A 288,358-nucleotide genomic window follows, 5' to 3' on the forward strand; every position below is an offset into this window, starting at 1 on the left:
CAGTCCTATTCCTTCAAGTTCTGGTCCATTGTTTCTCTAATTTGAGGCCTTGTTCACTTGGGTCCTCACTACACATTTCTTTACCTTTCTCCAATCCGCTTCAAACACGGTAAGCATTTTTTATGGAACCCTTACAATACATAGGCACAAGCATCCATTTATTCAATTTTTGCTGTTTAAACAATTTTCCTGTCATTCTGTTCCATGTCATGCTGTTCCTGGCTTTTCCCATTAAAAAAGGACTTCTTGTCACAGGTTTGTGCATTTGTTTACCACAAAACTTCCAGCAACTTTGTCCTGTCAGCAATAACATCATCTTAAGCAAATCAGCAAACCTATATGAAAGGAGAAGAATTGGCAAAACCACACTCATGCCAGCAAGGATGTGGGCCAAGTGTTACTGTATCTAAACTCATTCACTAGTCATAATTCTAAATTATTAAATTATCACTAACAAACTCTTAATCTTACCATTCAGCAAGTCATCATCCTTATCTTTCAATCTGATAAGTTAGTATGTAATACTACCCCTTACTCTATTTGGGGGGAGGGGATTGTAGAACACATTATGACCCTTTAGTGTCAACATTTCTTTACCATCTGCAAACATGGGTTTTTCGGGGGACTTTTCTCACTCAAGGTCCAAAGACGTATGTTTGTGAATACTTTGTTAGTAATCATCCCTGTTACAATTTTGAAGTGCTTGTGCTTTAGGGCCTTGGTATTTAGTTGGTTTTAGTGGTACCCCAACAGAACCAATGATCCAAAATGATGTCAAAGAGCATGTTTTGCTGGATCTTCCATCTTTGGGTTAGAGACTAATACCAGGATGTTGACCACTGCTGATCATGAAAGAGCCTGGTAGCTTACACAGGAGTAGTGGTACTAACTTTGATGTCCTGACCAAATACCTTTATAAGTATCTATAAAGATACTTAACCTGCTCCCCCCTTCAGTTTTAATTAGATGTTATACTTTCACTTTCCACCTAAATTGTTGTATGCTATTAAAGAGCTGCTGTGTTCCAATTCAGAGGCAGCTGCATTTGAGAGATGAATGGAATAATGGGAATCTGAAGTACTACATTCTGTAAGATGATACTTTAAAAAATATCTGAAAAGGTAATTGTGCTTTTATTCCCTTAGAGCAGGCATCATCCCCATTTGTTTTGCTTTCCATGCGGCAGCCCAGTGCCTGTAAGCTCTCCCTGGATGTTCATAGGGCTGTGCTGACAGGACTTCCCTGCCCAGTATCTGCCCTCAAAACCCTTTTTATATGGATTTAGTAATTCAGAGATGGCTCTTCTCAGAAGTTCATACAGCCACTTATGTATTTAATGGATGTAATTTAAAAATGTGTATGTTCTTCACAGCTTATAACCCATATCATAAAAACATTTGTATAGAAGATAGAAATAGTGTTCACAATTCATTGATTTTTTTTCAGTATACACTTGACTTTTTCACCATGCTACTTTCTTGGTTATGATTACTGTTCCTGAGCCCAGTCTTTCAAGCACTCTGCACACAGAATTCCAGCTGAAGTTAACAGGAGGTCTGCACGCAGAACTCTTCCAGGTTCAAGCCCTCTCTTGAAAACTAGCTATCCTACTCTGCATGGAAACCCTGCATATTCTGTAATATCACAAAAGCCTTACTGTGGGATACTTTCTGCCTGTAAACAAGATCAAAGACAGCATGCTGCAGGTTTTCTTTTTGTTTGCTGTCTAGTTGCTGTCACCTCATTCTGTTCTGACTTGCCATATATTGTATCTTGAACATCATCTCTCACAGCACTCCACAATTTGGTGCCACTCTCTCTGTGTGGTGGATGATACCTTCAAGTACTTTTTTCTATCAGTATATCACACTTACTCATCTCAGCTAACCAAGATAGGTCACAGTTCTACATTCCTTACAACTGTCTCCCCCACGCCCAAGACTTCTCTTATGAAAAAAGTTTGATTCCATACTTCCTGAAGGGTAAACTCTATTTTTTTTCTAATTGATATATTGGTGATCATTTGCTAGAGTAAACTTCGTTACCTTTTTCCCTGGACAAAAAATATAATTTGTCTTCATGGGTATTATCAAAATTGCCTTGAATTACCTGTAATATGGATGAGAAACTTTGTCTATTTTGAAAGAAACTAAAAATCTGTTTTGTTTTGTGAGTCAAACAATAAATGCTTCACTGAAACAGTTCAGGAAATTTTAATTATTTCCAAAAGGTTCCAACATGACAACTCTTAGACAATGTTGATTTTTTAATCCAGAGGCAAAACATGCTAAGCAGATGAGTGCAACACAAAATTTGTTGAGCTGAGAAACCTCTCTGAACCCCAAATTCCACTCGAGGCCAAATTATACCCTTGATTCCATACAACTCCAGTAACATAATTGAATCTTTTTAGCCAAATAGTATAAACAGATGTTTTCCAAAAGAGCTGTCCTTGCTTCCTTCATTTCTGAATTTAGACCATTGTCTTCAATGCTTCATTGGAGTAGCTGAGGGAAGAATTTAGCATGAGATTCATTTATTTTTAAAACGTTGATGGAGTTGCAGCTGCTTACAGCAAGGCTGAATTTGCTTCTTTCAGAGAGAATCATTCTGACCAAAGACCAAGTTGAGAAGCCAGGTCAGATAATAAAAATATTTAATCAAAAGTACCTCTAGCACAGATGACTAGTAGCACAATAATAGGTAAAGAAATCTTTATTCTGATTAGAAAAGAACACATTTATGAAATATACCAGGGGTCGGCAACCTCTGGCACGCTGCTCGCCAGGGTAAGCACCCTGGTGGGCTGGGTCAGTTGGTTTACCTGCCATGTCAGCAGGTTCGGCTGATCACAGCTCCCACTGGCCGTAGTTTGCCGTCCCAGGCCAATGGGGGCTGCAGGAAGCGGTGCGGGCCGAGGGATGAGGCTTTCTGACGCCCCCATTGGCCTGGGACAGCGAACCGCGGCCAGTGGGAGCTGTGATCAGCCGAACCTGCTGACACGGCAGGTAAACAAACTGGCCCAGCCCGCCAGGGTGCTTACCCTGATGAGCCGCATGCTAGAGGTTGCTGACCCCTGAAATATACTATAGAAAACTTTTATTAAAATTACAATATGGGCCAAATTCTGCTTACATTTGGATATGCTGGAGTCAATGTGTTGCACAGGGGTAACAGAGAGCACAATTTCTCCACAAGGTTCTTAATTTTTCACTGATAAAAACAATGAAACTAGGAATTAATATTGACACTGCCTCTTTAAAATGTCTCTGTGCTTAGGCCCAGGGTTAGAACCCTATTAGGGGGAGCAGAGGTATTCTGCTGATTCAGCTTGGTAACTAGACCAGATGGGTCTCATAAGGGCGCTCTCAGCAAGATCAAGGGAAAGTGCTCTCTCAGCAATTTTCCATTGCTTTACATTTATTCAAAGGTGTGAAATGCTACTACTAGTGTGACTGGATGAGTTTAACAGCACTATACACTCACTTTGACCAAATGTAAGTGACTCCATGAGGTGCACAGCAGTGGTGAATCAGGCCCTGAGTATCCATCTCCCTAAGTGAATAACTTGCCTTGGAGAAAACTGGGACTAAAGTTGATGCTGAACTGTTTGTAAGTGGAGTCCTGTGTCAGGGCTTTGTTGCTGAATTTAAGCCTTTCGGGCAGCAGACCCCAGGAGGAGGGTGAATTTGAACAAGAATCCAGATAGTGAGTCAATGATGTGTGGGGGATGAAACAGGTGGGTGTGTTAGTTTACACACACATTACTAAGAAATGCCAGCTATGCCATCTCTGTACCCCATAAGGATTCCTCTCTGTTGGGCAAATCCTTGGCTGTTCATGTAGGGCAATTTTCTGCCTGCTTTGTACTGCAGCAGCTTCTTTAAGCCATTGTAATGCTCCCCATACACTTGAGCTATGTGGGAGTCTGCTCAGAACCATGGTGTTTTAGAGAACCCTATGCTCTGTCTCGCTGTAATGGCTTTCTGTGGCCTGTCAGTCACCCAGATAGCCAGAACACAGCATGCTGCAGCCATACCCCCTCTTGCCAGGATATCTCTATGCCGTGATGGTGTGTGGCATAGAGCCTATTGCAGTAGATATATGCCACACAGGGAACCCTTTCATGCTGGGAGTATGCTCTGGAGGCCACTTCTGACCTCTTTATGCTGCTGCTGTGATATAGGGGGGCTGATGCAGAAAGGGGAATTGGACTCCTGCGTTCCTGTTATTGTATTCGTTGAAAGGAGAAGCTGGATTAAGACACCTCCTTCTCTTTTGAACTCGTCTTATCCTTACTGAAATCACCCAGGCTGTACTACGCTGGATATCTCAGAACTTCAGAATAGATGTGCTATTTCATTCTTTTATTTTGTTATAGTGCATGCGACCTTCAATGGCTTTCATATACTTTGTACTCTGTCAAGAAAATACTGTGCTGTATGGCTTAGCTGTGATTGCAATAAAAACAAACTAACAAAAAGACTGTTTGGGACAAAAGGAACAGAGCTGGCAATAACACCCAGAAGTGTTAGATGTAAATCTGACTGCACAAAGCAGAGTTCAGTTAATGTCACTGCCAAAACCCATCATACGTTCTCTAGACAATTAAGTTAGAATAAAGCTAAATAGAGTTAGTGAGCCCCACCACTGGGTCTATATCCCTAGTTATGTGTGTTAGGTGACTAGGCGCCTATTGTGCAGATACAGACTTCTCCAGATGTGGCAATGGGCCAGGATCTCAGCTGGTGTAAATGGTGCATGCTGATTTGTATCTGCTGAGGATCTGGGCCATCATCTGTTTGTGAATTTATGTTTTACTGTTTCCTGTTTAAAATCAACATGGGGGGAAATAAATAATTTTCTTTAGCTTGGTTATAAGAGTTTGTTTCCTCATATTTATCTGCTCTGCTGTCTCCATCTTGCTTTCCTTCAGATTAGGTTTAATCCTGCATACTGCTGCTATGATTAGCAGGAGTGGGTGTAAATGGGGATTTCATCCTTCATTGAGGGAGGCCAGGGAGCAAGGCTCACCTGATTAGCAGCAGGAGTAAGGACCAAGGCAGGAATACAGAACAGAATGCCTTGTTTGCATGCTGTGGATCTTGCTGCAGCTCATGAGTCGAAAACATGCTCATTCTCCACTGACCTCCCACCAACTGCATTTAAAAAAATGTTTTTTCTTATATTAATTGTTGTGTTTCTTTTCAAATTTCCCAGGTTTTCTATTAAAAATGGGCTATTTATGTATTTTGTATTTCACACATCAGAAGCTGAAAAGTACTTGCGTTCTGTTCTTTCATTGAAAATAATGGAAAAATTCTACATAAGTAAAAAACACACACGCACGATTCTCTCACAAGAAATATCTGATCAACTGTAGTGAGCAGGGAGCTCACTAGTGAGTAGAGAGACTTATTTTGATACAGGTGACTCTGCCCAGAACTTAACCTTACCTTTCTCTGCTCATATTTGCTCTTGAGGACAATTTAATTGTCCCCTGCTGCACACTGTGCATGGATTTGCAGAATTGCAGCATTTGTGTGCGACGTGTCATGTGGAATATTTGACAGACTTCTATCAAGCCACCCTTCTTGTCTGCACAAATAGACAGTCAAAGGAGCTGGTCCTTGTCTGATCTGTTTCTTGCATTTATAAAAGCAGAGGTACAGAAAAGTTTTAATCATGCTGTGGGTTTAATACTGGCAGAGAGGGATGCATTAAAATGTCACACTGTCTGCAACAGTTATATAGGGGGATTAGGGGACTTGTGGTCACTATTCCAGTCAATTTTATTCCTGCTTATTTCCCTGCACAAAGCCCACATAATTTACAGTGCAAGGGATAATTCTACCCTATGTGGAATGCATGAGATTGAGGAACAATATAGTAAAAAGCAGCAATCATTCAAAAAATAAGCGTTTAACAATAAGAAGGTATTGCAATACCTTTCCCACATATAACTCTGCAGCTGGAAATGAATATTTATTCCTAAAATGTTAAACCATTCTTCCTTAATATGTATTTATATATATCTTCCACAAGAAGCCTGCCTTCAAAAGCAGCAGGAACTGACACCCTGTCTTGCAACAAACGTGACACATCATCAGATGCTTGGAAGGAATTTATACTAGACTTTGTGACGTGCCTAGCAAATAGCAGGCATTCTACTGAGGCAGACATCAGCATTTCAAGATGGAGAAGTAAATCTGTTCAGTGCTTTAGGAGTTTGAAAGAGTCAAAAGTGACTTCTTTTAAAAATGTAGGCTCATAATCTAACGTTTCCATTGGATCCGACTAACTAACAAATGATTTGTTTATAACATTTCTAAATGTAGGCCTATGTAGCTCAAATTAAATCTCAGACACATGTAAATTTTATTTATAAAGCTAAAGTAATAAAATTATGAGCATTTTTTTGCATAACTCTGTTGACACCAAAGAATACCAATGATAAATATCTTCTTAAAAACAGCCAACATGCTTACAACTCAAAGGGTGAATACATGAATATTTACTCCCAGTCTCATTCCATTCCCAGATGCCTAGCCTCATTCCAGCTCTGCTCCATGCAGATAGAGCTAGAGCCATACACAAAATTCCCATCCATCCAATCCCACAACATCAAATGCACAACTTTAACTCTTACCAGAGGGGGAGAGGGATGGCTCAGTGGTTTGAGTATTGGCCTGCTAAACCCAGGGTTGTGAATTCAATCCTTGAGGGGGCCATTTGAGGCAAAAATCTGTCTGGGAATTGGTCCTGTTTTGAGACAGGGGTTGGACTAGATGACCTCCTACAGTCCCTTCCAACTCTGATATTCTATGATATAGTTTTTGCTTTTATAGGTTACAATGCTGATACTACCAATACAAATCTCTCCATCCCTGAAACACATTGTGTTCAATGTTTCATCTAGTTTTTTACACTTATCTTTGTACACATTTGCTATAAGAAGTCTATTAAATTCTTTTTGAATGTGTTGATGGGAAAGTAATTGTGCAACCGTAAGTAAGTTAGAAAAGTTCTCAGTTGGGCTAAAACATTATAAATATAAAACCCATTCTAGCTGGAAAAATATTAAGAACACATTGCACAAGCGCTCTGTTTTAGGCCTGGTCAAACATTATTTATCAAATATTGTAATTTATTCCTGGAATTTTGCAATTTGTTGTTGAGTAATTTGATTGACAACATATTCTTTGCAGTATTTAGCAGGCAGTGCTCTACTTACCCCATTGGCTTCCAGTTTGATTCTGGTGTTCTTCATCTTTAAGGTCTTGATACCTTAGGATCCAAATTCACCCAAGACAACAGTACTTCTCTGGGATGATGCTCAGGGCAAAGGTTGCAAGAAACAGAGCTAACGGTCCAGGTCAAGGACAAAACCCCAGCCTAACAATTTTCAGAGCACACTGTAAAACTAGCCATTTTGCAAAAGCCTTCCTGCAATACTGGTGAAAAGGAGCCTAATACCAACCTATCCTTGCTGAGATTTTTGACTAGATAATCTCTAATGTAGCAAGGGTGGCCATGCTAAAGCAAATACTACCAAAGATTCCAGATGTAGGCCCTGTCTACATTAGAGAAATTTGCATCCAAGTACATCAATGCAGTAACACTGGTGCTGCTTACCATTGATGGGGATAGGCTGCACTGACATGAAGTTGGGTTTACACCAGGGATCAGCAATCTGTGGCACACAGCTCACCAGGGTAACCACCCTAGTGGGCCAGGCCGGTTTGTTTACCTGCTGTGTCCGCAGGTTCGGCCAACCATGGCTCCCATTGGCTGTGGTTCGCCGTCCCAGGCCAATGGGGGAGGCGAGAAGCGGCGCAGGCCGAGGCATGTGCTGGCCACCGCTTCCCGCCTCCCCCATTGGCCTGGAGCAGTGAACCGCGGCCAGTGGGAGCCACAATCAGCCGAACCTGCCAATGCGGCAGGTAAACAAACCGGCCTGGCCCGCCAGGGTGCTTACCTTGGCGAGCCGCATGCCAAAGGTTGCCGATCCCTGGTTTACACCAAGACATCTTAATCAAGTAAATTACTTTGATGCACCCACTTTCCTATGGTGCAGCCCTGTTGATGACTACAGTAAGTGAGCCTTGATGTAGTTACACCAGTGTAAATTTCTCTAATGCAGACAAGCTGCAAAAACAACTTCCTGTCCGAATGCTTTATTGAACTGAAAAAAAGAGTGATAGAGAACCTGCAAGCAATATGTAAAACTGTAGCGGCTCAATATATAGCGGCCACTGGATCAACATCAGCTGATTTTGACTGCTATTTTCTGGTGGTGTTATGGACTTCAGGCCCCCTGCTGTTCAAAATTTGTTAGTTGAAAAAGGACTTGGGTGGATCTATCCCATTGTGGTGGTAATTAGCTGTGAGAAACTAGAAAGAAAACTGGAACAATGGGCCTGAATTCAAGGCAGTTCAGCTGTTTGATTCAGAACAAAGGACTTGTCTACACTTATAACACTGCAGCTGTGCCGCTGTAGTGCTTAGTGAAGATACTACCTATGCCAACGGGAGAGCTTCTCCTGTTGGTGTAGGTACTCCTCCTCTCCAAGAGGCGGTAGCTATGTCAACAGGAGAAGCCCTCCTGTTGACATAGTGTTGTCTACACCAGGAGTTAGGTCGGTATAGCTACATCGGTCAGGAGTGTGGATTTTACACCCCCCTCCTCCAAGTGACATAATTATACTGATATAAGTTGATAGTTTAGACCAAGCCCAAGTTATTTTGCTGGATAAACAGAAGGAGCAATATGTGGAATGCCATCCTGGACTGTCCAAAGTTTTCAAACGTGACCAGTGCTGTGAATGATAATGTGCAAGTACTAGGTTATAGTAAAAGATGGTGCAAATGAGCAGAACTGAGGGAAGCACATAATCAACAATTGCCCAAAGTGTCCTTACTCTCTAGAAGGGTGGTCTGGTTAGCAGTGAGCACTGTTCATGCTATGGAGGTGTTCTCTGTGTTTGGAGATTTGCTGTGGGCAGATTGTAGGAAGAGTCTCAGAGAACCTGACACAAATCTATTATGGATGCTCTAACACAACAAAGATTTTGAACATGAAAAGAAAATACTAAAAGGATTTTTATACTTGACAGTTCATTTCATTGTAGCCTCTTTTTATAGTTAATTATTAAATGGAAAGATATCATTGTGCATAGTTTTTGGTGCTTTCCCCCCAGTTAAGCTGTATCGGAGAAGTTAAACATTTCCCAACAAAAAGTCTTCAAAATGTTCTATAAACTTAAGACATTTTTTCCCTGGAAATTTTTATTGGTCTCACTCTTTAACAATCCACTGTCCCCCCAAGATGAAGCTTCTTTGTTATTATTTGTTTAGCACTAACACTGGGGTGCACATAATACAGATGGTTCACAGATCTAGCTCAGGTTTCTTCGAAGTGCCTAGTGCCATCGTAAGTAAGTGCCGATACCTCAACTTTATACCACAGTTTGAAGACTGGGGAGTTTTGCTTTTGAATTCACTGGAGCCAGGATTTCAGCTGAGGTCCTTTCCCCCAAAAGGTTTAACATTAAAAACAAGAAGGAAAGAAACAAACACCTGATTTCAATTAACTAAACCCCATCTAACTCATTCCAATTCAGGAAGGTGTCTGGAGAAGCTAAAAGTGAAGGCCCAGATTTTTAAAGGCATTTAGGCATTGCTCCACTCGGCATTGCAATTCTTAACTGATTTACAAAGCTAATCTCATTTTCATAAGTGATGTAAGCACTTAAATCCAGAGATATAAAGGTATTTAGGGGCCTAATTCCCACTGGAACCAATGGGAGTTAGGTACCTAAATACCTTTAAAAATCTTGAGTTTAGGAGCATAAGTTCCCTTGACTTTCAATGAGACATAAGCTCCTAAGTGGCCATTTCACTTCTAAAATAGATTTAGGCTCCTAAATCAGATAGGCAATGTAATGCTGAGAAGAGCAATGCCTTTTAAAACATTTGGGCTGAACTGACCAGATTACTTAACCACTCGATCAGGACAAGCAGTCCTAAAAGGGAAATCTTACAATGATGCTGAGTGCTGGGATATCTGTTTTCCAGGATGATTTATTTTTAATATATAATCTGTAATTTGGGGTTGGAAATGTGTTATACAAGAAAGCGTTCACATAGGTATCCACACACTCTTTAGAAGCTGCTATATAATTCTAAGCAACCCAAGTTACCATGTGAACTTATTGTTGAAACTATTGTCCTCTCTACCCCACTCTGCTGTCACTTAGGGTACGTCCATACTTACGGCCAGGTCGACGGGTAGCGTTCGACTTCTCGGAGTTCGAACTATCGTGTCTAATCTAGACGCGATAGTTCGAACTCCGAACGCGCTCCCATCGACTCCGGAATGCCACCACCATGAACGGTGGTGGCGGAGTCGACGGGGGAGCCGTGGACTTCGATCCCGTGGCGTCTGGACAGGTAAGAAGTTCGAACTAAGGTAGTTCGACTTCAGCTACGCTATTCGCGTAGCTGAAGTAGCGTACCTTAGTTTGACCCCCCCACCCTAGTGTAGACCAGGCCTTATTGTCCTATGTCTAAATGCAGACTGGAAGTTTTGCAAAGGAAACCTCAGAACTTTCATTTGATTCTAAGGTGCCCTGCTCTATTTGGGCCTCATAATAATATACAAAGATTAGAATGCAGATGAAATCTGCTAAAAATTGCTAACAAATATTCTAAATTCTTTGTATGAAATCTGCATACAGTTTCCTCTTGTGCTGGCTGATTTCCATTTCACACAGATCTTCAATCTTAACATGGCTCTAAGCAGAACCAAAAGCAGAACCTCATTTTAAATTTAGTTTTTCTTCTCACGGCATTCAGGAAAATAGCTGCATCTTCTGTTTACACCTGTACAAATCCTTGGGGTCTTGGAAGAATTGCTAGCCTATAAAAAAAAAATCTGGAAAGGTTGGACATTGTAGCTCACAACATGAAGTGTTTTCCCTGCAGGTCACTGCTCTCAAGATCACAATAGAGATTTTGGAGTCTGTAGAAACTATATTATTTTTCCAGGGAAAAAGGAAATTACAAGATCTCACGACTGCCTTACGTGAGAAGTATTGCTAACTTCTTTGGCAATTACATGCATGACTAAGGCGAGCAGGATTTGGTCCTTATTTTTTGTAATTAAACCACCTGCACTATAAGTACCAGGAAGGAGTATTATTGTTGGCATCCTAGTAGAGAAGCCACTGGGCATAAAGACTGAATTCACTTCTCACTTATAGACATCACCCCTCCACAACTCTGTTGCTGTACATTGGAGAGGCAGCGTGCAAGTCCTTTTATTGATGCTTTTACTCTGGGACTGTTTCTGCCACCCTCGCTCAGACCGAGTAGCTCTATATTCTGTCGAAATTGGGGGAACACATGCTGAGCAAATGCCTACTCCATAGGAGTTAAGGGGGCAGAACTGGATCTTCTACAGGGATAAATGCTAGGAAGGTCACTTTGGCATCCTTTCACAAGCATCTTTTGGCACCCCTTCACTAAGTTTCACTTTGTAAAGCTAAAGCCATGAATGTTTGCACAGTTCTGCAGCTAACTGATCTGCTCCAAGAAGTTGTTATTTTTTTATTGTTAAGATTTGGTTTTTAAAGCTTTGTTGGGAGAGGGATGCAGAGAGGGGATTAGAGAGAGTATCCCTGCTATATTTTACTACAGCTATTTTTTCTTTTTTAAAAAAACTAGTTTCTTTTGTAAACAGTTAATATGTCTGAAAAAAGATTCAAACAATTTTTCAGCTTAATATTTTCCCAGGAAAACTGAGTAGTGAGGACTGTGAATTTTTTTTTACACACCCATCTGGGTGGGTATTAGTTGAATCTATATTTATTATTTTATTCTGAAATCTGTATTAACTTCTTACTCAGCCAAACCTCCCATTGAAGTCAACGGGAGACTTGCCTGGATAGGAAGTGGGCAAAAATTGAATAAGACCTTCAGGATCTGGCATGTTAATAATTATAATTTAGCACTTCTATACTGCTTTCCAGCTTCAAAGTGCTCCATGAACATTAACCAGCCTAATTAATTTCATTTAGAGATGTTCTTACTGCATCTCATCCTCTGCTGAACATTGTGATACACTTACTACTGTATTGTAATTCAAAGGCTGTTATGGTAAAGATTTTGACAAGAGCAGAAAATCCCTTGTGAAAATCTGCAATTGTGCTAATTACATCAGAGGTGGGATGTCAAGATTATTCCTGGAAGCAATCCTAGTACCTCTGAACATACTGTAGGTCTCCCAAGTCTACTCAGCGGAAGGGCAGGATTTGCCTACATACCATTGCTCCTGGTAGTTTTCAACCATGGGGAACACAGTTTTTATAAAATTGCCAGGGAAAGTAGAAGCCATGTTAACATTCAGCTACAAGTTCTAAAAACTCATGTGAAGGAACAAAGCTACATAGCTTACTTTGAACTTTTACACCACAACCTCACTCATTGCCAGCTTGTCACAGGTATTGCTCTGGGACAGAAGAATGAAATGTGATTTTGAGATGATGAGGGAGGAGTCTGTTTCATAATCTACTTACCCCAAGAGACGTTTATTCATCTGTTATATATTTAGGTGTTTTTTAAACTGGTAGCACCAGAGACACTGACATAGATGAGCATCACTAGCTTGGGCACTGTAGGAGATGTTAAAAATGCAGGCATAGCCAAAACACTCACAGCTCCCGGCACGTGGACATTTGCATGCACAAACTGGCATTTGTGTGTGGAAGTTAGAGGTGCAATTAGTATATCTGGGGATGAAAAGTCAGGATTTTGCAGTTGCAGTTGGTGTGTATGCATTCAGCAATGCACTCTTTTATGTGTAGCTTTGGAAACTTTGCCCTTATTATTAAAGAAGGATGGGTGATTGTCATGGGGGCTGGCATCCAGCATCCCTGTGACAGGCTCTGCTAAGGGGAATGAGCCAACCCAGATCCACCTGTGGATAATTGGATAAGTAGCTGGGTGGTAGTGAATTAATTAAGAAACACATGGGTCTTATGAAGGGTTATGAGGACTCAGGCAGGAGGCCAGAATCTAGAGAGAAGAAGCTCTGTAGGAGAGAGACTGTAATGTGTTTCAGGCAGGAGAGACCCTGAGTTAGTAGAGCAGAGAGTGCTGAGCTCTGAGGCATCTGGCACTGGCCACAATCAGAAGAAAGGATGCAGGGCTAGATGGACCATTGATCTGACCCAGTATAGCCATTCTTATGTTCTTATCCTCACAGCCTTCTGAGCCAGGTAAATATCCACAGTTTCCTCTGTGGTAGCAGAGGTTAAAAGCTAGATCCACAATGGATTTAGAAATCTAATTGCCACCATAGGCTCCTAAGTCCAAAATTTAGATCCTCAAACCCTATGCTCAGATGCGGCCTAACCTTGTAGGCATCTAAATTCCCTAGTGCTTACGTTTCTGCAGGTAAAGTCTCCAAGGAGCCTACATTTATTTTGGTGGACATACACAGAGCCCCTTAAGTTCTGAACCTCGTGCCTAAGCTGGGACTGGGAAGGAGTGGGGTCTCTCCCCCACTGCAGCATCCCCCAAGCTGGGGCTGGGAAGGAGGGGAGTCTCTCCCCTGCCACAGCAGCCACAGAGCTGAGGCTGGGAAGGAGGGCCATCTCTCCCTGGCAGCCGCAGCCCCAGAGCTGGGGAAAGTCACCTCTTTCTCCAGCCATCACAGCCCTTCATGTCCCAAATTCCCCCCACACCCTCTTCTCACCCCACTGCCCCCTCCCACCTACCCCCTGCTTCCCCCAAGGCCACCACCTCATCTTACATGTGTGTCTTCTCCAGGGTCCAGGCACCTAATTAGTGGAGCCACGCCTATGCAGCTCCACTAATTAGGTGGGTGGCCCTTCATTCTCTTGTGTGCAGCCACCCAGACACATATCTTAGAGGGAACTATCTGCGGAGCACCTGAATGCAGCTTGCGGACCACTGGTGGTCTGCGGACCACAGTTTGAGAACCTCTGATTTAGAATATAGAAAATATAGGGAAAAATTATTGTAAAACTTAATAAAAAAAGGTATTTACTAGACTTGTCATAAGTCATTCTCTTAAGCTGTTATGGAGTATTAACAAGGGATATGATAATATCACCATATAAAGTTCACATACATTTTTAATAGTATAAAATGTGTTATAATTGTTTAATGGCTTTGTAACTGGTTATGCTTGACAATTAACTGCTCATGGTAAGGAGGTGTGCTGTTACAGTGAGTAACTGGAAGAGACAGAGTAGCTTCAATTTAAGCTGTTAATTACCCACAAAAATAATCAGGTGGCAAACATACAGCTTTTCCCCCCTTCACCCACAGGAAGCAAACATTAAGGCAAAACTGTTTCACAGTTTCCGGACGTGTTTATTGCTTTGCCTCTCCAGGCATATGGATTAGATTCCTGCAGTGCACTCTACTTAGGGGCTATATTTTAAATCCATTCAGAAGCTGGAGCTGGTGCAGAATGTTGCAGTTAAAAGATGTTACCTTGCCTTGAGCATAACAAACTGGTGGTTCATAATCTGCACTGCCGGCCTGTTTGTTTCAGGGTGGTAGTTACAGTGTCGGTTCTGACCTAGAAAGCCCTGAGGGTCAAGTTTTCAAAAGTATTTAGGTGTCCAAAGATAAAAACAATGAGAGTTAGGCATCCTAGGCAGTTTTGACAATCCCACTAGAGACCAGATCCTTAAAGGTATTTAGGCAGCTAGTTCCAGGTCCACAAAAGGGACTTAGGTGTTGCAACATCTAACTCAGGGGTCGGCAACCTTTGGCCCGCGGCCCGTCAGGGTAAGCACCCTGGTGGGCCGGGCCAGTTCGTTTACCTGCCGTGTCTGCCGGTTCGGCCGATCGGGGCTCCCACTGGCCGCGGTTCTCTGCTCCAGGCAAATGGGGGTGGTGGGAAGCCATGGCCAGCATAGCCCTTGTCCCGCGCCGCTTCCCACAGTCCCCATTGGCCTGGAGCGGCAAACCGTGGCCAGCGGGAGCCATAATTGGCTGAACCTGGGGATGCAGTAGGTAAAGAAACTGGCATGGCCGGCCAAGGGGGCTTACCCTGGCGGGCCACATGCCAAAGGTTGCTGATCCCTGATCTAACTTTTAGGTGTCTAGAAAAATCAGAGGAACAACACTGTGATCCACAAAGCCTGAGTTAGGCATGTAGGCTCCTTATACAGTGAATGGGGAGAGATCGGTGCTTTAGCATTCATCCGCAAAAGCCTGCATGCTAGGTGGGGAGCCGCCTGAGCTAGCCAATGGGAGGTGTTGGCAAGAAGGCTGCCCCTTTCCTGGAGTTCAGCACCTATCTCTGCTGGCAATCCATGAGCTGGAGAAAGATAAAAGTTCGGCTGCCAAAGTTGTGTGTGGGGTTGATCCAATGGGTGTTCTCAGATGCCTCTTAACTCACAAAATGAGGGGGGAGGGAGGAGGAATTCCCTCATAACTTTTAGCCCAGTGGTTAGGGCACTCATCTGGGATGTGGCAAATCCTTGTATACATCCCTTCCTCAGGGGGACTAAATACCTTTAAAAATATGGGCTTAGGCACTTAAGCACCTTTGTGGATGCTGCCCCTAATTCCCATTGAAAATCTGGCCCTAAATGGCCTGGGACCTGCCTATGTGAAGGGCCACCTGTATTCCAATGTTGTCCTGCTGCACTGGCACTTGATCTGGAGTTCCCTTGAGAGATAAGCGAAGGCCTGGGCTGGGAGAGTTCCTTAACTGTAGCACTCACCCCTGGTTCAAAATTGTCAGGGTGAACACCTGAGCCCTAGCTTGGACAGCTTCCAAGTGGATTAATGAGCTCAGCTGGGTTGTGATAGGACCACCTATTTGGGCTGAAGAGAGCTAGCAGGCCTGCTTTTAAGCTGAGCAGCCATAGCAGGTCACTGGCTGCTCAACAGGTGGCCTGCAGCTATGATCACTGTTGTTCTAGTCTTGTTCTTGCCCTGGTCTAGTCATTCCTGTCTCCAGCTCTGACCCTTGGCTCTGGCTCCTGTCTTTGGTCTTGACCCTAGGCCCCTAGCTCCAGTGCCTGGCCCCCTTCCGTCTGATTCTAATCATTGAGGGAGACTTGCTGGTGCCTGGGCCCGTGACAAAAATAGCCTGATATTGTTGACCTCCAGGGCATGCTGGGGTAGAGGGGCTTTTAGAGAGAATAGGATATTTTCCCTCACTCTTTCTTTTCCTGTAAGATCTAATTGGTGGCTGCGGTCTAGGGTGGAGGTCACTTTTGGTCTTGACTTTATGCTTAATTGTGATTTTAAATAACCATGAAGGTTGTCTAGCATTTAAAATAGACATCTATTTTGGTCTGCTGTTATAAATCTAAATAAGTAAATAACAGCAGGTAAGTGACAAATTGAGGACAACACACTCTTAGGATAAAAACCTATCCTCAGACACTCTGCTCTGCGCCAGTATGTTGTGTACCTGACAGAAGGCTCACGCCCTTCAATCTAATCAGTTCTTTAGGTGACAGGCTGTTCTTTTTGCTTAGATCTTTTTTATTTTATTTTAAAGAACAAATTTTGTCCTGAATCTCCCATATGAAACCCTGTCAAAGTCACTAGGCAAAATCAGGACAGAATTTTGACTAAATGCTTTAAAAATGAATAACACTGATACTGTTCTTCAGAAAAACAAGGTGGGTGACGCAATATCTTTTACTGGACCAACTTTTGTTGGTGACGGAGAAAAGTTTTCAAGCTCTTCTTCAGCCCTGTGTAAGCTCAAAAGCTTGTCTACCTCTGAACAAAAGTTGGTCCAGTAAAAGATATTACCTCATCCACCTTGTCTCTGATAGCCTGGGACCAACACAGCTCCAAGAACACAGCATTCTTCAGGGAAAAAAATATTGGGTTACATTCATCCATGGTGTAACTCATTAACTTACTATGTATTGCACCTGGGATAACTTTGACACCTTTCTCTTTAAACTGATCGTAGAGTTGTACCCATGATTAAAGAAGGAGGGAGGAGCTCTCACCACACCAGCCATGAAGGAATGGGCATTGCAGGGGGAGTGCTGCTTATGCAAGCCAAGGAGAGGCGGTGGGAGCTCCATCCTGTTTTAGCAGAGGAAAAGGAGATGAGCTGTCACCTCGCACCCCCTTTCATTAGCCCCTGGGTTACACTGTTGAATACAGGGCCGGCTCCAGACCCCAGCGCGCCAAGCGCGTGCTTGGGGCGGCGTCCCGCGGGAGGTCGGCAGGCGGCTCCGGTGGACCTCCCGCAAGCACGTCTGCGGGAGGTCCACCAGAGCCATGGGACCAGCGGACCCTCCGCAGGCATGTCTGCAGGAGGTCCACCGGAGCCGCGGGACCGGCGACCGGCAGAGCACCCCCATGCGGCATGCCGCCCTGCTTGGGGCGGCGCAAATCCTAGAGCCGCCCCTGGTTGAATACCTTGGATTGAAAAGTAACATTCTTCCCTGTGAACAAACAGATGAGACTTTAGAATTTGAAGGTAATTAGGAATTAGATGTATCTATGTGAATAAACTCTGTCATTAGCTTCTCCCCTTCCCGTGTCTTAATCACAGAAACATCCATACAGAGCAAATCCTGTTCCCTTCCTCCTGGATGGTGGCAGTATCTACATGGTTCTCCTACACCAGGATAGGGCATGGGCAGGCTTTGGGGACAGGGTGCATGCCCTCTGCACAAAGTGAAACCACATTGACGGGGATCTAGGGTGAGTTTTATGGGCACTGAAGGCACAGTCCCTCATACCACACTGGAATGATCTTGGGAAATCTCTGTGAGAAGGCATCCTTATATAGTTATCCATCTGCTGCCGGCTCGTTGGTACTCCCCACTCGCCCCCAAGCCGCCTCTTGGGTCCAAGTCATTATCTTAGCAGGATGTGATTTCTGTAAAATCTGCCAGTTGCAGCTAAGTGAATAATTAATATTGTTTACAGTAAGTTATTCAAAAATATCATGAAGTAAAGGAGTTAATTTGTTTTGGCACAAAAGGTTCTAGAAGCCTTTTTTATTATTCTTATTATTTTCATAGATCTAGTTTCTGGAAATCTCCGAGAAACCAATATACACAGAATTATTCTTGCTCTGATTCTGTGCCTTCAGCCACCGTCAGTATTTTTATTGTAATCAGAAACCACCAGGTCTTTAAAAATATGTTTTCCCTCCTGAGCTGTGTTTGTTCTGCAATATGTATTTATTGCAGAATATTTGGTTTATTAAGGGACAATTTTTGTTGTTGTATAATATTTTTGAGACTATACAGTAGCTGGAGCTAACATATAGCTATTTTAAAATCTTCTTAATATTTCTGTCAAACCATTATTTACTTTTCTGAGATGCACATTGAAGCCCCTGGGTGGTTTTGTAATATGCAAGAAAGCAGACATCCACTTCTTTCTTGTTCTTTAGCTACAGTCCTTCTACAGAAATTCTCCTGTACTAAATATATAATTTGTACTTGTCTTTTATTATACATTCAAAGACTGTAGTGACAGTGCAGATACAGGAAAATCAAAGTCAACAAAATGCAAGGCCATATCCCACTGTCACATTAGTGTAAATCTGAATAGCTCCATTGGCTGTCATGAGAAGATTCCGGTTTTAGATCATGCTCCTGCACTGTTCTGCAAAATGGTGGAGAGACAAAGTCAAGAGTAGAAGGTGGCAGCATTTTGTGGGTTTTGCAGCCCACACAAGGAGTTACACAGAAATGTAATAAAATGGTAAATGTTCATTTGGTGGCACATAATGTTCTATACCAGGCCCTGAACAGAGCAGAAGAAATTGTATGTCAACATCATGACCAGAATAGTAGTATCTAACCCTCAGTCAGTGTTGATGAGATTATACAAATCTTCCAAAAGAATTCACTTAGAATACAGGGTTTAGCACTGTTACCTTGTCATAAAATTGGATGTCTGAATATAAAGTACAGAGCGGAGCAATATGGCTGATCCTGGGACTAAAAGGTGAAAACCAGAGCAGGTGACAGATTGGAATCCATCTAGGCGCAAAGCCGATAGTTAAGAGGGAATTTACTGAAGCTTATAAAGTCTTCAACTGCACACATAATGTCACTGTAGCTTACTATTTCCCTTAATGTAAACTAAAGAATGACAAATTCAGAACAGATGGTGAGAAACACATTTTCCATACAGAGTATCATAAGTGGATGTTCAATGGTCTTCCTGCAGATGAGTTGTCAGAAACCATTTCTAGGGCATTGCAACATTCTAGTCTGTTATCCACATGTGAAAGTTACAGGTGGAAAGTTGTGGGATAGGAAAATTTGCTCTTGTTTCTGAGAGGTACAGGCCTGCCTCAGTCTCTTAAATCACTTGAAATAATTCAGTAATTCCATCTGGAGAGAAGATAATTCTAAAAGTAATGCATCACTGAGTTGTTTGTGCAACTTTGAAGGCTGAGGTATTTCAAGTCTCTCAGTCAAGTCTATGGGAAGTGCACTATGATGGATCCAGTCCTAAGTGCAGTCTTTTAAAGTCTGGTCTTTTTGTTCTTTCTTCACTTCAGGTTTTTGTTTACACCTCTGTAACTTGTCCTACAATGTGACTGGAATTCCTCTCTTGCTACTCCCTACAACTTCCTTCCTATGTGCAGAACAGTGGTTGTACTGGTCCATTGAATTTCTAACATGGAATTCTCCATGCCAGGGAATGCTACCTCTGAACTACCCATCCAGGCATCACTTACTCCTCATTTAAAATCCCTCCTCAAGACCCACTTCTATTCATTGACCATAGAATTCTGCTTAAAAATCAATTATTTTATGGTGTTTGATCACAAAGGGAAAAATCTTGAGCTCATTTACATTGAAGTCACTCCAGATTTACATCAGAGTAATGACAGAAGAAATGAGGCCAATTAACATGTAACTGCCATAAACGTTAACAATCTAACTTTGCTCTCAGTTATGCCGGAGTCATTCCATAATGATTTTTATGGCATTACTCTGGATTTGTAAAGTTTTGGGTGAGTAGAATCCTATGTTTCAGAAGTTGGTGTTATATATTTTTAAAAAAAATAAAAGGAAGGAAGACATTCCGCAGTCATTTGGTTTGCAGTAATGGCACATCACTGTTTCTGGATCATTTTTTCGAGAGTGTTGGAAATATGAAGAATATGCTGATGCTTTTATTAATCTGAAAAATAAACATAGACACGTATTTATTGCATTACTGCTGTGCTCCAAATATGCCATGTGGTGTACACTCACGTAAAAGGAGACAGCTCCGGCCCCAAAGAGCTTGCAATCTCTAAAGGCAAGCAACAGACAAAGAGTGGGAAGAGGGATAAAAATGTGCAATAGTTAAAAATATATATCAACTCTCCTTTTACATAACCATTATAAGAACATAAGAACGTCCGTACCGGGTCAGACCAAAGGTCCATCTAGCCCAGTATCTGTCTACCGACAGTGGCCAATGCCAGGTGCCCCAGAGGGAGTGAACCTAACAGGCAATGATCAAATGATCTCTCTCCTGCCATCCATCTCCATCCTCTGAAGAACAGAGGCTAGGGACACCATTCTTACCCATCCTGGCTAATAGACATTTATGGACTTAGCCACCATGAATTTATCCAGTTCCCTTTTAAACATTGTTATAGTCCTAGCCTTCACAACCTCCTCAGGTAAGGAGTTCCACAAGTTGACTGTGCGCTGCGTGAAGAAGAACTTCCTTTTATTTGTTTTAAACCTGCTACCTATTAATTTCATTTGGTGACCCCTAGTTCTTGTATTATGGAAATAAGTAAATAACTTTTCCTCATCCACTTTCTCAACATCACTCATGATTTTATATACCTCTATCATATCCCCCCTTAGTCTTCTCTTTTCCAAGCTGAAGAGTCCTAGCCTCTTTAATCTCTCCTCGATTGGGACCCTCTCCAAACCCCTAATCATTTTAGTTGCCCTTTTCTGAACCTTTTCTAGTGCTAGAATATCTTTTTTGAGGTGAGGAGACCACATCTGTACACAGTATTCGAGATGTGGGCGTACCATGGATTTATATAAGGGCAATAATATATTCTCAGTCTTATTCTCTATCCCCTTTTTAATGATTCCTAACATCCTGTTTGCTTTTTTGACCGCCTCTGCACACTGCGTGGACATCTTCAGAGAACTATCCACGATGACTCCAAGATCTTTTTCCTGACTCGTTGTAGCTAAATTAGCCCCCATCATATTGTATGTATAGTTGGGGTTATTTTTTCCAATGTGCATTACTTTACATTTATCCATATTAAATTTCATTTGCCATTTTGTTGCCCAATCACTTAGTTTTGTGAGATCTTTTTGAAGTTGTTCACAATCTGCTTTGGTCTTAACTATCTTGAGTAGTTTAGTATCATCTGCAAACTTTGCCACCTCACTGTTTACCCCTTTCTCCAGATCATTTATGAATAAATTGAATAGGATTGGTCCTAGGACTGACCCTTGGGGAACACCACTAGTTACCCCTCTCCATTCTGAGAATTTACCATTAATTCCTACCATCTGTTCCCTGTCCTTTAACCAGTTCTCAATCCATGAAAGGACCTTCCCTTTTATTCCCATGACAGCTTAATTTACGTAAGAGCCTTTGGTGAGGGACCTTGTCAAAGGCTTTCTGGAAATCTAAGTACACTATGTCCACCAGATCCCCCTTGTCCACATGTTTGTTGACCCCTTCAAAGAACTCTAATAGATTAGTAAGACACGATTTCCCTTTACAGAAACCATGTTGACTATTGCTCAACAGTTTATGTTTTTCTATCTGTCTGACAATTTTATTCTTAACTATTGTTTCAACTAATTTACCCGGTACCGACATTAGACTTACCGGTCTGTAATTGCTGGGATCACCTCAAGAGCCCTTTTTAAATATTGGCGTTACATTAGCTAACTTCCAGTCATTGGTTACCGAAGCCAATTTAAAGGACAGGTTACAAACCTTAGTTAATAGTTCCGCAACTTCACATTTGAAGTTCGCATTCTTAAATGGAGCAAAGAGTCTTCTGGCACCTTATAGACTAACAGACGTTTTGGAGCATGAGCTTTCGTGGGTGAATACCCACTTCGTCGGATGCATCACCCACGAAAGCTCATGCTCCAAAACGTCTGTTAGTCTATAAAGTGCCACAAGACTCTTTGCTGCTTTTACATATCCAGACTAACACGGCTACCCCTCTGATACTATTCTTAAATGGGTGATTTCTTCTTCTTTATTATTTGTATTGCAGTAATACGTAGGACTCCAGTCATAGACCAAGGTCCCATTTTGCTTGGCACTGTAGAAACACAACACGGACAATCCCTGCTGCAAAGAGCTTACAGTCCAAATATAAGACAAGACACAGCAGATATAACAAACAGACAGGGGGAGCACAAAGTAACAATGAGACAAAATTGCTAAGCATGAAAAACAGCTGTCTCCACACACCATCTGCATAACCATTCCTGTAGGCATTATGGAAGAAAGTGATCCTGAGTATGTATTTGAAGGATGAGAAAGCAATAGCATTATGGGCCATGCACTAGCGTGAAAAAGCTGAAAATGCCTTATTCTTTTCTATAGCAGTTCTCCACTATTTTTTCCTTAATGCTATCTCCATTTACTTCCCTGATATAATCCTCTTTCTAGTCCCACTCTCTGTATTTATTAGCTAGATAATCCATCTTTACCATACTGCCAGTGCCATGATTACAAATCCTGTAGGTTCTCAAACTGACTATAAAGCAAAACTCTTTTAAGAGCCTCAGGATGGTGACTGGTTGCATAAAGCAGATTATTCCTGTCTGGGGTTTCCAGAAAATTGTTGTATTCTACTTATTATCTGCCTTGGAAATGAAAACATCAAGATAGTTTATCTCTGAAATACTACACTTTACAGTATATGAGACCAAAAACTTAATAGCATCATGAATTTCATATAAAGTAACAATACATTTATCCAAGAGAGCTTTCTCCCTATTCCACATCATGAAAACATAGTCAATAAACCTATACACCATTGCACCATATAAACTTATTAAAAATCCTTGATTGACTGAACTAATCTTTTTTCAGTATAGCCTAGAAATACGTAAGCATGGCATAGTAAGGCACCACATAGGGAACCATGTCTATGTCCCCCTTCTGAAGAGACAAGCCAATTGGTCTTTATAGCTATTGACCAGCTTTGGCTGTCATTTAAATCTGTGCAATTGCATGGACTACAGGGGAAGAATTAAATGATGTATTATTTCAATCAACAAAAGATGGTCTTCCCTTGAGATCATCAGAAGAGCCCATGGTTAGATTCCATCCAGACCTTAATTTTATATATTTATATGTTTTATACCTGAACACTTCTGTACTGATGTGGGGGCAAATAAAGAATAACTATTTTGAAGTCAATGGATTTACATGGAGTGAAAACACATGTGAGTGAGAGGAAAATTTGGTACATAGATTTTTTTTTTTACATGCTAAATTCAACTAATGACGTATCATGGTTTATTCTCCATGGCTTATTCATGATCTTTATTTTTAAATGCTGGTTCAGAGTGTCCTTGGCTACAGTGGGGTTGCACAGAGTAAAACAGAGCAGAAAATGACCCACTTGCTTTAATATACTAATTTAGTTTATCTATAAATTATTTATTAGTATTGTCATAATGCCCTCCTTCAAGTCCCTCTGACAGGTCACTTCTTCAGGCAACCCTTTTACCTCTAACCATGCCCCCTTGACTTCACCCCTCATCTTACTAACTCAGCTCATATTGCAATGTAAGCAACATTTAGAACAACAACATCCAACACTTCCCATACAACAACAGTAAAGGGTGAAAGGCTGACCCTGTTGCAGTCAATTCTGCCTGTTTAGAATGTAAGCTTTATCAGGTAGGGATCTTGCTCGTTATAGCTGTACAACGCCGCCTGCTGCCCGCAGCGCCGCCGGCGCCGCGCCGCCCCGCTCCCGGTCTCCGGTTCGCCCTTCTTCGCGGGGGGGGGGCGGGGAGGCGGGTGCTGCCGCCGGCCGCATGCTGGCAGCCCGAGCCGCGGGAGCCGACCTGCGGACCTGCGGCCGCGCTGCGAGCGGGAGAGAGCGACCCGGGCGGGGGCGGACGGACCCGGCGCGCGGCGCGCGGGCGCGCCGTCCCGCCGGCCCCGCCCGACCTGCTGCGCAGCAGGCGCGGCGGGAGCTCGACCCCAATGACCGCCCCCCCAGGATGATGCGCTGCCGGGCGCTTGGCCCGCTGGTGCCTAGAGCCGCCCCTGGCTGTACATCACCAAGTAGACATTGGAATAATTATAATTAATAATAATAATGATAAATAATGGGTCCAATCCTTAGAGATGTTGAACACTTGCAACTGCCCTCATCAGGAACTGACTAATAATAAATAATACCATGAAAATAATATCATAATCAGTTCTTTTCATTACTGTAATCGTCATTCTACTGCAGTACTTCTTTCCCTTTACTTATTACATGCATATGACTCAAACTGTGTTAGGTGTTCACATATGATATATATGTACAGTCAGAACCATTAACATCTTTTACTGTTCTGCACAAGTTTTGGGTCACTTTCTACAGGAACTCAAGAATTTTAGAGCTCCTCTACTTGGCAATAATGCAGTCAGGTGACCAAGAATGTAGGTGTCCCTCAAAATATTAAAGTGAAAAATAACAAGAAAGCATATTGCCAATTTTATAAGGTTATTTTAATTGTGGCTTGTGGCCTATGTGTAATGAGTTAGTGGTTTCATTTAATTGCTAAATGGCCCAGTATACACATCACAACTGACATTATCTTCTCACCCCTGGGAGGTTCATAGAATTATAGATTTTAAGGCCATAAGGGACAATAATAATCAAGAGTGACCGCTTGCATAACATAAGTTATAGAACTTCATCTAGTAATTGCTGCATCCAGTCCCTCCAGATCAGAGCTGAGGCCCAAATGAGTGGTGGGGAAGTTTGCTCCACCGTTGTCCAGGTGAACCTTCTCTGTGGATACACAGAGGACTTCATTTTCCAAGGCTGTCAATCAGGCATCTTTCACAAACACAAAATTCACTTTTGTAAAAAATGGGCAATTACCCCATCATTATCTGCCTTTGCTAACTGCTATTTCAGTGAGTCCCTCATGTGAAGTTATTACATCACAGTCAATTGAAAGAAATTAAATTGCAATCACTTGGTTTTTAACATTGTTGGAAGCTCAAAGGACTGTGTTACTTGTAGTTACAGCATTTTTCTATAGTTTGTTTGGAATCTTAGGAGACAATGCTTTCACCAATACACCTGGTTTATCTGTCTGTAGAATAGCTTCACTTCTTCAGCTCATCAATTTCAGTAATTCTAGCCAATAAAAAAACAAAACAGAGAAACTGCACAATAGCTCCCCTGCCATGTAGCAAAATGTGTTTTTTTTCGATTGCTGAGAACTAGTGAATTCCTAGGGGATTCATGTATAAGTGTTTACAAACACATGTCAATGAACTCATTGTTGCCTGAATTATTAACAGAACTGGTATTGTTCTAACATGAGGATAATGAGCACAATTATGAAAGGAAGATAGAGAGGTGTATGAATATACTAACAGGGTAAGAAAAATATGAACACTTGTTTTAGGACTTGTTTAATACTGTTTCATTGTTGCAAAGGCCCCTAAAATAATAATGTTAAGGAAGAAACAGTGACATTACTTGAAATACAGTAGGGAAAATAGAATGGAACTTTGGCAACAATGCAAAATTCCTTCAGAATGTATTCATTTGGGAACCAGGGGAACTTTCCTGTGTACAGTGCTATTAGCTTAGCAACTAAATACTTCTATGTAAAAATGGAGGGCAATTCTAAATATGTGCCCATGTTTCAGTGAATCTTTTGAAAAGATTTTGGCACCCAGACTTCAATTGCATGGTCCTGATTGTGATCTGACCCTCATATTCCTCTGGTATACATATTGCTACCTTTTTCTAGAGGTAAGGAGAGTGTAGAAAAACACATTTTTATTTGCGCCACATTACTATTATGAAGCCAAAAGAATTTGGCTCAATCTGTAAAGATTTAGCTCATGCTTAACTTTACTCACTGCGGGTAGTGCCACAGACACATGTGTAAGTCCTAACATATGCTCACAAATTACAGCGGGCCCTGGGACAAATCAGCCTCCCCACTAGTCTCCTCGCCATCTGCCTGGCATGCCCAGCCACCACTTGCCTCCTCAGCCCTCTTCCCCGCCTGCCCACCTGTTGCTCACCTCCTCACTGCCTGCCTGCTGCTCGCCTACTCACCCGCTGCTCACCTCCCTGCTAGTCTCTTTGCCATCCGTCCAGCGCGCCCCGCTCCCCTGTCCGCCTGACCTCCGTTCTCTTGCTTGCCGTCAACCTGCCTGCCGCTCACCTCCCCATTTGCCTCCTCACCCCGCTTGCCCACCCGCCTTACTTCCCCGTCTGCTTCCAAACCGGAATATCGGGACAAATGGCGTCCTGATTGCACTTTGGTTGGGACATGGGACAAAGAGCTAAACATTGGGGCAGTCATGATTTTTATCGAAGTGTGGGGCCCGGGGCGGTCATCCCAATTTGCCATACCCAAGGGACAGCTCTGCAAATTTATTATAGTGAGAGTGAACTTTGGCCTGTGTTTTTTTGGTTTTGTTATTCCTGAGAAGGACAGCGCTGAAGTATGCAGCTCACTGACAATGCATGTGTAGACATACCCTTATTGACCCAAGCCCCCATCTTATCCAAGAATGATGTTACAAGTAAATCATTTCAGGAACTAAAACATAATTAACAGAAGTTTCATATTTTAGCAGTAGAGAGACGAGGTGGGTAAGGTAATATATTTTATTGGACCAACTTCTATTGGTAAGAGAGACAAGTTTTACACTTTGTAAGCTCGAAAGCTTGTCAATAATGGTATGTCTACATATGCATTGTCAGTGAGCCTCCAAGCCTGAGTTGATGGACTCGGGTTTGCGCTACTGCATTAAAAATAGCTGTGTAGACCGTGTTCTAAAGTTGCAGCTCGGGCTCCGAAGCCCACCCCCTTCTCTAGGCTTCAGAGCTCAAACTCCAATCCAAGCTATAGTACCTACACAGCTATTTTTTGTACACTAGTGCAAGCCTGAGTCTGTTGACCCAGGTTCGGAAGGGCACTGCACCAAGCTGTGTAGACATACCCTTACAGTTTTCAGAAATATTATCAGAACCACAACAGATATTAAAAATCACAGAAATGTTCGCTTACAATTTTTTCTTTTAAAAAAATTTCGTGTTAGTGGCCCTTAATTGCTGACTCTAGCTATGCTCTATGGTTGATGTGTACAATATATCTGAAATGCAGTTAAGTGATGAAGGAAAACTTGCAAGCTAACATGTTAAAGTTAGGCATGTTTGAAGAACAGGTGTCTTATCTAGGTGCCTAAATGTGGATTCATATACTGGGTTTACTTGTATTTGGTTCCTGATTCAGCAAAGCCTTAAATATGTGCTTAAATTCTTTGTTGGATCAGGACCTATATAAAAGTAAAGACTGATTTTATTGAAGGGCTGGAGCAAAAAGTTCTTCCACGGGCTGGAGAACACTCTGGGCCAATCTTCACTCTCAGAATACTTCAGTACACCTCCACTGACTTTGGCTCTGTATGTCGCGTATGGTCCTGAACATCAGTGTGATGCTTCTTTCAGACTGTGCTTATCAAAATTATGGGCTTTGTAACAGAGTGGCTAGCCCTTCTAAGGGCTGGAGGCCTGAGGCTAGCAAAAGCTAGTTACTAACTGGAACACCTGAGCAGCGAGCAGGTGATTCCTCTCTAAAGAGCTGCAGAGAGTTAGAAGGCTCCTGCAGATTGCAGAGACCAGATGGCTGTAAGAGAGTTTGGGAGACAAGGAGGAATTAGACTCCAGCCAGGGAGGGCTGGATGTGCCCTGGTAAAAACAGGGAAATGAACTGGACTTTGTGGAGTTTATTTTGGGATTTGGAGTTTTGTTTGCAACATTGCTAGTCAATCCAGTCCCTAAGGAAGGGTGTTTGTTCAGAGAGAAGCCGTGTGGAGTTTATTAAGGAGCCAAGAAAGAAGACAAAGTGAGGCAGGGTGCCACAGGGCCACCTTGGCCATGAGGGGGAATGCAGATGGCAGCCAATCCTACAATAGTCTTGAACCTGCAAACTTACATGAGGGACAGTGCGGCGGAGGCAATAGGGCTGCTGGCTTGCGACTCAGAAGACATGAGGTCTCGTCTTGCATCTGCTACCTGCATGCCAGGTGACCTGGGACAAGTCACTGCTACTCTCTATGCCTATTTTCTTATCTCTAAAATGGGGATGATAATGAGATTGAGGTATGGAAAGCACTATATAGGTAAGATATTCAACTACTTTTGTGAGGAAGCTTGCAGCAGTCAGCCCCATGCTATGAAATGCAAACAGCAATGAAGTATTCTTTTATTTTAGCTAGACTGTAGATCATATAACACCTACAGAATCAAATTAGAGAAAGCCACCATAAACATTAAATAAAAGCACTTAAATAGTTTGCTTAAAACTCTTTGGGCCAGGTTCTCTACATGATTATAGGACCTTTGTGCTACTCTGGTTGTGCAAATGGATCATACTCATTGGTGTATCTGGGGTGGGGAAGGTGGGGAGCTGCATGATATAGAGAAGGATGGTCTCGTGGTGAGGGTGCTAGCCTACGATGACAGAGACTCCTGATTCCCTGTTCTGGCACAAGCTTCCTGGCTGACCTTTGGCAAGTCATTTAGTCTCTGCAATGAGGATAATAGCTCTGCCCTATCTCACAGGAGTGTTGTGAGGATTAATACATTGAAGACTGTGAGCTGCTCAGCTGCTACAGAATGAGAGTGGGGGCACATACATACCTGAGACAGAGAGTGTGAAGGGTTATAGACAGTTCATGTTGGAATTCCACTATGCCTATATTCCACCGGTGTAGGGAACATTATGGTCCCAATGCTAGTAGCATAAATTAGAACAGCCTAGCAGCTATTGGGGTTTGAGCCTGCTCTGAGATTCCGGGGGCTTTAAATGGTCCCCTGAAGTCCCTCCATCCCTCCCTTTGTTCTGTAATTAGCAGAGGAAAATTTAGCCCAGTCTGGAAGAGAATCTAGCTCTTTACTGTTTCTCAATAATCAGGCAATCCCTTCTTCAAATCCTTTATTAAAACACATCTTTTTCATGAAATATTTCAACAATGGCCCCTGCAGTATGTCTCCATCACCTTCAGATTGCACCATCTCCCAAAGTATTGTGTGTCTGAACTGTTTCTCTGTTTGAGCTAGATCCCATAAGCCTACAGGCAAGGGCATTAAGTTGTTAAATGTTAGTACAGTGCCAAACATGCTGTTGGCGCTGATTATATACTGAATGATGAGAATAGTTATCCTCTAACTGAGATCCTAATTATACTTCAGTTACAAAAGAAAAATTAAGTCAACTCTTCTTTGTATGGGCTTGGATAAATCCTAGAAAACTGTCTTAACCTAGATCTCCTGAAGTGTTGCCTTTCACACTCATCTGATGATTTTGTGATCTGAATTTCTTCCAGAGAATCTCAACATTCTAGAGTGTCCTTGAAGATACAAGTCCCTCGGGCTTCCCAAGCTACAAGATTACGCAGCACACCAGTTTGTTTCGAAATGTTAGTTTTATTGTTTGTTTTATTACACTTATGACAGTTTGTGAGGGGCTATAGTATTAGCTTTATGAGAAGAATAGCTTTCTGCCTCCAGCAGATACTGTCAATAGACACTGCATGAAAATATACAATGAACATCGCTGTAGTGTCTCCAAAAATGATGATGGAAAGCTGACTTACAAGTGTAAGGGTATTTTAGAGGATACCCACAGGTTCTGGTGAGTGGTTTATAATTTAATCTGCAAAATCAGTCATTTAAAAAAAATCCGCTACAGTAGTCTATGCTACTAACAGGTGTTAATGGAGGGGGGAGGAGAGACATTGAAATACTACTCAATTATTTAATCTAAAAATGGAGGGAGATTCTAAATGTGTGCTGATGTTTCAGTGACCCTTTTGGAAAGGCTTTTGCACCCAGACTTCAATTGGATGACAGATTGTGATCTCACTCTCGTTTTCCTCTGCTGTACCACCAGCATAAATGAGAGGAGAATATAGGCTTCGGTGTATTGGTCAGAGGTACCCAGCTACCTGCCAATAATTTGTGAAAATCATGGGCCAAACTGCAATTTAGGAAAAGAAAAACCAACAAAACCTATGCTGGTACAATGCCTCCTCAGGTGGCCCAATGTTCAGATGGACTCGTCGGATATACCATAGTAAACATGATTGTTATTTGAAGAAAAAATGGGAGCTGTGTCAATTGTCTCAGGAAATTTTTTTAAGGGTGTAGCTGTTGTCAAAACTGTACTGTAAAACCCTAGTCACTGGCATTACAAGCACTATCCAGTGTTATACGCAGTGTTATTGTAGCCATTTTAGTCCCAGGATATTAGAGAGACGATATTACCTCACCCACTTTATCTCTCTCTAAGTGCTATCCAGGTCTGTTAGCTGAAATATGGGACCCACAAGATAAAGGAATGTTGCAGAAACAATGCTTTTTATGCAGTAAGTTCTTGTCCTTGCAAAGAAATGGCCTTGAATGTCTGGCGGTGGGGCTGAGTAAAAAATCCTAATCTGAGGAATAATGTTGAGTTACATTCTGATGTTTGCCAGTTGTTTTGCTGTGACCAAAAGATAAAGTTCTACCTGGAAAAAGGGATTTGACTGGCTGACCCCATCGTTGTTGTGCTACACCAGCTATCACACCTCATCCTGCCAAATTTTACTCACACAATACTTCAGTGTGTAAATTGTTTAAAACAGTGTGGACTAGTTGCATGAGGTAAGAGCAACCAGGATTAAATGCTTTACAATAGTTTGCTCTTGTTACGTTGCTGAATCCTGAGTGATGGAGAAGCGCAACAAATAATGGCATAAAGTAATTACTGCTTAAGTGCAACCATCATTTGAAAGCATACATTGCTGTAGTTACTGCAGAAGACTCAGCTGACAAGTTGTCCTTAGCCGACAGAAAAAAGGAATGTTTAACACAAAAGGATTCAGTCATTGACCCAGCTTGATCCCTGTTTCAAAGGCAAATCTGAAAGCGTTCTTCAGTGGACTTCACACATCGATCACTACAAAGAAGCTCCCATGAATGACAGCCCAGCCCATGGTATTGTTCTCTTACACTTCCTTTCTGCCATTTCCCTCCTGCTCTGCTTCTAGATAAAAGCCAGTAATTTAGTCCTCAAATAGATACTCAAAATCTGCACAAATTCCTCAAGAAATATATACATTGTAGAGGGACTATTTCTTTCTTTAAACTTTATTAGATTTTTACAGAGTAAATATAAAGAAGAGAAGTGGAAAAAATGTGTACGCACTCACCCACTTTCATTGCAAAATTTAAATGAAATCATACTCCTCCACAAACAATCCAAACACTCTCCATTTATGCTTCTTGTGGGAGTGATGATGATTTTATCATCAAAGATAAGAAGAATAATCGTACAATATTCTACTCAGTCAAAAATGTACTTGTCTTAAGCATGGTTGAGTGAGTACAATTTTATATGGTGATTTTAGATATAGGAAATTTAGGATAATTGTAGAGTATCATACAAGTTTTAATGGCAGGAGGTGGATTGGTAACATTACTCACAGAGCCACAAGTGAAATACATAGGTCAACCTAAATGAGTGCTGTTAAAACTTTTATAACACACCATGTCTTTGTGCATTATGTATACGCCACTTACCTTGCAGAAAAACTAAGGCCTGGGAATTTTGGGGGGCAGAGAAGTATTTAGTATTCTCCAAGTAGAATATTGTATGCTACAATAATAACTATAAAGCCAGGTGCCTTAGTTACCACAGGTCCCACTCTACAGGGCTGCGATAGAGAAATTAAAACTAAAAAATGTACAGCGCCTCCTGAAAATGTACTATAGAACTGGTCAAAATTTTTCATCCATGGGAAATGTTTGTCTTCAACATTTTTTTTTCAATTTTTTTTTTCAATTAAAATCCAAAGTTTTTTGTAGAAACATTTCTATGAAAATGAAAATTTTGTCTTTTTGGAAAACATTTTTCATGGGGAAAATAAATCCTTGAGTCACTCAGCCAAATAGCTCTATTACATAAAAATGTTACAAATTAAAGTACTTTATCTTGGTCCCTTCCAGGCCTTGAATCAAGTGCATGTTCTATTTGGGAAGCTGGGAATCCCTTCTTCTCAGAGGTATGCAGCTGTTTCTAGCCTGAAGAGCTGCAGGATTGGAAAGTTGAGAGATTTCTATGCATTTCATTTCAAACAAAATCACCAAACAAACAGAAGTTCAGATTGATGACCTCAACTCTGATGCTTTCTTATACAGACTTATATTATGCAAACTCACTGACAGTTAAGAGAAATACGTTATACAGATTTGGGATCCATTACTCATTCAGGTCTCCTTGTATTTTATTGACAACTTTTGGCATCAGCATTAGAAATTATTCCCAATCTTCTATTAATTTCCCCCACTTTTCATGTTTATGTATAAGGGAAGAAAGACTCTGGACACAGTTCACATCAGCTCATTATTTTTAATCTTACTCTTTTTTCCAGTTTTACAGTATATTTGAAAAATTGGTTCCATCCAATTTCTGTATATTTAAAACATTATATTTCCACTCTAACAATCCATTCTAGATGTCAGCTGCCAATCCTTATTCTGCTATCCCTATCCAATGCCTGGATTTGTTCTATGATTTTGGCCTTCATGCAGTGGCAGCCAGAACTTAATATGGAATACATTTGGTTCAAAGGCAGCCCAGCTTTACCAGCAGATCCAGAAAGATACCACACTCTGGCTGAGTAGTAGGAGCAGCACTAAGCTTATCTCAGCTGGAGATCATTCTTTGCAGATTTGATACTTATCTTAATTCTTGTTACCTGGTATGGGAACATCCTTCTCATATGTTTTTTTTCATCTTGCACTGAGGGGGAAAAAATCAATAGCGTTCAGTAAATCAACAGATTTATCCTTCTGACTGACATGCTCACTTCTGACTTGCTTCTTCTGGCACATGTTTATATTATTAACAACAGGATCCCTGTTATAAAGTGGATGAATGCTACTGTTCATTCAGAACAGATGCACTTTATGTGACAGCTTCTGAATCATTGCCTTTTATACATCAAGCAATTCAGTACAAAGTTGGCTGTCAGTTGACACAGTTACATCAGTCATCCTACAGAAGATTAGTATCCTCCAGTACCAACAATATCTTCTTAATTTTTACTATATCTGTTGCCAGACAACTCTGTTTTTGCTTTATTGTTTTTAGGGGCATCAGACAAGATGCAGTACAACTCATTAGCAGCTCACTTAGACTGGAACACTATATCTCTCTCTATATTTCTCTTACTGATAAAAGGTGCACAGATAATGATCTTTTTTTCATAAAGGTATGAAAAGCTCTGGATCTGGCAGGCTCCCAGTTTTTACTTTCATTCTAATTACCCTGAGAAAATAATGTATAGACTTTAGCTCCCTCCCACCCAAGAGATGTTTAATTTCCCAAATTCAGTCTTTATAATTTGTAGGCTCCTAGGCCAGAAGGGACATCCCTTGCCCAGGCCACTTCCCGCAGTCCCCATTGGCCTGGGATGGTGAACTGCAGCCAGTGGGAGCTGCGATTGGCCGAACCTGCCGACGCGGCAGGTAAACAAACCGGCCTGGCCCACACGGGTGCTTACCCTGGTGAGCCGCGTGCCACAGGTTGCCAACCCCTGTATTAGATAGTGTTCTACCTTTCTACGCGAGAGTGAAGAGCCCATTATGGTTATGTAACACAGCGTTCACTCACTGCCATGGCATCTCCTGCTGGTTACCTCAGGAATTAGCTCATCCCAGCCTCGGAGTGCTTCCTGCTGGCCAGTGTCTCCCTACGGGTACCTGTTTCCTAGTCAATCTCCACCACTGTACTTCAGGCCCTGTGTCCCTCACCGGCCCATGGTGCCCCTTCTTTTGGGTACTGCCCCACTGCAGTACCCTCACATTCGAGGTCCCAGTCCTCCCTTCTCCAGGGAACCCCAATACCCTAAGCCCACCTCACCTCAGTGACCCACTGCCAGTCTTCATCTAGCTCCTTCCCTCAGGGGCAAACTGTAGTCTGAAGTGAACACTCATCATTGGCCAGGGAATTGGACCTGCTGCCTCTTCCTTCCTTGGCTGCCTCCCCACAGCCCTAATACCTCTTCTGACCCTGACAGCAAGGCCTCTGCCTGGGGGTTTTCCAGGCTGGAGCTCCTCCAGCTCCTCCTGCCCTTCCTCAGCACTGCACCATCCAAGGTACTCTTTGTTCTTTCAGGCAGCCAGGTCCATCTCTCTCTACCTCCTCTTCTAATCTGCCACACAGAAGGGGGACCATGGAATGGGATAAGCTGGTCAAGTTGTGGGCCAAAGCTAGCAACAGCAGCAGGCTTCACAGCTCCAGCAACAGCAACAACTGCTGTAGTAGCTAGGGATCCAACAACAACAACTCATTCTGGAGTTGGGGGGTCCAATTACAGGAGCAATAGTGGCAGTATGCTCAGGCGTGATACCGGCACTGGCTCCCAGTCTGCTGCTCCGACTCACCAAGATGTGGTCGAGGGATGACCCCAAAGTATTCCTGATTACTTTTGAACGTGTTTCCTCTGTGGCCAGGTGGAACCTGGCGCAATGGGCCAATCTCTTGGCTCTCCACTTGACAGGGGCCACCCAAGCAGCCTACCATGCCCTCCTAGATGAAGGGGCCTGCGACTACTGGATGGTGAAGACCGCCATTCTGGATGCATTGGATATTACCCCAAGACATTTTGATGGCAATTTTTGGGGAAAACGTATCCACAAGGCGCCTGACCCTGAGTGGTTACACAGGAACTGAAAGATGCCTATTGGTGCTGGTTACAGCCGGATCGACACTCCACTGCTGAAGTCATGGATCAGATAGTGGTCAAGCAGTTCCTGCACATTCTCCCATCCCAATGCTGAACGTGGGTAATGAGGCATCGCCCTACCAACTTGAGTGCCACTGTGCAGTTGATGGAGGACTTCATGGCAGCAGAGAACTCAGTGACCCCTGTAGTGACCCCAGTGGTTCAAGTCCCGGCTGTGCCATGTGACCATCGAGCCTCTGGACAGACTCTACCCAGCAAGGAGAGCCAGAAACACAAGTCTCTTCCGGGATCCAGCCCAAGAATTTCCAGGCCACCTCGCAGTCAGGGGTTTGGGGAGTGGACGACAGAACCCAAGGCAAGAACTCCTCAAGCCCCAATGCCACAAGGAGGCCCAATAAGGCCCCTCTGAAGTAGGGTCTTGTTATGCCTGTGGCCAATTTGGGCATTTCCAGAGACAGTGCCCCAAGATGTTCCTATAGCCAGGTACGCAGTGACTTGTATTCTTTCTTATTTACCACTACCCCCCAATATTTGTGTCATCTGCAAACTTTATCAGTGATGATTTTATGTTTTCTTCCAGGTCCTTGATAGAAATATTAAATAGCATAGATCCAAGAACTGATCCCTGTAGGACCCCACTAGAAACACACCGACTTGATGTTGATTCCCTGTCTATAATTACATTTTGAGACTTATCGGCTGGCTTTTAATCCCTTTAATGTGTGCCATTATAACATTCTAGTTTTTTTAATCAAAAAGTTGCAGTACCAAGTCAAACGCCTTACAGAAGTCTAAGTATATTACATCAACACTACTTGTAGTGTCATAAAAAGAGATATTTGTAATCTCATAAAAAAGATATCCAGTTAGTTTGACTGGATCTATTTTACACAAAGCTATGTTCATTTTCATTAATTTCATTTCTCTCCTCTAATTATTAATCGAGACTCAAATCAGCTATTCCATTAATTTGCCTAGGATTGATGTCAGACTGATAGGCCTATTATTATTTGGGTTATCCCATTTACCATTTTTAAATATCTTCCAGTCTTTTGGAACTTCTCCAATGTTGCAAGTCTTATTGAAAATCAACATTAATGGTCCAGCAAGCTCCTCAGCCTGTTCTTTTAAAACTCTTGGATGCAAGTTATCTGGACCTGTTGATTTAAAAATGTCTAACTTTAGTAGCTGTGTGTAATGTCCTCCTAAGATACTAGTGGAATGCAAAGAGTGTTACAATCATCATGAGGTATGACTACAGCATCTGTTTTTCTCCCAGTACAGAATGAGAAATATTTACTGAACACTTCTGCCTTTCCTGCATTATTATTCATAATTCTACCATTTCCATCTAGAAATGGACCAATATCATTATTAGGACTCTTTTTGTTCCTAATATACTTTTAAAAGTCCTTCTTATTTTCTGGCCAACAGACTTGAGGACATTTCTCCTTGTGTCTCTTTGCTTCACTTATAAATTTTCTATTCCCATTTTTTCTTCACATTTTTATGATTAAATTCTTTCTCCCAGCTGATTTGACTTACAATTGTCTTCAGCTTTGTTCCACTGGCCTGTTTAAAGAACCAAGTGTATAGATATTACTGGCTTGGACTTGTTTGCACAAAGTCATGATCACTTATACCTAAACTACCAGTAATTTTTAATTCTGTGATCAATTCCTTTTTATCTGTCAAGACGAGGTCTAATATAAAATTCCCCCATCTTGGATGCAACACTCTTTGAGTTAGGAAATTGTCACCTATAATATCTGGAGATTATGAGGATGTTTTAGTACTGGCAGAATGAGACCTCCAGCATATGTCACTCAGATTGAAGTCCCCCATGATTACACAGCATTTTTTCCCCTAAACATAATAATCAGGTGCTTAAGGAGCTGGTTATCCTGTTTCCCACTGTGCTTTGGTGGTCTGTAGCATACACAAAGAAATACCCCCATTTTGGGCTTTATCTGTTAGGACATTGATCCAGAAGCATTCAAGATCATTTTCTTCTGAGTTATCAGTGACTTGGAAACAGGTAATGCCATTTTTACATAGAGTACCACTCCCTCTCCCCGTTTTCCCACTCAATCCTTCCTAAATAGTTTTTAACCATTGATTTTAGCATTCCAGTCATGCGAATCATCCCACCAGGTTTCAGTAGTACCAACTAGATCGATAATAATGACAAACACATGTTGAAGAAACATCCTGAAAGCAATCTATACCTGTCAAGGAAGTGTTTTCTGTGCACACAGATAAAATCTATCCTAATCACAATATTCATTTTTCCAAAGCAACAGAACAACAAAATATTTCTCGAATTGCAGTTAATGATTACAGCTGGGAGAGTGAGTTTGTGGAAAAGCCCACTTCTAGAATCATATATTTCTTTTTATTCCTATTTCACTATATCTTGTGTAGATGAGTCTATATACATAATCTCACTTTCCAAAGAGGTTTAAGTGAAAATGAGGAGATACAAGACATGTTCACATCAGCAAAAAGTTTAGATTTTTCTAAAAGAAATTCATGTCATATCTATGTCTGTGTAGCGAGGAGGCATGCCTCTCTCAGAGGTGGAAGCGGAGGGAACGCCGCAAGCCACTTGAGCCAGGAGGACCACACCCTGCATGCCAGAAGCAGAGGGGTGGGACAGGAAGTGGAAGTATAAAAGGCTGGCCCAACAGCTCTGTTGGGAGGGAGCTGCTGAAGGAAACTGATGTTTCTTCCCTGCTGCTGGAGTGGGATGCCAAGGAGAACTACTGCTACCCCAGGGACCAGCCTGAGCTTCTAGAGAGCCCTGCAACACCCAGTGCTGAGGAGCTGCTACTGCTACTCTTGGCAGTGTATCCCAGGGAGACTGAGGACAATTCCTGGATGCAGGTACACCTGAAGGGGAGAGTAGGATGCAGCCCAGGGGAACTGGGCAACAGTCTGGTTGGGAGCTGACCTGAAACAAGGTCAGTGTGTTGTGAGTGGATCCCTGTGGACCCAGTGGCAGAGCACTCTGCTGCTGCTAGGGCACTGGGCAAGGGTGTGGTGGAGTTGGGTGGGCCCACCTACCCCCTGCCATGCTACCCCTGGGGTGGCAGTACTCCCCTTCCTTAGGCCAGGAGGCCTGTGCTCCTTGGGTGTCCCTACCTGAGCCCCATAGACTGTGCTTGGTGCTCACCTGTGCCAGAGCCCTGCTTAAAGGTGGGGTGAACAGACTGCAACAGCTCTGCCTGATGGCAGGCCAGAGCCTGGGCTGTCTGCTGCCCCACCTCGCTTAACAGCTGGCCAAATAGACTGATATCGCTCTGCCTAGTTGCAGGCCAGAGGCCAGACTGTTTAGGGCTCTGCCTCACTTGAAGTCTGGGGCCCCCTGAGAAACACTAATTCCCCCCCCCCCTCTTTTTTCCTTTGCTTGGAAAAGACTTCTAACAGACCAAACTGCAAGGAGGCATGGCCTCCCTCAGAGGCAGAAGCAGAGGGATGGCCATGCCAGCTTACAGTCTGCTATTACAAAACTCTGCATTGCTGTTACTTATAGGCTAAAATTTGTCTCCGGTGGCGCAGAGCATTCAGATTTTCAATTTTGCTTTTGTAGAAATAAAAACCAAAAGCATGTATATGATATAAAGTTAATTCATTGATATACCCCCCCTCCATCATAGATAGTAGGGTAACTGATGATTATCTATTTTACATGTATTGGGGCAAATTCACCCCGGTGTAACTCAATTGACTTCTGGCTCCACTGTGTATTACTCATAGGGTATTCAAATAAGACTGAACAGACCTAGTAAATGTACCACAGGGAAAACTCTTACACTGGCAGAGTGATGGACTATTATTTATTACAGGTTTCAGAGTAGCAGCCGTGTTAGTCTGTATCCGCAAAAAAACCAGGAGTACTTGTGGCACCTTAAAGACTAACATAAATTTGTTAGTCTTTAAGGTGCCACAAGTACTCCTGTTTTTTTTATTATTTATTAGTTATTTAAGTGCTGCTAATGTGATAAATAGACCTACTAGGTCTTTTCTTACGTTCACGGCTATGACAAGGGAAACAAGTTACATGGCATTTTAGATTTTTAATAATAATAATTAATAATCAAATGGAAGTGTTTCCAGCAGATACCACGAAGGCTGCTTAATGAGTTGCTTTGCCCCCATACTCGCAGCAAATGAATGCACCACTGCAATTAATTGGTTTTACTTTTAGTAAAGAGGCAATGTAAATGCTCTGAAGTCAGACTACTGCCAATAAAGTCACCCGAGTTATATTTTTTTAATAATAACTAATACTAAATCTTCAATGCCACGAGTGAAAGAATCAGCTGATAAGTTTCACATATATCTGCTGACCAAAGAGGATTGGTAAACCTGGGTTTCATTTTATTCTCTGGAGGGAAATGTGCTAAAGTGGACACAGAGTCTTCTGCCCATGTAAACCTGTCCTCTTTTGCCTCCTCCCTTCCAATCTGTTCCTATCCCGTCTTCACTCATCTGACTTCTCATCCCAGTCTCCTTGCCCAGCCAGCCACAGTCCCCCAGGACTCCTAATCTGATTTTATTCTCCCACCCACCCATTGGCTTCCAGTCCCAATTTCCCTGCCCAGATAATCCCGGTCTTCCCCTGGGTTCCCAGTCTCCTTGCCAGGCCAGTCACATTTTCGTAAGATAGCAATGTTGTAAGTCTTTTATAGCCTAACTGGGTGCTAGTAATGGAGATGACTTGATGCTCTTACGTGGGTTTTCTAATGGTGGGAAAAGAGGTCAAAGGAAGCCTACAAAAAGAAATCGCCAAAAGCTACAAAAGACTCAGTCAGAATATGACTTTTAGCACTCCTCGGATAAAATCCTGCTTTCACTGACGTCAGTGGGAGCTTTGCCATTCATTTTAGTGGATCCTTTAGAGGGCTGAGTGCAATGCAGGGCATCCAGTGAAATTAATAAAGATCTATGTCCCAGAAGTGGCAAGTCCAGCTTGGTGGGAAGAGTGGTCATCTCTGCATCTGCTAGAGTTTTGCTAGAAGCACAAAGGAGTGCATATTACCCCTTTTAAAAGGCCCAAGGTTTATAACAGACCAGCATAGTTCTTCAATTTATCTAAATTCCCCTCTCTACAAGTAAACTAAACAATTAAATGACATTCACTTATTTTCCATGCACTGGATGTATGAGTTTTTCATTGCATTGCAATTCACATTATTTTTAAGACTTCATCGACTATCTAATGTGAACTTTATTTTCTGCTTGTTCTTATGCTTTACACATCTGGTGAGGAGGAGCATTTTTCAAGCTTTTTCTCACTATTCTTCTCCTTCCAAGTATTGCTATTCTTCTTTGAAAGGACTAAAGGTAAAATAAAAGTGGTGTGTGTGCAGGGGAGAACCAACAACCCGAAAAGAATCTTTCTGGTAACATGTTACCAGTGTGCTGTAAACCAGGCCTAATGCAATAGTGCAAAAATTATTGGAAATGGTCATATTTAAAGTATGTGTCTTTTTCTTTTCCTTTTTTTAAACAAGCACTCCACTTTCAGCAGAGATGGAGCCTGGGTAACAAAAGCATTTTGCTCCAAGTCACAGCAGAGTTCTCTGAGGTTATTCTTTCAATCCAGGATCAAAGTGACAGGCTCAAAAGAGCTTATTAAAGACAGAGTTGGAGCAGATAGAGTGGTAGAGGCACAGCTGTTTCAGGTGAAAAAGGCAAGATTTGTCAGAGGTTCCTCAGAAGGTGTATAATAAACTATTTGGGAGCTATCCCCATAGTGAATGCCCAGCTGCCTAACTCAGATCTATTGCAGCAGTTCAAGGATGAAATGCAGTGTAACCTGACCTGATTAAACCTTGACAGTGCCCTTGTATGAACAATGCACATCTAAGTGCTGCCCTCATTCACAAGAATGCTTGAGTGCTGTTAATATCTTGGGCTGTGTTTACAAAGTCATTCAGTCAGCATGATGTTGGACAGTGGCAGGAACAGTCTATTCCAATCTAAGGCACAAAAAGACTGTCACACAGGAGGAGAAAGATTACATTTAGTGGCAGTGTAGCTGCAAAAGTGGACTATTAACTTCTAATGGAACCCTTTCTTCTTCTGAAAAGCTACAGAGAGATGGCATTAAACTGCTACTGCCAGAGAGAGAGTGAGCAGGAGCAGATTGGCTAGTTCTCAGGTCAGGATGTTATGCTACAAGCACAGGCCTCCTTCTAGATCAGGCAAATGCCATCCTCCTGCCTCTGGACTGTATAATACAAGGCTTCTCTCATGCAGGCAAACACCTATTTTAAATCCTGGATGCTAGTGAATGGTGGTAATGGAAAGAGGTTGGGAGAGGGCAGGAACCGTAGCCACAGCAAGTGGTGGTACTTATGGTGTGAATATGGCGCTGGCATTAGGACTTGAAGATCAGAATTTTACTTTCTGCTCCTCAGTTTGGGACTACGGGATGTGGTAAATTAGGCAGCCCCAAAACTACAGGTTATAGACTTCTGTGATTAAGTGTTAATGTGTCAAAAAAGAGTCTTTTTGCATAATGTGTGACAATCTTTTAAACTCCTCAAAAACATTTTACAATAAAGAAGTCCCTGTACACTCTGTGGTGGTGTGTGTGCATGAAGGGGAGTGGTGGATAGAGTGGAAGCCTCTCTAACTGGACCCCTGAAAGATAAATATTTCTGAAGAATGTTTCTGTAGACAAAAACTCCTGGTAACTCGCTCTCCCTGACCTTCCAAGGTGAGGCTTAGCAAAGGAAATCAAAGCCCAAATGTTAGCCAAAAGGGCTCGTTTCCCCCTGGAGCTTACCTAATTACACCAAGGAGGCACGGAGACAGGAAGACGAGTACCACACCCTTTATTGATCGGTCAGCTGAGCGGGTGTTCCTCTCGGCTAGTGCCAGAGAAAGAGACACACCTTACATGGCCAGATGGGCTTACCTTTATACCCCGAAACAAACAACTTAGCCTACGTTTGTCTACGTCATTTGGTTGACCTGTAGAACCTGTACATGCATCTGTTAGGGGATAATTGGATATGCAGGATACATATATCATTTTGTGGGGGCTACAAGATACATCTGTTGAGGATACATTTGTCATTCTGAAGGGGACACAAGATACATCCGTTGACCCTTTGTACTAGATACTTTGGATGCATACATGTGAACGCAGCTGCATACACTTGGGGAGCCAACATATACTTGGGGAGCCAAACAAAACTGATAAGCGAAATAGCTGACTTAGGTAGATACACGGCCTTCAGTCTAATGAGTTCTGTAAGCTTTCCAACACAGTTTGGACAAGCATAACATAACTTTGGTTTACTCAGGCCTAATACGGAAAGGCTTCATTAGCACTATAATTTTCCAACACAAAGAGCCCACTGGTGAGCTGACTCCTCCTACTTCACCCAAACTAGGCCAACAAGATCCCTTATAAAACTAGATGAGCCTGCTGTTTTAATTCCTTGGGCTCATAGGTGGTGGCTTTGCTACCAGGATCAGTGTTTAGCAAAAGTTAACTGTTGCTGAAAGCTTTTGCACTGGTCTGCCAAAGTTTCTCTATCCTGGCAAAAGTCACAAAAAAGAGGACTTTAAAGTGTGACTGTTACTGATTTGTATTTAATTGGTTAATGTTTACTGATTTTGGATGTTAATAGTGTCAAACTTCAACAGTCTGATAAAAAGAAAAGTTAGTATTTGCCCTTCAAATGGCTTCCTCTTCCATTTCTTATTTGGTACATAGCATTGGCTGAAGCTTTAACAACTCTGTGACAGAGGTCACTAAATGGTCAAAACAAAAACATCCTAAATGTTGTATTACAGGGGTGAACAAACTCACAGATTCAAGACTTAGTTCAGTGGTGCCTGAACCTGTTACAGGGATATATAAGTGATAACAACACTGAGATGAATATCCTCCTATCCTCTTGCTTGCCCAGGAAAGCCTGCTTTCCAGGTGGTAGGAGAAGGCTTGTCACTGGGGTAAACTACTGGGATTCTCCTTTATTCTGCTTTTCTGGTGAACAGGATTGCAAAGCACAGGTTGTCCCAGGTTGGATTTGGGTCTCCTGAACTGGAACTCATGATGAGCTGCTGCTCTAGTTTGACTTTTCTTGCAATGCCAATATGCACCAAGTACTGACAAGCATTTTAACAAATGTTTGAAGTTTGCTTATATTGGCAATGGCCTCTTTATCTTTGTTAAATACTAATTGTTCTTATATGAGGGCCTTTGTTGTTTAAACAGACTCTTATTCACTCATCTGAACCTAATTAAGTCCCAGGAGACTGTCTGCTCCAGGGGGAAGTAATTATGCACATTGGAGTAATCCAAGGGGGCCTGGGTATTTAATCTAGGGCTGCCACAAATTATTTCCTATTTTTGGTAATATTTACAGTACCACCTGGAAATCCCCAGTGAGATTAGGGCCTGATTATGCTAGGTGATGTACATAAATGGAGTCAGACAGTCTTTGTCCCAAAGAACTTATTACCTAAATGGATGAGATGGGAAGACAGTATTGTTGCCATTTTAAGGTTAAATGACTTGTCCAAGGAAGTCTCTGGCAGATCTAGGAACTGAATCCAGATCTTCTGAGTCCAGGACCAGAGTTCCACACTACTAGTAAGAAGGTATACCTCTGACCATACTTGGAAATTCACTGCTGCTCCTCTGCTAGATTCCAGATAACAGGCAAACCTTAACGAGGCCAATATTTCAGTCTGATTCAGCTGTTCGGGGTTGGGAGAGAGTTTTCAGATTAATTAACGCTTCTTAACTCTGACACTTTCCAGTGTACCTAGACACTGTGTTTCAATCCTATCTGGAATAGATTTTGTGCTATTACCATCACTAAAGTTCTGATGACTGCTCACTATTCATGCAAATATTTGGTAATAGATTTCTATAATGTTGTATTGCTCAAAAAGGGTGGTGGGTCCATTTGGGATGGGGAAAGGAAGCTTGGAAGAGCTTCATCCCAGCTAGCACAACAGCTGGCTAAGATTTCGTTCTACCACAGCATGGAGCACTCTCTGTACCTTGAGATTTGTGACTTACCGAGATGGTGTGACTTCTCCCACCTGCCATGGTGTTCCCCCAGGTGTAACCAAGAGCAGAATTTGTGCTGTAGCATACACCTCTACCCTGATATAACGTGACCTGATATAACACGAATTCGCATATAGCACGGTAACACCGGAGCTCTGGCAGCGGAGATGGGGCAGCGATTTCAAGGGCCCAGGCTCCCCGCAGCAGCTGAAGCCCGGGGCCCTTTAAATCACCGCTGGAGCCCTGCTGCTGCTACCCTGGGGCTGCGGCAGTGGGGCTTGGGCGGCAATTTAAAGGGCCCGGGGCTCCAGCTGCTGCAGGGAGCCCTGGGCCCTTTAAATCACCACTGGAGCCCTGCCACTGCTACCCATGGGCTCCAGCAGTGGGGATCGAGTGGCGATTTAAAGGGCCCAGGGCTCCCCATGGCTGGAGCTCTGGGCTCTTAATCAGTGCTGGAGCCGTGCCACTGATACTATGATATAACGGGATTTCACCTATAAAGCAGTAGGGATTTTGGCTCCCGAGGATGGCATTGTATCGGGGTAGAGGTGTATTTATTACTGGTAATGATGCACAAGCTGGAAAGAATACAGTTTGGCTTTCTGATCCCAGGTTGAATTAGAAGACTGGCAATCAACAAAAAAAGCCCCATCTCATTTTATGAGTAAAATGAGCAAATTTCCACTCAGGTCTCTCTGAGGGACAATTAACATGGAACCTGCTGCATTGTGATGCAATTTTTATAGTCACTTTTAGAGCAATACCACACTTTAACCCCAAACTGATAGAAAGGTCCATGCCAAATTACACACACACACTATCTGAATATGGAAGTTGTTCTCTAATTGTTGGACGTAAGCTTGACTGGCTTTGAATTAACAGTTAAAGCTGTATTCATTAATCTTAACAGGGAAGAGCAGGCAGACTGTCACAACATACCTCAGTTCAGTAGTCATGTGGAGCAGGTGAGAGAACATTAGCCATTTACAAAGTGCAGCAGCTGATCTCCATCAGTCCCTATCACCCAATGATGGAGAAGAAAACAACCAGCTGAGATATCAAAAAATGTATGATTTATCTAAAATTCCAGGGTCCCAATGAGCAAGATACAACCTACAATTACACAGAATGATTAAACTTAAAGCATTTTTTAAATGCTTTACCACCTCAAGTCCTGCTTAGGACACAATTCGTAAATGTATTATAATTTATGGTCTATTTGCCATATGTACAGCTTCTGGAAAAATATTTCCTTTGGGAAATAAGCATGAAATTCTTTTGAACAAAATATTCAGCATGGGAAAAACAATTCAGATAAAACACAATGACCTGAAACCGCAGATGGGACAAAGTCAGAGGCCAATTTTCCCAAAACTGAGAGAGATTATAGGGATTATTTGGGTCCAGAATTTTGGTTTGGGCCCACTCTGATCTGAAATCTATGCCAAATTGAGCCAAAACTTTTTTGAGATTAAACAAGTTTATTACTAAGGTATCTGAATATTTTATCATATGGGTCATTCTTTTGGTTCTCTCTCCCACTTATGTAAACATATATATATCAGGAGTCAGCAGCCTCTGGCACGTGGCTCACCAGGGTAAGTACCCGGGCGACCCTTGGCAGTTTGTTTATCTGTCGCGTCGGCAGGTTTGGCCGATCGCGGCTCCCAGTGGCTTCCCACTGCCCCCATTGGCCTGGGATGGTGAACTGTGGCCAGTGGGAGCCGCGATCGGCCGAACCTGCCAACACTGCAGGTAAACAAACTGGCCTGGCCCGCCAGGGTGCTTACCCTAGTGAGCTGCGTGCCAGAGGTTGCCGACCCCTGATATATATGGTGGTATTGTTGCATGTGTACCACTAGCATTTAAGGCCTTGATGTGAACTCTCTGAAACTCTCAAAAGAACTTATGTAGAAAAATCTTGAAAGCACAAGAGATTTGGCTACATCTCAGAACAACTTCCCTGTTTCTGGATATTTTTCTGAACCAAAGCATAGAATATTTTCATGTTAAACCATCAAAATAATTACCTACTTTTGGGCTTTATTAAAATCTCTGCACATATGGACTAACCCATATGCATATAAAAGAGAATACACCTCCCTGCACAAAGCATGAATAATCTAATTCTGAGCAGAGAATTCCATGGAGTTTGTTAGGATGGGGGATAGAATTCACTTCCTCACTGATAGGCAAATGCAGATTGGCTGTGGCCACTATTCTATCTCATAGGCTGGAATAATGGCTAATGCTCTTTTATACCTCCTACATTGGGGTCAAAGCCACTGATCCATGTAGTTAGAATATCCTGTGGTCCTTCCCCATGCCTGTCCTCAAATTCCCACTCAAAGCTGGCCTATCTTTAGCTGGTGTGGAACTCCCTTTCATGGTGCACAGGAGATATAGCTTATAACCAACACTGTACTTCTTAATGGTTGCCCAGAGAGCTTTGTGCCATGCTCTGTCAAAGGCCTTCTTGAAGTCAACAAAGACATGGTAGATGTCCTGCTGGTGTTGCAAATACTTCTCACATAGGACACTAAGATTGAAAATCTGTCTGTGGTGTTATTTTCAGGATGAAAGCCAGCCTGTTCTTCAGTGATGATGATCTCTGCTTGTGGCTTCAATCTGTTCAATATGACTTTCAACATCACTTTGCTGGGATGGCTAATTAAGCATATGGTCCAGTAATTTTGACACAATTGCAGGTTGCCTTTCTTTGGCAGAGTGACTAGTGACTGTGTCCACATGGAGCGCCACTCACTGATCTACCAGATCTTGTTGCGGATCCTAAGGTTTACATGACAAAAAGGGTTAATTTAAAAAATGCACATGTTGGATCTACCAGGTTGTTAGAACTCAATCATAACTTTTTTTCTTTAAAGTTAGTGACTTACCTTGTAAAGATTCATAAGCAGGCTAAATTGAGAATTGAATTGATCCAAAATGTTTATGTTGAATATACAAATTATGTTTCTACATTTTGTTTACATTCTTCATTTAACCTAATTTTGTTCCACGGCCAACTAAAGTTTTGCACTTACAAGTTTTGTGCATTCTACTGATTTTATTTTGTCAATGACAGGGGTTCTCAAACTGCAGGTTGAGACCCCTCAAGGAGTGTGAGGTTATTACATGGCAGGTCGCGAGCTGTCAACCTCCAATCCAAACCCTGCTTTGCCTCCAGCATTTATAATGGTGTTAAATATATAAAATGTGTTTTTAATGTGTAAGGGGGGGGTCACACTCAGGCTTGCTATATGAAAGTACAAAAGTTTGAGAACCACTGTTCAGCCTGTAACCTGTGTTACTGTGTTGGATAATGTTTAAAATGTGGTTATAAAAAGTGGCTTGAGTAGGATATGAAATATTAGGGCTGGATGGAAAACACGAATTCTGTTTTGTGAAAAATTTAGGTTTTTGATATTATTTATTCCAGAGACAAGAATCTACCCCAGAATAGCCAACAGCCTGATGGCTAGGGTACTCAGCAGGACTATGGAAGACACAAATTCTGACTGCTCTGACTGAGTCAGCAGAAAGTTGAACTTGGGTCTCACTGGGCTATTGGCTGGTCTGGATCTCTCCTTTCACCCCCACCAGAAAATCCATCTTAGATCTGAAAACTTCCAACAAAACTTTCATCAAAACCAATATTTCTGTGACATCTGTTTCAACTAGTCTGTGTTTTTTGATGTAAATTCCCAATTGTCTCTAGTAAATTTCAACTATGAATACAAATGTGGTGAGCATTCCAGGAGATACAATATGAAAATGAACTGGCACCTTTGCCAATCTTGTGAAATATACTTATCTCTGTGTTTGTATTTTGGTTTTTCTCATTCCTGAGCTTTAAGGATACATATTTGGGTCATCTATGAATTTCTAATATGAGGGGGGGGGGGAAAGAGCCTCATATGTGCTCATTCATTTTGAAAATAAAGGTGATGAGTTTGTTACTTAAGTCAAAGCTTAGGTACTTGGTTGTACATCTTGGTTGTTCCTTTTGTTAAAGTAGATTAATAGAGTGATGAGGCATACTTATTTAGACCTCAGATGTACTCCTTGGGCATAATGAGTGAGCAAAGCATTTAGCTGTACCATTTGTATTCCTGTCAGCCAGCTGGAGTCTAGTACAAGGGACGGGAATGATTATACAAAGACAGATGTGCATTTATATTGGATATTGTATTTAGAAAAATGGCAAATGTTAGTGGTATTAGTCAAATGCTTGCATCTAGTTGCTTGAAGATTTTAGAGCTAAAAAAAAACCAAAACACATTGATGCACTTTTTTCTTCACTTTCCAAAATGAATGGAGTGTGGATGAAGGATTCATGTTGTGCCTGGATATATCCCCAAATTCCTTTTACTCTGAGAATTGACTGCAACCATAACCCTATCACATAAGGAAGACCTCTGTTGGAATGGGACACATCACCACCCAAGGAATTTGTAGGACATCTGGTAAATCAACAGCATTATCACAAACATCATGGCCAAGAATCTGTATTTTAGCAACAGTATGTTCATTTTCCAAACATTCCAGCTGAGAGAGCTGCTCAGAACAGTCCCACCAAACACCAGATGGTTGGTTGATAAGCCAGTATTCTATATACACAGAAGCCTTTTCTTCTATCATTAGCCATCCTCTTGCATAGAGAACAAATATTTATTATAGACAGGCTCTTTTGTCCTACAACCTGCTGAAGAAAATTATATACTATACAAATGCACATATCACTTTATGGGAAAGAGATATGGAGAACTTTCTCATTCATTTTTCTAGTCATAGGCTTGGATTTAGGTGAAATCTAAGTGACTGACTGCCTCCATTTCATGCTGAATGATGCTAAAATATTTTAAGGCAAACTACCACATACTACATTTAGTTCATTTAAAAGATTACTTTTATATCATACATTTTATCACTTTAGAATGCTGTGGAGTCAAACCCAGCATAAAGCTGCTCTAACAAGATGGTAAACATAATTACCATAGGCCAAATCCTGAAGCCCTTATTCAGGCACAGCTCTCAATGAAAGTTTTGACTAGCCGAATATGGACTTCGGATATGGCTCCAGAATAGAAAATCAGATTGTAAAGTAGCCCATGCATAGAATCTTAGTGCCTTGCAAAACTTACTTTGTCCTCTTGTATGGACAAAAGGGAAAAAACCCTATATTAGGCAATCTTAATTCTGACACTTAAGGTTCTGAAGTCAGGCACTCAAAAATTAACATTTGTTTCATGTAGCTTTTTATGTAATATAAATATTTAAAACTGATCATTCTTGACTGGGGTTGCCATATTCTTCTCCATTTACTTTCTTAGGTCTGATCCTGCAAACCCGTACACGCATACTTTAGCACGTGACTAGTGCCATTAAAGCCAACAGGATTACTCATGTGGTTAAATACATGTGCAAATTTTTGCATGTAGTTTGAGTCTTCAACCTGAAGGCTGGGATTTTCCAAGGGGCCTGACTTTCAGTGGGAGTTGGGTGTCTAAAAACTTTAGGCCCCTTTGAGGTAGGAGATTGCCTTTGTTTCATGTGTTATGCTTAGCACTGTACATTGTTGCTTAATAAAAGCTGAGATGTCAAGTAGTTACCCAATAGAATGTTAGCAAGCTTTGGTCCCTACAAAGGCGACCATGTCACCTCTGGATAGCAGAGGTGACATGGAGGAGTGCCCATTTTCCATGCCCAGATAGTGTAGGTTAAACTCTGGCCCCAACAAAGTGAATGGATGTTTTGCTGAGTCAGTGAAAAGAAATTAGTGTAATTGTGGTGATCTGTTTCTGAGATCAAGAGATTGAAAAATGCAAGTAAAAAAAAAAAGCAAACAGGCTAATATATTTGAAATAGGATTTAATGGAACTAGTTAATTCTGATCTTTTATATAGCTTTTTTAAAAGATGTAATATCCTTTTCTGTCATGTCAAGCGAAATATTACTTTCCCAAAATGTATGCGTTTAGCACAGATTGTTTACCTTGTGCTAGATGTAGGCAAGGCTACAAGACTTATTTTCCCTTTATTCTTATCTCAGGGAAACAGTCCACTGACGACAGCCTTTTGTCTGGGAGAGATTTGGTCACGTTTCACCTTAAACCAGTGCAGGAAAAGAGGGGCATATTAAAGAAGTTTTAACAACCAGCAGCAGTTACATTCATTTGGCAGCATTTTTTCCCTCTAACTGCAACATAGACACAACTTATAACTGCAACATAGCTAAATGCTGGCTTGTAATCCTTTAAGAGTAACTTCTACCAGAGACATCAATTGAAAATGTTGGTAAAGACATGCACATACAGCAAAAATACAAACCAATAAACCCCCCCAAACAAACCACGATCAGGGATGGCTCCAGGCCCCAGCGCATGCTTGGGGCAGCAAGCTGCGGGGGGCGCTCTGCCGGCGCCGTGAGGGCAGCAGGCAGGGTGCCTTCGGTGGCTTGTCTGCAGAGGGTCCGCTGGTCCCATGGCTTCAGCAGACCTCCCGCAGGCATGACTGCGGAGGGTCCGCCGAAGCTGCGGCTCCAGCAGCCCCTCCGCAGGCAAGCCACCGAAGGCACCCTGCCTGCCATGTTTAGGGCGGCAAAATGCCTAGAGCCGCCCTTGACCACGATCCACAATCAACACAGCAAAAAACAGTAACAACCTCTGAGACTTCACTTTGACATAGCTGAGTCATAGGGAGCACTGATTTGGAGGACTCATCCATCAATCTGCTACAAGGCCAAGACTGGAAGTGTGCATGAGTTGCAGTGTAAAAATTGCATATCAGAGTGAAATTAGCTGGTTGACAGTGTACTTTTTTTAGCACTCTGCTGGACCAGGCCAACAACTAAATATCAGACTTCAAGAGATTATGTGGATGAAGGGTAATAAATATTGAATGTATAAAATTGTCACATCTTCACATGTGACAGTTGGAATCTGATTGAAGTTGAGATAATTGGGATGACGTTTAATAAATAAGGAATTCCTCCCAGCAACATCTGGTATAAGTGAGAATTATTTATATTAACATGCCCAGAGGCAGCTTTAACTTGTAGAACAGATTTTTGTGTGTGTGTGGCTTCTGCCAGCCATTTGCAAGAGGAAAATATGTTTACATAATTCCTTTGGCTAGTTCCACTCTCAAAACAAAACAAATCCTCTTCTGTTTTCTGGTATCTCACCCCTCCACACAAATGACATGATTTCTCCATTGCCTGGCACATTGCACAGTCATTTTCACGTATCACAGTAAGTGAGTGAACTATCGGAATTTGGTAGCTTTTTACACTTTGCACAGGTTTAAATGGTTACTCTATGGCAAGGTAGTGGTAATTCATAAGATCCAAAGTACCTGCAATGTACTGAAGTTCAAAAAAGCAGAATATTTTTGTGAACACTTCTGACAAATGTGGATAAATCGCCTAAGTATTTTAAGGAAAGTAAAAGTTCAAATGACATTCTGTGGTAGCAAGGAGAAAATTTTACATTTTTAAATGCTTCCTTTAATTTCAGGTACTTAGATACACCAACTCAAATCTTGAGCAAAGTCATCCAACACTGCATTTTCAGTTAATCAAGCCATGTATTTTAATAGTCACTGGTCTCTGAAAATGACCTCAATTATCTTGCTATTCCCAGCAACCAGACCAAATTGCATTCACTGTTTTTGTCCCTACTGCAATTGCTACCTTTGACTTTGTCCTAAAACCTTCCTCACTTCCAGCCTTTCTCCTTTATTGCTCTCATCTCAGGGCCTTAACACTAAACTCATTTCTCTCAATTTCTCTTCTGCTTTATAACACTGCTGAGCATATCCTCCTTAACATACTTCCTTCCATAGAGTTTTGTGATTGTCCATTCTTGGTTCTCCTCTCTCCTCCATAGCAGATCTTTCAGTGTCTCATTTGATAGACCCTCCTTAACCCTTCCACTATTCATAGGAGTCTGCCAGGGATCCATCCCTAGACTCCTCCCTTCTCTCTTTACACTCTCTCTGGGTGAGATCTGTAATGGAATGCTAAAACTGTATGATGATATTCAGCCACTAGGTGATGCTGTGTGTAACCTACCTTGCCTTAAGTCAGGGGTCGCCAGGGTAAGCACCCTGGTGGGCCAGGCCAGTTTGTTTACCTGCCACATCCGCAGGTTTGGATGATCGTGGCTCCCACTGGCCACAGTTTCCCACTCCAGGCCAATGGGGGCTGTGGGAAGCAGCACAGGCCGAGGGATGTGGCAAACTGCAGTTCCCAGGCAGTTAGGGAGATGATTACTATAAAGAATAATAAGATCATAAGAATGGCCATACTGGGTCTAACCAATGGTCCCTCTGGCCTAACAGTGGCAGCAGAAACCATTGACCTCTTCAGTTTGTTTCTCTGGCTTTGTCTACACGACCAGTAGATGAGCAGTGCTGCAATCGATGCAGCGGGTGTCTATTTAGCGGGTGTAGTTGAAGACCCGCTAAATTGACAGAAGTGGGCTCTCTGGTCAACTCCAGTATTCCACCAGAATGAGAAAAGCAAGGTAATCGACATAGCGCAGTGTAGTTACCATGGTAAGTCATAACTGGAGTAGCATAACTTAGGTCAACTTACCACAGTAGTGCAGAAAAAGTCTCAGAAAGAACAGTCAATGAAGCAAGCTCTATGGATGGCAGATGAAGAAAGACTTTGATTCCAAACAAACCAGAAACAGTTGTTGCAACTGTTTTGGACAACTAATTGATCAAGTTGTCACTCATTCTAGTAAACTAATTAGAAAACCAGTATGATTCAGAGACACTTAACAGACTGATATGTACTGAACTTCAATGATAGTGTGGTGGGGTAAATATAATAAATGGTAGGAAAGCAAATTGGAAGGGGGAGATGGAATGGAATACTAAAACTGTTATGTTCAGCCACTAGGTGATGCTGTGTGCAACATACTTTACCTTGGAGCAGGGGTTCCCAAACTGGTTTGTGGCTTGTTGAGGGTAAGCCCTTGGCAGGCAACAAGATGCTTTGTTTACCTGAGCGTCCACAGGTACGGCCGCTTGCAGCTCCCAGTGGCCGCAGTTTGCTGTTCCCAGCCAATAGGAGCTGTGGGAAGCATCACAGGCTGGACCACTGCTTCCCACAAGTCCCATTGTCCGGGAAGGGCGAATCGTGGCCACTGGGAGCTGCAAGCGGCCGTAGCTGCAGACGCTCAGGTAAACAAAGCATCTCGCGGCTTGCCAAGGGCTTACCCTCAACAAAAGTAGCAGCCCTGCAACATACCTTGTACAAGGAACACATGACAAGATCATCTTGAAGGCACAGTTTCAGCTACTATCTTTGTCAGTGACTTCGACTAGCCTCTTCACGAGTGATATCGTCCTCCAGCTAATCCTGCATCTTGCCCTGTTCCTCCAGCAACTCTTTTTGTACATCTCACATCAACTGAAGCTTCATCTATCTAAAACTGAATGCCTGATCTTCCTTCTGAAATCATGTCTACTGCTTTCATTCTCTGACACCTGTAACATAGCCTCCTAGCCATTCAGGCCTGTAAGCTAGTAAGTATCTTGGAATCCTCCCTCTCCTTTGCCTAGCACATCCAGGCAAATCTTTTCCATGTCCAAACCTTGACAATACTTCTGTAACACTTCTAAGATCCCTTTCTTTCTGACCAGACATCCAAAACTCTCATCCCATCCTTAACCAACTGACAGGGAGATCTATAAATTATCAAGAATATCTTCATGACTTCTTCCATGATATCCTTAGACATGGAATGCCTTCCATGGACTGATCTGTTAGGCTATTCCCCTCTTGTTCAAATCTCTCCCCCAGGAGAAATCAGCTAGCTAATGATGGCTAGTTTGAGGGGAATGTCTGCTTGTAGCGCATGCTCGCTCTCTCTCTCGCTCTCCAGCCTTTGTATGTAACTTGTCTTTGAATATGATTGTACAGCACTTGGTACAATGGGGCCTGATTAAGACTTCAGGGCTTTATTGAAATATCAATATTTAATAATAATTACACACACTTATATTCTTTGATTTGTTCATCAGTCCCCTCTGAAGTTTATTATATCCCGTCTGTTTGACCTTAACTTGATCATAAAGGAAAAGGAACATCTATAGTCATAAGGTTAATGATCAGGAACATTCAAAGCTAACTAAGGATTTTAAGAAGCACCAGGGTGTAATGGGAAAAAAAGTTAGATCTCTCCAAATATGGCTACTGTTCTTTTTTTGCCTCCTAGCAGACAATATTTATTTATTTAAAGTATGTTCATGGAAGTTGCTGAGCATCCTCCTTTCTTTAATATATTATCTTTTTAACATTTTCACAAATAAATTTTCAATAGACACTCTGCATCTAGAAATAATATCTAGCACTTACATAGAGCTTCTGACCTTCAAAGCATTTTATAGACCGTAACTAAAGCACATTAAGAATATAAATAGGAACATGATTCGCTGCTGCCTTGCATAGTCATTTGTACCCAGGCAAAGTGCACATAAAAAGGGTACCAAATCAAACTTCTCTATTCACGTGTGGATCTGCCTCCATGTCCTATGGATCTTTTACTTACTAGCTTATGCAATGATGATTTATAAAAGTTACAATGACTTCTGTATCCAAGGAACTCTGACACTCCAAACTATGGATCTTGCTGTTCAGCAATAATAAAACAGCAGACACTCAAGTAAGCTAAACTGACTGAGCTTTGATGGTTTAGATTTCTATAAACTTTTCAATGAAACTAGGTGGTGTCTACTGGGAATGGTTGTTTAGCATGTTCAAAAACACTGACTGAAAATGCATCTTATTCATATCTCAGTTAGTTCTAGTGATGACATTCTCCAAGCAAGCTCTTTTCCTGAACTTTGGGGAAGTTTGGATCCAGATCCAGACCTGAATTTCACAGCTCCTGCCTATTTCTATAATGGACCAAACTAGTAGACTGAGTCAACCATATAGCCAGAGGTGAAAGAGCTCTCTACTTCCTCTCTTTGTGAAAAAGGAAAAGTTCTGCAATAAACAGCTTCAGTGCCATAGACTGCCTACCCAGATTTCCTCCGGTGACACATGCGAAATCACCATAACAATACATGAACTTGGATTTTGGAGGTAGTGAGCTCCCAGAGAGGCATGTACTCATTTTCAAGCAGCAGGACTCTGCCCAAGGGCCCTAAATGCTTTTGGTTTCCTATCCATGGGGACTTTGTTGTGAGACTCTGGTGAGGATAGCAGCAGAGCTAAATGGATTCTGGGGAGGCTCCACCTCCCATCCACTTTAAGGATTCAGCTTTAAGGTGGTCAGTTGGTGGCACCTCCAGGCAAGCCGGTAGATCTTTTGGGACTAGAGACTTGGACTATTGCGTGGTGTTTGGTGGATGGGTGAGGTGGTACAGCCAATGGACTATCTGAAGGATGTTTTCAACAGTGGGTGGGAATGTGGTTACATTAACTGCTACCAAATTTACTGGAAGGGGGTTATTTTGCTTTTTATTTGCATATATGTTCTGTGCTGTGTCTCGAGTTTGACTTTGTTCCCTTTCCCTTAATTCTCTGGTTTGCACATAGTCTTGGAGTGCTTGTGAGTGGGGCCTGTTAAGGGCACCTAGGGCAGTTGACTCAATAGGGGCTTCAGCTAATCTTATATGTTGGGAGGAACCACAGATATATTGTATGTGGCCCTTTTTGATCACCTGCCAGAAGCGTTACATTAACACACCAGAGTTTGGCAGTACAATTGATTTCAATAAGTGTGAGGCATATAACCTGCTTAGATGCTTTTGAAAAATCCCACTTGGGACCTATCTGCATCTTTAGGCACCTAAATAACATTGAAAAGTCTGGCCTTGAGGCACTTAGGGGGCTAAATCTCACTGAAACTCAATATAACTTAGCTTCCTAAATTCCTAAATCCATTCTGGAAATGGAACGTATGCTCCTAAGTCACTTTGCTACTTTTGAAACTTCCCCCTTGCTCCATTACTGAAGTTAACTTATGTGTTAGATCTTCTACTATTGATGTAAGCAGCAGATACTGACAGTCCAGTGCATATCTGACCTGAAGTAGGAAAGTAATGGAAGACTTTTTTAAGAGTGGGAACTAGAAAACTAAGTTGAATATTTGCATTTTCATAAATAGTTGTGACAATTTTAATGGGAGAGTCTAGAAGCAGAGATGAGTGGTGACTTCTTGTAAAATGCTATGATTTCACTGAGGGTCTGTTCCAGCTCCCATTGGAATTAATGTGGGGAAGAGGGGAGAAAGGTTGCCCATTAGCTTCAGCAGTAGCAGAATTGGAGTTCTTATTCTTAGAGCCAGCCATGATGTGGTGCATGATCATGACCTCACAGGGGAGTAAGGGAAATAATGCCACACCCCTACTAATTTATGAGGCCTTCTCACATCTTGTCTCCAGATGGGGGAGGAAGATCAGGATCTATTTGGCTGCTTCTGTAAGCAAGTGTGTGTGGAGGAAGTGCTAGGCAATGGGCTGTGGGTGGAAATTTGACTGTTACCTCAATGCACTTGCAAGCATTGCTGATCTTTAGTGAGAGAGGAAAGATGCTGCAAATGGTAAAAGCCTGTACAAATCATAGCCACCTGAAGCAATGGGGAGCAGAGGAACCTCACTGACCCAGTCTCCCTGGGCTTCAAAGTTGGTAGCACAATTATGCATTTCTCTTTCATAGGGCTGTCCCTAAAGGCATAATCTATCCATAGGTAAAGCAATTCAGCCTGGTATTGAGTTGTAAGGAGTCCCATTATCGCAGGAGGCTTACTAATTCCTCTAACTAATGCCTTTTCTTGTAAATAGCTTCACACATTGCTGAACAAAATGTGAATAACCTCAAATATAGTTATGTTCAGGATAATTCTAAATAACTGCCTTTATTTATGTGTATAGATTGGCATCATGGCAGGATCTCTTACAATAAAACACAGCCTAACTATTTACTAATGATACTTTGACTTGAAATACTGCCAAGATGTTTAAATTGGTATCCACCTATTTTTAGCTGGGAAGACTGCAAACAGTTCACAAAATAAGCCCCAGCTGCAATAACAAGAAAAACTGACATCAACCAAATGTTCACAATGGGTGAATTTCCACCTACTCATATCAAATAGAATGATATCATAAACAGTGGGAGGCTGGCCTATCTCTAATTTTAATTGTTTTATTTTTCAAGTCGCAGCCTGATTAGATTGAGGATGGGAGGCAGGTATAATTTAATTTTAGCACTGGACCCCCTACAGGATGGCTTACAAAGGATGACAAGCCTTGGTAAGAATAGACTGTTTTAGTAAATCTGATGCATGTTAAAATCTTGTTACTCAATTTATCTACAGAAACTTCTGCTTGTAGTTCAGAGCCTGAAATTTCTGAAAATATGTTGCAGTGAAATTCACCATGTGATGTTACATCACTGTTTAGCATACTGATATCCCTCATGAGTTTTATGAAGTGATCCAATGGGTAAGTTTATTTTACTGGCAACATTCTCTCAGTGGATTATTGTTATCTTACAGTTGAGTAAATACAAGTAAAGTAGCCATTTCAAAATTAAGATTAAAATAGTTTCCATCATAAATCTGATTAAAATCTATATAAACAAAGGAGTACTTGCCTCAAAATTGGTAGGCAGATTTGATGCTAAAGTGGATATTTTTTTAAATCAAATTTTACAAGTTTGACTAGGTGTTCCTGAATTACATTCCTCTAAAACTAGACGTTTCTACTAGAGTTAAACTCATTTAATTAGTTTCAAGTTTATTTGAAAATGTGGTGCTTGCTACAATTAACAAATTCTTCTTTCTCTTTTGCTGGATCCCGGTTAGAGAATGGTAAGTGGGAGAAAGCAAAGGAATTGTCTGCACCGTGAGGCAATGCACATCAGAGGGATGTAAAGTAGAGTGCGCTAAAGGGTGTGCTCTGACTGCTCTCTGTGGTCCCTTCTGACATGCTCTAGAGTCTAAAAATACCTGCTGCATGTTGACATAGTCCCATTTGAAACAGCACTATGTCAGTATACACTAGGTACCTTTTAAAGCGCACCAGGGGAGTCCACACAGAAGAGTTGGAATGCAACCTTTTAGAGTGATTCACACTCTGGAGGTGTGTATTGCTGCACCATGTAGACAATCCCTAAGTTAATTTGATTCTCATAGCTGAGGGTGGAATGCTCTCATCTCTCCCACCAGTCTACCTGGTAGCCTCAATAACCTCCCCTTCTGTGAACCTCCTAAATGCTCATTTCTTGCAGACCTCAGGAAGTCCTCAGAAGAATTGTGGGGGTGGGGGGAGCATGGAAAGCAGAGAAGGGTGTGGGGCATCAGACCTGGGTGTGTTGTAGAAGGATTCTAGCACAGGCAGGAGCATGGAGAAATTAGAGAAGTCACCAAGGAGGTGGGTGGTGAGCAGTATGGTGGCCAGATGTCCTGATAAAATCAGGACTGTCCCGATTTTGAGGAGTTTGTCCCATGTTCCAACCAGAGTACGGTCGGGACGCCATTTGTCCCGATATTTTGTTTCCTGGTCTTCGGCAGCAATTTGGCGGAGAGTCCTTCAGTCGCAGACGGTCTTCGATGGTATTTCGGCCGTGGGTGCTTCTGGCTTTGGCGGCAAGGTTTATTACCTCCCGCCGAAATACCACCAAAGACTGTCTGCAACTGAAGGGCTCTCTGCCGAATTGCGGCCAAGCTCCTGGATGGGTGGTGGTGGTGGTGTGTGTGTGGTTATAAAAAAACAAAAAAAAACCCTGTGCAGCAGTCCCAATATTTTTCCCCTTAACATCTGGGCATCCTAGTGAAGAGACGTATAATGGGACAAGAGAAACTGGGGAAGGTCAAGTTGAACAGTGTTTTGGTTGAGGATTATTTAGGAGAATTTTCAGAGTCTTGACGACTTTTCTTCAAGCCTTGGGATGCTTGCTAAAGGCCCCCTTGTTTTACAGTCTCATGTAGGAGAAACTGTTCCTCTTCAGGGTAGGGGAAGTATCCTGCATAATGGATCTCTGACTGGACTTGAGACACTAGCATGTTACAAAACTTTTTTTTTAAGGAAGCCAAGCTTAAATGTGATAGGTAGGTATTTTGAATCTTTCCCCCAGTTTCAATATGCTGTCTTTATTATGCTCATAGCAGAATAAAACTGTACTGTGCCTCATACATACAGTGACATATTTTGATTTCCCTCCACTTTTGAAAGGGTGGCATCTTTAAAACAACATATGGCTGATCTCACACCTGCCTTCACCATTGCATCTGTCTGTTGCAGAACACATTTAAATGTAACCCTCCTGCCAGATGGAGTCGGCAGCAATGAGTGCCAGGTTCAGTATCTAAGAGTTCCTCTTAACAATTCAAAACAGAACCAGCTTGAGTCTTCACCCAGTAATGTGGGAAAATTACACACCACCCCTGGGTGACTCTAAGAGGCAATACTTCCCCACCTGCAAGCACAGAGCCCGTGTATAGAAAAGAGAAAAGGAACCCAGCATTAACTTGGGAAAACACCACAACCAAAAGCATATGACCATGTACAGAGTATGTTGGGCAGTGCCCTTTAATTCAGGTTCTCACCTTATGGTGTGAAATTGACAACAAATGTTCCTTAACACACCATTCCCATCTCCCTCTGCTACACTCCACTCCAAGTTGCTGTCCTTGGTCAATGAAGACCTAGAGTTCAGAGGTGCAGTCCTGTGAATTCATCTCCCCTCCTTAGGGGCCGTGCACATCAAGCAATGCCTCTACTACTGGGTCACTACTTCAATGGCCTCAGATTAGCCAGGGTCACTCTGCCATCGTTGTCTGCTGCTGCTGCTGTTGGTCACTCTGCTGTCATCTACTGTGCTGCCATTGGCTGTTGCTGTCACTGCTGTCCCACTCTGCTACTCCTGTCTCATGGCTGCAACATCATGTTCAGAGGTTCCACCGCTTAACTCAGCTCTTGGATAATGGGGAACCTCGTTGCTAGTGCAGGCCGTGCAATCTTTTTCACTGTAACACTACCCCTGACCAAATCTAAGGCTCAGCACCTGGTTATCAGTGATTTCAGTTCTAAGGGGTCACTAAACAAAACAAGGACTCTCTATTGAATCAATCAGCTCTGTCTTTAAACAGTAGGGAGGGGAGGATCCAGTGGTGTCTAGGACTCCTTATGCAGCATCCACATCACCACATAGGAATACCTGTCCCCACTCTCTCACTGGGATTTGGCATCCCTACCCTCTGATTAATGAGTGAGGTTCAATTTATGGGGAAGTCCCTCAGTCAAGACAGGCTAAGCAGAGTTCTGATGCCCTTTACTCATACAATAAGGATAACAACATTTCATTACCCCTGCCCTCAATGCTAAACTGATTTGTAACCCAACACCAGCCAAAATTGATCAGTTTGGCAAAGAAGCTGAATACCTAGGCAGAGTAGGTATGTTTATGCAAATATGGTCTGTTCCTGAAGTATTTTCCCCCAGCTCATCACTAGATGTCAGGGAAGAGCTCATTCAGACTCTGCTTACATAAATATTAATTAATTCAGGGGTAACCAATCTGAGCCTTAGAATGAGCCAGAATTTACCAATGTAAATTGCCAAAGAGCCACAGTAATATGTCAGCAGTCCCCCCACCCCCCATCAGCTTCCCTGCTGCTCCCAGTGCCTCCCGCCCACCAGCAGTCCCACCGATCAGTGCCTCCTCCTCCCTCCCCACAACCTCCTGATCAGCTGTTTTGTGATGTGCAGGGGGCTCTGGGGAGGTGGGGGGATGGCATAGCAGGCTCAAGGGAGGGGACAAGAAGGGGTGGAGTGGGGGCAGGGCCTGTGGCAGAGCCAGGGGTTGAGCAGTGAGCCCCCCTGGCATATTGGAAAGTTGGCAGCTGTAGCTCCAGCCCCGGAGTCAGTGCCTATACAAGGAGCTGCATATTAACTTCTGAAGAGCCGCATGTGGCTCTGGAGCCACAGGTTGGCCACTCCTGAATTAATTATTCTTACTTATGCCCAACCACCATACCATAAAATAACCGAGGACATAATTATTCATAGCAGGGCAACTTGCCTGAATGTAGTCAAGAACTGGAGCAGAAGACACCAACATTCTACCCCGACATATAGTACAGAGACAAGATGTTACATATACTGCATATGCAATGCCCACCATCTTGGCCAACCCCAGGGACCTTCAGAATGAAAAGTACGAATGTCTATAGTTTGAGCTAAACAGCCAATCTCTCAAACTGAGAGCTCTAACAGACCCATATTCTATGAGTGAACATGGGGGGTGGGAGGAAGAGAGAGAGAGAGAGAGAGACACACACACACAACACACACTGGCCAGGTTACCGATCGACTTACTTTTCCCCACTGCTATCTTCTGTCCTCTATCTTCTCTTGCACCACTTGGTCTTGAACGTATCACTGGAGCCCCTGAAGATACCCTTGTCTCTACATCACTGAAGAGCAGACAGAGAGATGATATGCATTTCCACAAACTCCCAATATGGATCTCCACAGGAAAGCTGCTTCCTTTCCTACTGAGATATTTCTATATTAAACTACCAAAGGTCATGCTGAAGTTTGAATAAATGCAAATATAGGAAAGGTACAGATGAGGCTGACAATGCACTAATTAATACCTTTTGGAGAAATAAGGTATGGCACTGGAAATTAAAGAGATTCAGCCTAGACCTTGAAACTCATTTTTTTTTCCTTTATGAGATCTCTGCAACAGTAACAGAGAAATAGACACTCCAAGAAAAAAGATCTTCAACAATAAAAAGAGGCCTGTAGAGGAGAGAAGCCTGCTAGGAGAAGTGGATGTTCAGAAGTGATAGCTAGATGAACAGTGAGGATCAAATTCAGAGATAATGTGTAAGGTGATGTAATTTAGATTCCCTTACACTTGGACTCCTTTAAGCCTTCTTATACCACTCAGCTGATATGTAAGGGAGCAGCTAATGGCATAACTTCCATACCTAGGAACTGTAAAATGTAATTTAAAGTAGGATGGCTGCTACTTTGCTATACCATCTTATAGTCCTTAGATATGTAAGCAAGTCTAAGCTAGTGTAAGGTGGTATGTCTACTTTACATAGCTTTTTCATAGCTACATGGATTCTTAGACTTTAAGGCCAGCAGGAACCATTATGATGATCTAGCTTGACCTCCTGCATAACACAGGTCATACAATTTCACCAAGTAGTTGCTGCATCAGGCCCATAACTTCTGGCAATGTGCCAAATTTGAATTTGGTCCAGTTTACACGAGAGAAGGGAACACTAGTAGAAAGAGGGAAATGGTTTAGCAGAGGGAGAGATTAGGGTAAACTGAAAAGGCCTCGAAAGCTGAGAGAATGGGAACTCTGAACAGTAAAAACAACAACAGGGGGTACCTTGGGAGACTGCATGAATTCTCCAGGAAAATAATATCACAAATGATGATTTTCCTGCACTATGTTAGGTTGGATATTTTGGTACGAAAGTTCAGCTAATATAGAAGACCAGGGCTGGACCAATGATTTAAGCGTGGGCCCTTTTGGGAAATCTCCTTTTAGCTGATTTAGGAATGGTGATGACAAATTATAAGAGGAGCTGCATGCAATCCTTTTTGGTTGAAATAGCAGGTTAGCCTGAAGCAGGTGATCTTTCAAGAGAAAGGGAACAATGAAGACATCTGGGGGATTAACCCTCAGCTTCATCTACCAGATCAGTCTCTTGACTGTCCCTCTCTAGACTCATTTTGTTCTGGCTTGAACTTTGTGACTGGCAACCTTAACACATCACTACTTTTTTTTTATTTTTTTAATAGCTTAAAACCTTCCTAAAGGGAGAGAGATTCTCTGTGCTGCGGCATCCACACTTAATGAGGCCACTGGTGACATTTTGAAACAGGTAATGATGTTGATTCTGAGGAGGTGGGTGGGAAGCAGAGCACACCTAATGCATTACTGATTAATTCCAACAGCTGCCCTTTTCCATGGAGATACCCTAGACCCAGCAGGTATCCTAATAACAGCAACAGTAGGTCAAACACAAGTAATTAGTGGAATATTCACCCTGTACAGTTGTTCTTGGACAGGTTTCCACCTTTTTGATTTTATACATCACTTATAAGAATGTTCAGAATGAAAAGTATGTAAAGTACAGCACTATAGGGCTGGTTCTTCAGCACTGCATTATTTTTTCTTTTAGTTCTATATATTGTATTATATTCACAAAGACCAGTTCCTTGACTATAAATGACCTACACTTATTTCATCTAGGATAAAAGGTATTAGATTTTCAAAAGAACATTTGATTTAAAGTGTGTGTGTTCATTCTGCCATGTGAGCTTGTTATAAAGCCAAGTTGAACAACCTGCAAATGTGAAACATCTTGGTTTCCTACCTTTCAAACTCAGCAGGCTATCTAATTTTGAATCTTATTTTTCTACTTGTGGTGGCCTACAAAGGAAAATGGCTGGGCTAGTATTTTCCTATCCTTCTGCCCCGTCGTTACAGGAGTTTCATTCCATCCCAGAAACGCAACAATATTTTGTACCTTTGAATATCAGAGAGTTGTGCTTTAGTGGTGTGAAAATAAGGAAAAGTGCCTTGAACTCCCTGACTCAGAGAAATCAAATTAAAGCATTTTTTTTAGGCTAGACAAAATCATCTCTTTGACTAGGAAGTAGTGCTGAGGTAGGCCCAGCAGGAGCTCCTTGAGGCATTTTGCCTGATTTTGGCACAAAGGGAGAAGCTCTGCTCTCATTCAAACCAGTGCAAATTGTGCATAACTCCAGCAAGTAGACTGTCATTGTGCCTGAGAACAGAATTTACCCCATGTCTCTTGGGATGCTGCTTCTGCTATACCCTTTGAAATGGTGCAGCATGTGTTCTCTCCAAACACATCTGATCTTATGCCGTCCTGCTAGACACCGTTCCTACTGTCCCCTCTCCCCATTTCTCATTCTTCAGCATCCATATTCCACTGACCTACATTCACTTATACCCACTCACTGATGAGTAATTTACACCGCCACTGATGTTGTCTTGGAATTTGATCCAGTGGCTCAGTTCCTTACCTGTGGCTGAGGAGCACAGAAAAGAAGGAATTAAGCCACCCAGGCACTCCCTTGATTTGTAGCTGTCTGAATGCCCTGGGCTAAGTTAGAGCAACCTTAGGCAGATGGTCTGAATTAACTTGCAGCAGACACCAGCAGCCCCAAGGGCAACCAGACATTGCCAAAGCATATGGCATATGGCAACCATGGCCACTGTCCAGCCATGGACAGCTACACTAGTAGCCAAGGGAACTTTAATGCCAATGGAAGATCCACTTCGATTAGGGTGATCCTTCCATAAAGTGGCCACAGTGCAGTTCAGGATCTGGCTCTGTGTGTTATAGCTTCAGCAGTCACGGTTGTTACAATGTTTTAGAACTAGCAGTTGTAACACCGGACTGTCAGAAGTATGGGAGAACACTGTACTTGGGTGCTGTGCGTAATACATGTATTTGGTAAAGGTGAAAGTTGTAAAGGTTGACAAACAAGTCAAGGGTGGATTTAAGCTCATTAGGCTTTAGTTACTTGCAGATCTAATCACTGATAAATACAGAATATGTGATGGTGTGGTGTGCTATGAGGAAATACAAGCGTTAGCTCAGATCACTAAGATATGGACATACTGGTTTGGTTAAAACATGACCCAACTTCTGCCCAAAATAAATTTAGAAAATATTCAGATATGTTCTTCAGTATTTCTCTACATCCTGGTTCCAACTGGGACCACACCTAGAAGGGAGAAAAGACCACAGGTGAGATTCTGCTGCCCTTACTCACCTGGAGCAGTATCACCAATTCAGTGAGAATACTTACCCGTATTGCTTATTACATGGCATCAGAATCTGGCTGAGAACTTCCATTCCACCTTGAGTGGAGTCAGGGTGCCTATTTTTTCATGAGATTTCAAGCCTAATTTTACAAACCTAAAAGGTCTGATTCATTCACACAAGATTCAGCTAAGCCGCTAGTACTGTCTGTTTAGCTCAGTGTTTCTCAAACTGGGGTCGCCACTTGTGCAGGGAAAGCCCCTGATGGGCCAGGCCGGTTTGTTTACCTGCCTCATCCAGGTGCGGCTGATCACAGCTCCCACTGGCTGCGGTTCGCTGCTCCGGGCCAATGGGGGCTGCGGGAAGTGGCACGGGCTGAGGGACATACTGGCTGCTGCTTCCAGCGGCCTCCATTGGCCTGGAGCAGCAAACCGCAGCCAGCGGGAGCCGCAATTGGCCAGACCTGCGGACAGAGCAGGTAAACAAACCATCCCAGCCTGCCAGGGGCTTTCCCTACATATAGAGTGACCAGATGTCCCAATTTTATAGAGACAGTCCTGATTTTGGGGTCTTTTTCTTATATAGGTCCTATTACCCCCCCCCCCCCGTCTCAATTTTTCACTCTTGCTGTCTGGTCACCCTACCTACAAAAGCAGCGACTCCAGTTTGAGAAACACTGGTTTAGCTGAGTCTCTGAGATTATTAACCACTAACATCACTATAGTTATGGTGGGTGGGGAAAATCTTTGTTCATATTTCTTTGCCCATACATATTCCACTATTTGCAGAGTATATATTTAGGTAGGTAACAGAAATGTTGCAAAGATCCTATTAAAAAAAGTGGTTCTACCTTCCCATTTCCTTTATATTTGCCTCTTTTTGACACCTTATGCGGAAACTAGAATAGCTGTAGTTTGCATCTAAAGTTTGACATACTGTATATCTGAACACAAATCAACTTGAAAATAATGTGATGGGAAGAAATTGGTTGTGTTCTCTAATTAGGTTTCACCAATCAAGTATCAACTGTGAATTTCTCAAGCAATGTAACAGCCTTACCATGTAGTCACAGACAGTCCTCTTGGCACTGTGGCCTGTCCTGCCACCCATGCAAGCCTGCCTTTGTGATAAATTGTCCCTAACACCACAAATCACAATAATATTCAGGTTACTCACAGTCCCAAAGGACCAGTCAGTTAACCAGGTCAATTGCACCTCAGATCTCAAATCAAGACAGTGCTTGTAGCCAATCCTATAATTAACTAAAGATTTAACTAGGAAAAATGAGTTATTTACAAGGTTAAAGCAGGTAAACACATCCACACTAATGACTTCAATTCCCAAAAGTAATAGAAGCTGCTGTAATGTGAAAGCTCTAAGACTTTTAGGGCTAACCCAAGCTAAACAGCTGGGGATCCCTTGCTTATGCTTACAAGTCTTTCCCTCTCCCTGAAGTCCAAGCAGCACAGGGGTAACAATTTCTTCTTGACAGGGATTTTTATTCCATTCCCCCACAGTTTGAGCTGTGATGGGACAAGCGTTTGTAATCAACAAAGTCTTTTGTTCCACAATGGTCTGTCTGGTGTCTATAAGCCTTTTTTTGTTGGGCAGGAAATGACACTTGTCGTAACCTAGTTTTTCCCACTAGGTAATGCTTCTCTCCTGACTGAGGGAGTTTCTGGTTTCATAGCAAACACTTTTATAATTACAGAGCAAAACACTTAATGATTACTTTATAACATAGATATAGATACTGTAAGTGAGCTTAAGACATGCAGCAACTCACAAGTATTTCATAAAATCCAAACACTAAACACATCTCTATAAATCTAATGCCTGTTTTAACAACACTAACACAAAGATGAGCCAGACTGGTTTCCAGCTTTGCATTTGTCCAGTGTTCAGAGGGGCCTTGGCATGAGCTGGTACCTGTTCTGCCAGCGTCACCCTGCTAACAGGGTAGGGAGTTCTTTAGGGAAGTGTGTGGTCTGAGCCTAGCAGCAGTCAGTAGACAGCTAGTCTGGAAAAAGCCAGCTTAAAGCAAGGTGGGGATGAGTCGTACCGCTCTGCTTTATGGAGTAGCCTGTTTTTTCTCTCTCTCTGTTGTTGGGTTCTTGTGTCGGTGTTCTGAATTCTAGGAAATTAAGTAGTGTTACATTGCAACCTTCCACCAAGAGTATTTATTCTAAGTTCTCTATGTGTATGCCATGGATATAACAAGGACCTTGCTGAATAAGGACCTAAAGCAAGATGAAGAGTTGGTTAGTTTTCTATATTTGGTGTCTATACAGTCAGTGGCACAAATGAGAGCACTTTTTAACAAGAAGGGTACTACCAATAAAAACCTTAGAGAAGTTTATTATAATTAAGCCCAACTTTCCAATACATTTAATAATGTATTGATGCTACGTATTTCTTACCATAATCCTTTAGCTAAGAAGAATCTAGTAACATTAAACACACAAAGGAAGACTAATTAATGTCCCTTCTTTAGAAATAACACATTTCACCATTGTTGTGTTTAACATCTCCTCAATTAGTACACTCACTAAAGAGTACTTTTGAACAAACCTGATGAACTTTCTGCTTCTTGGTGAGGATAAATTTACAATGGGAAATTAGGAAGTAGATCTACTATATGTCACCAAATTTTAGGGCTGGGTGAATAGATCTAATAAAAATCATTCTCAGCCTTCTCAGTAATGGATCTTACTCTGTTGACCTTGAACAATGGCATTCACTGCAATATAGCTCTTAACCCTCTACATGCATAGTAAAAATTAATTCCAACAGCAATGACAATACTATGTTGATTCTTCTGCTATGAGAGGTGAGCTAGAGTTACTAGTTCTCTGAGCTCGCAGACAAGGGTCAGTGAAGGGAATGCTAGATTTCATATTTATCACATGCCCTAGGAGCAACAAGCACTATGAACCACAGAAATGTAGTCATCAAAGAGTGAGAAAGACATGCTGTGAAGAACTCTGGGGATTTTAAAACCACATCAGGTTCATAACAAAGTTTCTTTGGTTTTGTTTTAATATAAAGAGAACCTGAGTCAGGGTGTCTGTCAGTTTAAAATGAAAACAACAAGGAGTCTGGTGGCACCTTAAAGACTACCAGATTTATTTGGACATATGCTTTCGTGGGTAAATCCACTCCCCCCACCTCTTCAGATGCATCTGAAGAAGTGGGTTTTTTTTACCCATGAAAGCTTATGCCCAAATAAATCTGGTAGCCTTTAAGGTGCCACCGGACTCCTTGTTGGTTTTGTGGATACAGACTAACATGGCTACCACGCTGAGTCTAAAATGGGGATTTTCAGCCATTTCCATACCCCTTGTTACAACAGCAAATATTTTTTGATCATACTGAAATACTCCATAAAGAAAGAGGGTGATTCTGGCCTCCTCTGTACCTCTTTGACCACTACTTCACTTGCAGGAGGTGGTACAATTCACAAAACCAACCCCATTTTTCTTAGCAGAGGTACATCTCAATACTGGGTTAAAGAAAATCCCTACATTTTCATATATGACTAGTAAAAATTATAGTGCTGGGTGAACAGCTTTAATAAGATCATTCTCAATCCACTCACAAATGATGGGTTTTTGGATACTTTGGCTTATTTGGGGATACACCACATAGCAGCCCAGAAAAGGGTGTAGAATTTTAAAAAATGGTTTCTAACTGAGTTTTAGGATAAAGAGGAGACCTCAGACTCAAGCCTTGCTTTGAAGGCAATAAATCAGGGAACAATTATTTTCCTTATTGAATAATTGTTTGTTTAGCATTGGCAATGTGTTTGGTGTTGTACAATACAAGAAAGTTTTCCTGTTCAGAAAGGATTACAATCAAAAGGTAGACATACAGAAAATGGGACATTCTGGGAATCCTAGGGGTAGGGATAACAGTTATTTTGTTTAGTTTTATTTTTATTATTAGCACACTGTGGATTTTTAAGAGGGTCTTGAATGGAGGGAAGGTAAAGGCATGGTAAACGGGGGAGTGTGGGCTAACCAGTAGTTTTGTGCATAATAGAAGACTTGGAAACATTTATATTGTGTGACACGTTCACTGCAAGCACAAGTGATGAAGATTAGACAGTGCATGGTGAATATCAAGCAAAACAGAATTTAGTTCACTGTGAAGCTAGCTGGATAATGAAAATGAAGCTTTTTCAATTTTAGTCCACAATTAGCTCTTTACAAAAATCAATGTCTTATTTAATGTTAAGCAAAGTGCATTAATATAAAGCACCAGCATGGTAATGTAATGTTCTGGCCTTGGGCCTGATAATGACAGTGGAACTCTGCATGGGTGCAAAGATCTACTACTAGCTAAGTGAGAGATCCTTTATTTTAAGTGATAGAAACCTGCCTCTGTATCCAAAGGTCCAGGTTCACATCTGGGTTTCTATGTGTGTTGTTCGTTACATGTAGATTTGTTAGATTCATTCTGTGTTACTGAATTTAAACTTCTATGAACTTTGGTTGCTTGGGATAAACTTTGGCTAGTGGGAGGAAAGGAGTATAATGCAATGTATTGGTTTTATGTAAATGATCATGTTGCCCAGGAATGGCTGCCAAGACATGGAGAGGATAAGGGACTTACTACAAACCAACAGAGAGCTCCTTTAGTTCAAGAGGTGTCTATTCATGTATTTCATTCCAAAGCATGTTTGCAGATGCAGAGAACAGTACAGGATTGCAATTCATTCCTGTCAATGGCTTGTTCCTCCATTAAGCCCAGCCTGGTCATGTCCTTCTGCATGATGTCCCACAATCTAATTCAGGGCTTGTCTACACTACAGGACTATTTCGAATCTACTTAAGTCGAATTTGTGGATTCGACCTTAATAAGTCGAATTTGTGTATCCATACTAAATACACAAATTCGAACTTCTGAGTCCACATTCACGGGGCCAGCTTCGACTTTGGAAGCGGTGCACTGTGGGAAGCTATCCCACAGTTCCCGCACTCCCCGCTGCCCATTGGAATTGTGGGATTTCCCCCCAATGCATGCTGGGGGAAAATGTGTCGTCATTGAACCGTCAATCCCGCCCTCCCTGTCTTCCTTGAAAGCGCCGGCGGGAAATCTGTTCGCGCCCTTGTCTGGTCGGTTACAGCGCGGACGCCACAGCACTGCGAGCATGGAGCCCGCTGCGATCATCGCTGCACTTATGGCCGTTGTCAACTCCTCGCACGTTATCGTCCACCTCTTCCACAGTCAGATGCTGAGAAACCGGGCGAGGAGGCTCCGGCAGCACGGTGAGGAGAGTGGCACAGACCTCTCAGAAAGCAGGGTATGCTGGGCAGTGGAGATCATGGTGGCAATGGGTCAAGTTCATGGTGTGGAACGGCGATTCTGGGCCCGGGAAACAAGCACAGACTAGTGGGACCGCATAGTGCTGCAGGTCTGGGATCACACAGAGTGGCTGCGAAACTTCAGGATGCGTAAGGGCACTTTCCTTGAACTGTGTGACTTGCTGTCCCCTGCCCTGAAGCGCCAGGACACAAGGATGTGAGCAGCCCCTGAGTGTGCAGAAGCGAGTGGCCATAGCCCTCTGGAAACTTGCCACGCCAGACAGCTACCGGTCAGTAGCGAACCACTTTGGCGTGGGCAAATCTACCGTGGGGATTGCTGTGATTCAAGTAGCCCACGCAATCGTTGAGCAACTGCTCTCAAAGGTAGTGACTCTCGGAAATGTCCAGGTCATCATAGATGGCTTCGCCGCGATGGGATTCCCAAACTGCGGTGGGGCTATAGATGGGACTCACATCCCTATCCTGGCACCAGCCCACCAGGCCAGCGAGTACATTAACCGAAAGGGCTACTTTTCAATGGTGCTGCAAGCTGTGGTGGACCATAGGGGACGTTTTACCAACATCAACGTCGGGTGGGCGGGCAAGGTTCATGACGCGCGTGTGTTCAGGAACTCTGGTCTGTTTAGACGCCTCCAGGCAGGCACTTTGTTCCCGGACCACAAAATAACGGTTGGGGATGTGCAGATGCCTACAGTGATCCTCGGGGACCCGGCCTACCCGCTAATGCCCTGGCTCATGAAGCCCTATACAGGCGCCTTGGACAGTGAAAAGGAACTCTTCAACTACCGGCTGAGCAAGTGCAGAATGGTGGTGGAGTGTGCTTTCGGATGTCTCAAGGGGAGATGGCGGACCTTACTGACTCGCTCGGACCTCAGCGAAAAGAATATCCCCGTAGTTATTGCTGCTTGCTGTGTGCTCCACAATCTCTGTGAGAGCAAGGGCGAGACCTTTTTGGCCGCTTGGGAGGTTGAGGCAAATCGCCTGGCTGCTGTTTACGATCAGCCAGACACCCGTGCTGAGAGAATATCCCAGCGGGAAGCGATATGCATCAGGGAGGCTTTGAAAGCGAGTTTCCTCGCAGAGCAGGGTAACCTGTGACTGTCCACTTGATTTTAAGAGAGCCTGATCATAAACCCAGTTTCCCCCACTTCCGAAGGACGTTTTAAAACTAAGGACATGTTTTAGTAATTAATAATAAATCTTTCGTTGACTTTGCATTTCTCTTTCTTCGTTGAAACATGGAAGCATTCTGTGCTGGTTAAGGTGTGCACTGATGGGTGGGTTTGCAGGAAGGGGCGAGGGGTGCCGTCTTTGGATAGGGGTTAACATGACGGCTGTGGGTTGGAAGGGGTGAGGGGTGTGGGGGAAGGGTGAGTATCTGCCTCTGGATGAGGTCTCTTTTTGGGGCTCAGGGCACCGGGGAGGATCGTGACTACGGTCCAAGTGCATGTGAAGGGAAGCCTGCCTTTACATTCTGGGATGTCAGGCACCAGGACCCTGCACAAGCATACACATCAAGGAAAGACCAGGGGCAGCATACACCCCACATAGACTGTCCCTGGTGCCTAGTGACTGCAGTCTGTGTGTGCCCTGCAGTTGACCCTGCAGCCAAGTCTGTAGCATGGCACTGTGGGCTATGCAGTGAAATTACAACCCCCCCCCCTACAGAACAACAGAAAGTCTTCTGACACCAGAAACGTGACGGAAACAGTCAGTAACACAAAACCGCTTTTAATAATGTAGTACACAGTGGGGGGGTTTGAACTTGGAGTTGGGACTGGTTGATGCTTTAAGGAAAGAGCTTGTACAAATTTACAGCGCGACAGTTGTCTCGAACATTATCGGTGTGCTGCGGTGCAGGGACAGTTCTCACGGCCCCTACCGCCCCTCCGTCTTGTCACTTTGGGTGAGGGGAGGACTTCTTGGCGTTGGAGGGCGGTTGCAGATGCACTGCAGGGGGCTCTCCTCCTGACTGCGGTCTTGCAGATCTTCTACAAGGCGGCGGAGCGTGTCCGTTGCTCCTCATTAGACCAAGCAGCGTTGAGTCGCCTGCTGGTCTTCCTGCCGCCACCTATCCTCCCGTTCCATGTGTGTGCGATGCTGCTGACACAGGCTCTCCTCGACTGTCTCTGCTCTGCCGCCTCCGCTCTGGAGCTGGCCATCAGTTCCTGGAACATGTCCCTTGTCTTTTCTTTCGGCGTCTAATCTGAGCCAGCCTCTGCGAGGGGATGGCGGGCAGTCCGGGAAGGAGCCGAAGCTGTGTGATGCGAAAAAGTAGGTGATTTCCTTGAACAAATACATGTTTGCCAACAGTAAACACAGTCTAGTCAGTTTCAGTTAAGAAGACCAAACAGGGAACCAAGTCTCAGGAGATCTCGGAACTAGTCCGAGATTTCGGAATACGCTCTCATTGGCGGCGCGATTGCACTGGATAGCGCACAAGCGAGGAGAGACAGCTGCATCCCTCTTGCACAAAGTCCTGGTAAGCCTTACAGTACAGAGTGCTTATCAGTTAGTGCTTAGCTGTGCTCTCCTGCTGGAGGCAATGTGGAAAGCAGAAAATATGAGCGTTATGCGGCACCTCCCGCCAGTGAACGGGAAAGACCCCTGTATGCTTTTCCTCTGTGGCCTGCAACACGTGGCTGTTAAGCGAGGGTCATTCTTATGCAAACTAAAACTCTGTTAAGCGAGGGTCATTCTTATGCAAAGTAAAACTCTGTTAAGCGAGGGTCATTCTTATGCAAAGTAAAAGTCTACCATGCACAATAGTAACAGTACACTAATTCCACTAATTAGATGCAGCACTTCCACAACGACATCACCCTGAGGCGTGTCAGGCGCACACAGAGAGAGCGGATGCTAACAGAAGCCCTGCACAGACCAGGACCATACGCTGCCATGCTCGTAGAGGCGATGGTCCCCCTGTACCTGAGGATGGCCTGGCGCGGAAGAGTGTGCTTCAACGGAGCACCCAATAAAGCACCTCTCCCAAGAAACCTCTTGCTGAGGCTTTTCCAGCTGCTCTCTGAGAGCTGGGTTGAACTGTCCCCAGAGGACTATTGCTCCATTCCTATCTGTGTAGACCTGCTGTTTGTATAGTTTCATATTTAAAATTTTTTATATAGTATTTCTATTTTTTATATATATCCCTGTTTCTTAAAAAAATAAATGTTTCCCTGTTTGTAGCACTTACCGCCTGATCCTTCCCCTGATTCCGAGTCCGGGTTAACGGGCGGGGACGGTTGGTAGGGGATCTCTGTGAGGGTGATGAAGAGATCCTGGCTGTCAGGGAAAGCGGGAGTGGGTTCGATGTCGCCTGCGCCGTCCTCAAAAGACCCTTCCTCATCTTCCCCATCGGCGAACAGGAGGGGAACTGTCCCGTACACTATTCCGTCCTCGGAGTCCACCGTCACTGGTGGGGCACTGGTGGCAGACCCACCTAGAATGGCATGCAGTGCCTCGTAGAAGCGGCATGTCTGGGGCTGGGCTCCGGAGCGTCCGTTTGCCGCTCTGACTTTTTGATACCCTTGTCTTAGGTCCTTCACTTTCACGCGCACTGCATCGCATCCCGGCTGTATCCTTTGTCTTTCATGGCTTTAGAGACCTTCTCGAAGGTCTTGGCGTTCGCTTGTTGGAGCGCAGCTCCGAGAGCACAGACTCCTCGCCCCACACAGCGATCAGATCCTGGACTTCCGGTCAGTCCATGCTGGGGACCTCTTTCTAGTCTGGGATTGCCCGGACTCCTCTGCTGGAGAGCTCTGCATCGTTGCAGGTGCTGCGGAGCTCGCCCCGATGTGCAACCAGAACGTCAGATTCAAACCGCCCAGACAGGAAAATGAATTCAAATTTTCGTGGGTCATTTCCTGTGTGGCTGGCCAGAGAATCCAAGCTCGGACTGCTGTCCAGAGCGTCAACAGAGTGGTGCACTGTGGGATAGCTCCCGGAGCTGCTAAGTTCGATTAGCATCCACACCAAGCCTAATTCAAGCTAGCAAGTGCGAATTTAGCGTTACTCCACCTGCCGGGGTGGAGTACCAAATTCGAACTAAAGAGCCCTCTAGTTCGAATTAAATGGCTTCCTGGTGTGGACGGTTGAGCGGTTAGTTCGAATTAACGCTGATAAATTCGAATTAAAGTCCTAGTGTAGACCAGGCCTCAGTGTTTCTCAAACTGCGGTTGCCGCTTGTGTAGGGAAAGCCCCTGGCGGGCTGGCCCAGTTTGTTTACCTGCCCGCCCCCCGCAGGTCCGGCGATTGCAGCTCCCACTGGCCGTGGTTCGCCACTGCAGGCCAATGGGAGCTGCTGGAAGCGGCGGCCAGTAAGTCCCTACACAAGCAGCAACCCCAGTTTGAGAAACACTGATCTAGTTGATGGTTGGTCTTTAGAACAGACTGACCTTGGTTGTAGACCCTGATTGCCAACTCTTCTTGTCTTAACACCTGCCATCCTCCAAAGAACCCTCATCTCTACTGCCTCCAGCCTTCTGATATCTATTTCATTTCATGCAGGTGCTTCCAAACCATAGAATAATTTTAGACGAATAATGCACTGGTTTGATACATTTTCATTTTGGTACCAAATGTAATGGTTTTATCAGTCCATAATATTGTCTGTTTCTGTGCAACACTTGTAGCTAAGGCATGTGCCCTTTTTAACCTTGGCCTTAATGGAACAGCCAGTCCTGCTCAAGCTTCCTAGATGTAAGATTCTACTTGTTCTGTGACTTCAGCACTGCTGCATTTCAACACTTTATCTATTGGCCCTTTATCCAGATGCAACCATGTTACCATCTTGCTTTTTATTGTAAGCCCAAGCTGGCTACATCAATTTTCCAAAGTAGTGAATTCAATTCATTTAATTCAAATGTCTGCAAATTGTACTATGTCATCTGCATAAGCCAAGGAGCTTAACTTTAGATCATCCAGTGTCACAGCCTCCAACTCATTTAATATTCTTAATGTCCATTTTAAGAACATGATGAAAAGAGATGGTGATTCCATGCCCTCTTGTCTTACACCAAACTTTGACTTGAATGAGATGCTTAATTTTTCACCAGTTCTTACAGTATTGCAGGAGTCTTCATACATAGCTATTATAATTACAGTTATCTTATCTGGAACTCCATATGATTTTTCCATAATGCTTCCCTCCAAACCAAATCAAATACTTTTGAAAAGTCAATGAAAACAGCAAACTTCTTTAATTCCTATTCTCACTGTTCTTCATCAGCAGTTGGAACATGAATATCTGATCAGTGCAACTTCAGCCTGGTCTGAAGCTGCACTGTTCTTTACCTACTGTTTCGTCTAAAAATATGTTAATTTGTTGACTATTACTTTCATCTCATTTTCCCAAGTACTGACAGTAAGCTCATACTTCTATAATTATTTGGATCAGCAGGATCTCCTTTCTTCAAGATTGGTACAAGCAAGTCATTTGGTACCTTCTCTTACTCCCATACCTTGTATTTCCCCCCCCCCCAATCTTTGCTGGCACTTGTCCCACAGCTTTTAGCTGCTCAGCTGTTGTCTATTTCTGCATCTTTCATGGTTAACTGCTTCCCTGCTCTTTCTATTTCTTCTCCTGATTGTGGCTCAGTGCTTATATCCATTCTGCCTCCCAAACTGCTCATTCACCTAACATGTCTAGAATACTTGCATCCAAAGCAAATGCAGAGTTCAGGCCTTTGTCAAAATGCCCCTTCCATACTTACAGAAGCAATTTGGCATTTGTTGTCAGTTCACTGGTAGTCATTTTTACCATTTGCATCGCTGGCCTATTTATGTTTCATAAATCTTAAGCTTTTAGTACATTGTTTTCTTGATGCCTCCTCTAGTAGTTGAACCTCATCTTTCCCAAAACTTCTGCTTGTCCAATCTTTGCAATTTCTTCACCGCTTTGTATAATGCTTTTACTACTTCTGCTTTTCCAGAAGTCTTGGATTGTTTACACTTTTCCTATAATATTCTTGTTTTGTTGCTTGTCCAATTTTTCCTTGTTTGCTTATGCCTTTCAAAAACTTCCTCGGCTGTATTTTTGTAGTGAATCCTTAAATATTTCCCATCTGGTCTGTAGTGGGATTTCTCCATGGTCACCTAATTAGTGGCCTGAAATGCCCTACAAGTGTCATCTTGTATGCTTCTTTTGCAGAGCTGCCGTTTAACTTATCAAAACCAAGACCTGGGTTACAATCTGCATACATCTGTTTGCTTTGCCGTACTGTTTCTATAACAAGTGAGTTTCAGATGTAATGTTTTGTTAGGCCAATCTACCCTATCCAACTCACGGGAATCCTGTGTCACAGCCTGTTTGCCTGCTAGGAACTTGTATCAGCAGTTCCACCCTAGTCTGCTTGCCTTCCAAGGTGAACAAGCTTGGACTGCTTGGATTTGAAATCAGAGTTTTCCTTCCCCCAGATAGACTTGCCTGAAGCAGCTAAGTGAGCTTTGTCTGCCTCAGTTTGAAATCAATGTTCCCTTCTCATAGATCCTGCTGCTTCATGATATCTTATTTCATAATATTTGGTGCATCCCTTCTGGGTTTCCCCAAAGTAACTACCCCTATCCACCACCTGAGAGACGTGCTTCTAACCATTATATCCTAGTGCAGGGGTAGGCAACCTATGGCACGTGTGCCGAAGGCGGCACGCAAGCTGATTTTCAGTGGCACGTGAACTGCCTGGATCCTGGCCACCAGTCCAGGGGGCTCTGCATTTTTAATTTAATTTTTAAATGAAGCTTCTTAAACATTTTTAAAAACCTTATTTACTTTACATACAACAATAGTTAAGTTATCTATTATAGACTTTAGAAAGAGACTTTCTAAAAATGTTAAAATGTATTACTGGCAGGCGAAACCTTAAACCAGAGTGAATAAATGAAGCCTGGGCACACCACTTCTGAAAGGTTGCTGACCCCTGTCCTAGTGCAAGGTCTCCACCTATGCCTGTGGCCATACCGTCTCAATGCATCAGATCTGATCTCTATTGCCTGCAGCACAATTATTTTTTGCAGCTCCATGATACTTATAACACTTAAATAATATCCCCTTTTAACCTTTCTTATACCACAAGTCACAGAGAAGTATAGACAAGGTTTCTGATCTCTTAGCCAGCTGATGATGACATTCAAGATGCATGAAATAGACCATGCTGTTAAAGTAAATGGCCTAAGTAACATGCTGCCAAAATAATCTCTCTCCATTGCAATGGATTTACCACTCACTAATTCATTTCTAGTGTGCATAGGGATAAATAGTGATCCTTAAAACACTCTCTCTTGCTTTCTCTAATCTATCTGATGCAGATTCCACTGAGACAACAGAACTTCAATAGGTTATTCCATTTTCAGCAACTAAAAATTGAGTTTTTATCCATTTAAAAAAAACCACGTTTTCCTTTTTCAGTTCTTGTTGTGGGGCATAGGGGTGCTAGGGAGGGCAGGTTGTTTATCTGAAATTTCCCAATGTTTTGTTTTAATCCCTTTCACGGTTGCAGATATAATATTTGTGACTCTTTCTGTAATGGACTTGGTTCAGAGTTTTCATGGAGCTGACTCAGTGACATAGTTTCTACTCTAAATTTGTTTGGTAGCACATCACAAAATTAATCTATTTGTTTTTTCACCATCATTGAGCAGTGTGTGAATCCACATAAAGCATCATAATGCAAAGCTTATAAAAGTTGGCTAGAGCATGTCTGTTTATGTTGTTTTGGAATAAAGAAAAAATATAGGAATAACAGGTCTGGCTGGAACTTGTGTTTTTACATTCAGTGCTGCCAGAATGCGTTGCGTCTGGCCAGCAGTTCAGCTAGAATAGCCAATCAAATTTAAAAAATCCTAAGGCTTTGTCGTGAATGTCTTTGTGTTCCAATACCTGTGCTTCCATAGAAATCAGACATTTTGGGTATGTCTTTGTGTTGCAGTGGCTTGAAGTGACATTGTATTAAAAATGCTTGGTGTGCGTCGAAAGGATTTAGGTAACAGCTTGTCTGCTGAAGATTTCAATGGCAGCAAATCAGGTTTAACTGACATTTGCATTTTCCTGTTTTTAAAAGCTCTCTTTGGGACACTGGATTAGTATTGGGGAAGAGAGGGCTTTTTTACTGGAATTGAGGAAACTCTTAACAATAATCCATTGATTGAAATCCAACCTGAGCTGGTGGTAATAATAATAAAAGACATTGTTTGGTGGGCTATATGAAATGAGTGGTGTTGATCATTGTCCAGCTCTTAGAGTATGTCTTCACTGTAAAGTTTAATCTAGGTAGTATGGGTAACAATAGCAGCACAGACATGGTAGCACTGGCTTTGGCACAATCTAGTCATCGCAGTACAAGCCTGCCAGGGACCCTGGGTATGTAGTAATGTTGCTAGCTTGTGTTGCCACATCTTCACCACTATTGTTACCAGTGTTAGCTAAATTAAAGCTAACACCATTATTTCTACCAGTGCTACCATTACACCTTCACTTGCAATAAAGATATACTTTTAGTAGACAGGTGACCACATCACAGAACCCACCACTGCCACAATAGGCACTAGTTGAATTACTAGTTGGCATTCTCAGCACAAAGGTCAGAGGATGTATACGTATGGAGATGTTTCTATCTTACACCGTGGCCTGGTCTACACTACGCGTTTAAACCGGTTTTAGGAGCGTAAAACCGATTTAACGCCACACCCGTCCACACTAAGAGGCCCTTTATATCGGTATAAAGGGCTCTTTAAACCGGTTTCTGTACTCCTCCCTAACGAGAGGAGTAGTGCTAATATCGGTATTAACATATCGGATTGGGGTTAGTGTGGCCGCAGATCGACGGTATTGGCCTCTGGGCGGTATCCCACAGTGCACCACTGACCGCTCTGGACAGCAATCTGAACTCGGATGCAGTGGCCAGGTAGACAGGAAAAGCCCCGCGAACTTTTGAATATTTCCTGTTTGCCCAGCGTGGAGCTCCAATCAGCACGGGTGGTGATGCAGTTAAAAATCAAAATAAAGAAAGAGCTCCAGCATGGACAATGCGGACGTGATCGCTGTAAGGGCAGGCAAATCTGTTCTATCAGCGCTCCGTTACAGAAGACGAAATTCAAAATCATTTTTTAAATATCTCCAGACAGATGCCATAGCAGGGACTCAGCGCACTGCTGCGTGGCAAGCGTAACGGAAAGCCAAAGAATCAAATGGACGCTCATGGACTGGAGGATTCAAGCTATCCCACAGTTCCTGCAGTCTCTGAAAAGCATTTGCATTCTTGGCTGAGCTCCAAATGCTTCTAGGGTCAAAAACAGTGTCCGCGGTGGGTCAGGGCATAGCTAGGCAATTTACGCACCCTCCCACTCTCCCCCAGAAGTGAAAGGGAAAACAATCCTGTCTTGACTCTTTTACATGTCACCCTATCTTTACTGAATGCTGCAGATAGACGCGATGGTGCAACACTCAACACCAACATCCTTGCTCCTCCCCCCCCCGCCATGGGTGGCTGATGGTACAATAAGACTGATACCCATCGACATCATCAGCCTATTGGCACATGGGGCAGTGCAAAAGGACTGGTAACCATGCGTACTAGCATCCGTCAGGTCGATCAAGGGCGCCTGGCCCTAATTTTTCCTGGTAGATGGTACAATATGTCTGATAACCATCATCATCATAGCAACAGGGGGCTGAGCTTCATCAGCCCCCACCCTTCATGTGTAAAGAAAAGATTCAATTGCCCCTGGACTAGCAGCAGGATGCTGGGCTCCTCTCCTCCACACTCCTTAATGTCCTATGTGGACTATCATAGCAACTGGAGGCTGCCTTCCACTCATTTCTCACTAACAAGTATTCCTGCATTCTTTATTACTTCATCACACAAGTGGGGGGACAATGCTATGGTAGCCCAGGAAGGCTGGGGGAAGAATGGAATGAACAGGTGGTGTTGTTGCAGGAGGACAGCCCAGGGGTAGACCAAGGCAGCAGGTCCAAACCCCTTTGCCTGTGATGAGTAGGCTGATACTGCAGTCTGCCCCAGAGTGTGGGGCTAGACAATGACTGGCAGTAGCCAATACTGAGGCAAGGTGGGGATAGAGGGTGGGGGTTCCCTGAGGAGGGGAGACCCTAAGAGAAAGGGGTTACTGCCAGGGGGCAGCACCCCATGTGAAAGGGCACCTGGTCCAAGGAGGGACACGGGGGCCAGAGGACAGGCGGATCACCAGCCTGCAGAGGGCGCTCCAGCGCTGGAAAAGAGCTAATTCCCGGAGTCACCAGCAGGAGGCGCTGCAGGGGTGAGTCCGACCCGTCTACAGCAACCTCTGGCATGTGGCTCGCCAGGGTAAGCACCCTGGCGGGCTGGGCCAGTTTGTTTACCTGCCATGTCGGCAGGTTCGGCCGATCGCGGCTCCCACTGGCCGTGGTTTGCCATTCCAGGCCAACGGGGGTGGCAGGAAGCTGTGGCCAGCACATCCCTCGTCTGCGCTCTGGCAAGCTGTGTGCCAGAGGTTGCTGACCCCTGGTATATACCCTTGTAAATAAATAATCCATCAAAGGAGAAAGAAACCTGGAAGAATGCAAATGAAGAACTCTAACAGAAAAGAGCTAATTTCAAAGCAAGTGGTCATTGTGTATGATGATCAAGGGTCAAAGACTCAAAATGCATTCCTCACTCTTGCTCATCAAAGGAAAAGCCCACTTCAGTAGTGACACTGTCAGCCTCTTTTCTCTGAGAAGTAGCTATAAGTATGAATTCAGCAAAAGAACCTTCATCTCTGAACTGTTTGGACTCTTACAGGGAAGAGTACTAGATGCAAAGTGAAGATCCCCAGAGACAATCTGGGTACCCTGAAAAGACTTTTGGGAAACTGACAGTTTATTACATCACTGCTACTATTTAGACTTACCAGCTGTGACTCACCTGTACATATATTTTATCTGCTTTAACCTTGCAGTAGTAGTCATTTCCTCTTCTTAGCTAATAAACGTTTAGTTAGCTTACTGTATATAGAACTGGCTACCAGCATTGTCTTTGGTGTAAAATCTAGAGCAGGGGTCAGCAACATTTTTCCCATGGCCTGCCAGGGTAAGCCCCCTGGCAGGCCAAGCCAGTTTGTTTACCTACCGTGTCTGCAGGTTCGGGCGATTGCGGCTCCCATTGGCCATGGTTCACCGCTCCAGGCCGTGGTTCACTGCTCCGATAAGTCGCGGACAGCACATCTCTCAGCCTGCACCACTTCCTGCTGCCTTCATTGGTCTGGAGCGGCGAACCACGGCCAGTGGGAGCTGCGATCGGCCGAACCTGTGGATGCGGCAGGTAAACAAACCAGACTGGCGTGCCAGGGGGCTTACCCTGGCAGGCCACGTGCCAAAGGTTGCCAATCCCTGATCTAGAGTATCATTTGATCTGACTGTTCTCTTGGGACTGGGAGCAACCTGATGTGATTTTTTTAGGTATAAGTAACCTTTCATCACAAAGTCCAGTTTGTCTCGGTGGTAAGATAGACTGGAGTTCCGAAAGGGACTGTCTGTGATTCCATAGTAAGACAGGCTGTGACATACTATACCTTGGGGGAGCGTTTTGTAACCTCCATATTCCTCATCTGTGTGTAATTGTGATCTTACATATAAAGCATGCCTTGTAAGTACCAGGGGAAAGGTTATGATTTGCTGAAAGTCCTTTCTCTATCCATATATGTATATCATTAATGCACATGAAGTTATGAGAATTGTGTTTTATGGTTGTCACTAATATATACTGTAAGTTGGGGAATCAGCCAGCTATTAGCTCCCCAGAGGCAACATAACATAAGAACATAAGAAAGGCCGTACCAGGTCAGACCAAAGGTCCATCTAGCCCAGTATCTGTCTACCGACAGTGGCCAATGCCAGGTGCCCCTGAGGGAGTGAATCTAACAGGCAATGATCAAGTGATCTCTCTCCTGCTATCCATCTCCATCCTCTGACGAACAGAGGCTAGGGACACCATTCTTACCCATCCTGGCTAATAGCCATTTATGGACTTAGTCACCATGAATTTATCCAGTCCCCTTTTAAACATTGTTATAGTCCTAGCCTTCACAACCTCCTCAGGTAAGGAGTTCCACAAGTTGACTGTGCGCTGCGTGAAGAAGAACTTCCTTTTATTTGTTTTAAACCTGCTGCCTATTAATTTCATTTGGTGACCCCTAGTTCTTGTATTATGGGAATAAGTAAATAACTTTTCCTTATCCACTTTCTCAACATCACTCATGATTTTATATACCTCTATCATGTCCCCCCTTAGTCTTCTCTTTTCCAAACTGAAGAGTCCTAGCCTCTTTAATCTTTCCTCATATGGGACCCTCTCTAAACCCCTAATCATTTTAGTTGCTCTTTTCTGAACCTTTTCTAGTGCTAGAAAATCAAATATGAGGTGAGGAGACCACATCTGTACACAGTATTCGAGGTGTGGGCGTACCATGGATTTATATAAGGGCAATAATATAATCTCAGTCTTATTCTCTATCCCCTTTTTAATGATTCCTAACATCCTGTTTGCTTTTTTGACCGCCTCTGCACACTGCGTGGACATCTTCAGAGAACTATCCACGATAACACCAAGATCTTTTTCCTGACTCGTTGTAGCTAAATTAGCCCCCATCATGTTGTATGTATAGTTGGGGTTATTTTTTCCAATGTGCATTACTTTACATTTATCCACATTAAATTTCATTTGCCATTTTGTTGCCCAATCACTTAGTTTTGTGAGATCTTTTTGAAGTTCTTCACAGTCTGCTTTGGTCTTAACTATCTTGAGTAGTTTAGTATCATCTGCAAACTTTGCCACCTCACTGTTTACCCCTTTCTCCAGATCATTTATGAATAAATTGAATAGGATTGGTCCCAGGACTGACCCTTGGGGAACACCACTAGTTACCCCTCTCCATCCTGAGAATTTACCATTAATTCCTACCCTTTGTTCCCTGTCCTTTAACCAGTTCTCAATCCATGAAAGGACCTTTCCTTTTATCCCATGACAGCTTAATTTACGTAAGAGCCTTTGGTGAAGGACCTTGTCAAAGGCTTTCTGGAAATCTAAGTACACTATGTCCACCGGATCCCCCTTGTCCACATGTTTGTTGACCCCTTCAAAGAACTCTAATAGATTAGTAAGACACGATTTCCCTTTACAGAAACCATGTTGACTATTGCTCAAGAGTTTGTTTTTCTATGTGTCTGACAATTTTATTCTTTACTATTGTTTCAACTAATTTGCCCGGTACCGACGTTAGACTTACCGGTCTGTAATTGCCAGGATCACCCCTAGAGCCCTTTTTAAATATTGGCGTTACATTAGCTAACTTCCAGTCATCGGGTACCGAAGCCGATTTAAAGGACAGGTTACAAACCTTAGTTAATAGTTCTGCAACTTCACATTTGAGTTCTTTCAGAACTCTTGGGTGAATGCCATCTGGTCCCGGTGACTTGTTAATGTTGAGTTTATCAATTAATTCCAAAACCTCCTCTAGTGACACTTCAATCTGTGACAGTTCCTCAGATTTGTCACCTACAAAAGCCAGCTCAGGTTTGGGAATCTCCCTAACATCCTCAGCAAGGAAAGTAACTAATGCCCGGGCAGGGTGTCAAACAACCCATCAACAGCCATTACCCAGCAAGGGAGCTACAATTTAATGACTCACCTGCATGAGGCCACGCCAGGGGAATTGCTCAACCTTGCCTGGAGGCGCAGCAATGCCCTCCCCCCGACATGCCTGTACTTGTGTTTTACAAGCACATGGAAAGAGGGTATATAACTGAACACAGGGGGCCAAGGCTTGGCCTTTCTCCTTCACCCACCTATGCTGCAAGCAACAAGGACACTCTGAAGACTCCAACTGAGGGTACTGGCCCAGATTTCAAGGGTGAAATCTGTGTACTATGAACTGTAATATCTAGTGGGGTGAGAAACTGCTTAATCTAGATGTTGCCCAGTCTAATAGGGTTGAGAGTTCAGACTGCATGCGTCTGTTTTGTTTTTATTTTGGAAACTGACTCTGACTTTTTGCCTATCGTGTAATATCACTTAAAATCTATCTTTTGTAGTCAATACATTTGTTTTACTGTTTATCTTTACCAGTGAATTTGTATGAAGTATGTGGCAAATCTGCACAGGTTTTTCAAAGGCTGGTGTACAGCCACTTTCCATTGGTGAAGTGGTGAACCCCAATTAATAAATGTGCACTGCTCATCTTGACCAGTGCAAGATGGTATATTCCTGAGGTACAGTGCTGGGAGCTGGGGGGATTTGGACAGTGCCTTTCTCTGTGTAATTCGTGAATGGCTCTGGGAGCATTCATGCAATCTAGCTGGGTGCGGGAGTGCCACATGTGGTTGTGCTGAGTGATAACAGCGTCTGGAGGGGTTTGCTGCTGGTGACTAGCAAGGCATTGTGAGAGACAGCCCAGGCTGGAGAGAGTCCCATGGTCCCAGGCTGCACCCCAGGGATCCCGTCACACTGGCATAGTGATCCAGGAATTCACATTTGTCACTGGCTCGGTGAAATCAAATTATAGATTATACTACTAATTTGGGGGGTTTGTCCTATTTTCTGACACTCTGCCCTGAGGTCGGCATTTGCAGTAGTGAGCCACTCCAGGCAGCATGACAAAAACATTTTAACTCACTGTAGAAAAATAAATTACAAAGCAATAACAGGATTACTATTATTCTTAACAAAGGATAAAGCATTTAGAAATATATTTAAAAATTATCTTGGGGGGGGGAAGTGGCTTAACTTAAAGGCTTGTGTGACTCAGCAGTTTCCTAAACCCTAAAAGAGCATTCGAAGAGGTTGTGCAAAATCCCAATCTAATTATGTTAATTCATCCCTACTTTGCAGTCACATCATGTTGAGAGAAATAATACGGAGGAGAGATGATTTCACATCTAAGATAATACTATTGTTTACTTGGAGACCGTTTTCTGCATGGCTGCGTTTTAAGATAGCGTTCAGTAAGGCTGGTCAGCAGCATGTCCGGTTACAAGGTTCTCACTTCAACACAAAGAGCTAGAAACGAATCACAGGGCTCAGTTCTCCTCCCACACCAGAATAACTCAGGCAAAACTCTATTAAACTTAATGGAGTCAGATCTGTGTAAAGCCCCAAAACCAGGAAAACACTTATAATAGATGCTCAACTTTTAATCATGTGACTAGTCTCACTGACTTCAATGGCGCTACTCACATGTGTTTTGCTGCCTCAAGGGCAAGTGACAGGAGAAACAAGTTATTTATGGAAAGTCCCGCATCGCAATACTTCCCCTCCCCACCCCAAAACAAAAAAAGCCTTGCTAAAATGTGTACTTAATCATTTTAGTTGACTTTGACTGTTAGGATATAAAAAGTTGATGATCACAGTATTGCCCAGGGGTCGGCAACCTCTGGCACATGGCTCGCCAGGGTAAGCACCCTGGTGGGCCAGGCCAGATTGTTTACCTGCCGCGTCGGCAGGTTCGGCCGATCACGGCTCCCACTGGCCGCGGTTTGCTGTCCCAGGCCAATAGGAGTCGTGGGAAGCAGTGGCCAGCACATCCCTTAACTGTGCCGCTTCCTGCCGCCCCCATTGGCCTGGGACAGCAAACCGCGGACAGTGGGAGCTGCGGTCCACCGAACCTTCCAACGCGGCAGGTAAACAAACTGGCCCGTCCCACAGGGTGCTTACCCTGGCGAGCAGCATGCCTGAAGTTGCTGACCCCTTCATAAAATAAAGCTGAGATTCTCACAAGTTTTCCTTGACTCCAAGAGCTGTGACTTCCAGAAGAACACCTAAGATTATGATGTGATACAAAAAATCATGCTACTGTATGGCATACACATTGAGATACACTTACTGGCCGCCGCTTCCAGCAACTCCCATTGGCCCGGACAAGCAATTAGCGGCCAGTGGGAGCCACGATCGTCCGGACCTGCGGGTGGGGCAGGTAAACACACCGACTCAGCCCGCCAGGGGCTTTCCCTACAGAAGCGGTGACGCCTGTTTGAGAAACCCTGTATTAAAGGGTCTTTAAGGTAGCTCTTGATTCATTCTAAGGTATTTTAGTTTTGGAAAAAGCAGTAAGAACCTTGTTTAGAACACCATACATAAATAGAAATCTTAAACCAATGGAGAAAATTTCAGCCCCCTCAAAATGGTGGTGTCTGTTTTATATGGAAGAGATAATAGAAGTTTTGAAATCCTTTATAGCTCTTTTTTATGGATTGTAAAGCACCTTGAGAGATCGTATGAAAAGTGCAATATTAGATTATTTTGTATTTGTAAATGGATTTGCGTAGCTAAAGCCTTGTCTGAGTTCAGACTATACTCCTTAGGGCATACATCTGCTGCCAGCAGGAATGAGTAATTTAGAACTAGAAGCATACAGTTCCTCCCTAGGGCGTGAAAAAGAAATATAAGACGTTTTAAAAAATCCTTTACATTTGCATCCAGAGAAAAATTTCAGTGCTCAAAGTTTGTATGATTTGTTCATTAATTGCATAGCTAATGTTTGGGGAAAACACAAGAGATGGAATGTAACCATGCAACCCATCAGGCAGCACTGTGAAGAATTTTGAGTTACCAAGACACAGTATAGAACACGGAAAATGTATTGCATATAAAATCCCAAAATAAACAGGAAGAAAATCAATATATATGTCTATAATCTTCAGCGGTGCAAGCCCCACAGCATATTACAAGGAAAATAAAAAGTATATAGCTGTGGAATTGGAGTGGACAAGAAGTTTTATAAATGTATCCCCATATGTCACAAAACACATTTGGGCTGTCAAATAATTTATGGATAATAAACTTCAGGGAACAACTACTGTGTACTTTGAACACTCAGAGCCAAGTGTGAGGTAGCATCTAACCAAATACCTAGGATGGCCTTATTATCCAAAATAACTGTTTATAGACTAGCTATATTTTTATTCAAATGCTTCTTAAGAACAGTGGCAAACCATGCTAATTTGGAATTGCTTGCCAGAGTGACAAAATAATTGAAAATAATTGAAGTCATATTGTATGACTGTGGGGCAGATCCTCTGCTAGTGTAAACTGCCATAGCTCCATTGAAGTCACCATCATTAGAACAAAGGACACTGCCCCAGTGAAAAACACAGAGAAATCTAAGAGTGACCATATATAAAAGCATTAGACAGTGGAGTGAGGCAAAGTGGCCTCCCTCCAAGCTTGACTGGGAGGGACAGGGATGTTGTAAAAGTTGAAAGTATAACTGGCTTCAAAAAAGAATTGGGTAAGATCATAGCTATTAGCCAAGCTGCCCAGGAATGTATCCCCATGCTCTGTGTCCCTAAACCTCTGACTGCCAGAAGCTGGGCTTGGACAACAGGTTGTCTGTGTATTGTGTGAAGAAGTGGTACCTTTATATTTGTTTTAAATCTGCTGTCTATTAATTTCATTGAGCGATTCCTGGTTTGTGCATTGTGAAGGGTCAATAACATTTCCCTGTTAACTTTCTCCACATCATTCATGATTATACAGACCTCTATCATATCCTCCCCCTAACCCAGTCGTCTCTTTTCCAAGATAAACTGTCCTAGTCTTTTTTTAATCTCTCAACATGGGGAAGCTATTCCATACCCCTAATCCTTTTTATTCCTTCTCTGTACTATTTCCAATTATAATATCTTTTTTTGAAATGGGGTAACCAGAACTTCATGCAGCATTCAAGATGAGGGCATAACATGGACTTATATAGTGGTATTAGGATATTATCTGTCTTATTATCTATTCTTTTCTGACAGGGGCGGCTCTAGGAATTTTGCCACCCCAAGCATGGCGGCACGTTGCGGGGGGCGCTCTGGCGGTCGCCGGTCCCAGGGCTCCGGTGGACCTCCTGCAGACGTGCCTGCGGGAGGTCCACCCGAGCCGCGGGACCAGTGGACCCTCCGCAGGCACGTCTGCGGGAGGTCCACCCGAGCCGCGGGACCAGCGGACCCTCCACAGGCACGTCTGCGGGAGGTCCACCCGAGCCGCGGGACCAGCGGACCCTCCGCAGGGACGCCTGCGGGAGGTCCACAGGAGACGCCTGCCGCCCTCCCGGCGACAGGCAGAGCACCCCCCGCAGCATGCCGCCCCAAGCGCGCACTTGGCGCGCTGGGGTCTGGAGCCGGCCCTGCTTTCTGAATGGTTCCTAACATTCCGTTAGCTTTTTTGGCTGCTGCTGCACCTGAGGCAGATGTTTTCCGAAAACTCCATGATGACTCCAAAATCTTTCTTGGGTAGTAACAGATAATTTAGACCACATCATTTTGTATGTATAGTTGGAATTATGTTTTCTAATATGCATTACTTTGCATTTATCAACATTGAATTTCATCTGCCATTTTGTTGCCCAATTACCCAGTTTTGTGAAATCCCTTTGTAACACTTCACAGTCAGCTTTGGACTCTACTATTTTAGTAATTTTGTATCATCTGCAAATTTTGTCACCTCACTGTTCACCCCTTTTCCAGATTATTTATGAATATGTTGAGCAGAACTAGTCCAGTACAGATTCTTGGGGAACCGCGCTATTTATCCATCTCTGCTGTGAAAACTAACCATTTGTTTACTATCTTTTAAGCAGTTTCTAATCCATGAAGGATCCCCCCCCCCTCTTATCTCATGGCAGCTTACTTTATTTAAGAGCCTTTGGTGAGCAGCCTTGTCACTATACACTATATCCACTGGCTCACCTTTGTCCACATTTGCTGACCCCCACAAAGAATTTTAATAGATTGGTGAGACATGAGCTCCCTTTACAAAAGCCATGTTGACTCTTCCCCAACATACCGTGTTTATCTATGAGTCAGATAATTCTGTTCTTTACTATTGTTTTAACCAGTTTGCCTGGTTAAAGTTAAGCTTGTAATTGCCAGAATTGCTTCTGTGCCTTTTTAAAAATATGCATGTCACTAGCTATGTCAGTCATCTGGTACGGAGACTGATTTAAGCGATAGGTTATACCAGGGGTCGCAACCTCTGGCACACGGCTCGCCAGGATGAAAGAATTCCTTTAACTTTTCTGCAATAGCCTTATCTTCCTTGTGTTTTTCTGTAGCACCTTGACCATTTAGTGGCCAACTGATTGTTTTTGCAGGCTTCCTCTTTTTGATTTACTTGAAAAAATTGCTGTTTGTTTTTGTGTCTTTTGCTGGTTGTTTTTCAAATTCTTTTGGGGCTGTTTAATTATACTTTTACACTCAACTTGCCAGAGTTTAAGTTCCTTTCTGTTTTCCTCAATAAGATTTGTCTTCCAATTTTTAAGATTTTTCTTTTGTGGTTTTCTACTGTTTATGGTTTTTTTTGTTTTTTTTTTTAATTTGGGGTATACATTTAGTTTGAGTTTTTATTTAATTAGCCTTCTCATTTTTGTGTAGTTCCTCTTTTTAAAGTTAAATGTTACTATCATAGGTTTTTTTGGTCTTTTCCCCCTACAAGGATGTTAAATGTAATTGCATTATGGTCTCTATTACCAAGTAGTTCAGCTGTCTTCACTTCTTGGACTACATTCTGTGCGCTACTTAGGACTAAATCAATAATATCCTTTCCTCTTTGTGTTCCGGAACTAGCTGCTCCAAGAAGCAGTCATCAGTGGTATATAGAAACTTCATCTCTACATCTCATCTTGAGGTGACATGCTCCTAGTCAATGTGGGGATAGTTGAAATTCTCCATTATTATTATATTTTCTGTTTTTGTAGCCTTTCATCTCCCTGAGCATTTCACAATCACCATCCTGGACAGGTGACTGGTAGTATATTCCTACTGCTATACTCTTATTATTCAAGCATGGAATGTCTATCCATAGAGATTTTATGGTACAATTTGATTAATTTAATATCTTTTACTATATTTGATTCTGCTTTCTTGCACATATAGTGCTACTCCCTCACCAGCATGACCTACTGTCATTCCATTATATTTTGTATCCCTGTATTACAGTGTCCCATTGATTATCATCATTCCAGAAAGTTTCTGTGACGCCTATTATATCAATAGCCTCACTTAATTACAGGCACTCAAGCTCACCCATCTTAGTATTTAGACTTCTTGCATTTGCATATATGCACTTATAAAATTTGTCACTTTCTAGCTGTCTGCCATCATGTGATGTAATTGAATGGAATTCTTTTTCATTTGACTCCTTCTCTTCTGTTCCTATCTGTACTTGATCAACTTCTATTCTCTCCTCTTCATGACGATATAGAGCAAGGATTGGCAACCTTTGGAAGCGGTGACCAGCACATCCCTCAGCCTGCGCTGCTTCCCACCACCCCCATTGGCCTGGAGCGGTGAACCACGGCCAGTGGGAGCTGCGATCGGCCGAACCTGCTGACGTGGCAGGTAAACAAACTGGCCTGGCCTGCCAGGGTGCTGACTCTGGTGAGCCGTGTGCCAAAGGTTGCTGATCCCTGATATAAAGTATCCCCTTTAATAAATTCTCTGCTAAGGGATGTTTCTGACTGAAATGTGTGCTACTCTGAATCTTTTTGCTTCCCCCCAAGCTCTTAGTTTATAAATCCCTTTAAAACCTTTTTAATTTTACATGCAGCAATATGGTTCTGTTTCAGTTTAGGTGTAGCCTATCCTTTGTGTATAGGCTCCACCTTTCCCCAAAAGTTCTCTAGTTCCTAATAAACCTAAATCCCTCCTCCTATCACCATCATCTCATCAATGCATTGAGACCCTGCAGTTCTGCCTGTGTAACTTACCCTGTGTGTGGAACTGGGAGCATTTCGGAAAATCCTACTATGGAGGTCCTGGACTTTAATTTCTTAGCTTTCAGCCTAAATTTGGTCTCTGGGACCTCTCTCCTACCTTTCCCTATGTCATTGGTCCTGACTTATGCCATGACCACCAGCTCCTCCACAGCACTACACTTAAGTCTATCCAGGTGTCTCAAGAAGTCTGCAACCTTTGCACTCTGCAGGCACATGGTTCTCCTGATCATCACAAATCCAAATATCAATATTCCTAATAATTGAATCCCCTGTTTTTTCCTAATAATGGGGATTCCCTCCCCAGAGGGAGACCCTCAGTGTGAGAGAGAATACCATGACATCATCTGGAAGCAGGGTCCCAAGTATGTGATTGTTTCTCTCTGTCCCGGCTAGATGTTCTCCTTCCCTGAGACTTTCATCCTCCTCAACAGCACAGAAGCTGTCAGATTGGGAGTGGGATGGCTCTACTGTGTCCCAGAAAGTCTCATCTATGTACCACTGTCTCCCTTAGCTCTTCCAGTTCAGCCACACTGGTCTCAAGAGTCCATACTCGGTCTCTAAGGACCATCTGTTACTTGCATTGAATGCACACACAATCCAGCTGCCCACAAGGAAGATAATCATACATGCTACTTTCAGTGCAATAAACTGGCTAGCCTCCACTCTGCTGCTGGACTTTTCTTGAATTTGCATATGTGAACAATATTACAATCTAAGGCTCCAACTTTAGACAGATAAGTATTCTGGGTCTGGAACAGAATATGGACAAAGGAAACAGAAAAAACCACAAGGAGAATTAGAAGAAGTTAGGCATCTTTCCTGTTAGTTGCATGATGCTTCTCTCACTTCTTCCATTTGTAGAGTTTTGTATTTATAATGTCTAATAAATTAAGAGTATTCTTCTATAAAATTCTCGCATTGTGCATATTTGCTCGAAGAGGGAATTCCTAATCTATCCCTGAGAAACTACTGAGGCACTGTCCTAAAACAAAACTACATAAAAGAATCCAAAATAGTACATGCATAACATCAGGGTTTAAAAGCACAAGGCAAGCTTAATGGTAGGTCCACAGTATCCAAAGAAAGGAGACCAAAATTACTTACTGTGTCAGGAGATCAGTACCTTTGCTAAAGAAGCAGATACATTTATTTTGTATTAAAAGAGAATTAAATCTTAATTGGTGAGCTAGAGCTTGTCATGATATTTCTATTGTAGCTTAACTTGTGCTCACTGAAGCAAACTTAAAAAGATTTCCAGCAACTTTGGATTAAGTAAGTAGTGCTTCCATTTTAAATGGCACCCCTCCGCCCCAGTGCTACTGCTGCTGCCTACACGGTAGGTGCTTCCATTAGGAGTTCAAGAGACTGGCTGCTGGGTTTCTTTTTTTTCTTTTTCTTTTCTTTTCTCTCTTGGAGGTATGGAGGGGGGGAATCAGACACGATAAACTAGAAAAAATCCATTCTGTCAAATTGCATGCCCTGCTGCTTCATCACCATTATTATACTGAGGTTTTACATTAAAGTACCCTGGATTTTAAATTGAAAGTCAAATATAATTTGCCACTAGAAGCACGAAGTGAGTGACTAGAAAAGCTGATAGCTAGGCACAGCATGACAAATTGGTATCTATCTAATAATGAGCCTTACAAGGTCATGGATCACTATGATGCTCTCTCTCTGTTATGTAAGTAGAAGTGGACTACATTGGGGAAAAGGGCAATATACTTTAAATCAGCCCATTCATTTTGAGAGCTAATACCAGACAGGTACAATGAAACTTTCTTTGAGAAGAGGTCATATTTTAGTACCTACACTTTAGGATACATTGTGTATGAACAATGAGTTGGTTTAGGATCTGGGGGAAGAAAGAACGCATCCTAATAAATTATAAAATGGTCACTTTAATGTGATTTTTTTTTTGGTTAGAGTAACCTTCAGATCAAACGGATTGGATGTCTAGACTCTTATTTACAAAAGGAGGACAGGAGCTGCTATGTTTCTATACCACAGAAATACTGTTTCCAGAAGAGATGATTGATGGAATGACATTAAAATGATAGAAATATTCAGAAAAATCCTCAGATGCTGTAAATCAGTATATTGCAGTTTTGTTATGCTGATCCCAGGATATTAGAGAGACAAGGTGGGTGAGGTGATACCTTTTATGGGACCAACTTCTGTTGGTCCCATAAAAGACAAGCTTGTTAGCTGGTCTCTTTCACCAGCAGAAGTTAGAATAAAAGATATTACATCACCTACCTCATAAATCAGTCTAGTCCAACTGGAGGCAATGGAGCTATGCTAATTTATACCAGCTGAGAATCTGGCCCATTGATTGGATGGTGCTAGAGATCATTACAAGAAGTCATTTAATGTTGTAACCTCTGGGGTAGCATTTGGGCAGCTAGAAGAACTTTGCTGTCCCAGATCCAGACTCAGCTGAGATCATTTATTAAAGGCATCTCTTCAGCGATACTTCACATGTCTGCCTTATGATATATTATCTCACTGCACACATTTATGAAACATTTTTTCCCACAGAAACTGCCTCACATCTGATCTGTCTCAACAGCATGGAAGATTGAAAACCATTTATAACAGGAATTAATCAGCCCTGAAACTCACTGAAGGCAATCCAGGTTAATCCAACACCTAGAACAGTTCTGCTAATTGGGATTTTGCAAAGGGTTATAGGAGAGGGCAATATATTCTTAATCTCCATCACAACTACAGCCTAGGATTTCAAAATTTCCATCTAGCATAGTTGATCAAATGTGATGCTCCTTCTCCATCACCAATGCTCCAGTTTTCTCACTTCATGCTTCACCTGTTGCAAGCCATTAGGAAGCAATAGTGGGGAGAGGGGTAACTTCAACCATACTCATTGGTTTCTAGATAACCAGTAATTGTGATGTCCCTTACATGATCATAGAATCATAGAATCTCAGGGTTGGAAGGGACCTCAGGAGGCCATCTAGTCCAACCCCCTGCTCAAAGCAGGACCCAAACCCAACTAAATCATCCCAGCCAGGGCTTTGTCAAGCGTGACCTTAAAAACCTCTAAGGAAGGAGATTCCACCACCTCCCTAGGTAACCCATTCCAGTGTTTCACCACCCTCTTAGTGAGAAAGGTTTTCCTAATATCCAACCTAAACCTCCCCCACCTGCAACTTGAGACCATTACTCCTTGTTCTGTCATCTGGTACCACTGAGAACAGTCTAGATCCATCCTCTTTGGAACCCCCTTTCAGGTAGTTGAAAGCAGCTATCAAATCCCCCCTCATTCTGATCCAAAGACAGGACTGTCACAGTTCAGGGAAACTGCACCTGTTCTTCCTCTCTGTGATCCAGCAAGGGCACTCACTCTGAGCCTTCCAGCTCCCAGCCATCACCTCTCTTTGGCAGAGGCCCACATCTCTCCCTCCCTACTTGTATTTTCCCCCCAGGCTACAGTTTTCTGCCTACACTGTGATATCCCCGGAGAGTCAAACTGCCTCAGCAGGCCAGCATCTGCTCTTTACTTTCTCTTTCAAGGCTATGAACAGCTATAATTGTCAGCAGTTATGAGCTGCTGCACTTCATATTTATAAGCAAACATTTATTCTTAGGGTGAAAACATTACAGAGAAAATGTTAAGAAAAACACCAAAAATGAACCTACAAACATGCTAAGAAGTTTGCCAAAGATCACCACCCCAACTCCAAGAAGAAGTCTGGTCAGCCCTTAAAACCCCACTAAGGAGTTTTTCTGTGGTTTAAAAGTTCAGAACAAGTACACCTTAAATAGTTTGCCATTCCCTGTATATGGCTTGGTCTCTTGAGCTTCAGATTCTAGGAACACGTAATCAGCAGATAATGTTCCCTTCCTCGTGGCATAGATTCAGAAGACTGGGTGTTTGCATAACTAGTTATTTCCCAGGAAATTCACTTCACACGTATTGTTCCAAAAGACCATTGTTGTTGACCATATTGTTCGATATAATCCTTTGATAATCCAGGCTCACAACAGCACATAACCTTAATATAGAAAGATTCTCCCAAAGATGTTTCAGGATTGTTGGAGGTGGTCCACACTTGGAAGCTTGTGGATCCTGTTAGTGGATACTTCAGCCTGCAAGGGATGATGAGCAAACTGTGATATGAATCTAATATTAAAATCTGTACCAAACATCCAATTCAATGGATTTCCCCCTGTATGAGTAGACAATCATGGCCTAAATTCATGTTGTCTCTGACTATCATAGTGACCATGAAATCCTCAGCAAATTAATGAGTGTCATGGTCTATGGACTAGATAACTGTTTTTGCTAACTCCAACATCAGGCCTAACATCAAAAGCTAACTTTGCCTTGCCAGGAAAACTTTGAGGGAAGCAGAATAGCCTGTATACCACTACAATTCCTGCATGTGTCTTTACATACTAAGTGGATGTCCTAATGAATATATCCCTTGCAACGGGGTACTTCTATATGAGAATCAGATGCACAAATGAAGATGCTAATAAAGATAGCAGGTACAGTATATAAACTCCTATATTCCACTCTCCTAATGTACGGAACAGAGACATGGCCACCAACTAGAAAAGAAGTCAGTATACTCTCCACCATGCGAACGAAGAAGTTGAGGTGGTCAAATGGTTGGACGCTCCATGACTGGAAACAAAAAATATGGTTGTAAGGGGCCCAATGCAGGTTCCTCCAATTGAAGACAAATTGAGGGAGGCTAGGCTTTGTTGGTATGCGCATATCCAGTAGAGACCGGCACTATATTGAAAGGATGGCTCTTGCAATGATCTCAGATGAAAGATGACCAAGGGGAAGACCAAAGAGACTGTACACCGACCTTATATCAGTAGATCTTAGAGAGACCAATTTGCGTGAGAACATGGCATACAATCATGAGTTTTGGAGGAAGGCTGTAAAAGTCACTGACCCTGAATAAGGGAAGTGGCAAAAAAGAAGTGGTCAGATACACCAAGCACAGCCACTCCCTTCCACAACTGTCCCTAGGCTCATTCTTTACTGAGCAGCCAGCATGAAAGAGCTGCAGTAACACATGGCCAATAGTCTTCTCACTGCGTGGAATGCAAAATCAGGCCTCTCATCCAGAATCAAACCATAGATAGTGCAGGTTTCATGCATGGCCAACTTTATTTATTTTTCAGCATGAATTGCTCACTATTCACTGCTGCCCTGTCATTTTAGTAGAAATGGGATAGTGGGCATTGCCAAAGTAATGGACAGTAAAGACCTGGCCTAGGGACCAGTCTCTTCCCATGCTGAGAATCCAATGTGAGCGTGTTATGCATATCGCTCCGGGCTCAGTCCACATAGTATGAGAGTCTTAGTCCCAACTACAGAACCTGGTTGTTTAGCATATGCTGTAGAGACATGTTTGCAGTGCTGGAGATCCCCTGTTTAAAACCCTGGTATGTCAGCTAAAATGGCATCACAACAGTGCTAAGGGAAGTAATAAAATGGCTGGCTCTGGAATTAGTCATCCTGGCCTGCCAGATTTAGCGAGAGTAACAACAATGCACAACCTGTGGCATATTTAACTGTTACGATTTTGTTTCCTGTGCACTGAACCTTTAAATTTCTAGGAGTCTGCTGACAGCTGGAAGCCGCTGCCATTTTGTATTTAGTTGAGGGCATGCACACAGTATGTTCTATCTTTTGTTGTTTCTTGATTTGCTGTTTTCTCTTAATCTGAGAGATAGAGAGAGAGAGAGAGAGAAAAAAAACACACAAAACATTCAAACTGAAAATATATGGTTGCTCTTTGTGTGTGGGGAAAAATAACATCAAACTTGGGGAATCCACTGTCCACTGAAGTGTGCAGAAAGACTCCTATTGATTTCAGTGGTTTTTGGATCAGGGCTGAAATTACTGTGTCCTATGAAGGTTTGTGTTTTATGCATTTGAGGAGTCAAATAACATGTCACTGAATGTTTTTTGGTACACTGTCAGATAAGAACAGTCTGTGGTAGAAATGTGTCTTAAAGGCACAATAGCCCCTACAGGTTAATGGATCCATGAACAATAAACAGCATGGGTTTATAAAGAATAAATCTTACGAGACAAATTTGATTATTTTTTATAAAGAATTAGAAAATAAGTAGATGAAAGGAGAGGTAGATGTAAGATATTTTGATTTCAGTAAAGCGTTTGATAGTGTCTCATTAAATCTTTGTCACAAAATGAATTCAAATTGACAAATATTCACACTGTCATGTGGATTGAAGATCGGCTGAAAGACTATAAACAAAGAATATGGATGTATTGAGTTGCAGGGACATGTCAAGTGGGTTACATCAGGGATTGGTGTTAAATCCAGTGTTATTTAACTTCTACATTCTTGATTTGGGAGAATGGAGTATAAATAGCTCATTAGTGAAATTCACAGATGACATAATTTGGGAAGACTTATGAATACCATTGTTGGGTGCAAAAGAATGTATTAGATCAAGGGTCGGCAACCTCTGGCACGCGGCTCATCAGGGTAGGCACCATGGCGGGCCGGGCCAGTTTGTTTACCTGCCGCGTCTGCAGGTTCGGCCAATCCTGGCTCCCACTGGCCGTGGTTCGCCATCCCAGGCCAATGGGGGCGGCAGGAAGCAGCGTGGGTGAGGGATGTGCTGGCCACAGCTTCCCCCATTGGCCTGGGACGACGAACCACAGACAGTGGGAGCCATGGTCGGCCGAACCTGCTGACGCAGCAGGTAAACAAACTTGCCCGGCCTGCCAGGGTGCTCACCCTGGCGAGCTGCGTGCCAGAGGTTGCCGACCCCTGTATTAGATCACAGAAAGCTGGTCGGGGGGGTTAAGATGGGGCTTAGTCTTGGAAAATCCAAGTTTATACCTCAGGTATAAGCTGAAATACAAAAACATGCAATGATTATCTGGAAAACAGAAATGATAAAATACAATTGTGGTAGATAATGGGCAGAGAATGTAGTGTGAAAAGACAGTGATAGGGACCAGTGAAATTATGGGTGCAGAAGCAGAGTTATTAAAATTACATCATGGGACTGTGTTGTACAGTGCTACGAAATGTGAGTGCGACCAATTTAATAGTGAATATGAAAATACACCTGCTCTATATGGCTCTGATGCCTAGAACATTGCCTTCAGTTCTGGGAAGTGAATTACAAACAAAACTAAAGGAAGCTCAAATTACAGCAACAAAAATGACCGGGTGCAGCAATTGACTTATGAGGAAAGATTAAAAGGACTAAATACTGTGGGCTGAATTCTCTCTCACACTAAGACCCCTTTACATTGACAATGTAAAGAGGTCTTGATGTAAATAAGAATCTGGCACTACATATATGGTTAAGCAATAACTAAAGGTGTACATGCTGATAGTCTACAAATAACTGAAGAGAGTACATATCAAGAAGGGAGAGGAATTTCGCATGGTGCACAAAAGTACACACTTCTACCCCGATATAACACTGTCCTTGGGAGCCAAAAAATCTTACCGCGTTATAGGTGAAACCACATTATATTGAACTTGCTTTGATCCACCAGAGTGCTCAGCCCTGCCCCCCCAGAGCACTGCTTTACCATGTTATATCCAATTTCGTGTTATATCGGGTCGTGTTATATCGGGGTAGAGGTGTATCTAGAAGCAATGTATTGAAATTGAGAAGAAGAAATTTTAAAATGACTAGAAGCATCATTGCTTGGCATATTACAAAATGTACTGTAAGGGAACAGTACTGCATGGGCACAGAGAGACCCAATATCTTTTCCCAGCCTTTCATTTCTGTGACTGAATTCAATAAGCTTAATTAATTTTACTTCTTTATAGGGGTGTGCACAAGGGGGGCAAGCAGGGGCACACAACTCTACCCTGGCTCTGGGCCAGGGTAGAGAGAGCGATCTCTTCTGATCCCAGGGCTGCAATGGGGACACAGATTGTGGCCCTCCAAAGGCAGTGAAATTTAAATTTCTGTGCATGCCCCTTGTTCTTTAAATGAAAGATTTGAGTCATGGGCAGGATGGTAGACAAAGATAACTTGGACAATACCAGCTCTCATGTGCAGCGTTTTTGCCATGCCAGATGGCACTCCAAAAGCCAAGTCCTAGAAATATCACTGCATTATTACCTTCTAAATATGAAAGACACTAAACAAGCACTTTGTTCTGATAGATCCTCCCTCAAATGCTTCCAAAATTAAGGATAGGTGCTTTTTCTTATGCACAAAGCACGGATGGCAAATACAGTCCAGCTGTGAAGCATGTAGCCAGCACATAACATTTATAGCTTATGGAAACATTCCTAGTAGAATACCTTTCACTTCTATAAGTGAATTCAACAAACTGACTACAAACAGAAGACAGTAAACAAACAGGATACAAATCTTTGAAGACTACAATGAGGAACATCAAACATTGTTGGGATATATATATCAATATACATTGTGATTCATGTATCCATGTAATATGTTATAGATCATTCATACCAGGCCTCAATAACCTGTAACATATTACATGGATATATGAATCTGTGTGTGTGTGTGTGTATCTATATATCCCAACATTCCCCCCTCTTGATACATCTTTAATGCCATTAATTATTGTATCACTTTATAATTTGCAAACAATTTAATTTTATATATTACTTGCTCCAAAACTTTTTGTTGCTTTTTTATTTGGCAATATAAACATAGCATAATAAAGGCTAACAAAATTATTAATGCAAATAATATGACAATAGGATGTAGCATTAAATTTAGAAGAGCTGTGACACTGGGAGACCATTTTTTAAAAACATCATACCAATGAGAAATTGCCATATTTAAAAAAAAATAGTATTTGGCCATTCAGACACACCAAATAGATTTACATTTAGAGATGTTTTAAGGCTTGGACTTGTTTTAATTGGAATTTTACACTTTGTATTTGTTGTTTTGATAATGCACTAAAATGTTGTTACCTATGTTTATATAGCCTCTAAAATCTTATCCAAAGCTGACATTTTTTCGGTAACATTTTAACATTAAATGAGTTTAAAACTTTAGATACAGCACCAATACTACCTACGATATATTTTTTATACCTTTTTTATTTTGTATAGTTTTGGTTTTTTATTGTTGTTGCCACGCTTGTGATAGAGGCAAGTCATATGGCATACACTCCGGATATTGTGCACCTATGTTGACTTGTGCTTTTTTTATCCAGATTTTTTGATTTACGATAGTTGGGGCTTTGATTACTTTTCCCTTCCTATATGGGTGCTTGTTTGCCATGATTTTTGGTGCAATTTTGTTTACTGGTATTTTATTAATAAACATAAAAAAGACCATATTTTTAAAAATATATTTTCCCATTAATGTTGTTAAAGCAACTTAATTTTATTATTATGGAAGGATTTGCTATTACATCATATTTTTATAATTTAAGAGCCATTGACTTATTTTATTTTACATGAGTATTAGCCAATTTTTGTTTATTAGCTACATTTAGGGTGACTACAATCAATTATAAACTTTAAAAGGTACAGTTTAGAGTACTTATATTGAGATTTTTTTATTATAACTAAATTTAAACATTAGGTGACTGTAATGAACCCTCACTCTCCCGTGCGAAGGGAGGCCCCTTGTTCAGGTTGCTTCAGGGCTTGCCACACTGTCCTGAGGTCGTGACGGGAGGTCCGAAGGTGTAGGCCGTCTCTCGGTCGGGCTTGTCTGGCTAAGACACGAAGTTGCAGAAGGGTCTAGGGCTCTTGTCTCTGCCCTGAGGTGGAGCAAGGCCCCGCAGGCACCAAACAGTCACGGTCAGGCTTTAGCCTGGGCTTGGGGAGGCTCAAGCTCCCAGCAATTAAACACAGCTTACCGGGGGCTGGGGAGCCACCCGCAAGGCAATTGCAGTCTATGGAGCTGGTGCGGGCTTGGGCTTGTGGAAGCTCAGGCTACCCACAACTAAACACAGTCTCAGGGGCTAGCTCTAGCCTGGGCGGGGCTCCGGCAGCTAGCAAAGAGTCTCTACAGCTGACCAGGGCCTGGGCTTGCGGAGGGTCAGGCTGCCAGCAAACGAACAGTCTCAGGGGCTGGCTTTAGTCTGGGCAGGGCTCGGGCCACCAGCAATGCACCAGTCTATAAGGGAGCTGGTAAGGGCGGCTCCTTCCCCAGAGCAGGAACTTCCTCATGCAGTATAGGACATCAGCCACCCCGGGTTGGAGTAGCAGGGGGACGTGGGCACACCCTACTCCACTGCATCCCAGACCAGGGCCCTGGCAGGGGCAAGATTGGCTGCCCCTGCATCGGCGGGGATCCAGCCACAACACGCCGACTGAGCCATACCTTCAGCACTGGTGAGGCTTCATTTGGAGTACTGTGTCCAGTTTTGGGCCCCACACTACAAGAAGGATGTGGATAAATTGGAGAGAGTCCAGCGGAGGGCAACAAAAATGATTAGGGGGCTGGAGCACATGACTTATGAGGAGAGGCTGAGGGAACTGAGATTGTTTAGCCTGCAGAAGAGAAGAATGAGGGGGGATTTGATAGCTGCTTTCAACTACCTGAAAGGGGGTCCCAAAGAGGATGGATCTAGACTGTTCTCAGTGGTAGAAGATGACAGAACAAGGAGTAATGGTCTCAAGTTGCAGAGGGGGAGGTTTAGGTTGGACATTAGGAAAAACTTTTTCACTAGTAGGGTGGTGAAGAACTGGAATGGGTTACCTAGGGAGGTGGTGGAATCTCCTTCCTTAGAGGTTTTTAAGGTCAGGCTTGACAAAGCCCTGGCTGGGATGATTTAGTTGGGTTTGGTCCTGCTTTGAGCAGGGGGTTGGACTAGATGACCTCCTGAGGTCCCTTCCAACCCTGAGATTCTATGATTCTATGACTCCGCAGCCAGCTGCTCTGCAACTGTCCCTGGGCCACTTCCTGCCTCCCCAGGGTTTGGTACCTCTTGCTTCCAGGGTTCCTCGGGGTACACCACGGCCGGCAGTCCGGGACACTCTTCACTGGGCATAGGTTCTCCTCCCAGGCGCAAGAGTAACGCAGGGGCGTCTTTCTTATCCGTGGATCCCGCCTTGACTGATCTGTGGGGCCTTCCTCTTATACTTCCAGCCCCACCCCAGCACTTCCGGCAAGGGGGGCAGAGAAGGCTAGGTTCTGCCCACCAAGGGGCATGTAATGGACCCTCGCTGTCCCATACGGAGGGAGGCCACTTAGCCTCACTACAGTGACCTTCCTCCCTTAGTATGTACAAATATCTTTATTGCTTTTTTAAATTTTTTGACTTTAGATATTTTTCTGTTACATTTTTGCCATTTTTAGCATATTTTAAATTTTACCTTAAAAGTCTTTTTTTTTTTACATTTGGTTTTGTTTTTTTTATTTTATTTCACAAATAGTTGAATATATATTTTTTTATTTATACCTATATTTTAGAGCTGCTTTTATATGTATATTTATGTACCCCTACATTTTTAAAAATATTTAAAAAAAAACCATAAAAGCCACAAAATATATTTTTCCTTTTTTGAGTTATGAGGATTTTTAATATTGAAGCCACTGTCATTATTCCATAAGAATAATGTCCAATGCTTCTGGCCATATTATTTTAAATACTTACAATAACCTTTCTTATTTTTGCTTGAGCTTGAGTATTATTATTATTGTTTTTTAAAATATAATGCACACAATTATTTTACTAAGCACAAAATGCAAAGCAAAGCAAGCATAAGCAATAAGCTAATGACAAAAGTTGTAGCACCGTATTTGCACTTTAAATTTAAGGTTCGTACAGGATAATTTTTGGTGCAATTGAGCATTTCTTTTTCTTAGTAAGATAAACTAAAAGAAAAAGAAAGGAACATTATTTAATTTTTAGGCCATAAGTTTCCCTTTTTTGTTTTTATTAATTTGCACTACAGTAGGTGAGATTTTATTTATGATGGAAAATGGTTTAGCCCATTTAGACTTTAGGACATGATTTTTTTAATATTAATTTTAAATACATTACTTTATTTTTTATTTTTTATAGTTTACCTTTCTGAGTCACATGAGAATTTACATAGTTTTTTGCCTTTTTAATGGCATTAGTTAATTTAAATTTATGTTTTTAAGTTTTATTGGTAACCTTTTTACCCATTGGGTAATTGATACTTTTTTTGGTGGGGGGTACAATAAAGGGCTTTACAATTTTACAATAAATGTGGTTTTTGCCGGCTCCCCACATCTTATGATCTTATAATTGAAAGAAATCTCAGCTGGCCATCGGAACCATTCTGACCTTTGAACTCTAGTTTAGTATGTTTAGGGTGTGAATGTGGAAAGAGTAAGGTCTGTTTTGTAATCAGTAAAAAGCATTTAAAGTGTTATATATCTGCCTGCTCCTCATCCCATAGAAAAACCTCTATTGTGGGTCTAACACGTGGTAGAGAATGCGGGCAAAAAAAAAAGTTTGGTTTACAAACGGTAGTTCAAACCAAGCGTGGTGGTATGAATGACATGTGCTTGACATGAATACGTGCGTTGCAAATTGGCAACCAAAGCAAGAACTTAAGGTCAATAACTATTAGAACTATTTGTGCAAAACCAATCTTATTATGTTCCGAGAAAAATACAGAAAATCAGCAGAAAAAGAAACAACACCAGCTGGACTGACATAAAATTGTATAAATATTGAAGAAAATGGCACACCTTGAATCATGGCAGCCCGCCCAAGATTGTCTCTTTGGAATTGTGTGGGTAGAAGGACTAGTAAACAAAGGCAAAAATGATGCAACAAAATAAACTATAAATGGTTGCCTATGATTTCTGCAAATCAAAGTTTATTGATCCAGAGCCCTGTGTAAATATAAATGTGGTTTTCCCCAGCTCCCCGCATCTTATAATCTTATGATCGAAAGGAATCTTGACTGGCCATCGGAACCATTCTGACCTTTGGACTTTAGCATAGTATGTTTGGGGTGTGAATGTGGAGTGAGTAAGGTTTGTTTTGTAATCAATAAAGAGTATTTAGAGTATTATATACCAACACTGTGTCCAGTATCTGCCTGCTCCCCATCCTGTAGGAAGACATCTATTGCGGGTCTAACAACATCACAGGAAAAACCTACAAAACTGCAGGAGCCTGCCAGGTTACCTAAATGAAATCAGTAAAAAGATAACTGACCAAATGAGAGAACCAAGGGTAAACACTATGTATTACAGAGTACTGAATAGGAATGTAGTCTGTAACCCCATGAAATACTGCAAGTATGTGCAATAGAGAGTATGAAAAACTAGGAACAGTTTAAACAAAATAACAGAATAATCTTGTCAGGAGATTTTGGGTTTCTAATCCACATCCTCACATAGAGGGCCTAACCCTATCACAAGATCCTGAGGCAGAAAGGGCAATTGCAATCTGTGGATGTATAAACAGGAGTACTGAGTAGGAGTTGGGAGTACTGTATCCAGTTCTGTTGTCAACATTTTAAAAAATGATGTTGACAAGTTGAAGAGGGTGTAGAGAACAGCCACCAAAATGATTAGAGGGCTGGAGAAACTTGGTTAAAGTGAGAAACTTGGAACTTTATTTGTTTATGCTAGCAAAAAAGAAGATTCAAGGGTCTTGGTTAGTGGATAACTACCTTCATGGAGAGAAAATGCATGATATAGAAGACTCTTTGGTCTAGCAGAGAAAGCCATAACAAGAACCAATGTCTGGAAGCTAAAGCAAGACAAATTTAAATTAAGGCACAAATCTTTAAAGTGAATTGATTAACCATTGGAATTTTCCATCTTCAAAGAAAGACTGGATGCCTTTTGGGAAGATATGGTTCAGTCAAATAGGATGACTGGGTGAAATTATATGGTCTGTTATATAGGAGGTCAGACTAGATCAGGGGTCGGCAACCTCTGGCACGCAGCTCGCCAAGGTAAGCACCTTGTTAGGCCGGGCCAGTTTGTTTACCTGCTGTGTCTGCAGGTTCAGCGGACTGTGGCTCCCACTATCCATGGTTCATCATCCCAGGCCAATGGGGGCAGTAGGAAGTGGTGCAGGCGAGGGATGTGCTGGCCGTGGCTTCCTGCCACCCTCATTGGCCTGGGATGGTGAACCGCAGCCAGTGGGAGCTGCGATCGGCTGAACCTGGTGACGCGGCAGGTAAACAAACTGGCCTGGCCTGCCAGGGTGCTTACCCCGGTGAGCCGCATGCCAGAGGTTGCCAACCCCTGGACTAGATGATTTAGTGGTCATTTCTGGCCTTAAAAAAAATCTATGAAAGGAGAGAGTTCTGTGTTTGATTTATAATTAACTATTATCTGAGCTATAATGAGCATCAGTAAAAATTCAACATCTGCCACATTGCAATTTATTGTGGCACTGATCTGTTTCCTATTCTAAGTGTAGGGATATACCATAGTTACTACATGGCCTGGGAAAGTGAATGCTGAGTTTTCAGTTGTACCTACTGTACTACATCTAAAAGCAATTTAATGAAAATACATGTATACATATTGTTACGTTAAAATAAATTAGGAACACCTTCAGTGAGCAAAGATATTGACTTTCAGCTTAGGAACTAGTGGTGCAAAATTTTAGACAAGAGAAGATGTAATAATGTGTCTGTTGCTAGGCTGTTACCATTGGTGGATGAGAAGCATCTGGTTAAATATGACTGACAGACAAGAAAGTTCTGTACTCATTCCGTAAATAACCATTTTGTGAAACATAACGTTTGAAGATTGGTCTTATTCAAATATACAGGCCCATGCCATTATGTTGTGGAATTGTATTGCACTTCTGCAGGGTGACCTGATATGCAGAAAATGGAGCTCCATAATTCAATTCAATTTAATAATAAAATAAAATAATTTTCTAGCACTTTGGTTTAATCATATGGATAGAAAATGGAAAGCTGATTCTCTCAATGGACATGGATAGAATTTGATGTTAATAGAGTTGCACCTGCTGACAGCATGACTGAGATTTTGTCCTTTTAAGTTTAAGGGGCAGATCTTTACCCAGTGATTTCAATTGAGCTACATCAACTTATAGCAGTAGAAGATCTGGTCCTAAGTATTTTTGTTGGCAGAAGTACTTCCTATCACAAGAAGGTGAAAAATCTGAAAGTCACCATTTTGAACATGGAGTACAGTTCTACAATAAACATGGTGTTATAACAATGTTTTTACATTTCTACTTTTCTCATCTGAATTATTTTTGTAGAAAGTTATTCTCAACTGCCTTGCATATGTGTAGTCATATACACCAGTGCAAAATGAGTATAAACTGGAGAGAAAATGCTGCCAGATCAGCATTTTACACTGACTTTGTGCAGGTTCAAATAGTTTAAATAGAGAGCAAGACAGTAGAGCAGGGATCGGCAACCTTTGGCATGCGGCACACTAAGTTAAGCACCTTGGTGGGCTGGGCTGGTTTGTTTACCTGCCGCGTCCACAGATTCGGCTGATCGCAGCTCCCACTGGCTGCCATTCGCCACTCCAGGCCAGTGGGGCCAGCACATCCCTCGGCCTGCGCCGCTTCCCGCAGCCCCCATTGGCCTGGGACGGTGAACCGTGGCCAGTGGGAGCCACGATCAGCCAAACCTGCAGACGCAGCAGATAAACAAACTGGCCCAGCGCGCCAGGGTGCTTAGCCTGGCAGGCCGTGTGCCAAAATTGCCAATCCCTGCAGTAGAGAATCATAGGAACATAGGAATTTGCATACTGTATCAGACCCACTTTCTATTTAGTTCAGAACCCTCTTTCCAACAATGGCCAGCTCCAGATATTTCAGAGGAAGATTCATGAAAACTTGCAACAGGCAGATATGTGGTAATCTGCCCTCCATGAAGGTCTCCTGATCACTAAGAGTTAAAGATTGCCTAATGCTCTGAAACATGAGATTTGATATGCCTTCCAAAATTTGTTTGCATTCACTATAATATTATAGAATTTATTGTGTCCCTTAGCCTGACATCTCAGATGAGGTGGAGGCCTGGTGGTAGGAGAAGCATACAAGGGATATGGTTGTGAATCTCTGATTTAAGGGCCAGTTCAACACAGGCTGGTTATGCTACCCTTCAGGGGCCATCTGTCAGCTGAGGATTGCCAGACCCCAACCCACAATGGGGACTGCAGTGGTTGGCGTACGTACCATCTCTGCTAGCTCTATGCCCACTGGGTTGTAGGAAGATGGTGCTGAAAGCTTGTAGAATAGCTCTACCTGGGTGGTTCAAAGGGGCAGGATGACAACAGAGACTGTGCCCCCTTGTGTTTCTGTTGATTGTGATTATTTTTGCTTTATGTGTAATGTATAAGGCTTGTCTGATACATTTTTTTTAAAAGCAAAAAACAGTAGTAATGGATGAACCACAAAAACATTGACGTTTTTAATATTATTTGAAGGAAGGTGCTATGGGCCAAAAAATGGGTCAATTCTTATTTTAGCTCAACATCTTTGGTTTACATATAGATCTATTTAGTTACAGCCTGGCTATACACGAGTAAATTGAAGCATTGCTTGTTCACGCATCCTGTTGAAAGGCCTTAATGTCAGTTCTCTTTCTCACTGTTGGGTTTTGAAATGTTGGTATTGAGGACATGTTACATCACCATGGTACTGTTTGTCTGAAATAGAGCTTGACAAATAGTAGGAAAATTATTCAAACATTTTTGAATATTCTGAAATGCTTTTTCTGTTCATACTCCTTTTTAGTTTGCACATCCGTGAACATTTGTCCGACAGGTTTCTATTTGCAGGTTTGTTTAGGAGTGGCTGTTCTTCATCCAAGTACCCATATTCCCACATCAACAAGGGTAGTGGCATGCCAATATAGGTATTTACTACGTGTGCCAGAAATTTTCCTTCTCTATTTGTATAGATTGGTCACCTCAGCCACATGGTACTTTTCCCATTCTATGGGTGGATGACAATCACACTTCATGAATAATAAATAATGAGTGTTGAATAATCAAAGGCATAGTCAAAAAGCTCACAAACAGCTTATAGATTTTAATGTTTGCATGAGCTGAACAATTATAAAAATAAATGCATTAATAAAAATGATGATGTTTGTGGATAATCTGCACAGAGAAAAAGGGCTAAATTTGTCAGATAAAATGTTTGCCTAGCTCTAGTGTGAAATGACATGTTGAACTCAATTCCACACTGAATAATTTCTTTGCAAGAAAGAGAGATTTGCAAGTAGTAAAATATCCCTCAATGATCACTTAGGTCAAAAGTTGTGACATTTTTGTGTGAGATGTTGTTTTCAGTTCACTCCTACTGCAGATTGGCAGGGCATAAAGTACCTGATTTACCTGGATGACAAAATAATGAAGGCTCCATATTTGACACCATGGAAACAATGACCAAAAAACCCTTTATCTCTATTAGAGAAATATCTTTTAAAATGTTAGAGACTCTCAGTGATTCATACCCCTCCTACAATGCTCAACTCCTAGTGACATCTGTCTATCATTCTCCACTTTGCTGCACCAAACTTGTCTCATTTTCTATCTGTTCATGTGTTTGAACTATCTGTAAAGGTGCCAGTAAAGAAGTACTGTGTCGAAACATATAAAGATGCATTAAGTACCTTGGGAGGAATGCAGTCTGGTTGTCTCTACCCTCTAGTCCTATCAAATCTCTTCAGGGTAGGAGACTCTAGTGCCTCTTTTTTATTGTAATGTGTCTTTCTTACCACCACCTCCCTTTAATTTTAGCAAATATAACAGTCATGGGCATTGTATTTTATTTTTTACCATCTGTCTTCCATTTTTATTAAATAGTTATGGCTTATTGTTAATTGACATTGCAGACTGTACTTATTAAGTTTGTACTGCAATAATACATCTGGATGTAACTGGGGGAAAGATTGCTGCCCAGCTGTTTTCACTATATATAATTCTAGACCCTTAAAATTACACCTGTCCTGCAGAGGCTTTTGTGTTCTCCACACTGATTTCTGTTGAACACTGAGGTTTTGTTTAAAAACACAAACGAAACAAAAACCTCCCTTCAGGACAAGTAGAGTGTCGAGGCTCCAGGACCATAACCTCAAATGATTCATTTGAAAGAATAAAAATCTCTTGCTGTTTTGAAAAAGGTAAGATCCGAAACCCTTACACTGACTTCAGTAGGCTTTGAATCAGGCTATCTCTGAATACAAAAGCATCTAACAATATAAAGGAGCCCAAATAATGTTAAAAAACAAGAGTGTTAGCAGGTCTTTAGTGAGGCTGTATTCCTGTATGTTTTATTTAATAGTCCAGTGTACTAATTCTAGTCACATCACATATGTGGCAGTGTAGGCTTTAGGGGCCATTGAACACTATAAACTTTCCCAGTGTATCACAGTTATAGCTACACCTATGTTAACTAACTTTCTGCTGAGCCTGTGAGAATTCAGTGTTCAGTAGCCCTCAAAATTTCTCATTCCTTCCCTGTGGTTTAGCAGTTTCACATTGGACTGAAATATAAAACATTTAAGGTCAGTGTTTCAATACCCCTTAGCTTAAAGGACCTTTTTTAACAGTGCCTGAAAGGCACGTTTGTGCCTCTTTACTTATCAGTGTTTATTTCTTTATTTCTGTATTTCTATTTTGCACAGTTAAGGGGGACAATAGGTAGTAAAGATATTGCTGATATACGGTACTTACAACAAGCACACAGAAGCCATGAACAAGCAGGGAAACACTCATATGAGAGAACAAAAATCAAGATTAGTTCTAGAAATTGTGGGTGTCAAACAGCAAAAGCTTGATCTTGAGAGCTATTGAGCTCTCCTGGGAGGTGCTGGGAGCCCTCTTCTCCAGCTGAGGTCAATGGAAGTTAAAGGCACCCAACTGGAATGCTGCTTCTTGCAGGATTGAGCCATGAGAGCTAGATTTTCTAAAAAGCCTGAGTCCCGTTTAGGCACCAAAAGAAGTGGCCAGATTTTCAGAAGAAAGCAGCACATTGGATGACTATAAATGTTACAAAGGCAGCTTCTGGGTTCTGAACATTTTTGAAAATCTGGCCCTTATTCCCGTGCCTAAATAGGTGCTGAGTGCTTGGAAATCTGGCTCTGATCTCTTTGGGGGCCGGGGAAAAAACTCCTGGCCCTAAGTGCACTACCTATGAGGCATGGATCTTCACCACTAAGATGTGTGGAAAAAGATGTCACTATGAAACTGTGGAAAAAGGCCTGCACCAAGATATGGGAGATTGGGTTCCATCTGAGCGCTGCCCTTGACCTGCTATGTACTCTTGGGCAAGCTGTTTCACCTCTGTTTTCTCCGTACTCTTTGTTTCGCTTGTCTATTTACCTGAGGTTTTTAGAACAGGTGCTGTCTCTTACTATGCATTTGCACAGTGCCTCGCACAAGGGGACCTGATCTTATTTGGTCTCACTATGCATTTTGCATCTAGGATTTTATTACGAGATCTAAAAGGTACAAGCATAATAGAAGAAAAATTAACATGGATTTGTAAAGTGGGGGGGAAAAAAGCAATAAACAGGGTCACCCTTGGTAGAACTGTGCACCTGCTACCTCTCACAGGCATGCCAAAATCACATACATTGGCTGCTGAAATTCTACTCTTAGAGTAAATAAACCCCAAACTAGAACTGGGCTTGAAGGACAAATAGCAAACTATTTATCCTACACACTTAGCCCTTTTTTCTCTTCACAAATTACCTGTGAACAAACATGGATGTTAACAAATATATTCATTATCCAAAATTGTTTGATTAATGTTTTATATGAACATAATTTGGCATATGGGATTCTGTGACCTATTAACTTTCTTCACTATTAGTGATGTGTGGCTAGTCAGGTAAGTCACTTTGTCCTGTTTTTGATGCTTATTTGGAAGGCTGAAACTTTATATGGGGCAGGGGGAAATAAGCACTTCTGGTGAGAATATTCACATGCAAATACCTTGCTAACATGTATGTTCACAAGAAGAATAGTAATTTTCCGAGGCATTGATGCAAATGACTCATTTCCAAATGCTCATGGATAAGAAAGTAAAAAGGGGTATCAACATGTCAAGAAAAATGCTATGTAGGTGTGATAAAAAAAAATATTTCATCACTTTTTTCCTACTATTCACCCATTTCTACCCCAAACCATGTCACTTTAACAACATTTTTGCACAGCCCTAACATTTTTATGAAGATACGTCCATGGTAGAATGAAGTAGGAATAAAGCAAAAAAGGGTGAAATAGGAGCTCAGGATTTTCTAATCTGTAGTCAGGATAGAAATGATCACACAGAACATAAAAGAAGAACTGGATATGAAAAATAAGATGTTTTTCTAAATTCTTACAAATACAAAGTTATATCAAAAGCTACAGGACTAAATTAGTCTGCTCTTGAAAAGTAATTCAGCATTTATATTGCTAACTGAAAGATATCCCTTTAGGGCTGTGGGGAAAACAGCAGGTTACTAAGTTACGGTGCTTTTTTCATTTCTGCAATGAGTCACTTGAGTCATCTTCAGTTACAAAACTATAGTCATAAAAAGATTACCATGTTTAAGACCACTAGCTTCTGGAATCCACTGATCCATGCAATTGCTGTCACACTGGAGAAAGCAAAGTTTGACTTGACATTAGTTTCTTGTCCTTCCATATTGCATATGACATATTGTCTTTCTTTATGCATTTTACTTGCAGGATCTTGGCATTTGGAAGAAACAGAAGAATTCTTGTTTGGCTGATATTCATTGACCAGTGTCAGAAGCCCTTTTGTCAATTTAGGGAACTGCACCAACACACACTTTTTTTTAGGTTTATTGATATTGCATTCACAGCAATGTCATGAGTTTCATTTGGGGAGTCAGTTCAGCAATTCCTGTGCCTGAACAAAATGGAATACAATGGAAAGCATGGGAGCCAGGTTAGTTGTTCAGTAAGGAAAGAATGGGCTTGTGGCTAAGGAGGACACTAGGCCTCTGAAGGCTGGGTTAAATTCCCAGCTCTTCCATTGAATTTCATTTTGCCAAATCATTTGCGATCTCTAGGCCAGATTGTAAGCCACTTATATGCATGGTGAGCACGCTGCTCACAGGAGCAGCCCTGAAGTTTAAAGGCTTGTGCCAGTAACTGCTTGTCAGTCTGCGATTCACAAGCTGGCATTCATAGCCTCTGCTCCCACTCTATAAAATGAGGATACTACTTCCCTACCGCCGAGGGGAGCTGTGAAGACACAAACTACAATTTTCATAAGAGCCTAATCATAGTTAGGTTTGAAACTCCCTTAGGCACTTCTGAAAATCCTGGACAAATTCACAAGGGTTTGCAAGATGCTCAGATACTATAGTGACAGGAGGTCATATTGTTCTAGTCCAGTGTAGCTTAGATGAGATGGGGAACATATTTATTATTTAATGCTCTACACTCTTGAAGAGTTTTAATTTCCCCACACTGCCTGTGATGGATTTTTGCTGTTTCACCTTTCTGTTGCTACCAATCCCACCAGTCACAGGCCCTAAACAACAAAGAAACAGCTTGGTTTTCAAAAACTTTCCAGACTCTCTGGGGAAGATCAGAAACTTGCAGCATATTTTAAACTGCTGTTCGATTTCCTGAGGGGAGAGAACTGTCTCTAGGCACAAATTAGTGCTACCAGTGGAAGATAGGGTTCAGCTGTTTATATACTAATATGCAGCAATTATGATAAAACAAAACTCATTCCAAAATTCTGCTGTAACTATGGTAACCTGCATTCAATGTATTCCATTAAAAATATAAAAAGCTACCCCAGCAGGAGTGAGTAAATATTATCTATTATTGATTTATGAATGTTCCAGCTTGTGAAAAGTGGTTAATATATTTTTGTCATGAAACACATTTGTTAAACCTTCCTTTGTATTGATAATTATTGTCTGTTTAAATAGTGTCTGCCAGATATCATTAATTTTTACATCTATTTTGAATCACTATCTGCCTTCATTATAAAGACTCTGTTTTACACAAGGTCTTGGGGGCATTTCCTTGATTAACTCTGTTGTTTTGTTAAATTTCTAATTGGGGTCACTTCCAGTTGTATTCAACTTAAATTTAACAAATAAGCCTCCAGCCCAAATGTGATTTTGTATATTTTTCTTTTCAATAATAATAATAATTAATAAAGTATTTGGCTATTTAAATGTCTGATGAACAGACAAGCTATATAGAGATTATCACTAGCTCCCCCAAATTACTTGTATATGAAAAATAAAATGCTGCAAACTAAACTAAAAGCCTTTTGAAATTTTGCTTAAAGTAATGTTTTGAAAGGACAAAGACATGAAAAATAGGTGCTGATTAATGTATGTTGACTGCCTTTTAGAACTGTTCAGTACATTTTATTGCCTTATTATATATTGAACAATGATATTGCACTCAGAATAACAAACAGAGGAAGACGTGGTCCTTATCATTGTACAGATCTTACAAATGAAGCACACTAATCTGGTTTCTCTTGTGTGAGTTCATAATGATTTCTTCCATGTATGCTTCTATGCACGTTGCAGAGTATACCTAGTACCACCATAAGCATACCCCAAAAGGAGTAGGTCTGGATCAGACTACATCACAAATAATAATATCACTATTGCTGGCACCAGTTGACTCCAGCATAGAGAATTAATTATTTTCTCTCACTCTTAGAAGAGGTCAAGGTTGAAGGTTGCTGATAGAACAATGTGAGAAGCTTGCATTGTTGCTACCCATGCTGCACTACGCCTGTGGAGAAACAGAGAACTTAAGTCTCCAGAGCTATGGATCCACCATGTTCCACAAGCATAAATGCACACACGAAGATCTTCCCTCACAATATGTGCAGTGTTGCAGTTGACTTTTTCTTCCACCCAAGGTAGTTTCAGGTACACCTAACAACATTTCTAATAGCTTAACCCAATGGTATATCAGAAGTGCTGTAGGAAGAAAGAAACATGATAAGATAAAATGTTTTCCACATTGTATTCATAACCCAAGACGTCCATCTGGTTGCTTGGTCTTGTCGTATGAACTTATTCTCTGCAATATAAAGTGCTGATATGGATTACTGGGCTGTTGTTCTGACTAAAAAGTGCTGTCATTCATCTTTTATTTTGCTGTGGCTATGGGCCATTATTTCCAATAGCTGTAGCTGTCACTTCCAGTACCGTGACCCATCAGGAAATCTCACAGGAGATTGAAAGAGTTTTCACAATGGCCTGCCAAAGCTGTAATTTACAGGGTAGCAGAAGGGGCAACTGCCTACTGGTCTTAGACTTATCACTCATTCCCTGAAAAGCTTAAACAAGCACAAGTAGGCATGCTTTTCATGCTGTTCAGCTGTCCACCTGCAGCACCAGTGTTAGCTCAAGAATCCTAAGACTGTATATTTTCCCTCCACTAGCTGTCTGCCAACATTGTTATTAATGTGACCCAGAAGGCTTTTGCTCTTGTCAGTACTCACAACCTTCTGGAAAGTATCAGCACCACTGCAGGCAGTCAGGAACCATTTATAGTCTCAGGAGGTCTGGAGATACAAACAAGCTACAAAGACTCAGCTGGGGAAACGGATACCATTCTGTTTGAATGAAGGAGGGATTAAATATCTGGCCGGGAATATGCCTATGCAAGGGAGAGGGTGGTAGCATCTTGTTGTGAAAGGCTAATTTTTCCATGTGTTGGCTCATTGTTATAAGCTCTTTATTTTTGTCTAGTGTTTCCTCCTGTTGTCTGTATTTTCATCCAAAATACAATTTCTCTCATCTCTTCCTCACACACACACCCCTCGCAAAATATATATATATAAAATTCAGGAGGAAAATCTACTGCAGAACTTCTATTAAGTTGTTTACATTATTGGAAAAATTTTGCTTCTAAAATGAGGACATAGGCTTATTATCTTTAGATGACCCTCATGTCTTGTGTGCAGTGTTGTTAGATACCTCGTATCATCAGCAACTACAACACATACTTGATGGGGACCCCATCCTGAAAGAAATCTTTCCTGAACCCCCTCTTCTGGCCTTCAAGCAACTTTCCAACCTATCCAATCTCCTCATCAGAAGCAAGCTCCCCACAGACCAGGACACATCAACTCAAATTGGCACCAGACCCTGCCAGAGCAACAGATGCAAAACCTGTAGACATATCTCCACTGCTGCAGTTGTGCAACACCCCCCACAACATACCTTTCATAATCCGTGGGTTCTACACATGTCTGTCACAACACTGGTTTACCTCATCCAGTACACTAAATGCCGCAATAGAAACTATGGGAGTGAAACCAGACAATCACTATGCTCTCAAATGAACTCTCACAGAAAAAAGATAGGAGGAAAAACACCACGTCATGTGTGGGTGAATACTTTTCACAAAGCGACCACTTTATATCTGACTTGTCAGTCCTCATCCTTAAAGGAAACTGGCACAACACTTTCAAAGGACGAGCCTGGAGCTTAAATTCATAACTTTGCTAGGCACTAAAAATAATGAACTAAATAAAGACACTGGATTTATGGCTTAGTACAACTATCTGCAACTAATAAATCCCTCCAACTGCTTCCTCCACTTCCTTTCTTCCCTAAGGGCAGGTCTTCACTACCCGCCCGATCAGCGGGGAATGATCGATCTATCAGGGATCGATTTATCGCGTCTCATCCAGAAGCAGATAAATCAATCACCAAACGCGCTCCCCGTCGACTCTGGAACTCCAGCTCGCGAGAGACGGAAGCAGAGTTGATGGGGGAGCGGCAGTGGTCGACTCGCCGCCATCCTCATGGCCAGGTAAGTAGACCTAAGATACGCCGACTTCAGCTATGCTATATGCAACTTCGGCTCCGTGAATCTTAGGTCGATGATCCTCTTCCACCCACCCCAGTGTAGACCAGGGCTAAGAACGCAGAGGTGTTAACAGGCCACTTCACCTTGAGTGGTTCTTTGAAATATGTGTTAACTACTTATGCCAAACAATTTGTTCCCTCTTGTATTTAGCTGTGACTCTCTGAGTAATTTCCCCAGATCTTAAGAAGAGCTCTATGTAAGTTAAAAACCTCCTCTCTCTCACCAACAGAAATTTGTCCAATAAAATAGATCACCTCACCCACCTTGTCTCATGCCTTTGTATGATAACTAAGCTTATCACCATTGTTATACTTGAAGCTGGGCAGACAATTTGTGGTGAATAACTTATTTGGAAAATCTAACTGTCCAAAAATTGTGTATAAGAAGATTGATTTTTTTTACCTCAGATGTATTTGTTGTTCAAATTACTTGCTGAATAATTACAGTGAATAATTTTTTCTAAATTCTATTCTAAATTTCAGTAGTCATTAACTGAGACACGGTTCACCTGATATGTTTCTGTTACCTGATTGGATGAGCATAACTGCTAAAATCAGGTTTCTAGCGCAAAAATAAAAAAATGTTTTCCCAGAGTATTCTCTAATATTTGCTTAAAATTCTGTTTTGGTGATTGTATCTACCAGTACATTCATTTACTAGACTATCTGCAGAGAGCAAGCACAGAAGGAATGTGACTATAGATCAAGTACATTTGATTAAAATTTTGAATTTTTTGCAGAAGAATCTTCCAGGTCTAGTGCTACTTATTATGGTCCTGATTCACAAGGACATTTTGTTTAATCATATTCCCTCAGCCATTCTCTCAAACTATGCCCACCTTCAACGAGAGCTGAAAGGGAATCAGATTTTCTGCTTCACAGAAAATTGCAATTTTGCATTTCTTTCCCTTTTTCAAAATGGAATAGAGAAAAAAAATCAAATTTCCCACAAAATACAATTTTAAAAAAGCTGACCAAAACGTTTAGGTAAAATGAAAACACTTCTTGTTCTGGTTTCAACTTTTTAAAGTACTATTATATAACATATGAAATGAAAAGTCATTTTTGAAATGGAAAATCAAAACTGTTCTGTTCGGTAAAGGTAGGAACATTCCATTTTGACCTTATCAGAATGCTCTGCTCTGTTTCTTTTTATAAATGAAATGTCATCAAAATAAACATGTTTTGCTTTCACTGAATTGGCTTTTTCCTGTGGAAAAATGTTTAATCAGAAATTTTCTGACCTACTCAACTTGAAACCCCTCTGATTGAGGATGGTGGTGTACTACAATAATAATTTGTCTTCTCCTCATCGATGGCTATGTTTCACTAGCATTTTCATTTAACAAACACTGTCTCTAGCTGCTTTGTTTCTATGCAGCACAGAAACAAGACACAAAATCTATTATATTTTAGAACCCCTCCATAAATTCTAACCTGGAGAAATGCAATACCGTACACATGTAATACCATGAATATGATCGATATCCTTGAGAGGAAAGCTGAGTCACAAGATGATCCTTCCAGTGTCTCAGCAGCTTATAGTTTACCAAACCATATCTTGCCATCCAACAACTGCTGAACTTCTTACCTGTTAAACATTGTTATGCTTCTGTCATGAAGGTGAAGGAATCATAACTCAAAAAGCCCCAGGCATGAGTGAGTTACCAAGGACTTCCACATAAGTGAAAGAAATAAAATTATCACTCTTCATAGAACAGACAAAATTTATTTTGGCGGAAGTAAGGAAGGCTTGAATTTCTGTGTGAAGGATGTGACACAAATCAGCCTTGGCATCTGTCTATGACTAAGCCTTGGTGGATGTTTATTATTAATAAGGATGGTAAAGTAACTCCTGTACAATAGGAATCAACCCAAACTGTCATTGCACACCTAAGGACAACCTTAAATGGAACTTTGTTTTAAGTCTGAAAAAGTTTGGAGCATTTTATATTACTGATCTGGATGAAAGGAGGAAGTATGTCACATTAGAGAGCTTGACTCCACAGACACCTATATTCTCGGAATCAAGTAATCTATGTCTCACATTGGCTGTCTTTAGTGGTCAGATGCTTCCACACTAGAATTCACAGGCCAGGACCTTATCTTGTGTAAATTGCTGTAATTCAGTTGACATCAGTTGACTGTACATACAGTACAAAGAATTCCCATGATGTTCATGGAAATTACTTGATTAAAGTCAATCAGAGCTACTTATACATTCCATGTAAGGAGAAACAAGTTGCGCGTCAGTAATATGCCAACATCACATTCCACTTTGGACATGTGTACCTAAGATCTGCCATCCCTGTCATAGTGCAGATAAAAAACATGGAGCATTTGTTTTAATTATTGTCCAACCCAATTATGTTATGAAGAAAGGAAAATAAAATGTTACTTAGCAGTAGTTTTTTAAAAGTGATTCCCAAATAGAAGTGAAAAGCTTTTAAAATAAAAATGTCACTTAAACATTTATAAATATGAACAAAATTTAAAGAATGGAAATTCAACTAATGTGCATTTTGCTGAATGCTGCTTTAGGGTCACTAGAAGCAAAAGGGTTTCTCTCAGTGAGTCTCAGTGCCCAAATTAGGTGAGAATAAAAAGCTTTTTTTCTGACACACAAACCCCTCAACTTAATATGATTATGTGCATTGTGGATAATGATTATATGTGTCCATTTCTGAACCTTCTGCAGAATGACCCCCTCACTTATCCACCAGAATGAGGAACAGACACAGAGGCTCTGTGGAGCCTGCTTTCCATCCACACATAGGTAAGGGAGGTGAGCATACCAGTGAAAGGGATTAAGGGGGTGCTTTACGTCCTTAGGCAAGTGTACAGGATAGATCACAATATGACCCTTTGACTGTAAGGTCTGCAGGGCAGGAAATGTCTCTCAGACTTTAAGGTCACAATGGACCATCATGATCATCTTGTCTGAGCTCCTGCACATCGCAGGCCACAGAACCTCACCCACCCTCTCCTGTAATAGACTCCTAACCTCTGGCTGAGTTCCTGAAGTCATCAAATAATGATTTGAAGACTTCAGGTTACAGAGAATCCACCATCTGCACTAGTTAAACCTGCAAGTGACTCGTGCCCCATGCTATAGAGGAAAGCAACTCTCCCCCTCCCCCCTCCCCCGGGTCTCTGCCAATCTGACCTGGGGGGAAATTCCTTCTGGACCCCAAATAGGGTGATCAGTTGGATCCTGAGTATGTGGGCAAGACCTAGCAGCCAGACACCTGGGGAGCAATTCTCTGTAGTAACTCAGAGCACTCCCCACTTAGTGTCCCATCACTGGCTGTTGGAGATATTTGCTGTTAGCAGTAGCAGATTGGTTACATGCCATTTGTGGCAGTCTCATCATACCATACACTCCATAACCTTATCAATCTCAGTCGTGAAACTAGTTAGGTTTTTTTGCCTGCACTATGCCCTTTGGAAAGCTGTTCCAGAGCTTCAGTCTTCTGATGGTTTGCCTAATTTCAAGCCTAAACTTGTTGAATGGTAGTTTATAGCCATTTGTTCTTGTGTCCACATTGGTACTTAACTTAAATAACTCCTCTCCCTCCTTAATATGTATCCCTCTGATGTATTTATAGAGAGAAATCTAGGGTGACCATACGTCCCGTTTTGGCCAAGACAGTCTCTTTTTTAAGCCCTGTCCCGGCCATCCCAACTTTTTTGTCCAAACCGGGTATTTGTCTTGTTTGTCCTCACCAACTCATCAGCTGGCAAGAGCAAACTGGACAAATGGCCAGTTTTGCCAAAAGAGTGTGGTGCGACCCCTACTGGGGCATAGGGGAATGTGCTGTGTGAGGCAAGTGGCAATGCCAGTCCCACGCGGGAGGAGGGCTCAGGAGAGTGGCTAGGTCCAGGCCAGCCCTGCGCAGGGGAAGGGGAGGGAAAGAGGGGGACCTCAGGCCATCCCCATCCAGAGTCTCTTTTTCCCTTTGGGAAAATACAATCACCCTAGAGCAATCATATCTCCCCTCAGTCTTCTTTAGCTTAGGCTAAACAAGCCAAGCTCTTTGAGTCTCATCTCATAAGATGGGTTTTCCATTCCTCGGATCATCCTTGTAGCTCTTCTCTGAACCTGTTGCAGTTTGAATTCAACCTTAGTAAACATGGAAAACCAGAATTGCACACAATATTCCTGATGAGGTCTCACAAGTGCTTTGTATAACTGTACTAACACTTCCCTATCTCTGCTTGAAATACCTTACCTGAAGTATCCTAGGACTGCATTAGCCTTTTTCACAGCTGCGTCACATTGCTGGCTCATAGTCATACTGTGATCAACCAATACACCTATGTCTCTTACTGAGTGTATGTCTTCACTAGCAACGTTACCGTGCTGCTGCAGCAGCAGCACTTTAACGTGGCTGTGTATTTGTGGCACCAGTGCTAGGAGAGAGCTCTTCTAGTGCTGTAAAAATCCCAGCCCCATGAAGGGAGTAGCTACCAGCACTGGGAGCATGGCTGGTGCAGTGGTGGTGCACTGTCTACATTACCACTTTACAGCACTGAAACTTTCAATGTTCGGGGGGCGGGGGGGGTGGTGTTTTTACAGTGCTGTAAAGTGGCAGTGTAGACAAGGCCTTAGTGTATGTACAGCACCTAGCAAAATGGGTCTCGGAGCTCAGTTGGTGCCTCTGGGCATTATTATAATAATTACCCATTCATTCTGTGGCATGGAATCAAAACATAAGGAGCTAGGAGTTAATGAACCAAGTCATTTGCATAATGTCACAACCTGACCAATGACCACACTGTGCAGTCACCCATTCTGGTGTAAATGGACCCAATGGCTGAGTCCCCCAAGCTTGTAAGCCCACTGGGTCTGGGTAGAGTCTAGTCACTGTTTCTACCTCTGGATCTATAGCGAATAATCTTCTTGTCTGAGTTTTGCCTTGGAATATGGGACCCTGTCCTGGGCAAATAACTTTTTTTTTCTTCCAGTTCAGGCAGTTCTGAAAAATGAGAAAAAAAATTGGTTCATGTTGAACTTGAATTTGGGTGTCTAACCCTGAGTGCCTTAACCACTGGGCTACAGTCATTTTCAATTTTTTTCTGTTCCCTTGTGAGCCTATACTGCAGTGTTTCCCAGACTGGGGTTGCCGCTTGTGTAGGAAAAGCCCCTGGTGGGCCGGGCCAGTTTGTTTACCTGCCTCATCGGCAGGTCTGGCTGATTGCGGGTCCCACTGGCCGCAGTTCACCACTGCAGGGCAATGGGGGCTGCTGGAAGTGGCGGCCAGTAAGTCCCTCAGCCTGCACCACTTCCAGCAGCTCCTGTTGGCCTGGAGCAGTGAACTGCGGCCAGTGGGAGCCGCGATCTGTCGGACCTGTGGATGGGGCAGGTAAACAAACCTGCCCAGCCCGCCAGAGGCTTTCCCTAAACAAGCAGCGACCCCAGTTTGAGAAACACTGCTATACTGAATTATCCCCCCCTCTCTTCTTCTTGAAACAATTCATGATTTTGGGTCAAATTTTCAAATAGTTCGGGGTTGGCCAAAACTGCATTTTTCTGTGAAAAAACTATTTGTCTGAAAAATTTTGCCCTGCTGTACTCTCAGTGAGCTGCTCCACACCATTAAACTAGTGCCTCAGACCTCCTGAGCCCCTCCCTCCATTTGTTTACACATACTCCCTCGGAGTCCCATCTAGGCCATTGTTATTCTGGGCTTCTAGTTTATTCCCTTTTGGGGCAATGTAGTAGACAAGTAAGGAACACAGGCTTAGCAAAGGAATTTCTTAACTGCTGTCACTTTAGTCTTAAAAGTTGATAGAGTTAGATATTTGCAAAATAACATGTCCTGGAAGACAACCTCCCCTGGTTTGAACTCACCCCTTCTCTGGGAGTCCAAGCCCGGTCAGCAGTTCAGGCTAGGCAGACTCCGGCCCCTCTTCTCCCCTTCTCATTCTGCTTCCACACGGTGATGATTGCTCTCATCCTACTCAGAGAAGAACTCCTCTTAACCACTGTCTCTCCCTTTTGTTATGTGCCCAGCGTGAGAAGCTGAAGATCTACCAGCCTTGCTGGTGCCTGTTGTTACATGGGGTTGGGCCAGCAGTTCAGACAATCCAAGTTAATGTCTCCAGATTGCTCTGAGAGGGCTTCTTAGGGATGGCTCATCAATGAGATGTCAAGCACCTTTCTTAGCTAGGGTGGTTTTCTGGAATGCAATTCAACAAGCTTGCTTTGGGCAAGGTTAGACATGTGTTCAACAGATAAAACAGAATGGTGGTCTGTTGTATTAATGTAGATGGAATATATAGTTCCAAGGAGATAAAGATGGTAACATGACCCAGTCGCTGTCCAACCTTAAACTGTGCTAAACAAGGTTTGGGGCCTAGTACACAGAGATCTCTGCTGGCTTATTACTATGGCCATTATTAAAAATCTTTATCTTCCTTTATTTAAGATACAGAAAAGAAAAAAAATAGTTGTAGCCTTGTGAAATGTAAAGTATTAAGGAAGACTTTCATTTTAACAACATCCCTTGTTCTCTTTTTGCCTCTGGTGGAGAGTTTTTAGAAGGACCCCCTATTTGACAGTCTTTTAGATGGTATTAAAAATGGTAATTGTCTTTTTTGGAAAAAGTTAGTTGAGATGGGCTGGAGCTGTTGTTGATGGTGGTGTTAGTCAGAGCCCATTTCCCTGAGAAGGGGGTGAGCAAGAGGTTCTCTGGGGCGGCATGAAGAAAATGGGATCCCATGGGTCCAGTTGCTATAATAGCAGGAACAGGATAAAAATAGAATGGGTATTGTGAGATAAAAATAGAGGGAGTGTTGCGGGGTAGGACGGGAGTGGGTTTAAAAAAATAGACCTCCCGTGCCATAAACAACATAAATGCCCTGGCCCACAGCTTCTGCTCTCCAGTCAACCAGCTCTGAAGGCAGTGCTGCTGCCAGCAGCAGTGCAGAAATAAAGGATTACTTCAGATTACAAGTAACGAGGGGGTATATGACAAATTCTGTGAATGGTAAGGGGGTAACAAGACTGGAAAAGTTTGTGCAGCACTATCCTAGAGGATATGAAAGGGGAAAGAAGAGAACAGCAAAGATAGAAAATTCAGCTTGTATCTCTGGTGTTGATTTTCATTGGCAGCAAAGCTGCTGCAAAAGCGCAAGCCCAGCACACAGTCTCATCAGCTACACCAAGACTTTGCAAACTTGTACCAGTGTCAGGACATTTAGGGCATTGCTTTCAGTTGCCTTTTTAGTCACAGTCTTACAGCAGTATTGCAAAACATGCAGTCTTGGCCAGTTAAGCCAGACTCTTATTAGACAGAAGGAAGAAGGAGAGAGATTAGAAATAGAAGAATAAAGTGGGGAAGGAAAAGTATACATGGGGAGCGACAGAAAAACAAAGTCTCACATTCCAGCTGGTGATTGGGATACAGCTGGAACTCCTGGAAGTGGCAGTGTCATCTGGATGGCTCTGTTCATTGTGCTTTTACCCTTTTTTGCCTCTTACACCAATTTACCTCTGAGGCCCCCTCTTTTTTAAAGACCCTAAAAGGGAGTGATGGATGGAACAGCCCATCGTCTCATTATTTTCAGGCCTAATTTCCAATAAAACAATTTTAATTCACTGATTTCCACTTCTCTTGTTTACCAGGCGTGGTCTTAACACAAACCTTGCATTTTATCCGTAGACCTTTTAGTTTGGACTCATTCAATCTTTGTTTTCCTTTTGCACCTTTTCCCATCAGCATTTGTTGTTGTAAGTTCACATTTTATGAACTTTCACTCACTTTTCACAGCTGAGCCTCACCATTAAGATAAGTTTGGAAGCCCAATTATTACAACAGGTTCTAATAAGAAGCAGAGGCTACAATATAAAATGGACATCACAATTTGATACCAAACTATCCCATAGCTTTAAAACAAACCCTATCAAATACCCATATCACTCTTTTGTAGACTATCGGGTAGGTACCATTTAAATATGCCCTACTGATAAGAGATGTAGGTGGAGCATTCATTTCATTAACAAACCATCTGTTCACAACCTCAAATTCACTGCTGGGGCCAAGCTAAGGAAAGCAGAGAAGGAAGACTACAGAAAAACATCAGTTTTATGATTAGAAAAACAGGATGCTGTTCATGTAAATTCCTCATCCAGCAAAGCAAATAAGAAAACAGTTTTTAGACTGAAGTGTAATCTGAATAGAATCCACTAAAATAATAAATTGGAGACAGAATTTAATTATTGCTTTTCTCTGCTTGAGTTGCTCCTTGGCCCCTTTGCAAACTTGCTAGCACTTATTTTCTATTCTTCTCTTACCCTTTATCTGTTGACATTATTTACAAACCGAACTGTGATGTGTTTACCATACAATTAGAATAGATCTGTATTTTAATTAAATATCAGTTCAGGATCACAGCTTCAAGCTATTTTTCAGCACTGATAGTGATCAATAGAAGTAGATGTTGAACAAAGAAGACAAATAGATTTTTCTGGGAAGTCCGTTTTTTTTTTTAAATAAATTTCTTCTCTTAGCCCTTTTCTTACACTGAATGAAAAGATTATATTTCCTGCATCCTTTTAATAATTCAATGACATACATTTAGAAAGTTGAAAGCTGATACTAATTGCCACATCATTTTACTTAATTGACACCCTTACTTTTTTCTCTGTAACTCACCATGACAGCTATGCTCACGTGAGATGTGACTGCTGATTGTCCCTAGAACAATGGTTGGGGCAGGCGCTGCAAGTAAAAAGTGGGTGGTGGAAGAATTTGCTGTTGCCAGAGATCAGAACGAACCTATGTCTTGCTACTGTTCAGGCACAATAGATAACTTTAAAGAAACCTTCTCTTGTTGCTGGGACATCCTCCAGCATGTTATTCCTACTGATAAATATCAAGAATGATCCACTTTAAGCCTAAATAAAGGAGAGCTCAAGAGTTTAGACAGGTATAATGTTGTTTTTAACTACATAAATAGTGCTTGGATATTTCAGAGATGGAGACTTCTATCTAATCTATGAATTTTAAACTATTATTTGCCAATTCACTAATACAAAAGTCTTTCATTTCTATTAAATTCTGTAAAAGTTAACAGATAAATGAGAAATAGTGAATAGGTAGTATTCATAATAATATCAACATTTCATTGCTCTACTGCTGTGTGGTCTGTGAGATTTCCACCATTTTGGGCCAAAAAATTTAACAAAAACACAGCAAGGGCTGTCAACCTTGAACTTCAAAACTTCAGCCTAAAATGTCTTCAGAGATTAATATGCTCCCCTATTTCGTTAACTCTAGGGTGTTTCCCTTCACATCTACATGTATTGTGTGCCAGAATCTGTTCTTATTTACCCTACTGCAGTATTTACTTTCACATACACAAGAGCTGAATATGTGTGTGTGTGTGTGTGTGTGTACATACGTAAAAGGAATTCTCATTATCCAATAAAGTTCTATCATTATCAAGTGGCATAATAAGTGAGAGAAAACAAAAGAAAAAAATGAAATGAAAATAAATCCTGATGAAGCAGATGAAGAAACAGAATAAACTATTAAAGAAATGCTAAAGCTTTGTGCCAGGCTTTCAGAATCTTGTCCTACTATGTCAAGGAGTATCGCATCCCAAATGTAGTGTATTCAATCTTCTTGTGATTTGACTAAAATCACTGACACCATGTAATTGCAAGTGCATGCCCCATCTTAGCTGCAAAGAGTGTGATTAAATTCTTGTATTGCACATTTAATTGCCTCTGTGAATAAGTTCTACTGTGTGTCAAACTGTGTCTCCTCCCATATAAAATATGCCATTCTTGTGTGAATACTTGCGTGTCTGAGTTTAAAATTCACTATCCATGAGTACCCAAGCATGTAAGCTTATCATTTGCTTTTTGCATGAATTTGTACTAGTAAAAATCAAAACTTGCATGACTGCAAAAAACAAAGGCTAAAATAAATTCATTTTGAACTTTGAGCAAACCTTTTATGCAGTGTTTGCCCATCTAAAGTAACCAGAGAATGCAATGCATCCCGCCATGCTTTCAATCCCTTAACACCCCCCAAAAGACAAAAGACTATGTTCAAATCTTGTTCTAGGAGTCTGCACATAGTAAAACTGAATCAAAGAAAAGTTTAAGTAAAAAAACAGCATAATTTCACTTTATAAGTGTCTATCAAGATCAAATCTTTCATATTGTCTTTGTAAATTATTAAACTAGACTTTGGTTCATAATGATAAACTTACATTCAACTTTCATAGTTAGGGGCATTCTGTATATAAAATCCTTGAATGAAATGTCATCAAATCCTAACACTTCCAAATTCTAATCTTACTATCTTTATTGAACCATATGTGATTGATTACAATCAGAATTTTATCTAGTCATAAATGCATTTTTGAATTAAACTTCTATAGGTTGGAAATGTACATGAATTTGACTTCATGCTGGCTATGCAGTTTGTAAACATATTGGGCAGATCCTAAATTAGTATAAATTATTGCAAGTTGATTGTATTCAGTGGAGCTATTCCTATTTACAAGAGCTGGCAATCTGGCCCACAATTTGTAAATTAGGGCAAAATTTGGCATCAAGGACCTAGTCAGAGGGCTCACACTAGGACTTATGCACCATGTAAGTTCTGCATTAATAGAGTTTCCTCTAGGAATTCAGAGAAAAATTTAGCCTAACAGCTTAAGTTGTCTTTGGGACATTTTTCAGGTGTTCTGTCTTGGGGTGTATTTCACCCTAGAGAATTCCAGAAAAATAGTAGCCAGGCTCATTTCTTTCCTTTTTAAAATGTCCTCATTTTTTTAAACACTAGAAACTGCCTCAATGTTTCTAAATGCTCTTACAGAAGATCCCCAGGCCTCTGCATGCTGACCTACATTTAATTATTCTTCCTCCTCCCTTTCCCTAATGCCCCTCAGCTTCCCTGCTTTTGCTTGGCTGTCTATGGGCTCAGTGGCACATAAAACATGGAATTTTGTACCTGATATGAAGAGTCTTATCGGTCTATTTGGTATTACCCAAGGACACTAAGGGCAGCTCTATACTACGGGGCTCAGTGGACCTAAGTTATGCAACTCCAGCTATGTGAATAATGTAACTGGAGTTGACGTAGCTTAGGTCGACCTTTTGCGGTGTCTACACTGCACTGGGTCGATGGGGGAAACTCTCCCATTGACTTACCTTATGCTTCTTGTTCCAATGGAGTACCGGAGTTGACAGGAGAGCGGTTGGCAGTCGATTTAGCGGGTCTTCACTAGACCCACTAAATCGACCATAAGTGGATTGATTGCCATGCGTTGATCCCCCAGAAAGTCCTGAGACTGCATTTATAGTTCAGTATCCCCTAAGTTAGGGAACTCTTTCCAATGCAGTTTTGTCAGTTTTCAGCCAACCCGTTCATGGTGGCTGGCATGGCTGGATGCCAATCCTCTAGTTTAACCATTAGGCACACTTCTCCCTGATGGAGCTATGACCACGTCTGGTGTGGGTCACAGCTGAGATTGCCAAATTCAGGGTAGACTGCAAGAAACCAGGTAGGCACACCACAAAACTGGTTGTTATTCTAACTTTTATGTTCACCAAGCTAGTAACAAAAGGGAGCTCTTGGATGGCCACACTAGTTAACAAGAAGCAAAAAATACAATCCCTTTAAGTAATCCAGCACAATCAGCACCCAGATATCTGGTCTTTATGATGAAAGGTTATTGAAAACCAGATTAATTATACAAAAGGTTCTTCTAATCCCAAAGGATTGTTGGGTTCTTTTTGCGGATACAGATTAACACGGCTGCTACTCTGAAACCTGTCATTATGCAAGGCACTGAATTTAGCCATAGAGTGGAAATCCATCAACTTCATGATATATCTCCTCACTATATGTTCCATTCTATGCATCCAATGAAGTGGGCTGTAGCCCACAAAAGCTTATGCTCAAATAAATGTGTTAGTTTCTAAGGTGCCACAAGTACTCCTGCTCTTTTTGCGGATACAGACTAACATGGCTGCTACTCTGAAACTTAGGATATATAGTAGTATATGTTGTAATACGTTATAGGCCATATGGGCCTAGTATAAATGCAGTATGCTTGACATGAATACGTGAGTTACGTGTTGGCAACTGAAGCAAGGATTTAAGATTATAAGCGGTCAAGAATTGTCTGTGCAAAACAAACCCTGTCATGTCCCTAAACAGAATTTCATGGATTATGGCAGCCTGCCAAGAACTGGAGTTATGGATGAAAGGCTTAGTAAACAGACAAAGAGCTGATGACATGATGGACTGGTCTATAAAAAGGTTGCCCATATATCTGAAATTGGAATCAGATACTGACCCAAGGCCATGAAAAAGAAGAGGAATGTAATGTGGGTCTCCCCACACCTTGTCATTCAACTGAATTTTGACTGGCCATTGGGATTTCCTTCTGATCTTCAGACTCTGGTGTAATATGAAAGGAGTGTGAATGTGGAGTGGGATTTTAATCGTAATCAATAAAAATATTTAGAGTATTATATACCAACACTGTATCCGGTATCTGCCTGCTCCCCCATCCCGTAGGGAGGCCTCTATCAGAGCCCATCAGTATCAGCCATTCAATATATACACGCTTTTTAGATCTTACCTAAATACCATGCATGTAGCCAATCCTTTAGTAACTAAAAACTAAAAGTTGATTAATAAAAAAAGAAAAGAAGTGAGTTGTTAAATGATTAAAGGAATCACACACATTACGAGAGATTTCAGAGTCCATGGATCAAGTTCATAGCAGTGATGGAAGTCGGTAAGTTTGTAATAAGTCTCTCTGGTTCACCCATTAGATTGGGGATCATCAGTCCATCGTTCTAAGCTCTCCTTTGTTAGAAATCATGTCCAGAGAAGTGGAGCAGGAATGAAGACAAAGTGATGTCAGTCTCCTTTTATACTCTCAGCCCAACTGCACAGGAAGATGGAGTCTTAGATCACATGTCCTTACATGCCTAGCTGAATCAAGAGGCAGCCATTGCATCAGTGCGCTCTGAAATGTCTCCAGGAGGGGCTCACTGGGGGAGCTGATTGTCCTTAATGGGCCATCAAGCAGACTGGCTAGTCATGATGCAAATCTGTCTTGGGACATCACCCAAGAAAACAACAGATTTGAGACACAAACACAGCAAATATTCATAACTCCATATACAAAGATGATACATGGATTTAAACTTGATACTAATACTTAGCTGTCTACAACTTCTCCATTTATACCTTACATGACATACCTTGTAGAATATTTATTGCAATTTTGTAACAGCGATGACTGTATTAATGTAACTAATTATCTTCCTTTTTAATACAGCATCACAGGAGCCATTAACATTGCCTGATCATCTTTTCAGACTATGTTCTTAACTGTGCATCCGCACAGGCCAGCACAATAGTGTTAGCTGAAACTTTAAAACAAATGTTATTTCCTTGTTACAAAGGAAGATGTAATATGGATGGGACCAAAAATCTTTCCTACAGGTGATGACAAATTTATATCATCTGTCCCATTGGCTAGTGACTGTACTTACGGGTTCCACTCTTGTAAATCTTGGCTCATCTGAATGACATGTGAATGTTCCCATCAGCAAGGATACTTCAGGCATGTTAAGGTTTGAAAGATCAGGCCCCACAGTGGCTTGTACTCTAAGTAGCAGCTGAAGTAGGAAAAATCAGTCTTTAAGTGGCTTTCTTTTGAAAGGATGAATTTATTTAAACATCTAAAATGCCAAATTCCTTCAAGAACAAAGATATCTCTGTGGGTGAGTGTGAATCAGCTCCTAAATTACTCACAGAGAAACAGGTTGGCAATGGTATTTAGAGGAAAGCAGGTGTAGTGTTAAAATTAAAATACTTCAGTTCCCAGTCCCACCCACCATGTTGCTGGCAAAAAACAGCAGGATTGATTCTTTTAAAACATATAATAAGTGAACAACGTAAAGAAACTGAAAAATAAGTAAGCAGCGCCTTATACATGAGGAAAGGCAGGGAGAGAGTGGGAGAGGGTGAGGCTACCAGATTTGTTATGGTAACAGTGAAGCTTTCAGGCCATATAAAGTATTGCAACGTGCTAATGAAAATAGCTCTTAGGCAGATGGAGGAAAAAGCTGGAGATTTTTCAGATTCATGAAAAAACAAAAATGTTTCCTATTGCCCACATGTGCAAATTGTTTCAATGTAAAAAGAAACCAAGAGGAAGAACAAAGCACTACATATGTATTTGGAATAAGCTAGCACAGTGAATATCCTGCAGTTATTTCTTCTCCTTTGCTACTGTGAAAAAGGTACATTGCAACAAAGAACTGTATTTCTTGTGTTGCAGTCAGCTGCAGAAAAAGAAATCGAATCCAGGTTTCCTGAGTGACAATCCTCTTCTCTAACCACTAGACACACTTTTCCCTTATGGAACAATTACATTACAGGCATGTATGAAGTGGTCTGATACTCTGATGAAGAGTCTAATAGACTGATATTACAGCTGGTAATGTAACGATAATTTGGCACACAACAGCTCATGCTACAGGAAGCAATAGTTGACAGCAGTACTTTTTAATCAAATCATACAAAAGTTACAGTTGTTACATCAACTTAGCTTTTTTAAAAAGCTGTGTCTTATTATAAGAGGGGACTTTTTGTGTATGAGAGTTTTAGGATGGAGGAAAAAGGGGGGTTGTGATGGCAACAGTAGAACAAATTAGTCAACTGATATTTGCAAATAGTTTTTTTTCAGCAACTTGTTTCTATCACGTCGAATTATTATGAATATTATTTTCCATTATTTAGCCAGCTCCAATGGAGAACTAAAGGTAAAATCCTGGGCAGTATGGGAAGCTAAAAGAAGGCATGGGTGTAGTGACATAAAGGCGTAGACTGGTAAATGTAAAAACGTAAGGCTGGTAGACAATTTTCTGTCAAAATTTTCCTTTTTCGATGGAAAATTGGGTTTTTAACTGCACACATCTTTTTGCAAAAAGTTTCTGTTTTCTGTGGCAAACCAAATGCCCCAAACCCAAAATATTTTGTCTGACAACTCAAACATTTTGAACTGGCTACGCTGCTGCGTGCTTTGTGGGAGTGGTAGTTTGATGCCTCATGTCCACATGTGTCTGTATGGGTTGAGATTGCCATCCAGGCTACATCTCCCATGATTACTTCCCCTCTGAAGAACCAGAAGAGATGATAATTTTTTAAAAGACTTGGGTATCGAGGTTTGGATCAGAGAAGACAGTTCTGGCCTGGCAACTTGTATGGGCAATTTATTAGCACTAAAGCTGGCAAATTAAATTGTTGGACCATATTTTAGGTATGTTCACAAATGTTTCATAGGAAGTCTTTAGTTAACTGACTCTTTGCAAAGAGGAAATAATAATGGACAACACCAAATAGGTTTAATCTAAGCCCTGTTCCTTGTTCACAGAACTGTCTGCCAACAGGTTTTTACCCTACTGGGCCAGCTCTCCATAGTAACCACTCTTTGAGGTTCAGCCCCAAAATCACTATCAAGTCTGATGATAACGAGAAGATTCAGGGGAGCAAAGCAAAAGATCTCCTATCCACTGGGGACATTTTCCAGGGGCCCGCAGAGCCTAAGAGAGATACAATATATTCCCAGAGCAGTACTGGTCAACAGGGTTCCTGTGTAACCTCTTAAGGTAAGAAAAACTGCCTACATCTAATGGGGACCCCAAGAGAAGTTAGATGATGTGACCATTGCCTGCCCTCTTCAAAGATTAATTCTCTCAGGGGAACCCCATAGTGCAGGAAGATATACATTACGTATCATTGTACAGTACATGTCTGGGTGAATCAGGTCCTCTTTGCCAACTTAGACCACTGGGGAACTTTCTACACATTATTACCTACTAAACTGCCTTTCGATAGAGCGGGAGGTGATAAAAGTGTGATGTCAGGATTCATGGGTTGCCCACCTTCTTGAATGACTTACAGCTGTGTGAACATTGACCTTGTCTGCTACTAAAGAGAAATCAGAGATATGGCCACTGTTTATCATCATGTCATTTTGTATGTCATTTTATTACTTTTATTACTATTTACAGCACCTACGATTGTCTGCTCGAAGCCTTTTTTCCTCAGTATTGTAAGTTACCCAGTTACCAATAATGAAAATTGCCATTCTATTTGAAAATGCAGTGACTTAATTAATCACAGTGAACTGGAGGAGGATATGCTCTTTATCAATTAAAGGTCTAATTCTGCAACTTTTACTCTCACTGAATATCTCGAAGTCCCACTGAAGTTAGCTAATTGTATTACTCTGAATAAATGCTTGCTAGTCAGTGTGGATAAGAGTTGCAGAATTTGATTCTATGTGAGCTGTATGGAAAGTTGACACCAAGGAGAACACTAAATTAAACAATAATAAGGCTACTGAAGTATATTTTGATTGCAAAGAGTGACAGTAAAATTCTCCACTTGTTGGTTTTGTTAAACTTTTTATCTGCCTGTTTTGTAATGATAGGGAGGTGGCACTTGAAAATGCCTAGTGATACCAAGTTGTCAGCTTTGCTTCCTTCTCTGTCCCTTAGTGGTCATGAGATACTATTTAATAGCCAGTGATTGAAGTTGCTAAGTGAACTCTGCCTCCTAGTCAGTGTGTCCTGTAAAGCAGATTGGGGGATGCTTTTTGAGAGCCACCTCTCACTGCATGCTTCTTTTAGAGCTGCTAGTGCAGTGGTTCTCAAACTTTTGTATTGGTGATCCCTTTCACATAGCGTGTTTTGAGTGCAACCCCCCCTTATAAATTAAAACACTTGTTTATATATTTAACACCATTATAAATGCTGGAGGCAAAGCGAGGTTTGGGGTGGAGGCTGACAGCTCGTGACCCGCCATGTAATAACCTTGCGATCCCCTGAGGGGTCCCGACCCCCAGTTTGAGAACCCCTGTGCTGGTGCTCTGTACTGATAAATGACAGGCAAACCTGATCTGAAGCATATACAAGTATACATTTCAGGGTGGAATTAGTCCCATAATTGTTGGGATATTTGGATTTCAGGCACTATATATTATAGTCTTCAATCAGCTCCCAAATTGAGCCATTGAGTTCTTTAAATATTTTTCAAGTGCTGATTAACAGGGCAATGCAAACCCTTTACAACTTTGTGCCCTTTCATTTTATTAAATGCCTGACATTTCAAAGTATTAGCTGATGGCATATGATGAGTCTTATTATGTGTGCTATGTGATGGAACATGGTGCAAAACCCAAAAAGAAATATGGACTGAAATATTGCTCTTAGCTTGGACAGCCACTGTTTAATGTAATTTTTCTGAAGAAAATTACTCACAGAAGCAAAGTGTTCTAAGAAGATATGTTATTGTAGCACGGTGGCACAGTCCTACATTAACCTTATTCCAGTTAGAACAGCTCTGGCACCTGGAGGGCTTTAAGATTTCCTAAAATGTTACCTCTTCATTAGCTGCTTCAGAAAAAGTGTTTTCTTATTAAAATAGCTCTTTTTCCAAATGTATAGCCTCCATGCAGCCAAAGTGTAGCACTTGTGTGCTTGTCCACACAGGCACAGAACCTTTGAAAGCTGTTCTTGATTGCTAGGCAGTATCTGCAGATCTCTGGAGCCCTGCGTTCAACTGACTTCAAGTATTAGCATTATGCTGCTTTCTACCTTCACAGACTTTAAGACATCAGCTGAGGGTACCTCTATGGCGGATTCTTAGGCAGATTCACCAAAGGGACTTTGACAGCAGGAATTAGATAATTTACCAAGTTCATAAAGGCCCTTGTGTTATTCATGGGAGATAAACTAGCCATTACAACCTCCTCATAAGAGAAAGAGGGTGGCACTGCAGAAGACTGACCCACTGATGCTACCTCGTATGAGACAGAAGCCATATCCAACAATAAAACTGATCCAGGAGAATCATGTGGAAGGGGCTGACAAGCCTCTACAAGTTTCTTTGCCTTTACTGGTGGTGGTGACTTATATCTAAGTTGACATGGTGTTCTGTCTGTAACACCCCCTCTCACTGACTATGCTGCAAAGACAGAAGGTGGAGGCCCATGTGACTAATGGCCCATTTTAGTTGGAGTAGTCCAGAGAGATAGAAAAGGTTTAAAAGAATACCCCATTCAGCTCCAAGAGCCCCATGGAACTCAGCGTGGCTGCACTCAGAATAGAGGCTCCCATGGATCCAATGATAGCACCAGATTGTCCCAGATATGAGACTTCCACGGCATCAGCAGTTTTACCTACATTTAGGGGCTGAAACGTCAGGACAAAACTTGTTTGGAATCAACTTCATGGATACACTAGGAGAATTGTTTGGTCTCAGATGGCATCAATCCTTTGACATCTCCTTCAACAGAACTGTTAGGGGACAAGGACAGAACCTGAAAGGTATCCAGTGCAGAGGACCAGTCTGCCCACCCTGAGTCCAAGCAGGTCTTTCCCATTTGGGGATCCCTAGATATAGATTACCAGCTGCGATGAGTTCTAGTCAAATTGGATACCTGGATCTTCTAGTGCCTCTCTTTCTTTTTTCTTGTGTAGGACCTAGTAACAGCTGGAGCAATGAAAGGCACTCCTTTTGACATCACTATAGACTAATAGATTTTAAGGCCAGAAGAACCCAGTATGATGATCTAGTAGAATGTCCTGCATAATTCAGGGTGTAGAATTTCACCCAGTCACCTCACATATCCAAAAGGCATCTGACCTCTGCACAGTGGATTTAACTTCAGTGGATTCTTTATGGATATCCCCTTGTGAAGAGAACTCCTCTCAACCTGGCATCTGCCAGATGATACTAAGCTTCAGTATTGAGAGGCACTTTGAAACCAGAAGAAAGTTCTCACTCTTGAACCTGAGAGAAGATATTGCAGTTTGGTGCTCCTCTCTTTTTTGACTCTTGAAGAAAGGACCTTACCCACAGTACACTTTTTGAAGGAGTGCCCTTCTCCAAGACAAAAAAAGTGCTTATTATGCCCCTCAGAGCTTCTTTCATTCTGGCCCAGATGCTGGAGGGTCATGTGATGGTGAGTTTTTTCCTCTAAACTGGTCCCAGATCCTGAGAAGAATTGAGCTAGCCATAAACTGCAAAAATTTCAGGAGATACAGGGCACAAGCATCCCCTTGATTTGCTGGTTCCTAAGAGAAGATCTGCAAGAGAGGTCATAAATTGACAAAGTATCAGGTACTCAAAGGTCACATCTTTTCAGCTAAAGTGACACTATCTATTTGCTGTTTCCTGGTTTGAGTGAGTGATGGTTTTTTGTTTAACTCAACAAACTATTTTATGTTATATTTAGCACAAGGATTACTTGCTTGAGATGATGTTCCATTGCTACTTTGTCAGTTGTTTCTTAAATATTATATTTCCTACTTTTCTTCAGTAGATTTCTCATACATTAAAAATTTCCAAACAACGTTCTTCAAGGCATTTAGCATTCTTTTGAAGTCACCTTTCCAAAAGCCAGAAATGTTTCTAGTACACTAGTATTGTCTCATGAGTATTTCAAATCAAACGATAAGTTGATCTGAGATGCTCCCCATCTTAAAACTGATTTATCATACTTAGCTCATTTCTAAGGAATGGGTCCAGAATAGCCTCTGATCATAAAGCCTGTTCAACAAGCTATTGAAAGAAAACAAGCCTGCACTAAGAACATGTAACTTTAAGAATGTGTTCATCTTTATAATTGCATTCCTGTTATCCTAATCAATACCTGAGTAATTAAAATGCCTCATGATCAATGTTCTTGCCTTGTTCATAGGCATTTCTTATCTCTAAAAAGATGCCATGATCCACCTTCTTCAACCTCTTTAAAGGCTTGTTGCCAAAATTCACTTGAATAACTTATTTGACTATAATTTATATCTAAACAGTTTCTATTGTGTCAGCTAAAATGACGTAGTTTTTCCTTCCACACTGCATATCATTCCTTCCCATATATTCATTCTTCTTACAGCTGGACAGTGTTTTCATGTCCATTTTGGAAACTCTCTATATTAATGTATTTAAGGGCTGGAATCTGATACCCTTACTCTGACTTAGTGTAATGGAGTAAGCAAGGTAATATTTAGCCTGATCAAAGATATCAGAATTTGACCCAGAATGCTTTGAGAGTTTTTTGCCATGTTTTTGTTATTCTCATTATTATTATCCCCACAAAAAAAATAAAATAAAAATCTTCATTTATTATGTGCTGTTAATATTTTTCTGTTTGGCATTTTGGAGAAAAAGCCTTTGAGTGAAATTCTCATATCCAGTCTGAGACCAGTACTTTGCTAAAAGGGCCAGAATGGTGTATAATTCCTGGGCCCATCTGGGGGAAGATTGCAGGAACTACGGAAGACAGCTGCAGGCTGCCTTCACTTATCTCCCCTTCTCTCCCATAAATCCTGGCGTAGGGATTATGCTGGAAGCGGGGCAACAACATGCAGTGCTGAAGAGATTCTGGACAGCGTGGAGAAGCTGGAGGCTGCTCCAGCCAGGGGCGGCTCTACAAATCACGCTGCCCCAAGCAGCGCGGAGCGCTGCGCCGCCCTTCCCCGGTCCCGCGGCGGGTCCCCTCTTCCCGCGGCTCCGGTTGAGCTCCTGCCGGCATGCCTGCGGCAGGTCCGGGACCAGCGGACCTGCCGCAGTCATGCCTGCGGGAGCTCAACCGGAGCCGCGGGAAGACGGGACCCGCCGCAGTCATGCCTGCGGCAGGTCCGCTCGTTCCGGGCTCCGGTGGACCTGCCACAGGCATGACAGCGGGAGCTCCACCGGAGCCAAATGCCGCCCCCCCGGGAAACGGCCGCCCCAAGCGCCTGCTTGGTGCGCTGGGGTCTAGAGCCGCCCCTGGCTCCAGCACTGGGCAAAGTCCAGAATTTCTAGAGGGACAGTGGAGATTGTACATCTATACTGCACGCTCCTTTTGGTGGCATGCAGAGTACACACACTACACACACCTTTAGCTCAGGTATAAATAGCGGTGCAGCTGGTGAGGCACTGTTTAGATGAGTAAAGACACTCCTGAACTCTGTGGATATGTACACTATAGGCCAGGGGTGGGCAAACTTTTTGGGCCGAGGAATTGTAGAAATTGTATGGCAGGCCATGAATGCTCACAAAATTAGGGTTGGGGTGTGGGAGGGGGTGAGGGCTATGGTTGGGGGTGCAGGTTCTGGGGTGGGGCCAGAAAAGAGGAGTTCAGGGTGCAGAAGGGGGCTCCGGGCTGGGGTGGGGGAGTAAGGTGGGGGGGCGGGGTGAGGGCTCTGGTGTGGGACTTGGGATGAGGAGTTTGGGGTGTAGGAGGGTGCTCTGGGCTGTGACCAAGGGATGAGAACAGGAGGGGAACAGGGCTTGGGCAGGGGTGCAGGAAGGAGTGTAGGCTCTGGCTGGGGGTGAGAGCTCTGGGGTGGGGCTGGGAATGAGATGTTTGGAGGGCAGGAGAATGCTGTGGGCTGGGATTGAGGGGTTTGGAGGGCAGGACGGTGATCAGGGCTGGGGCAGGAGGTTGGGGCGTGAGGAGAGGCTTGGGGATGCAGGCTCCCAGTGGCGCTTACATCAAGCGACTCCCGGAAGCAGCAGCGTGTCCCTTTTCTGGCTCCTATGTGGAGGCACGGCCAGGTAGCTCTGCACACTGCCCAATCTGCAGGCACTGCCCCTGCAGCTTCCATTGGAGCGCCGGAGGGGGCCATTGGAGTGCGTAGGAGCTGGAGTGGGGCCATGCCACGGCTTCTTGCAGCCACGTGGTACAGCCCTCGACCCTGCTCCCTGGCTGGAGCACCAGAGCAGGGCAAGCCCCAGACCCCACTCCTCAGTGGGAGCTCGTGGACCAGCTTAAAATGGCTCCAGCCCGTGAGCCGTAGTTTGCCCACCCCTGCTATAGGCTCTCTACTTGCCCAAGTAGTGCTTCCCTGTCTACACTGCTCTTTTTTAGCAGTGTGGTGTCCTGCTAACTGCACATTTCCGCCCTCAACAGGGAAAGGCTCTGGCCAGGGGGAAGGGCTCTGGCAGTCAGGAAGTAGTGGAGAAAGACTCTGCTAGCTCCCCACTACAGGAGCCTTTCCCCAATGGAGGTAGCTGCTGAAGACTTTCCCCACTGTGACAAACTATACCTCAGAATAGCACCTGGTAACCTTCATATTCATCATTCATATATAGTTATAGTATTTCATTCAAAGCATGCCATGTAAGGTATCTCATGACACAAGGAAGAAAGGAGAGAAGCAGAATACGGACCCTGGACTGCAGAAAAGCAGGCTTTGACTCCCTCAGGGAACTGATGGGCAGGATCCCCTGGGAAAATAACATGAGGGGGAAAGGAGTCCAGGAGAGCTGGCTGTATTTTAAAGAATCCTTATTGAGGTTGCAGGGAAAAAAATCCCGATGTGTAGAAAGAATAGTAAATATGGCAAGCGACCAGCTTGGCTTAACAGTGAAATCCTTGCTGATCATAAATGCAAAAAAGAAGCTTACAAGAAGTGGAAGCTTGGACAAATGACCAGGGAGGAATATAAAGATATTGCTCAGGCATGCAGGATCGAAATCAGGAAGGCCAAATCACACTTGGAGTTGCAGCTAGCAAAAGATGTTAAGAGTAACAAGAAGGGTTTCTTCAGCTATGTTAGCAACAAGAAGAAAGTCAAGGAAAGTGTGGACCCCTTACTGAATGAGGGAGGCAACCTAGTGACAGAGGATGTGGAAAAAGCTAATGTACTCAATGATTTTTTTGCCTCTGTCTTCACAAATAAGATCAGCTCCCAGACTGCTGCACTGGGCAGCACAGTATGGGGAGAAGGTGACGAGCCCTCTGTGGAGAAAGAAGTGATTCGGGACTATTTAGAAAAACTGGACGAGCACAAGTCCATGGGGCTGGATGCGCTGCAAGGTATGCTAAAGGAGGGTGCTAAAGGAGTTGGCGAATGTGATTGCTGAGCCATTGGCCATTATCTTTGAAAACTCCTGGCGAACGGGGGAGGTCCCGGATGACTGGAAAAAGGCTAATGTAGAGCCCATCTTTAAAAAAGGGGAGAAGGAGGATCCGGGAAACTACAGGCCAGTCGGCCTCACCTCAGTCCCTGGAAAAATCATGGAGCAGGTCCTCAAGGAATCAATTCTGAAGCACTTAGAGGAGAGGAAAGTGATCAGGAACAGTCAGCATGGATTCACCAAGGGCAAGTCATGCCTGACTAACCTAATTGACTTCTATGATGAGATAACTGGCTCTGTGGATGAGGGGAAAGCAGTGGATGTGTTATTCCTTGCAGGGGCGGCTCTAGGAATCCCGCCGCTCCAAGCAGGGTGGTGCGCCGCGGGGCGCGCTCTGGCTGTCGCCGGTCCCGCGGCTCCGGGGGACCTCTTGCAGACGTGGCTGCGGAGGTTCCGCTGGTCCCGTGGCTCCGGTGGAGCATCCACTGGCATGCCTGAGGGAGGTCCACCCGAGCCGTGGTACCAGCGGACCCTCCGCAGTCATGCCTGCGGGAGGTCCACTGGTCCCGCGGCTCCGGTGGACCTCCCACAGGCATGACTGCGGAAGGTCTGCCGGAGCCGCCTGCCGCCCTGCCGGCAAAATGCCGCCCGAAGCGCGCGCTTGGCTCGCTGGGGTCTGGAGCCGGCCCTGATTCCTTGACTTTAGCAAAGCTTTTGATACGGTCTACTACAGTATTCTTGCCAGCAAGTTAAAGAATTATGGTCTGGATGAATATACTATAAGGTGGATAGAAAGCTGGCTAGGTTGTCAGGCTCAATGGGTAGTGTTCAATGGCTCCATGTCTAGTTGGCAGCCGATTTCAGGTGGAGTGCCCCAAGGGTCAGTCCTGGGGCCGGTTTTGTTCAATATCTTCATTAATGATCTGGAGGATGGTGTGGACTGCACTCTCAGCAAGTTTGCAGATGACACTAAACTGGGAGGAGTGGTAGATACGCTGGAGGGTAGGGCTAGGATACAGAGGGACCTAGACAAATTAAAGGACAGGGCCAAAAGAAACCTGATGAGGTTCAACAAAGACAAGTGCAGAGTCCTGCACTTAGGACGGAAGAATCCCATGCACTGCTACAGACTAGGGACCGAATGGCTAGGAAGCAGTTCTGCAGAAAATAACCTAGGGGTTACAGTGGACGAGAAGCTGGATATGAGTCAACAGTGTGACCTTGTTGCCAAGAAGACTAACAGCATTTTGGGCTGTATAAGTAGGATCATTGCCCTCTATTCGACATTGATGAGGCCTCGTCTGGAGTACAAGAAGGATGTGGAAAAATTGGAAAGAGTCCAGCGGAGGGAAACAAAAATGATTAGGGGGCTGGAGCACATGACTTATGAGGAGAGGCTGAGGGAATGGGAATGTTTAGTCTGCGAAAGAGAAGAATGAGGGGGGATTTGATAGCTGCTTTCAACTACCTGAAAGGGGGTTCCAAAGAGGATGGATCTGGACTGTTCTCAGTAGTACCAGATGACAGAACAAGGAGTAATGGTCTCAAGTTGCGGTGGGGGAGGTTTAGGTTGGATATTAGGAAAACCTTTTTCACTAGGAGGGTGGTGAAGCACTGGAATGGGTTACCTAGGGAGGTGGTAGAATCTCCTTCCTTAGAGGTTTTTAAGATCAGGCTTGACAAAGCCCTGGCTGGGATGATTTAGTTGGGAATTGGTCCTGCTTTGAGCAGGGGATCGGACTAGATGACCTCCTGAGGTCCCTTCCAACCCTGATATTCTATGATTCTATGAAAAGTAATTAGTTGCTGAAACCCACTGTTCTGTCCAAATGTGTATATCGTTAGAATATAAAGTTATGAGATTTTGCTCTATGGTTGTTATCAATGTCTGTCACAAGTTGCAGCATTATTGCGGCCAGGTGGATCTTGACGGTCCATTAATCAACTGTATGATTCAACTATGTAAACACCACTCAGTGGGAACTGATTGATCACCGTGACTCAGCAAAGCCCACCAGGACATGCCTGGGCTAGTGTCTGCCAGGGAAATGGGTCAAGGGTATAAAATAAGGAACAGTTGCAGAATGTCTCGGCCTCTCTCCTCCCCCACCTATGCTGGAAACTACTGGAATGCCGAGAAGATGAAGATCATTTGAAGACACTCGTCCAGGCTTCAGGAGGAAGTCATAGGAATGGCCATACTGGGTCAGACCAAAGGTCTATCTAACCTAGTATCCTGTCTTCTGACAGTGCCCAATACCAGGTGCCCCAGAGGGATGAACAGAACAGGTAATCTTCAAGGGATCCATCTCCCGTCACCCATTCCCAGATTATGACAAACAGAGGCTACGGACATCATCCCTGTCCATCCTGGCGAATAGGCACTGATGGACGTATCCTCCATGAGCTTATCTAGTTCTTTTTTGAACCCTGTTATAGTCTTGGCCTTCACAACATCTTCTGGCAAAAAGTTCCACAGGTTTACTGCACGCTGTGTAAAAATACCCAACTTCCTTTTGCTTGTATTGCTGCCTATTAATTTCATTTGGTGACCCCCTAGTTCTTGTGTTATGAGAAGAAGTAAATCACACTTCCTTATTTACCTTCTCCACACCAGTCATGATTTTATGTACCTCAATCATATGCCCCCTTAGTCAACTCTTTTCCAAGCTGGTATTTCATCTTCTATTTAAAAGTCCCAGTCTTATTAATCTCTTCTCATATAGAAGCTATTCCACACCCCTAATCATTTTTGTTGCCCTTTTCTGAACCTATTCCAATTCCAATATATCTTTTTTGAGATGGGGTGACCACAGCTGCATGCAGTATTCAAGATATGGGAGTACCATGGATTTATATAGAGGCAATGTGATATTTTCTGTCTTATTATCTATCCCTTTCTTAATGATTCCCAACATTCTGTTTGCTTTTTTGACTGCCGCTGCACGTTGAGTGGATGTTTATAGAGAACTATCCAGAATGACTCCAACATCTCTTTGTTGAGTGGTAATTTAGATCCCATCATTTTATATGTATAGTTGGGTTTATGTTTTCCAACGTTCATTACTTTGCATTTATCAACATTGCGTTTCAGCTGACATTTTGTTGCCCAGTCACCCAATTTTGAGAAATCCTTTTGTAGCTCTTCACAGTCTGTCCGGGGCTTAACTATCTTGAATAATTTTGTATCATCTGCAAATTTTGCCATCTCACTGTTTACCCCTTTTTCCAGATCATATATGATTATGTTGACTAGTACTGTCCCAATAGAGACCCCTAGGGGACATCACTATTTACCTCTCTCCATTCTTAAAACTGACCATTTATTCCTATCCTTTGTTTCTTATCTTTTTACCAATTACCAATCCATGAGCGAACCTTCTCTCTTATTCCATGACAGCTTACTTTGCTTATGAGCCTTTGGTGAGGGATCTTGTCAAAGGCTTTCTGAAAATCTAAGTACACTGTATCCACTGAATCTCCCTTGTCCACATGCTTGTTGACCCCCTCAAAGAATTCTCGTAGATTGGTGAGTCATGATTTCCCTTTACGAAAAACATGTTGACTCTTCCCCAACAAATTATGTTTGTCTATGTGTCTGACAATTTTGTTCTTTAATATAGTTTCAACCAGTTTGCCTGATACTGATGTCAGGCTTATTAGCCTGTAAGTGACGGGATCACCTCTGGAGCCCTTTTTAAAAATTAGCATCACATTAGCTATCCTCCAGTCATTTGGTACAGAAGCTGATTTAAATGATAGGTTAGCAGTTAGTTAGTAGTTCTGCAATTTCACATTTGAGTTGTTTGGGTGAATATCATCTGGTCCTGGTGACTTATTGTTTGGTTTATCAATTTGTTCCAAAACCTCCTCTAATGACACCTCAATCTGGGACAGTTCCTCAGATTTGTCACCTAAAAAGAATGGCTCAGGTTTGGGAATCTCCCTCACATGTTCAGCTATGAAGACTGATGCAAAGAATTCGTTTAGTTTCTCTGCAATGGCCTTATCATCCTTGAGGGGTGCTCCTTTAGCATCTCAATCATCCAGTGGCCCCACTGATTGTTTAGCAGGCTTCCTGCTTCTGATGTGCTTAAACATGTTTTTGTTATTACTTTTTGAATCTTTGGGCTGTTCAAAATCTTTTTTGGCCTTCCTAATTAAATTTTTACATTTCATTTTCCAGAGTTTATGCTCCTTTCTATTTTCCTCACTAGGATTTAACTTCCACTTTTTAAAGGACGCCTTTTTGCCTCTCACTGCTTGTTTTACTTTGTTGTTTAGCCACCATGGCACTTTTTTGGTTCTCTTACTATGTGTTTCAATTTGGGATATACATTTAAGTTGAGCCTCTATTATGGTGTCTTTAAAAAGTTTCCATGCAGCTTTCAGGGATTTCACTTTTTGTGCTGTACCTTCTAATTTCTATTTAAGTAGTCTCCTCATTTTTGTGTAGTTCCCTTTTCTGAAATTAAATGCTACAGTGTTTCATAGAATCATAGAATCATAGAATTCAAGATCAGAAAGGAACCATTATGATCATCTAGTCTGACCTCCTGCAAGATGCAGGCCACATAAGCTGATCCACCGACTCCTGAACTAATTCTCTCCCTTGACTCTGCTGTTGAATGCTCCAAATCATGATTTAAAGACTTCAAGTAGCAGATAATCCACCAGCAAGCGACCCCTGCCCCATGCTTCGGAGGAAGGCGAAAAACCTCCAGGGCCACTGCCAATCTACCCTGGAGGAAAATTCCTTCCCGACCCCAAATATGGCCGCTGTGGAGTTTTCCCCGCCACAGGGATGTTAAATTTAATTATATTATGGTCACTATTAGCAAGTAGTCCCGCTATATTCACTGCTTGGACCAGATCCTGTTATCCACTTAGGACTAAATCAAGAATTGCCTCTTCTCTTGTGGGTTCCAGGACTACCTGCTCCAAGAAGCAGTCATTTAAGGTGTCAAGAAACTTTTTCTCTGCATCCTGTCCTGAGGTGACATGTACCCAGTCAATATGGGGATAGTTGAAATCTCCCATTATTATTGATTTTTTTAGCCTCTCTAATCTCCCTGAGCATTTCACAGTCGCTATCATCATCCTGGTCAGGTGGTCGGTAATATATCCCTACTGCCATATTCTTATTATTAGAGCGTGGAATTACTTTCCATAGAGATTCTATGGTACAGTTTGGTTCATTTAAGATTTTTACCTCATTTGAGTCTATGCTTTCTTTCATATATAGTGCCAGTGCCCCACCAGCTTGTTCTGTCCTTGCAATATATTTTGTACCCTAGTATTACTGTGTCCCATCAATTATCCTCATTCCGGTAAGTTTCCGTGATGCTTATTATATCAATATCCTCATTTAATACAAATTTAGACTTCTGTCATTGGTATATAAGCATTTTAAAAACTTTTCACTTTTTAGCTGTCTGACATTACATGATGTAATTGAATGGGACTTTTTTCCATTTCTCTAAGGTGCCACAAGTACTCCTGTTCTTTTCGCAGATACAGACTAACACAGCTTTGGCTACTCTGAAACCTTCCATTTGACTGTTTCTCATCAGATCCTACCTGTATTTTATCATCTTCCATCCTCTCCTCCTTACTAGACATAGAGATTCTCCATTAATAGATCCTCCCTTAAGGGATGTCGCTGTCCAAACCACATGCTCTTCTGCACCTGTCAGCTTTCCCCAGCCCTTAGTTTAAAAACTGCTCCATGACATTTTTAATTTTAAGTGCCAGCAATCTGGTTCCACTTTGGTTTAGGTGGAGCTCATCCTTCCTGTATAGCCTCCCCCTTTCCCAAAAGTTTCCCCAGTTGCTAAAAAATCTAACCCCCTCCTCCCTACACCATCATCTCATCCATGCATTGAGACCCTGCAGTCTGTATATTAAGGACTGTAATATCCAGGGGGGTGATAAAATTGCTTGAACTAAATACTGCCGAGTGTAATAAGGTTTAAGATTTAGATTGTGAGCTTATTTTTATTTTCTTTGATAACCATCTCTATCCTTTTATGCCTACCACTTACAATCTATCTTTCTGTAGTTAGTAAACCTGTTTTGTATTTTACCTAAACAATGGGTTTTGCTTGAACTGCTTGGGAATCCTCAGCTCAGGTACCAAAGCTGGTGCATGTCTTCTCCACATTAAGGGGGGGGGGCAGATTGGCTTATAAACTTACATTAGTCAGGCTTTTGACCAGGGCAGGATGGTACAGCTCTGTGGTACCAGGCTGGGGAGCTGGAGAGAATTGGCTGGAGTCTCTCTATTGTTAGTTCATGAGTAGCTGAGAGAAGCATTCATGTAACTCAACTGAGTGAGTCCCTGCCTGTGGATGTCTGTGTAAGTGCAATATCTGCTGGAGGATTGCAGCTTGTCACAGCAACCCAGTTTGTGATGAAGCCCAGGTTCGAGGGACAGAGGGCTCGGCAGTACCCCAGTGCTAGGTTGCACGCCCAAGGACCCCATCACACCCATCGCAGTTAAAGACTCCAGCAGTGGGGAAAGGATCTGAGAGTTCCCTGCTGCCAGAGCCTTTCACGTACACAGGTAGTTACACACCAAAGTGTGGGCATAACCTGCTTTTTACTGCAGTGTGTAGCTACATTTACCCTACAAACTGTCACAAGAGTTGTGTAGTGTAGACATAACCAGGATCTCACTCACTGTTTCTACTGAAACATTTGTGTGTTTGATTTTTGGCTTTGCCTTTCCTCCATCGAGATGTATAGCAGGGAAAAAGTTTATACACTTGGAATTGAGGCTGCTTCTTAACACCAGTTGAAGGGTTGGATCCAAAGTCCATTGAAGCTAATAGGAGATTTCATGACTCCAGTGACCTTTACACACACACACACACACACACACACACTGATTAAACCAAATCTCAAACCATATGTGGGAACCAACCATCCAGTCATTCTCAGCCTTCTAACCACAATTGAAATCCTTCTACTAATCTTTGGTCATATAACTTCAAATAAAGCCTTACATCACCATCTTAGTTTCCAGTTTTCTGACCCACTCTTCATGTATTCTGTTGCCTCTCTTATATAACTACACAACATACACAACAGATATAACAGGTGCCTCCCAGTTTCTTGGCCTAACTACTATACACCCTTTTAGTAATATATTTAACTTTTGTAGACTTATTTCTTCCTTTAATCTCAGCTCATCTGACAGAAAAGACCTCTGAGCCCTCTGTTACCAATACTTCTCTATTATTAATTATTATTATTATGTTCTGCAGCTCCCTCACTCTCTTTCCTTAAGTTATACAATCCCATCCTCTAACTCACCCTCAGTGACATTCAATGCCTGAAATCTCTTGGAGACAGTTACTTCACACATCTCTTTAGCATACATACACCTCTTCTTACCTGATCATTGCCCCATATGTCATTTTATTTTTTGTGCACTGTGCCTCCAAAGGACTCATTTTGCAACTCACACACAGCTTGTTCTCCTTTCCTGGTGTCACTGCTCCCTTTGTGTTTGACACTAACTGTGTGTCATCTATTAACCTGTCATATTCATTGATCTTCCTAAGAATCCACCCGTCTCTCTAATTCTGCTGTCTGATCTTCCAGTGCCACAACTAACTGACAACACTCACACACAAAGTGTTTTCGATTCTTCTCAGCCTAATAGCCAGGAACATTTTACAGTCAATACATTCCATTATATATATATTTTAACTCCACTACTACTTCCAAAAGTGCAGCTTTTCACAGATAATTTTGATTTAACCTCTGAAAGGGTGACAGTAAAGGCAACCAAATGCTAAGATTCAGGAAACTTTTGTGGAAGGCTTGAAACTTTTACACTGGTATTTCATCTTCTATTTAAAAGAAAACATAAAAGACCATTCCTTATTCTCTTAAGTATGAAAGTCTTGCTGCTATAAATATTGATGATGCATCTTTGCCATTCTCTTGACCTCAAAGAACAATGGAGATGCTGGTCCTTTGAGTTTGAGAGAGTCAGATGAGGTTTCCTACATTTTTATATGAAAAATTAATAATGTGTAATCCAACACACTCTAATTACAATGTCGAATGTAAGCAGGTGATATAACTTCTGCTATTTCTCTTTTTTCCCCCCATCCTCTTTTTTCATATGCTTTTTTGGCTTTTTCTTTTTATCTTCAGCAACAAAGCTCGCTGGTGGCACGTTTTCTCTTGTGTGTTCAGACGTGGTATATTTATACAGAGCATGCCCTACATCTGTAAATGTAAATGTCATGGAACAGGTCCTATGTCCTAAGACTATGCTAATCTATAGTTAAACTTTGTTAGCCTTCTTTCAGAGGCAGGGGAGAAATTTGTTTAGGGTGTGGAGGAGTGGAAATTGTAATTATAGAGGAGGGGAACAGCATGAGAGAGAAGGGGATTTGTGGTGGGTTATCTAAAATTGCTGCTCTTGTATTTTAAGTTATGTTTAGGAGCTCTTGGAATATGTGGATAAACCCCCTTTATAGCATTTCTATAAACAGAAAAAAAATTGGACCCTGAATAAAATAAAATGATTTAGGCTGATGTCACTGTGAGGTAGAGTTATGGTTGATAGGATACTGAACAAGTAAGGCACCCAATCATTAGAAATGTTTTGATTTCTTTAACTTTTTATGTAGTTTTTTAAATGTTTATAAAATTCTTGTGTTTCAAAGTTAGTGTCCAAGAGTTTCCTTGCCTACCTTATCTCTGGAAAGAGATGTTCGTACATGCCATTTTCCTCCATACGATCCTGGGTTCTTTTATGAGTTTTCCTACATATACAGTACAAATTGAAGCTGATGAAGAATAGATCTGTTAAACAAATAGAATTTCCTCTATATGAAAACAAAACAGACCCATTTTCTAAATACAGCAAAGCCCTTTAAAAACAAACACGTTAAAAGCCTCTTAGCACAACAAGGTAATCCATTAATTAGCTGCTGTTTTAAAGGCAAATCTGTTTTCCCTAAGCCTACAGAATTTCTGAAGCCTATTAAAAAGCAAAACAGCTAGACACATCAAAGGTACTAAACTTTAGGGGGTTTTTTTGTTTTTGTTTTTTAAAGTGTGCCCATCATATCAAGATTAATTAAGTTTCGTTTCCATTGTCTTAGTGACCTTCAAGATCTTGTGGGCTAAACCTAAAAGGTAAACAAAAACATTTATCTGCACACTATATTTTAGGATAGACAACCTATCAGACTTTAAGTCATTGTCAGTTACTGAGCTCTCACAGAGACAGGCATAACTCTTACTTCCTTTCTAACCGACATCTTCCTTAGTGTCCTATTCCACCCTTGCTTCAGAAAGTCCTTCAGTTACTACTTGGCAGATTAAACAAACTAGTGGACATTAACTGTTTTTAGCCTCATCTGTGAAGTACACCTCTCTTATTCCCTTTGTTTTTAAAACACAAACAATCTCTCTCTTCTTGGCCCAGCTACTGATTTTTAAGACTGAAGTTTGTTTGTAATGGATATTAATATATTTTCTCATTAACAGATAAGACACTGAAGAAGCAGTTTTTAATTTCTCCAAGTCTACAGATTTATGTGTGTGTATGCTCGGGGAAGGTGGGAAGGAGAGGGGAATGAAATGGGATAGAGGGATAGTGTTAAAGTGTGGGAGTTCTAAGAAAAACAGATTTATTATTATTGTTATAGTAACATTCAGAGGCACCAGTCAAGAATCATAGCCTCTATATATAAACACAGACATCCACAAGGTCCTTTTTCTCCAGAGTTTGCAGTCTAAGGCTCTGTGCAATATGTCGAACATGGCAGACCTCTTGTGGGACCAGGACCCAAAAGGACAAAATCAGATAAAGGACAACATAAAAGCAGAATGGTCAAGGTGATAGCAGGCCAATGCTTAGGTCCAGTAATTTTCTATGTAATAATTGTCCTTCTGTCTATTTTATGTTAACTGTTGTCCATTTCCTTTCCTTTCTTTCATTCCTTTCCTCTTTTCTTGTTGGAAATAGCCTCCCGCTATACTTACACTCCCCTCAAATTCATCTCTTGTGGGGAAATGTTCCATGAGTTTGTTTCAAATGAGACACAGGTTATGCAGAGTGCCAGAAGGTTTGGAATTTAATCTTTGGGGCTTAATAAGAAATCGAACATTTGGTACAAGCACACTTCATTGAGAACTATACAATGGTTGCTGCTGGGCCCAATTTAGTCCTGTATATCTGTTTTGTTTTATTTAGTCCTAAACTGCTGAGGACACTTTAAAACAAAGCCCCAAGTTTTCTTGGATTAAATATTACAGTTCATGAACTATATTTATGAGTTTATTTTTTCCCTTTTTATGCAATGATATACATGGGTGAAAATTTCTTCCTGACCTATGTGGCAATAAGCCTGCACTCTGAAGCACGACATTTGATTACATTTTCTTCGCTTGCAGAACGTAAATGTTATTAATGGTCATAAAATTATCCAACCCTTTTAAAAATCAGACACAGTATTTGACTTGATGACCTTCTGCAGTCATGAAATCCACATTCCGATTGAAATGATAGGAGTCTGGAGTATCTGATAGTTTCAGTGCAAGTGTCACTGTTCTTCCACTGAGGTGGAAAAGAATCTTAATGAGTTGTTATGTAGTCAGTGTAAGTATATTAAAGAGTTTCACTGTTGTCTAATTGTTGCACAACATGGACCATACAAATACAAGTTTAGGGTAACCCTTGCAGTTCCTTGGGTAGTGAATAAGATATTATCCCATTAAATGATTTGAGAGCTCAGTAGTAGCACTCATTGTGTTCTGTATTGTAGAATGTGCCTAAAACCATTCTGAGAAGCAGTATGTATGTAGCTAGGCCCGCCCATTTGTGTGCATTTAGTAAATTTGTGATCCCTGTGAGATCTTAATATTTATTTTGTCGTGTGATGAGCAAAAGACAACACAACCTTTTATCTGAAAGCTGTCAAAGCAGTCAATTGACCAACTGAGTCTTACTGCACAGGTGTGGGATGGGAGAGACGTGAGAAGTCAGGGCTGGATCAGTACACTTTGAAATCAATAATAAACTCCCACTGATTTCAGTGGGTAGTATATTATGCCTATGGGGAGGAGACAGAATGCCTGGCTTCTCCCTGACAATGATAGGACCCTCACTGTGGGATGAGATTTACCCGCTAAATTAGTGCAATGGACTCACCCATCAGGCTGGCCTGATAAGGCCCATCACTGCAGCAAGTTATTTTACCCACTGTAGCTGACCAGGCCAGGGGTGGTCATGCCTACTGGTTAGAGCTGGATCCAGGGTGGGTAAAGTCCAGGAAATGAGCCAAGGGTCAATACTGGTGGGAGAGAACCCATATGCTAGGGCCAGGGATAAACTGATGTCATAAGCCAGAGGTAGAGCCATGGATTAGTGCTGGGGAGACAGAAGCCAAATGCCAGAACTGGAGGGTCAACCAGAGTTGTAACTCAGAGGCAGAGCCAGGGACCAAAGATGGAAGTCTGAAGCTGGAGGAAAGCTGGGACTGGAAAAAGGACAAGTACAGCTGTGAGGATACATGCTGAGCAGCCACTGATCTGCTTTGGGGGCCAGGCTTATAAGCAGGGCTGCTAAGGCATTAGCCAGTCAGGGGCTGTGGCTGCTCTGAGTTCTGAGGCAGTGCAGATGGGGCTCATTATTTGCCTAGCAGCACAGTCAGTCAGGGACCTGTTGGTCGGGTCCCTGACAGAACCCCCCTTTTTTCAGGGTCACCTCCCAGGAGACTTTGGACTGGATTTCTCAAGATAGACTTGGTGGAAGACACACAGGTGGATATGTTCCATGAGTTTCCGTGAACACTCCTGTTGGCCGTATCCCTCCTACTAAAAAATCAGATATTGGAGTCTTTCCTGGACCAGGTAGGAGTCCAGAATCTGCTGGACCACATATTGCTTGATCATGCACAATTATTGTCAGGGAGGAGGAGTACTGCAATGTGCGAAGGGTTTCAGGAGGGAGACATGGAACATGGTGTGACCTGGAGAGATTCTCGCAGCTGCAATAGAAAAGCTATCAGATTAAGTTGTTCCCAAATATCTGTGGTCTAGCTTTGAGGATGGATGGGTAGGCCACAGGTTTTGAGCAGACAGCCAAACATTAGTTTGACCTCAATTGTACTGAAGGTCTTTTAACAAATTTTGAAAGTGAAAGTAGTTAAGAACATAGAAGTGAATGGTAACTGGGATAAAATACAACATGGTTTTACAAAAGGTAGATCATGCCAGACCAAGCTGATCTCCTTCTTTGAGAAGATACTGATTTTTTTAAACAGAGGAAATGCAGTAGATTTAGTCTACCTGGATTTCAGTAAGGCATTTGATACAGTTCCACGTGGGAAATTCTTAGTTAAATTGGAGGAATTGAAAGGTGGATAACAAACTGGTTAAAAGGGGAGACTACAGTAGGTCATACTGAAAGGTGAACTCGAGGTCAGGCTGGAGGGACGTTACTAGTGGAGTTCTTCAGGACTGGTCCTAGGATCAATCTTAATTAACATTTTTATTACTGATCTTGGCACAAAAAAGTGAGTGGTGCACTAATAAAATTTGTGGATGACACAAATTTGGGAGGGATAGCCAAGACGGAGAAAGACCGGAATATCATACAAGAAGATCTGGATGACCTTGTAAACCAAAGTAATAGAAAAGGGATGAAATGTAATAGTGTAAAGTGCAAGGTCATACATTTAGGAACTAACAAGAATTTTTGCTATAAGCTGGGATTTATCAGTGGGAAGCGACAGAGGAGGAGAAAGACCTGGGTGCATTGGTTGATCACAGGATGACTATGAGCCATGAAAAAGGCTAATGCTGTCCTAGAATGCATCAGGTGAGGTATTTCTAGTAGAGATAGGGAAGTGTTACTGCCATTATACAAGGCAATGGTGAGACCTCATCTGGAATACTGTGTGCAATTATGGTCTTTCATGTTTAAGAAAGAGGAATTCATACTGGAACAGATGAAGAGAAGGGCTACTAGGATGATCAGAAGAATGGAAAATCTACCTTATGAAAGGAGACTCAAAGAACTTGGCTTTTTAAGCCTAACCCAAAGAAGGGGAGATAGGAGGGAAGTAGTAGGCAAATTCTGCATGGGAAATGAGTGCCAGCCATTAATTCTGGTGGTAATTTGGAAAGCGGTGTAGGTAATGATCCAGGACTTGATTGACTCTGTCTAATTGTTGGTACTAGATAGTAAGCAATCAAGATGCAAGATTCAATGCTCAGGAAGTGCAGAATTTCCCGCCAAAAGTGAGCAATGAACTGGTCGGATACTATGCTTGTGGACAATCCATGAAGGTGAAAGACATTGTCTTTGAATAGATGGGCTGTTTCCTGGGTGGTGTGGAGACTATGACACAGTATAAAATGGGCCATCTTCATCAGGTGATCGACTTCCACTAGAATTGTGATGTACCCCTGAGAGGATGGTAGCTCCATGAAGAAATCCATTAACATGAAGGGCTAAGGCTAATGCACCGCTACAGGCTGGGGACCAACTGACTAAGCAGCAGTTCTGCAGAAAAGGACCTGGGGATTACAGTGGATGAGAAGCTGGATATGAGTCAGCAGTGTGCCCTTGTTGCCAAGAAGGCTAATGGCATATTGGGCTATATTAGTAGGAGCATTGCCAGCAGATTGAGGGAAGTGATTATTCCCCTCTATTAGGCACTGGTGAAGCCACATCTAGAGTATTGAGTCCAGTTTTGGCCCCCCACTACAGAAGGGATGTGGACAAATTGAAGGGAGTCCAGCAGAGAGCAATGAAAATGATCAGGGGGCTGGAGCACATGACTTATGAGGAGAGGGTGAGGGAACTGGGCTTGTTTAGTCTGCAGAAGAGAAGAGTAAGGGGGGAGGAATTTGATAGCAGCCTTGAACTCCCTGAAGGGAGGTTCCAAAGAGGATGGAGCTCGGCTGTTCTCAGTGATGGCAGATGACAGAACAAGGAGCAATGGTGTCAAGTTGCAGTGGGGGAGGTCTAGGTTAGATATTAGGAAAAACTATTTCACTAGGAGGGTGGTGAAGCACTGGAATGGGTTACCTAGGGAGGTGGTGGAATCTCCATCCGTAGAGGTTTTTAAGGCCTGGTTTGACAAAGCCCTGGCTGGGATGATTTAATTGGTGTTGGTCCTCGTTTGAAGAGGGTATTGGTCTAGATGACCTCCTGAGGTCTCTTCCAACCCTAATCTTCTATGATTCTATGCTGGTCTCATCAAGAGTAGGAGCTGCAATTGCAGTCAGAAGTGCATCAAGGATGGATGAATTCACAGTTGCTGCCATCCCAACAGAGGCACATGAAAATGAATGGTTTCTGGAGTGGAAGAGGGATCTGCTCAGCTCAGACCCACTTATTGGGGTTGGGCTTAGCATTTCATGACCCTGAAGCTGGTCTGAACTTTTCAGGGTATCTTAAGGCCAATACACACACAGGACCAAAGTTCAGCATTGGTTCTTTTCACCCTCTGACAGGTGTGGGTGGCCCTGGTCAATATGTATGGGTTCCAGAGTGAGGTACACGGTTAAGAAGTGGGAAGCCAGGACATTGTCAGGGGTTGAGGTGATGGGCTATATTCATGCCACTGCTCAGTAAGGCAGTGGCCAGTTCTGTTGTATAGATCAATCAGGTCATTGAGATGGGACAGCAGTTTGACCCGTGCCAGTTTGTTGTTTAGATCATCATTCAGCCCAATCCAAAACTGATGATGCCACGCAGCCTCATTCCACTCTGTGTCTCTGGAGCTGATAGATGCCCTGGCTGTAGCATTTCCAGCATGGCTTCAGCAGTTTAGGTTCGAAGGGTGCGTGTGTGTTCACCAAAGATAACTGACATGGCTTGAATGAATGGGTCCAGCTAGCCCAAGAGGGGACTAGACAGTTTCAAGAACCCCAGTGAGCAAACTAATCATGAGCCCTACTTGGGACTGGTCTCTGGGAAACAATTGAGGGCATAGCAAGCAGAGAAGCTGGCATTTGTTTAGGAAACCTTGGAACTGGCCATGCTCACCACTAAACATGTCGGGGAGTAGGACCTTTGGCTCCCGCAGGGGTAAGAGCTGGGTTGTTGGCAAAGCCACCTGGGCTTGTAGAGCCATATTTTGCACCTGCAGGGTGGACACCAGCACTTGCAAGTTCTGTATGGCACCCACCAGCTCCACAAGGGGAAAAACTGGCCTGAGTGGGGTCCATGCTGGTGAGATGGGCCCCTAGTCTTTGTATGAGGCTGGTCAAACTGCAGCTGAGAGGGCCATAGGCAGTTAGGCATAGCAGCAGAAGCAAGAGTTCAGCCTACCTGTTAGAGCTCAGTCCAGGTGGGCAGAGTGTAGGAAATGAGCCAAGCATCAGTATCATAGGGACAGAAACCAAATGCCAGAGCCAGGTGGTAAACCAGAATTGTAAACCAGAGGTGGAGCCAGGGATTAGTACTGGAGAGATGGAAGCTGAATGGCAGAACAAGAAGGTCAGCCATAGTTGTAAGCAAGCAGCAGAACCACAGACTGAAGCCAGAAGTCTGGAGCTGGAGGGAAGAGGAGTGGAAGCAGGGACATACATAGCTGAAGGTATGGTACATGTTGAGCAGCCACTGGTCTGCTGGGGGGCCAGATTTATAAGCAGAGCTGCTAAACCAGCAGCTAATCAGGCACTGTGGCTTTTCTGCAGCTGGGCTCACTGGTTGTTTAGCAGCAAAGATAGTTAGGGAGCAGACCAGGTGCTGGTCCTTGCTTGTCTGGTCCCTGACACCTCTGTAACATCTTCAAACCTTCCAAAAATTCTGTGTAATTTGAGGGATGGGCCTGGGTTCAAGGAAGTTCTTATTTTAAACAATCCAGTTCACTCTGGTCTACATACAACCATAACTAGACCAAAAATACAGACAATAATGTTACTATTTCTAACAATGATTTGCTTTTTAGGGAACTTCAAGGGGTTCAATAGTTCTTTACAAAACAAGTTAGTGAAGAATTAAAAATAAATAAATTGCAGAATTGCAGCAAATGACAAGTCATTTTTTCTCTTCATTCTCATGTTGATAGTGTTTGTCAGCCACCTCTATTTGAGGTAGTGTGACTCCATAGCAGAGCTTTTCTACTAAGCCGTGAGTGTGTGTGTGGGGCTTAGAAACCTTTATAAAGCTGGCTGAATTTCTGCTGACTCACTGTGCCAGGCACTGCTTGTTAACTCCATCTGGGCTATATAAGGAGCTAAGTGTGGTTTTTCTGGGGTGGGGAAAGTGTGTGTTTCTAGCTGTAAGAAAGCCCCCAGGACAAACCTGCTCAGGGACATTTAGACCCTGGTTTATTTTGCTTTATTGTTTTTTGGTTGCCAACTTCCAGGAAGGGAGGCAGCAACTGCCTCTGGCTCAGGGGCTGTGTGCTCTGACTCAGGGTAAGAACCTGATCTGTCACTGGTAGTTATGATTAGGGCTCTGTATATTCTCTGGCTAAGTGATTTGCTGTGGATCCTTCCTTGGCCATGGAATTGTGCTCCAGAATTTAAGACATTATTTTAAAAAAGTTTCCAGCCCTTGTGGTTATGAAGATGATCTTCTAAATTGGAAACAAATGCAGTGATATCTGTTGAGGACCAGAAACAGCAGCTTTGAGTGGTGTGGTCCTCCTCATTTATCTCCTGTTAACTTTGAAATTTGATGATGATGCTATGTGTCAACACTGTTAACTGTTTAATAGCTGATTATTTTATCAAAAGCATCCAGCTAACGTGCTTTCCCCACAATCCCAAATTTGCCCTTTACACCTCTTCTAATGCCAACAGTCCCAACTCCGCCCTATCCAATGGGCAAAACCACAAGGTACCTGGAATGTGTTATGGCTATATGTTTGCAGTACAAAATTTGATATCCCAATGAAAATTAGAAGTCTAGAGGCAGCATAAAAGTCAGTTTATTACTAAAATAAATAACAGTAGGAATTCTGTGCTGATTTGTGCTCATTTTCAGATTGAATTAAAAAAACTTCAATTTTTTAAAACTGAAACTGCTGCAGAAGTTTTAGTCTGTTACGCTGTTCTGTTTCAGAATCTAGTTCTCTTGCTGGAGAACTTAGGTCAAGCTTTCTGAAGAGCTGACAAGACCCATATATCCTTTCCCATTATTGCTCTATCTTCCTCATTTCTATAAAAGGAATGTGAAGTTATCAATTTCTTATTGTCCTAGATTCCTGTTGGGTATATGCCTAAGAGGGGGCTATATACCAGCTTCAGTTATGTAGTTTTACACTTTCCCTAAATGCAAGCAAAACTGTTGACTCTCTGATTTCATGTTATGTATGAAAATGGCCCTATATACTCATTCTTTTGATATACACATCTGCTAAAACTTTCTAATTTGGCAAAGATTAAGTGTTGTAGGTTCTTGTACTGTGAAGTGAATTGCTCAGACACCAATTAACATTTCATTGCTAAGACTAGTCGATTTGTTATTTGCAGCTGTGGCCAAATTTGTGCATTTGAACTTTAAAGCCTTTGTTTGCATGGTCTATAGCACAGCAGAAAATGACAAACAGCTAAATCCTTGGTAAACAAAATAGGCTAGAAAGTACTAGCCTGTTGCTGAACTAATTTGATCCTCTTTCTCTCTTGTTGTGAAATTTGCTCATCTGCTGCTGTTCAGAAATACGTAAAATATACTGTACAATGGAAAGCCATGCAAATCTAAGGGGGACAAATCAGGAGCTACTAATGGGTTAAAGAGGAAAACAAAATAGTTAATGAAAAGTTTATATAAGAAATGGAGGAGTAGCTAATGTATGGAAAAGGTCATGAAGTGGTATTTCAGAACAGAGAAAAATGATCCATTGATCTGTCTTTATTAATATTCTATTTATGATTCACTGCGTATTGTGTGTTCTCTGTGCTTTAAATTACTTTATTCAGACTTCTACTCCTCCACCTCAAATGCAAATGAGATCCTTTCTCATTTAAAACATGCATTATCTTTAAGCACAAAGTTTGGTGAAGTATGTCACTGTATTTGTGTTACATCAGATAATTCATGTTTAGGTTTAAATTAGAACATATTTGTAGATTAGATGCTACATGTCAAGGCACTTTGAAGACACTCTACCCAAATTGGTAACAGCAGACAGCATTTAGGGTCTTTGGAAAGCTGCAAAAATAGCATGAAGATGTTTGTACTGTGCAATAGGATAGTGTTTTCCAAACTTGGGACGCCGCTTGCGTAGGGAAAGCCCCTGGCGGGCCGGGCCGGTTTGTTTACCTGACCTGTCCGCAGGTTCGGCCGATCGTGGCTCCCACTGGCCACAGTTCACTGCTCCAGGCCAATGGGGGCTGCAGGAAGTGGCACGGGCTGAGGGATGTGCTGGCCGCTGCTTCCCGTCACCCTCATTGGCCTGGGACGGCGAACCGTGGCCAGTGGGAGCCATGATCGGCTGAACCTGCGGACGGGGCAGGTAAACAAACCGGCCCGGCCCGCCAGGGGCTTTCCCTATGCAAGCAGAGTCCCAAGTTTGGGAAACACTAGTATAGAGCAAAGGTCAGGTTTGTGTGGAGCTACACACCATTCCGGGAGATCAGTGATGGAACAATCCAGCACTGGTTGCACTTCTATTCTCCGCTATAGCTACTCATTTCAGTGAGATGTACATACACACTCAGCAGCATTTGCCAAGGATGGCCTGTCTCCATTCACATTCCTGAGCTCTGACCCATGTGAAGAGCGTGCTGCCATCACTTTTGGTTGCTGCTTGTGCAACTGCTGAGCATGTATGGATGGCTTGGTAGTTGTATATCTCTGTGGCGGTGCTAGTACCTCATTGGCCCCTTAGGTCAGGGGGGCAGGAGGTAGCACAGCCTCTCTACACTCAAGTCCATGTTCTAAACTCTTCTGTAGTTTGCACAGGGTGGTCCAATGGCCTGAGTCCATCTACTTCCTCTTGCCAATTGGGATAGCGCAGCCTAGCAGCTGGGGTGCATACAATGTGCCCCTAGGGCGGTGCAGCCCAATGGCCAGAGTCCACCTAATTCCTCTCCCCTAGTGGGGTAATGTGACCTAGCGGCCAGAGTCCACATAATTCACTGTGTGGGGCCAGCTCCTCTCAAAGGAGGGTGTCCCAGGTAGGGGATCCCGGGCCTGCCCACTCCACCAGGTCTCAACCCCAGGCCCTGTTAGTGGCAAGTTCTCCTCACCAGTGGTCCATCAGGGATTCTCTTGAAACACACCGGCCTGAGCACCATTCCCCTTTAAGAACTCTCAGCACCATTCCCCTTTAAGAACTCTCTGGCTCACTTCCTACCATATTGTCAGATTCAGCCAGGTCCACAGCATCCTTGGCTTCCCCTCTGCAGCGTGGCTGAGTGTGTCTCGGGGTGCAAGCCTCTCTTCTGCTGGAGAGAGCGACAAGCCTCCTTTCCCTCCAGTGGTCCACCCCGACTGAACAGCTCTAAAGTCTTTTAAACCTGACTTCCAAGTTTAAACATGCCCGGCAGAGCCTCAGGGGCGTGGCTTCCTCTGCTAGGAGAGAAGGATTAATTCCTGCTGTAACAGTTCTGGGCTGATCCGCCCCGTTACAGTCTCCTATCCAGCGTCTCACCATGCTACATGAGAACTTGTAGAAGAAAGCCTAAAGTATTCATCCATCCACCTATCTCCACCACAATAGTAACTATTAATTGTGATATATATCTACAGTCGTATTGGCTCAGTATACTCTTTATCATTTCTTTGTTCTTAATCCTGCCTCAGCATGAGGTACTGGACTAGATGACCTCTTGAGATCCCTTCCAGCCCTACATTTCTATGATTGTATGATTAAAAAGGTGTTATTCCAACTAATGGACATCAATTCTGTACTCCGGGCACTTTGACAATTAAAACTGTCTCAAATCGTTACTCCATATATCAAATAAGACTGCATTCTATCAGTATAAATAACTAATCTCCAAATAACTAACCCCCAATAAACCATGAGGAGGGAAGGGTGAACTCTTGAGTCTAGGGGGTCTTGAAGGGGCATGCCCTATCTGTAGCTTCCTCCCTTTCGCAGCAAGAAACTTCCAGCTTGTGAATCTCCTCTGAATGCAAGCATGGCAATCTGATCAGAGGAGAAATTTGATCTCTCGGATAACTAGGCCTCAGACTGTTTTGGGCTTTATAGGGTAAAGCCAACACTTTGAATGCATCATAACTAGAAATCTTAAACCTAAATTCTATAAAACTTGGATAGTCAGATCTTTGGCTTGAGTAATGTGTAATGCAAATCTGGATTAACAGAATACCCAGGGCCTGATTCATCCCTAGCTATTTTGGAGTCTCATCATGGGATGAAGTTTCACCCAGTGTGCTCTTTTGGAAACTGTAAGGCAGTGTTTCCCAAACTTGGGATGCAGCTTGTGTAGGGAAAGCCCCTGGCAGGCTCGGCCAGTTTGTTTACCTGCCCCGTCCGCAGGTTCGGCCGATTGTGGCTCCCGCTGGCCGTAGTTCACTGCTCGAGGCCAATGGGGGCTGAGGGAAGCGGCATGGGCCAAGGGATGTGCTGGCCACCGCTTCCAGAAGCTCCCATTTTTCTATTCTAAAAAAGATAGATACCACTTCTGAACAGCCAATAGCCTGCTTTTTATTGTACTCCTGCCTACTTCAGACCAGGGATTTGAACCTGAGTGTGTGGCATCTTCAATGAGTGCCATAATCATTAGGCTATTGGCTATTTTGATGTGGGGCTCTCTCTTACTGGGTTGGACCAGAAAGTCTAACTTGTACATTAGAAACATTTCCCGAGGAAAGTTTCAACGAAACTGGTATGCTCTTGTGAAAACTTTTGACAAATTGGTGTTTTCTATAGAAAAAATCGTTAGTAAAAAGATTCCTGACTAGCTCTAGAAGGCATCCATTAAAAGGGGTGAAGGACTTGGCAAAGAAATCCGTGGTAGCAGAATCCCTATGTCTAACCTAATGATGATACTAAGGTGGCACACAAACCAACTGTAGCTTCAGAGTGTTGGATGCATTTAAGGGGTGTGTGTGTGTGTGTGCGCACACACACATACTGTCATATTAGAAAATGAAGACAATAAACTGATTTTTGTCTCATGGTTCTATAATAGTTAAAAAAGTCTTTTGAATTAGATGCATAGAAACAACGTAGAAGAATAGCTGCAGCATCCAAAAATTATACCTCAAAACTTCAATCTGCTAATTACATGTGTATACATGAAATAGCATTTCAAGGAATGTTGCCCAAAACCTCTGCCCAAAAATAATACATATCAGAGTAGTAATTCTATATAACTCTATTACAAAAAGAATAGTGTTTACTGAAAAGTACAGTAACAGGAATAGACATTAGGAAGAGGAAAGATAGATAGATCTTAAATGTGTGAATGCAGTCCACCTATGTACAGAAGCATTTCAAGACAGTAGGTGTCTTTTGAATGCTATGATCAGGGACCTGAACATGTGTTTTAGTATGTCTGTGAACTACATTAATAAAAAAGCAGGATGTTTGCCTTAAAGATGATGGACTGTAATACTATCACTCTCCGAGTCCTCTTGGTTTATTCTCTGTTCTATTTTAAACTAGGACATCTTCTATTGTATAGCTGGGCATAAAGAGGAGGAAGTGTTTCATCCTTTTATGTGGCAGTCCAAGAGGTATAGATAAAGAATGGAGTAAGTAACAGATGTTTTGTCTTACGATGAATAAGTATTAGATTCCAATATCATACAGTCAAGTTTTACTATCCCATCCTTTTATTTAGGCTTCATTCTATAGCACCAGCCTTTCAAATACCATTCAGCCTTAACTTCAAGGGTAACTGCTTTTTTTATCAGCAGAAAGAAACTTAAGTGTCACACACACTTGGAAATTCACAGTAAATCTCATAATGAATTTTAACCCCCAAGTGGGATATATCTGGACTCACAACCATAAAAGCAAGATATGGCTTACTAATGTGTGAAGCCCATGTGGAGATATCAATGTTTGTTCTTCTTATCTTTCTTGCACTATCCCAAATTCTTTCATATAATAGCCGTCTGACCCAGAATTTGCAAGCATAGCTTCTGAATGCATGAGGAGGGTTAATTCCCTGGAGCAGTCAGTATTCTTTAGTGATGAAAGGTATTGAAAAGGCTATTACTTGCTTCAATGCATGGGTAGCACCAAAACACTCAAAGGTTCAACTTTCTTTTAGCATTGTAAATCTGTTTTTGTGGTTAAATTGAAATGGAACAAGACAGTATGTTGTGTTTTAAGTTAAGATAATATGCTGGTGTGATGCTATGTCCTGCTGATGCATTAAACTTGGGAATTTCACCTAAACATGAATCACTTCATTCTTGACTTAAAAATAAAATAACAAAAAGCACATACACAATGTTCAACTTGCAATAAAAGCTAATAGGAAAGTGGAAAGACAGATTAAGTGTTGTAAAAGAGTAGGTGCTGCTTGTGAGGTGCTGGATATATTCAATAATGGCACATGGAAGAGGAAAACACAAGGGGTTAAAAGAAAGTAGAGAGAGGGAGAAAGAGTAATAAAGAACAAATTAGGTTCTTTAGACTCCATCATGGTCTATTACATCATTAATTAACAAGTAATATAACAGTATAGGTTGAACGTGGGTCTATACCACCGGTGATCCATAGACTACATGAGTGTATCATACATTGACAGTTTTCCAATAAGGAAAATTGTCTGCTATTGTTGGAGAACTTTTTGGAAAGCAAAACCTTTTCCTTGGCATTAAATATCTCTCCTTGAGTTTGCCTTCTACTCATAAGAGTAAACTGCTGTGCTGAATCTCCAGGGCTACTCCAGCTTATAGGGAATTGGGAAATAACCAGCTGAGGATTCTGCCTTTTCAAACCTTCCATGCTGGCTGTGATGCCAGCCTTGAATGCCCTTTTGTCTGCTTAGATTCATAGAATATCAGGGTTGGGAGGGACCTCAGGAGGTCATCTAGTCCACCTCCTGCTCAAAGCAGGACCAATTCCCAACTAAATCATCCCAGTCAGGGCTTTATCAAGCCTGACCTTAAAAACCTCTAACAAAGGAGATTCCACCACCTCCCTAGATAACCCATTCCAGTGCTTCACCACCCTCCAAGTGAGAGAAGTTTTCCTAATATCCAACCTAAACCTCCCCCACCTTCAACTTGAGACCATTACTCCTTGTTCTGTCATCTGGTACCACTGAGAACAGTCTAGCTCCATCCTCTTTGGAACCCCCTTTCAGGTAGTTGAAAGCAGCTATGAAATCCCTCCTCATTTTTCTCTTCTGCAGACTAAAGAAGCCCAGTTCCCTCAGCCTCTCCTTATAAGTTATGTGCTCGAGCCCCCTAAACATTTTTGTTGCCCTCTGCTGGACTCTTACCAATTTTTCCACATCCTTCTTGTAGTGTAGGGCCCAAAACTGGACATAGTACTCCAGATGAGGCCTCACCAATGTCGAATAGAGAGGAATGATCACGTCCCTGGATCTGCTGGCAATGCCCCAACTTATACAGCTTCTGTCACAAATGTCTCCCCACTTCATTCCATGTTACTGCATATTCATGAAACACCCTCCCTGAGAAAATCTTCAAGACTCACTACTTTATTGCCTGCAAAAAAAATCCCTTTTCAGAATCACTGCTTTTCAGGATAGAGTCCCCCATCCTGAAAGTACCTCTTTGTTCCTATAGATGTGTATTGTCTTACATTTGGCTGTATTGACATGTATATTGCTTGTTTGCATGCAGTTTACCATGTGATCCAGCTTGCTATGTCAGTGACCTGTCCTTTTAATTATTTATCACTTCCCCCATCTTGACCATCTGAAAATTATATCAGGAGAGATTTAATATTTTCTTCAAGACATTAATTAAAATATTAAATTGCACAGGGTCAAAAGCTGATTTGTGTGGGATTCCCCTAGAAACACACCTGCTCAATGATGGTTCCCTGTTTACAATTACATTTTGAGACCTATCAGTTAGTCAGCTTTTAATCCATTAAGTGTGTGCCAGGTTAATTTTATATCATTCTAGTTTTTTAATGAAAATGTCATGAGGTAGCAAGTCAAATGACTTACAGAAGTATATTACATCAACATTCTTACCTTTATCAATTAAACTTGTAATATTAAAAAAAATAAGTTTGGCAGGGTCTATTTTCTATAAGCCCTTGTTGATTGCTGTTGATTATGTTAATCTTCTTTTATTCTTTAGTAATAGAGCCCTGTAACAGCCATTACATTGTTTTGCCCAGGATCAATATCAGGCAGACAGGACTATAATTAGTTGTGTAATCTGTTTATCCTTTGAAAATATTGTCACAATATTCGCTTTTTTTCAGTCCTCTGGAATTTCTCCAGTGTCCCAAGATTTATAAAAATCAGAACTAATTGGCCAGGGGCAGCTCTTTTAAAACACTTGGATGTAAGTTCAACACTTCTGCCTTTTCTTCATTATCATCAACTGTATCAGTTCCCTCTAGAACAGGACCATTGCCTTTTGTTGCTGATATACTTTAAAAACCTCCTTCTTATTGTCTTTAACTCTGCTTCCCATAGATTTCTTCTTGAGTCTTTTTGCTTGGCTTATCCATTTTGTACAATTTCTAGCTTCTGATTGACATTAATTGCTATCAATTTCCACTTTTTACTATTTATTTTATTTTATATAGCTGCCTTCACTTCCTCTCCTAACTAGGCTTTTTCTGCCCCCCCCCCCCCTTCAGTGTAGTGTAATTCTTAATTGTGGGTTTTGGGGTAGTTAATAAAATGGTCTTAAACATTTCGCAATTATCATTCAAACTTTTCTGTTTAAATTCTTTCTCTCAACTGATTTGGCTTATAATTATTTTTAGCTTTGTGAAATTGATTACAAATGTGATCAAGTTAATGATCACTTTCACCTAAGCAACCACTAACTTTTACTGCTGTGATCAATTCCTCTTTATCCGACAAGGTGAGGACTAATATAGAATTCCTGTGTTGGATGCAACCTTTTTTGAGTTAGGAAATTGTCATCTATAATGTTTAGAAATTCCAAGGACCGTTTTAGTACTGCCAGCATCAGACCTCCAGCATGTGTCATGAAAATTTTAAGTCCCTCATGTTAACACATTTCCCCTCTGCCATTATACATAGGTGCTTAAGTCAGATGGTTCATTAAGGTGATTTGGTGATCTGTAGCAGATACCAACTAGTACCCCATTTTCTACTTTATCTGTTAGAACATTGATCCATAAGCATTCAAGATAATTTGCTTCTGAATTATCCACAACTAGGAAACAGGTAATGACATTTTTTACGAACAGTGCCACCCTCCTTTCCCCTTTTGCCTGCTCAATCCTTCCCAAATGGGCTATAACAAATTATTTTATCATTTTAGTCATACAAATCTCCCACCACGTTTCAGTAATACCAGCTAGGATGAATTTATGTTTGTAAATGAACAATTTCAATTCCTCTTGTTTATTAATCAGGCTCATAACATTGGTGTACTGCCAATTAAAGAATTTCTTGTTTTCAAATCTCATGGTGCCTTGATTAATTTTGTTCTTAGCATCTTGATTTTGTGATAATTGTTCCCTCTTTCACCATTCTGCTATTGTTGTTTGTTTAACCTGACTACTCTAGCCACCCTTTCCCTTAAAAGATTGGTGCCTATTCTACTGAGATGGAGGCCATCCAAACTATACTCTCTTCTCTCCTGACCGAAGATGGCTCAAAGTTCACAAAACCAAAACCCCATACTTTACACCACTTACTGCAAGCTGGCTAGGTATCTTCTGTTTTTCTTTGCTCCTGGGACAGGAAGGAGTCCAAGATCACTTGAACATTCAGCTCCTTCAGCACTGTCTGAAGTCATCTGTAATCTGTGAAGTTTCATGTGAAGCAGTGTTGTTGGTACCCATATGCATCATCAACAGTGGAGCCTTGCCCACTAGGTTTGAACAGGATTTCCTGCAGGCTAGGGTTGAGTAGAATTTTTTCTTTTGTTGCATATTGTTTACTTTAATTTGGGGGGAATTGACACTGTATGAGACAAAGGAACTATATATAAAACACACTAGGGGGAGCATGTAGAAACCCCTGTATTTAGACTGCCTAATACTTTCCATTAAAAAAGTTTTTTGCAACCTATTCTTTGAGAAACTCCCACACCTCCATTGTTTGTAGCACACTTTTGATATTCAGTAGGAGGAAAACCTTTGGGCTGTTCAAGTGCCTTTTCTTTCTCCCATGGAAATTTTTTTATGCAGTTGAAAACTTACTTATTGTTAATGCTGTCAGTGCCTTTGTCACTCACTGTTGTCTTCCTTAGAGGGAAAAGAAGTTAGGAGATGGTTATGTGGTTGGGACACCTAGTCAGAAGATCTTGAATCTGCCACAGGCCTTCTCTGTAACATCAACCTAGTCATTAAGACCAGATACAACTTTACAACCTGCCCAGAGTAAGAGGCAGAACATCGCTACACTCTCCCATGAGCAGACCAGAGAATGAATTGAGACTAGCAAATCACAATTCATTCCTTGGTCTTCTCTGTTTGTTCCAGGGGGAAGTAATCTATGCAGCCATTAACCAGGATCAGATTATTTCCCCTGTCCCACCAGCTCAGCTGTGTTGGCTGGCATATTTGGGGTAGTGTCAAAGCTTTTCCCATTTCCTGTTCACACCCCCCTCCCAGACCTGCATTGGAGAGGGACCTCCTTTCCCCTCCTTCCACCGCACTGTGACCAGAAATGCAAGTAGCCCATGGAGGTAATAATGGGGCAACTTATGGACCTCGTTTAGCCATGACTTTGGGTAAGTGACTATCTTGCCCTTAGGATCTAACTTTGCCCCCAGAATTCTGTGCCTGTCATCACTGAGGTCCTTTGAGGCACAGAGAAACTAAGAATCACATTTTCAGTTACTCTGCTTAAGAACATAAGAATGGCCGTACCAGGTCAGACCAAAGGTCCATCTAGCCCAGTATCTGTCTACCGACAGTGGCCAATGCCAGGTGCCCCAGAGGGAGTGAACCTAACAGGCAATGATCAAGTGATCTCTCTCCTGCCATCCATCTCCATCCTCTGACGAACAGAGGCTAGGGACACCATTCTTACCCATCCTGGCTAATAGCCATTTATGGACTTAGCCACCATGAATTTATCCAGTTCCCTTTTAAACATTGTTATAGTCCTAGCCTTCACAACCTCCTCAGGAAAGGAGTTCCACAAGTTGACTGTGCGCTGCGTGAAGAAGAACTTCCTTTTATTTGTTTTAAACCTGCTGCCTATTAATTTCATTTGGTGACCCCTAGTGCTTGTATTATGGGAATAAGTAAGTAACTTTTCCTTATCCACTTTCTCAACATCACTCATGATTTTATATACCTCTATCATATCCCCCCTTAGTCTCCTCTTTTCCAAGCTGAAGAGTCCTAGCCTCTTTAATCTTTCCTCGTATGGGACCCTCTCCAACCCCCTAATCATTTTAGTTGCCCTTTTCTGAACCTTTTCTAGTGCTAGAATATCTTTTTTGAGGTGAGGAGACCATATCTGTACACAGTATTCGAGATGTGGGTGTACCATGGATTTATATAAGGGCAATAATATATTCTCAGTCTTATTCTCTATCCCCTTTTTAATGATTCCTAACATCCTGTTTGCTTTTTTGACCGCCTCTGCACACTGCGAGGACATCTTCAGAGAACTATCCACGATGACTCCAAGATCTTTATCCTAACTTGTTGTAGCTAAATTAGCCCCCATCATATTGTATGTATAGTTGGGGTTATTTTTTCCAATGTGCATTACTTTACATTTATCCACATTAAATTTCATTTGCCATTTTGTTGCCCAATCACTTAGTTTTGTGAGATCTTTTTGAAGTTCTTCACAGTCTTCTTTGGTCTTAACTATCTTGAGTAGTTTAGTATCATCTGCAAACTTTGCCACCTCACTGTTTACCCCTTTCTCCAGATCATTTATAAATAAATTGAATAGGATTGGTCCTAGGACTGACCCTTGGGGAACACCACTAGTTACCCCTCTCCATTCTGAGAATTTATGATTAATTCCTACCCTTTGTTCCCTGTCTTTTAACCAGTTCTCAATCCATGAAAGGTCCTTCCCTTTTATCCCATGACAGCTTAATTTACGTAAGAGCCTTTGGTGAGGGACCTTGTCAATGGCTTTCTGGAAATCTAAGTACACTATGTCCACTGGATCCCCCTTGTCCACATGTTTGTTGACCCCTTCAAAGAACTCTCATAGATTAGTAAGACATGATTTCCCTTTACAGAAACCATGTTGACTATTGCTCAACAGTTTGTTTTTCTATGTGTCTAACAATTTTATTTTTATCTATTGTTTCAACTAATTTGCCCAGTACCGACATTAGTCTTACCGGTCTGTAATTGCTGGGATCACCTCTAGAGCCCTTTTTAAATATTGGCGTTACATTAGCTAACTTCTAGTAATTGGGCATCGAAGCCGATTTAAAGGACAGGTTACAAACCTTAGTTAATAGTTCCGCAACTTCACATTTGAGTTCTTTCAGAACTCTTGGGTGAATGCCATCTGGTCCCGGTGACTTGTTAATGTTGAGTTTATCAATTAATTCCAAAACCTCCTCTAGTGACACTTCAATCTGTGGGAGTTCCTCAGATTTGTCACCTACAAAAGCCAGTTCAGGTTTGGGAATCTCCCTAACATCCTCAGCCGTGAAGACTGAAGCAAAGAATCCATTTAGTTTCTCCATAATGACTTTATTGTCTTTAAGTGCTCCTTTTGTATTTCGATCGTCAGGGGGCCCCACTGGTTGTTTAGCAGGCTTCCTGCTTCTGATGTACTTAAAAAAACATTTTGTTATTACCTTTGGAGTTTTTGGCTAGCCGTTCTTCAAACTCCTCTTTGGCTTTTCTTATTACACTCTTGCACTTAAGTTGGCAGTGTTTGTGCTCTTTTCTATTTGCCTCACTAGGATTTGACTTCCACTTTTTAAAGGAAGTCTTTTTATCTCTCACTGCTTCTTTTACATGGTTGTTAAGCCACGGTGGCTCTTTTTTAGTTCTTTTACTGTGTTTCTTAATTTGGGGTATACATTGAAGTTGGGCCTCTATTATGGTGTCTTTAAAAAGGGCCCACGCAACTTGCAGGGATTTCACTTTAGTCACTGTACCTTTTAACTTTTATTTAAATAACCCCCTCATTTTTGTATAGTTTCCCCTTTTAAAATTAAATGCCACAGTGTTGGGCTGTTGAGGTGTTCTTTCCACCACAGGGATGTTGAATGCTATTGTATTATGGTCACTATTTCCAAGCGGTCCTGCTATAGTTACCTCTTGGACCAGCTCCTGCACTCCACTCAGGATTAAATCTAAAGTTGCCTCTCCCCTTGTGGGTTCCCGTACCAGCTGCTCCATGAAGCAGTCATTTAAAGTATCGAGAAATTTTGTCTCTGCATTTCATCCTGAAGTGAAATGTTTCCAGTCAATATGGGGATAATTGAATTCCCCCACTATTATTGGGTTCTTAATTTTGATAGCCTCTCTAATTTCCCTTAGCATTTCATCATCACTATCACTGTACTGGTCAGGTGGTCGATAATAATGTTGTATTTGTATTAGAGCATGAAATTTCTATCCATAGAAATTCTATGGAACATGTGGATTCACTTAAGATTTTTACTTCATTTGAATCTACATTTTCTTTCACATATAGTGCCACTCCTCCCCCTGCACAACCTGTTCTGTCCTTCCGATATATTTTGTACCCCGGAATGATTGCGTCCCATTGATTGCTCTCAGTCCACCAGGTTTCTGTGATTCCTATTATATCAATATCCTCCTTTATCACAAGGCACTCTAGTTCACCCATCTTATTATTTAGACTTCTAGCATTTATGTACAAGCACTTTAAAAGCTTGTCCCTGTTTATTTGTCTGCCCTTTTCTGATGTGCCAGATTCTTTTTTATGTGACTGTTTATCATCTGATCCGGCCCTTACATTATCCTCTTCCGTCCTCTGCTCCTGACTATAACCTGGAGATTCTCTATCTATTCAGACTCTCCCCTAAGAGAAGTCTGTGTCCGATCCACATGCTCCTCTGCAGCAGTCGGCTTTCCCCCATCTCCTAGTTTAAAAACTGCTCTACAACCTTTTTAATGTTTAGTGCCAACAGTCTGGTTCCACTTTGGTTTAGGTGGAGCCCATCTCTCCTGTATAGGCTCCTCCCATCCCAGAAGTTTCCCCAGTTCCTAATGAACGTAAACCCCTCCTCTCTACACCATCGTCTCATCCACGCATTGAGATTCTGAAGCTCTGCCTGCCTACCTGGCCCTGCGTGTGGAACTGGGAGCATTTCTGAGAATGCCACCATAGAGATCCTGGATTTCAGTGTCTTCCCTAGCAGCCTAAATTTGGCTTCCAGGACATCTCTCCTACCCTTCCCTATGTCATTGGTATCTACATGTACCACGACCACCGGCTCCTCCCCAGCACTACACATAAGTCTGTCTAGATGCCTCGAGAGATCCGCAACCTTTGTACCAGGCAGGCAAGTCACCATATGGTTCTCCCGGTCATCAGAAACCCAGCTATCTACGTTTCTAATGATCGAATCTCCCATTACTAACACCTGCCTTTTCCTAGAAACTGGAGTTCCCTCCCCCGGAGAGGTAACCTCAGTAGGAGAGGCAACCCCAGCACCATCTGGAAGGAGGGTCCCAACTATGGGAAGGTTTCCCTCTGCTCCCATTGACTGCTTCCCTGGGCCTTTCTTCCTCCTCAGCAGCGCAGGGGCTGTCTGAGCGGAGGTGGGACAATTCTACAGTGTCCCGGAAAGCCTCATCAACATACCTCTCTGCCTCTCTTAGCTCCTCCAGTTCCGCCGCCCTGGCCTCCAAAGTCCATACGTGGTCTCTGAGGGCCAGGAGCTCCTTGCACCGACTGCACACATACGCCACCCGCCCACAGGGCAGGTAATCATACATGCTACACTCAGTGCAATAAACTGGATAGCCCCCACTCTGCTACTGGGCTTCTGCCTGCATTGTCTCCTAGTTAATGGAAGGGTGGTTTAAAGAAAGAGGTTTTGAAATGTGGTTTGGATTATAGGTTTTAAGGGGACTATGGGGGAACAGATAGGACCAACAAGGGACCCCCCGCTCCCTTCCAACTCCCCTTGCGAAACTCCCTGTTAGCAGCCCCTGTTCGCAAAGCTCCCTGGTTGCTTGTGTGCGACTTTATAAAGCCCTGGCCTGAGTGAATGCCCCGCCCACTGATTAAGGCTCAGCCAATTACCAGAGGCTTCGAGCTTTCAAACCTTCCTTTGAAGCTCACGGCTTCCAACTGCAACTCCAACTCTGCTTGTAAAACCAAGTTGACACCCATTTAATAAGAGTATTGTGATGCTAAATGAATTAATGTTTGTAAAGTGCTCTGAAAGCCTCCGATATTAGGTGCTCTGTGAAGGTAAAGCATTATTGTACATTACTTTGCTTGTTTTACATAAATTATTATGAGCCTCTTGGCTTTAAGGTAAAAAGAAACCTTTACTCTTTACTTTAAACTTAAAAAAAAAAATCTGCTTAAACCCCATCAAACCACTGTGAGCTTTTTCTGTATTTCCGTTCCTGTTATGGCTGATTAGTAAAGAAGCAGAAGGCAACACTGCAATGTAAAACATCCATTTGTCTGCTAGTGTCAGGTTGTCCTGACAAGATGTGCTGATGAAAAGCATATGAAGCATTAGCAGCAGGTACTCCAGATCTGGCAGTTCCAAGACAGGCATTAAGAGGCCTTGAATGAGTCAGTGTCAGGCTATAGTTTAACCTAATATCAACCCCTTCAGGTACCCCATCAAATATAAGAGAAAGGAAAGATTTTAAAGGCAATATTAATCCTGGTGACCCAGCACTGTGGAAAAACTCAGTTATTTGGCACAGGTCTTTTTGTTCTCGTGATAACTGTGGCAAAAGTTAAGAATTCAATGTTCCTTAAAATCTTACTCTCTACCTGTTTAATATGGAGGTCTTGTGCTAGTACACTTGTAATATTCAGCATAGAAGTGCATCTGCTATTGGCTGTTATATTCTACTGTCTGAGTTCCTTTGTTTTCCTCTGTGTTTTCTAGTTTCCATAATCATGAGAAGCAGCAAAAAGTATTTAGGAAACAAACTTTCAACCTAAGAATAGCCCAAATAAAAAATCCAGTGGATTTTCTGCTACCAATTCAAACACATTAAAGTATGTAACTATGGAGGCAGGGGTATAATGTTGGAGTTGTAGCTAATGCACGTTTTAGTTTCTATATTCCTGTCCACTTATCTATATATTTTTTGTTTCTAGTTGGGATGGATGTTTTGCTTTGTGTTCACCTTGAAGCTGCTAAGACTCAGGAGTAACACTGTTGTTTTAGAAATCTCTGATCCTATGTTTGCAGGAAAAGTTGCCTCAGATAGCATGGGTTCTCATGGCAGCGGTGGCTTCAAAGAGCCTCTTGGCTGAATATGAGCAGCTCAGGTTTAACTTAAAGTCAAGTGACAGTTACGAGATCTGGAGCTCCTGCCATGTTCTGAATTCCCGTGTTTCAAATTCACTCCACACGCACTCAGTTCACACACATTGTGCAACCAACAGGGGAACCACACTGGGAGTCAGGGAAGTTAGGTTCTAGCCCTGACTGTGTCAAACTCATGTGAACTTAGCCAAGTCCCTTACCGACTTCTATATGGCTGTTTCCCTAGTTGTGAAAGAGTGCTAATGATATCCACATTCATAAAATGCTTTGAGGGCTATGGATGAAAAGTATATGCAAGTATTAGGGATTTGTAGTGATTAGCTGACCTGCATAGTAATAAAATACTCGTCAAGCATGTATAATATAAAAATATAGTTGGTTGTTGCCCCTTGGCAGCTAGCCAATATTTGGGGCCTTGTCAGGCTGTTTCCATTAGGAGACAAATGGAGTATGTGACTCAGGTATTTCTTTGTAAATAAACAGGAATGCACACAGGGTATGTCTATACACTGCTATGTAAGCCTGGGGTTAGTGGAATTCAAGTCAGCAGACCCTGGATTAAAGGTCTTGAGCATTTACATGGATTGTCAACTCTAGGTTAAGAATTTTATAACCTGGGCCTGCATCCACACTTCAGTATACAGACCTGTGTCCAATCAACCACAAACCAGACTTCCTAACACCCTTTTGAAATGTGGCTGATCTAGCTCTTTATTCATGGTAGAGTGTGGGAAAACTTGGCTGTTCATCAAACTTGACTGTCCACAGGACAAAAAACAGTCAGTCTGTAGGATTGTGGGATACCCTGAGAGTCCACCAAAAGTATGAGTCCAGTGGAGCTGCATTTAAGCTGCAAAGCAACAGAACTTGAGCCCTGGGTCCTAGCTTGACTCAGGCTCAGACCCTCTACCCCCATGGGGTCCTGTGTGATTTGTGTGGAAAGGGGGTTAGGCTTGAGCTTGAGTTCGAAACCTGGGCTTACATTGCAGTGTAGATATGCCCACAAAGTCCTGTTTCCCTGAACAATGTAGGAACAAACTGAAGGTATTTTCTTTGCTCAGAAATCCTGCTTTTCCAGTCAGTTCTGTGCTCCAGGGAACTCTGTCTCCACTGCTCTCTCTCATGGCCTCACTCATGACTGCTTCTCTCACCATCTGCTGACATTATCCTCACTGTCTCTCACTTTTTTGTTTCTTGTTGATTCAGACACCCACACAGATACACAAAGCTGCAATCAATCAATTTTCATTCTTTCCTCAGAGAAAACCCTCTTATTCTCCCTGAGTTAGTTCTCTTCCCATGAGTCCCAGTGCCTTGGGCAGTGGTTTCTGTTATTTCAGCTATCTTATTCCATAAAGGAGCTTATTTATTTCTTCCATTTAGCTTGAATGAAGGATAGCTAGCACTCCCATTATCTTTAATGAGGTCATTTATTGCCCACAGATCAAAGAAACACTTGATGGCAGCCATTAACACCTTCTCACATAACAATATGATAACTCATTCATGATTTTAGGTGCTTTGAAAATGGAAAAACACCGTATAATGTGGCATAGGACCTGAGCTGTATCTGCCCCGTTGATTTCAATTACTTTATACTATTTTTAGGACATTCTATTCTTCCATGTTACTGCTAGGCTGGTGGTTCTCTCTGAGTGTGTCGCTTTAAAGAACTTCAAAATAATTATTTAAATCTTATTAAAGAATTATTCTTCAGCCCCCTTGAAGAACCCCACTGCAAACAGCATTAGTGAAGAGGCTCCCACAACATCTTTGAGGGGGGAGAAGAAAGGGGTGCATAGCAGCAGAAAATAGCATGCCATGAAGCCATCAGTTTTGCTGCCCTTCACTTGATGAAATGGGTGGGATCATAGAGCTCTTTACATTTAAACTTATGCAAGAAAAGGAGACAGAGAAAGTTTCTAGGATAGTCAATGTGCAGCCCACAAAATTCTACAATGTGGTCAGTGTCCACAAGTTCAATATAAACCCATATTATGGGGCCCAGTATATACCACAATAATAACTAGAGAATATTTGACCAAAGATTCCAAACATGGGTGCCTAAATGTAGCCCAGTAAATAAAAGTGACCTGATTGTCAAAGTTGCTGATCAGCTACAGCAGGGGTTCTCAAACTTTTGTACTGGTGACCCATTTCACACAGCAAGCTTCTGAGTGTGACCCCCTCTTATAAATTAAAAACACTTTTTTACATATTTAACGCCATTATAAATGCTGGAGGCAAAGCGAGGTTTGGGTTGGAGGCTGACAGCTCGTGACCCCCCATGTAATAACCTTGTGACCCCTTGAGGGTTCCTGCCCCTCAGTTTGATAATCCCTGAGCTACAGATTGCATTGAAGTAAGTTGAGGTAAGTGAGGCTGCATTTCTATATATGCCTAAATGTGTATTTTGCTGCCTAAATTTCAGTTCCTCTATTTGGAAATTTTGACCATAGCTTATATATTATGTATGGCAACACTTTATGAAGACCAATTGTTATTGAAAATATGTTGCCTGTATATCACTACTGATCTATTCTAGAGGCCTGATCTAAAGCCCATTGAAGTTATGGAAAGAAATTCTCCAATTGTCTTCATTGATTATACTCTAGAAAAAGTAATATGTATCCATCACACTTAAGTCCCTTGCTCATTTTAAATACAAATCCCAAACATATACAAGTAAATTTCATTCCTGCTTGAAAAAATACCAAGATCAATTTTAGAGCAGGGTTTCCTAACTTTATCATTGCAGCCCTTTTTTAGAAATACATTTTTTTTTAAAAATTAGGCTTCTCAAATAGTGTGTATAGGTGCTATAAATAGTCTGTGAACATGAATCACCAAAGAGGAAAATAATTCCTTGTTACTTGGTCATAAGAGAATCTAGTCGTGCCAGGAAAGCGAACCTTGCTGTTTGGATGGTTTTGTGAAGGATAGAAAGGCATGTACAGTAACTCAACCAAAAGATTTCTCTGTTGGATTCTACATATACTTGTTTAAAGTCCTCTTAAAGCCTCCTGTTAGTAGTGGCATGACCACAATATCTGTGGCTAAAGTAAAAGGAGTGGTAATTGAAGCTTAGGGAAATAACATGTTACCTTTCCCATTGAGACTCTGTTGTAAGTGAAAATGGTCCCAGGAGACTTCTTTCACCACATTAGATGGAAGGAATTAATTAGACTGCTTTGCTCAGGGATGGCTATTGGAAGGAGAAATGCATCCCTTAAGATTTTGTTGTTAAGCCAACTTTTTCCTTTATGTATATTACTGGTATGTTTTTTACCCTCCCAGAGTCATAGCTGGATATTTCACAAGCCAAAATCTGCAACCTTTACTCACATTGAGTAGTTGTACTCACATGATTAGTCCCATTGATGTAAATGGGACTACTTAACATCACTCACCATGAGTAAGGATTGCAGAGTAAGGCTTCAGGGGAATGAGCTAGGATGTTAGGTTGTATTAAGAAAGAAAGAGACTAATGAGGACATATGTGTCACTGGCTATAAGTATCTCTGGCACATCTTGAACACTGCATTTGGTTTTGGTGACCTTGACTTTAAAAAGATGTGTTGAAAAAGAAAATGAAGAAAATTCATAGATGAGGAAAACTGGCTGGAATTGTGTTAAGTGGGAGGTTGAAGATATTCCGTGTGATGAGATTATAAAGCATAGAATTACTTCTAAAAGTTGGGAAAGAAAAAATAATTGGAAAGCATATGACCGAGGTTTATAAAATAATGCAGGGATTCTCTTGTGAGCCACCTGCAGTCCTGTTCACAGCCTTGTGGCAATTACAGCAATTGCTTACAAGTAATTTTTATACAAATGAAAAAGTAGTATTTGGAAGTCATAATGCATCTGGCCAGTTTTGGTGGCATTTTAATGAAGGTTAGCAGTTGAGAAATAAGGAGGAAGAGCTAGCACCATGTGACCGGTGGTCCACAGACCCATAGTTTGAGAACCTCTGCTATAGTAAATGTCAGTCTAGCAGTTCTATTTATTCTCCTTCATCATACAAAGTCAAGGGTAAGCTCCTTAGCATAGGGGCCAGTCATCCTGCAACATAGTTGGCAGGATGCATCATGTTTGGTTTTTAACTTTCTTTCAGAATTAGGTCACTGCTGGGATGCAGGGCATCTGACTAGATGGAGTATTGGCAGTTGGTTCTGTATGAAATGCTCTAAGAAAATTGTTGACAAGCTGCTGATTTCCGTCTTGCAGGATGATGCTAGAATACATTTCAGGAGCACACATTTCCAAGCTGGCATTTACTTTAAACTCCCAAAGGTGAAAAGTTTCAGACAACAGAAAACGACTTCTCTAATGTCAGGAATAATTCATTAGCTAGCACTATGACATTCACTGATGAATCTCGGGAATTTAACACTCCCTTCTTAGTAACACCCCTGTTGCCTACTTTCTCTTAGAGTTTTGAAAACATTATTCATGTCTATAGGGTAATTAATGAGTTGTAGGAGTGATTGCATATTAGGTTCTCTTTCCTGTGAGCCTTCTCAAATTACTTTGTGATGTTTGAGGATGCAATAATATAAAAAGTTATTAGGCTAGAATAGATTCACCCATCCTGGCACAGGGCTCGCCAGAGGGGTTTCATCAGGAAGAAGGACAGATGGTAGTACTGTCCTTCCTTATATGTTTTCCTCTTGGACAATCAGCTTTGTTACAGCTGGGGCTCCAGTGAAGGCTGCTTTGAAGTTGTATTGAATAGTGTATGCCCTAGCTACCCTGGGCATGCTTTCTCCTTGGCTAGCATTACCAACTTTCTTGGCCCATTTTGGCCCATTAGGGTATGTCTGCAGTGTGGCAAAGACTATGCTTTCCAGTCTGAGTAAACAGACACATGTTAGCTGTGCTGGAGCTAGTGCTGGAACAATAGCAGTGTGGCCATTATGGTATGGATATTAGCATGAGCCATCCAACCATCTATGAACACATAGGTCCAGCAGGATTGCACTTGGGTGCTAGCTTGTGCTGTCATCTGTGCTGTAACATCCACATGGCTATTTTTAGCACACTAGCATGAGCAGAGCTAGCGCATGTCTGTTTACCTGAGCTGGGAGACATGCTCCCAGCAGCAGTGTAGACATATTCTTAGAGCAAAAGTGAGGTTGTATTCTCTTTCTCTAGATTCAATGTCCCTCACAGAGGCCTCTACCAGGATCTTTGGTGGTAGAAGCTGGCATAGAAACTGAGTTGCATCTTATCCATTAATTTTAATGACTTTTTCCTTTTCATTATTCTGCATTCTATTCTATGCTATTATTAGGCTGGTGGTACAGACATTTGTACCCTTTTAAATAGGGCTCCTAACATAAACAAATTTAAAAATATAATCAGTTATTAATGTTTTATACAGGGTCATATAGCACATTCACCATTGTGGTATCTAAACACCTTCCAGTAGAGCATTAAGTAATGTGACTAACATATGTCACAAGTAGTTCATTCTCTCCTCTCCCCAGTGAGAGAACAGTGTGAAGTGAAGCATTTTTTTTTAATTTACACATGTTCCTATATGTTTGTCAAAGAAATGTGCCTACGTTCTTGTGGGAGTTTATTCCATGAGCTTGGGTCAGCTCTGATTCTGAGTCTAGTGTTCTGTCCATTAGGCTACATTGTCTCCTGAATTTGGAGCAAAGAAAGTTATTCTATTTTCAGGTTCTTGAATGAAATGTGTGCTTGCTTAGATGGCAAACTCTGTTCTGGATAGCAATGCAGTCAAAAAAAGTGTCCTTCCTTTGGGGAGACAGACAAATGTTGGAAGAATGAGGATTTGTGGGCTACTTAGTTAGCAAGAAAATATTGGAATTGTAACCATTACATATCATTGGATGGAGTTGGTTAAACACTGTAAAAACAGTGTTGGTGAAAGTTTGCTTAGAGTCTGAATGTCTGATTGCACCATGACCATTCCCCATTTTCATCATCATTGACGAATGTTCATGTGAATGGGTTTTTCTGCCTATGAATGTTTGGAAAATGCAGAGGCAAAGTGAGTGGGGGCATGATTTGCTGCTTGGTTGATATCAATCATGCTCACATGGACTTAACGTGCTCAGTAACACTGCTGAACCCATCTGCCCTCAACTCTGCCCTCTCTCTCTTCTCCCCCCACTATCCGCAGGCATGTGTCTTCTCTGGGAAAATGTCTGTTTTGCAGCTGTCTGTCTTCATAGATGAATGAGAATATTTGTGTATGAACAAAGGTATTTGTTTTACATTTACTATTTGTTAACTGCTGCTGGTTGTTTGTTATTTCTTATTCCATTGTTTATAAGGTTTCAGTCAATCAGGGAGAAATTATATCCTTTCTCACACTCTCAATGGATAGAGAACTGTCAGTCTACTCTGTAGACCCTATTCAGTGAAATTTACTTGCATAAACCTTTTGTCATATAAGTATGAAAAGCAAATATATTTGAAATCAAAGTCTCTTCTCAAACTATTGACAGACAAAAATAATTAAATTTATTTACAGTGAATAATTTGACTGGAACACTTGGAGAAGAGATTGTTACATCACTTATTTTGCTGGAGGTATAATGGGCAGAGGGAGGGCAGACGGGTTCTGAAAGAACATGGCTGGATGATCAGACAAGAGACCACCGCTTTGAAAAGTGCTGTGCTAGACCACTAAGAAAAGGCAAAAAGCCTTGTTTTTATTCTTTATATTAAATCAACAAGCTGTAATCAAAGTCACTCCCCTATGTATTTTTCAGCTAAATCTATTTCTGTTCCAATATTATAAAAGAAACACAAGATTTCCAAGAAAAATCACAGCATAATAACATTGCTGTGGGCTGGGTGAAGTGGCATCGAAATTAGGGTTGTAACCACTGCTGTTCCTTTAAAATGGCTGTAAGAAACCATTAGGCTCTTATGAAATAATAGTGGTCTTCACCTTCAAACAAAGATACATGTCACTGCCCCCAAAAAAGCATATTTAAATTTGCCCAGGAATTAGAAATATGTATCGGAGAATGTTTTGCTGGTTGTATGATAGGTGGGCAGGCATATGAGAGAAGGGACAAAAGCAGCTAGAAAACTAAGATGATAGTAAAAGAAGTGCTGGTAATGAGGCCCCGAGAGAAAGCAAAGAGAGGGAACTTTCTGAGCACAGAGTGCTGGCTGGAAAGGTAGGCATGGAAATTGCTCTGTGTTTATGAAAACAGGACTTTGTGTATAATCTTTGTAAATAAATAAAATTACATCAAAGAAAATACCTGGCTGTATCATCAGTTTCTCCTCCTAGTGGAAACAATCCACAGGGGCACAAACGTAGATTATCTGCTCAGGTCATAAAGGGGTAACAATATCTTAAGTACCTTTTCTTTGCATTCTGTTGAATAACTCTGAATTGGAAGAAAGAGATTTTAAAACGGATTCCTTCTTACTCTTATATCTACACTTAGAAAGCAATCAATCTGTTCTGTTTCTTTTCCAAAATGATGCATGATATAGGCTACTGAGACTGTTTTCAAAATAAGAAGATTTTAGCAAGTCAACACATGTAATTAATTTGTTTGGAAAGAATATGATGGTCATTAATAATATGGATTTGAGGCTTCCCTTGGGGAATGGTGGGTTATTTGTTAATTCACTCAGCTAACAAGTATGTTGAGAAAAGGCATATTAAAAAAATGAATGGTCTTTGGGTTGTTTTTTTCCCTGGGACATTTAGTATTATAGCAGAAGTCAGTGGAATGGCATTTGTGCCAGCTAAGGGGAAAAATTGCAGCATGTTCCTAATAATTTAAAGCATGTATCATGAATGAAGATAAAAGAGAACAAAGTATTTAAAGCTTAATGATACAGCAGTAGCAATTGCCCTGTGATAATGAACACAGTAGATTATCAGGCAAAGCTTAATGCATGCCTTGCTTACAAGAAGCTTTTTATAAACAAATACTGGTTGAGACATCTTCCAAAATTAGCACCAACGTGAAAATGAACTGATGATTTAATTAAAATATTCAAGATAAATAAGAAATAGGAGAAAGACATTGTACAAAATAGTCTTTTATAGCAGACTTTTCTGACAAAAGTCCATACTGAAATTAGGTAAAAGAGTACAGTACATCTCCAATTTGATGATCAATATATAAATCAGTGCCTTTGGGACTGATCATGACTCTTTCTATATGAGTAAGAACCCTCTTTATTCCCTCATACCAGTTACCTGGACCTTGGATCTGGAGACATAGGAATAAAAGGATTTGTTTGCCTTTTCTCCCCTCTCCCCATCCCAGGCAGGTGGGCAAGGAGAAGGCAGGGAATATATGGAGGCCCACCAACGGGGGTTGAGGGGGCAATTGCGCAGGAGCCTGGGCAATTTAAAAAGGCCTGGGATCCCTGGCCACTGCCGCTGGCAGCGCAGTGGGGCTAAGGCAGGCTTCCTGCCTGCCCTGGCTCTACACTGCTCCCGGAAGCAGCCAGCACATCCCTGAGGCCCCTGGAGAGGGGATCTCCGTGCGCTGCCCCTGCCCCGAACGCCAAATTTGCAGATCCCATTGGCTGGGAACCGCAGCCAATGGGAGCTGCGGGGGCAGTGTCTGCAGGCAGAGGCGTGCAGAAATCCCATGGGACCCCCCAACTAGAAGCTGCTGCCAGAGGGTTGTGCTGGTCGCTTTCAGGAGCTTCCCAAGGTAAGTGCTCATCCTCTGACCCCCTCCTGCACCCCAACCTCCTGCCACAGCCTAAAGCCCACACCACAACTCCCTCCTAGAGCCCACACCCCAACCTCCTGCCCCAGCCTGGTGAAAGTGAGTGAGGGTGGGGGAGAGTGTGCAGTGGGTGGAGGGGGGATGGAGTGAGCAGGGGGCAGGGCCTCAGGGAAGGGGTTGGACAGGGGGCAGGACAAGGGTCTTTGGGTTTGTGCAATTAGATGGTAGGGTTGCCAACTGGGCAGGCATGTGGAAGCACTGGTCATGCCAGAAGAGCACGCCCAGCAGTGCAGCTGGCAGCTCGCTGGGCACCAGCCAGGCCACAGGAGCAACACCGCCCAAATGAGAGATGGACTGCGTTCCCGTGGGCATAGCTTGTGCATGCATGGGGGCCCATTGATTGTTCTGCCCTGTGGCCCGGAATTGCTGTCAGCGGTCCTGAATATGTGGAACCTTAGCTCCATCCTCTTACTTGTTGTCTCAGCTTAGCTGAACCAGTGTTGGGAGTTCAGCTGATTTGCTGCTAGTACAAAGCAGCAGAAAATTACTACCCCATCCTCCAACCCTTGGATCAAATGAGTGACAGACAGGAGAGGAGTTACCACTCACAGGTGTGTCCATGAATTGCAGTGTATCCCAGGGCTGCTTCTGAGGTGGTACAACTTATACACCCACCTTTGCTTGGGGCTCTGTTTAAAGTCCACCTCTAACTGATGGTGTTTTGTAATTGCTGAATTCCAGTTTACCCACATTAACATTTAGTTATAAAAGTAATTACAGAATTCACAAGATTGCTGAAAATATACAAGGATGCTGGTGTGGAGGAAAACAGTTTTTCAAAACTTCTTTTCTTTGATACTAACTACTGCCTTTATTAGCATGTGTTGACATCTGCTTCTATGATCAGACTTGGGTCACAATTACAAGCAAATTTTAGTTTTTCAGACTGATATTGGTTGGGGGTGAAAATAAGATAATTAACTTAATGATTTGTGCTGGAATTAAAATTACTTTGTGTAGAGGTTAGGGCCAGAGGGTACTATTTGAACAAAGGTACAGCTAGGGCTCTCAAGAAGAGCCTCCTTTCTCAGGTGACATAGTTCCAAATACCTATTGATGTCCTGTTGTCCAAAAAGTGTGAATATTATTTTTATGGCAATATATATGACTTGAGTAATGGAAAAATGATTTAAAAATAAACACGTCAGCACTTGGAATTTACTATGAGATATAAAAATCAGGCTGCACAGCTGACTTGGCCTGTTGCAAGGATGTAAAATAAAAGACTAAGCACTGAGAAAAAGACATGACTTACATAAAAAAAAATAATCTGTTAACTTTAATTAAATGAAATTTGGGGCAGACCCTCACCTGGTATAAATCAGTGTGGCTCTCTAGAAGTAAATGGAGCAATATTGATTTACATCAGTTGAGGATCTAGCACAGAAACTAAAAATCATGAACACTGCAAAATACAAGTGTGTGTGTGTTATACATGTAATGTGACAGATCCAAACCAGTGGGGTACAGGAGTCTGGTCGAGGGCAAATATACTGGTCACTGGATGAGTAGTTTTCTGTTCCCTGAGTGACCAGAGCAGAGGCTGCACTAGAGTAATCAGGAACCTGCTAGAACCAATTAAGGCAGACAGGCTGCTTAGATCACCTGCAGCCAATCAAGGCAGGCTAATCAGGGCACCTGGGTTTAAAAAGGAGCTCACTCCAGTCAGGGGAGAGGGAGCCAGAGGAGAGGAAGTGTGTGTGAGGAGCTGGGAGCAAGAGGCGCAAGGAGTGGGAGTGCTGCTGGAGGACTAAGGAGTACAAGCATTATCAGACACCAGGAGGAAGGTCCTGTGGTGAGGATAAAGAAGGTGTTTGAAGGAGGCCATGGGGAAGTAGCCCAGGGAGTTGTAGCTGTCATGCAGCTGTCACAGGAGGCACTATATACAGCTGCAATCCACAGGGCCCTGGGCTGGAACCCGGAGTAGAGGGTGGGCCTGGGTTCCCCTCAAACCTCCCAACTCCTGATCAGACACAGGAGAAGTTGACCCAGACTGTGGGGAAGATCACTGAGGTGAGCAAATCTGCCCAATAAGAGCAGGACCCACCAAGGTAGAGGAGGAACTTTGTCACAGTAGTTATATATAGTTGTCCCTTTTCAACTGAGCAGTTAGCCAATATTTGGAGCCTTGCTGTGTTGTTTCTGTTAGGAGGAGAAATAGATGATAGTCGTGTTACTTTGATGCAATCCTATTTACAAAGAATGTACACAAAGGCCTGTTTTCCTGAATATGATAGGAATCAAAGAGGAGGCAGTTTCCTTGTTTAGAAATGTAAATCTGCTTCTAGTCAGCACTCTGCCCCAAACAAGCTTTCTCTTGGCTGCCTCCTGAGGCCACACTCACCAGTGCTTCTTTGGCTGTTCATTGGCTTTCTGTCTGCTTTCCTTTGGGCTTTCTGCATCTGAGACAGACAGACCAACACACGTATACCTACTACATTTGTGATCAGTCCCTCAGCTCAAATAGTTCAGCTTGTGAGTTCCTAGTCTCTTGAGTGGTGACTTCTATTGTTTCAGCTTTCTTACTTCATAAAGGCATCTACTTGCTTCTTATCTTTACCCTAAGTGAAGGGTGACTATCCTACCAATCATCTTCAATTATGTCTGTGATTATATCAAAGATTTTCCTCCTGGTAGCTGCCACCATAAGGAACAAATGCAAAGAGGAGAAAAAAGAAATACTGATGAATTACTTCCAAATGATAAATTGATTTCAGAAAGGATGATAACTTTATTTCTACCACATCCCCTTTGTCATTCCCTGCCCCCCTTCCCAAGGTGTGTGTGTATGTGTGTGTTTGGGATCTGAGGTGGGTGGTGGGTTATTTGGTTCATTAAAACATTCTGATTGGAGGGGAAAATATAAATAAATCACACAAACCAAATTATAACCTGTTTACAGAATTAGAAGAGCATGGAAAACATTTGTGTTGGATCAAGGTTTGTGATAATTCCAAATATTCCATGTTAGAAAATGATCTAGCTAGAGAGAATCAGTGCAGAGTGAATTTTTAATGGAGAGGGTACTATTGTGAAATATTCTGAGCTGTTATTGCAAAGCAAAACTGGACAGCAGAAGCTTATTTCACCCTTCCGAATGTAGGCCTCCTGTGAAGAGTCAAAAGTGGATGCAGACTGATTAGAATGACTGTATCCACCTCCACAAAGCATTATTCCCTCTTAGCAATGACACATCCCCTTAACCACAGGAGGCCGAGCTACACCAGATGGCTGTTTCAACATCATCAGCTTGGAGCTTTCATTGAACAAATACGGCTCATTTCCTCATTTATTTTCTAGCTTGTGTGTTCTTTTGACTCTCTTTGGAGGGCATGCTGCCCACTCAGAAGTTGGTCAGTTTTCTGAACTATTTCATAACCTAATTCCAGCACAAATCAGTAAGTTAATTATCCTATTTTCACCCCCAACGAACATCTGTGTAAAATTAAAATTTGCTTGTAATTGTGACCAAAGTCTGATCATAATATAATGTAGGCAGCCTGCATCACCCTTCAAGTGACATTTGTTCTGCATGGGTCCTCTGAGTTTATGCCAATGCTGATATCATAGTTACAGTTATACATATCTGTGTGCCAGGAGAAGAATGTTTAAATCAAGCAGGAAATGTAGACATGGGCACAGATGATGATGGAGTATAGATTATATAGACTATATTTGCTTTATAGTCTTTTGAAACCCATTAAATCTATTCAGAAGCATAGCTGGAGACAGACAAACTTTTCTGTGCATTTTAAATATGTTCCTTTTAGCTGGGTGCCTCTTTTTGTATTTACTTTCTGGGGTGCGTCGAGAATGAGTTTACTAGCAAGAATGCTCACAAAGGCTTGATCTGACATTACTGAAGTCAATGGGAGATATTCCATGTGCTTCATTCAGTAGGAGCAAGTTCAGGGCCAGCCAGGTGTATTTCAAGTAGAGCTTGTGAAGACACCTCTTGATGAAATATTTTTTTTATTGGCAAGTGAAGATGTGTTGAAACCAAAACTTTACACACAAACATTGGCAGCTACAAAACTTTTGTTGGGAAGATTTTTCAGGTCCAGGCTGGAACTGTCAAGAAAAGAGAGAGAAACATCCAGCCAGATCAGTGGTGATTTGGGAGACCTAGGTTCAAGTCTTGGGTCAGAATCAGGTAGAATAGTGAGCCTCTTAAATTGAAGTTAAGTTCCCTGGCCAATTTGGAGGGGGGATTAGGTCTGTTTTTGTTTTTCTTTTTTTTCTAGCAAAATTTCAGTCTTGATTTCATTTTCTAGTGTAACAGAAACAAATACTGAAACCTCAATTTTTCATGAAACATCATTTCTGTCTACTGGCCACCCCAATATGAAGTGAATATTGCAAAATATTTACAGAAAGTGAATTTCAAATTGTAAGATTGTAGATTATAAGATCTTTATGGTGAAGGCTGTCTCTCACTATATGTTTGTACAGAGCATAGTTCAATAGGACCCTGATGTTAATTGGAGCCTATAGGTATTATTATAGTACAAAGTGTTAATAATTATATGGCAGTAGTGGACACAACAATGTAAGGAGCTTAGTGTAGTGTTAAAGCATCAATACAGCAGATGATATAGGATTCATCCCTAGCTTGGAATGCCATTTTTCAGCTTTCTCTGTCTGTGTGTAATATGTATGTATGTGCACGTCTGGAGCCTGTATTTAAGTAAATGTTTATAAGTTTTACTTACACTACAAATTTGCCTTTTTATATTGCATATTGTGACAAGATTAAAAATGAGTGAAATAAACAAGAATAATAGAAAATGAAACCTTCTGAACTCCTTGCCTTCACAGGGAATCTAGCTGATAATTGGAAAAGCGTATGAACAGCCATTTCAAATCTACATGCCATCGTGCATAACAGAGTTGGAACATAGACCAAAGAAATGAAAGGCAGGTAAGAATAAGCATCTACACCTTACAACAAACAGTATATTTTACCTTGCAAAAGATGTAATGATAGGCAGACACATCATAAGAAACATCTGATGGGGGGGAAATGCCTAATTCAATGGGCAAATTTTTTTTGGGGGGGGGTATGGAAAATAATAATTTTGCAGTGAGATTTCTCTAAAGGTTACATATGCATTTGTAATATTGAGGCAAGATGGACAGAACCTTTAAAGTTTTAAAGACAGGTTTGAAGGGCTAGTCCGTACAAAAGACACCAAATTAAAGTTGTTCAGCTTGTAAAGCACTCGTGGCCTGGAGTGCTCGTAGTATGGAGAGAGCAGATTCAACACAATTTAGACCACATTGAAAGACTAAAGTCAATTTAGCAGGTACATAAGCGTGCATGATAATGGTCATTAAGTCTGTAGCAACAAGGGGAGGATATTCTTGGATATACAAGATAAGGATGTGAAAGTAAAATAATTTCCTTTGAAGACTATAAATGAAGTGGTGAAGAGAAGGCCAAATTTAGATGCCAGAGTTTCATTTTGTTCGAATCGAAATTTGATGAGATGCAATAACAGAATTGTTAAAAAATGAAAATGGTGGAATATTGGAACTAGAGGTGAGAGAACCAGTTTGGATCAAATAAGAATTGAGACAAGCATTCACTAACTGTTGGACAAGAAGCGTCTCTCTTTCAACTCTCCCTTCCCCTGCCTCTAGTATTTTTCATTGTTGTCTGTCTTCACACTTCCTGGTTCAATTCAGGACTAGAAATGGAAGAGCTAGAAGAGAGAGACTCTTCTAATAGTATTTCCATACCATTCAAAGTAAGAAACACCAGAAAATGGAGAGACTATTGTCATGATATTCTTATCTCCATTTTGCAGACCCGGAACATTCATGATGATACTTCATGACCAAATTTTGGCAGCTTGTCCAAAATGAAACTGGAGGAGGAGGTCTTTTTGTTTTTGCAAAAGCTTATTGATTTGGATTTTTGATTTAGAAAACACAAACCACAGTGGTTCGGATCTAGATTTCATTTTGCTTGAGCTACCAAACTTTGGGGAGGGTGAGAAGAAAGATTTGAATTTTGTCCCCTCCCATAATTGCTTAAGTTTTGGAAAATCTCACCAGTCAGATGTTTGTTTTATCACATGAAAACCAAACCAATGGATAATTCAGACCCATACTTTAATTGGTCTAAAACATACAAGTTCTGGGGTATCATATACCAAGGATGGGCCAAAATCAATATCTGGTAAGTTAAAAGTAAGGGACCAAATTCATCCTTGGTGCAACTCCATTGAGCTTAGTCCACTTATGCCTTGAATCTGGCACATTATATGTAAAATTCTTTTGGGCCTTTCCTTGAACATATTAATCAGATGATCTAGCACAAGGCTTCTTACCTGTGAAATAGTTATGTTCATTTCACTCAGACAACCCATCAACAGCCAATTAGATCTATGTATTTTTCCTAATCTTTTCCAATGACTTAGAATAATTTGTTAGATCCATAATCCGTGAAATCTAAGTAAGCTGTACGGTATCTTAGGCAACACAGGAAACTACAAAAGATACAGTAGTCAGGTACACAAGCCTACGACTTTCTTTAAAGTAAGAATATAAGAGTGCATTCTAGAGAAGGATGGAAATCCTCAAATATCTAAGGATGCTGCATCTCATATTACTATTCCTTTTGGTCAAAGTTTCCGAATCCTAAATGCAGAAATTGTGTAACCTTTACTTTTGAAGTTATACTAACTCTGACACTACTCTACAGAATCAAAGGAAGTAGCAACACAAGATAATATGAAGAGACCTTTCTCAGAAAGAGATAAATAATGAAATATAAAGACTTTGGCATGACTGATACCATTGTTATAACTCAAACTGCACTTGCAAAGAAAATGACCAGGGGAAGCCGACATTTAATGTAGACATTAAACCTGCACAATACTAAAATAGATGTCAGAAGAATCCAGAGGAAGAATGAACTTCTCATGCAGTCTTCAGGAGCCTTACTTGATGTGCTTGTGAGGAGTTTTTGATTTTTAGGCTACCTGTTGCTTACAAACTGTTTGATTTGACTATTTCTCTTCATTATTCACTGTTCGTGGCATGTGATTGGTCACCTAATTTGTAAGATATAGTTTCTGCTCTCTGCTTGTCTAAGCAACACTTTTAAAACATCAGAATAACAAATAATGAATTGTGGATAACAAATATTCTTGTACATTTGCCACTCCCTTTGTAAGCAGGGATATATGGGTATTCTTATGAAGAACAGACATTTCCCAAGTCACACAGAATATCATTATCAATAATAATATTCACAAATAAGGCATGGCAAGGGAACACAAACATGGATGAACCAGAATGTGAACAGATGTTCATAAACATTGTTTTGCAACTTTCAACCACAGAAATACAACACATAAAAAGTAACATTATTATTGGAACCTTTTGCATTTTCTGAGTGACATGAAGCTAAAGATAGCCCTTCTCCATTTCAGGATGCAATGTGGTTAGGGTGCTATTCTGTGGCCACTATACTGTGATCCTAATGTACAGCTCTCTTTAGAGAAGGAAGGGAGGATCTATGGACCGCAGATCTGCCAGCCCTACTGTTGCCCAGGTTTGCTATGCCTCACTTGAGTCTTGTATATTACTGTACATGGCGCCAGGCTATATATTGTGCAGGTGTAACCCACACACCTACTGGGTGTGGTGTTCTGTCCCATGTAGTGGCACCGAAACCACTTAGCTAAGGCTGTAGAGCAGACTCATTAATCTCTCTCTAAGGGCCATATGGCTTTTAGCTCATGCATTTAGCTCTAGAGGTCTCAGGTTCGATCCCACCTGCCGATGATCGGGGTCTGTCAGTGTTACACAAAGCTAGTCCTCTACCGCACACATAGAAATGCATTAGTTCCACTAGCAAGGGACTCTTCACAACCCCAGAGGATGGGGCAGCATTGCCTGTTAATGAAGTGTCATTGGAGAACCTTTAATATGGTGATTTCTGAAAAATAACATTATGAAAAATAATAGTATAAAAACAAAGGGAGAATGTTGAAGAGATTTCCAGTTTTTTAAAAGTCAGTATCTGTAAGTAAGTAAATATTGTGGGGAAACATACAAATGTAGGGTTGCATTCACACTTTTAGCTATAACCCATTTTCAGGCCAGAATGCATCTCTCTTATGCCAGCTGCGCACAAACAGTTTAAAAACCTCTTGTTTCACATAACCTATCTGACATTCTGCTCTATTCTTACACCATGTCCATCACCATGGTATGCCTGTGATATCTGTTCTGACCTGTCGCATTGCTAGTATCATTCTTCACCTCTGAGACCTGACCCCAGTGTTCAGAATATATGCCCTGACTCAAATTACTTAATCATGTGTCTAATTTTAAGCAGTAGTTCTACTGAAGCAAAAGGACTACTCAAATGCATGAAATTAGCAAGGTACTTAAGACCATAACTGAATCTGGGACTATTTTTGTAGATTGCATTCCCTCTAATAACCAGCACTGTATCATATGTCATGGCATCACATGACACATAAGCCAGAGTAACTCAGCAAGCATTAAAAATGGGAAAAAATTCTTTCTTTACAGAAGGCGGGGGGGGGGGGGGGTTGATTAAGAGACCTATCAGGTATCTCAATTTGATCAGAATACAAAATTAAACATAGGTTGCATGGTACATTAGTGTGTCTGTCAGTGACTATGGCTTTGGCCAGGCAATTAAACGGGGCAAAAAATATTCTAAATGATATTTTAAATAGCTTCTTCAAATCATTAAACACAGTTATCATATTCATATTTTCTAAATGTAAAACACTGAAGTCCTCAAAGTCTGCTCTCCACAGTGGTATTTTATTGATGATCCATCTGAGCTTCATTTCCTAACTGAAAAATTTTGTCGGTCAATTTATTCCAATATATCACTATTTGGCTGTGTAGTTATCAATCCTGTAATTGTTCATGGCATGCCAGGAATAATTCAACTAATTATTACAATATGTCTTACTTTGCCATGCCTCTATGTGTCAAAATGCCCTTTGCGTGTATCAGAAAAACTCAAATTCCTAATTAAACGGAAGATATAGGAATTGATTACTAACTCACAAAATAATGGAAAATTACATTTTTTTGCCTGTACCACCTAGAAATTGTACTGGTCTGAACTCATTTTTGACAAACATTATGCTGCTAACTTTAACTGATCTATTGCCACCATTCTGCCACAAAGCCTAGAAGATGCTGCTGTCACTGAAACTGTCAGTTTCAGTTATTGGACAACCATAACAAACCACCCTGGGTAATAATGGAGAAGAACTTAATTTTTCCCAATTCATTGGAGGGAGGAGTAGAAAAGAGCTGAAGTCTTTACTACCAAAAAGGTCATAAGATTAAATGTTCTCCAGTTAAATAGATAAACAGGGAACAAACAAACAAACAAAACCCCATATAGTGAACAGACTGCAATGTACATATAGTTAAAATAAGATTTAATTCAGTAACAATGATACCATACTGATAAAATGCAATATGTTGATTTATTGTATTTTCAACATGTAAAATTCTATCCTGGCCTCATAGGTGTCAAAGGTAATCTCTTGCTGACTTAATTGGGAGCAGAAAGAAGTTATTGCAAGGTGAAAGTCTGTTTTAGTTCATTATAGATGTGGGGAAATGGAAAAGACAATAAACATTATGGAGCAGTTGGTTTGCATAGTTTTCATTAACTCATTTCAACAGCACAAAAGTGTCACTGATATTTCAACGTACATATTAGCTAAAGTGTATTCAGCTGATGCAGAAGCTCCCTAGCTCACAATTAATGAATGGCTGTGCAAGTGCAAACTATAACAACATATGACACAGAAGAGAAGATATATTGGGGTTCAGACTGTGATACAGATTGCTGTAAGATCAGAGTGTTTTCAGAAATCATAACCAGCTGGAAGAATGAGCAGTTTGTAGCCATAAAGTCATATCACCAGAATTAACCTGGGACATTATTCTCAAGTGGTGACATTCACCTCGGAAAAGATGGCCCACATGACTAAACCCCATTGTAAAGGTTTATATAGGAACTTAGAAATGTACAAAACTTTTTTTAGGGAATCTTCTGAACTGGGGTGAATTTCACACAAATGATGAACAAATATTTGAAACTAAAAGAGGAGACAGAGGAAATATGATCTGGAAGAATAAATAGGCTAAAATTAGCTTGTGATGCAGTGGCCCATTGGTGTCAGAGGGTTCACTACTATGTCAGCATCTCCTATCAGGGCTGACAAATTCCCTAAGGGCTTGTCTACACTTAAAACATTACAGTGGCACAATAGTGCCACTGCAGCTGTGCTGCTGTAGTGCTTCAGTGTAGACACTACCTACACCAACAGAAAGGATTCTCCCATCAGCAGAGGTAATCCAGTTCCCCAAGAGGCAGTAGATAGGTTGACAGAAGAATTCTATGCTGCTCAGTGGTTGGATTTTTCATACCCCTGACCAACGTAGTTATGCCAATGTAGTTTTCTAGTGTAGACTAGGCCTAAGCCTCACTGCTGTCATAGTATCTATCTATAAAGAGTGTCATGAAAGGTCTTAAATGAATCATGCTGGTCATTGCTATCATTGTGAAATGTATGTACTGATTATATTAAAGTTATATCTATATACTAAAACTATGTCCTTAGTGTGTATCAATGTGTTACACTCCAGTAGAGGTGAGAAATTGTTTTCCTGCCAGACCAGAGATGTTAATCCATCTGTCTGTGGAAATGGAAAAAATGAGTATTGTCATTCACAGCCACCAGTCTGAGCTAAATGTAGGAAGCGGAGAACAGTAGCGGTAAAAGAGGTTTGGTTGGGGATGCACTCCAAAGGTTTGTTTGGACCAGGGGTTGGCAACCTCTGGCACACGGCTCGCCAGGATAAACACCCTGGTGGGCTCGGCCAATTTGTTTACCTGCCGCATTTGTTGTGTATTTGGTTGTCATGGGTTTTGTTACTATGGCAACTGAGTTAGACTATTAAGGGATAGCTCAGCCGGTTTCAACTGGCTGAGTGAGCTCTCTGTCTCTGTAAATAAAATGGAGGTTTTGGTTAGCTGTCTGCTCTCTGGCCTCAAGTGATTGCTTCCTACACCGGCTGCCCCAAGGATACAACACTGGCGACGAGGGTGGGATCCTGGTGCTGCTCCAGTAACAGAAGGAAGTAGAAGTCAAGGTAAAGACCAAACAAAGAAAAAAAGCTGCTTGTTGCACTGACTGTGAAAGTGAAACTAAAAATCATGGCTACTCTGACCAGGCCCCTGGAGCCTTTTGATGACAATACAGAGCAGTGGCATGTGTATACTGAGCGTTTTGAGTTTTTTGGTATTGCAAATGACATTACAGAAGCGAAGAAGGTGCCAATATTCTTAACTGTTGTAGGGGCTAAAACCTACTCTCTGCTACGCAGCTTACTACACCCTGTTAAGCCTGAGACTAAATCTTACAGTGACATTGTGGAAATCCTGGGGTCTCATTTCTCCCCAAAACCACTGGTAATTGCTGAAAGATATAGGTTCCACAAAAGAGACCAAAAGGAAGATGAAACAGTTGTACAATTTGTAGCCATTTTAAAAAAGCTAGCAGAACACTGTGAATTTAAAGAGATGTTAAATGATGCCCTGCGTGACAGGTTAGTGTGTGGCCTCTGCAGTGAAGCTATACGGAAGCGCCTACTGACAGAGGCTCAGCTTACATTACAGAAGGCTGTTGATATTGCTGTCTCCATGGAACTGGCTACAAGGGAGGCACAATACATCGGTGAATCCCCTAGGGTGCAAAAAGTGTCACAAGAACTGACCCACAAAACAGTGCAGAGTCAAGAATGTTACCGCTGTGGTAAGCTGGGTCACCAGGCATCAGAATGCTGGTGTAAGGACCTGGTGTGTCGACACTGTGGCAAAAAGGGACACATTGAGTATGCCTGTAAACAAAAGAAAAAGAGGCCTGTGGTCTGGCCGACAAAAAGAGGAACCTTGCATACCCTAGAGCAGACCCAGGATGATCAAGGTGACACCTCCTCACAAGAGGAAGTGCCACTGCATGTTTTGTCTTTGGCAGCGGGCTCACATGAATACTGGATGCAAGAATTCTTCTTGCATCCGAAGAAGTGGGTATTCACCCACGAAAGCTCATGCTGCAAAACGTCTGTTAGTCTATAAGGTGCCACAGGATTCTTTGCTGTTTTTACAGAACCAGACTAACACGGCTACCCCTCTGATACATGAATACTGGGTAACCCCCTTCTTGGAGGGCAAACCTATACGCATGGAACTAGACACCGGTGCAGCTGTCTCGCTGGTTCCGGAGACTGTGTATAAGGAAAAGCTACAGCATCTTCCGCTTAAGGCAACAAAAACTGTTCTGAAGACGTATACAGGTGAAGCTGTGCCCATGTTGGGCACTATTGATGTTAAGGTGGAGCTCAATGGACAGGCGGCTAAATTGCCACTGTTTGTGGTGAGAGGTGACTACCCAGCCTTAATGGGTAGGTCTTGGCTTGGGAAGATTCAACTGAACTGGGCAGAAGTGCACCGGATGATTAAAGAAGAAACCAGTCTAACCCCTATACTAAGGAAACATGCTGCTGTTTTTGGAGATGATTTGGGAAGTATGAAGGGAATCACTGTGACATTGAACATTAAACCTGGCAGTCCACCAAAATATCTGAAAGCCCAAACTGTGCCATATGCCATCAGGCCAAAAGTTGAAGCAGACCTGGAGCGCCTGGTCACCAATGGAGTCCTAATACCAGTTACCCATAGCTCAGAGGCCTACGAGTTCGCAAAGACAAGTGTGAATTCTTCAAGCCCTCTGTTGAATATTTGGGACACATCATCGATTCTGCGGGTCTTTATAAGGCCCCTGCAAAAGTTAAAGCTATTGTGGAGGCTCCCCCACCTCGAAATGTAAGCCAGCTACGCTCATTTCTAGGACTACTGAACTATTATGGAAAGTTCATCTCACAGTTAGCCACACTGCTAAAACCACTTCATGAGCTCCTTGGGCAGAACAAGGCCTGGAAGTGGACTGAAGCCTGTGATGTTGCATTTAACAAAGCTAAGGATGCATTGTTAAATTCTGAAGTTCTAACGCACTTTGATCCATCCTTACCCCTGCAATTGGCCTGCGATGCTTCCCCTTATGGAGTGGGAGCGGTCGTGTCACACATTATGCCTTCGGGAGAAGAAAGACCTATTGCTTTTGCTTCACGCACTCTAAGCAAAGCAGAAACTAACTACGCCCAAATCGAACGTGAGGCATTAGGAATTGTTTTTGGAATTAGGAAGTTTCATCAGTACCTGTTTGGGCGAAAGTTTACTCTTCTTACAGACCATCGACCTCTGACGTCAATTTTTGGACCCTACACAGGCATTCCCCCATTAGCTGCTAGTCGTATGCAACGTTGGGCATTGATACTTTCTGCACACACATATGAAATCAAATATCGGAAATCCACTCTGCACGGCAATGCAGATGGCCTCTCAAGGTTGCCTTTACCGGTCAAACATCAAGATAGTGCCCAAAAGGAAATCTTCTACTTTGAACAGGTAGAGAATACACCCATCACTGCTGCTCAGATAAAGAAGGCAACCCGCGTTGACCCAGTATTATCCCAAGTTATGGACCTGGTGATGCATGGGAAATCTCGACAAACCTCTCCGGTCTCACCCGACCTTGTTCCCTACATGTCCAGGCGGACGGAGTTATCAGTCCAATCTGGTTGTTTGTTGTGGGGGAGGCGTGTCATTATTCCACCACCCCTGAGATCACAGATGTTAGAACAGCTACATTCCGGTCACTGTAGAATAGTGCGCATGAAGAAAATTGCACAAAGCTATTTTTGGTGGCCTAGATTGGACAGTGCTATTGAAGAGAAGGCAAAAGCTTGTATGTCATGTCAGGGTGTAAGAAATGCACCCCAGTGGGCACCCCTACACCCATGGGACTGGCCTGAAAACCCGTGGCAATGTATTCACGTTGACTTTGCCGGCCCCCTTGAAGGAAGCATGTTCTTGGTGGCAGTAGATGCCCATTCTAAATGGCCAGAAGTCTCTATAATGCAGTCCACTACTGCAGAGAGTACTATCCAAAAACTACGAGGACTCTTTAGTCGTTTTGGTCTGCCAGAACAACTTGTGAGCGACAACGGACCGCAGTTCATCTCTCAGGAGTTTCAAAATTTTATGAAGGCAAATGGGATACACCACATCACGTCAGCACCATATCATCCGTCCACCAACGGATTAGCTGAAAGATTTGTGCAGACAATGAAAAACGCTTTGAAATCAGCAAAGGGACAACACTCCATACAAAAGCGTCTGGATACCTTCTTACTTTCCTATAGAAACACACCTCATGCTACGACCCAGGCTTCCCCAGCCTTTCTAATGATGGGACGACAGCTGCGCACTTGCTTTGATCTGCTGAAACCTTCTGAACCCAGACAAACTGTGCAACATCAGCAGCAATATCAAGTCATCAGACGGGCACCCAGAGCAAAAGACCGAACCTTTAGCCCAGGGCAGCCAGTTTTGGCTCGGAATTATACTTCCAGAGCTAAATGGGTCCCGGCCACAGTCATCACTCAAACAGGACCTGTTTCCTATACAGTCCGGACTGCAGAGACTCTTACCTGGCGGCGACATGTAGATCAGCTGTTGCCAGGTCATGCCAGTCTTCAGGACCCATCTGCAGTTGAGGGGTCTGACTTCACCCCTCCTGGTGAGACACCGAATCATGAGTCACCTGTTCCTGACTGTTCTCCTCCATTACTGCCGGCAGCTGAGATACCCCTTTGCCCAGCACGAGCTGATACCACCTCCTCACCTATTCATGCTGCGGACCCTGAGCCCCTAGTACTTTCGGGTGCAACAACACCAGAAGTTCGCCGTAATCCACCTAGAGACAGAAGGCCTCCTCATCGGCTGGATCTTTAGTTAGGGCGAACCCACGGTTATGGGGCAAAATAATCCCCAGGGTTTAGCCGGGAATGGAGGCAGTCTACCCTCCTTCTCTAGTTTAGTGTGTGTTTTATTTAGGGGATGTTCTTATTAGGGGGGGAGGAATATGTTGTGTATTTGGTTGTCATGGGTTTTGTTACTATGGCAACTAAGTTAGACTATTAAGGGATAGCTCAGCCGGTTTCAACCGGCTGAGAGAGCTCTCTGTCTCTGTAAATAAAATGGAGGTTTTGGTTAGCTGTCTGCTCTCTGGCCTCAAGTGATTGCTTCCTACACCGGCTGCCCCAAGGATACAACAGCATTGGCATGTTTGGCCGATTGCAGCTTCCACTGGCCGTGGTTCGCTGCTCCAGCCCAATGGGGGAGGCGGGAAGCGGCGCGGGCAACGGATGTGCTGGCTGCGGCTTCCTGCCACCCCCATTGGCCTGGGATGGTGAACCATGGCCAGTGGAAGCCGCGATCGGCCAAACCTGACCAGAGGTTGCCGACCCCTGATTTGGAGTATAACTGGGGGCCAGGGACAACACCCTGTCATCCCACACCTGAAAAAGTAATTGAGAAGTGAGATTATATTCATGAAAACAGGATTCCAGCCTGTCCTGGATGGAAATGCAGCAAGGAAGCTTTCAGTGTAAAAATTGTTTTAGACAAGGGTTTGAGTCTGTTAAAGTTAAATTTAGATTCTAATAAGTATGTTATACTTTTTTTCTATTTAATCACTTCTGTTTCCATGATCCTTTCTCAGTAGCTCTTTAATCTTAATCTTTAATAATAAATTTGATTGTTTCACTATAACTATATCTCTGTGCTTTGTTGTTCTAAAGGACCTGATCCTGAGTTGTACCAGTGGAGCTGTGTGTATACTGTTCCCTTGGGAATGGTAAACCAGGCAGTTACTGGGAGTGTCCAGGGACTGGGCACTACAGGGGGATGCTTCAGAGGATCTCAGGGACTGGGTACATGAAGTGCTAACCTGCAAGGCAAAGTAAGAACTGTCAGAAGATTGTTTGGGTGGCTAACAGACTGGGGCTGTACAGACTGGGGCTCTCTCTCACTGAGGTGGGGGTGACAGGGTGACTCACGATCCTGGACACTATGAGAAAGCATCACATAGCTACTGGAACTACTGAAAAAAAATCCTGGTATTGTGATGGACTTGTAGGCTCTAAAGTTTTACTTGTTTTGTTTTTGAGTGAAGTTATGTAACAAAAAAAAATCGACATTTGTAAGTTACACTTTCACGATAAAGAGATTGCATTACAGTACTTGTATGAGGTGAACTGAAAAATTCTATTTCTTTTTATCATTTTTACAGTGCAAATATTTTGTAATAAAAATAATATAAAGTGAGCACTGTACACACTTTGTATTCTGTGTTTGTAATGGAAATCAATATATTGAAAATGTAGAAAAACATCAAAAAATATTTAATTAAATGTCAATTGGTATTCTATTAACAGTTCTATTAATCACAATTAATTTTTTAATCACAGTTAATTTTTTTTTAGTTAATTGCATGAGTTAACTGCAATTAATCTACAGCCCTAGTAAAAACAATGTTTTTACCGTGTTGAAGCAAAATATTTAGACATTGAAGCAAAATTTGTTTTGATTTTCTCTTGTTGAAAATTTAGTCAAAATAGACACATTCCCACAAATGCTTAGATGTCAATTAAAGAGTATTTTCCATCAGGAAACTTTTCTGTTGAATTCTTTTGACCAGAGCTACTGGCATGCTCTTGATGACAGAGTGATAGGCAGTGCTTAATTTGTGCAGCGGCTTGCCAGGGCTGGGCCCCAGCACCTCTGGGCTTGCAGTGTCAGGAAAGTTTTTAAAAAAATAAAATGCTGGAGCCCAGGCACCCAGTTGCTTGATCCCTGGCACCTCTTTCATTAGAAATTAAGCACTGGTGATAGGGAAACAACAGTTATGCCAAACAAGAGCAATCTTGGCACTTTTCTGTAACCATTTACTTTATTAGTCATGTTTCTACTATGAAAAATGCTCTACTGTGGAAGTAATTTGAAAAAGTAGAAGACAGCTTGGCCCTCTTGACATTAATATTGCTGGATGAGGCCCTTAGTGTGAAGATGGAATGGACACACAGTATATGTTAACTGTTACAATTTCCATTGTGGACTATCCTGCTGCCAACCGTAACCAGTTCAATTAATTGCTTAGACGGTTATGAAAAAATAAGAGGGTACATCTATTTGCATATAGATTGTAAATCTGCCAAAGTGAAAAACTTCAAAGAATAAGAACAGCAATTTCTATCTTGCATATTGCAGGTGGGTCTTGTGTTTAAAATACTGGCCTGGGAGGCCACTGTTCTATTCCTGGTTTTACCTCAGACTTTCTATATGACCTTGGGTGAAATGTTTTAGGGCTACATTTTCACATAAACGTGAATGCAGCTTTGCATGCAAGGTTACTGGAATTGCACAAGCAGATTTCTCAGCATCTTAGACCTTTTCTTTTCTGCTGCTCATGTAAAATAGGGATACTACTACTTAACTTAACTTGCTTTAGAGTAATTATTATGCTGTTGTCATGATTGATTAGTTATATTTTTTTGTACAGTGCTTTGAAAATCGTGTTGTATACAGACTATGTATAATTATCATCATCAAGGACAGAAAATTCCCATTAATCTGTCTAGCTGAGTATTTATGCTATCCTCATTACCATGGTATCAGAGCATCTAATGGGAATGAATTAAATGGAGTTATGTGCATATACTGAGTGGAGACTAGTGTCATCTGGACCAGATTCTGACTTCTGTATGCAGTGTGGCCTGGACTGGTATTTGGGAGACCTGGGTTCTGGTCCTGGCTCTTCATCTGTCCTGTTAAGTGACCTTGGGCAAGTCACTTTTCCTCTCTGTGACTGTAAAGTGAAGATAAGGATACTGGTTTCCTTTGTAAAGTGCTCTGAGATCTACTGATGAAAATTAGTACATAAAAGTTTGGTATTATTATTTTATTACTAGAATTCTGGGATGGAAGCAGGAAATTCCCATAACTGGTGGATCTGCAGGATCATATCCAGGTTCACCAATCCCTGTCCATCTAGCTGATGATGTTGGCCAATGGGGCTCCTGAGGGAGAGGCCTTGTCATTGGAGCAAGTCATCCTTTCCAGTGACCACTGTAAGGTGGGAAGCCCTGCCTTTCCCATTTAGTGCCCTTGCTGGTTTCATGCCAGGCATCAACTACAGTATGTGCTCTGCTCTAAGGACTTGATCTCACTCCTAGTGATGTTAATGGGAATCTTTCCAATAACTCCAGTGGGAGTTGGAACAAGCCCTAAATACTTTTCCTCTTTCATGTTCATACAGATACTCCTGATGCACTGGGCGCTGCTTTATTCCAGCTGTTAGGTACAAGAAGCGAGGGTCATGTAGTTTTATTGTATCCAATATATTTGTAGCACTCCGTGTGTGGATCAAATTTGGGGATATAACCCCTCTTACCTTTTTTTTTCCCTCAGGCAACTCCCCTTGTCTTCTGTCCATCCCAAGGCTGGCAGAGAACCAGCAGATGGGAACTGCCATTGGTGCCCTCCTGCTGTACACTAGCAGATGGCCCCAGTACTGGCTATGTGCTCATCTTTATGTTGATCCCATTTGTGCCTCTAAAAGATGTGGAAAAGGGGTAAACATGGACTCTATATACACAGATATGATCACGAGGCTAAGTTCTACCATCCTCACACTCAGTATCCATTTATTCTGCCAATACTCTTGCTGAGTAAGCTACTATTTAATGTGTGTAAGGGGTAAAGAATCTGGCCCTTGAGCTTAGTTAAACAATAAAGTTTCAGTATCAAAGGACACTTGCAGTTTGTGTATTGTTAGAAACAGCTAAGCTGTAGATGTTCATAGCAATTGTACTGACTTTATCTTACTAACACTATAAATGTTCCTATATTTTCTGTCCCTATAAACCTTCAGGCACCAACTGTATTTGTGACTAACTATAATCCAAAACTTGCTTTCAATCATATGTAGCCCAAGAGCCCTGGACAATACTAAGCTTGTTCGAAACCCTACAAAATTGTTTTTATTTTTTTCTGTATTGGAAGCAAGTTGTATGTTAGAGAGCCATTTTGGGGCAAATCCTTTGTCTCATATCTGGCAGCCTATTATTTTGAATCAGTTTTTATATAATAGTCCAACAGCTTTGTTAAACTTGATTGTTTATTATTTGTATTGCTCTATTACCTGTGAGCCTTAGCTCCATTGTGCTAGCCACTGTACAAAAGCTATATGTTATGTACAGTTCGGTGGGTAGTGGCAATCTTTTTTTTTTTCTGTGCTATCCACTGCTCAGTCATTGAGGATTATTCAAAATGATTAGAAGAAGATACATGATGATGATATACAATACGCTTTTTAATAGTCCCTAATCAATAATTCTGTTCAGTAGCTGTCTCTATAGCTTCATTTTGTTTTTAATTTGATTGGCCTATATTTTCAAAAAGAAATGTAGAGCTTTTCCATGATATTTTTACTGAATGGTGCATAAAATAGGATCTACTGTGTTTCATAACAGGTTTTTATGCTTGCCAAAATAGATTATACAATGCCTAATGGTAAACAGAGATAGTTTTGGGTCTGTCTTGAAGATAGAGTACTAAGAAATTGGGCAAATCATTGTCATTTTTCTCAGCAATTCCTCTCATCTGTCACAACACAGTAGTTATGAAAAATGAAACCATAAATTCAATTTAGAGGGCAATTTGCAGCTAATCTTTGGAGTAATTCCAGTGTGAATAATGCAGCAATTTGGATGCATGGTCAGTCAATTCAGTCCCTGATTTATTAGGATTTAAGGAAATTTTCTTTCATTAATGATAATTACCCAACAAAAGAAAATAATTTCTCAAAAATTATCCACCTTTACATCTGTGGTCTCAGTTTTGAGAAAGGCTGCAATGTTGGTTAAACTTATTATTATGGGTGTTGGGGGGGGAGCTTTTTACAAAAGATATATGAGGTATTTAAATTCTGAACTGTATCTCTTTACAGCACATGTGTGAACTGATCAGTACTGGTTTATGGCCACTTTTATATGACTCCCATTAGAGCTAACATTTTGAATATCTCAGCATAAGGACACTGGGATTTGCCATTGATTTTCCACACTTCTTACACCTTGAAGATTGCATTAAAATCTGGCTCAAGCAAGAGTGACATTTTTTGTTCCCATCTAGAAGTCAGATTTATTATCTGAGAATTTTCCTAATTATTAAATCCCCACTTTCTCTGATATATTACATATATATATTTGTATATAGACTTCCTTCAGTTATAAAGATACATACACATCAGTGTCTATCTCAGCCCTGGACTAAGTGCCCTATGTACCAACTATAAGCCATCTCCTTCACCCTCCTCAGTGTAGGCTGCCTATGGGAGCACTCCACTTGAAGCAGCTTGTTCGGTGGCCATTTTAGCCTCAGGATCAAGGAAACTGAAAGGTGGCATAGTATAGCTGAGGAATTAGCCCCCCACAGATAATATTTAAATCTATAGTCTCATGTTCTTACCTTCTATAGATTCATGTCTCTTCCAAAGAGATCTTAACTTTAATTTAATTTGATTATTTTTTCCTAAAATTCCTACTTATGCAAGCTCTTCAGGGTCTTCTGTGTTTGTGCAGTGCCTCTATAATCCTGGTTCAGGTCTTTGGATGCTAACCTAATACAAAGATTCATTATTAATAATAATAGTTATGCTCCTGATTACTTATTTTTCCATGAATCAGGGACAACACCTTTGGCCCTAATGATGAAAAATATACTTGAAACTTGGCATCATTAAAATAAGAAATAAACAAGAGATGAATGATGCTCTGGAGGTTGAGCCATTATGTGACATTATGTAAGAATGCAATGCCACATGACTTGGAAAGGTACAATCTGCAAAGGAAAATAGAATGCCTGCTATTTTCTATGTTATGAAATGTTTTGTGCATTTAAAATTTACGTGTTTTTAAAAGAGTGCTCCTTCAGGTTTCTTTCTGTTTACATTACATCTTTATTTAGCATGTTGTGTTTTGCTTCTGGCAGAAGGAGTTTGAATATAATTATGATTAAAAAGAAAGAAACACAATTAACTTATTTTCAGATGTTTCCTGGTAATAGATAGTAGCAGTTGTAAAATGGACCTGTAAAACTGTGACCCTAGAAATGGTTTATGATTACTGGGGGAAATGTCTGTGTTAGGCTTTTGTGAACATGCCAGCTTTTTGTACTTGTGAACACAGCTTGAGCTGGCTTCATGAGGAAATTCACGCACCTGGTAACGGATCTTAAATCATGCTTAGTTTAACAAGACTAGAGGGACCTATAACCTGCATATTTTAAATGTTTAATTTTATGTTTCCTGGGATAAGTTTCTTGTTATTGTTTTCTTTCAAGACTTAAAACTGGGTTCCAGCAATGTACTTTCATACTCAAATTAAAAACATTCACAGATGCCATTAGTGTTATAATCTGCTGCCATTTCTCAGCTGCGCCCAGCAAAAGGTCAGGCCCATTAACAATCTTCCATGTGGGGCTGCTAGAGTGCACTGTTTTTCTCAAGTACTGCAGTATTATGGCTTTAAAACTTCACATCCGAAAGGCTCTGTGTAGCCTTTTCAGTTCTGCAGTAATATTGTGATAACTTAAAATTGCATCACCACTTCTGCCCTAATTATGAAAAACATCTTGACGAAACGACATTTAATTTATTATTAATCCTTCTCAATACTTTCCACTTAATTCTGTATAATTTAAGTATGAATGTGTCATATTCATTTTGTGCTTTTCATCATAATACTGCAAATCTTTTTACAAACACACTACAGTCTAGCTGATGTGCAGTCACTGAACTGCAGCCATATCTGGAGTGGAACATAAGCTGTTATCTTCACCATCCTCACAATATACCTTAGTTTTCAGGAATTGTGACTTCACTTTCTGTCATTTGTGGTTTCCACTGTATCATGGAAATTTGTTCATGAAGAGACTGTCCTAGTCCATGTTACCTATAACAATAAACACTTTAAAAGTGACACATCCTTGGCCAGCAGCCAGTTAGGACCACATGATTGTTGTTATGCTGCAAAACTTGTTAGGTACAGATTCTTCAAACATTTATATGCTTGCTTAATTTTATGCATGTGAATAGTCCCGGCTGCTCCGGCTCTGTATACCAGGTAACAAGGTTGTAATAGTATAAAATGCCTCTAGAAGCCCCAGGTCCAGCAGCGGGGAGGATTCCCCCAGCACAGCTGCTGAGGAAGACTTCACAAACCCTGGCATAAGGAGGCATGGTAAGCGTGGGCTGGGAGGTTGAAGGGGGTCTGTCTACACTTGGGAATTCGGTGCAGAGCAGTTGCCTATAGGCAGCTGGGATCAGGCTGGTGCAACTTAGCCCCTCTAATTTGTGCCAGGGGTCTCATCAGTCTCTGGACCAGCCCGGAATCGGGAAGGTGCAATGGTGGCTTCTCCTCCTGGACTGTAACTTCTGCACTATGCTGAGCCCAATGGAACTATAGGCTGTAAACTCTTTAGGACATGGTCTGTGTCTTCCTTAGGGGTGTGTGGACCATGCCACACTATGGACTCTACCACAAAACAAACAAATAATGACTAAAAAATGGTTGGTGGAATAGAATTCAGATCCTCTTGCTCCAAAAGCCACTTAGGTTAAAGATGTGTGTCTGCTGGCAATATAGGGTCTGTGACACATAGCTAGGCAGTTCTTGTACTCTGCTAGAGAGAAGTACAACCCCCTGCCACCCCAGTCCATTACAGTATAAATAAATGCACAAAGTGAGATTTGTGACCTGTACCGATGTGTACATCCTACTACCCCTGTTTAACTTTGAAATGATCAGACTGCCAACAAATGATGCATTAACAATATGAGTCATTTCATTCTCTTCTCTTCACTCAATGAATGTTAACGAGGTAAAATTTGTAATGTGCATTTAAATATGTTTTTATTCATTTTTTTTATAACACTCCTCTTGTGTGTTACTGCTCAGTTCTTCATTCTGAGATTGTATTTCTTTCTCTCACACTATCCCAGGAATAAGCAATTTTTTGTAGCAATGGCCAGGAAATAAAAGTGCATGATCTCTGAAAATGTCGTTCCGTTTCCATCTGCATAGAGCATCGTATGTATTTTCATTTTAATGTAAGTAAATAAGCAATAAGAAAGAACAAAAGTGAAGTCTCCACTGTGAGATGCGCAGTGACTATAATCTTGTGTGATACTTCGGCCGTGTGTGTGTGTTTGTGTGTGTGCATGCTCTGTAACAGACTACAGCAACTCTGAGAACAAAATTGCTTCTTAAGTATATCCAGGGAGAGTTCTGAGAAATATAAACATGCAGTGCAAAGAAAAATAGTCATCACAGTTTCACAGCTGCATACACCACAGTTGCCATCTCTTTAGATTAACTAGCTGTTGTGGTCAGTTTGATGGTAATTCACTTCTATAACCCAACATTTCTTCCACAATATGTCTGGGCTCCAACTAAGCAGTGACTGTGAGATCTGAGGTAGAGTGACTTTTGCATCAGTCTCCAGACTGCTGTTATGCCATAGATCTGTCCCGAGGCCTTTCTTGTAGTGCATATGTCCCAAAAGGAAATAAATGGGAACAAATGGATGACTTCACATGTTTTGCCATTTTGCTTTCTCCCCCTGCCCTAGGCCACATATCAAGCTAATGGTTCTAGCTTCCCGCCACCCCCATTGGCCTGGGACAGTGAACTGCGGCCAGTGGGAGCTGCGATCCGCCGAACCTGCCAATGCAACAGGTAAACAAACTGGCCCAGCCTGCCAGGGTGCTTACCCTGGCGAGCCGCATGTCAGAGGTTGCCGACCCCTGTCTTAAACAAACAGACAAAACCCTCACCTGGCAAATCACCTCTTTAAGAGGTGGGTATTCAGCCACGAAATGCTTATGCTCTAATACATTCTTTAGTCTATAAGGTGCCACAGGACTCATTGTTGCTTTTTACAGATCCAGACTAACACGGCTATCCCTCTGATACTTGACACCTCTTTAAGAGTCACTGAAGAATGATATGAAATGTTTCCTTCAATTCCCTGCCAGCCTTGTAAGATCTGGACCAAGTTTGGCACCCTAACTTGGGTGTCTTGTGTATTAGTATATTGCGATGCTGCTAGAGTAACCTCATATTGCTTTAGATAAATGCATCTGTAATCATAAGAACTTCTTCACACATTTATCAGGAGGTTTAAAATCTTCATTAGTTAGGGGATAAATAAATCTGTGAAATTAATAAATTAATACTTGTGGGTTTGGCTTGTATTCATTCTGTCAGCTATTCTAACTATGACTTGAGGGGTGAAGTTTAATTGAAATTTGTTTACAAAAAATATGAGATTTCCATAGACACAGTAGGTTGGAGATGGATTCTAGGTGTGCATGAAATTACATGCAGAATTCAATTATGGATAGTAATGTGGGCATGGCATTCTCTGCTGAGTCCCTTTAAGTGTAGATTAACATTACATGGAATATTCTTTCAGAACACTGAAAAAAGGCTGTTTTTTTGCACTTAGCATCGTCATCAAAAGACTGACTTTAAGATACTGGAACAAGTATTTCTATCATTGCCCAGTACATGCCAAACAAATACTTGTAAATACAATAAGTAGAACTGGTCAAGACTTAGTATTTCTGTTTCTATTAAGCCTTTAGGTAAGAGAAACAAGGTAGGTGAGGTAAAATATTTTATTGGACCAACTTCTTTTGGTGGAAGGGACAAGCTTTTCAGCTTCACAGCACTCTTCTTCAGATCAGGAGGGGATCACCAGAATAAGCTAAATACAAGTTAGGACAGTTTATTAAGCATAAGCATAAGGGGTTCACACCCACAGTAAGAGACCATTTAAAATGAAGTGGACGATTGAGGGTTAGATTGATAAACATAAGGTAAGAGAGACATGCATGTAGAGCAGGGGTGAGCAACCTGAGGCCTGTGGACGGGTTGGACTCACCCCCGCGGCGCCTCCTGCTGGTGACTCCGGGAATTAGCTCTGTCCAGCGCTGGAGTGCCCTCTGCAGGCCGGTGATCCGCCTGTCTTCAGGCCCCCTGTGTCCCTCCCTGGACCCGGTGCCCTTTCACATGGGGTGCTGCCCCCTGGCAGTAACCCCTTTCTCTCTGGGTCTCCCCTCCTTGGGGAACCCCCACCCTCTATCCCCACCTTGCCTCAGTATTGGCTACTGCCAGTCATTGTCTAGCCCCACGTCCTGGGGCAGACTGCAGTATCAGCCTACTCATCACAGGCAAAGGGGTTTGGACCTGCTGCCTTAGCCTACCCCTGGGCTGCCTTCTGCAACCCCCAGTACCTGTTGGCCCTTCACTAGACCACAGCCTGGGGCTTTCTAGGCTGGAGCTCCCCAGCCTTTCCCCAGCCCTGCTTCACCCTAGGTACCTTGCCTATAGCCCCTGCAGCCAGGCCCTTCTTCCTCTTTAGGCAGAGGAAGACTGTCTGGGCTTCTGGCTTCCCTGGCCTTTTTTTATAAGGCCTGTGGCTCAGTTTGGGGCGGGGCCCCAGCTGCAGCCACTTCCTCAATCAGCCCAGCCTTGAGAGCAGCCGCTCTCAAGCCCTGCCAGGCCACTTTTAAACCCCTCACAGCAGGAGCAGGGTCCACCCTGCTACAGGGCCGCACACGGTCCATCAGGGTAATCTGCTAGTGGGCCGTCAGAGTTTGTTTACATTTGCACAGCTGCCTGCAGCTCCCTGTGGCTGCGGTTCACCGTTCCCTGCCATTGGGAGCTGTGGGAAGCAGCGGTTAGCACGTCCCTGTGGCTCGCGCCTCTTCCTGCAGCTCCCGTTGACCATGAACTGCAGCCACTGGGAGCTGTGCAGGCGGCTGTGCAAATGTAAACAATCTCTCTGATGGCCCACCAGAGGATTACCCTGATGGGCTGCGTGTGGCCTGCAGGCTGCAAGTTACACACCACTGATGTAAAGCATTGCTATTTTTAAAATCCTTTTCCTCTTACGTAGTGCTGTGTTCCTGTTGTTCAGATTAAACAATACTTTGGTTTAAGAAAATTGTATTTACCACTGGTAACAAGTTCCCAAAGTGAAGAAACTTAGATAAAGTGTCCAGTCAGACCTGCTGGATAATACACTGGGTTTTGTAGCCTTGGGCCTGGTCTAAGAGTGGGAGAATTATGGGATTCCACCCCAGAAAAGGTAAGGGCTTGAGGCCTAATGTCTGTGGGGGTGCACTAAGAGAGACCAGGGAAGGGGTCAAATGTGCAGCTAGCCTTGTAACTATGTAACCGTAGGGTACATGCAAAGGGGTGTACAGGACCAGCACTGGCAAGGAGGGGATTAATGAGGGTCTTTGGCCCCAGTTGGCCCCATCCCATTACACTTGCAGCAGATGTCAGCTGAGGAGAGAAGAGTTAGAAGCTCAGTTTTGGTCTGACCAGGAAGCAGAGCAGAGTTCCATTTCGCCTTGGTGTGAGAAACCTTGTTTCAGGCAAGAGGCTGAGCCAGCTTGCTGTCTGGTTGAATTTCCTGGTGGATTTAGGGTTGCCAACTTTCTATTTGCAGAAAACCAAACAGCAGGGGGTTGGACTGTGGGAGGGGGTGTGGGCTCTGGGGTGAGGCTGGGGATGAGGGGTTTGTGGTGCAGAAAGGGGTTCTGGGCTGGGGCTAAGGGGTTCAGAGGGCAGGAGGGTGCTCAGGGCTAGGGCAGGGGGTTTGCGTGTGGGAGGAGGTTTGGGGTGTGGGTGCTCAGCTCAGACGGCTCCTGGAAGCGGCGACATCTCCCTTTGGCTTCTAAGTGGAGGGGCAGCCATGCGGTGCAACATGCAGCCCCTGCCTGCAGGCACTGTCCCCACAGCTCCCATTGGCTGCGGTTCCCAGCCAATGGGATCTGTAGAGCTGGCACACAGGGCAGGGGCATGGGGCAGAGCCCCAGTGGCTGCCCCTATGCCTAGGAGCCAGAGTGAGATGCTGACAGCTTCCCAGGACTCGCGCAGAGCAGGGCAGGCACCCTTCCTGCCCAGCTGTGGGCAGCCAACCAGATTTTTAATGGCCAAGTCAGTGGTGCTGACTGGAGCCACTGGAGTCCCTTTTTGACTGGATGTTCTGGTCAAAAACCAGATTCCTGGCAACCGTAGGATGAGCAGACTCAGGGACACTAACCAAAGGAGTGGGTGTTTGAATACAGACCATGAATAGAAGGGTGTGGTCCTGCCAAAGACACACCAGATAATCATGTTTTAAGTTCCTAGCATTATTTTAATTTTTGGACTTCAGTACCTTGGAAGGGGCAGGACTCAGTTGTTCCTTAACCAGACTGCTTAATCACTACTGTGCTGGACCCCCTGAGAGGTGACAACCAATCCACTGAGACTCCACAACAGAGTGAACACTATCCTATTTGGCTGCTAGGGGACACCACAGATGTTGTCCCTGTCACAGTGCTATGTAAATTATTCTTAATAATAATAGATATTACGTTGGAAAATCCATCTCATAGTACTGGTAAAAGTAATTGTTCTGAGGTACTTTGAACATTTTTGCCAGTGCCACTTTTAGCTACCCTGCCTGCCTTTACTTATTTTTTTTTTTAAAAAGGTGACTATTTACTATTCTCTATGATCACATTAGTAGGAACGGACCAGACTGAGGATTTAAAGGAGGATAGTGAGAATCCCACATTTAGCTGACATTCCCATCCCTAGTAATTGGTTTACACTGATTTTCAAGACTATCTTGGAGAAGAATGGGGGCAAGAAACCTCTTTCTTTATAGGAAAGCTGACATTGTCTTTTACGTTTCTAACTCCTACTCAGGGGAGCCCAAGGACATAAGCTTCCTGGGACCAAAGACTGGCTCTTCTTTCTTTTGGCACTCTAATTCTGACAGCAGAAGACACTTTGGAATTCAATTTGTGGCCCACATTGGAGACCTAAGAAGAAATCCTCTCTCCATTGAAGTAAATGGCGAATCTCCATTGACTTCAAGAAAGCCAAGATTTCACCCCTAAAGTTCAGAGGCAGGGGCTATAATTTTTCCTTTGCTAGCTTTAATTTTATACTAATGGTGGTAATCTTATGAATGGTATTCAATTCCTTCTTCAAGGCTCACTTCCTCATTGACCACAAGAAGAGATCTAACAAACAACACAAAAGAAAACTCCAGGTTATTCCCACTGGGCTTGCAAATATGTCCTGAATTTCTGTCTTTTAGATCTTAGGGCTGGGACTGTCTTCATTTTGTGTCATTCCAGTTCTGAGAACATTGTCAGGGCTTACTAAATAGCCAATCATGATAACTAGCAGTCGTGCAATATGTTAACTAGTTGTGGTTTGCCCTCCTTGTTTTCCCTTTTATTTTATTTTATTTTATTTTTGGTGTGTTGCAAAATATCAGCAAGGAATAAATCAAACAATGAAAAGAGCTAGTTACAAGTGGCAACAAGTGATGTCCTTCCTGCTTGTGTGAAGGGCAGTGAAAGTTGCAGGGAGAATGACTTCAATTCTGTCAGGGAAGATAAGGGTTGTGTGCAGTGTTGTGTATCCAAAGCTGGGTGAAGAAAACAATATCTGAATAGAGTTTTAATAAATGTGTCAGGACCAGAGATGGAGGCGATCCTGTCTTCATCACATTTTGTTGTTGTTAACCCAAAGAAAGGCCTTTGAAATATTTGTGTGTTGCGGGGGAAGACTGATTTTCAGGTGAATGCACTTGATGAATATGTGAGTGAGAAGCCTGGGAGGAGGAGCTTTAGCTAATAATGCGATGAGAGTATAGAATTATTACAGGGCAATTATAACAATGTCCCACCTACCTGGATGACTGCAGTGACTTGTACAGTCATTTGGAATACATATTCTTCTGAATACATTTTTGACAAGTTAGTGGATTAGAATTGCTGGAAATGTTCTCAGTGACACATAACACTCACCTTGAAACTCAGATGATGTTTTTTTATAAGGTTTGCTAAGGTTCCTGGGCCTTTAGATGAACTTGGCCTGAGTTAAGGCGTTGCAGTGAAATCATGAAAAAATGTGCAGCCTCCATCTGAAACGTGGTGAAACTAGTGCTCAATTCTCAGGAACGCAATTCTGATACTTTTTTGGGAAGCCAGAACAGAGTTCTGATACTTCTGCCAGTCCAGGGCTAGGCAGCTCCTTTCCCATCCTGCTGCTGCAGAGTATCCTCCAAGCAGGCAGGTCCTGAGTCTGGGCAGGGGGCTGTCCGGTGGGAAGCCACGGACAGCACATCCCTCACCTGCGCCACTTCCCGCAGCCCCCATTGGCCTGGGACGGTGAACCACGGCCAGTGGGAGCCGCCGTTGGCTGAACCTGCCGACGCGGCTGGTAAACAAACTGGCCCGGCCCGCCAGGTGCTCACCTTGCCGAGCTGTGTGCCAGAGGTTGCCGACCCCTGCCTAGACTTTCATGGCTTTTGTGAATAAGACTAAGAGTCCAGCTGTTTCCTCTCAAAGATTTTCTAAATGGGTTACAGACTACATTAATATTTCCTGCTTTCTGAACAAAGTTCCCGTTCCCTATCAAGTTAGAGCTCATTCCACTATGGCCCATCTGTTGCCTATGGGTAACTGAAGGAGGGGTCCCAATTCCTGAAATTTGAAGTGCAATTGCCTGGAATTCAGTTCATAGGTTTACCAGTCACTATTCCATTGCCGCATCTTCTAGATCAAATGAACACTTTGGAAGAGCTTTTCTCCACTCATTATTTATATAGCGACTCCAGTAATCTCCTTCCTTGGAGGGTAACTGCTAGCACTCACATCAAAAGGATCTGTGTGGCCAAATGCTTAAAGAAGAAAGAGAAGCTCTTCTTAACTTACAGTAAATAGAGTTCTTCAAGATGCCTTTGTCTACACTGATCCCTCCACTCACTCTCCTTCACCACTGACATGAAGCCATTGCCTGGATTTCTATGTTAGTAAATGAACTGAATGGAGTTGAGGATGCTCCACTCTCTCTTGCTGTAGGGGGTACAAGCCCCGACTGACTCTCCTGGCTAAAAGATTCTGGGCTTGCATGCATGAGGAGCATGCACACATACAGCGGGATCCATGTGGAAAAAGGCATCTTGAACTGTAGTTACTATAAAGTACTGTCAAAGTTTCTCTAATCAGCTCTAGTAATGAGGTTGTCTCTAAAACAGTTGCTGAAAAGGTTATGACTGCTGAACTGACTCATTTTGCTTCCTCCATGATTCAGAGTTTGAGAGTCTCAGTTACATTTGTTTTCTTTCTTTTTTTATGGCTACAGTGTAACTAATCCAGGGGAAAGTACAGGACAGCTCTTCACATTCTATTGACATGCAGTTTATGTTCTCTTATGTGCACATCTGCAAGCTTTTCAAAACTAAGGCAATGGAATATTATCTATTCGACTGAAGGATTCTGGGAATTGCTCTCCACTCTCACAGGGGAAAGGGTTTATCTTTCAAAACATGGATGGGCTTCAGCTTTTATATAATTAACTTGCTTAATAGAAGAAGGAAAAAAATCCCTGCCTAAGCATAAGAAATTGGCTGTCTTAAGGCCAGTTCATTAAAAAAAAAATCCCTGCTTGGTCCCTACTATATATCACCAAGGGAGGAAGATATTATTATAAGGAAAAGTAGAGATTGCTTTAATTTATTATAATAAATTGGTGGAATAATTTTTACAAATGCTACCATAATTTAAGCATCTCTTACAAAATAAAAGCTGTAAATTACTGATTCAGCGAGATCTGTTGTACATTTTGTAAGTTTACCTTTTTAGATAATGTATGACTTTGCTAGATAAAGTATTATATTTTCCAGTGCCTCACAGAGTACATTTGGGGTTGGCTGAAACAAAGGATATTCGCTCCAAGTAATCCCCAGTCTGATCTAGATCTTCATACAAGGCTGCCATGTTATGCTGTCAGACACTGGGGGGAGGATAGGAAGTTGTGGGGCACAAAGGGTAACGAGTTTACTTGCCAGAGCTTTCCTTTCCAGTCCCACTCCCAGTCTGCTCCTCAAGAACCCAGAGTATTGAAATATTGGAATTCCTGCAGGATGGAATAAACAGGATAGGACTAAACTTGGAGACCATAACTTAAATATTGCAGGATGTGGCTCGCCACTCACTATGATTATTACTCATGGGCAGTAGATTTGGATTCATGTCTGGAAGAAATTCAAGGTGCTGGTTTTGATATATAATGCGTTTCATGATTTAGTCTCAAGGGCCTACACCTACAAAGGAATCAATGGAAACTAGGAGTGGAAACACCTTTGTGGATCTAGGCCCAAAAGATCTTCCAGATCACCTCTCTTTTCTTGCATTCACTAAGGAGTAGAGACTAGATAGACTGTTTGCCTAGGTTGAAGCTTTGGAATTTTCTGTAAAGGCCCTCCAGTGCTGGAAGCACTCCCCTTCCTTGTTTAATAGTTCGTTAGACCTTCAGAGTACATTATAGAGTTGGTCTATTCATCCAGGATTTTTCAGAGGTAGTGTTGGGAGAGGAGCTATGCAAGGAAAGGGTCAGCTGGTATAGATTGGTGAATGTTTCAGTGTAGACGTATCAACTTTTTATAATATTTTTGTGAAATACCCTTTAAATATTTGAATTCTCTGTGCAGTTAGAGTTTGAGGTAAGCACACTGTATAAATAGAAATAATAAAATTAGAAAGTGTTTGCAAAGCCCTTTGAAGATGTCAAGCTCTAAAAAAAATGCTATTATATATGAGAGAGAGAGAGAGAGAGTGGTTTGACAAGCATTTGAAGTGCTTCTCTAAAACGGCACCCTTATACTTTCTGATGTATTTATGTCCAGAAATCATTGAGCATATGCTCCAGCAAACTTCACTAAAATTAGAGATGGAAGGATATTAAAGATTAAAAGTAAAAGCCGACCAAACAGATATCATATAAAAATAAAGAAAAGCAACCTTAAGTCAACACATGACCATGATCTTGGAAATGAATCCATATGGTTTAAGTGGGGATCCTAATGGGTACTGAGGTCTACTGGGGTGCTTTACCTTGCAGGATTTGGGGGCATTATTTTTAATTTTTTAGATCTAAAGTGTAAGGCTCAAAAGTTAATGATTTTTTTTTTTTTGCTCAGGCTGGGGCATACAAGGCCAGGAAAGTGATGAGGCAGTTTGTTTTACACTAAATTGATTCCAAGGCAACTCTACATTGTGATAAAAGAATAAAGAAAAAGGGGAAAAAAAGAAAAATCAGTAATAAACAGTCGTCTCTGTAAAGTGTCCTATTATGTGGTTTAAGATTATAGGAAGACAATAATCTTGATGTACAAAATGTACCATTTTTGCTTTATTGCTCAGAAACCTCAAATTTATCTATTCTGGAGTTCTAAAAAAGTCACTTCTTTAATGAACAAGAAGTCCTGCTAGTGTTATATTATCTCTCCTGTTTCCATAGAGTTACATGCCAAGTTATTTTATTCATCTGAGAATGTGATAGAGCACTATTTAAAATTTTGGGACTTCATTTTATTAAAGCTAATATTCTGTGAGGTTGTTGGGAGAATGAGGAGCCAATTGTTTCAGTCGCTTTAAAGTAACAGTAGTGTTCATGTTAACCTCTTTCTTTTTCTTTCTTACCGCAAGCCTGTGCCAACCAAGGGTAGCCCGTTAATGTAGTTAATCATAACAGTTTTTCTTTGTAGAATCATGGGGGCAGGGCTGCAATGCACACGGAATGTCAGAACAGATAGAAAGCTTTGTTCTGCCTTTTCTAGAAACTATAACCCTGCTTTAACAGCATTGTCTTCAATTCATTTTTTAGATCTTTCGTGTATTGTTGGGGGAGTACAAGAAGCCCCATTCTGTGCCCCCACCCAGCAATGGGGGCCAGTTGCAGCCCCTGTACTCTCAGGCCACAGAGTGCATTCCCTGTATGCACCTCTTGGGATGCAAGACTCATTTAAAGGGCTACGGGAGCAGTGGTGAATAGGCAGAAGAATGGTCTCATCTCCTCACGTACCAGACAACTCCTCTGGCTTGCAAGACTAGAGGAGCATGGTGTACCTGTTGAAGAGCTAGCAGAGTATGCACTTTCTCTGCATGCCAGGGAGCTATATGAGGGGCAGGCTTCCTTGGAGTGAGGGGGCTGCTGACTGTCTCCAAGCCACAGCCTTAATGGCCAGTGGGAGCTGCGGTCCGCCGAATCTGCCAACGCAGCAGGTAAACAAACTGGCCCAGCCTGCCAGGGTGCTTACCCTGGTGAGCCGCATGCCAGAGGTTGCCGACCCCTCATCTACACCACAATTAAACAACCCCTTAGACCAGTGGTTCTCAAACTGGGGGTTGTGACCTCTCAGGGGGTCGCAAGGTTATTACATGGGTTGTCGCGAGCTGTCAGCTTCCACCCCAAACCCTGCTTTGCCTCCAGCATTTAATATAGCACTATATATATAAAAAAGTGTTTTTAATTTATGGTGGGTGCGAGGGGGTGTACTCAGAGGCTTTGCTGCATGAATGGGGTCACCAATACAAAAGTTTGAGAACCAGTGCCTTAGATCAAGCCCACGAGCCCTAGTCAGCTGTTGCTGGCCAGCTACAGGTGTTTGATTTCAGTGTACACATACTCTAAGACACTTTTGAAAATTTTACTCCTAATCTTGTTTCTTACAAAGTTGTACCTGGTGATTTTAATTTATGCAAAAGAGAAGTCCACATAAATTGTGCCCTAACTTGTGAAAAACTGCCTTTGTCCTGAGAACCAAGAACGATGCCAGTAAAGTATTTTATAATGTACATTTTGGCCTGAAAATATAATCTGAATTGACTGCTATGGCCATCAATCTACTTTTTATGTGTAGAAAAAATGATGGCTGCAGTTGTTGCCATTACTGTTTTCCTCCTTTGATAATACGATTGCTTAAAGCTGAGTGAAAACCGAAACCAGTTACTGCAGTTATTCAGTTTATTTTTAATTCACTTCACCCATTCTCACATTCCCTTTTATGTGTTTTAAAAAAGACAGACATTTGTATGAGTGAGGGATAGGGAAGCAAAGTTACATGCACAAGTATTTGCCAAAACTGACATTCATAAATAGTTATAATCATGACTAAAGAACCTTTGTGATAACTGAATCAGAGAATAAAACCAATGTCATGTGATTTATCTAACCAATCACAACAGCTTCAGTAGCAAATACTGAATATCAAGTACTCTCCAAGAACTGTTTAGGATCAATCCACAGAGTTAAAAATATTCATTAAAAATATCAGAATTTTGATTAACAAATAAACTGGGGAAATAGACTTGCTAACAGATATTTAGCAAGCAGAAAATGAGGCTACATTCCTAGGATGAATTATTCATTGTGGATTATTTGCTCAGTTCTAATAATTATAGCAGGAAATAATTAATTAACATTACAGCAAACACTGTAATTTTTATAATAAAAAGATTGATCATGGAAATGAGCACCAAAAAGAGATTTCCCAAATGGAGAAAGAGTAGGATATGGTCGAAAAGAATGTCAGATTAAAGCTCCATCCTGCAAAATACACAAACTAATAACCTCACGTGTGTGTGTGTGTGTGTGTGTGTGTGTGTGTGTGTGTGTGTGTGTGTGTGTGTGTGTGTGATCCCACTGAGTGTGATAGACCCTAGGGACATCTTTATTGTTTTCTGGTTCTCTTTCATCTTTATTCTGTCTATCTTCCTATATAACATTTCTATTTATAAAATCTGCTCCCATGTGTCACACTTCTCACATCTGTTCAAAGGACTGTGTCCTAACTGACTAAAGCATAGGTGTAGGGTAGCTAGATTATTGAAGATCTGATCATTTTATTATTAAGCTAGAAAGCAGTGAGGGCCAGAAGAAATATGGAAGTGGGCCAGAAACCAGTAAATATGTCTCCATATTCTAGTGAGACAATAGGGCTGTGAATGGGACTCAGTGTCTACCCACATTTGTTCTGGCCCTCACTGCTTTCTAGATGGAGTTTTGATGGCTTTGTCCTGGAGTGGAAGGAACATCATTATTGACCCTTGAGAAGAAATAGGGGGAAAGCGTGTACCCTCCTTAGCAACCCTCTTTCCTGCTAAACTTTTTTAAAGGCTAAACAGCCTATAGAATTCTGTAGCAGGGATAATAGATTCTATAGATTGGTTAGAATATTCTATAAAAAATATACAGGTAAATTAGGGAGAGTCTTTTTTTTTAATTAAAAATCTTTGTCAAACAAAACTAGCTTTTCATTAATTCCGAAAATGCCATAGGAACTTTGGTGATGAAATTTTTCAAATTTTCATAAATGAGAAACTTTTTTTTTCAGTTTTGGCAACCCCTCACCTTCCCCATCCCGAGCACACAAACAAAGAAGGAGATATCTGAGCCATTAGCAATTATCTGTGAAAAGTCATGGAAGATGGGAGACATTTCAGAAGACTGGAAAAGGGCAAATATAGTACCCATCTATAAAAAGGGAAATAAGGACAACCCAGGGAATTACAGACCAGTCAGCTTAACTTCTTTACCTGGAAAGATAATGGAGCAAAAGATTAAGCAATCAATTAACAGACACCTACAGCAAGGGTCGGCAACCTCTGGCATGCGGCTCACCAGGGTAAGCACCCTGGCAGGCTGGGCCAGTTTGTTTACCTGCTGCGTCCAGTGGAGAAATTGGAGAAAGATCAAAGAAGAGCAACAAAAATGATTAAAGGTCTAGAAAACATGACCTATGAGGGAAGATTGAAAAAAAGGGGTTTGTTTAGTCTGGAGAAGAGAAGACTGAGAGGGGACATAACAGTTTTCAAGTACATAAAAGGTTGTTACAAGGAGGAGGAAGAAAAATTGTTGTTCTTAACCTCTGAGGATAGGACAAGAAGCAATGGGCTTAAATTGCAGCAAGGGCAGTTTAGCTTGGACATTAGGAAAAATTTCCTAACTGTCAGAGTGGTTAAACACTGGAATAAATTGCCTAGGGAGGCCGTGGAATTTCCATCATTGGGGATTTTTAAGAGCAGGTTGGACAAACCCCTGTCAGGGATGACCTAGATAATACTTAGTCCTGCCTTGAGTGCAGGGGACTGGAGTAGATGACCTCTCGAGGTCCCTTCCAGTTCTATGATTCTATGACTCTAAGGGTGGGAGTGGGGACATTTCAGTAAAAAAAACCCCAAAATGTTTCAAGAAAAATGTCAATGAAAAGAAATCCTTTTTGCCCTCTCTAATTTTTTTTAAGAGAATAAAAAGCATTTTCCAACTAGCTCTAATGTAACTCACTAATAATTTCAAAAGGTTGCCTAAAACTGTTGTACAAACAGGGGCGGCTCTAGACCCCAGCGCGCCAAGCAGGCGCTTGGGGCGGCCGTTTCCCGGGGGGGCGGCATTTGGCTCCGGTTGAGCTCCCGCAGGCATGACTGCGGCAGGTCCGCTGGTCCCGGGCTCCGGTGGACCTGCCGCAGGCATGCCGGCAGGAGCTCAACCGGAGCCGCGGGAAGAGGGGACCCGCCGCGGGACCGGGGAAGGGCGGCGCAGCGCTCCGCGCTGCTTGGGGCAGCATCATTTCTAGAGCCGCCCCTGTGTACAAAAACCTATTTTTTTCATGTCTATCAAATTTGTAGGACTTTTCTAAATGGAAGAGGTAAGTTTAATTTATTGGTTCATTTAACTAGCTGAATTACTAAGTGATAATATGCCATTAATCTCTTAACTGTAGCTAACGTAGTAAAAGAGAGTTTCTTCCCCAAAGATTTTACAATATACATTGATGCAAGAAGATACTGTAATGAAAAACTGGAGGGAATATAGAAGGGATAATCATAGTCACACGGCATGGCTCCATGCATGGTTTGCATTTTTTAAAAGGTATAAATAAATAAACAAGAGATACTAAATATGTCAGTAACCCTGCTGGCTACCTGCCTAACCATGAGCCTGAACGCTTATTAAAACAGCCACAGTTCAAACAGACACAAAACAGGTTCTTGAAATCAGAGTTCAAACAATCAAAGGCAAAAGGGATTCCTGGAAACTCTTTTCCTTTCATCCTAGGGAGCATCTGGCCCCTGAGTCTGTCTAAGCAGAGAATAGTTCTTTCTTTATATTTCCTGGTTTCTCCCCCTCATGGAGCATTTAGCCTCACCTCAGCCCATTTACATTTTCCCATGGCAAAGCTCCTTGGCAATATCTGCAGTAAGGCAGACATCTGCTGAAGACACTGTGCTTATGGGTTGGGCTTTTTCCCTTGCTGTAGTCCATACACCTCATGAGAGTATTCTACGTGGGGAGCAGCTGTGATCTAGTACATTAAGCATGTGAACAGGAGTGAGTTCAGAGGAACCCAGGTATTAGTCCTGACAGCCACAGACAAGTAACTTTAGACAAGTTCCTTTAACCCTCTGGGTCTCATCTACCCTGTATGTTAAATGCCAGCTCCTGGAGGCTCGGTCGTTTGGGGGCCATCCACATTTCTCGTTCAGCTATCCGCACCTCATTTATCACAGGTATGTACCCCCATTGGATTAATGGTTAGAGCTGCTGTACAGCACAGGAGGAAGCTGTCTTGCCTACTCATATTACACGCACAATTGCTTGTGTGTTGATTTATTTATTTTTAATTTCTTCCATCTTTTTATTTTAGTGCAAACCTGCATATCTAATGGCAACACTTAGATCTACGATAGGGAGTGAAACATCTTCCAGGTTATAACAATTCTATTGTATTACATTTAAGATGGCAGTGTTTCAATAATGTTCTTAGTAATAGTCAATACATTAACTTGGGAGCTTTACAAAGTGACCCTATTTTCTTAAAATTGGCCTCTTAAGTGTTTTCTTTAAATCTATGGCTGAGCAGGATAATTTTCAGTCAGAAATCTACACTCTTCCCATTATAGGCCATGTTGTTTATACAGTGCCCAAAAATGTGGTAGGTGCTACACAGAACAGGGACTGCTCTGAAGAGCTTACAACATTTTTTTAGATGTGAGAATACAAGAGAGAGTAACAAGCAATCGGGGAATCAATCAATTAATTTTATTATTAGGTTGATCAGAGCTCAAAATTGAGCAAAAAATGATTTTAATGTCTAAAATTCCTATTAACTTTAATGGCAACAGGATCAAGCCTTAATTATAATGATGTCCTCTTCCAGAAGCAATTGTAATAATTTCATATTCGCATTCTATAAAACCTTCTGTTTATGAATAGAGACTTTTCTTTTTACATCTGTTCTTATAACCTTTATATGTCAGCTTCACTGGTGTGTCTGGTGGTGAAAACTTGAGTTTCACTTTAAATACATGTTTTCCTGTCTGAGTAATAATGCAAGAAGTTTGAGTCCCCATGTCATGATTGAAACGTTGCAGTAGGAGTTGTGTTTTGCAGCTCAGACTTTCAGAAAGCACTGTCTAAAATGCCAGTGGAAATATAATACTCTTAATTGTCAGTGGCTATTTAGTTTTTCAATTAAAATATAAGCTATCTCTTTTACACTTCTGGGTTTTGCTTCCATTCCTTATTGCAGTTGTTCTATTTGATGTAGGTTATTGGAACACTAACTTTTCTCCAGACTGTTATGTACAGGGGAGTTTTTGTCCTCTAGGCCGTGTGCTCAGTTGTTTTGATTGATTTTCACTCTTTTTATTACCTGCAAAATACTAGGAGATTTTGAAAGTAATAGCAACCATCGTTAAAGAGTATAGAAAATAAAAGACACTTCTACTGTCTTAGGGCTGCTTCTATCTTCTATCACTTATCTGTAGTGGCACATAAGCTTTGTCTATGGGCTGGAGAAAACAAAACAAAACATCACTTTTTTTTTCAACTCAGAATTTTTCTGTCCTCTTAAACCTAGACTTGAAAGGCTGCATACATTGTATGAACTAACAAGAAAAATGAATTAAGCTCCAAGAGTCTCTATTCTAAGCATTGCATTTATTCCTGCTGTTAGCAGGATTCAAATGAACTGTTATGGAAAAATGTATATTCATGTGTGTTCTTATATATACATAAAAGGATAAACCCTTTCGGCAGTTCAAGTGCCCAGATGCCTAAGCTAGAAGCTATGGTAAACTATGGAGTACAATAGTAATAAAATCTAGTTCTTATACAGTGTTTTTCCTGTATAGAGGTTAAAGTGGTTTTACAGGTGGGGAAACTGAGGCACCGAGTGGGGCAAGTGAGTTGGCGAAGGTCACCCAGCAGGCCACTGGCAGAGCAAGGACTAAAACCCACATCTCCTGAGTCTCAGTCTAGTGCACTAGCCACTAGGGGACTCTGCCTCCTCTTGTGAGTGGTGTTTAGCTGGCTCCTTGAGGCAGGAATTTTGTCTTATTCAAATGTGAAAGCAGCATGTATATTTACAGTGTTCTATAAACAATGTTCACTTTAATATACAGTCCTTACTTGGACAAGTTCCTATTGCTTTCAGTAAGGACTACAGGATTGGGCCCAATATGAGCAACATGGGTGAATTAATATTATGTGATCCTTAATCTACAGATATCCTGACAAGGATTATTTTTTAAATTCACAATCTAACATTGTGATGTTAGCTTTTGGAATTTGGGCCAGATCCTCTAATGCAGTATGGTGGCTTTACACCGCATCAGCAGTGTAGCTGACTCTGGGAGGATTGGCACTTTGTGAAAGGGTTTGTGACAGACATGGTAAATTGCTCTTCTACCACTCACCCCCTCTGCTTCTGGCATAGGAGGTAAACAGGGCTATGGCTGGGAAAAAGGCATAGTAGCTGGGGTGCCCTTAGTTAAACAGGTCCCTTGACCTCCTTTTTGGCCCCATGTGGCACTGTAGAATGGTATAATTAAGAGGTGCCAGGAGGCTGCTCTAACCCAAATTGGGGGAATGCTTTGTAGTGGACCTTTTGCACACCACCCCTTTTACCTGTGCAGTTTGGTTGCACATGCGGATCTGGCCCTTTGTTTCCAACAAAGACAATTATTTCAACCTTAACCTATAGACTGAAATTTACTGAAGCTGGTTTTGATCCCATTACTTCCTTTGGGAATGTTTTCTTATCAGAAGGGCCAGCCCAGTTTGTAGTGGAAAACCATAGCTAGTTAGTATATATTTCATGTTTATGTGCATCATTTTATGGGCCTGAGAGGGAATGATGTGAACGGTGTGTTTTGAGTGCTTCAGTGATTGGGTCTGACTGTTGAGTAAAATCAGGAGGGAATTGAAATAGCCAAAGAATTCCTTAACCAGCAGCTCACGTAACTGTTGGTTGCATAATTTAAAGCTGTCCTGGGGCATCTTTAAATGATGCATAGATTTTGTTTTCTTATTTTACTTTTTTTTTTTAAGAGAAGAAAGTTAGTTGGCAATTTCACATGGTTCACATCACCACTGAGAGACGTGAACCACTGTTCTTATCAGAGAAATCACCCTGCTAGTAACACCCCCTACCTCTAACTATTATTTCAAATACTTCCAAAGAGAGAGACTGTTAGTGATGTTCTCTCTTTAAGATAGGGGAAAAGAAGGGAATAAATAAAGCCAGGTTAGAGCCAGTATTAGAAATTGTAAACTAGAACTATGCACACCCTCCAGGGCTTGGCTTGGGAAGGGATTTGTCAAACTGAGTTGTGGTTTGGTTCACAAGGGCGACAAAGAATCCAGCTTTTTGCTCTACTTCACCTATGCTGCTCCACTAACAGGAATTTGCACTGTTTAGCAGCAGATGGTGGGAGGCAGAAAATAGAGTCAAGAAATCCAACATAATGATTTTATTTGCTCGGTACATTTAAGCTTTTAAAAAATCACCAAATTAAGACAACATCATTAGTTAACAACATACTGTATTTGTTTAGCCTGCTAGTCTGAAGAACTGGCATCATTAAAATATTACCTGTGGGTTATGTTTAATTACAGTATTTTTGAGACAGAGGTATACATTTTAATTGTCTCCCTTTTAAAACAGAAGTCAAAGTTTAACAAGTTGATATTTATGAGAGAGATTTTAATTTATACTAGGAGCCTTCCATAAACTGAAATATCTTTCCTAGCTACTGCCTGAGAACCACTAGGTGGCACAACCCACTTACATTTGTTCACTGCGGTGTTTGTGAGAAGCTAATCAAGCTGGGGGTTACTTAGTCCTGCTGCAATCAAAGCTGATATAATGTATAAACAAGCATAAGAAGTGACCGACATGCACAATTATTATGAAGGCACAACGAAACCCTCAAGTACCAAGCGTGATTTCTGACATCCCCTGGCCAGCTGAGGCAGATGCTTTTTCTGATGTACAAGAGAGAGAAATTATTCTTGTAAATGGCTGAGAACTGCAAATGGATGTATGGAGACAGTGTTTGAGTGATCTTGCACCATTGTCCTAGTATATTACATCATATGGTGAGACTGGCAATGCAGTGTTCAGTTGCTGGTTTGCCCTGCACTGGTGCTTCTCTCTGCCATCCCTTAGAACTATTTTATGTGTTACTGCCCTGAAACTCATATGGAGGAAAGAAATAGGACTGAGGAAATTCAAATAGTAATTATATGTGCAAAATATTTTTTGACCTGCGGTACTGCCAACCCCAAATGTTCAAAACTCATGAGTCAGGCTCACCAAAAATCATACTGTTGGCTTTAAAATAAGTAGATGATGTAAAATGAAATAGATTTTTATTTGCCTTCTGCTTTTTGAGCCTTTACAGTGCAGTGGGAACACATTTTGAAGCTTTCTCCAAGCAACAAGGGCTAGAATCTTACTTTTTCTTTAAGAATGGAGGCTGATATCATCACTTATCCACTTGACTCCGGGAGCTGGGGCTTTAAGGAAAACAATACCTATCATGAGACTCATGAGAGTCACAAAGTCATGAGAACTGACAACACTGGACTTAGTACAACATTTGCAGTTTGACAGGGTGTTGTGATATTGGGGTCTGCGCCGTTAAGCACTGAGCTTTACAGACACTCTGGGCAGAGCGGCCTGGAGCTCTTGTTATACACAGGCACAGCCATTTGAAACCTGACACAGAATAAAGCAGAGCTTTTGCAAGCATCCTAAGTGCTTAGTGATCAAGTTCGAGTTTAACCCTTCCAGTGTTACAGATTATATACACTGATTTGTTGACCTGGCTGAAGGTCTATGGCGAAGGGACTGTCTTCATTTGAGTGCTGTGTACTGCCAAGTGTGCTCTTGGTGCTTACCAAACAGAGTACAGCATTACATAGTGGAGTCTAATTTAAGTACATTTCAGTGATTTGCTGCCAATGTGTTAATGAGGGGCTCCCATAAAATTATACCTGTGGCCTATAATAAAACCCACTTTTTAGGGAAACATATGCATAAAGGAGGGGCTGGTGAATCTATTCATTTGTTTACTGATTTACATAAAAATGTTCACACCAAGTACATACCCACCAGTTTCAGGAGGGTTTATATTCGTCACATCTCAGCAGTGCTTTTGCTGCTAGTACACAATGCTTCTATGGCTACACTGCTATTTATATCCCTGCTAGTTTGATGAGAGTTGGCATGAATATGCATACACGAGCAGGGGAATCACACCCCCCCCCTTGTAGTGTAGACAGAGCCTAAGAGGCACTGGGACTGGAGCCAACCTTGAGGAGTTGTGGTACAGGAGAGAATCAACATGTCTGTGCATTTGTAGAAGATGTTCGGATAGTACAGTATAGTACAGCACAGTATCAAACTTGTGTTATTTCTCATGGGTAGGGCTGAAAACTTCATCAGGGAGTTTTGGGGTGTTCTATGCAAGCAATTTTTTTTAAAAAAGACCTGACATATGGTGCAACCTGCTATGTTCTAACATCACAAAGATACCTCTGAAAAGCAATTTACTCTCCATTTAAGTAACTTCATAAACTTCTTCACCCTCCAGCCTCCCATGGTATCCTCTCCTTCTCCTCTTGTTGTTCTCCTCTTAAATTAAATTGCAAACATCTGGGGGTGGGAAATCAATGTGTTAAATATTGAACCATGCACATCTATGGCAGCATGCCAGTGATAAATAGTAATATCCTCTCTAGCAGTGATAGTTCAGCAGCATTCTGACTGGGTGTGAGTGCCATCACAGGCAGGAAACTCATCCCAAACCTTCCAACAGTGTGGTGGCAGAATTACTAGGGGCTAATAGGAGTCCTCAAGAGCCACAGTACACCACTGTGTTTAGCGCATTATATTTGGCTTATTCTCCCTACAGTATGTGCAAATTTTAAAAAGTAAAACCTGTGAAATGGTATGATCATAACCTTAGTTTTAACCAACTTTTGGAAGATACGCAGTAAAATCAGAACTATATAGAAGATTTGTAATGATCAAATGGGACTGTTTTACAATGATTGAAACCAAACAGAGCAAAACCAAGGAAACAGATCACACTGGGCCAAAGTCATCCCCGGTGTTACCCTATTAATTTAAATGGAGCGACACCACGGGTTTGTATTCCATTTCCTTTAAGCTATCGTCTCAGAAAACTTCATTTGCATGACAGAATTGAATTTATAATGATACCATATCCACAGAAAGGAAAGGCTGCATTTTAGCGTGGATAACTTTTCAAGCTATTTTCACAACATAACTTGCTGTACAAAAATTAATGACATAACTCTTGGGACAGCCACACATTTATTTTGTTCCTAGGAGTACTCTGTTCTCACCAGCTCACTTTACTTGATTCTGACAAACCACCCTAGATATTGCAAATGGGTCAGACATAGATCATTTAGCAATTATCAAGTTCGAGTTTATCCCCAGTGAATTCAGTACAAACCATAAATCACTGTGGTGAAGTACAGTGATTCCTGTGGGCATGTCAATTGCAAGCCCTTTCTAATGATTTTAAAATCTCCTAAGTAAATCTCCTAAATATTGACACAGCTCAGTCCACAGCAGGGAACATTTGTGGCTCAACAGCTATTAATCCTAGAACAGTTGAATAATCTTACACTAAAGCCAAGTCTGCAGTGTAATCAACATATACTGTACATTCTCCAACAGTATTATCTTATTTAATAGCCCTAATGTTATCTATCATTTCTGTTCCCCCTTCCCCCAAAATCTCACAAGAATAACGTGTGTATCTCAGCAGGCCACAATCAAGCCACACCATTCATAAACCACATAGCAAATATTAGTTCTATATGCACCACACTGAGGTGAAGAATTCTGATCCTAGCTTTCAGCAACTTTTCTTCTCACTCATTGTCTTCCAGAGAGATCTTGCTTCAAATATGGTTTTGGAGCAACACAAAAGCACCATATACTGGCAACCATCAGCTAACACATGAAGCAGTTCACGTTACATTAATACTGTTAACTATAATAGTATAATATGAGAAAATCCATGGGGAAGCAGTAGATGTGATATATCTTGATTTTAGTAAGGCTTTTGGCACAGTCCCAAATGACATTCTCATAAGCAAACTAGGGAAATGTAGTTTAGATGAAATTACTATAATGTGGGTGCTCAGCTGATTGAAAGATCATAGTTAAAGACTAGTTATCAATGGTTCACTTTCAACTGAAAGGGCATATCCAGTGGAGTCCCACAAGGGGCAGTCCTGGGTCGGGTACTATTTAATATTTTCCTTAGTGACTTGAATAATGGAATGGAAAGTGTACTTTTAAAATGTGTGGATGACACAAAACTGGAAGGGGTGGCAAGCATTTTGGAGAACAGGATTAGAGTTAAAAACAACCTTGACAAATTGGAAAATTGGTCTGAAATCAGCAAGATAAAATTCAATAATGCCAAGTACAAGTACTATATTTAGGAAGGAAAAATCAAATGCATAACTACAAAATGGGGAGTAACTGGGTAGCTGGCAGTGCCTCTGAAGAGGATCTGAGGGTTATAGGAGATAACAAATTGAATATGAGTTAACAATATGATGTAGTTTCTGAAAAGGCTAATATCATTCTGGGTGGAAGACATGGGATATATTTGTCCTGATCTACTCAGCACTGGTAAGGCCTTAGCTGGAGTATTGTGTCCAGTTCTGGGTGCCACATTTTAGGAGAGATGTGAACAAATTAGAGATAGTCCAGAGGAGGGCAACAAGAATGATAAAAGATTTAGAGAACCTGACTTATGAGGAAAAGTTTATAAAATTGGGCATGTTTAGGCTTGAGAAAAAAAGACTGATAAGGTTGATAAGTATTCAAATAAGTTAAGGACTGATTGTTGTTCTCCATGCCACTGGAGTTAGGACAGGAAGCAATTGATTTAATCTGCAGCAAGGGAAATTTAAGTTAAATATTAGGCAAAATTTTCTAACTATAAAGGTAGTTAAGTTCTGGAACAGGCGCTCAGATCATTAGAGGTTTTTAACATTAGGTCAAACATACCCCTGTCAGAGATCCCTTCCAGCCTCACATTTTTATGATTCTGTATTGTGTTGGTGGGAATCATGGAGCATCCATATCACAGGCCTGCTATGGTTCAAATTCATTCTAAAGCACTCAGCTATTATGGTGACAAAGGAGGTATAAATCTACTGCTAGATATGGAAGATGCTACTTTTACATTTTGAGTAATAGTAATGCTGTATTTCATTGCAAGAAATACTAATAAAATTACATCCACAGTGAACGCCAAGACCTCCCCCCCCATTATAAATGATTACTGGAATGGTTCTGAACTATTTCAGACATCTGTCTAAGCAAATCAACCTTAAATCTTCATGATCTTTACTAAAGGAGACCTCTTATGGTCTGAATAAAAATGTGCCATTATATGCAATGACACTTATCTTTTTTTAACATACTCCAGAGAGTAAAGTAATGTGGTAATGGCATCATCAAGCTCTTCTGCATTCTGATTATAAAGATTCTGTATCAGTATAGAATCATAGAACTGGAAGGGACCTCATGAGGTCATCTAGTCCAGTCCCCTGCACTCGTGGCAGGACTAAGTATTGTCTAGACCAATGTTTCCCAAACTTGGAACGCCGCTTGTGTAGGGAAAGCCCTTGGTGGGCTGAGCCAGTTTGTTTACCTGCCCTGTCCGCAGGTTCGGCCGATCGCGGCTCCCACTGGCTGCGGTTCGCTGCTCCAGGCCAATGGGAGCTGCTGGAAGTGGCAACCAGCACATCCCTCGGCTTGCGCTGCTTCCCGCAGCCCCCATTGGCCTGGAGCAGCGAACCCCGGCCAGTGGTTGGCCGCATCTGCGGACGGGGCAGGTAACAAACCGGCCCGGCCCACCAGGGGCTTTCCCCACACAAGCGGTGTCCTAAGTTTGGGAAACACTGGTCTAGATCATTCCTGACAGGTGTTTGTCTAACCTGCTCTTAAAAATCTCCAATGATGAAGATTCCACAACCTCCATAGGCAATTTATTCCAGTGTTTAACCACCCTGACAGGCGGTTTTTCCTAATGTCCAACTTAAACCTCCTTTGCTGCAATTTAAGCCCATTGCTTCTTGTCCTATTCTCAGAGGTTAAGAATTTTTTTCTTCCTCCTCCTTATAACAACCTTTTACATACTTGAAAACTGTTATCATGTCCCTTCTCAGTCTTCTCATTTCCAAACTAAACAAACCCAATTTTTCCAATATTCCTTCATAGGAATATGTTTTTTAGACTTTTAAGAATTTTTGTTGCTCTTCTCTTGACTCTCTCCCATTTGTCCACATCATTCCTGAAATGTGGCACCCAGATCTGCACACAATACTCCAGTTGAGGCCTCATCAGAGCGGAGTAGTGCGGAAGAATTACTTCTCGTGTCTTGCTTACAACATTCCTGCTAATACATCCCAGAATGATGTTCGCTTTTTTTGCAACAGCGTTACACTGTTGACTCATATTTATCTTGTGATCCACTATGACCCCCAGATCCTTTTCTGAAGTACTTGTTCCTAGGCAGTCATTTCTCATTTTGTATGTGTGCAACTGATTGTTCCTTCCTAAATAGAGTGCTTTGCATTTGTCCTTATTGAATTTCATCCTATTTAATTCAGACCATTTCTCCAGTTTGTCCAGATCATTTTGAATTTTAATCCTATCCTCCAAAGCACTTGCAACCCCTCCCAGCTTGGTATCATCTGCAAACTTTATAAGTGTACTCCGTATGCCATTATCAAAATCATTGATGAAGATATTGAACAGACCAGACCCAGAACTGATCCCTGTGGGACCCCCCTCATTATGCCCTTCCAGCATGACTGCGAACCACTGATAACTACTCTCTGGGAATGGTTTTCCAACCATTTTTGCACCCACCTTATAGTAGCTCCATCTAGGTTGTATTTCCCTAGTTTGTTTATGAGAAGGTCATGTGAGACAGTATAAAAAGCTTTACTAAAATCAAGATATACCACGTCTACCACTTCCCCCTTATCCACAAGGCTTGTTACCCTGTCAAAGAAAACTATCAGGTTGGATTGACTAGATTTGTTTTTGACAAATCCATGCTGACTGTTATTTATCATCTTATTATCTTCTAGATGTTTGCAAATTGATTGCTTAATTATTTGCTCCATTATCTTTCTGGCACAGAAGTTAAGCTGACTGATCTGTAATTCTCTGGGTTGTCCTTATTTCCCTTTTTTTAGATGGGCACTATATTTGCCCTTTTCCAGTCTTCTGTAATGTCTCCTGTCTTCCATGACTTCTCAAAGATAATTGCTAATGGCTCCGATATCTCCTCAGTCAGATCCTTGAATATTCTAGGATGCATTTTATCAGGCCCTGGTGATTTGAAGACATCTAATTTGTCTAAGTAATTTTTTACTTGTTTTTTCCCTATTTTGATCCCTGATCTGATCTTACCTCATTTTCATTGGCATTCAGTATATTATACGTCCATTGCCACCAACCTTCTTAGTAAAAATTGAAACAAAGAAGTCATTAAGCAGCTCTGCCATTTCCACATTTTCTGTTATTGTCTTTCTCCCCTCGTTGAGTAATGGGCCTACCCTGTCCTTGGTCTTCCCCTTGCTTCTAATGTATTTGTAGAATGTTTTTCTGTTACCCTTTGTGTCTCCAGCTGGTTTGATCTCGTTTTGTGTGTTAGCCTTTCTAATTTTGTCTCTACATGCTTGTGTTATTTGTTTATATTCATCTTTTGTAATTTGGCCTAGTTTCCACTTTTTGTAGGACTCTTTTTTTAATTTTTAGATCATTGAAAATCTCCTGATTAAACCAGGGTTGTCTCTTGCCATACCTTCTGTCTGTCCGATGCAGTGGGATAGTTTGCTCTTGTGCCCGTAATAATGTCTCTTTGAAAAACTGCCAACTGTCTTCTATTGTTTTTCCCCTTAGACTTGCTTCCCATGAGATCTTACCTACCAGCTCCATGAGTTTGCTAAAGTCTCCTTTCTTGAAATCCATTGTCTTTATTTTGCTGTTCTCTCTCCTTCCATTCCATGAATGAACTCCATCATTTCATGATCACTTTCACCCAAGCGGCCTTCCACTTTCAAATTCTCAACCAGTTCCTCCCTATTTGTCAGAATCAAATCTAGAACAGCCTCTCCCCGGTAGCTGTTTCCACCTTCTGAAATAAAAAATTGTCTCCAATACATTCCAATAACTTATTGGATAATCTGTGCCCTGCTGTGTTATTTTCCCAACAGATGTCTGGGTAGTTGAAGACCCCCATCACCACCAAGTCATGCGCTTTGGATGATTTGGTTAACCCGGGTGTCAACAATCTCTGGCACGTGGCTAGCCAGGGTAAGCACCCTGGCGGGCTGGGCCAGTTTGTTTACCTGCCATATTGGCAGGTTCCGCCGATCGTGACTCCCACTGGCCACAGTTCGCCATCCCAGGCCAATAGGGGCTGCAGGAAGCTGCGCGGGCAAGGAATGTGCTGGCTGCGGCTTCCTGCCACCCCCATTGGCCTGGGACGGTGAACTGTGGCCAGTGGGAGCCGCAAGGTGCTTACCCTGGCGAGCCGCGTGCAGGAGGTTGCCAACCCCTGGGTTACCTGTTTAAAAAAAGCCTCATCCACCTCTTCCTCCTGATTAGGTGGTCTGAAGTAGACCCCTACCATGACATCACCCTTGTTTTTACCCCTTTTATCCTTACCCAGAGACTTTCAATAAGTCTTTCTCCTATTTCCATCTCAATCTCAGTCCAAGTGCATACATTTTTAATATATAAGGCAACACCTCCTCCCTTTTTTCCCTTCCAGTCCTTCCTGGGCAAGCTGTACCCTTCTATACCAATATTCCAGTCATGCATATTATCCCACCAGGTTTCTATGATGCCAACTATGTGAAATTGTTTATTTACTAGCATTTCGAGTTCTTTCTGCTTAATCCCCATACTTCTTGCATTAGTATACAGACATCTAAGATACTGATTTGATTCCCCCCTCCCCGAGTTCTTTCTTGTCTCTCCTTTATTGCTGCTATAATAGCCCATGCTCCCCCACAAATTCCAAACTTTCTCTCAGGTCTCCATGTTCTTGACTTACCTGTGAGTTTTTGGTCACCTGCCCGCTTCGATCCTAGTTTAAAGCCCTCCTCACTAGGTTAGCCTGTCTGTATCCAAATATGCTTTTCTCCTTCTTCGATAGGTTTACCCCATCTCTGCTTAGCAGTCCTTTTTCCTGGTATAGCATCCCGTGGTCAAGGAAGCTGAAGCCCTCCTGGTGACACCATCTTCGCAGCCAGGCGTTCACCTCCAGGATGCATCTTTATCTTCCTGTATATACTATTTCTAAATAATGTAATGTTGTTTAATGCTAAGCCCTGATCCCATTTCCAATGTATCTAGAATTACAATAGCTATAGTACATAAACCAAGCATCTCCATACCAAAAATACTATTAAGCCCTTGCTGGTTTTGTTATTATGTATCTGAGAAACTACCTCTCTCTTTATTTCATGCTATGGCACTTGAGGTCAGTCAAGGCACTCAAGCTGTTAATCCCTAAATTTGCAAATATGGGGTCCATAGAAAGACATTCTCAGTGGACAGCCCAGTAGAACACACATCTATTGAACATTAGGGCATGTGGCAAAGCCTACTTATTCATACTTAGCCTTGTAGGGCCTGAAGCAAAGCCCATTGAAGTTAATGGACAGATTTCTAGGCTTATTTGGGCTTTGGACTAGGCCTTTAAGTATAATTAAAAACAGAAACAAAAAAAATCAGTAATATCACTTACTGGAAAACATGTCTCTGCAAAGCTGGAAAATTTATGTCTAAGTATACTTCAGATCCACTCGTGTCTAGATTTTGAAATTTATGAATGTAAGTAAAGCTTATGAGTTGTTCCATGTTCTGTGATTACACTGACTCACATTTTTTTCAGCTCTAACATTCTAACACAGGGCTTAAAAATTGTATCCTAGCACAAAGACCAAGAGTGCCTTTGCATGCATCATCTCTAATAAGCAACAAAATATCTTGCTCTTTTGTCTGTGCATCAATCCCTTCTCTCTGATATAGAAATCATGGAACGGCCACATTCATTAAAATAAAGAGCGAGAAAAGGAAGAAAGAAAAAAGTAAGGAGGAAAAAAAAAATCTCAAAATTACTCTTAAAAACCAAATGTAAAACTGGCACCCTAACATTACATTAGATCAGTGTAAATTTCTAATCTTAGCAACAACAAAAATGGCTGTAGTTTTAATGACTGTGTGTGTCCCATAAAAAGAAATATCTACCAATGTGGACTGTCACTCATATTTTTTGAAAAGTTGCCACATGTATCATGTTTATTTCTAGGGTTGGTTGAACATTAGAATTTGCATTTGGTGGAAAATTATGATATGTCAGAATTTGTTTTCAGCCCAAATTGGGAAAAAAATGAATATTTCCATTGGGTAGAAAATTCAGAAAAAATTTGATTTGAAAATGTTGAAACAGGACATTCCCCAGTGAAAATGTTTTGTTTCAGCTTGTTGAATCAAATTGAAACTAATCTGTTCCTCGTTGAACTGCTGAGGGTCTCATGTCCCCATTCTCTCCTCTTGGCTGGATTCCCTGGATGGATTACATTTTCCATTCTTCCAGACTGGAGACCGTGATGTATCATGGAAGATGTAGACCAGCTATGGAGGCCCAACCTATAAAGGAATATGGGTGTCTGAGACATCTGAACTACAACTCCCATGAGGCAGTGCAGTAGCTCAGCCAGACATAGATGAATTTCTTTCTGATCCTAAATGAAACTCTTCAGTTTGGTTCAACAAATCAAAATATTTTGATTTGGGTCAACCCAACCCAAAATAAATTTTTTTTCTTACAGAAACTTGAAAAATTTCAATAGCAAATTTTGCATGTGGTAGCTATTGCAGAATGCTGAATTTCTAGTAGCAACCACTGTAAATGTTGTGCAATCTGTTATTGTACAGATGTGGAATCTCTGTTTTGCATAGGAAAGAGGTATATGATTAGTAGCAATAGAAGCAGGTAGAGAGGCAGCACAAATGAGGAAAATATCTTCATAATGTGTCCAGAATCCCAGGAGAGATAATAGCTCATTGCAATTGGTGTAAGGTGTCTGAGAAGAAACACTCACCTGACTCAGATATGAATGTGTACAGACACTCCATTTTTAATAGAGCTGGAAATACAGTATCACTTCTAAATTCATACACCCGAACAACAGTGCATATCTGAAAGCATGCAGGTTCTGTAAGACATCAGTATGACAACTGTATGACAAATGAGTCTGTACATTTGTTACCAGTCCATCTGGCAGGCATTCAGAGGCACAACAGAAGCAATGACTTGTCATTGGAGTTGATGTCTACTGCAGGCCCATGTGCAGAGCAAAAAGCTGACATACCATTCCATATATAAAAGCAGAAAAGGGGCAAGTTAAGAATGCCATAGGCAGCTTCAACATGCTCCCTTTTCATGAGTTGCTTTTGAAGGAGAGCATATTGATTAAAGAATTTGGCTGTGTTATGTCTCTCTTTCAAAAAGCCATACTCACTTCCTCCTACATCTCTAACATTCCTCACTTTATGAGCATGATAGAGCGATGTATTTTCTTTGGTGCTACTTTGCACTCCTTTCAAGAAAGTCGGGAGTAACTTTGCTACCTTTTGGTAAAATGCATACTGCAGGTCAGATGGGATAGTCAGGCTGGGATATATTCTACACCCCCTGAATCTTCTTTAAGAATTTTGAAGTCCATTTTCCAAGATACCAAAGAGAAGGATGTGAGCAAAGAGATGTCCTGAAGAGGAAGCAGATGAGGCTCTGAAATAGAGTGGGAGGAATGGGAGCTGAACATTGATATTTTATGTAGTTATAAGTTCTTTTCAAATCTGCAAATATATCTATGCACCCAAAGATGTATATTTAACTGTATCCCTGTCCCCAGATCTTCATATTTGACTTGTCATCTTGTTAAGTCATGAGCTCTTTGCACTGTGTCTCTGTATATAGTACCCATCACAGTGATGCCCCAATTCTGAGTGGGGCATCTTGCTGCTATTTCAAAAGGATCACATTTCATTCATGAACTGCCATGAGAGGAGAGTATAATTCAGTCTTATCCTCAATCATTCTGGTGATAGTCAATCAAGTGGCCATTTAGTGCTAAATATTGGTGATGTTTTTGTGATGTGAATGTTAAGAACAAAATTATTTTTCTTTTTCCATAGAAGGCTACTCAGAATTCACAAAATGGAGCAGAGAACCTTGCAGATATTTCTTCTGTTTCAGCCCTTGCTACAAATACTTCCACAGAAGAAAATCTAGCAGGCCTTGAGTCAGGGAGCCATAGTTTTCAGTACACTTGTAATATCCGGTTTCCATTGTGAAGGAGGGCTGATAATGCCCAATACCATTGTCTCTAATATTTTAAAGGTCATGTTCAATAGGAATTGTGACATCACTCTAAACAAAAATGACATCAATAAAGATAAAGACACTAAGCTTACAAAGAGGTAGTCAGAATCCTTCCTTTTGCTGCTGTCTGGCCTGACAGAGGAGAGTCAGAGGGAGAAAGAAGATGGCAGCTGATGCTTCTTTTGTCTGATGTACCTGATAACTAGCAAAACTGTGGCTAGTTCAGTGTACTGTACTTCACTGTAGTCCAGGGTCGGCAACCTCTGGCACGCGGCTCGCCAGGGTAAGCGCCCTGGCGGGCCAGGCCAGTTTGTTTACCTGCTGTGTTGGCAGGTTCAGCTGATCGCAGCTCCCACTGGACACGGTTCGCCGTCCCAGGCCAATGGGAGTGGCAGGAAGTGGCGTGGGCGAAGGATGTGCTGGCCGCGGCTTCCCACCACCCCCATTGGCCTGGAACGGAGAAATGCAACTAGTGGGAGCCATGATCAGCTGAACCTGCCAACGCAGCAGGTAAACAAACTGGCCCGGCTCGCCAGGTTGCTTACCCTGGCAAGCCGTGTGCCAGAGGTTGCCGACCCCTGCTGTAGTCAGTGGTGGTGCTAGCCTATTGGGAGCCCTAAGCAGGAATACCCCCCATACTAAGACAGGAAAATTTGTATGAAAATAATAATAAAAAGTGAATAGGGGCCTCCTTGAGATGCTTGGGACACTAAAAAATGGCTTAGTCTGCTTATGCCTAGCGCCTGCTCTGAACGTAGTTGCTCTTGCTGCCCAGTCTGATTTCTTGGTGCTCCAGTGAATGAGAGGAGGCAGTTATTCTGTCCACGTGAGGTCACTGTGGAGCTGCTGCAGGCTCAGTCGTTGCCTACATGGATTTTGCTGCCTTAGTTCATGGAGTAAGGGGGTACACTGGATAAGAGACAAAGGCTGCACGTGAAGTGTCTGGTGGTGGTTGCCATGGCTGAATCCTCAGATTTTCTTCTTTGTTTCTTCCACCCAACCCAACCAATTGAGTTTAATATGCACCTCTGCACATTAAAACATATATAGGAAAAAAAGATTGCTAAGAACTTTACAATTTTTTTTCCTCTTTAATGGATTTTGAAACCCATCATGTACAAAGAAAAGTTTACATTTCATCTCTTCATTTGTTTGCTGAGAAGATAATACATTGTACTACACAACTCTTGGTTCATACCAATGCATTATCAACAGTATAGTTCTGTTATCTACAGTCCTTTCTTATTTGAAAATAATTAAACATCAAGAAGAAAGGTCATGTCAAGGAAAATGGAACACACAATATTTACAAAAGGAATACAGGCCTTTAAACTTTTTTTTTTAACATAGTGTTCCAGAGCCTTTATATTTTATTATGTTAGGAAACAAAATCCTTCAGATTCCTTGCATTCCTTAAGCCTTTTTAGTAAGTTCTATACATTTTGAGATATTAATTTCAATTTAATTTTAAAATAGTCTCTTTGGGCCACATTTTTAAAGGCATTTGGGCTCCTAAAGATGCAGATAGGTGCATAGGTGCTTTTAAAAATATCACTTGCCACCAGTCTGCTTGTTTAGGGGCCTGAATACCATTACAAATCTGGTCCTTTGTCTAACCTAACCTAAACTCTTATGCTACGCATATTACAAACACATAGATTAGACTATTTGGGACAGGTCCTCATGGTTTTCTGGAAAGTGAGTAGCACACATTCGATACTCTTAAATCATAATGTAGGCACTATATGCAACAGTAAGATAACACATCCCTGTTTAAGAAGATTATGCCTTGTCCATCATTGTATGTGGTTCTCTTAAATGGAATATAGTGTTGCTTATTTCCATGAGAAACATTTCCAAGGCATTTTGCAGCCTTGGTAAGGAGGGAATGCCCTTACATTCTTTCCCTATTCTCTCTTGATCTGATTTACATTTATAAATAGGTTTCTTTACAGTTTAATAGGGCCTTAAAGTGGGTATAGGCTACATTCAATTTTAAGACCCCTTTACACTGCCAGAGGGACATAAAAGGGCCTTAGTGTAAACGAGAATAATGCTCTCTGTGCTGTTTCCAGATGCTTCACTCTTAACATTGTCCCTCCTGTTCCCCAGTGGAATGGACCTCAGGCATGTCACAGAGGAATACTCTAGCTAAAGATCTGCTTACAGTCCTCCTTAAAACCAATCTCAGAATAGTTTTAGCATTGGCTTTGAGAAGCCTTCTCATCTACCTTCCTAGCTGACCAGGGCTGGCTCCAGCTTTTTTGCCACCCCAAGCGGCGAAGCGAAAAAAACAAACAAACAAACAGAGCCACGATCGGTGGCACTTCAGCAGCAGCTCTACCGTGCCTCTTCATTCTTCAGTGGCAATTTGGGACTGAGGGACCCGTCACCGAAGACCCGGATGTGCCGCCCCTTTCCATTTGCCACCCCAACCACCTGCTTTCTTTGCTGGTGCCTGGAGCCGGCCTTGTTGCTGACATTCGACCATACTTATGTCCAGGTAAAGAGGAATAGAGTTTCAGAAGGTAAAGTATTTGGAATTTTTAAAACTTTGTAAAACAAGGCAAAACATGTAAAATATCTGCAACATAAGATAAAGGAATTCACTTTAAAAATCCACCTCTCCAGTACAATATTTACACATTTTAAATGATCCTAGAATTACTGCTACTTGACTAATGTGGGGTAGAAAGGGGTAATTTAAAACTATTGGGTACCAAGTCATTTTATTTTAAAAATTACCAAAAATATTTAGTTTGGAGAAACAAGAAATTGTTGGCCAGCTCTTACTAATTGTTTCTCTTACTGCCAACTCAGGGATTTGTCTCCCACTCCTTAGTCCCAGTGGTTCTATTTCATACCTTAGGGGTCACCATGTTCAAAATAAGCACATATATTTACAATGGCTATTTTATTATTAAAGAAAGTAAAAGAAAACATTAAACAATACAACACAAGTGACAGGACACAGATAATAATCTAGTTACTTCCATTACAATCGCTTCTGTATGTATGTCTATGGAGAGATTTTACCAGAGATTACTCCACTGAGAGTGGACTGCATCTGCAGTGTTCTTCATTTGGTAAGTTAAGACCAAAATGCATTGTTTCCCAAATTTATTGTGAGCCCAGTTTAGTATCTCATAGATATTTTTATCTATGTTAATAATTGGGCAAAAGAATTTGTTTAAAGGCAGGGAATCCTTTTGGTTATTAAGAAATGACCAGACCGTTTATAATTGGGTAAAGCAAACAATCTCAACTAAATCCTGTGAAATCAAAGACTATATTTAAACAAGTTACTTAGAAGAAGCCACTTTAAGGAGCTGTCTTAAGATAGGCCAAATACAAATATTAAAATCTTAAATCCAATTAAATCCCACTATTTCTCAGTTTATCAATGTTTAGCCCCTGTCTCATCTTCAGGAATACATAGTCTAACCATCTGGTGATTAGCAGGAGAAACCGTTAGTATCTTAAATTACAACATCATTTCCATATCTCACTAAAATCATTACCAGAGGTTTAAATGTAACCCCCGGCAGTATCATAGTGAAATTCCTCTCATCAATTCATGTTGAAGTTTTGGGGAGATTTTCCTTGGATTAGTTTATTCTCGAGTGTTCTCTGGGGTACTTTGCTTGTAGAGATGGACAGATAAGTTGATGCGCTTGCTGTTGTTTATTGCAGGGTAGCAGAGGGTGAGTGTACATGAGGGATGCTCACTACAGAGTTTTTATTTACACTCTTCTCCTTCCTATTTCCATGAAATTGTAGGAAAATGCACCTTTTTTGAGTTTTTTTTAGTTTCAAGTTGTCTGCTGTCATTCTTTAAATAAGAACATAAGAAAACATAAGAATATAAGAAAATGGCTCAATACTTTCATGGATTGTCCTTAGGAGCCTCTTTATCATCTGAACATGTAAATTTGTCAATGCAGATTTATATACTGGGGTTGTAATTCTTTCATGACAGTAATATTTTCTTGGTTTTTGATGGTGGGAGATTCTTAGCACATCTTTAAATGTAGTTTTAACTCTTTCTATTTAGTAAATTTCTAAGCTATTTCCTTAGACTTATTAGAGTTCAACGGGATATGAAATTCTGAAACATTTCCTTTCTTTCTATAAAGTTTTTTTAGTTTTCCAAACAGTCTTTTTAAAATTCAATAATTCTTAAGGTGTCTTCAGCTTAAATAGTTATTAAAGAAGTTGTTTATTCTTTACATCAGTTGTGGAGAGATGATTCTCTTCTTGTCTTCCTCAGTTGGATGAGGGAACTGCTTGAGCACTACCAGTAATTAATTAATTGCTCATTAATATAAATATTCTGTACTTAAATGAGTTCTTACATTAGTAATTAGTTTAGCAAGATTATTACATTTCAATGTTGGTACATAAAGCATTTTACCGTTTACATAGCAATGATATTAGGAAATTACATTAGACACTTTGCATTTAGTTAAAATACTTGTAAAAATGGCATTCAGAATGATTTGCCATTTCAACATTTAAGAAATAAAGAAAAGACTAAAACATTTCCAACTAGACATGTTTTTTCTTGAGGCTTTTCTCAATGTTTTTAAAAGTAATTATAAAATTCATTTCAACAAAGATATTTCTAGAATTCTTTGTGTGAGTTTACTTAGAAGTTTTTTGTTTTGTTTTTGAAGGTGAATTAATCCTAAATTTACTGCGTTGATAATACAAGCCAACATTCTTTTTCACAATCAAGTCCTTTGCTAAAACATGAATGTTTTAAATGGTTTGTTTTCTTCAGGTAAGGACTATATTTGTACTGAACTGGTATTTCCACAAGAAGGAAGTGTCATGGCCTAGATAAGACGCTCCTGATTTAGTGGCCTTTTAGACCAAATGGGGTTTACCAATTGCAGTATACAATTTGCAGTTAAAAACTCCTATTAAATGTCTTATATAAATCACCAGTCACAACAATGCTTGCATCCATTTTTCAAAACATAATAAGAGAAAGTTAAAGCAAGATAAAATTTTAAATGCAGTTTTTCTAAATTTCTATCAACACTCTTTGGGGTATTAAACTTGGTTTTGTGACTAAGGAGCGCTTATCTTCTTAATATTTGCTTGTCTACAGGGTGACAGAAAGCAGAAGCTGCCTAGAATTCCTTTGGTTAGCTTGAATGTTTCATATAATTAAAATATATATGCATGTGAGGTACTTTTCTCCAAGCATTATATGTGTGAAAATAATGATACACATATCCTAAATTCAGGAAAGGCACAGGCAAGTTTAATGACAAAATAAAATAAAAAAATACATAATTTTTGCTTCAACAATAAACTCTACAGTCAGAGTTTGGAGCAGATTAAAATTCCAGATCTGAACCCACAATACCTATAACTCAACTGCACTGCTTATAGTGCTCCCAAAGCAATTAGTCTGTGCTACATGGATACTTCCAATAGGGCCTTGCTCAACTACAGTACTTCCTATGCTCTCAGAGCACTTGATTGCACTAAAGTGAGTATTCCCTAGGCCACAGCTATTCAAATGCACTGTATCCTCTTCTAAAGACCCTTGATTGTACTACTTACAATCAGAATTGAACATGAGCCTGATCTTCCAGAGTTTGGGTGTGTTCAGATCTGAGAATTTGGTTTCACTCATGACAGATACCTCGGTGTCAGAAGGAAAGTTAGTCTGTAGATCTGCACTTTTTCAAAGTTCAGCAAAGTTTAAATCTGGAGTTTTGTTTTAGGACCATTTCTACTTCCAGTGCTACATGACTATAGAGCTAATACCAATGCTATAGTACTTGACTCTTCTTACAGTGCAGCTAATACCAATGCTATAGTACTTGACTGCACTACTTACAATGCTCCCAGTGCTACTTGACTCTGCTACTAAAAATGCACCTGATGATATTGCCACTTGCCCGCTGCTTCCTAATGCACCACCAGTAGTCTCATTACTGGATGCCTGGAGGCAAAGTGAAGTGTTCCACTCTCTTCCCATAAATTGGCAAAGATAAGAATGGCATAATAAATAGAACTCAAGTGTTATATTTTTTCCATTCCATCTGGAACATCTAGCCCATGATTTTGGAATAGGTTGTAAATTCCTCTAAACACAATCACCATAGATTATCACTGATGCACATACATTGAACTTTGTTCTCTTTTTCGAAACAAAAAAATGTCTGCAGCAAAGCATCTCAGCTCAGCTGTTTTCCAGTTCTCATGTGCAATAGATTGTATCTTTTACAAATTATTAACGTTCCTATTACAAACTGATTTGATTTATATTTTTGCTGCTAGCAGTGGTCTAATTATTTTCATATTACTGTGTGGTCATAATGATAATTGTCCTCAATTTACACACTGACTAAGCATTTACTTTCACAGATTTGGAGATTGTGAGATTACTGATGAGAAAATGTAGAAGTTTAATATAATTAGTTGTAAGGGAAGTCTCTAATAAGGAACCATAAAAACTCAATTTTCATTGAAAGGATCATGTTACATTACATGATTTTTTTTCAAGAAATAGACAAAAGCTGAAACTTACTGACAATAGATCTTTTTCTGACTGTAATATTTGTGGGATCTTAAGAGCCATTTACTTTTTCTTAAGATTTTGTATCCTTCATATCTAATAACATAAAAAGAAGGTGGTATGAATGATTTATTGCAGTAGTGCCTTCAGCCACCAATCAAGAATCAGCACATCAAAGTGCTAGGTATGTACAGACATGCAGTAAGAAGACAGTTCTTACCCTAGAGAGCTAGTGTAGAATCCACTGAGGTCAATGGGAACTTTGCCATTGACTTCAACAGAGCCAGTATTTCAGCCCTAGAATGAAAGTTCTGACAAGACATACAATAGGTAGCGGATAAGGCACAAAAATGGGAGAAAGGGAGGCAAGCAAATATACAAGCAGAAGTCCCAGCCATTGTCAACTGGGATTGTAGACCTCAGGGCACAGGTGAATTGTAAGAGGGATTTGGAGACAGATACAGTAGTGACTAGATGGACTGTGTTGAAGAGTTTTTGACATACCCAGGGTAGCATGGGAAACAGTCTCCTACTTGAGGGAGGTGAAGGCTGAATACAATGGCAAAGAAAAAAGCTGATGTCATGGTGAACTAACAGATCAGACTGGTAGGACAAGGCTAATTCATGAAAGACCATACACGTAAAGACAAGAAGTTGTGCTGGATGCAGAGGAGAAAGAAGAGCCAATCAATAGAGGGACACAATTCTTGTGATTACAGAGGAAGAACAATAAAAAAAATATATTTGATTCAAATGAATATGATGCCCAAGTAAATTCTTTTATAGAAATTCTCATTGTTCAAGCCTTCATCAGAGTCAGCAGAAAGATGGAAAAAATGATTACACACACACACACACACACACACACACACACACACAGAAATAAAATCAAAATTTTCAACTTGTTTTCATTTCACATGGTTTAAAATGGACTCTGGATTTTTTGAAATTTTCTGTAAGTGTCTTTATTGAAATTTTTATAGAAATGGGTTTTGAAATTTTTCATTTACCAAAAAACATTTTGATAAAACCTTTAGTAAAACCATCAGTCAACTTTGACAATTTTGTCACAAAATTTTAACTTGGGGTGGGGGGGAGGGAAGCCTTTTAGTTTTGGGGAAAAAAAGCTTCCTGTGAAAAATTTTCATCAGCTCTGATATTGCTCTAATATAGACTTCATTTTCTCTTTTTATAACACAAGATAGACTATTTTCTTTAAAATGTACATTTTGGAATGGGAACAGCAATCTGGCACATAGTCAATTGCAACTAACCTATGGATCATGGTGGATGCTTTCACTTCTTACTGTCTGTTCTCTGAAGAAATACTAAATTCCACCTTAATGGATTTAAAGCAGGGGTCAGCAATCTTTGGCATGCAGCTCGCCAGGGTAAGCACCCTGGCAGGCTGGGCTAGTTTGTTTACCTGCCACGTCCCCAGGTTTGTCCGATCATGGCTCCCACTGGCCACATTTCACTGCTCCAGGCCAATGGGGGCGGCGGGAAGCGGCGGCCAGCACATCCCTCAGCCTGCGCTGCTTCCCGCCACCCGCATTGGCCTGGAACGGTGAACCGCAGCCAGTGGGAGCCGTGATCGGCCAAACCTGCGTACACGGCAGGTAAACAAACTGGCCCGGCCCACCAGGGTGCTTACCCTGGTGAGCCGCGTGCCAAAGGTTGTTGACCCCTGATTTAATGCTTCATTCAACTGAGGCAATAGCTGAGCACTAGAATTTGATCCAGTCCTTAATCAATAACTATTTTATGCCAGCCAATTGAACCTACTGAACATCTGGACATGAATACCTTCAGAGGGGAGATGGTTGAAATGATGTACCTGGGTTAGTTTGTGTTTCAAAGTAGCAGTGAAGGAGAAATACTAGCCTAGATCAGAAGCATGCTCTCCTGCTTTTTTTACAAGGAGGTATATTGCTCAGTAAAGCCTTATCTAGACTAGATGTTTTGGTCCTGTTGTAACTCAAGTTAATTGACTGCCTGATAACTCAAGTTAACGTGATTGAAATTGCCAATTTAGACATTCCACAAATGTTTGCTCCAAGACAGACATTTATTCCTAGTTGTGGTCTACCGGACAATCAAGATCACAAGTAACTTCTGGATTATTATTTTTTTAAACAAGGTCAGTTGTCTAAAATACAGTTTCAGTCATGATGAACTGTAATCACATGGGTAAATCTGCAACTTTTGGATTAATAACATGCTTAATGGCTTTGACAATTAAGGCCAAAGTAAGGTCCTATTTATTTCCATAAAACACGTTTCAATGAGTGAGATAATAACATTACAGCAGGTGTTACAGCTTTATGGAGGGGGAGGAGCGGTGTTAGAGTTATAGAAGCAAAACTTAGAAGTAAAATCACATAAGTTAGATTCCCTTATGCTAACTTTCACCTACTTGCACTCAAATCACCCATGGGAAGCCTCTTGTAGAGATGGATTAACTATGCTGATGGGAGAAGCTCTCCTGTTGGCATAGTAGCATCTTCACTACAGCTCTACAGCACTGCAGCTGGAGTGCTGTATGTGTAGACGAACCCTAAATTAGAGTAAGTGGTCTACATTGCATCATCTTATTAATCACTTCCAAATTTGGCTCAGAATATTTATAAAGTAAGTCCCTATGTCACATACTGATGCTTTTTTCTGTAGGGTGTATGTGGAGGTTTGATGGACTGTTATTACAGTACTACTTGCTTTCAGGTTGAAAAATGGGGATGGGGTGGGAGAGGGAAAGGACAGGAGTTGAAATAAGGTATCCCTATTTGAGCACTTTCTACAAGAGAAATGGTAACACCTGAGTGCTGGAAGTTCTTGGTTCACTGACCTGTTCCCTTCGATAGACAGACAGATAAGGATTTGTATTCTTATAAAAGTTGTTGTTCATCCTCGACAGTAAGGGAGGTATTTCGGCCAAATTATATGTAAGCATGGGAAATACTTGCTGATATCCATGAGTGTGAACTTTGTGGAGGGACATTAATAGTACAGATTTTTTTTTGGTGGGGTGGGAAATATATTTTCTCAGCCAATATTTTTGTGCTCCTTCTGGTATTTAAAATATTTTTTTATTTAATAAGGGCTTTCTTTTCCATATTTACAGAATTATAATACAAATAATACCTATCTCTTATGTAGCTCTTTCCTTTCTTCAGTACATCTCAAAATACTTTATGCTGGAGGTCACTGTAATCATTCCCATTTTACAGATAGAGAAACTGAGGCACAGATAGAGATTTGCCCAAGGTCACCCAGTAAACCAGTGGCAGAACTCGGAATAGAATCTAAGTCTCCGTTTCCTGAGTCGCATTCTTGTGCTGTATCTGTTAGGCCACACTGCCTCTGATAATAACTCAAGATAGTTAAGACCAAAGCAGATTGTGAAGAACTTCAAAAAGATCTCACAAAACTAAGTGATTGGGCAACAAAATGGCAAATGAAATTTAATGTGGATAAATGTAAAGTAATGCACATTGGAAAAAATAACTATACATACAACATGATGGGGGCTAATTTAGCTAGCAACAGTCAAAAAAAATCTTGAGAGTTATCGTGATAGTTCTCTGAAGATGTCCACGCAGTGTGCAGAGGTGGTCAAAAAGCAAACAGGATGTTAGGAATAATTAAAAGGGGATAGAGAATAAGACTGAGAATATATTATTGCCCTTATATAATCCATGGGTACGCCCACATCTCGAATACTGTACAGATGTGGTCTCTCTCACTCAAAAAAGATATTCTAGCACTAGAAAGTATATAAAATCATGAGTGATGTTGAGAAAGTGGATAAGGAAAAGTTATTTACTTATTCCCATAACACAAGAACTAGGGTCACCAAATGAAATTAATAGGCAGCAGGTTTAAAAGAAATAAAGGAAGTTCTTCTTCACACGGCGCAGCACAGTCAACAACTTGTCCTTACCTGAGGAGAGGAGAGAGGACTAGACTAATTAAATTTGGCTATGGCTAAGTCAAGTCCATAAATTAGCCAGGATGGGTAAAGGTGTGTCCTGGCCTCTTGTCTGTCAGGGGGGGGGGAGATGGATGGAGAGAGAGAGAGAGATCATTTTTTTCTGTGTGTTTCTCCCCTCAGGGGCACCTGGCGTTGGCCGCTGTCGGTGGACAGATACTGGGCTGGATGGACCTTTGGTCTGACCCGGTACGGCCTTTCTTATGTTCTTATGTAATAGAGTAGCATGATTTCTACAGGGAAAATCATAAATATAGATGTATGAAATCATAGATTGTTATCATGGAAATGATTGTGACACCACAAATATAGCATTAGTATTCCACCACAGAAAGGAAAAATACAGCAGACTGCAAGGGAGCAAGTGCTTGTTTAAACACAAATAGCTTTGTTAATTAAAAACATAGTTTGAGAGGTTATAACCCTTCTATCTAATTTTAATTCTACCTGATGTATCTAAGAATGAGTTATTAATGCTGATATTCTGAAAATGCCACTTAGGTCTTGTGTAATCAAAGAGCTGTATTCTGTCAGAACACTAAGGAACCCCTAGTGTGAATTTGTAATGAACAAGCTGAAGGGGTTGCTTCCATTCAGGTGCTGAAAGCTATTGTCAGGGCTAATAAACAAGCACCATGGATTCAGCCCTGGAATATGATAAAAGGATACATGAGGATAAAGGCAAACATAATTTTGGGAAGCAAAGAGGTATTGTTTAGCATGAGATGATATCAGAAGGAAAAGGATGTTAGGAGTGTGTGTACTTGAAATAATTTCCAGAGGTGATACAAGTACACCTTGAATACATTAACAGCAAGAAGTATGTGTAGCTTTTGACAGAAAGATGTGTGTTGAACTGGGCAAAACATCTAGGACAGAGGTTGGCAACCTCTGGCACATGGCTCACCAGGGTGCTTACCCTGGCTGGCCGGGCCAGTTTGTTTGCTGCCATGTCCGCAGGTTCAGACGATCGTGGCTCTCACTGGAGGTGGTTCGCTGCTCCAGGTCAATGGGGGTGGTGGGAAGCGGCGTGAGCCGAGGTATGTGCTGGCCATCACTTCCCGCTGCCCCCATTGGCCTGGGACGGCGAACTGAGGCCAGTGGGAGCCGCGATCGGCTGAACCTGGGGACGCAGCAGGTAAACAAACCGGCCTGGCCTGCCAGGGTGTTTACCCTGGCAGGCCGCGTGCCAAAGGTTGCCGATCCCTGATCTAGGATCATTTATACATCAAAGAGAATGGGAAGGGCTCTGGAACTAGAAGGACTCTCTAAGACAGTCTTCAATGACAGAAGAAGGTGTGTTTTTACATGTGTTACCTAGCCTGCTATAAAATCCTAATGGAGACAAAGCACTGTAGTTTTTATGTAAGTTAAACTGGACAAGATCAACCACAGGCAGGAAGTATGGTGGTGACCGCATTTCGCTCCTTTGCAGTAAAAATTTGTGTCCTGTTTCCACTAGGATTTTACAACAAGATTGTTAATGTGCATTAGTTATCCTGCTGTAAAAAAAAAATCCACCTTTTTAAAAACGCATAACCTAAGGATATAGACTCCTACTCTTAATATCAGGTTATGCTGCTGTATCCTCAGAGGCAGTGAGAGTACTGTCATACTTGTACATAATGCTATAGACCAGATTATTTTTTAGTATTCTGTACCTTCAGATTTAGAGTCAGTCTAAGGAGAGAGAGAATCACATTTGGACATCTTGATTTCTTTTGTGTTTTCTCTATCATCTCTAATATGCCAGTGCGGATCTTTGCCTTTTGCTAACATTAATAGGTACAAAATTTTCAGATGGAAATGTGATTTCCAAGTTGAAGCTGACCTATACAGAAAAAAGAGAAAATTCAAAAAATTACTTTCAAGGTTTTAATTGACTCCTCCCCTTTGTGCTTGTGTCTTAAGATAAAGTCTCTATTTGATAGCTAATAGATAATATTTTATACGATACCATCTATAATATAATAAGAACAAATTCTACTCTTAACCTTAGAATAATCTAAAGGCTTGCAAAATATAAGAGTATATAAGAACCTAAATAAACAGATATATCTATCTCCTAGCTAGCTGGATAAGAACGGACATACTGGATTAGACCAATGGTCCAGTTAGCCCAGTATCCTATCTCCAACAAGATACCAGAGATTAAGGGTGAGAGTACACAACAGGACAGTTTGAGTGATCCACCCCTATCTTACCCTCCTGGCTTTCAACCTGCAGAGGTTTTAGGTTGCCCTGAGTATGAGTTTGCATCTCTGACCATCTTGGCTAATAGGCATTGATGGGTCTATCCTCAAGACCTTACCTACTTCTTTTTTTAACCCAATTCTATTTTTCACAACATCCCATAACAATGAATTCCAAAAATCAATTGTGTTGTATGAAAAAGTACTTCCTCTTGTTTGTTTTAAACATGTTGCCTATTAATTTCATTAGGTTACCCTGGTTTTTGTGTTGTGGGAGAGGTTAAATAACACTTATCTATTCACTTTTTTCCCACACCATTCATGATTTTATAGACCTCTATCATATCCCCCTTTAGTTGCCTCTTTTGAAAGTTGAACAGTTCTAATCCTTTTAGTCTTTCCTTGTAGGAAGTCATTCCATACCCTTGTTCATCTTTGTTGCCCTTCTCTGAAGCTTTCCAGTTCTACTATACCCTTTTTGAGATGAGGTGACTAGAACTGGACACTGTATTCAGGTTATGGGTGCATGATGAATTTATATAGTGAAAGACATTATAATATATGCTATCCCTTTCTTAATAGTTCCTAACATTCTGTTAGCCTTTTTGACCACTGCTGTACAATAAGCTGAAGTTTCAGAGAACTACTCCCGGTGTCTCCAAGATCTCTTTCTTGAGCGGTAACGGCTAATTTAGAATCCATCCTTGTATATGTGTAGTTGGGATTATTTTTTCCAATGTGCATTACTTTGCACTTATCAGTGCTGAATTTCATCTGCCATTTTGTTGCCCAGTCACCCAGATTTGTGAGATCCCTTTGTAACTCTGAGCAGTCAGCATTGGACTTAATTATCTTGAATAATTTTGTATCAACTACAAACTTTGCAACTTCAGTATTTGCTCCCTTTTCCAGATCATTTATGAATATGTTGAACAGCACATGTCCTAGCATAGGTCCTTAGAGAATCTGACTGTTTTCCTCTCTCCACTATGAAAAATGGCCATTTATTCCTACCCGTTGTTCCCTATCTTTTAACCAGTTACTGATCCATGAGAGGATCTTTTCTGTTATCCCATGTCTACTTAGTACTTAGATATTATCTTAGGTTTTTTATAATACCTATTATAACAGCATCTAAACACCTAACACTCTAAGAAACCTGTAGATTGAAGTAACTACCGAAACACTTGCTTGGAACACTGCAAATCTGACCATTTTGTGCGATGTTTGTACAACTCCTGCATGAGTGCTCACTCCATATTACTGAGATTTTGTTTAAGATAGAGGCAATAAATAAGGAATGTATATTTTCTGACTTGAACCTAAAGTGCAGAAATGTTTCCAGCATTGCACACTGTAATATATTTTTTTTTAAATAAAAAAGGGTTAGAGAAATGCAAAGCTTCACTAATATTATTTTCTGATTTTTAAAAAAAGTTTTTTAAAATGTTGGGCAGCCTCATTCTGCTAATTGTGATGTTAGTTCTTCTGAAAAGGAAAACATTCACATTATTAAATTATCAAATCAATTGGCTTATCTTTGAAGCTGAAGAGACCAGGAAGCAATAAGAAGCCTTAGGGAAGTGAAAGGAATTCACAGTAAATTTAATCAAATTCAAAAGCATTTGTAAATCTCTGTGCATCTGCATGTTATTTTTCATTGTGATATCTGCATTTTCATGGAAATTGTTGTAATGCAATGTAGTAAAACTATTTTAAAAAATGAATTACTTATTGTCTGACATATGCTGCTCTTACTTCCTGGAGAACATCTATAATATCATTTGGATTGAGCATATAGAGGGGCATCTCAAGTAAAGTATTCATTGGAGGTCATATTTTTCTTTTGTAATTACATTCAGAGGGTAAAATCTCCACCCTCTTCCTCTGCACAAAGTCTGTTCTAGTTTTGCCTTGGAAAATTTGTAATCCAGTGACAGTCTACAGCTATACAACCCTTTTCTGAAGTCCCATGCTTTGGAGTCGATTTCATCCCAGAGACCTGAAGACATTTGTTTCCAATAGCCTTGCTCTGTTCTGAACCGCAAGGCTTTCTCCTCCTTTAAATCCTTCCTCATTCTATTCTTACATTCCTTCCAATATCATGGCATCTGAGCCCCTACTGACTCAGCTCTGCCATCACACCTATAAATAAATACATTATTTATGGGGGCTGGTTTGGGCGGCAGACAGGGATAGTTGACACTTTAATTATAACATTTAATTAGAGACCTGCAACCTAACCCAAACCTGGTGGGGTCTTGGTCAGGCCACGTGGGAAAATAACCAGGCCCTCTCAGCCTCAGGTTGGGTCAGCTCATGTCCTCCAGCCCAGGGAGTCGAGATGGTCACTGGGTTCCCCACTCCTGATGGCCACCGGCACTTTGCTATGTGGTGTGTGCTGTGGCATGAGTGTGTGAAGCAGTTGCAGTGCAGCAGGAGGTGATGGATGGCAGGAGCAGGACATGCAGCCATTGGTGCATGCAGCTGCTGCTGTGCTGACCTCATGGGCAGGATGAGGACAGCCACTCCATGAGCAGGAGGTGGCAGCAGTTGCGGTGCTGTTTCAGATTTGGGGGCAATGGTTGTGGTTGGGTTGGGAAATGATTCAACCCACTTGGACTCAGGTCAGGTGGGTGTGCGCTTGAGTCAGGTTTGGGTTTAGGTTGGGCCTAAAATTAGACGTGAGCAGACCTCTACATTAAGTATTTTAAATACCACAAATGACTCATCTATGTATTTAAAATATGTGATTGTCTCTGTCCCACTTACCTTTTGTATATCATTTGCCTGCTAAGTCCCCATTTCTGCAAACATGAACATGTGCAAATCTTTATTCAATGGAGTAGTCCCAATGATTTCAACAGAACTACATATGAAAAAAATTAGCCATGTGCTTAGTTGTTTGCAGGATCGATGCCTTAGAACAGTGATACTCAGACCTCAGTGGTTCAGGAGCCAAATTAGCGATCAACATTACCCAAAAGAGCCACAGTTGTGTGAATTCATTGTTCATTGTTGACCAAGTATTATTATTTTATCTACCACAATTGGTTAATAACTTAGGTTGGTTAATAATTAAATCACAGTGTTTTAATATAATGTGCTGCAAAGAGCCGCAAGAGACACATTACAGTGCCACTCGTGGCTTGCAACCCTCAGTTTGAGTATCACTGCCTTAGACAGTAAGTTCTTTGAGGTATGGGCTGCATATGCCTATGTGTTTTGTATAGTCCCCAGCACAAAGGAACCTCAATCCTGATTGTAACCCTGATTGCTACTGAAATGTAAATATTAAATGATAATCTTCACTGGTCTGTACTTAAAATATGCCAGCTGTGACAGACTCTTTTTTGCTTATAAGAAAAGCAAATATTTTTAAAATGTGGATTAAAAATAATAATAAAAGCCAATACCCACTCATGCTATTCTATCACTTCTATCTCTGGGAGGATCCATGGGAAGTCAGGGTCATTCACACAGCAACCCTAAGCCAGTGCAGCTGTCCAGTCCTCCAAAGCTCTGACCATGGCTGCCTGCAGGACACATTGGCAGGGATAGGCTCCATGGCAAAGATACTGCAGTTGCAGTCTATATTTTGTTGGGAGAGACTGCAAAGCCTTCCAACTGAGAATGATGGGAGTTATCCTTCTGGAAATTCTGGTCCATGGTATCTGTAATTAATAATTACTATTTAATACAGTAGCTCCTAGAAACCCTAGCAGAGATCAGGACCTGATGTGGCAAGCGCTGAATGCAGAAGTTACAGTTCCTGATTCAAAGAGCTTACAGTCTAAGCAGACATGACAAAGTGTAGTAGAAAGGAAATATCATTATCCTCATTTTACAAATGTGGAACCGAGGCACAGAAAGATTAAAACCCTGATCCTGCAAAGACTTATGCACTTATTTATGCAAGTGAGTGAATCCCACTAAAATCAAAGGGAGGTTCACCAAGATGATTCACCAAATAATTTCAAAGAGAAAAATAAAAACTGAGAAAATGGTAAGGTGCATGAAAATAGTTTACTATACAAAAGATGAAATTTGTAGAATAAATTATTCAATATAAATTATCCACCGTTCTTTAGTAAGTGTTTACAGCAATGAATATATCTACTACAACAGACTCATCTTGGCCCATTCCCTCACAGACTTTAAGGTTAGAAGGCACCATTGTGATCATCTAGTCCAGGGGTTGGCAACCTCTGGCATGCGGCTCACCAAGGTAAGCACCCTGGCGGGCTGGGCCAGTTTGTTTACCTGCCACGTTGGCAGGTTCGGCCAATCACGGCTCCCACTGGCCGCGGTTCACCGTCCCAGGTCAATGGGGGCGGCGGGAAGCCGCGGCCAGCACATCCCTCGTCTGCGCCGCTTCCCACAGCCCCCGTGGCCTGGGATGGTGAACTGCGGCCAATGGGAGCTGCGATCAGCTGAACCTGCCGATGCGGCAGGTAATCAGACTGGCCTGGCCCACCAGGGTGCTTACCGTGGCGAGCCGCATGCCAGAGGTTGCCGACCCCTGGTTTAGTCTGACCTTCTGCTCATTCCTTCAGTCCATAGAACCTCAACCACCCACTCCTGTAATGGACCCATAACCTCTGTCTCAGTTACTGAAGTCCTCAAATCATAGTTTAAAGACTTCAAGTTACAGAGACTTTACCATTTACAGTAGTTTAAACTTGCAAGTGACCCATGGCCCATGCTGCAGAGGAAGGCGATCCCCACTAGGGTCTCTGCCAATCTGACCGGGGAGAAAATTCCTTCCCGACCCCAAATATGGTGATCAGTTAGACACTGAGCATGTGGGCAAGACCCACCAGGCAGATACCTCGGAAAGAATTTTTTGTAGTAATTCAGAGCCCTCCCTATCAGGTATCCCATTCGGGCCTTTGGGGATTTTTGCTATTGTTAGTTGCTGATGGGCTACATGCCATTGTAGGCAGTATCATCATAGCATCCCCTCCATAGACTTATCAAACTCAGTCTTGAAGCCAGTTAGGTTTTTTGCCCCACTACTCCCCTTGGAAGGCTGTCCCAGAACTTCACTCCTCTGATGCTTGGCCAGTTTATATCCATTTGATTTTGTGTCCACATTGTCGCTTAACTTAAATAACTCCCTCTCCCTCCTTGGTATTTATCCCTCTGATGTATTTATACAGAGTAATCATATCTCCCCTCAGCCTTCTTTTGCTTAGGCTAAACAAGCCAAGCTCTTTGGTTCTCCTTTCATAAAGTAGGTTTTCCATTCCTCGGATCATTTTAGTAGCCCTTCTCTGCACCTGTTCCAGTTTGAATTCATCTTTTTTAAACATGGGAGACCAGAATTGCACAGTTTTTCAGATGAGGTCTCACCAGTGCCCTGTACAATGGTTCTAACACTTCCCTGTCTCTACTGGAAATATCTTGCCTGATGCATCCTAGGAGAGCATTAGCCTTTTTCACAGTGCATCACATTGAGGGCTCATCCTGTGGTCAGACAATACACCCAGGTCTTCATTCTCTTCTGTTTTTTCCCATGGATAAGTCCCCAGCTAATAGCATAAATTCTTGTTGTTAATCCCTAAATTCATGTCCTTGAACTTTGCACTTTTCATCCCATTTCTATTACTACGGTTTACAAGATCATGCAGATCTTCTTGTATGATATTCCGGTCCTCCTCTGTCCTGTCTATATCCTGTTGTGTCATCTGCAAATTTTATTAGTGCAACTCACTTTTGTGCCAAGGTCAATAATAAAAATCTTAAATAAGTTGGTTCTAAGACCAATTCCTGAGAAACCACTAGTAACCTCCCTCCACTTGACAGTTCACCTTTTGGTATGACCCATTGTAGTCACCCCTTTAACTAGTTCCTTATCCACCTTTCAATTCTTATATTAATCCCCATCTTCTCCAATGTAACTAATAATTTCCCATGTGGAACTATATCAAATGCCTTATTGAAATCTAAGTAATTTAGATCTAGTGCATTTCCTTTGTCTAAAAAGTTAGTTGTCTTCTCAAAGAAGGAGATCAGCTTGGTCTGGCACGATCTACCATGTTGTATTTTATCCCAATTACTTTTCACCTCTATGTCCTTAACTACTTTTTCTTTCAAAAATTGTTCCTAGATCTTCCATACAAACTAACAGGCCTCTCATTTCCTGTATCACTTTTTTTGCCCTTTCTTAAAAATAGGAACTATATTAGCAATTCTTCACTTATAGGATACAGCCCTCAAATTTTCAGATTAATTAAAAAACCTTGATATTGGGCTTGCAATTTTATGTGCCAGTTTCTTAAACGTTCTTGGATGGAGATTATCTGGGGCCCCCAATTTAGTCCCATTAAACTGCTTGAGTTTGACTTCCACCTCAGATGTGGTAATTTCTACCTCTATATCCTCATTGCCATTAGCCACCCTGCCACTACCCCTAAGCTCTTCATTAGCCTCATTAAAAACTGAGGCAAATTATTTGTTTAGATGTTGGGCCATGCCTAGATAATCTTTATCTCCACCCTCTCCTCAGTGCTTAGTGGTTCTATTTCTTCTTTCCTTTTTCTCTTATTTATATGGCTATAGAATCTCTTACTATTGGTTTTAATTCCTTTTGCAAGGTCCAACTCTGATTGACTTTGGTCAGTTCTCACTTTATCCCTACACTTTCTGACCTCCAAGAGGTAGCTTTCTTTGCAGATCCCTCCCATCTTCCATTCCTTGTAGGTTTTCTGCTTCCTTTTAATCACAGATTTGCAATGCTCTGCAACACTCCCCTATGGATTTTTTTCTCTTTGCTTGGGATACAGTCTTGAGATAGATTCTGCAACTTGAACTTAAAGTAATTCCAAGCCTCCTCCACATCCAGATCCTTCAGTTTTTCAGTCCAGTCCACTTCTCTAATTAATTCCCTTATTTTTTTTAAAGTTAGCTCTTTTGAAATCAAGGACCCTTGTTGCAGATCTATTTTTGTTTATCCTTCTGTTTAGTTTAAACTGAATTAGCTCATGATCACTCGAACCAAGGCTGTCCTCTACAACCAGTTCTTCTATGTGGTCCTCACTACTCATCAATACCAAATCTAAAATGGCATCATCTCTTCTTGGGTCAGGAACTATTTGCTGAAGAAATCTGTCAGCTATCACATCCATGAAAATACAGATCCTGCTATTATTACTAGTACTTGTTGTGCAATCTATATCTGGGAAGTTAAAATCTCCTATAATCACACAATTCCCAGTAGTATTTATTTCATTGAAAACATTGAAGAAATCTCTATCCATATCCAGATCATATCCTGGTGGTCTGTAGCATACCCCAACCACTATATAAGCGGAACCTCTAGTAGCTTTCTTCCCCAAAGTAATTTTGGCACAAACAGACTCTGTCTTATCCATTCCATCACTTCTAATTTCTTTTACAATCTACTTCATTATTTATATACAATGCTACTCTGCTACCTTTGCCCTTATTTCTGTCTTTCTGAACAGCACATGCCCTTCAATACTTGCAATCCAGTCACGACTACTATTTCACCATGTTTCTGTTATCCCTGTAATATCTGATTTCATTTCTGCACCAGTAATTCTAGTCCCTCCATTTTATTAGCCAGGATCCTTGCATTGGAAAACAAACATCTTAACTGCTGCTGCTTGGCTTCGTCCACATTCCTCGCCCAATTAGGTACAGTCATTCTATTGCCAGTATCACCTAACTGTCTGGTTATAAGCACTATTGTCAGGGGCGGCTCCAGGCCCCAGCACGCCAAGCACATGCTTGGGGCGGCATGCCACGGGGGGCGCTCTGCCAGTTGCCGCGAGGGCGGCAGGCGGCTCCGGTGGACCTCCCGCAGGCATGCCTGTGGAGGGTCAGCTTGTCCCGCAGCTCCGGTGGGGCATCAGCAGGCACATCTGTGGGAGGTCCACTAGAGATGGGGGAACAACGGACCCTCTGCTGGCACATCTGTGGGAGGTCCACCAGAGCCGTGGGACCGGCAACCGGCAGAGTGCCCCCCGCGGCATGCCGCCCTGCTTGGGGCGGCAAAATGGCTAGAGCCGCCCCTGACTATTGTTCCTCTTAATGTCCATTGCCCTACCCACAGCTGGTACTTTCTGCATTTCTATATCCTTTCTTACTTGATTTTCCTCCCTCTTAATGTTAAAATCAGATGTAGAGATTATATGAGCATCTCCCAGTAGTCCCTCCTGAGTTCCTAGTTTAAAGATCTTTTAATAAGTTGCACCAACTTCCACCCCAGGAGTCTATTTCCCTCCATACTCAGGTGGAATCCATCCAATGAGAACTGTCCTTTGTCCATGAATGCCTCCCAGTGGTCAAACATCCAAAAACTCTCCTTATAGCACCACTGCCTGAGCTATCTGTTGATCACCATAATCTTATCTTGCTTTTGTTCTCCTCCTCCTCTAGGGACAGGCAGAATCCCACTGAAGATAATGACAGGTTTCAGAGTAGCGGCCATGTTAGTCTGTATCCGCGAAAAGAACAGGAGTAGCCCACCAAAGCTTATGCTCAAATAAATTTGTTAGTCTCTAAGGTGCCACAAATACTCCTGTTCTTTTCACTGAAGATAATCTGAGCCTCCATTTCCTTAAGCATCTTCCCCTGCCTGGCAAAGTGTCCCTTGATATGTTCCAGTAATAATCCAGCTGTGCCATTTGTTCCCGCATGAAGGACAATCAGTGGATTCTTTCCTGCTCCCATTAGGATTCTCTTCAGCCTGAGGCCCATTTCTCCAGCCTTCCTCCTGTTCTTTCTGGCTTCAAGTCCTCTTGTCTTTTATTCTCCGTTGCAATCTTCTGCAAGAAATTCTGCATTCTCCTGGCACTCTGGACTCTGGGTATCTCCATTAGCTCTTCTTGCTGCTCCAGGCCAATGGCGGTGGTGGGAAGCAGTGGCCAGCACATCCCTCAGCCGCTTCCCACCGCCCCCCATTGGCCTGGGATGGTGAACTGCTGCCAGTAGGAGCTGTGATCAGCTGAACCTGTGAATGTGGCAGGTAACCAAACTGGCCCGGCCCACCAGGGTGCTTACCCTGGCCAGCAGCGTTCCAAAGGTTTCCGATTCCCGCACTACAATTTTTGAAGAAACCCCATGAGCTAGTAAAAGGCACATTCTTGGTGATTTAATTCTGCACTAAATACTAACAACCGGCTCCAATTGCCTTTCTCCCCACCCCACTTTCCTTTCTCCCCTCTGATAAGAGGGGTGTTATCTAGCCACTTGAGCTTGAATGGTTCCTTGAAATATGTGTTAGCTGCTTATGCTAACCAATCTGTTCCACCTTGTATTTAGCTGTGATGCTCTGAGTATATTTCCCAGACCTGAAGAAGAACTCTGTGAAAGCTTGAAAGTTTGTCTCTCTCACCAGCAGAAGTTGGTCCAATCAAAGATATTATGTCACCCACCTTTTCTCTGTAATGTTTCCACACAGTTGTCTTTTGATATGAACTCGTCTGCAGCAGCACACTCATTTCAGCAAAAGTACAGAAATGGCTACAATTCCTAGAGAGACTAGGTGTGTGAGATAATATCTTACACCTCTCCAGTTACAGAAGAAAAAGAAAAAAAGCCGAGGGGTATGTGTGTTAAATGGGTTAAATACATTGTTGTAATAAGCCATAAATTCAGTGTCTCTACTCAGTCCATGATTTTTAGTATATAACAAAGTTATAAATTTAAGTTCCACAGCTTGTCTTTTGAAAGTGTTGTGCAAGTTTCCTTTGAGGATGAGGATTGAGAGTCAGATATTAAGTGACCACTTTGTGAAAAGTGTTCACCGACAGGTGATAGGATGTTTTTTATCTTTTACCTTTTTTCGGTGTAAGTTCATTCAAGAGTGTAGTGATTGTCTCGTTTCACCCACATAGTTGTTATTTGGGCATTTAGGACGCTGGATGAGGTACACCATGTGTTGTGATAAGCATGCATAGGATCCATGGATTGTGAAAGGTGTGTTGCAGGGGGCAGTGTTGATCATGGTAGCACTGCAGATATGTCAACAGGTTTTGCATTAGTTGTTCTGGCAGGGTCTGATTGTAACTGTTTGATACACCATATGGGTTCCAGTGTGGGGTGGTAGGTGACAGTTAGGGATGTGAGGTCAGAGGAGGTTTTATTTCTGTATTAAAGCAGGTTCTCTTTGGGTATTTGAGTGGCACATTTCATGATGAGATCTCCTTCTCTGCTGGAGTGTCCTTGTTTGGTGAAGTTTGCTTAAGTGTGTTAAGTTTTATATCCTGGACTTTCCCCTTAGAACATATTCTGTGGTGTCTGTGTGCCAGGCTGCAGAGAACAGATTTCTTGGTGTGTTTGGGATGGTTACTGGATCTGTGAAGTTAAGCGTGGTGGTCCATGAGTTTCCTGTATATAGTTTTCTAAAGGATTCCATTGCTGAGCTCACCATTATGTCTAGGAAGTTCATGCTAGCATGGGAGTTGTCTACAGAGACATTAATGGATGTGTGGTTGTAGCTGAAGTTGTGGTGGGAATCTATGAGACAGTTTAGGTCATGTGTCCAGAGGATAAAATATAATTGATGTATCTCAGATATATCATTGATCTTGTGGTGCATTTGTCCCGAAATTCTTCTTCAAGACGGCCTATGAAGTATGTGGCATATTGGGGAGCCATCCTAGTACCCATGGCTGTTCCCATGGTTTGGATAAAGTGTTTGTTATTGAATGTAAAATTGTTATGGGTGAGAATGAAATGGATGAATTTGGCAATGTGTTTGGGGTGGCTATCTGAGGGTTGTCCTTTATCTTATAAATACTGTCGGAGGCAAGAATGCCATTATTGAGAGGGACGTTGGTGTAAAAGGAAGTGACTTCCACGGTGGCAAGGAGGGAGGTTCTGAAGTATGTTGTTAATATTATGGAGTTTCTGAAGGAAGGCAGTTGTGTCCTGGAGTAAGCTGGCCCTTTGTGTGGTTAGTAATTTAAGAACGTTTTTTATGAATCCCGTGGGCAGATCTGATGAATCTGCCTGGATTCCCTTCTTTGTGTATCTTGGGAAGTATGTAGAAGGTCCCTGGAGTTGTTTGGGGATTTGATAGCTGCTTTCAACTACCTGAAAGGGGGTTCCAGAGAGGATGGATCTAGGATTTGATGATATCCTTACATTCCTGGCTAGTCTGGGGTCTTCTTTAAGTTCTTTGTATTAGGTAGTGTTGGGGAGTTGTTGGTTGGCCTTATTAACATAGTCATCATGGGTTGAGGATTGTGACCCTATACCTGCTGGTTTGATCACTAACTGGTGGTTATATTTCATGGACTGTATAGCTGTCCTCTGGATGGTGGAGAGATTATGGTGAATGTGATGTTTGTTATGGATTTCACAGTCAATTTTTTTTCATAAAGCAATCAATGCAATAATTAAGAGTGTGGTTTTGTCTTCTGTAGGGTGTCCAGTCAAATGATTTTTTTTCTTATGACTGGTGGTGGGGACATGACAATTGTGGGTGCTGTCATCATTGTGAAAGAATTCTTTGAAGTAGAATTGGAGGAAAAATTCTAGTTATCCATGTTAGTATAGTATCAGGTTCTGTGGTGCAGCAGAAGTTCAGTCTGTGGGAAAGTATCATTCAATCATAGACTATCAGGGTTGGAAGGGACCTCAGGAGGTCACCTAGTCCAACCCCCTGCTCAAAGCAGGACCAATTCCTAATGAAATCATCCCAGCCAGGGCTTTGTCAAGCCTGATCTTAAAATCCACTAAGGAAGGAGATTCCATCACCTCCCTAGGTAACCCATTCCAGTGCTTCACCACCCTCCTAGTGAAAAAGGTTTTCCTAATATCCAACCTAAACCTCCCCCACTGCAACTTGAGACCACCACTCCCTGTTCTGTCATCTGGTACCATTGAGAATAGTCTAGATCCATCCTCTCTGGAACCCCCTTTCAGGTAGTTGAAAGCAGCTATCAAATCCCCCCTCATTCTTCTCTTCTGCAGACTAAACAATCCCAGTTCCCTCAGCCTCTCCTCATAAGTCATGTTTTCCAGACCCCTAATCATTTTTGTTGCCCTCCACTGGACTCTTTCCAATTTTTCCACATCCTTCTTGTAGTGTGGTGCCCAAAACTGGACACAGTACTCCAGATGAGGCTTCACCAATGTCGAATAGAGGGGAATGATCACGTCTCTCGATCTGCTGGCAATGCCCCTACTTATACAGCCCAAAATGCCGTTAGTTTTCTTGGCAACAAGGGCACACTGACTCATATCCAGCTTGTCATCCACTGTAACCCCTAGGTCCTTTTCTGCAGACCTGCTGCCTAGTGATTCGGTCCCTAATCTGTAGCAGGACTCTGCACTTGTCCTTGTTGAACATCATCAGGTTTCTTTTGGCTCAATCCTCTAATTTGTCTAGGTCCCTCTGTATCCTATCCAGCGTATCTACCACTCCTCCAAGTTTAGTGACAAATAATTCAAATACAAATTCAAGTAACATAACATAAGAACATAAGAAAGGCCGTACCGGGTCAGACCAAAGGTCCATCTAGCCCAGTATCTGTCTACCGACAGTGGCCAATGCCAGGTGCCCCTGAGGGAGTGAACCTAACAGGCAATGATCAAGTGATCTCTCTCCTGCCATCCATCTCCATCCTCTGACGAACAGAGGCTAGGGACACCATTCTTACCCATCCTGGCTAATAGCCATTTATGGACTTAGCCACCATGAATTTATCCAGTCCCCTTTTAAACATTGTTATAGTCCTAGCCTTCACAACCTCCTCAGGTAAGGAGTTCCACAAGTTGACTGTGCGCTGCGTGAAGAAGAACTTCCTTTTATTTGTTTTAAACCTGCTGCCTATTAATTTCATTTGGTGACCCCTAGTTCTTGTATTATGGGAATAAGTAAATAACTATTCCTTATCCACTTTCTCAACATCACTCATGATTTTATATACCTCCATCATGTCCCCCCTTAGTCTTCTCTTTTCCAAACTGAAGAGTCCTAGCCTCTTTAATCTTTCCTCATATGGGACCCTCTCTAAACCCCTAATCATTTTAGTTGCCCTTTTCTGAACCTTTTCTAGTGCTAGAATATCTTTTTTGAGGTGAGGAGACCACATCTGTACACAGTATTCGAGATGTGGGCGTACCATGGATTTATATAAGGGCAATAATATATTCTCAGTCTTATTCTCTATCCCCTTTTTAATGATTCCTAACATCCTGTTTGCTTTTTTGACAGCCTCTGTACACTGCGTGGACATCTTCAGAGAACTATCCACGATAACTCCAAGATCTTTTTCCTGACTCGTTGTAGCTAAATTAGCCCCCATCATGTTGTATGTATAGTTGGGGTTATTTTTTCCAATGTGCATTACTTTACATTTATCCACATTAAATTTCATTTGCCATTTTGTTGCCCAATCACTTAGTTTTGTGAGATCTTTTTGAAGTTCTTCACAATCTGCTTTGGTCTTAACTATCTTGAGTAGTTTAGTATCATCTGCAAACTTTGCCACCTCACTGTTTACCCCTTTCTCCAGATCATTTATGAATAAATTGAATAGGATTGGTCCTAGGACTGACCCTTGGGGAACACCACTAGTTACCCCTCTCCATTCTGTACAAATAATTCAGCTCTGGTTAGGGGTAGTCTTGATAAATTGATGATGTTGTGGTGTTTTGTTGTGTCCATGTGATGGGTTCTGGTGCCATGGTTTCTCCCAAAGGTGGTGTTCTGTTGGTTGTGGTGTTGTTGGTTCCACTTTTTCTTTCTGTGTTGGATGGCTGTCATCAAGGGATTTTTTGATAGTTGTTTTGGGTTTCCTGGATGACTTCCAGTTAATTTTCCTGATTATTTTCTTCCAGTGTGTGGAAGCATGTGATGAGTTCTTGTTTGAGGTGAATTCCTAGATAATTTCCTTCTGCGCTGGTGCACAAGAGAGGGAAAGGGAGCTCATTTTCCTTTTTGGTCGCTAAAACTTAAAACCATCCAACTTAAAAACAAAGGTTTTTTTTTCTCTTTCTCTCTTTGCTCTCCTGGGGTGTAAAAATAAATTGTATTTGTGAAAACAAACAGCATGCAGCTATAACAGTTCCCCAGTCCCAAGCATTTTCTCAGACTGACATCCCTCCCCCCTAAGATCTACAATACTCTTCTGGTATATTAGAGACCCTCTAGGGTGACTGTGTTGGGCTACGTTAATGAGTTCCATGTAGACCACAGAATATTCTAACTATTCAGACAACATTTTAATGATTTTTTTTTCAAAATAAAAGTTTCCTTTAAACAGAGTGAGTGAATTCCAATTCCAAAAAGTAACTTTTGCAGTTCAGCATACTCTGTTTTTCAGGTTTTACAGCTGTCAGTATCTGTATGTATTTTGCTGTATGCCCTTGAATGCATTGATCATATATTAGTATTTTGGTTTATGTTAACAAAGACAATAATTGGATTCTGATTAAAGAGGGAGAGAGGGAGGAACTGGGAAGGAAAGAGATGAGAAAGAGGAAGCAAGATATCATGAAGTAAGAGTCAGTTCCAAAGCATATTAAAGGCAATGGAAGATTTTCTGTTGACTTCAATGGGTTTTGGATCTTATCCAAATACAATGAAGAGAGAATGATGCTCAGAAATAGTTGTTTTTTGCAGTGTTGCTATAACCCAGGGGTCAGCAACATCCGGCACGCGGCTCACCAGGGTAAGCACCCTGGCAGGCCAGGCCAGTTTGTTTACCTGCCGCATTGGCAGGATCAGCCGATTGCGGCTCCCACTGGCCGTGGTTCACTGTCCCAGGCCAATGGGGGCGGCGGGAAGCCGTGGCCAGTACGTCCCTCGGCCTGCGGCCCTTCCCGCCACCCCCATTGGCCTGGGACGGTGAACTGCGGCCAGTGGGAGCTGCAATTGGCCGAACCTGCGGACACAGCCGGTAAACAAACTGGCCCGGCCTGCCAGGGTGCTTACCCTGGTGAGCTGTGTGCCAGAGGTTGCCGAACCCTGCTATAACCAGATGTGTATCCCAGACTTTCTCCTTGGAGCATATCCTGTGTTAATTGTCCACTTCATCTTGAATGGTCTCTTGAAACATATGTTAACTCCTTATGCTTAACAATCTGTTCCATTTTGTATTTAGCTGTGACACTTGATTACCTTTCCCAGAACTGAAGAAGAGCTCTGTGTTGTTCAAATCTTTGTCTCTTTGATCAACACAAATTGATCCAATAAAATATATTACCTCAACCATCTTGTCTCTCACCAGTTGCTTTGGCAGAATGATAACCATATCATTCACGACAGTTAGCGTCGGACAACTATAATTTGATATGAAAACCCAGGAGACTTCAAGGTTCTAAAATGATATGTTCATCTTGGTTTCATTAAATTGCAATTATCTCTACCATTATTAGCTTACTACTTTTGCTCTGTTCCTTTTTTATTAGCCACAGGATCTCTTTTGAGACACTGGATTTGCTGTAGGGCACTGCCACAGCATATACCATTAACATACACTGCAACCTTCGGGTAGTTAAAAACTGGTAGAAGTTCAATGGTCACCATTTTAAGAAAAAAACAAAAATGCTGAAAGTAGAAAAGTCATCAGTTTAGATTGTTCCCTTTGGCTGATTTGCACCAATCCTCTCTAGAGGATTTGGCAGCTAAGGAGACAACGTGTAGCTTTGGCAAGGAGAATAGATGAGCAACAGTTCTTTGCCCTGAAAGCCAAATGCTTTACAGGACTAACGTGCTTTTCACGATTTCTGGTACCAAAAATCTTGAGCCTGTTTTTAAATTGGCATCACAAGAGTCATGCCAGAATGATTCAGTGCCAGAACCAGCCCATCAGGACAGTCCCCACTGACATAGCACTGCTAATTTATTGTGAAACATTTTCTGCATTTGTTCTGTCATTTAGCTATTCACAGAACAGTATTTTTCCTAAGAAATCATTCCGTTACTTTGCACTGATCTTGGTAAAATACAAATGGGCTTAACAAAATAAAACATATAAGTATATATGTAAAATACAAAAGGGCTATATGTTTTATTTTGTTAGCCCATTTGTATTTTATATATATTAAAGAGAATATACACCCGTATCCCTCTCAATAATGGTATTGTTGCCTCTGATAATATTTACTAGATAATGGACAACCCTCAGATATCCACCCCAAACAGATTGCCAAACTCGTGTGTGTGTGTGTGTGAGAGAGAGAGAGAGAGAAAGTCTTCATTTCTTTACCTTCCCCCAGCCTCAGTTTGTAAGTAACCTTTTAATACATATTGAAATAAGCATTGGATTTATACTCATGTCCATCTAAATTAAAGCTATTTCTTCTGGGGTTTTTTTTGTGTTTGTTTTGTTTTTTACTATTTTTAATGTTTCTCTTTTAATCCCCCTTTGTTTCATTTGGCTGCTGCAACAATAGTTTCCAGCCGCTGGCAAAGAAAGCAGATGAGCAAATATTCTCTGTGTCTTGGAAGCTGAATGCATCACTCCAGTGACATGCCTTCCAACATTCCAGTTACCAAGAGTTCTGAGCGTGCTCATAAATTGGAAACTCAGCAGCCATGCCAGCACAACCCATTGCCAGAATTGCTCAGTCAGGCTAGTCTATACTCATTTATTTTTAAATGTATTCAACATTGCTTCCTCTGTTTTCTGTCAGTTAGCTAGACTGTCACAGGTTTTGATTCTCCATCATCTCTAGTGTGAATTCTATGAACATATTATCAAGCAGCTAGTGCGCTGAGGATTTGAAACTGACAATACAGGATCAGTGTCTCAGGGGCTCAACTCTGAATTTCATTAATTCAATTACATTATTTGAATACTGGATTCAACCAGAACATTGATTCTGTATTGCCTGCACGTTCCATGTACAAAGCATCCCACATGTAGAACCTGAGTACAGCCTTCTTGTCAGTGTATAATTAAGGGAAAAGACTAGATTCTGAGCTGAAGGAAGGGATAATCAAGTGGTGAACCTGCTGAGTCTATTATGTAAAAAACTGTTCAAGAGACCAGTCTGCTGCAGGCGAAACTACTCAGGGATACTGTATGCAAAATTGGGGTTCAGTTAAAAAGCTATATACATAGTTATACTGGATTAGGCTTTAAAGCTCCTGCTGAATAAAATGAACTTGCTGGAGGAGTCTGAAGTTCCCTTGGGACCCATTTAGTTTTCTTGAATCAGTTAGAAGATGGGACTTAATATTGGGCCACCTCTCTAACTGACCCAGTGTGCAAGATTCCATGCCCTCCATAACCATAGTTAATAAGAGTTAGTTTCTGTTGCAAGTGACAGGTGTGTCTTGTTTTACCGAGGGGTTGTAGGAAGATTTATATTTCCAGTGCTAGTAGTTACTTACCTCCACTGACATTCACGCTTCACAAATAAATAGGAAAAAAAAATATTTTTTTTTTAATAATTCAAAAAGACTGCATTAGGACTGCCCCTTGTTCAAAGCCCAAAAAGACAGGTTTGGTACAGGGGTTCAGATAGGGGCTGAGAGAGGAGATCTTCACCCCAAGCTGCTTTGTGGCACTGCTGCAGTCTCCCAAATGTAATAGCTACATCTGGACAGGAAACAGTTGTCCTTTTCTGTGAAAATTTTCAAGATTTCAGAAACTTTTCTTTGTCCAAATCAGGCCAAAATGTGGATTAAAAAAAACCAAATAAAAATTTTTTAAAAAAATCAGTTCAGGTCAAAATATTTTATTTACATTTGACTATTTTTTTATTTTGATTTTTTTTTAAATGATACCAGTCTGAGCTTGAATTTTGAAACAAAGTTATTTTGAACTGGAACATATTATTGCTTTGTTTTGCAAATGTCAAAAGAGGAATATTTTGACAATTTCAAAACTTTTTTTCCCACATTGATCCAGAAGTTTGTACAAACCAACCCTTTCTTGCAAAAAGTTTTAGTTTTGAAGAGTTGACGTTTTTCTACAAAAGAAATTGTTAAAAAAAAACAACCTCAAGCTGCTTGACTAGTAGCCTCCATATGGGTTTCAGCCCCCATGTAATCTATGGCTAGTGAATCCATGTAGTTGAAAATCCAAAGGCCCTACTGCCACTCCACCCCAGCCCCAAATCTGCATCTGCATTCAGGAAGTACCTATGGTGCTGTGCGTGCAGTGCAATGGCATGTATCCTCAAATTCAGTAGCTTAGACTATAACTGTTTCAGGGCAGGGAGTTCCTCTTAGTGAGTGTCTGTGCAATACCTAAAACAAGAGGCTCCAATCTAGACATTGTTATGTGACAAATAATAGTAATAAATACTAATAATTAATAACAGCCACCTCTGAAATAACTGCATGAATTTTGTTATGTGCAGGACCTTATGTGGTAATGGAGGAAAGGACAGGGTTTGCCTTTGTATGGCAGTGAGTCTCAGAACCCAGATGTAGAGATTCAGGCTTACAGGGCTCTTGCCAAGGTGTGAACATGTAGATATTACATTTGGGGCTAGAGGCTCTGAAGCCCAGGGAGCGGGGTTGCTCTTTAGATCTGGGCTCTGAGGCCTCGTCCACACTAGCACTTTAATTCGAATTTAGCAGCGTTAATTCGAATTAACCGTGCACCCGTCCACACCAGGAAGCCATTTAATTCGACATAGAGGGCTCTTTAGTTCGAATTCTGTACTCCTCCCCGACGAGGGGAGTAGCGCTAAATTCGACATGGCTATGTTGAATTAGGCTAGGTGTGGACCGAAATCGACCTTAGTAGCTCCGGGAGCTATCCCACACTGCACCACTCTTTTGACGATCTGGACAGCAGTCCGAGCTCGGATGCTCTGACCAGCCACACAGGAAATGCCCTGGGAAAATTTGAATTCCTTTTCCTGTCTGGCCAGTTTGAATCTCATTTCCTGGTTGGACATCGGGGCGAGCTCAGCAGCACCGGCAACGATGCAGAGCTCTCCAGCAGAGGAGTCCAGGAAATCTCAGAATAGAAAGAGGGCCCCAGCATGGACTGACCGGGAAGTCTTGGATCTGATTGCTGTGTGCGGCGATGAGTCTGTGCTTTCGGAGCTGCGCTCCAACAAATGGAATGCAAAGACCTACGAGAAGGTCTCCAAAGCCATGGAACTCAGAGGGTACAGCCGGGATGCAATGCAGTGCCGCGTAAAAGTCAAGGACCTGAGACAAGGCTACCAAAAAATCAAAGCGGCAAACGGACGCTCCGGAGCCCAGCCCCAGACATGCTGCTTCTACGAGGCACTGCATGCCATTCTCGGTGGGTTTGCCACAACCGCCCCACCAGTGTCCGTGGACTCTGATGATGGGATAGTGTCGACGGGCAGTTCCTCGGCGATGTTCGCGGACGGGGAAGATGAGGAAGGGTTTGAGGAGGACGAGGCAGGCGACAGCGCTTACAGCGCTGATTTCCCCGACAGCCAGGATCTCTTCAACACCCTCACTGAGATCCCCTACCAACCCTCCCCAGCCGTTACCACGGACCCTGAATCAGGAGAAGGATCAGTTGGTAAGTGATTAAAACATGTTAACATTTATTTTTTAACAAAACAGGAATATAAGCTAGGCGAAAAGAAGGTCTATATATAGGGGGACAGAACAGGCATCTTCTTCGGAGATCTCCAGGAAGCTGTCCTGGAGGTAATCGAAAAGCCTCCGCAGGAGGTTCCTGGGGAGAGCTGGCTTATTGGGTGCTCCATGTTAGCACCCCAATAAGCCAGGCTTTTCCGCGCCAGGCTCTCATCTGGTACTCCGGGACCATTGCCTTCACGAGCATGGCAGCAAAGGCCCCTGGTTTGTGCTGGCTTTCATGCAGCATGCGCTTTCTGTCTGCCTCACTGACCCTCCTCAGGGTAATCTCGCACGCAGACTCCTGCATTTAAGTAGAGTGATTTGTGTACTATTAGTACTGGTAGTGCTTCACTGTTCCTTTGCACAACAAGAAGCGTCACTTTACAGCCACGTGGTGGAGGCTGCAGAGTGGCAGCATACAGGGATCTTTCCCAGGGAAGAGCCGCGAGGGGGTGGAACAGGGGCAGAGTTTATGCTTTCAGGATTGCCTGCAGCAAGAGGACAGAGCTATACATTCACCTTTAAGCAGCCAAAAGTCTTTGGCTTACCATGCCTGGCTGCTCCACAGATTCTGCTGTCCTGCCCCGCTTCTCTGATCTGCAGTGCGATACCCCAGGCAATGAAAGCGAATTCAGAAAAATCAAACTTTCCCTGAGTGAGTTTGCATGAGATAGGTGCTGTGCATGGTCTTGTTAACAGACACTGATTAGACTATGTTCCTTGTTCGCAAACATGTATCTTTGTAAGGAATTCACTCCCTTTTTCCCATCACACAGCTGCAACTGTATCCCGACCTGCTCCAGTATGCCCCTCACAGAGGCTGGCACAGATTAGGCGGCGCAAGAAAAGGACATGGGACGAGATGTTTGCTGAACTTATGGGCTGCTCCCGAGCTGAGGCGGACCAGCAGAGCCAGTGGAGGGAGAACCTCACTCAGCAGCAGCGCTCACACAGTGAACAGGAGCACAGATGGCGTCAGGAGGACCAGCAGGCAACTCAAACGCTGCTTGGACTAATGAGGGAGCAAACGGACACGCTCAGGCGCCTTGTCGATGTTCTGCAGGACCGCAGGCAGGAGGACAGAGCCCCCCTGCACTGTATCTGCAACCGCCCTCCCCCGCCACAAAGTCCAATACCCCCCTCACCCAAAATAACCAGAAGGAGGGGCGCGAGGGGCCGTGAAAACTGTCACTGCACCCCAGCAGAGAGCTCAAGTACCCAAAAGATCTCAGTCCATACATTTTGAAAAGTCCCTACCTTTCTGGCTCACCCAAGCCCAAATCCCAGTTTCATCCCCCAATTGTGTTGTTGAGTATTAAAAGTAGTTTGCTGTTAATTACTGTTTCCGCCATGTTTCTTTGCAGAAGACTTTGTGTGAAGGGGATGTGTGTTTGTAATTGCGTAGGACATTCACCATTACCAGGGTACAGACATGGGGGCAGGATCAACAGCAGGTCACACAGAGAGTGCAGTCACTAGGCACCCTGGTCAGTCTGTGAGGTGTTTTTAATGTTCTGTTCATAGGTGGCAGGTGCCCTGCTCAAGGTATATTTGGAGGTGGGTCTCTGTCTGCTGCCCCAGGGTCCTAGCACCTGCCATCCACAAATGGCAAGGCAGGCTGCCCTTACCCTGCCCTTCCACCACAGCCCTGAGCCTCTACAGTGCCCCAAACCCTCAGCCCCAGCCAGAGCCCTCATCCCCCTACACCTCCTCCCCCTTCCCACACACCCCTCACCCCTTACTACGCCCCCACCCCCAGCCCAGAGCCTGCACCCAAACTCCATCCCAAACCCTGCACCCCTCACCCCTTCCTGCACACCCACCTGTAACCGTCCTCCCCCCAGAGATCGCTGTAGGAGCCTATCATTCCTGGAGTCTAGAAGCTGTCTCTACATCACTGCACACCCTACCCACCACAGTCTGCGTCTCTGTTTCAACCCTTTAACGCGAAGTCATTAGTAAAGACAAGGTTGTTAATTAAAAATGCTCCATTACCTTTATTTTTACACGGGTGTTGGAAGGGGGGAAACGTGGTGAACGGGGTATGTAAGCATAGAAAAAAGTCAACAGTAAGTGAAACAGGGGCAGGTTCAGCTTCTCTTTAAAGAAACAGAACTGTCACAGGTTACCCTGCTCGCTGAGGAACCTAGCTTTCAAAGCCTCCCGGATGCACACCTCTTCCCGCTGGGCTCTTCTAATTGCACGGGTGTCTGGCTGAGCATAATCAGCAGCCAGGCGATTTGCCTCAACCTCCCATCCCACCATAAAGGTCTCCCCCTTGCTCTCACAGAGATTGTGGAGCACACAGCAAGCTGCAATAGCAATGGGGATATTGGTGTCGCTGAGATCCGAGCGAGTCAGTAAGCTCCTCCATCTCCCCTTGAGACGTCTGAAAGCACACTCCACCACAATTCTGCACTTGCTCAGCCGGTAGTTGAAGAGCTCCTTGTCACTGTCCAAGGCGCCAGTATAGGGCTTCATGAGCCAGGGCATTAGTGGGTAAGCTGGGTCCCCGAGGATCACTGTAGGCATCTGCACATCCCCAACATCTATTTTGTAGTCCGGGAAGAAACTACCTTCCTGCAGGCGTTTAAACAGACCAGAGTTCCTGAACACACGCGCATCATGAACCTTGCCCGGCCACCCGACGTTGATGTTGGTAAAGCGTCCCCTGTGGTCCACTAGTGCTTGCAGCACCATTGAAAAGTAGCCCTTTCGGTTAATATACTGGCTGGCCAGGTGGGCCGGTCCCAGGATCGGGATGTGAGTCCCATCTATAGCCCCACCGCAGTTTGGGAATCCCATCGCGGCGAAGCCATCTATGACGACCTGGACGTTTCCCAGGGTCACTACCTTTGAGAGCAGGAGCTCCACGATTGCGTTGGCAACTTGCATCACAGCTACCCCCACGGTAGATTTGCCCATGCCAAAGTGGTTCGCTACTGACCAGTAGCTGTCTGGCGTTGCAAGTTTCCACAGGGCTATGGCCACTCGCTTCTGCACAGTCAGGGCTGCTCGCATCCTGGTGTCCTGGTGCTTCAGGGCAGGGGACAGCAAGTCACACAGTTCAAGGAAAGTGCCCTTACGCATCCTGAAGTTTCGCAGCCACTCTGTGTCATTCCAGACCTGCAGCACTATGCGGTCCCACCAGTCCGTGCTTGTTTCCCGGGCCCAGAATCGCCATCCCATTGCATGAACATGACCCATTGCCACCATGATCTCCACGGCGCGGCGTACCGTGCTTTGTGAGAGGTCTGAGCCACTCTCTGACTTCATGTCCTCACCACGCTGCCGGAGCCTCCTCGCCTGATTTCTCAGCATCTGACTGTGGAAGAGGTGGACGATAAGGTGCGAGGAGTTGACAACGGCCATAAGTGCAGCGATGATCACAGCGGGCTCCATGGTCGCACTGCAGTGCTGTGGCGTCCGCGCTGTCACTGACCAGAAAAAGTGTGGGATAGCTTCCCACAGTGCACCGCTTCCAAAGTCGACGCTGGCCCCATTAGTGTGGACTCACACAGTTGAATTAGTGTCCTTAGTGTGGATACACAAATTTGACTTCGTAAGGTCGATTCCACAAATTCGAATTAAGTTGAATCGAACTACTCTTGTAGTGTAGACATACCCTGAGATTTGCTGCTCTGGGGCTCCCCCACCTCCAGTGTAGACATAGCCTATATGTACATTTCATCACAGAGGTTTTGTACCATCAAATGCATTCATTATTTCCTTTGCATTAGTAAGGGTCAAATTTTGCATTTCTTACTTATTTTTCCTCACACATTAATTAAGCAAAAGTCCTATAGTCTCCCACTGAGATTTTTGACTAAGGTGTGAGCAAAATACCGAATAAAGATTTCAAGGGTTTTAATTCCAGAGCTTGATCATCTCTTCTTGATTTGTAGACTCTCCATACCAGATGTGTGGAAATTAAATTGTGGGGAGTAATAATTCATTCAATACCAGTATTTGGTTTGGTACAAACTACAGCAGTGAAACAAGAAAAATTGCTAATATTAAAAGAATGCAAAGTTTTGCTCAAGAGAAATTGATCATTTACATTATATAGGTCGCTGCTATATAATCATTCTTGTTCTTGTTAGTTTGTTTATTACGTAATTCCACCCAAAGGCCCATTCAAAATCAGGACTTGATTGTACAAACACAAAGGAAAATACAGACCTGCACTGAAGACAAAAAGCAGGTGAAAGGTGAATTGAAAGAAATACAACATACAAAGTAGTCATAATAAGTATATCTTTTAATACATACTATCAATGTGTCATTTCTAGGCTTGGCAGAATTCAGTTTTTATTTTTTCAATGAATAATATTGAGGTTTATTTTTAAGCATTATTTTAAAATTTTCATTTATTTATATTTTTACAGTTGTGGGAAATTATGTAGGAAGTCTGACAATGAGGGGGTTCAGACAATAATTATTTAATAATAGTAGATGCTGAGATTAAAAAAGTTAAAACACAGACTGTCAACACCACTTGTCAAAATACACAAAATAAATATCCTTAAATCAGACTCCTTTAAGTTCTCAAGCAGTATTTCTTACTTTGCCTAGCTGTAAATGTTGATTATCATCTATGGAAGAAATTTTTCCATTTGTTTGTGTGTGTATGGAGAAATATTTACATTTATTGATAAAAATCTAATCTTTCCAAGCCAATCATTTATCACGCACACAAGCACTTCAACTGACCTGGCAATGATCTCAGCTTAAAATTCTGGCATCAGCACTAGAGTTAGTGGAGAAAATGATAATAAAGCTTTTTTTTCCCCCAACAAAATTGAAATATTGATGACATTTTTGAAATTTAAACATTCTCTATAACTGAGATCCTCCTCCCATTTTTTGGTCAAATTTTGCTGAAAAGTCAAAAAATGTCCACCAGTTCTAATTAGTACCCTTTGGAAAGGAAAGAACTATTTACTATTTCCCACTCATTTTATTCTAGAAAATCTCTCTTTGACTTCAGTGGTCATGGATAATAGGGGTTGGATCCTGAAGTCCTTAATTCAGCATCTCTCCCATTGACTTCAATCCTGAAGTCCCAATGACTTCCATGAGGGACATGAAGGAGAGGCAGTGTGGTCCAGTGGACATGGTCTCGGATTAGGGGAGCTGGTTTTCATTCCTGCCTCCGACTACCTGTGTGACCTTGGACAAGTAACTTCCTCCCAGATTGTCATAGATATTTTGGGACCTAACTCCCACTAATTTCAAGGATTGATTTTGAGGATCTGGGACTTCACCTCTCTGGGCCTCTGTATCCCCATCCACCCTTTATCTGCTTTCTCTGTTTAGATTGTCAGTTCTTTGGTGCAGGGACTGTCTCTGTCTCTGTATGTATCACTCCCAGCACAATGGACTCAAACTCGTTTGGGGCCTCTCAGCATTACTGGAATTCATGTAACAACACTAATGAGGTTAGCCTAAGTAAAGATTACAGGGTCAGTCCCCTGTTATGCATGTGCAGTGACTACTCATTATACAAAGATGAATTATATTACATATATTTGTGACATGGTTGGTCATCCTCTGTGACTGAAGCAGAGAATCATCCAATTAATTTGTTCATGACAAAGAAGCAGGTTTTAAAACAGGGTCCTAGAGTGGAAAAGAAAGGACCAGCCTTCATTAGCTTTATCTCTTGTCTCAAGGCATATTTATTGTGTTTGGAAGCAGAAATAATAAATGCCGAAGCATAGGACCACTTGTGTGAAAAATCTTCCAGCTTTTTTGAATGTAAATGGATTAGACTTTTGATTGAAAACACTTTACATTCTTCCAAAGGATGAAACTGTTTTGAAACTTTAAAGACCTATCCATAAAATATTTAATTTAGAAGGATAATGGTGAATGCAAAGGAGTGGTTTTCGTAAGGCATGACATGAGGGTTATTGATCAATAAAAGGGACACTACACTAGTGTGTTGAAGCAAAATAGCCTTTAACCAGCCCACACATACCAGATTATAGGTCAGCTGTACACTGCTATGGAAGCAGACTGTAATTCTGTTTTCTCACATTCTGTGACAAGAGGCATCAATAAGGTGCTGAGTAAGGGTTCAATTATGCTTCTCAGGAGTCTGAATCCTGATAAGGAGGGAGAGGAGTACACCCTACCTCAGTAGTGGTGCGTGGGGCCAGCATACCATGGAGCAGGAATCTTGTCTTCTCACTCAGCAAGAAGGAGCCATGCAATGGTGGGTTTTTCAGGTCTGATATCAAACGTGTCCCACACGAAATGGGATGGGCCTGTACATATGGACTCTCATGGCACAGGTCACATATTTTATGCAGTTCAGGAATGAAGGTCTGCCAACACTCCTGCTGTTTAAATAGTGGGTTCTCACTCATGCCAAGTGGTGCCAGTCTGGGTTCTAAATATGGGGTCTCATTAGCATTGTGATGGGGCACTTGCCCTGCGCTGAGTGCAAGGCAGCCAAAGGAGTGGCTGCAAGGGAAACAGCCAATTAGGGTGGCGGCTGCAGACAATTAGGGCATCGACTGGACCAGCCAATCAGGGCCCAGCTGGCCCATATAAAATGAAGCTGCAGACCAGCATGAGGGAGCCTGCTGTCGGGAGTCCTAGGGAGAAGACTGGCTTCCTGGAGGGCTGCTAGGACTTATAGCAGGGGTTGTCAACCTTTGGCATGCGGCTCACCAGGGTAAGCACCCTGGCAGACCTCGCCAGTTTGTTTACCTGCCACGTCGGCAGGTTCGGCCGATCGCGGCTCCCACTGGCTGCATTTTGCCGTCCCAGGAAGTGTCGCGGGCGAGGGATGTGTTGGCTGCGGCTTCCTGCTGCCCCCATTGGCCTGGGATGGCGAACCATGGCCAGCGGGAGCCGCGATCGGCCACACCTGCGGACACGGCAGGTAAACAAACTGGCCCGGCCCGCCAGAGGTTGCTGACCCCTGACTTACAGGCTCAAGGCCCTGAGAAGAGGGCAAAGGGAGCTGGAGGCAGGAGCAGAAGGAACTGAGGCTGCAGAGAAGTGGCCTGGAAGAAAGAGGCAGCAGGAAGCTGCTGTTTGCAAGGTCCCTGGGCTGGGGGCCGGAGTAGTGGACGAGCCTGGGCCTCCACCACTACCCACTGAAGGAGCGGCTTGGCTGTGGACTGCCAAGCTGCTGTGAGGAGTGGCTGGACTCTTGTTGGAGGAGTCCTTTCGAAGAGTGGGAAAGCGGATGGTGACACAGCCATCGGGCTGTGCCACGAAGCAGATGCTGAGAGGAAGGAGCCGTAATGGGTTTGCAGACAGAGGTGAGGACCGGAGAGTCACCACCACCTGAGGGCGCACCCGCTGGGACTGAGCTAATTTCCAAAACACCAAGCAGGAGACACCAGTATGGTGAGTGACCCCGGGACAAGCATATATTGAAAACCCTTCAAAGCACATTGCAGCTCAAGGGGTCTGATGATGATTAGAGCTTTGCTTTCTTTGTCCATCCCCCAGAGAGACACAAATTGCTTACCAAATCTGAGTTGTCAGGTATGTCAGTGTAGTAAGAGACATGCCACACACACGTTTTTTTGGTTGTAATGATGTAATGAGTTTGCTGGTAGGTGTTCATGGGCACAAAGACTCTGACAGCTGCAGCTCTCTGAGAAACTCACGGAAAGCTCTTGCCTTCCACATTATTATGAATTATCTACAGTCATCACTACTGCAGCACCTTTCATCTAAGGATCTCAACATGATTTACAAAGGCTAATGAGTTAAGCTATACAATAAAGCTGCAGAGTTTTATTCCCATTGTGTAGATGGAAAAACTGAGGCATAATTGGGAAACTTGGGGAAATTGAAATGTATGATGTTTAGGAGGGGAGTACAGTCAGATAGTTTTAGTGAATTAAACAACAAGAAGGAATAAAAGGCCTGGATGCACAAAAGGAGTTAGGTGTGATGATGCTGATTTTGCTAACTTTTAGTGATGCTAACTTTTAGGTGCCTAGAAAAAGCACTGTGATACACCAAACCTGAGTTAGGTGTGTGGGCTCTTATCCAATTAATGGGGAGACATAGGCACCTTAAAGTGCAATTCACAAAAGCCAGCTTGCTAGGCAGGGAGCAGCCTAAACTGGAGAATGGGAGATATCGATGAGCAGCATGTGTGCTAAGACCCACTCCTCTCCTAGAGATAGGCATCTAAGGTCAGGCTGCAGGGAGGTGCCTGTCTCAGATAGTGATTCTCAGCTGTGAATCCCCTCCTGGAATTAGACACCTATGCTGTTTTAGCAAGAAGCCCGGGGAGAAGGAGGACAGCCACCTCCCTCATAACTTTTAGGCCAGTGATTATGGTACTCACCTGGGATGTGGAATACACTCGAGGAGGCGAAGAGATTTGAAGAAGGAATCTGCCCTCCCTTAGATAAGTGTCCTCACCATTGGCTATGGGCCATTCTGATGTGGAGCTGGCTTGGTCTCTCCCATTGAAGCTGTTGCCCTGGGGATAAATAATGAAAGATTCATTGGATCACAGGGACTGCATCCTGGATCTCCAAATCCTGGGTGAGTGCTCTAGTCACCATTTTACAATCATTCTAATGCTTATGCTTAGGGTTAGGGTAAATACTCTCTCTCTCTCTCTCTCCTCTCCAGCCCAAATGACTCCTCAAGTATTTATCCACAATGGAACAGCTTCAACAGTAGAGACTGAGAAATCCCTATATCGGAATGTCCCTTAGCCTAGTGCCTAGCACATTCACCTGGGAGGTGGCAGAACCCTTTTTATATCCCTTTTCCCCCTCAGGTGGAAGGGGTCAGGGAGCTGAACCAGGGGGTTCCTACATCCCAGCTGAGTGCTTTCATCGCTGGGCTGAAAGTTATGCCCCCAATTGTTTTGTGCGTGAAGGCGGTTACTGGATCGGGCCCCACACACAATTTAGAGGCCGAACTCTTGTCATCCTCTGGTTTATGAATTGCTCTGGGGCTTAGGTGGGCTGTAGGTGTTCAGATACCAAGACAGAGGCAGCAGTATGTGTGTCCAGAGGCAGAAACGTAGGCACCTAAGGGACTTTTCGTGCAAAAACTTAGCCCTGAGTAAATTCCTACAGAGTTTAGTGGGAATTTTATGTATCACAATGGTCCTGAAATTGGGAGTTAAAACAGGGACTTTGGAGCCTAACTCCAAAGGGCAAAGCATCTGTCTAGTTATTAGGGTTTAGTGCTCTACCAGAATTGTGGTCCAGACTTCATGATTTCCTCTATTGCAACTAAAGATGGGGCAGATCCTCAGTTGGTGTAGATTGTCATAGGCATAGTCTAGTCAAAAAGCCTCTGACAATTTACACCAGCTGAGGCTCTGCACCTTAGTGCATGACATGACTCCATTTCACGTGCCACGTGCCACAAAATGCTTTAAACCCTAATGTACAATATTGCAATACATAATAGCTATTTAGTTAGGTTCTGAAAGCATCCTAATTATCTGCTGTTAAAATATTGAACAATAGATTGCTTTGGGGGAAAGGTCTATGCAAATCTATTGTATAGCTCTATGTGTACATTATTCTGCTTCTAATATGATTCTGAAATAGGCAGCCATCTCATTATATGCTTTTGACCTGTATTCTGTATGTTGGGTAAATAGTCTCCAGGATAATCCATAGTGAAATAATCTTTCTGGACAATTAAGTGGGATCCTATATTTTCAGTTGAGGCAAATATGCTTGCAGAATATGGTATTCTCGGTTTGGAAGGTAATTGGTAGATGATCACGTAGGAAAATTACTAGAGTTCAGTGTGTCTTCTATAGCTGAAGCATGATGTTTTGATTCACAGAAACAATTATATATACGTTGACTGGTTATGATAACATCCACACATGTGACCCATAAAATGGAAGGAGAGAGCACAGCATGGCTACAAAAGATGTGGGCTGGATCAGATCTACATAGCTATGCTGGAATCCCATCAGGGATTGCACGCTAACCTGATAGCTAAATATTAGTTAGGGGAACCTGCTGATTTCAGGCACTAGCAGCTGGTCATTTACATGTATAGCATCCACATGATGTGCAAATCAACATTAGTGCCTATGTTCCTATGAGATCTCCCTTGGCTCAGGTTGGTGTTTTCTCTACTGTGACTTGGACTAGTGACTATAATGTGAAAACATTCCTGAGCTTTGCTTACTGTACAAATGATATATCCCACCATCAGTATGATCACACTGTGTGGAATTGGGTTTGCTTGTCACATCATTATAGTCACTTTTTGCTATGATGCATGCCTTTGTTGCTTTTGACTTGTACTGCTGGCTCTGGGTCACTGGCTATGACTGGCAATGTTTGACCATCAGTTCTGCTTGGGCATCTCCTTACCTACTGCCTTCCATAGCAGCTGTGAAGAGTGCTGCTGCTTGAAGCTAACACATTTTCCAACGAATTTGTCATCCTCTTCTTTCCTTAGGTAGCTACCATGTGCACCAAAATATTTCTTCTGTGTGGGATGCACTCCTGGCCTGGTTAGCATGGAAGAGGAAACTATGAGAGTTTACATAGTGCTTCCTCAGTTTAGAAATGTATAAATAATTATCCTGTGTGATCTTCCTTGCTCTAAACTGAATGATTAAGTCTTTTGTCCTTTTCTCATTTCAGGGAGCCCATTTTCTTCTCTCTCGGTTCATTTCCTCTCTCCCTTATTTTTTTTCCTAATAATACCATAATTTTTAGATTAATAGATTTTTAATACCAGAAGGGAACATTATGATACTCTAATCTGACCTCTTTCATAACAGGACCCAGAATTTCACCAAATGATTCTTGCATCAAGCCAATAACTAGAGGATAGCTTTTAGAAACAAATTAGACTTCCAGTGACAGAGAATCCTCTGCGTCCATCAGTAAATTCTTCCAATGATTGATTACCTTTGCTCCTTATTCCTAGTTTGAATTTTTCTAGTTTCAGCTTCCAGCCATTGTCTGCTAAATTAAATAGCCCTGCACTATCAGAAAGCTTCCTATGTAGATACCCATAGACTGTGATCAAGTCACCTCTTAACCTCCTCTTGGATAAATTAGATAGAGCTTCTTTAGTCTTTCCCAATATTGAATAATTCTTATCAGTCTTTTCCAATTTGTGTACATCAGAACTGGACACAGTAGTCTAGTAATGGTCTCACTAACACCTATATTGTGGAAATAACACATCCCTACTTCTACTCAATATTCCCATGCTTTATACATCCAGGGATTGCTTTGCTCTCTTAGCAGAACACTGGGGGCTCATATTCAACAAGTCATCTACCATGGCCTCCGAGATCCTTTTTAGAGTCACTGCTTTCCAAAATACAGACCTGGATCCTATAACTGCGACCCAAGTTAGTTTTTTTTCCCTGAGATCTATGACCTTGCTTGACCAACAATGATTTGATATTTTTCCAGAACATTGTTATAGATATTGAATAATGTTGCACCAAGAATTGATTGCTAAGAAACCCCACTAAAAATGTCCCTATTGGATGATGATTCCCCATTTACAGTTACTTTATGCTATCTATCAGTTAGCCAGTTTCTAATCATTGAATAGATTTTGATTTTTTATTGTGCTAATTTCTTAATCATTATATCATGAACTACTAAGCCAAAATACATTATGCTGGCACAGATAACTTTCTCAACCAATTATTTGTAATCACATCCATAAGGATATCAAGTTTGTTTGACAAACAGTGTTGATAGGGATTAATTATGCAATGATCTTTTAATTCTTTACATTCAGTTAGTCTTTGGTCTTCACTACATTTTCTTTAGTTCCATTTTCTTGCTACTCAAAGAAGATTATTCTAGAACCCCCTCATGGTTTGTGTGGGTCAGAACTTTAAAGTAGAATTTTATATTGTGGCTCAACATGTTCTAAAACTGGCAGGTCAATGACTTTGCAGGACTCTTTTATATTGTTCTTTATAACTCACAACCATGAACTTGAACAGTGGTGGCTATAAATGTATAAACTGTAACTAATTTATGCCAGGCACATGCTTTCCTATTTTTTTTTCCTTGAGCCATTGTCTGCAATATCATGCTGCTTTTATAGCTGCTGTGCAGACTGTAAGGAGGACAATAAATGTTTCTAAAGGGTGGGTTTTTTAATAAACAACAAACTAGCAGTAGGCAATTACAGGATCCAACAATCCTTTTTGAGTTAACAAAATTGTATTAAAACTGTGAATTAAGAGTAGTGCCTTGCAAATGTAATATATATGATTAAAGGGAGACTGAGAACTAAATGCCTTCTTTTCTGTGCTCCATTTTGTGAATTACTATCCAGGAGTGATGACTTTGTCAACCAACTGTGTTCCAAAATATTTATCCATTTTCATCCCAGGGGCGCCTACGTATGTTTTGCCTCCTGTAGGGATACTGGCATCTGTACAGCTTTCTTCGGGTCTTCTACATGGGTTCTTGAAACCCTGTTAATTTGGGCTAAACACAATATATGTAACCATAGTAATCAATAGAAGGATGCATTTTTCTCAATTTACTGAAGACAAAGTGCTATATAAAAACAAGACTATTGCATTGACATTTTGCCTTCCTGTGTAACCAACACACACTTTTAATGTTTATCCCACAGACAATAGCTTTTATTTGTCTTGTATTTTTTCAGTGCACATAAAAGCAAGAAAGAAGTGGTGGCTGATACTAATTTATATTAATAGTGGTACCATTAGCTTTTGAGTTCATTAGAGTGCAACCTGAGTATAACACATTATATGGAGATAAAAAAGGAACATCAGTTATTATATTGCTTTTTCTGTCTTTTAAATGCTGTGATATGATCCAGCCCAAATCACTTGCTGATGGATGCATTCACCGGTTCAATGCCCCATCTACAGCCAAGGCTGGAGGACATTGCTGCACTTTGGGTATTTAGACATGTTGACATGAAATCCAAGCCATCAAATTAGGGACTTTGACAAAGTCCAGGAAAATATTAACAACATTTTTGTGACAGTTGGAAGGCAGTAGTGTCCAGTGTGCTGATTAAAACACCCCTATTTTTTGGTAATGATACAAATCTCTATATAGCACCATCAGTTGAAAAATATGGGAAATTAGTGTACGTTTTAGGAATTAAGAATTCAGCAAAGTATTCTCTAGCTGCATTCTGTGTGTTTTACGCTCCCTCTCTCAATAGACAGGCCTGATTTCAATGTGGCTTAAGTTTAGCATCCGCTTCTCTACATGTCGCTTTGCACATGCACACACTTGCCTTTAGACTTTTTGTGCACCCACACCTGCATGCAGTGGGGAGCAACTGCATGACTTGATATTTATACGCTGATCATCAATGACGATAGAAATTTTGCATATGCAAAACACATCACTAAGGTACATGGTTTTGCACATGTATATTTTACTCACACTTGCATGTTTATTATTCATGAAAGCAGAGGCCACCTATATATACAACCTGCATGCACTATACATAACATGTATGAATACACAAAGTTAGACTCCAGCCCTTTCTATTAAAGGCAATAAAGCCAGAGTGTGTCAATTCTCTTTGAACTAGCTTGTCAGTTAGCAATCGCACCCATAGTAAGGGATAGCACAATGTTGTGCTGCATCTGCAGCTGCCCGGGAGAGAGAGATGCTGCAACAGCGCCTTGAGTCACAACCTCCCTCTCAGTATTGCTGTTTGCTCTGGGGAAAGGAATTAATTGTGCCTGTCTGTCTATACTTGTTGCAGCATGTTCACCAAACATTGGCATAACTATGCAACAGGGTAAAAGCTCCTCCCACTCCTTGACCCTTCCCGCTGACCAGTAGCAAAAAAATCCCCAAGGCCGAAGATGGGATACTAGATGGGGAGGGCTCTGAATTGCTACAGAAAATTCTTTCCCAAGTATCTGCCTAGCAAGTCTTGCCCACATGCCCATGTCAGATTGGCAGAGACCCTGTGGTTTTTTCATCTTCCTCTCCAGCATAGGGCATGGGCCACTTGTAGATGTAAATGATGAATTCTCTGTAACATGAAGTCTCTAAATCATGATTTGAGAACGTCAGTTATTCAGCCAGAGGTTTTGGGCCTACTACAGGAGTGATTGGGTTAGGTTCTGTGGCCTGCAGTATACAGGAAGTCAGGCTAAATCATGGGACAGCAACCTTTGGCACCTGGCCCATCAGGGTAAAGCCACTGGCTGGCTGGGCTGGTTTCTCTGAAGCCTCCCCAGGCACGGAGCCCCACAGCGCCCACTGGCCACGGTTTGCTGTTTCCAGCCAATCGGAGCTGCGGGAAGCAGTGCAGACTGAGGGACGTGCTAGCCACTTCTTCCTGCAGCTCCCATTGGCCAGGAACAGAGAACCGTAGCCAGTGGGAGCTGTGGGGCTCTGTGCCTGCGGATGTTCCAGATAAACTGGCTTAGCCCACCAGCGGATTTACCCTGATGGGCCGGGTGCCAAAGGTTGCCGACCCCTGGACTAAATGATCACAATGGTCCCTTCTGACCTTAAAGTCTGAGTCTCTGAGACTTGAATGAAAGAAACATGTAGCAGTTGTGCAGAGCCTGCTTTCCATGCAAGAAAGAGGCAGCATTCAAGTGCAAGGAATGTATTTTATGTATTTATTTATTTATTTTTAACCAACTCACAGGTTGGACCATGATTTGGCCCTATACTGTTAATAATATATAATTTATGTAAAAGTCTTCATTCTGATTTTTTTGAGCTGACATTCAAGTGTTTTTACTGCTGGTTGGAATAAAAATGTACAGAATACCTTACTCAGCAACATAGAACACATGGGATGAACAGGAATAAAATTACATTATTCCATATGTTTATTTTCCTTCCTGGAAGCACTGTAACACAGAACTGTATTAAAGTGTGAAAATATGAAAGGAAGAGAGGAAGCACAAGTGTTACGTAGTAAAATAAGACAGACCATATGTAAACAAATGCTTCAGTCCTGGAAACACTTATGCCTATGAATAATTACATATATGAATAGTCCCACTGAAGTCAATGAAATTATTTATGTGCAGGTAAAGGAACAAAGAATTATGTTGTCTTTTATTGACAGGAACCAAGAATCCTCTTCTTAACCCCTAAATAACCCTGAGAAGAAAGCAAGATGAATCACTAGCCAATGCCAGCATTATCATTGCTAGGCCCCAACACTCAGGGTCTGCCTTAGGGAAAATGGCATCCTGGGTGAACTTGTATTTTGGTACCCCGGCCCCTACTGCCTCTCCCAGCCCCTCACCCATACCCCAGCCCCTACAGCCTTCCCTGATCCTCCACCCATCCCTCCTGGTCCCTGCTGCTGTGCTTAATTTGTGCTGGTGCTTGCCAGGGTTGAGTCCCGTCATGTCTAGGCTTGGCACTTCATAGCCCTGGCACCTTTGGGTTTCCAGCCAACAGCCACTGCCCTTTGGTTGCCAAGCTCTGAAGGCAGAGCTGCCACCAGCAGCAGTGCAGAAGTAAGGGTGACAATACCATACCGTGCCACCCTTACTTCTCTGCTACTGCTAGCGGTGGCACTTCCTTCAGGGCTGGGTGCCAACAGCCACCGCTCTTTGGCTGCCCAGCTTGAGCCCCAGAACCTCCTGCATTACAGCTTAAGCACTGCCCCCACACCCCAGGTCCGGCCCACCCCACTCCTTGCCTCATGACCACAACCGACTCCTGACCACAGCATCCTGGGCGGTTGCCAATGGTGCCCACCCATAAGGCTGGCCCTGCCAACACTCCCTCATCTATACAATGGGAAATTACTAGTTGCCTGATTTGCCTCTGACTGATGACCCAATAACAGATGTACCATCTCCTGTACAACCAGTAAAAAACATGTAAGGCCCTATTTTCTTTTCACTTACACCCTTGTAAATCTAGATGAGCCTCAATTAAATGAATGGAATTGCATCATGTGAAATTGTGATAAGAGAAAGCAGATTCAGGCCCAGAATCAGACAGCTTCTGTCATACTACCATCCTTGAGATCAGTAAAGCCACTCAAAGCATGTCCCCTCTCAGAGCGAATGGGAAAAGGCTAGTGGTTGGGCATGCATTGTGAGGGTCTCTTGGCTATGCAATTTCATTCCTCCTCCTCAGTCTGCAGGAACCTGGATTTAACTTTGTTACACTGTAATTATTATTATGTATATTCTTGTAGCACAGTGGTTCTCAAATTTTAGGGGCTCAGGACCCATTGGTAAGCCTTGATAGCCTGTTATGACCCAGTAAATAGATTTAGTGCAAAAAAAAATCTCACTTACTAAATATTTCATAGACTCATAGAACTGGAAGGGGCCTCGAGAGGTCATCTAATCCAGTCCCCTGCACTTATGGCAGGACTAAGTATTATCTAGACCAGTGGTTCTCAAACTTTTGTACCAGTGACTCCTTTCACACAGTAAGCCTTTGAGTGCAACCCCCCCCATAAATTAAAAACACTTTTTAATATATTTAATACCATTATAAATGCTGGAGGCAAAGCGAGGTTTGAGGTGGAGGCTGACTGCTCACGACCCCCCATGTAATAGCATCGCGACTCCCTGAGGGGTTCCAACCCCCAGTTTGAGAAGCCCTGTTGTAGCCTCAGTCATGCACCAGGACCCCACTTATGAGCCTCAGTCATGCACCAGGACCCCACTGTACTATGAGTTGTACAAACATACAATTGAGAGATGGTTGCCTGAGAGATGGATAAAGTATTCCAGTGGAATTTTTAATTGCTGTTTGGTGCAGCACCTGAAAGTTTATGGCAGGATGATATTGCAAGAATTGTTGACCCGGACCCAGACCTGATCTTATGATCTATGACCCTGTCTCATGTCTTGTGGGTGATTTTATCCTTGCTAGAGGTAAAATGACATTATAGGAGTATAAGATTGACAGGAATGTATTGCTTATTGGCTTGGAACATGCATGGGGGTGCAAATAGGTGAACATCTGTTAGTCTAGAAGGTGCCACAAGACTCTTTGTTGCTTGTTAGTAAATAGGTTACTAAGCTTGTGAAAAGTGCATGTTGCATCCCAAAAATAATTAATTGATCAGGCTACCTGATGCTCTGAGTGTAGGGTGGGTGGCTGTTGATTTGTGTATCTCAAAATAAACAAAATAAAAAAGTAGTCTTACTGTCTAATATTAATAGTAGGTTAGTTAAGTAATAGTTAGTACTTTGCCATTTAGCTGTTGAGCTGTTTTCTTGCAATTGTAGGATAGTATAGAAAAATTAATACATTTTAATGTTAAGGAAATCCTGCCTGAGGGACTCAATAAAAATAAAATTGTAACTTGACAACTGGGAAAATTTGTTTGTACTGTTCATGAGCAGAAGCAGTAAAACAATAAAATAATCCTCATTACAATAATCACAATTAATAAATAAACCAATAACAAGCCAACAATAACTAATTGTAACCTTTAAAAAATATTTTTTTACTGTGGACCAAATCCTGCCTCTTTCTCCTCCAGGCTGATTCCAGTGGATGTGGGTAAAAGGATTAGGATTCTGGGAAACCACACAGGAAACATGTTAGCCCCCGGCATGCATTGACACTCTGTGGGTACTCCCTGTGCACTGCTATGCAAATCAGACACCACCGGAGTGTAGGAAAATGCATAAGTGAGGTGTCATAAACAGACAGTTAAGGGTTAATTCCTCTTTTACCTCTAAAGTGTTAAGAAGCTCACATAACCTAGCTGACACCTGACCAGAAGGACCAATATGAAGATAAGATACTTTCAAAGAGGAAGCAGGGAAACAGTCTTTTTGTGTCAGTTCTGTGTGTGCTTTTGCCAGAGTCAGAGACTCAGAAAACAACCATCTAACCCTTGTTTAAATTAGTGAGTATTTAGATAAGAATATGGTAGATGTCTTTATTTTTCTCTCTGTCATTTCTTTTGCAAACATAGAGAGAGAATCAAATTGGGTTTTTGTGTACTTTAAGGTTTTGCCCAGAGGAAAATCCTCTGTGTTTTGAATTTGTTGTCTGTGAGATCATCTTGCTTTCTAATCTCACAGAGGTATTCCATTCACCTTTTTTCTTTAATTAAAAGTCTTCTTTTAAGAACCTGATTAATTTTATCTTGTTTTAAGATCCAAGGATTTTGGATCTGGGCTCACTAGGAATTGGTGGGGGGAATTTTCTTGAGTCTACCCAGGAAAAAGGGTATAGAGACTTGGGGGAAGGCAGAGTTCCAAGTGGCTCTCCCTTAAAATTTGGAACACGCTTGGTGGTGGCAGCGACTGTTTTGCCTAAGCTGGTAAAAATAAGCTTAGGGGTTATTCATGCAGGGCCCCACATCTGTACCCTAAAGTTCAGAGTGCGAGGGACACCTTGACATGAGGAAAAACTGTTCAGATTTGCATCAGGAATTGTATAGTGTATTCTGATTGGCTGAGGCTGGTCCATTGTAGTATACTACAGCTTAATTTGTAGCTGTTTCTCTTTTCCTCTCCCCTCCTGTCCACTGAGAAGAAAAATGTGATCATCTCAGTGAATCTTTTCCTGTCAAACTATTTTAAATAAATAATCCAGCTCGATCCAGCACAGTGCTGGAGGGAAATGTTGCACATTTTAGCCCTGTATTCCAGAAGTTCTGAGCACCCACAACTCTGGTTAACATCAGTGAAAGCAGTAGGCTACTAACACCTAAAAAACCAGGTCCATAAGCACAAGGCATAAAGTGACGAGCATGAGAGGTAGCTCATTGGCACGGGGCGAAGTAATGATGACAGCACTGCTTAATTGTCACCAGTTAACCCCATTTTAGCAGAAGGAACAAGGTCAAATAGGGGAGCACATAGAAAAGTGACTGAGAATTGCATTTGTCCATGTCTCATCGGACACATGCATTGTCTCTGCACACACCCTGTCCATTTTTATCCTGCAGTCCGGTGACTAAGGGCTAGTCTGTGCTACAGAGGTGTAGATTAGTCCTACTAGAGGCACAGCTTATGTTGTCCATATGAGATTTTTTGCTGGTACAGTTGAATCACCTTCCCAAACAGTAAGCTATACTGGCAAATGGACTCTTTTGCAGGCATAACCTTCATTGACTCAGGTTTTTTACCAGTATTGCTGTGTCAATCAGTGGGGTGATTTTTTTTTTCACAGTCCTAATTTACTTAGCTATGCCAGCAAAACCTTGCAGTATAGACCTGGCTTTAGTGAGTCAGATCTGATGAACATCTTTACAAATACAAGTTTCCACTGTTTATTGATGTTTATTTCTCAGTATTAATAATAAGGTACAGGTAAAAGTATTAAACCAAGCAGATGTCAAATTGACGTGCTACGGTAATTGGAGCCAGCTGATTGCATATTCTACTTGATTTAAAAAATTGCATTTTATTACAGTGGTTTACAACTGGGGATTCAGCTCAGGGATGGATGTCCTGAATAGAGGGGAATAATCACTTCTCTCGATCTGCTGGCAATGCTCCTACTAATGCAGCCCAATATGCAGTTAGCCTTCTTGGCAACAAGGGCACACTATTGACTCATATCCAGCTTCTCGTTCACTGTAATCCCCAGGTCCTTTTCTGCAGAACTGCCGCTTAGCCAGTCGGTCCCCAGCCTGTAGCATTGCATGGGATTCTTCCATCCCAAGTGTAAGACTCTGCACTTGCCCTTATTGAACCTCATCGGATTTCTTTTAGCCCAATCCTCCAATTTGTCTAGGTCACTCTGGGCCCTATCTGTACCCTCCAGTTTAGTGTCTACCTCTCCCCCCAGCTTAGTGTCATCCGCAAACTTGCTGAGGGTGCAATCCATCCCATCATTCAGATCATTAATGAAGATGTTGAACAAAATCGGCCCCAGGACAAACCCCTGGGGCACTCAGCTTGATTGCCAATTAGACAGTGATCGAGCCATTGATCACTACCCATTGAACCCAACGATCTAGCCAGCTTTCTATCCACCTTATAGTCCATTCATCCAATCTATACTTTTTTAACTTGCTGGCAAGAATACTGTGGGAGACCGTATCAAAAGCTTTGCTAAAGTCAAGATATATCACATCCACCGCTTTTCCCATATCCACAGAGCCCGTTATCTTATCATAGAAGGCAATCAGGTTGGTCAGGCATGTCTTGCCCTTGGTGAATCCATGTTGACTGTTCCTAATCACCTTCCTCACCTCCAAGTGCTTCAAAATGGATTCCTTGAGGACCTGCTCCATGATTTTTAAAGGGACTGAGGTGACGCTGACTGCTCTGTTGTTCCCCGGATTTTCCTTCTTCCCTTTTTTTAAAGATGGGCACTATATTTGCCTCCAGGCACTTATTTAGGTGCCTAAGTATAGCTATAAGGTGGTCTTTTTAGGCACCCATTTTTTAAAATATTGGCCAAAACACAGATTAAGAAAGGATGCTTATTTTCATTAGGTTGACTTAAAAGGCCATTTTGAATTGATGAACTGCAGATATCAATATTGGTGCTGAAATAAGAAGACAAGAGATAAGGGAGAAACTTCCAATAGAACAGACACTTTATTCCTCTTTCCAAAAGGGGGCAATGTTTATGAACAAATTGCAAATGATAGTGGATGATATTTAAAACAAAAAAGAAAAGAAAGAGGAACTAATGTTCATTGGGGGATCTCTGGACATGGTAGCACTGCTAGGAGTTTTTTTGTTTTTCTTTGTTTGTTCTTTTAATATTAAGAGTTAGTCCCCTCAGCAAAATATGCAACTGTCTTTACATTTTGTTAGCAATTTAAAAAAGGCTTTGTCTGTAGGGTCTCTTGTTAAAGGAAATAGACATTTTAAATCTAGAACCTAAATTTAGTAATTTTGGGGGGCTTTATGTCTAAGGCTGGGTGAATATTGCAAAAATATTTCTGCAAATATGCACTCCAAGTTTCAAACCAATAATAATTAATATATTCACTGGACTAAATACTCATGGAACAGCAACTTTTAGGTGACTTTTGGGAAAAAAATGCCATAAAGAATTAGGAATATGTAAACACTAATAGGTGCTCAAAAACATTTTTCTCTGTTTTCCATTCATTCAATGAGGGTAAAGGAACTTATCATCTGATCATATGCCAAATTAAATCCCTCGAATTTTGCACATTGAATATGCACATGAAACTATTTATAAAAGTGGATATTCATATAAAGTGTTTGTTAAATAATTCAGAGAAACAAATAAAACTCATGAAAATCACAACTGTCTCAGGTACAGTTAAATTTGATCCATGTGTTTATGATTATTTGGTGCATATTAAAAAGTGCAGTGCATCTTTAGGTTGTGTTCCATTACAGAACAGTGGTGCACAAAATTATGTGTGTGCGCTGACCATATAACTCATGGCTCTTCAATTTATCAACATTCTTCTTGAACTGTGGACACCAGAACTGGGCACAGTATTCCAGCAGTGGTCACACTAGTACTTACTACAGAGGTAAAATAACATCTTTACTTCTACTCAAGAGTTCTCTGTTTATGTATCCAAGGATTGCATTAGCCCTTTTGGCCACAGTGTCACTTTAGGAGCTCATGTTCAACTGATTATCCATCACAACTCCCAAAAAATTTTCAGAATCACTGCTTCCCAAGATAGAATCCCCCATCATGTAAGTATGGCCTACATTCTTTGTTCCTAGATGTATACTTTTACATTTAGACATATGAAAACACATTGTTTGCTTGCTCCCAGCTTACCATTTTTTCTAAAAGATATGCTGTATGAATTATTTTGGGGACGGTCTATGTCCTGTGTTATTCAGGAGGTTAGACTAGATGATCACAATGGTCTCTTCTGGCATTGAAATCTATGTTCTCATGAGCATGGGTCGAGTTTAGTATCCAAGGATTCAAACCAATCAGCAGACAGGCTATGCTTGTATTTGAGAAGAAGACATGGATGTGTTAACAGACAATAAAGGTGTTTTTGCTAAGCTGAAACAACTTAGTTTTTATCTCTTGTTGAAACGGAGTTGGACTAGTGCCCAATCAGAATGGAGGAAAGACAAGTCTTGCCTTCAGCTCTGGAGATTAAGAAATAAAAATTGAGGAGAAAACTGGACAGCTACGTTGCAACTGAGAAAACAAGAGCAATGTACTGAATATTTGTGCCTAGTCAAGTACTCTCTAGAAGAAACTCTAGCACCCTAATAGTTGCATCAGGCCAGATATGGAGTAGCACATTACTCGGCAAATGGTCCCATTAATTTCAGTAGAATCACTTGTGCAGTCAGATGCTACTCATCATGAGTAAAGGTTCCGGAATCTGGTCATCTGCTAGTTAATATTGTAAAGTGCTTTGAAACTGGTGTAGACTATAATTTTCAGCAGTTCAGAGCAATTACAAATTCTGTTGAAATCAATGGGAACCCCAGGTGCCCAGCACTTCTGAAAATCAGGCCCTAGTATTTCAGGTCAGACCCACAAATGCTGAGGCACCCTAATTTATTGGACATTTCTGAAGAATTTGGTCGAATATTTTAACCCTGATAACACTGTTTGAATTAAATGTTTTGAAATTTCCACACACCCAACACCCTCTGAGATTTAAAAATACGTGCTTAAAGTTAGACTCCTAAATCCATATCTAGGCTGGTGGCCTGATTTTTCAAAAGGTCCTGAGTGTTCAGCAGCTCCCATTAACTTCAGTGGGATTTGCTTGGTGCTCAGCTCTTTGAAATTCAGATAATTTTTAGGAACCTACACATGGACTTTAAAGTCCTATTTTTGAAAATCTAGTCTCGCATGTTATGCACACTTTACAGTATTTTTATATTTTGAAGTTTGGGAATGCTCAAATTAAGTTAATTATCCAACATAGCTATTTCTTCAGATATTTAGGTTAAAAAAATCTATAAAGTTGTTAATGCACTCATGGGGAACGTTCCAGCCACTGGGGACATTTTCTCTTTCCCAGACCAAGGGACAAATATGAGAAGTTTTGAAACCCAAGGTTTGGGGGCATTTTTAGACTGTTTTCTTTTTCCTGTTCTTGATGGAACATGTTTTCGTTAACACAAAATGAAGCAGAATTAGGAGGCAGTGATTTTGTAAACCTGAGATTGTCTAATTTCTACCATATGGTGTTTTTGTTTTTATCATCGTCTTTGGAACAAAGGGTACAACTTCCCAACTTGTTTGTTTTTATGCTAATTTCTGCTTTTTCAGAAGATTTAAGTGGTTGACTTGAATCCCATAAGTTTCATTACTTTTTCCCCCTACTTTTTTTTTCTAACCAGCTTTCACATTTCCAACATTGCATAAAATACCCATTTGTAATTATGTTTAACCTTTGTAAAGCCTCTGGGTATAGTCTACTCATTAATCTTTAACCTGACAAGCCTTGGGGGTTGTGGAATTGGCTCAGCCATGTATTAGAAGCACAGAGACCACAGTCTAGAGGTACAAAAGGGATAATTAAGAGGAGGTATGAAAGGAAATGGAACAAAACTAAAGGGATATGATTATATTATGGTAGATGTCAGACAGTAGCGGGGACAATGGAATGCAAATTATTATAGACAGAGTTCAGGAAATAACAATTTTTAGAACAAAACTAATTTAATCACACCCTATCTTACCCAAGCGAAAATAACGTGCACTAAATTAGATCTAAAGTATAGTCATATTAATAGTGCAGTCATATGGGCAGT

General features: G+C 41.9%; 2 long non-coding RNA genes across 7 annotated transcripts; both read left to right on the forward strand.

Annotated features, from left to right (window-relative positions):
- Positions 1-25,806: 25,806 nt before the first annotated feature.
- LOC120398073 lies at positions 25,807-31,236 on the forward strand. 2 transcript variants are annotated; one of them, XR_005594194.1, is made up of 3 exons: positions 25,807-25,999; positions 29,593-29,685; positions 31,163-31,236. It is a non-coding gene; the product is annotated as an uncharacterized LOC120398073 (long non-coding RNA). The 2 variants fall into 2 exon arrangements; XR_005594184.1 differs by lacking the exon at positions 31,163-31,236 and adding an exon at positions 30,071-30,266.
- A 6,475-nt stretch (positions 31,237-37,711) lies between these two features.
- Positions 37,712-186,910, forward strand: LOC120397996. 5 transcript variants are annotated; one of them, XR_005594128.1, is made up of 8 exons: positions 37,712-37,884; positions 62,842-62,924; positions 131,065-131,299; positions 150,277-150,428; positions 160,124-160,212; positions 177,197-177,278; positions 184,614-184,716; positions 186,505-186,910. It is a non-coding gene; the product is annotated as an uncharacterized LOC120397996 (long non-coding RNA). The 5 variants fall into 5 exon arrangements; XR_005594137.1 differs by lacking the exons at positions 37,712-37,884; positions 160,124-160,212; positions 177,197-177,278 and adding exons at positions 57,386-57,513; positions 61,753-61,910; XR_005594148.1 differs by lacking the exons at positions 37,712-37,884; positions 160,124-160,212; positions 177,197-177,278 and adding an exon at positions 57,388-57,513.
- Positions 186,911-288,358: the final 101,448 nt, after the last annotated feature.

The sequence above is a fragment of the Mauremys reevesii genome, linkage group 1 (genome assembly GCF_016161935.1).
Source record: "Mauremys reevesii isolate NIE-2019 linkage group 1, ASM1616193v1, whole genome shotgun sequence".
Classification (NCBI taxonomy): domain Eukaryota; kingdom Metazoa; phylum Chordata; order Testudines; family Geoemydidae; genus Mauremys; species Mauremys reevesii.